The sequence below is a fragment of the Myotis daubentonii genome, chromosome 1, assembly GCF_963259705.1.
Source record: "Myotis daubentonii chromosome 1, mMyoDau2.1, whole genome shotgun sequence".
In the NCBI taxonomy this organism is placed as follows: domain Eukaryota; kingdom Metazoa; phylum Chordata; class Mammalia; order Chiroptera; family Vespertilionidae; genus Myotis; species Myotis daubentonii.
The window spans coordinates 101,288,530-101,576,887 of NC_081840.1; the positions used below are offsets into that span (position 1 = coordinate 101,288,530).

The window sequence follows — 288,358 nt, forward strand, 5'->3', positions numbered from 1 at the left end:
CCTTGGAAATTGCATGTCAAAGTACATGGAAACTGATGGCAAGAAACTGCTCATGCTGCACAATTCCTTGGGACTATAGAGCCTGGCAAATGGCCTCCAGAAAAGGTCAGTTGAAGAGGTTTAGACAATGGCAGATGAAGGCCTGGGGCTCAGGTTTTGGTGGTGATGGCCAACTTTTCAAAGTACCCAATCAGCTCGTGTTTTATTTCTACAGGCCAAATGTCTGAAAGAACCTGAGCTTATGAAGGAGCGAGAGTGCAACCAAGAAAGAGACCACTATCTGGTCATTACTGCCCCTGAAGACCCCACAGAACCAGAGATTCTCACTTCCGCCCAGGAAAAGCCAGCTGCAGGAGTCCTTCCGGTGGCCAGCCGCTTACGTCAAGAGTCAGCTGTGACGTGGCTTCAACGGCCTGACCTGGCGGTTGGCGCCCTGCGGTCGTTGCTGCGGGCCTGGGCGCAAAGGCCCGGCGCCTTTGCTTTCAGCATCAATGTCAGTGTGTAAAATAGCGGGGCTGGAGCCTGGAGGGTTTTGTGTCTTCCATCTTGAAGGAAATCTGGGCGGCTCAGAATTTCCAACCTGGTCACCTTAGAGCCCCTCGGTCAAGGCAGAACCACCCGCTAACCTCTCCACAGCCTCAGCAAGTGTATCCACTCCTCACAGGGGAGACTGGTGAGCCACCTCCCTCATCAAGTTGGGAGGGTTTTCATTAGATTCTTGGGCAAAAACATTCTTGTTTTCCTCCTAATTTTAGCGCTGCATGTCTGCCTCAGTGGCAGTGGTTGTTCTTTTGATGCAGAATCTCAGGCAAATCATACTTTTCCAACCCCCCCCCCCCCCACCCCTGGTTTTGTATGCTGGATCATTATGGTTTGAAATGCATATCAGATTAACCCTCGAGGGAAAGCCAGAAAACACTTTTCTTTGTGGTGGAAAGTGACTGATAAACTTGGGCTAGTTTACGGTGATATAATGTCAACCTCCTAGAATTGTTAGGAGGGGTTTAAATGAATATAAGCATTCACCGCGTGTAACTTTTGTATTAATGTGAACTTCATGGATCCATTTTTGAGGTGATTTTCTAGCACCGGGGGCGTGCCCCATTCTTCCCTCACTGGTTTCTGGAAATAGCCCATATTTCTGCCTTACGGTCTGTTACTGTAGGTAAACTTTTCCTGTGCCCATCTAAAGCGCGTTGATCCATTTGTGCTTTAAAAACCATTTCTTCTTGTTTGCTCAAGGATATCAGTCCAGCAATTGTCCCCTCCAACATGCATACATTTTGCTTTCTGTTTATTTCCATCAGCATATGTATTAGTGTCCTAAGGCTGGCATGACAAAGTACCACAAACGGGATGGCTTAAAACAGTATAAATTAATTCTCTCACAGTTCCAGAGCACAGAATTCTGAAATCAAGGTATTGGCAGGGCTATCATCCCCTGCTTCTTCCTAGTTTCTGGTGGATGCTGGCAATCCTTAACATTCCTTGACTTACAGTGGTGCTACTCCAGTTTCTGCGTTTGTCATTATTGGCCTTCTTCCCTGTTTGTTTCTATGCATGTGTCTTCACATTTCTTTATGAATATGGCACCAGTCATTGGATTTTGGGCCCACCCTAATCCATTATGACCTCATGCTAACTTGATTACATATGCAAAGACTGTATTTTTAAATGTGGTCATAGTCACAGGTGCCAAGAGTTAGGACTTGAACATATCTTTTTGGGGGACACAATTCAACCCACAACAATGGGACTAGTCTAAATTTTGACAGTCTACTTCCATGGTCAGGTACATACTTTAAAATTCTTTGGGAGGACTGCCCAGTCCTTACTGCCATCCCGGGGTGGTGGGGAGGGAGGAGGTGGGGAGAAACCTTGGCACCATGGCAGTGTTGGCTTCCATTTTCCTCAGCAACTAACGCCTCCTGCTTCCTCCCCAACCTGCGAGGGCCTTCGGGGCATAGGCTGGGACGGGAACCTGGTTGGGTAGCGGCAGACTCAGACCCTTTCCCAGAGGGGCTGAGGGCTGACTCCTTTCTCCCCTTTGCCTAAAAAACAATAACAACAACAAAAACTCTTTGGGAGGACTTACTGTCTTGAGTCTTAATCAGCTTTAGAGAGAAAGAGAAGTAGAGTCAGAGTCTTAAGCTTTAAGGTCTGCTCAATCATGATTTGGTGCTGCCTTGATATTAATCTGTTAATACCCTGCACCTAAGATATTACTTCTGTGGGACTAATATAAAGGGTATACATTAGCTTAAAAATAGGGGAAAGCTAAGAATAATATTTTAAAGTTTTCTAAATATATTCTCTCACTGCTACTACTGGCTTCTTCCCTCCCATCGGCCCCCATTCTTTGTGCCCATACATAAATCAATCTTCAGTCACCTCTCAGGGTTTCTTACAGGTGTTCTGTTTTGTTTTGTTTTTAATTTAAATTTAAATTTTTAAAAATGTTGTTGAAAGTATTACAGATGTCCCTCCCCCAACCCAATTGATTCCTTCTAGCCCACACCACTCTCTGCCCCTGCCCTTCACCACACTATTGTCTGTGTCCATAGTTTATGCTTATATGCATACAAGTTGCTTGGTTAATATCTTCCTATTCACCCCACCTTCCCTATGAGATTTGACAGTTTCTTCCATGCTTCTGTGTCCCTGGATCTATTTTGTTCATTATATTCCACACATGAGTGAGATCATGTGATACTTATCTTTCTTTGACTGGCTGATTTCACTTAGCATAATCCTCTCCAGGTCCATCCATGCTGTCTCAAAGGGTAAGAGATCTTTCTTTTTTACTGCTGCATAGTATTCCATGGTATAAATGTACCACAGTTTTTTTTTGCTTTTTTTAAAATATATTTTATTGATTTTTTACAGAGAGGAAGGGAGAGAGATAGAGAGTTAGAAACATCAATGAGAGAGATACATCTATCAGCTGCCTCCTGCGCATCTCCTACTGGGGATATGCCCGCAACCAAGGTACATGCCCTTGACCGGAATTGAACCTGGGACCCTTCAGTCCGCAGGCCGACGCTCTATCCACTGAGCCAAACTGGTTTTGGCAACCACAGTTTTTTACACACTCATCTACTGATGAAATCTTGGGCTGTTTCCAGGTCTTAGCTATTTTAAATTGGGCTGCTATGAACATAGGGGTGCATACATTCTTTCTGATTGGTGTTCTGGGATTCTTAAGATATATTCCTAGAAGTGGGATCACTTAGTCAAATGTCAGCTCCATTTTTAATTTTGGAAGGAAACTCCATACTATTTTCCACAATGGCTGCAACAGTCTGCATTCTCACCGGAAGTGTACTAGGGTTCCTAATTCTCCACATCCTCACCAGCACTTGTCATTTGTTGATTTGTTGATGTTAGCCATTATGATAGGTGCAAGATGATATCTCATTTTAATTTTAATTTGCATCTCTCTTATGATTAGTGACTTTGAGCATTTTTTCATATGTCTTTTGGCTATTTGTATGTTCACTTTAGAGAAGTATCTATTTGGGTCCTTTGCCCATTTTTTAATTGGATTGTTAGTCTTTTTGTTAAGTTGTACGAGTTGCTTATATGTTTTGGATATTAACCCTTATCAGATGTATCATTGGCAAATATGTCCTCTCATACAGTGGATTACCTTTTCATTTTGGTGATGGTTTCTTTTACTGTGCAAAAGCTTTTTATTTTGATAGTCTCCTTTCTTTATTTTCTCTTTTGTTTCCCTTGCCCTAGGAGATGTATCTGTAAACATATTGTTGCAAGAGATGTCTGAGATTTTGCTGCCTATGGTTTCTTCTAGGATTTTTATGGTTTCGTAACTTACATTTAAGTCTTTTACCCATTTTGAATTTGTTCCTGTGTGTGGTATAAATTGGTGGTCTAGTTTCATTTTTTTTTTTTTGCATGTATCTTTCCAATGTTCTCAACACCATTTATTGAAGAGACTGTCTTGACTCTATGGTATGATCTTTGCTCCTTTGTCAAATACTAATTGAGCATTATGGCTTGAGTCCATAATTTCTGGGGTCTCTTCTCTTCCATTGATTTATATGCCTGTTCTTGTGCCAGCATCGGTCTGTTTTAATTACAGAGGCTTTGTAGTATAACTTGATATCTGGTATGGTGATCTCTCCCACTTTGTTGCTCTTTCTCAAGATTGCTGTGGCTATTTGGGGTCTTATTTGGTTCCACATAAATTTTTGGAATGTTTATTCTAAATCTCTGAAATATGCCATTGGTATTTTGATGGGGATTGCATTGAATCTATAGATTGCTTAGTGTAGTATGGACATTTTAATGATGTTATCTCTACCAATCCATGAACATGGTATATTCTTCCACTTGTTTATATTTTCCTCTATCTCTTTTTCAACGTCCTATAGTTTTCAGAGTACAAGTCTTTTATCTCCTTCGTGAAGTTTATTCCTAAGTATCATATTTTTGTTGTTGTTGTTGCAGTGGTAAATGGGATTATTTTTTTAGTTTCTCTTTCTGAGAATTTGTTATTGGTGTATAAAAATGCCTTAGATTTCTGGGTGTTAATTTTGTATCCTGCTACATTGCTTAATTCGTTTATTAAATCTAGTACCTTTTGGTGGAGTCTTTGGGGTTTTTTTGTACAGTATCATGTCATTTGCAAATAATGACAGGTTTACTTCCTCCTTTCCAATATTGATGCCTTTTATGTTTTCTCCTCGCCTGATGGCTCTGGCTAGGACTTCCAGTACTATGTTGAATAAGAGTGGTGAAAGTGGACATCCATGTCTTGTTCCTGTCTTTAGAGGGAGTAGCTTTTGGTTTTGCCCATTTAGTATGATGTTGGTTGTAGGTTTGTCATATATAGCCTTGATTATGTTGACATAAGATCCCTCTATTTCCACTTAGCTGAGAGTTTTTATCAAAAAAGGGTGTTGGATTTTGTCGAATGCTTTTTCTGCATCTATTGATATGATCATATGATTTTTTTCTCTCAGTTTCTTTATACAATGTATCATGTTTATTGATTTGAAAATATTTTAGATTTTAAAAAATATTAATTTTTATTAGGGATGTTTCCATTTTCATTTTTTAATTTCTCCAGAGTTGATTTGGGGATTTAACATCTTTATGGCAATAAATAATCCTGCCATCATTTTAAATCTGAAATCTTTATCTTTTATTCTCAGGAAGGAATAAAATTTTTTCACCTATAATTTGGAAGTTAAGTAAATAACAAAATGAAGCCAGTAAAGCATCTGTTGCCCTCTAGTAATAAATTGGCAAGTGTTCCAGAATTAAGTTACAACAAAGGATTTCATAATTCACCATTGTCACCTAAACCAAAGGAAAAACAAAGTTCAAAGTTAGTGCGTGAGAAACTTGAACCAATGGTCTTAAGATCTCCACCAACAGGAGAATCCGTTGTGAGGTATGCTTTGCCCATTCCATCAAGTAAGACAAAGGAATTAATAGCAGAAGATGAATTGCTCAGAAAAATTACCAAACATCTAAAGATGGTAAGTCATTTGTTTGTTCCTGTGTGGAGGGTCCCATGACCTTTTCTGGGTTTAGTGATTTGCTGGGTGGACTCACTGGGTTCAGCATATAGTCATATTGGTGGTTAAGATTTATTATAGTGAAAGAATACAAAGCAAAACCAACAAAGGGAGAAGAAGGCACATTGGTGAAGTCTAGAGGAAACAAGGTACAAACTCCCAAGAGTCCCCTCCTTTTGGAGTCACACAGAACATGTCTTAATTCCTCCAACAACAAATTGTGACAAAACATATGAAATGTCTACAAGAGAAGTTCATTGAAGACTCAGTGCCCAGGGTTTTATTAGGGCTTGATCACCTAGGTACTCTCTGCCTATCATGTATCAAATTCCAGACTCCCTGGAGGAAAGCAGGTGTTAAAATTAGTTATTGTTTGTACAAACAGTGTAGGGACAGATGAGTTAGTGAATGGTGGGAACCCTTCTGAAATCCAAGTTCTGAGATGCATACAGATCTTTTTTTAGGAATAGGTTTTTTGAAGTCTCATGACTGCTCTGTCACCTAATCTCTGCACTTTAGAAACTTTAGCTCCTGGTGTTGGGAAATAAATTTCCCTTTCTGTGGGGTTCTTTTTGCTCAGTGATCCAGAATCTATATATATATAAAAGGCTAAGCGACCGGCTGCCTGGCTGGTAGTTATGACACACACTGACCACCATGGGGCAGATGCTCAACCCAGGAGCTGCTGAGCGACAGCAACTTTGCAGAGTGCCCTCTCACACTCCAGGACTCCTCAGGGGATGTCAGACTGCCAGTTTCGGCTTGATCCCCGCAGGCCAGGCTGAGGACCCCACCTGCTGGAGGGACCCCGCTCACTTTGCAAATGCCCTTCAAGCCCTGGTGCTGCCCCTGGTGTGGCCAGCCGGGGAGGGACCATAGGAGGTTGGCTCCAGGGCATGTCTGGCCCGTCTCACCCAGTCCCACCCTGCTGGCCACCTTCTAATTAATTTCTTTCAATGTGCATGAATCTGTGCACTGGGCCTCTAGTTAAATTATAAATGTACCAAATGCCATTGGTATAAACACTGAAAAATGGGGAATAGCACAAACATAAAAAAAAATATAGTTTGCCAAACTTCCAAAATATAAGTTTGCTCAAAGTTTGAGGGGTTAATTCAGATAATTTCCTTTAAAACAGTGGTTGCCGACTGGTGGTCTGCAGACCCCTGGTGGTCTGTGAGGTCTGAAAGGTTGGCGACTGATGCTTTAAAAAATGTATTGTTTTCTGATTTCCATTTCTCTATTTTCCCTACTCTCTCCAGAGAAGAAAGTTGAGTCAGTTAAATTTTTAGGAATATGTCAGTGATAAAGTAAAGTTGATGCTTCAGCTATGCCTAGGCAGACCCTCTCCTTTTAAAATACCTGTCAATACAGAAATGGAAGAGTCATAGGGCCTCTTTTGCCAGGAAGTAGGGTTAAGGACTGTTGCTCATGACTTCTTCATGATGATATGAGCTGGGGCATAAGATGGAAAATTTAAGTTGAGTACTGGCAAAAATAATTTTTTTCCTTTACTGATTTTAGAGAGAGAGGAAGGGAGAGGGATAGAGAGATAGAAACATTGATGAGAGTGAAACATCATCAATGGGCTGCCTCTTGCATGTCCCCCCCACTGGGTATTGAGTCTGAAACCTGGACATGTGCCCTGACCAGGAATCAAACCAGGGACCTCTTTGGTTTTTGGATCGACATTCAACTGCTGAGACACACTGGCTGGGCAGAAATAGTCTTATTGCCGAAAAGGTCCTGACATGGTTGATTTAATATATTTTTACATTTAATGTAATAATTTTAAACTGTAAATGTACTTAGTTTGCTTTTTCTCTTAGGTTGTTTCTACTTTGGAAGAAACCTACGGAATGGGCAGTGAAAGTGTAGAAAAATCACTTGTAAAGTCTGAACCTGAAGAAGTATCTTTATCTGTAAGTATATGCAAATTCTAATGTAGAGAAATGAACACTGAAAAGGGCTAAGATTTTCTTTTGTGTTCATATATGTTTACAGAATAAATTCCTTATCCATTAAAAATGATCCACTTAGGATACTTAAAAATAGTGTACTGATTTTTCCATCCTCTGTCAATGACACTTCCTTAAAGTTTAACACACACACACACACACACACACACACACACACACATACACACACACGTGGGCAAAAAAGTTTATAGTTGTGAGTACATAATCTTGTATTATTATTTATTGTTGTATTATATTTTTTTCCAAATGAACAACTGTAGACCTACTTTTGCCCACCTCTGTGTACTTTATAATCAGAAGTCATAATTAGCATTCATTTTTATTTTATTTTATTTTATTTTATTTTATTTTAAATACTTTATTTTATTGATTTTTTACAGAGAGGAAGGGAGAGAGATAGAGTTAGAAATATCGATGAGAGAGAAACATTGATCAGCTGCCTCCTGCACATCTCCCACCGGGGATGTGCCCACAGCCCAGGTACATGCCCCCGACTGGAATTGAACCCGGGACCCCTCAGTCCGCAGGCCGATGCTCTATCCACTGAGCCAAACCAGTTTCGGCCATTTTTAAACACAAAGATATTTATAAGGTATACACATAGTAGTTACTTTTTTTTGGCCATTCATAATATTTCAGGAGTCTAAGGCTGGGGTTGCTTGATTTTCTGCAACTAGATAGACGAAAATGAGAGTAGAGACATAACTAGGAATATGACATTAATGAGCCACTCCCGAGAACGTACTTATAAATTTTCTGGGAGAATTTGCTAGTATAGCATTTGGAGCCTGGTTTCTTGCCTAATGTGTTTGAATTAACCTAAATTACATACACAAAATTATTTTGAAAACTAGTTAAATATACTAAAATATAGATGAATATACATACAGGTTCTAAAATAAAGGCAACTTTCTGTTTGTTATTCTTTTCAAAGGTTGGGGATGATCTAAATTCATTCTTGGTATGTTGTTCACAATTTGCAGCTCAATTAGAAGGAGCAGTTAAAGAGGAGAGTCATGTATGTATTCTGTGTAAACTATCAAGTATAAAATATTGCTTACTATTTTAATAATCTTATAATAATATAAATAAACAATATTATTAATAAACATTTAAATTATTAATTATTAACACTAACTTATTAATAAAATATTTAATGTTATATTGGTTATTTGACTTGACTGTGATTATCCAGATAGCATTATTAGTCTAGATATGATGCCTTAATTAGTTATAAAGAGCATTAGAAAACATTATTTATTTTTCCTTATTCTTTTTTAAATCTTTATTTTTTGAAAGTATTACATATGTCCCCCTTTTTTCCTCATTGACCCCTTCTAGCTCACCCCAGGCCTTCACCTTCCTATTGTCTGTGTCTATGGATTGTGCATATGGAAATACAATTTCTTTGGTTGATATCTTCCCACCCACCCTCGCCTACCCTCTGAGATTTGACAGTCTGGTCCATGCTTCTCTGTCTCTTGATCTATTTTGTTCATTAGATTTCACATATGAGTGAAATCATATGGTACTTATATTTCTTTGAACAGCTTATTTCAGTTAGCTTAATCCTCTTCAGGTCCCTCTATGCCAATGATGGCAAACTTATGACACGCGTGTCAGAGGTGACACGTGAACTCATTTTTTTGGTTGATTTTTCTTTGTTAAATGGCATTTAAATATATAAAATAAATATCAAAAATATAAGTCTTTGTTTTACTATGGTTGCAAATATCAAAAAATTTCTGTATGTGACACAGCACCAGAGTTAAGTTAGGGTTTTTCAAAATGCTGACACGCCAAGCTCAAAAGGTTCGCCATCACTGCTCTATGCTGTCTCCTTCTTTTTTACTGCTGCATGGTATTCCATGACGTAAATATAATACAGCTTTTTTATCCACTCATCTACTGATGGGCAGGCACTTGGGCTGTTTTCAGATCTTAGCTATTGTAAATTGCACTGCTATGAACATAGAGGTGAATACATTCTTTCTGTTTGGTGTTTCCAGTTTGCTAAGATATACTCCTAGAAGTGGGATCAATTGGTCAAATGTCATTTCCATATTTAATTTTTTGAGGAAAATCCATACTGTTTTCCATAATGGCTGCACCAGTCTGCATTCCTGCCAGCAGTGTACTAGAGTTCACTTTTCTCCACATCCTCACCAGCACTTGTCATTTGTTGATATGTTGATGGTAGCCATTCCATTAGGTGTGAGGTGATACCATTGTCATTTTAATTTGCATTTCTCTGATGATTAGTGAATTAGAGCATTTTTTTTCATATGTCTCTTGGTCATCTGTATGACCACTTTGGAGAAGTTTACAATTTAGGTCCTTTGCCCATTTTTTAAATGGCATGTTTGTCTTCCTTTTGTTAAGTTGTATGAGTTCCTTATATATTTTGGATATTAACCCTTTATCAGATGTATCATTAGCAAAGAGAATTTCTTTTCATTTTGTTGATGGTTTGTTTTGCTGTATAGAAGTTTTTTTTTATTTTGATGTATTCACATTTTGTTTTCTTTTTTATTTCCCTTGCCTTAGGACATGTATCTACAAACATATTGCTATTAGAGATGTCTGAGATTAAACGTTTCTTGTAGGATTTTTATGGTTTCCTGGCTTACATTTAGGTCTTTTAGCCATTTTGAGTTTATTCTTGTGTATGGTGTAAGTTGGTAGTTTAGTTTCATTTTTTTACATGTATCTGTCCAATTTCCTTAAGATCATTTATTGAAGAGACTGTCTTGACTCCATTGTATGCTCTCTCCTCCTTTGTCAAATAATAATTGAGTGTAATGGCCTGGGTCGATCTCTGGTCATCCCATTGATCTATATGCCTGTTCTTGTGCCAGTACTGGGCTGTTTTGATCACAGTGGCTTTGTGGTATAACTTGATATCTGGTATTGTGATCTCTCCCACTTTCTTCCTCTTTCTCAAAATTGCTGTGGCTATTTGGGGTCTTCTTTGGTTCCACATAAATTTTTGGAATGTTTATTCTAGATCTCTGAAATATGCTGTTGGTATTTTGATGGGGATTCCCTTGAGTCCGTAGATTGCTTTGTGTAGTATGGACAGTTTAATGATGTTAACTCTACCAATCCATGAACACGGTATATTCTTCCACTTATTCATATCGTCCTCTATCTCTTTTTCAACGTCCTGTAATTTTCAGAGAACAAGTCTTTTACCTCCTTTGTGAAGTTTATTCCTAGCTATGTTAATTTTTTTGTTGCAGTTGTAAATGGGATTATTTTTTTTTAGTTTCTCTTTCTGAGAATTTGTTATTGGTGTATGAAAATGCCTTATATTTCTGGGTGTTAATTCTGTATCCTGTTACATTGCCAAATTCATTCATTAAACCGAATAGTTTTTTTGATGGAGTCTTTAGGGTTTTTATGTACAATATCATATCATCTGCAAATAACAGTTTTACATACACCTTTCCCATTTGGATGCCTTTGTTTTTCTTTTTCTTTTCTTTTTTTTTCTTCTTTTTTTTTTGTCTGATGGCTTTGACTAGGACTTCTAGTACTATTTTGAATAAGAGTGGTGGAAGTGGATATTCCTTTCTTGTTCCTGTTTTTAGAGGAAGTGGTTTTAGTTTTTGCTCATTGACTATGATGTTGGCTGCAGGTTTGTCATATCAGGCCTTTTTATGTTGAGGTATGATCCCTCTATTTCCACTTAGCTGAGAGTTTTTATCAAAAAAGGGTGTTGGATTTTGTTGAATGCTTTTCTGCATCTATTGATATGATCATATGATTTCTTTTTCTTTCAGTTTGTTTATGGGATATATCATGTTTATTGATTTGCGAATATTGTAACAACCTTGTATCTCCAGAATGAATCCCACTTCTTTATGGTGTATGATCTTTTAATATATTGCTGGATTCAGTTTGCTAATATTTAGTTGAAGATTTTAGTATCTATGTTCATGAGGGATATTGGCCTGTCATTCTCTTTCTTTTTAGTGTCTTTATTTGGTTTTGTAATCAGGATAATGCTGGCATCACAGAAAGAGCTTGGAGGTGTTCCTTCCTCTTGGAGTTTGGAATATTTTATGGAGTACAGTAGGTCCTCGGGTTACACCGGAGATCCATACCTACGGCGCGACGTAACACGATTTTCGCCCTAAGTCAGAACCCACCTACATAAGTACCTACGTCACTTACATGGAGCCACATACACAGCAGTAATGAAGTGAAACAGTAAAAAAAGTTTAAAAGATAACAATTCCTGACCTTTACTTGTGGTAAATAAATAATAAAAAACATAAAGCATATATGTACATACATCGAAATGACAGACCTTTTTAAAATAAATAAATGGGGGATGGCGATGTAACCACAAAATGATGTATGTCGAGTCCAACGTAACCCGAGGACTGTCTGTATAAGTGTTAGCTCTTTTTTGAGTGTTTTTGCTAATACTCCCCTGTGAAGCTGTCTGGGCTAGGGCTTTTGTTTGCTGGGAGTTTTTTGCTTACTGCTTCAGTTCCATCAGTTGTTATTGGCCTATTGAGGTTTTCTGATTCTTCCTGATTCAGTTTTGAAAGATTGTATTTTTCTAGGATTTTTTCATCCACACTGTCCAGCTTGTTGATATATAGTAGTTCATATATTTTATTACAATCCTTTGTATTTCTGACATGTCAGTTGTTACTTCACTGTTTTTCATTCTTATTTTATTTATATGGGTCCTCTCTCTTTGTTTCTTGATGAGTCTGGCTTGTTCATAAATCTTGTTTATCTTTTCAAAGAACCAGATCTTGGCTTCATTGGTGCTTTTGTATTGGTTTTTTAGTCTTTATGTCATTTATTTCTGCTGTCATCTTTTAAAAAATATTGTTGATAGTACTACAGATATCTCCCATTTCCACCCTTTCACCCCTCTATTCCCAGCCCCTAGCAGCCCCCTCCCAGTCTTCACTACCTTATCTTCTCTAATCTTTTTTTAAAAAATATTTTTATTGATTCCAGAGAGGGAGAGAGAAGGAAAGAGAGATAGAAATATCAATGATGAGAGAGAATCATTGATAAGTTGCCTCCCACACACCCCACACCAGGGATCAAGCCTGAAACCCAGGTATGTGCCCTGACTAGGAATCAAACTGTGACTTCCTGGCTCATAGGTCAACACTCAACCACTGAGCCAAGCCTGCTGGGCTCTTTTCTTTTCTTTCTTTTTTTGAAATATATTTTATTGATTTTTTTACAGAGAGGAAGGGAAAGGGATAGAGAGTTAGAAACATCAATGAGAGAGAAACATCGATCAGCTGCCTCCTGCACACTCCCCACTGGGTATGTGCCTGCAACCAAGGTACATGTCCTTGACCAGAATCGAACCTGGGACCCTTGAGTCTGCAGGCCGACGCTCTATCCACTGAGCCAAACCGGTCAGGGCAGGGCTCTTTTCTTATCTTTATTATTTCCTTCCTTCTACTTACTCTGGACTTTTCTTGTTTTACTCTTTCTAATTCTTTAAGTTGTAGGGTTAAGTAGTTTTTTTTTTTTTTTTTTTTTTTTAGTTTGGCCTGTAGTGCTATGGACTTCCCTCTCAGTATTGCTTTTGTTGTGTCCGAGAGATGTTGGTTGCTGTGTGTTCATTTTCATTTGTTTTCAAAACGTTTCTTACTTCTTTCTTGACCTTATTGTTAACCCATTCATTGTTTAGAAACATGCTATTTAGACTTCATGTGTTTGAATGTTTTAAATGTAGTTGATTTCTAATTTCATTCTATTGTGATATAAGAAGATGCTATTATTTTAATATTCTTGAATGTGTAGAGAGTTGTTTTGTGTCCTAACATGTGGTCTATCTTTGAGACTGACCCATAGGCCCTTGAGAAGAAAGTTGTTTATTCTGCAGCTTTGCTTGAAAGTTCTATAAATGTCAATTAAATCCATGCTATCCAGTGTGTCCTTTAGAGTCACTGTTTCCTTGATAATTTTTTGTCTGGAAGATCTATCCAGTGAAATCAGTGGGCTGTTAAAGTCCCCTACTATGACTATTTCTGATCTCTCCCTTAAAGTCCTCCAGAAGTGTATACATATATATGTATATATATACACTCTTATAGTGGGTGCATTTATCTTGTTAGATAGATTCCTTTAGTGTTATGTAGTGACCTTTATTGTCACTTGTGATGGCCTTGATTTTGAAGCCCATTTTTTCAGATATGAGTACTGATATCCCAGGTTTTTGTTTTTTATTTTTCGTTTCCATGGAAAATTTAGTTCATCCCTTCACACTCTTCCTGAGTGAGTTTTTGTTCTGAGGTGGATGTCTTGTAGACAGCATATATTTGGGTCATTCAGCTACCTTATATCCTTTGGTTGGAGCATTTAATCCATTTACATTTAAGGTTATTATTGATAGATACTTATTAGTGCCATTTTAATTCTTTATGACTATGTTTCTCTATATATTTCTTATTATTGCAGCAGTTCTTTTAACATTTCTTGTACTGCTGATTTGGTGATGATAAATTCCTTTAGCCCCTTTTTTTGGTCTGTGAAGCTCTTTATTACACAATGTATTTCAAATGATAACCTTGCTGGACATATTAATTTTGGTTTCAGATCCTTGCTTTTCATTTCCTTGAATACTTCATGCCATTCCCTTCTGACCTATAGAATTTCTTATGAGAAATCAGTTGACAGCTTTATGGGAGCTACTTTGTAGGTAATAAATTGCTTTTCTCTTGCTGCTGTTAAGATTATCTCTTTGTCTTTAATTTTTGCCATTTTAATTATGATGTGTCTCAGCATGGGGCTATTTGAATTCTTACTTCTGGGGACACTCTGTGCCCCCTGAACTTGTGTGACTTGCTTCAGCAGGTTAGGGAAGTTTTCTGCCATTATTTCTTCAAACAGGTTCTCTGGCCCTTGCTTACTTTCTGGTACTCCTGTGATGTGAATATTGTTACATTTCATGTTGTCCCACAGCTCTCTTAACAGTCCTCCTGTTTTTTCTTTTTGGTTCTCTGATTGAGTAGTTTTCTTACCCTGCCTTCTAATTCATTGGTACAATCCTCATCTTCTCCTAATCTGCTATGTATTCCTTTCACTGTGTTCTTTATTAGTGTTATGTCATTCTTCAGTTCTGACTGGTCTTTTTTCATAGTTACTATAACTTTTCTCATGCTGTTGAGCATCCTTGCCATCATTATTCCGAACTCTATATGGGATACATTTCTTTTCTCCATTTTATTTAGATCTTCTTCTGGATAATTCTCTTGTTCTTTCACCTGGGCCTGTTTTTTTGTCTCCCCATTTTGGCTCCCTGATTGGTGTTTGTATCTATATATTAGGTATATCTGTTACCAGTCCCAATCTCTAGTTCAGGACAATGTCTGATGTTGTTTGTGACTGGCCCTGAGTATCCTGTTTGGCGCTATCAGCAATCCACAGTTTGTGGCTCCCTCTGCTGGGACAAGGTGCCTTTTTACAGCACTAAGATGTGTACCAGGGTCTGCTTTTCCTGGCCTTGGGCCCAGAAGGAGGAGATCAGGCAAGGACTCAAAGCCTCCAGATATCCACCTCTGCCTGCAGTCTGATTGTTATTAAGTCTTAACCAGTTAACTGCCATGTGTTCAAAATGGAAACCATCCCCACACGCCACAATATTTTTAAATTTAATTTAAAAAATATCTGACTCTGGAGTTGAGTAAAGGATGTCATCCTCTTCTTATGAGGTGCTTGATTCAATTATTTCTTCATCTGATACCATTTATGGGTATTGAATTTTATTTGCACAATATATTACAACAATAAATTCAATAACAAAATAATGATAATTTTCAATTCTGCAGAAATATCAACAAAAGCGAGCATGAAATAAAAATAAATCGTCGACATGAAAACACTAAATTTTGTTGATATTCCAAAAATGAAATCTGTAAAAAAATAATGAAGAATGCACACCATGTTTACCATTTTTTGTGTGAAATTCATGATAACATAAATGCAGGGCCAAGTGTCACAATGACCAATAAAAATCTCAAGTGTCACAGTGTTTATCTCTCACGTGTCTGAGTGGCAGCCCTATATATCAATACTGGGATTTCTTCCATATGCACTGGAATATTTATGAATTTAAGTTACCACAATTTTCTTTACAAACCCAGATATGTCACTAACAAGTCTGATTTTAAAATTGGGCAACCAGAGTTGATATGCGAGGTTTGCGGCTATTGCTGCACATTGCGTGTGGGGAAGGTTTGCTGATTGCATCCATAGATGCTTATGGTGTGCAAAGGGTTAATTAATTTCAGGCTATTGACCATAGGGTAGGGTGAGAGGTTTTCCAACAGGGGCCATTGCTTCCCCCTCAAGCAAAAATTGCCTGGATGGTAAAAGTCTGCCAGAGGAAGATATCCTCTGTAGTATGAGGGAATGATAGTACAGGAAATGGGGGTGGCTGCCTTCCAAGCTCTAACCTCAGAGCCCCCAACACTTGATTCTTTTCACCCAGGTCAAGTCTACTCTGCCCTCCCTCTGCCAGAGCCCTAGGTGAGTGGCTGCACATGAAATTTTTCTGTGTTGGCCTTTTAAGAGGATTCCTGCATATCCAGCCATCTCTCCCTCTGAAGTTTTGCTTCTTTTCGAATCAGAATGCTTTTTATTTTTTCTTACTGTCTGATTGCTATGGCTAGCACTTCCAGTACTATACCAAACAGGAGTTGATTTCTGATTTTATGCCATGGTGATCTAAGAAGATGCTTGATATAATTTCAATCTTCTTGAATTTGAAGAGACTTTGCCTGTTTCCCAATATGTGGTCTATTTTTGAAAATGTCCCATGTGCACTTGTTAAGAATGTATATTCTGTAGCTTTGGGTGAAATGTTCTGAAGATGTTGATTAAGTCCATCTGATGTAGTGAGTCATTTAGTATTGCTGTTTCTTTGCTGATTTTTTGTTTAGGGGATTTATCCAGTGGTGTACATGGCATATTAAAGTCCCTTACTCTGATTGTATTAATGTCCATTTCTCCCTTGATATCTTCCAGAAGTTTTTATTTAATTGGGTGTTCCTATATTGGGTGCATATATCTTTACCAGAGTTATCTTCTTATTGTATTGATCCCTTTAGTATTTTGAAGTGGCCTTTTTTATCCTTCACTTTGAAGTCTATTTTGTCACATATAAGTATTGTTACCCCAAGTTTTTTTAATTTTATTTACATTTTCCTGAAAAATTTTTTTCCATACCTTCACTATCAGTATGTGTGAGTCCTTTTTTCTGAGGTGCATCTCTTATAGGCAGCAAATATATGGGTCATGTTTTCTTATCCATTCAGCTACCCTATGTCTTTTGATTGGAGCATTTAATCCATTTGTGTTTAAGATTATTATTGATAGGTGCTTGTTTGTTGCCATTTTTATTCTTTACGCCTTCTTCCCCTTCTGTTTCTTCATTTTACAGCAGTTCCTTTAGCATTTCTTGCATTGCTGGCTTGGCGATAATAAATTCGCTTAGCCTTTTTTGTCTGTGAAGCTCCTGATTTCCCCTTCGAATTTTGAATGATAGCCTTGCTGTGTATATTATTCTTGGATTCAGTCCCTTGCTTTGCATCACTTTGTACACTTCATTCCATTCCCTTCTGGCCTGATGTGTTTCTGTTGAGAAATCAGTTGATAGTCTTCTGGGAGATCCCTTGTAGGTAACTTTCTTTCTCTCTCTGGCAGCCTTTTAAGATTCTTACTTTGTTGTTGATGTTTACTAATTTAATTATTATGTGTCTTGGTGTTGGTCTTTTGGGGTTCATCTGCTTTGAGACACTGTGTGCTTCTTGGACTTGTGTGATTTTTTTCCCCCACAAATCAGGGAAGTTTTCTGTCAATGATTCTTCAAATAGCTTTTCTATTCCTTGCCCAGCTTCCTCTCCTTCTGGCAGGCATCCCAATTATGTGAATGTTGTTTCATTTCGTGTTGTCTCAAAGCTCCCTTAGGCTCACCTCCTTCTTTTTAAGATTTTTCCCCCCATTTTTTTTTCTATCTTGTCTTCTGACTTGCTGATGTGGTCCTTAGCTTCTCCTAGTCTATTGTTGAAACTTTCCATTGTATTCTTTATCTCAGCTATGTCATTCTTAATTTCCTCTTGGACCTTCTTAACTTCTTCTTGATTCTTACACATGTTGAATTTGTCTTCCATCCTTTTCAGTGTCCTTATAATCATTGCTCTGAATTCTTTCCCTGACAAGTTGCTTACCTCCATTTTGTTTCTTTCTTTCTTTTTTTTTTTTTTTTTTGCTGGTGATTCTTCCTTTTCTTTCATTTGGGGGTTGTATCTTTGTCTTCACATTTTTGCTGTTCCTTTGTGATTGTTTCCATGTATTAGATTAAACTGCTATGCCATCTAGATTTTTTGAGTTTGTCTTATATAGTGGATTTTTTGTGGGACCCAGTGGTGCAATCTCTCAGGTCTTCTGGGCTAGTTATACTAGGGATTCCCTCCTGGGATATTTGGGCTCTCTTGGTTTAGTTGTGTCTTGAGTGTTATTGTCAAATTGGTGTATGGAGTCTCCTGTTAGGATGTCTGTTTATGTGGCTTGCTCTCTACCATGTTGACTGAACAGCACAAAATACAATTTGACAGGACACAATACAAAGGAAACAAAACATGGAATGTACTCATGACACAGATAACCCCCAAAAAAGTGATCAACAGAGAAAAGAGAATTAAGAGAGAGAAAAGAGAGCAAAAATGATATCAAGAGAATAAAAAAAAGGTAAGAGAGAATTAGAAAACGAAGAAGAAAAATATACGGGGAGAAAACACCACAAAACAAACAGATAAACCAAAAAATGAAAACAATAGACACCCAGAAAAAGGGGGGGATAGAACCTGTAGAGGCAGAGCTTATATACAGAAAGTAAGGTTCAGGAATTCAATGAATAAGGGAAGGACCATGATTCAGTATAGAGGAGGTAGAAAGAGAATGCGTGGATAAGAAGAAAAGGAAAATAAATAAAAAGATAAAACAGAGAACTGGTGAGGCAATCCATGGATGGAAAGGTTGGAGATCGCCTAGAGAGAGTCAGTGCAGGAAAGAGAGAGATACATAACCAGACACCCTGAGAGGAGTGAACAAGTGGAGACAAAGAAACAGCCCTCATATAAAGGAAAAGAAGGAATCACCAGAAAAGGAAGTAAATTAAATGGAGGCAAGCAGTATGTCAGAGAAAGAATTCAGAGCAACGATCATAAGGACACTGAAAAGGATGGAAGACAAATACAACAATATGTGTAAGAACCAAGAGGAAATTAAGAAGAACCAAGAAGAAATGAAGAATGACATTGATGCAATAAAGAATACAATAGAAAGCATCAACAGTAGGCTAGAAGAAGTGAAGGACTGCATCAGTGAGCTAGAAGACAAGGTGGGAAAAAATACGCAAGCAGAGCAGCAACTGGAAAAAAAACTTAAAAAACAGGAGGAGAGCCTAAGGGAACTTTGGGACAACATGAAAGGAAACAACAACTGCATAATAGGGGTGCCAGGAGGAGAGGAAACTGAGTAAGGATTAGAAAACCTGTTTGAAGAAATAATGACAGAAAACTTCCCTGATATTGAGAAGAAAAAAACTAACACAAGTCCCAGAAGATCACAAAGTCTCAAACAAGACACATTACAGTTAAATTGACAAACACCAACGACAAAGCAAGAATCTTAAAGGCTGTAAGAAGGAGACAAAGTTACCTACAAGGGATCTCCCAGCAGACTATTGACTGATTTCTCAACAGAAACACATCAGGCCAGAAGGTAATGGAATGAAATATAAAAGTGCTGCAACACAAGGGTCTGAATCCAAGAATACTGTCCCAAGCAAGGCTATCAATCAAATTGAGGGTGAAATCAGGAGCTTCACAGACAAAAAAGGACTAAGGAAGTTTATTACCGCTAAACCAGCAATGCAAGAAATGCTAAAGGGTCTGCTGTAAAATGAAGAAATAGGAGGAGAAGAAGGAACACAGGCATAAAGAATAAAAATGGCAATAAGTACCTATCAGAAATAATTTTAAATGTAAATGGATTAAATGCTCCAATGAAAAGACATAGGGTAGTGGAATGAATAAGAAAACATGACCCATATATTTGCTGTCTACAGGAGACCCACCTCAGAACAAAGGACTCACACAGACTTATGTTAAAGGGATGGATAAAAGTTTTTCAGGCTAATGTAAATGAAAAAAAGCTGGGGTAGCAATACTTATATGTGACAAATTAGACTTTAAAGTGAAGGCTATAACTATATAAGGAAGGCCACTTCATAATACTAAAGGCAGCAATTCAACAAGAAGATATAACTCTGGTAAAGATATATGCACCTAATACAGGAGGACCCAAATACATAAAAAAACTTATGGAGGATATCAAGGGAGAGATCAACAGCAATACAGTCATAATAGGGGAGTTTAATACCCCACTAACACCACTGGAGAAATCCTCTAAACCAAAAATTAGCAAAGAAACATCAATCCTAAATGACTTATTAGATCAGATGGAATTAATTGACATTCCATCCCACAGCCACAGAATATACATTCTTCTCAAGTGCACATGGGTCATTTTCAAAGATAGACTTCATATTGGGAAACAGGCAAAGTCTCTTCAAATTCAAGAAGATAGAAATATAGAAATCATATCAAGCATCTTCTCAGATCACAATGGCATAAAGTTAGAAATCCACTGCAATAAAAACAATGAAAAAACCCCCACACTAAATAGCATACTATTAAACAATGATTGGGTTACCACAGAGATAAAAAATGAAATAAAAAGCATCCAGGCAACAAATTACAATGAAAACACAACAATCCAAAATCTATGGGACACAGTGAAAGCAGTGTTAATGAGGACAGTTCATAGCTCTACAGGCCTACCACAAAAAAAAACAAGAAAACATGGTAATAAATTATCTAACCCTACAGCTCAAAGAGTTAGAGAACAAGAAAAGCCCAGCATAAGCAGAAGAAAGGGAATAATAAACATTAGAGCAGAAACAAATGACAGACCAAAAAAACCAAAAAACAACAAACATACCCCCAAAGATCAACAAAACCAAGCGCTGGTTCTATGAAAGGATAAACAAGATTGATGAACCTCTAGCCAGGCTTACCAAGAAGCAAAGAGAGAGTACCCAAATAAACAAAATCAAAAATGAAAGAGGTGAAGTAACAACTGATCCCACAGAAACACAAAGGATTATGAAAAAATTCTAGGAACAACTCTAGTCCAACAAAATGGACAACCTAGATGAAATAGACATATTCTTAAAAAATACAAGCTCCCACAACTCAATCAAGAATAATAAAAAAAACATGAATAGGTCAATAACTACTGAGTAAATTGAAGCAGTGATCAAAAATCTTCCAGCAAATAAAAGCCCTGGTCCGATGGCTTTATAGGGGACTTCTACCAAGCATTCAAAGAAGAAATAAAACCTATCCTCTTCAGACTATTCCAGAAAATTCAAGAGGAAGGCACACTTCTAAGCTCTTTCTATGAAGCCAGCATTACTCTAATCCCCAAACCAAATAAAGACACCAAAAAAAAAAAAAAAAAAAGAGAGAGAGAAAACTACAGGCCAATATCCCTGATGAGCATAGATGCTAAAATCCTCAACAAAATTCTTGCAAACTGTATTCAGCATTACATTAGAAAGATCATACACCATGACAATGGTATTTATTCTGGGGATGCAAGGATGGTACAATATCCGCAAACCAATAAATGTGATACATCACATAAACAAATTGAGAGACAAAAATCACAACCAATGCAGAAAAGCATTTGACAAAATCCAACACCCTTTCTTTATAAAATCTCTCAGCAAAGTGGGAATAGAGGGATCATACCTCAACATAATAAAAGCCTTATTTGACAAACATAGCCAACATCATACTCAATGGGTAAAAACTAAACTCATTTGCGATAAGAACGGGAACAAGACAGGGATGCCCACTTTCACCACTCCTGTTCGATATAGTACTGGAAGTGCTATCCATAGCAATCAGACAAGAAGAAGAAATAAAAGGCATCCAAATTGGAAAAGAAGAAGTAAAACTGTCCTTATTTGCAGATGACATGATACTGTACATTAAAAACCCCAAAGACTCCATCAAAAAACAACTAGATCTAACAATTGAATTTGGCAATGTAGCAGGATTCAAAATTAACATCCAGAAATCTATGGCATTTTTATGCACCAATAATGAACTAACAGAAAACAAAGTTAAAAAAACAATCCCATTAACCATTGCACCAAAAAAAATTAAGATACGTAGGAATAAATGTAACTAAGGATATAAAAGACCTGTACTCAGAAAACTGCAGGACATTGGAAAAAGAGAGAGAGGAAGACATAAACAAATGGAAGAACATACATGTTCATAGATTGGTAGAATTAAAATATCCATACTATTCAAACAATCTACAGATTCAGTGCCATCCTTATTAAAAAACCAATGGCATATTTCACAGACCTAGAACAAACTCTCCAAAAATTCATATTGAATAAAAAAAGAACCCAGATAGCCACAGTAATCCTGAGAAAGAAGAACAAAGTTGGAGGGATCACAATACCAGATATCAAGTTATATTACCAAGCCACGGTTCTCCAAACTGCCTGGTACTGGCACAAGAACAGACATGAGGATCAATGGAACAGAACAGAGAACCCAGAATTTGACCCAATCCATTATGAAAAATTAATATTTGACAAAGGACCAAGAGCATACAATGCAGACAAGACAGTCTCTTCAATAAATGGTGCTGGGAAATTTGGTCAGATACATGCAAAAAAATGAAATTAGTCCACCAACTAACACCATACACAAAAACAAACCCAAAATGGCTAAAGGACTTAAATGTAAGATGGGAAACCATAAAAATTCTACAAGACTCCATAGGCAGCAAAATAGCAGACAGATGTTGTAGCAATATCTTTACCGATACAACTCCTAGGGCAATGGAAACTAAGGAGAAAATAAACAAATGGGACTACATAAAAATGAAAAGCTGCTGCACAGCAAAAGAAACCATCAACAAAACAACAAGAAAGCCCCTTCATGGGAGAACATATTTGCCAATACTATTTCAGATAAGGGTTTAATCTCTAAAATTTACAGGGAACTCTTACAACTTAATAAAAGGAAGATAAATGATCCAATAAAAAAATCAGCAGAGGACCTAAATAGACACTTTTTGAAAGAAGACATACAGAAGGCTGAGAGACATATGAAAACATGTTCAAAGTCACTAATCATCCAAGAGATGAAAATCAAAACAACAATTAGATACCATCTCACACCTGTCAGAATGGCTATCATCAACAAATCAACAAATGACAAGTGCTGGCGAGGATGTGGAGGAAAAGGTACCCTCGTGCACTGCTGGTGGGAATGCAGATTGGTGTAGCCACTGTGGAAGACAGTATGGAGTTTCCTCAAAAAGTTAAAAATGGAACTCCCATTTGACCCAGTAATCCCACTTCTAGGTCTATATCCTAGGAAACCAGCAACACCATTCAGAAAGTATATATGCACCCCTATGTTCATAGCAGTACAATTTACTATAGCTAAGATTTGGGAACAGCCTAAGTGCCCATCAGCAGATGAGTGGATAAAACAATAGTGGTACAGCTACACAGTGGAATACTATGCTGCTATGAAAAAAAGGAACTTTTACCATTTGCAACAGCATGGATGGAACTGGAGAGCATTATGCTATGTGAAATAAGTCAGTTGGAGAAAGATAAATATCACATAATCTAATGTGGGATATAATGATCAACAGAATGTGATGAACAAAAATAGATCCAGAGACAAATGGCAATGGAGGTGGGAGGTTAGAGAGCAACCAAAGGACTTGTATGCATGTATATTAGCATAACCAATGGACACAGACACTGGGGCAGTGAGGGCTTGCCTGGGGTGGGAATGGCTGGTGGGAGGGGGGGGTGTCAATCGAGGAAAAAGACATATATAAAACTTTAAATAAAAAGATAAGATAAAACAGAAAAGTTTTATTTTTAAGTTTATTGATTTATTCATTTATTTTTGAAAAGGAGAATAGAGAGCAGATAGGCTTGAGTTTAGTGAGTGAAACTAATTAAAGAATTAGAAGAGAACAAGAGAGGAGAGCAAAAGCATAAAAAATTGACTAGCTAAGAATGAAAAAAGGGAAGGGTTCATGGATTTGGAGTAGGGAGAAGAAATTAGATATATAAGTAAGCCAACAGAGAGTACAATAATAATAACACATCAATAAAGCAGATACAGAAGATCAATTTGTAAAGAGTAAAAAGAAAGTGAAAACAGAATGAAAATGGAGAAGTGAGGAAGAAAAGGGTGGAAATAAAGAAAAAAAATAAGATAAAATATCAACCAGAATAAAAAATAGAATGAAGAAAAAATAATACAAAAATAAATAAATAATATAAAAATAAGTAGGTAGGACCAATCTGCTTGCTTTGCTTGTCTGCCTGCTGTCCATCTTAATCACTCAAGTGTCTGTTTCTGACAGGGCTTTAGGTGGGGGTGGTGCTGTTTTGCTTTTTGGTACAGAATGGCCCCTCTTCAACCCAGTCCCTGGGGGCTATTTGGGGCTATTCACATCTTTGTTTCCTTTGTAAAGCTCAAGGTGTAGGTTGGGTGTGTCGATAATTAGCTGTCTCGAGGCTGCTAGGATGGGCTGGCTCTTAAGGAGAAAAATGGCTGCTTAGGTTTGGACAGTCATGAATGTCTCAGTGCCGCATTCCTGGTCACCTCTTCCTGTCCTGCACTCCTCCACATCCTCTCCCCAGTCTCCATAAGTCAGCACCTTTATGTGCATCACAGCCTTGGGAGAGTGTTTATAATTGAAAGGTCCTATAAACTGGATTTAGTGGATAAAAGTAAAGACAAAACAGAGGCAAAACAACCACGCAACTACAAGTTTCTCTTTACCTGGTACTGTGCTGCTTGGGCAGCTCATCAGGCTGCCTTTCTGGGTGCAGCCTCTTGTGGCTGTGGACTTAGATCTGCATTCCCCAGCTGCCAGCAGCCCTGTGGACTTGCTTTCCACAGTCGGATGTTACACCTGTCACCAAGGGACACGGACTTGGTGGAGTGCAACTTCCTCTGACACTCTTTTTTAAAAAAATATATTTTTTATTGATTAAGATATTACATATGTGTCCTTATCCCCACGTTACCCCCTACCCCCCCCCCGCACATCCCCCCCCCCCGTTGTCCCTGTCCATTGGTTAGGCCTATATGCTTGCATATAAGTCCTTTGGTTGATCTTTCCCCCTTACCCCCACCCTCCCCTACCTTCCCTCCAAGGCCCAACAGTCCAATCAATGCCTCTCTGTCTCTGGATCAGTCCTTGTTCATCAGTTTATGTTGTTCATTGTATTCCACAAATGAGTGAGATCATGTGGTATTTATCTGCTCGCCAGTTCCATCCATGCTGTGGCAAATGGTAAGAGTTCCTTTTTCTTCTTCCTCTTCTTAAAGAATACCTTTCAGCATTTCATATAATGCTGGTTTGGTGGTAATGAACTCCTTTAGCTTTTTCTTATCTGTGAAGCTATTTATCTGACCTTCTATTCTGAATGATAGCTTTGCTGGATAAAGTAATCTTGGTTGTAGGTTCTTGGTATTCATCACTTTGAATATTTCTTGCCACTCCCTTCTGGCCTGCATGGTTTCTGTTGAGAAATCAGCTGACAGTCGTATGGGTACTCCCTTGTAGGTAACTGACTGTCTTTCTCTTGCTGCTTTTAAGATTCTCTCTTTGTCTTTTGCTCTTGGCATTTTAATGATGATGTGTCTTGGTGTGGTCCTCTTTGGGTTCCTTTTGTTTGGGGTTCTCTGCGCTTCCTGGACCTGTAAGTCTATTTCTTTCACCAGGTGGGGGAAGTTTTCTGTCATTATTTCTTCAAATAGGTTTTCAATATCTTGCCCTCTCTCTTCTTCTGGTATCCCTATAATTCTGATGTTGGTACGCTTGAAGTTGTCCCAGAGGCTCCTTACACTATTTTCATATTTTTTGAATCTTTTTTCTTTTTTGGTTGGGTATTTTTTGTTTCTTTGTATTTCAAATCTTTGACTTGATTCTTGGGATGCTCTTGTCTGCTGTTGGAACTCTGTATATTATTCTTTATTTCAGTCAGTGTATGCTTAATTTCTAGTTGGTCCTTTTTCATATCCTTGAGGGTCTCACTAGATTTGTTGAGGGTCTCACTAAATTTATTGGCGGTTTCCATAAAATTCTTGAAAAACCTTATAAACGTGGTTTTGAACTCTATATTCAGTTGTTTGCTTTCCTCCATTTCTGTCATTTGTGACCTGTTCCTTTGTCTTCGCATTTTTTATGTTTCCCTGTGTTGGTAGAGTGGCTTTGTGTGCTAGGTGTCCTGTAGGGCCCAGTGGCTCAGCCTCCCCAGTTACCTCAGGTGGACACTCTTGGTGCACCCCCTTGTGGGCTTTGTGCACAGTCTTGTTGTAGTTATGCCTTGATTGTTGTAGGATCACTGGGAGGAATTGACCTCCAGGCCAATTGGCAGTGAGAATCGGCTGTGTCTGCAGTGGGAGAACTTCTGTGCTGAAGACACCCTTCTGGGGCAAGACTTGCTTCAGTGGGGCTTTGGTGCTCACTGAGTCTGCCCCCTGGGTGTGTCCCTTATGGATCTGAGAAGTTGTAATCCGGATGGTCCCCCTCTGACCACTGGGTACACTGGCTCTTGGAGGTTACCCAGCAGGAGCTATGAAGAGAACTGCAGATTCCCCTTCCTTTTTTGGAGTTTGGAGGTGCCCTGATGAGGCCCAGCTGTGAAGCAATGCAAGCTGCTGTGGGGCCTTGGGCTTTCTCTTGGAAGTTCTGGGTCTGTGGCTCAGCTGCAGTTTGTTAAGTAATTTTCAGGTTGCAAAGGGCCAGGGCATTCATATGCAAAAGCCTCTGCCACAGCCTGGGTGTGGCGGGGTCTCAGGGAATCAAAGGGCGGAGCAAGGAACTATGGCAGATTGTCAGCCCTGCCCTAAGGGGCCGAGAGCGCCTCAGTGTCCTGATAATTTAATTGCTGCAAGCACCTCTGAGGGAAAGCCGCCCTGGAGTTCCAAGTTCTGCCCGCTGCCAGACAGTCCAGTTTCTCCCCGTATGAGTCCTGGGTCCCCAGAAACTTCCCGGAACCGGAGTTCAGAGCAGTCGGGAGCCTGTGACTCCCTCCCAATTCAAAAAGACAGCCACATCCTCAGGTACCAGCCCCTTTCCGCGCACTCTCGAGCCTCCGTACCTTTGCACTTTACTTCCGCAGCTCCTGACCCTCAATGTGCTTTTCTCTTCCTTCTAGCTGTAGAATTTCCACTCCGCCAGCCCTCCTGTAAGTTCTGGATGATGTCCGTTCTGTCCTTTTATTGTGTTTTGAAGTTGTTGTAGGAGGCAGCAATTTCGGTGTTTCCCTATGCCGCCATCTTAGTTTCTCCCTCTGACACTCTTGATGGTGGTTGCACATCTGTCTCCAGATCCTTGATCCTACCATTCTCCAGGTGTCCTTTGCCCTTCCTGGCTGCAAATTGTCTCACCAGTTGTATCTAATTCACCAATTCCGGGTGGATGTTATTCAATTTAGTTGCTCCTTTTATCTGCTCCTGGACAAGGTGCAGGACACATCTGCCTATTCGGCCACCATTTCTCCTCCTCCTTCTGTACCACAGCTTTTTTACCCACTCATCTACTGATGAGCACTTGGCCTCTTTCCAGATCTTGGCTATTGTATATAATGCTTCTATGAACATAGGGAATTGCTTTGTTAATTCATTTTTGGATTGGTCAGTGTGAACATAAAGGAATTGAACTAATTTTTGAGTCTTGGTTTTATATTCTTCAACTTTGCTGAGTTTTTAAATTAGTACTTTTTGTGTGTGGAATCTTCAGGGTTTTATACATATAACACCATGTTGTTTGCAAATACAATTTTTCTTCTTGTTTTACAATTTCTGTGTCTTTCATTTTTTTTCTTTGCTGATTACTCCATCTAAAACTTCTCGTAGTATGCTGAATAGTGGTGGCAAGAGTGGGCATCCTTGCCTTGTTCTTGGTCTTAGAAGAAAAGCTGTCAGTATTTTCCCATTGAATATGATGTTAGTTGTGGCTGTTCTTACATGGATTTTTATGTTGAAGTAATATTTTTCTATTCTTAGTTTATAGAGTGCTTTTTTTTTTTATCATGAAGTGTTAATTTTTTTTTCAAATGCTTTTTCTGTATCTGTGGAGATGATCATGTGGTTTTTATTAATTTTATTTATGTGGTATGTTACATTGTTACATACTTGATATATTATGTTGTTACATATTATTACATACTAGAAGCCCAGTGCAAAAATTCATGCACAAGTGGGGTCCCTCGGCCTCGCCGATGGATTGGGCTGAAACCAGCTCTCCAACATCCCCTGAGGGGTCCCAGATTGCAAGAGGGCACAGGCCAGGCTGAGGGACTCTACTGGTGCATGATTGGGGCCGGGGATGGACGTGGGAGGTTGGCCAGCCGGGGAGGGGCTGTGGGAGGACTCCAGGATGTGCCCGGCCCATCTCACTCAGTTCCGTTCTGCTGGACCCCAGCAGCAAGCTAACCTACCAGTCGGAGCGTCTGCCCCCTGGTGGTCAGTGAATGTCATAGCGATTGGTTGATTGGTTGACTCTCTACCTCTTGGTAGTCAGTGCACATCATAGTGAGCGGTTGAGCAGCCCTAGCATATCATTAGCATATTACGTGATTGGTTGAACGGACGACCGGACGACCAGAGACTTAGCATATTAGGCTTTTATTGTATAGGATGTTGAGTCGTCCTATGTTCCAGGTATAAATCATACTTGGATATGTTGTGTGATCCTTTTTAAATGCCTTTGAATCTGTTTGCTTGTATTTTGTTTAGGAATTTTGCATAAATATTTATTAGGGATATTGGTCTGTGGTTTTCTTGTGTTCTTGATTAGTTTTGATATCTGGGTAATGCCTCATAGGATAGGTTTGATAGGTTCAATCCTCTTTGGTTTTTGGGAAGAGTTTTAGAAGAATTGGTGTTATTTTTTTAAATGCTTGGTAGAATTCTTTAGTGAATTTTTCTGGGTTTGGGATTTTCATTGTCAGGAGACTTTTGGTTATTGCTTCAAACTAATCACTATTATAGGTCTGTTCAATTTATTTTTTATTTTTTTTCGTGGTTTGGCCATGGTAGGTTTTAAGTTTCTTGTAATTTATCTATTTCTGGGTTATCCAATAATTTGGCATATAATTTGTCATAGTAATCTCTTATGGTCCTTTGTCTTTCAGTAGACATTATTGTAGTAGCTCCCTTTTTCTTCAATTTTAGCTATTTGATTCTTTTCGCTTTTTTCTTAATTTGGCCAAGGACTTGTCACTTTTGCTGATCTTAAAAAAAAAATTCTTGGGCCCTAACCAGTTTGGCTCATTGGATAGAACGTCGGCCTGCAGACTCAAGGGTCCCAGGTTCGATTCCGGTCAAGGGCATGTACCTTGGTTGTGGGAACATCCCCAGTGGGGAGTGTGCAGGAGGTAGCTGATTGATGTCTCTCTCTCTCATTGATGTTTCTAGCTCTCTGTCCCTCTCCCTTCCTCTCTGTAAAAAATCAATAAAATATATTAAAAAAAAGAGTTATATCTTTTTAAAAAAACAACTCTTGGTTTCATTGATTTTCTCTGCTTTAATATTTATTATTTCCTTCCAGTTTTGCCCACTTTGTATTTAGATTGTTCTTTTTTTATTGTTTCTTTAGGTATAAGGTTAGGTTGTTAGTTTGAGATCTTCTTTTATAATGTAAACATTTACTTCTATACATTTCTTTTTATTACTGCTTTTGTTGAATCCTGTTACTTTTGCTATTTTATATTTTCTTTTTGAATTGTCTCCAGATATTTTCTAATTTTATTTGTGAATTTTTCTTTGACCCATGGGTTGTTTAGTAGCCTGCTACTTAATTTTTACGTAGTTGTGGATTTTTCCTGTGTTCTTTCTGCTATTGATTTCTAGTTTTATTCCATTAGGTTCAGGAAGATGTTTTACATTATGTTTGTCCCCTTAAATTTGTTAAAACTTTTTTTAGCCCTGGAAGGTGCACCTGGAAGGTTGTGGGTTTGATTCCCGGTCAGGGCACATACCTAGGTTGCAGGTTTGATACCCAGTTGGGGTGTCTATCGGAAGCAACTGTTCAATGTATCTCTCACATTGATGTTTCTCTCTCTCTCTTTCTCTCCCCTCCTCCCTATCTAAAACCACTATAGCAAAAACAAAAAAAATAACAAAACTTGTTTTGTGTCCTAATGTGTCTATTTTGGAGAATGTTCCACCTGTGCTTGAGAAGAGCAAGTATTTTTCTGTTGTTGGATGGAATATTTTATATATTCTTATTATGTCTATTAGTTCATGGTATTGGTCAAGTCTTCTGTTTCCTTATTGACATTTTGTCTGATTGTTCTACCCATAACTGAAAGTGGGTTTTTAAAATCTTATAATATTACTAGAGGCCCGGTGCACAAAACTTTGTGCACTCGGGGGGGGGGGGGGGGTCCCTCAGCCTGGCCTGTGCCCTCTCGCAGTCTGGGACCCCTCGGGAGATAACGCCCTGCTGGCTTAGGCCTGCTCCTGGGTGGCAGAGGGCAGGCCTAATCCCTAGGTGCAGCCCCTGGTCAGGCTCAGAGCAGGGCCAATTGGGGTGCTGGGGTGCTGGGGCGCCGCCCCCTGTCATGCACAGAGCAGGGCAGATTGGGAGGTTGCGATGCCACCCCCAGTCACGCTCAGGGTAGGGCCCATCAGGGGGTTGAGGAGCTCCCCCCTGTCACTCAGAGAGTAGGGACGATAGGGGATTTGGGGCGCCGCCCCCTGTCACTCACAGAGCAGGGCGGATCAGGGGGTTGGGACGCCGCCACTGTCACACTCAGGGCAGGGCCGATGGGGAGGTTATGGCTCTACCCCGTCGCACACAGAGCAGAGCCCGTGGGGGGGGGGAGGTTGTGGCGCCGCACCCTGTCACACACACAGCAGGGCCGATCAGGGGGTTGGGGCGCCGCACTCTGTCACACACAGAGCCGCAGGACGATCAGAGGTTGGGGAGCTCCCCTGTATCAGGTACAGAACAGGGCTGATCAGGAGGTTGGGGCGCCTTCCCCTGTCACAAACAGAGCAGGGCAGATAGGGAGGTTGTGGCCCCGCCCCCTATCACACGCAGACCTGCAGGGAGATCAGGGGGTTTGGGTGCTGCCCCCTGTCATGCTGATCCCGGTGCCTGGAGGCCTCTCGGCTCCACTGATCCCGATGCTGGGAGGCATATTACCCTTTTACTATATAGGGTAGAGGCCTGGTGCATGGGTGGGGCTGGCTGGTTTGCCCTGAAGGGTGTCCTGGATCAGGGTGGGGGTCCCCACTGGGGTGCCTGGCCAACCTGGGTGAGGGGATGATGGCTGTTTGCAGCTGGTCACACACCCTTCAGGGTGGGGGTTCGCACTGGGGTACTTGGCCAGCCTGGGTGAGGGGTGTATTTTTTGGGCAGTTTTCATTTTAAACTCTATTTTGTCTGGTATAAAATTGGCTACCCCTACCCTCTTTAGGTTTCTGTTTACATGGAATATCTTCTTCCAGCCTTTCTCTTTTAACTTATGTCATTCCTGAGCTCTAAAGTGAGTCTGTTGTATGTAACATTTAGTTGGATCTTAAAAAAATAAATTTAACCATAATATCTGTCCTTAAATAATTTGTTTAATTGATTTATATTTAATGTAACTGCTAATAGGGAAGGACTTACTATTGCCATTTTGTTAATTGCTTTCTCTGTCTCTTGGCTTTTTTCTTCCTCTTTACCTTGCTTGCTCTCTTCTTTTGTGTTTTGTTGATTTTTGTGTAGTGACATATTTTGATTTTCTTCTCATTTCCCTTTTTATATATTCTAAAGATACTGATTTTCTGGTTACTATTGCAATTAAATGCAACTTTTTAAAGTATAATAACCTATTTTAAACTGATAACAACTTAACTTCAATTGCATATAAAAACACATACTTTCTCCCTTCTAATATATGTTACTGATGACACAAATGACATGTTTTTATATTGCATGTTAATTAACAAATTTATGAGTTTTTATGCATTTCAATAAAAATTCTGTACCTGATTTATAAGTGATTTACTCACTTACTTTGCAATATTATAAGATTTTTGTATTTGTTGATATATTTACCTTTGCAAGGTAATTTTACATTTTTAAATGCTTTGTGTTGATATTTATTGTCCTTTTTATCAGTTGGTAGGATGCCCATCAGCAGCTTTGTAGGGAAGGTATAGCAGTGATGAACTCCCTCCACATTTATTTTTAATCTGGGGAAGTCTTATTTTTTTTAATCTTTATTGTTCAGATTATTACAGATATCCCTCTTCCCCCCATAACTCCCCTCCACCCAGTTCCCACTCTACTTTAGGCCCTTACCACCCCACTGTCCAAGTCCATAGGTCCTGCATACATGCATATAAGATCTTTGTCCAATCTCTTCCCGCACCCCTCCAATCCCCCTTTTCCCGGAGAATTGTCCGTCCACTCTGTTTCCCTGCTCCTGATTTTATTACATTCACCAGTTTATTTTGTTCATAGATTTTTTATTCATTTGATTTTTAGATTCACTTGTTGATAGATGTGTATTTGTTGTCATATCGTTATTCATAATTTTTTTTTATCTTTACCTTTTCCTTCTTCCTCTTCTTAAAGAATACCCTTCAGCATTTCATACCATACTGGTTTGGTTGTGATGAACTCCTTTAGCTTTTTCTTGTCTGTGAAGTTATTTATCTGACCTTCAATTCTAAATGACTGCTTTGCTGGGTAGAGTAATCTTGGTTGTAGGTTCTTGCTATTCATCACTTTGAATATTTCTTGCCACTCCCTTCTGGCCTGCATAGTTTCTGTTGAGAAATCAGCTGACAATCGTATGGGTACTCCCTTGTAGATAACTGTTTTTCTCTTGCTGCATTTTATATTCTCTCTTTGTCTTCTGCCCTTGACATTTTAATAGTGATGTGTCTTGGTGTGGTCTTCTTTGGATTACTCTTCTTTGGCGTTCTCCACACTTTCTGGACTTGTAAGTCTATTTCTTTCACCAGGTAGGGGAAGTTTTCTGTCATTATTTCTTCAAAAAGGTTTTTAATATCTTACTCTCTCTATTCTTCTGGCACCCCGATAATTCCGATGTTGGTACACTAAAGTTGTCCCAGAGGCTCCTTACACTATCTTCATATTTTTGGATTCTTTTTTTCTTTTTGCTCTTCTGGTTGGATGTTTTCTGCTTCCTCGTATTGCAAATCATTGATTTGATTCTTGGGATCCTCTAGTCCAGCGATTCTCAACTTGTGGGTGGCGAACAATGAAAATACATCCTGCATATCAGATATTTACATTATGATTCACAACAGTAGCAGAATTACAGTTATGAAGTAGCAATAAAAATAATTTTATGGCTGGGGGTCACCACAACATGAGGAACTGAATTAAAGGGTCACGGCATTAAGAAGGTTGAGAACCACTGCTCTAGTCTACTGTTGAATCCCTGTATATTATTCTTTATTTCAGTCAGTGTATGCTTAATTTCTGACTGTTCCTTTTCCATTCTTTTGGCATTCTCACTAAGATCCTTGAAGGTCTCACTAAGTTCCTTGGAGGTTTCTAGAAGATACTTGAGTAACCTTATAACTGTAATTTTGAACTCTATATCCAGTAGTTTTCTTTCTTCATTTCTTTCATTTGTGACATGTTTATTTGTCTCCACATTTTGGCTGCTTCCCTGTGTTTGTTTCTATGTATTGCTTAGCTGCTAAGTCTCCTTGAGTTGATAGAGTGGCCTTGTGTCCTATAAGTGGTTCAGCCTCCCCAGTCACCTGAGGTGGACACTCTTGGTGCACCTCTTTGTGGGCTGTGTGCACAGTCTTGTTGTAGTTGAGTCTTGATTGCTGTTGGTATCACTGGGAGGAATTGACCTCTAGGCCAATTGGCTATGGGGACCAGCTGCGACAACAGTGGGAGAACTGCTATGCCGGAGACACTCTTATGGGGCAGGACTTGCTTCAGTGGGGCTTTGGTGCTCACTGAGTCTGTCACTTATGGATGTGAATAGTTGTAATCTGGTATGGTCTTGCACTGACCACTGGATACACTGGCTCTTGGATCTCCAAGGTAGTGCAAAGTCAGCCACTGCCTAGAGCCATCCAGCAGGAGCTACAGAGTGATCTGCAGATTCCTCCTCTTTGTATGGGTTTGGAAGTGTCCAGATGAGGCCCAGCTGTGAAGCAAGGCAGTCTGGTGCTGGTGTGGCCTTGGGTCTTCTTTTGATAGCTTTGGGGTTCCCTAGTCCAGCTGCAAGCTTGTTTGACAAGTTTTAGGCTGAGAAAGGACAGGCCATTCATATGCAAAAGCCTCTGCACACAGCTTGGATGGGGTTGTAAATTGGGTAGGGCAGGGTCTCAGGGAATCTCCAGGGTGGAGCAAAGAGCAATGGCTGCCAGTCAGCCCTGTACCAGAGAGGTCCCAGCACAAGAACAATGACTGTTGCGAGCACCTCTATCTGGAAGAAAGCCACCCTGCATTCCTACCCTGATGTCAGACAGTCCAGTTTCTCCATGTAAGTGTCTGGATCCCCCTGAGTCTCGCCTGGCACTGGAGCTCAGAGCAAGCAGGAGCTTGTATCTCCCTTCCGATTAAAAAAGTGGCACACTCGGGTGCCAGCCTGTTCTATGCTTCCGCACCTCCTACCAGTCTCAATGCGCTTTCTTCGTTACCTCTCTAGTTGTAGTTCTTCTACTCAGCCAGCCTTCCCACAGTTCTGGATGATAGTTGTAATTTTCATGTGATTGTGAGGGGCAGCAAGTACATATGTTTACCGATGCCACCATCTTGGTTCCTATCTGGGGAAGTCTTGATTTCTCCCTCATTTTTGAAGGATAGTTTTGCAAGATACAGCATTCTTCTTGATTGCATTTTTTTCTTTCAGTTCTTTGAATATGTTATTATACTCCTCCCCCCAACCTGCAGGCTATTTGGTTAGAAATTTGCTGATGATCTGATAGAAACTGCTTGTATGAAATGAGTCATTTAGATTATCTCTCTCTTTGTTGTGACTTTTGACAGTTTGATTATTGATGTATCTTGGTATATAAATCCCTTTAGATATTTTTCTAGTTGGAGTTCTTTAAGCTACTTGAATTTATATGTCCATTTTTTCCTTCAGATTTTAGAAAATTTCAGTATTTCTTCAAGTAAATTCTCTTCCCCTTTCTTTGTTCTCCTTCTTGGATTCACATAATGTGTATGTTGTTCTGCTTCTTGATATCTTATATATCCCATAGACTTGCTTACTGTTGTTGTTTTTTAAGCTTTAATTCTTTTCCCTTCTTTGTCTCAGTAAATTTGAATATCCTGTATTGAGTTTGCTGAATCTTTTCTCTTCCTGGTCAAATTTGCTCTTGAGCCCCTATAATGAATTTTTCAAGTAAGTTACTGCATTCTTTAGTCCAGAATTTCTATTTTGCTTTTCTTCATGGTTTATATATTTTTATTGATGTTCTCATGTTGTTCATGCATCATTTTCCTGATTTTGTTTAGTTGTCTATCTGTACTTCATTTTAACCCATTACACATCCTTAAAATGATAATTTTGAATTATTTGTCTGGCAATTCATATACTGTATTTTGGTTTCTTTAATTCTAGTTTTTGATACTTAATTTAATTTTAATATTTGATGGTTTTCTTTTTCTTTGTCTTGTTATTTTTTGTTGTTGGAATTTTGGCATCTGAAGAATCAGCTAATTCTTCCACTTTGTGATCTGATTTTTTTATATGAAAGATTTTTGCCAAATTGACTTAATTCTAGAGACCTCGCAAACATTTTTTTTGTGTGTAGGTGGTCCCGTGCCTAAATTGCATATATTTATATATTGCATATAGTCTGGTATGAAAGAAATTTGTAGATTTCTATTCAGGCATTCTCCCACTATCTCCCTGTGATACTGCAGTCTGACTGGTGCTATTGTAAATCATAGTACTGGAGCTCCACCTTGTGTCTATTTATCGTACTGCAGACTTTAGTGCATGGTGGATGGCTTGTTCTTAGAGACCCTCAGCTTGGCACTGGGTTCCCTTCAGTAATACTTGGAGAGAGGCAAGAGAGAAACCAGATCCTTGGGCGGTACCCTGGAAATGTGATAAATTTGTATGTGGGTTCTAGTCCTTTCTATCCCTAAGTGAAAAATGGGAGTTCAGGAGATCCAAGTGTGCTGCCCTGCAGAGGCAGTGAAGAGGATGTGTCACGTTGAAGTGGAGAGAGTAAAATAAATTCCTACTGGGCTTTGATGTGGTTGGCTTTGTCCTCACTTGGGGCTCAGCAGCCTTTTAACTGGTTTCTGGATTTGTCATGGAGGCATCTAGTTTGTTTGATGTTAAATCTCTGTCTTCATGGGGGAAAGAGGATATCAGGCTTCCTATTTGCCATTTTGCTGAAGGAGCCTTTTTTTTTTTAAATTATTTTATTGATTTTTTACAGAGAGGAAGGGAGAGGGATAGAGAGTTAGAAACATCAATGAGAGAGAAAACATTGATCAGCTGCCTCCTGCACACCCCCTACTGGGGATGTGCCTGCAATCAAGGTACATGCCCTTGATCGGAATCGAACCTGGGACCTTTCAGTCTGCAGACCGATGCTCTATCCACTGAGCCAAACCGGTTAGGGCCCTTCTTTCTTTTTAATGGGAAATTTTATTAGGAATCAAGATCTAATTGTTAATTGTACCCACTTGATCCTAAAGTGTCTTAGCTTTTCTGCCCTTTCAGCAGACAGAATTAGGGAACATATGCAAGTGTATATATACATTTGATATATTCATACATACATATAAAGTACACAAATATCCTATATACTAAAGAGCCAATATGCAAATGGTTGTCATTCCCTCATGCCATCATGCTGTAACGGCTCTGACACTCAACACTGGGGAGAGAGGAAAGACCAGCCAGGCACAAATGAGCTCACGAGAGAGGAATGGGGACCAGTCAGGCTGTGGCCTGGAAGAGGGACAAGCTGCCCGCCCCACAGTCCCGGGTGCCAGTTGCTGCGCCTGTGCCTGCGGCCGGCCAGAGGGAGGGAATCCTGGGTCCTGGGTGTGGGGTGAGGCAGAGGCAGTTAAGGGCGATCAGTCCAGCAGGGGAGCAGTTAGGGGCGATCAGGCTGATAGGGGAGCAGTTAAGAGGCAATCAAGCAGGCAGGCAGACAGGCTGGGGTTAGGAGCCAGCAGTCCTGGATTGCAAGAGGCAGTTGGACATCCTCTGAGGGGTCCTGGATTGGAGAGGGTGCAGGCCAGGCTGAGGGACCACCCCCCCTGCCCTGTGCACTGGACCTTTAGTATGTATATAAACTTGAATAGACATATTTAGAAATCTGGAGTTTTTATAGACACCTTCATTTCCACAGAGAGAATCCTAACTCTCAACATCAACACATACTCATTTGCTCAACCCTATAATATACTTCTAGGATTGTTTAAGAATTTCTTCACCCATGCCACTATAAAAAAAACCCAAAAAACCTACCAGAGAGATTTCATGATTTTTTTTTTTTTTTTGCAATTCCTCCCCTCAACTCTTGTCCAAGACTGAGTATAACGTATGCTAAAGTCTGTATTCATGAGTTGGATTAGTTCTTTGCCTTTTCCTTTGTTAGTTTCATCTGTTTAAGTTTGCTTTTAGTTTTAATTCCACCTTTTTATCCTTTTTTAAAAAACTTTTTCATTTTATTTTATTTCCCTTTATTGAATAAGATATTTCAAATGTGTCCTTATCCCTCCAATGTCCCCCTCATCCCTCCGAATCCTGACCTCACCCTCACCCCCTGTTGTTCACATCCATCACTTATGCTTATATGCATGCATACAAGTCCTTTGGTTGATATTTTCCCCTCACCCCCACCCTCCCCTGCTATCCCTCTGAGTTTTGAGCATCTGATCGATGCTTCTCTGTCTCTACATCTGTTTTAGTTCATTGGTTTAAGTTGTTCATTATAATCCACAAATGAGTAAGAGCATGTGATATTTATCTTTCTCTGACTGACTTATTTCACTTAGCATAATGCTCTCCAGCTCCATCCATGCTGTTGCAAATGATAGGAGTTCCTTCCTTTTTACAGCAGCATAGTATTCCATTGTGTAGATGTGCCAAAGTTTTTTAATCCATTCATCTGCTGATGGGCACTTAGGCTGATTCCAAATCTTAGCTATTGTAAATTGTGCTGCTATGAACATAGGGAAGCATATATCCTTTCTGATTGGTGTTTCTGGTTTCTTGGGATATATTCCTAGAAGTGGGATCACTGGGTCAAATGGAAGTTCCATTTTCAGTTTTTTGAGGAAACTGCATACTGTTCTCCACAGTGGCTGCACCAGTCTGCATTCCCACCAGCAGTGAACGAGGGTTCCTTTTTCTCCGCATCCTCGCCAGCATTTGTCATTTGTTGATTTGTTGATGATAGCCATTCTGACAGTTGTGAGATGGTACCTCATTGTCGTTTTGAATTGCATCTCTCGGATGATTAGTGACTTTGAGCATGTTCTCATATGTCTCTCAGCCTTATGTATGTCCTCTTTCAGAAAGTGTCTATTTAGGTCTGTTGCCCATTTTTTTATTGGGTTGTTTATCTTCCTTTTGTTAAGTTGTATGAGTTCCCTATAAATGTTGGAGATTAAACCTTTATCGGAGATATCATTGGCAAATATGTTCTCCCATGCAGTGGGTTTTCTAGTTGTTTTGTTGATGGTTTCTTTTGCTGTGCAGAAACTTTTTATTTTGATATAGTCCCATTTGTTTATTTTCCCTTTAGTTTCCATTGCCCTAGGAGCTGTGTCAGTGAAGAAATTCCTTCGGCATATATCTGAGATTTTGCTACCTGTGGATTCCTCTAATAATCTTATGGTTTCTTGTCTTATGTTTAAGTCCTTTATCCATTTTGAGTTCATTTTTGTGTATGGTGTAAGTTGGTGGTCTAGTTTCATTTTTTTGCATGTGTCTGACCACATTTCTCAGCACCATTTATTGAAGAGACTGTCTTGACTCCATTGTATGTTCTTGCCTCCTTTGTCAAATATTAATTGAGCATAGTGGTTTGGGTCGATTTCTGGGGTCTCTATTCTACTCCATTGGCCTATATGTCTGTTCTTGTGCCAGTACCAGGCAGTTTTGAGAACAGTGGCTTTGTAATACAGCTTGATATCTGGGATTGAGATCCCACCTACTTTGTTCTTCTTTCTCAGGATCACAGCAGCTATTCGTTTTATTTATTTATTTATTTATTTATTTATTTTTTTATTCCAGATGTATTTTTGGAGCATTCTTTCTAGATCTGTGAAATATGCTGTTGGTATTTTAATGGGGAGTGCATTCAATCTATAGATTTCTTTGGGTAGTATGGACATTTTGATGATGATGATTCTACCAGTCCATGAACACGGTATGTTCTTCCGTCTGTTTATGTCTTCCTCTATCTCCTTTTTCAATGTCATGTAGTTTTCTGGGTAGAGGTCTTTTACCTCCTTGGTTAAGTTTATTCCTAGGTATTTTAATTTTTTTGGTGCAATGGTAAATGGGATTGTTTTTTAAATTTCTCTTTCTGTAAGTTCACTCTTGGTGTATAAAAATGCCATAGATTTCTTGGCATTAATTTCGTATCCTGCTACATTGCCAAATTCATTTATTACGTCTAATAATTTTTTGATGGAGTCTTTAGGGTTTTCTAAGTACAGTATCATGTCATCTGCTAATAATGATGGTTTTACTTCTTCTTTTCCAATTTGGATGCCTTTTATTTCTTCTTCTAGTCTTATCGTTTTGGCTAGCACTTCCAGTACTATGTCGAACAGGAGTGGTGAAAGTGGGCATCCCTGTCTTGTTCCCGTTCTTAAGGGAAATGGTTTTAGTTTTTGTTCATTGAGTATGATGTTGGTTGTAGGTTTTTCATATAAGGCTTTTATTATGTTGAGGTATGATCCCTCTATTCCCACTTTGCTGAGCATTTTTATCAGAAAAGGGTGTTGGACTTTGTCAAATGCCTTTTCTTCACCAATAGATATGATTATGTGATTTTTGTCTCTCAACTTGTTTATGTGATGTATTATGTTTACTGATTTGTGGATATTGTACCAGCCTTGCATTCCTGGAATAAATCCCACTTGGTCTTGGTGTATGATCTTCCTAAGGTAATGTTGGATCTGGTTTGCTAGAATTTTGTTGAGGATTTTAGCATCTATGTTCATGAGGGATACTGGCCTGTAATTCTCTTTCTTTGTGGTGTCTTTATCTGGTTTTTGGATTAGGGTAATGCTGGCTTCATAGAAAGAGCTTGGAAGTGTGCCTTCCTCTTGGATTTTTTCGTATAGTCTGAGAAGGATTGGCTTTATTTCTTCTTTGAATGTTTGGTAAAACTCCCCTGTGAAGCCATCTGGTCCAGGGCTTTTGTTTGCTGGAAGCTTTTTGATTACTATTTCAATTTCATCAGTAGTTATTGGCCTATTCAGGTTTTTTTATTCTTCCTGGTTGAGTTTTGGAAGCTTGTATTTTTCTAGGAATGTGTCCATTTCATCGAGGTTGTCCAGTTTGTTGGAGTAGAGTTGTTCGTAGTATTTTTTGTCAATCCTTTGTATATCAGTAGGGTCAGTTGTTACTTTACCTCTTTCATTTCTGATTTTGCTTTTTGGGTCCTCTCTCTTTGTTTCTTGGTGAGCCTGGCTAGAGGTTCATCAATTTTGTTAAACATTTCAAAGAACCAGCTCTTGGTTTCATTGATCTTCTGTATTGTTTTTTTGGTCTCTCTGTTGTTTATTTCTGCTCTGATCTTTATTATTTCCTTCCTTCTGGACACTGTGGGCTTTTGTTGTTGCTCTCTTTCCAACTCTTTGAGTTTGTAGGGTTAGATCATTTATTGCCAGTTTTTCTTGTTTTTTGAGGTAGGCCTGTAGAGCTATGAACTTCCCTCTCAGGACTGCTTTCATTGTGTCCCATAGATTTTGGATTGTTGTGTTTTCATTGTCATTTGTTCCCAGGATGCTTTTTATTTCTTCTTTGATCTCTCTGGTAACCCAGTCATTGCTCATTAGCATGCTATTTAGCCTCCAAATGTTTGATTTTTTTCAATGTTTTTATTGTAGTTGATTTCTTATTTTATGCCATTGTGATTTGAGAAGATGCTTGTTACGATTTCTATTCTCTTGAATTTGAAGAGACTTTGCCTGTGTCCTAATATATGGTCTATCTTTGAAAATGTCCCATGTGCACTGGAGAAGAATGTATATTCTGTAGCTTTGGGGTGAAATATTCTGAAGATGTCAATTAAGTCCGTCTGATCTAGTGAGTCATTTAGGATTGCTGTTTCTTTGCTGATTTTTTGCTTAGAGGATTTATCCAGTGTTTTCAGTGGGGTAATAAAGTCCCCTACTATGACTGTATTGCTATTGATCTCTCCCTTGATAGCTTCCAGAAGCTGTTTTATGTATTTGGGTGCTCCTGTATTGGGTGCAAATATGTTTACCAGAATTATATCTTCTTGTTGAATTGCTCCCTTTAGTTTTATGTAGTGGCCTTCCTTATCTCTTGTTATGGCCTTTACTTTGAGGTCTATTTTGTCAGATATAAGTATCGCAATCCCAGCTTTTTTCTCATTTCCATTTTCCTGAAATTTTTTTTTCATCCCTTCACTCTCATTCTGTGTGAATCTTTTGTTCTGGGTTGGGTCTCTTGCAGACAGCAAATATATGGTTCATATTTTCTTATCCATTCAGCTACCCTGTGTCTTTTGATTGGAGCATTTAATCCATTTACATTTAATGTTATTATTGAAAAGTACTTGTTTGTGGTCATTTTTATTCTTAATGTTCGTGTTTCTTCTTGTCTTTCTGTTTCTTCTTTTTACAGCAGTCCCTTTAGCATTTCTTGCATTGCTGATTTGGTGGTAATAAACTCTCTTTGCCCCCTTTTTTTTTCTGTGAAGCTCCTGATTCCACCTTCAATTTTGAATGATAACCTTGCTGGGTATAGTATTCTTAGATTCATTCCCTTGCTTTGCATCACTTTGTATATTTCATTCCATTCCCTTCTTGCCTGGTGTGTTTCTGTTGAGAAGTCAGCTGATATTCTAATAGGAGATCCCTTGTAGGTAACTTTCTATTTCTCTCTGGCAGCCTTTAAGATTCTTACTTTGTCGTTTGTGTTTGCCAATTTAATTATGATGTGTCTTGGTGTTGGTCTTTTGGGGTTCATCTTTTTTGGCACTCTATGTGCTTCTTGGACTTGTGTAGTTTTTTTCTTGCCAGTATCAGGGAAGTTTTCTGTCATTATTTCTTCAAACAGGTTTTCTATTCCTTGCTTCTCCTCCTCTCCTTCTGGTATCCCTATTAAGCAAATGTTGTTTCGTTTTGCATTGTCCCAAATCTCCCTTAGACTCTCCTCTTGCTTTTTAAATTTTCTTTTCAGTTGCTCCTGTGTTTGTGTGTTTTTTCCTACCTTGTCTTCTAATCCACTGATGCGGTCCTCAGCCTCTTCTAGTCTGCTGTTTAAGCCTTCCATTGTGTTTTTTATTGCAGCTATGTCGTTCTTCATTTCCTCTTGGTTCCTTTTCATGTTGGTGACATTCTCATTCAGTTCCTTATAATTCTCATTGAGTTGTGTGCATTTGTCATCCAGCTGTTTGAGCATCCTTATAACCATTACTCTGAATTCTTTCTCTGATAAGTTAGTAGCCTCAATTTCATTTAACTCCCTTTTTGGTAATCCTATTTTTCTTTCCTTTGTGGGTTGCTTTTTTTGTCTTCCCATGTTTTGCTGTAATGTTTTAATTGTAGTTCCAATTGCTTTGCTACCCAGTTTCTTTAGGGTGTGTTGCTCCCGGTGTTACCTCTCAGGTCTCCTGGGCTTGGTAATCTAGTGTAGCTCCCTACTTGGGCTATTTGGGTTCTCTTGATGTAGGCCTGTGAGGTGGAAAGGTGCAACTGAGGTGTCTAGAAGTCAGCAGCTGTGGAGGGGGTGTTCTAATTTTTTCTGTCTTATGCCCTTGATTGAAATCACGCGTGCCCCGCAGGGACTCACAGTGGCACCCAGGAACCTTCTATTGGGTTGGTGGGGCTCAGGAAGCCTGCGTTCTGGCAAAGCGTGACTGTGGTGTTCAGAGTTCTATCATTGTGGGGTGGGTAGACTCAGCTTTTGCTGCTGCCTCCCTGGTTGGATACATGGGATTCCAGCAGCAGCTCACAGAGGCACCTATGGTGTATTTGCCAGCAGGGTGTACTGACACACTCTGAAGGGCCCTGGCACTGAAGTCACTGGATTGCAGTGTCTGTGGGCAGGTATCCCAGAAGAGGGACTTCAGCGTTTCTACAGCCTAGCAGTGCACCCCTGTTTGTTTAAGTGCACGACCAGCAGGGCTCTCAGTGGGGCCCCAGGGCTGCCTGTGGAGCGGTGGTCTTGGGAGACCGGCACGCTGGAAAAGCATGCACCTGTAGTGTCCAGAGTTCTGCAGCTGTGGGGTGGGGAAACTCAGATTTTGCTGATGCACTTGTGGTGGATAGGCTCACGTTCCCCTGTAGCGGCACACACAGGAGCACCTCCAGCGAGTTTGCTAGTGCAGGCACACTGAAGCACTCTGAAGGGCCCTGGTACACTTTGGGTAGGTATCCAGGATGGATGAATTCCGAATTTCTACTGCCCAGGGGAGTGCGTCCCTATTAGTACAAGATCGGACCCAGCGGAGGCTCACTGCAGCTTCCCCATAGTGCCCTGTGGATAGAGGGGCTCAGGAAGAGTGAGCAACTGTGGCGGTGCAGTTTGCAGATGCAGTTCCCCGGCACTGAGCTCTGACACACTCTGAGGGGCCCTGGTGCTGAGGGGCCCTGGCGCTTAAGTTGCACAGCTGGGTGTATGGGGGCAGTTATTCAGGCAGAGGGAATTCAGAATTTCTACTGGGTGGCAGTGAGCCTGTGTCTGTACAAAATCACACCCAGGTGAGTCTCCTCCAGTGACTCCTAAGAGGAGTCTATGGAGTGGTGTGCCTCGGAGACCTGCGCGCTGGAGACAATGTCGGAGGTCTGCCACTGGGAAGGAGGAGGCTGCACTTACTGCGTTGCTCCTTTGGCGCAGAGTCCCAGAGTCTGTGGGTGGGGCTGCAGGATTTTGGTTGGAGTCGCTGCTGGGTCATGGGCAGTGTCCAAGGCATGTCTGGGTGGTGGTGCTACTGAGTTCCTAGAAGAGGCCGCTCTCCCCTTTAAGATGGCATGGGCTCTGTGCCTGGGTCTGCAGTACGGGGAGTGCCGCAGCGTTGGTAGTCTCTCCGTGTACCAGAGAGCCTGGTCTGTCAGCCTCTGCTGCTCCTGCTGGATTTAACTGTCCCTCACTCACTCACACACCACACATTCTCCATTCATCCCCTCACTCACTCACTTCCTATCCCTCACCTCCATCCTGCCAGCCGCCATCTTTTTCCATCCTTTCTATTCTTTTTAATTTAATTTTATTTTTGGGATATATAGAATCCTATATAATAAAAGGGTAATATCCAAATTGATCCTAACAGCAGAATGACTGGGAATGACTGGTCACTATGACACACACTGACCACCAGGGGGCAGACGCTCAATGCAGGAGCTTCCCCCTGGTGGTCAGTGCGCTCCCACAGAGGGAGCTCTGCTCAGCCACAAGCCAGGCTGAAGGCTGCCATCACAGCGGTGGTGGCAGGAGCTTCTCTTACCTCCTCAGCAGCGCTAAGGATGTCTGACTGCAGCTTAGGTCTGCTCCCCTCTGGCAAGTGGACATCCTCCGAGGGCTCCCGGGCTGCCAGAAGGATGTTTAACTGCCAGCTTAGGCCTGATCCCCCAGGGAGCGGGCCTAAGCCAACAAGTGGACATCCTCCAAGAGGTCCCAGACTGCGAGAGGGCACAGGCCAGGCTGAGGGACCCCCCCGCCGAGTGCACAAATTTTTGTGCACCAGGCCTCTAGTATTAATATATTTGTAGAAGGAAAAAGTAATGCAAATGGTATAGTTACAGAAGTATCATCCACCCCCCTCATATACCTCTTTTTCTTGCATTCCTCAGCTCCTTTTCTTCCTCTTGTTGGTAACGAGCTTCATTGTTTTTTATTTATCTTTCTTATATTTCTTTTAAAAGACAAGTATTTATCTATCTCTGCAGTTGTTCCTCCTCTGTTTGTTTCAAATATATATATTTTTGCTCTAGTCATTCTATTATTATCATACTAGAGGCCTGGTGCACAAAAATTTGTGCACTTGTCGGGGAGGGGGGTCCCTCAGGCTGGCCTGTGCCCTCTCACAGTCTGGGACCCCTCGGGAGATAATGACCTGCTGGCTTAGGCCTGCTCCCGGGTGGCAGAGGGCAGGCCCAATCCCTAGGTGCAGCCACTGGTCGGGCTCAGAGCAGGGCTGATTGGGGGGTTGGGGCACCATCCCCTGTCACACTCAAGGCAGGGTCGATGGGGAGGTTGCGGCACCACCCCCTGTCATGCACAGAGCAAGGCCAATCAGGGGGTTGGGGCATTTCCCCCTGTCACTCACAGAGCAGGGTCCATCAGGGGGGTTGGGGCTCTGTACCCTGTCACGCACAGAGCAGGGCCAATCGGGGGGTTGGGACGCAGCCCTCTATTACCCACAGAGCAGGACCGATCAGGGGGTTGGAGTGCCGCCACTCTCACACTCAGGGCAGGGCCGATGGGGAGGTTATGGCTCTATCCTGTCACACACAGAGCAGGGCCCGTGGGGGGGGGGCGTTGGGGCGTCGCACCCTGTCACACACAGAGCTGCAGGGCGATCAGGGGGTTTGGGCGCTGCCCCCTGTCATGCTGATCCGGTGCCGGGAGGCCTCGCGGCTCTGCTGATCCCGGTGCTGGGAGGCATATTACCCTTTTACTATATAGGGTAGAGGCCTGGTGAATGGGTGGGGCTGGCTGGTTTGTCCTGAAGGGTGTCCTGGATCAGGGTGGGGGTCCCCACTGGGGTGCCTGGCCAGCCTGGGTGAGGGGATGATGGCTGTTTGCAGCTGGTCACACACCCTTCAGGGTGGGGGTCCCCACTGGGGTGCCTGGCCAGCCTGGGTTAGGGGATGATGGCCTTTTGCAGCTGGTCACACACCCTTCAGGGTGGGGGTCCCCACTGGGGTGTCTGGCCAGTCTGGGTGAGGGGCTGAGGGCTGTTTTCAGGCTGGGGGTGACTGAAGCTCCCAACCGCTCCTTTTTTTTTTTTCTTTTTTTTTTTATTCTGGGCCAGCTTTAGCTTTGAGGCTTGGCTCCAGCTCTTAGGCCTCTGCTGCTGAAAGTAGGTTTCTGGCCTTTGCTTACAATGTTGCGATCCTGCTGGCTGAAGCCCGGCAGGTTTCTGGGGTTTTGTTTAGCTCCTATGTTTGTTACATAGTTGCTTGCAGCTCAGAGGCCTGCAGCGGCAGGTGGGGAACGTAGGAGTCCTCCATCACTGAAGCAAGCAAGCCTCATGTTAGTTTCAAGCTGCCTGGCTGCCGGCCGCCATCTTGGCTGACAGTTAATTTGCATATCGCCCTGATTAGCCAATGGGAAGGGTAGCGGTCGTATGCCAATTACCATGTTTCTCTTTTATTAGATAGGATATTAAAATTCTGCATACCTCTGTGTCTATTCCCAGTGTCTCGTTTTTACTCTGTTAGTTGATCTATTCATATCCCACATTGTGTTAATTATAATAAAAGTAATTATAATGTTTTAATACCTTTCAGAACTAACTCATCTTTCCTTACATTCTTGCTTTTTAGTGTTAGCTGTAGTGAATTGAGTTGTGGACCCCAAAGAAATATGTCTAAGTCCTCATCCCCATTACCTATAAGTGTAACTTTATTTTGAAAAGAAGGTCTTTGCATATGCAATTAAGGGTCTTGAGATGAGATTATTTTAAGTTTTTCTTTCTAAATTTAATAACAAGTATCCCACCCTAGCTGGTTATGCTCAGTGGATAGTGCATTGGCTTGATCCCTGGTTCAATTCTGGTCAAGGGCACATGCCTGGGTTATGGGCTCAAGCCCCAGAAGGGGGCATGCAGGAGGCATCCAATCAATGATTCCCTCTCATCATTGATGTTTCTATCTCTCTCTCTCTCCCTTTCCCTTCATCTCTGGAATCAATAAAAATGTATACAATTTTTAAAAAGTATCCTTTTAAGAGATAGAAGAGAAAAAGCCACAGAGGACAAGGTCATGTGAAGACAGAAACAGAAACTGGAGTTATGTATCTATAAGCCAAGGAATACTTAGAACCACCAGAAGCTGGAAAGAGGCAAGAAACAAAAGCTCCCCTTGAGCCTCTACATGTCAGAATATGTAGTATATTAGTTTCCAAGGACTGCCAAAACAAATTCCCACAAATTTGGTGGTTTAAAACAAAAATACATTCTCTCACATTTCTGGAGGACAAGAACTTCCAAATCAATGCTTCAATAGAGCTCATATAATATTGTTTTTAAAGAGTGCTTTGTTTTCTCCATATAGAAAAATGGAAACGTTTGAATGTTTATTTCTAATGTTTTACTCTTTGTTGCTAGTCACGCACCACATAATGACATTTTAGTAAATGATAAAATGCACATACAATGGTGGTTCCGTAATATTATAATGGAGATTTACTGTACCTTTTCTAGGTTTAGACATACAAATACTTACCATTGTATTACATTTTCTAGTGCAGTAACATGCTGTATAGATTTTGTGTAGTAGGCTAAATCACCAATTAGTTATGGTGTATGATGTTTTTAATGTATTGCTGCATTGGATTTTCTAATATTTTGCTGAGGATTATAGTGGTTATGTTCATCAGGCTTATTGGCCTGTAATTCTCTTTCTTTGTAGTGCCTTTATCTGGTTCTGGAATTAGGCTAATGCTAGCCTCATAAAGAGCTTCCTCTTGGAGTTTTGGAATAGTTTGAGGAATATAGGTATTAGTTCTTTTTTGAATGTTTATGAAAACTCCTCTGTTAAGCCATCTGAATCAGAGCTTTTGTTTGTTGGGAGTTTTTATTATTATTATTATTATTATTATTATTATTATTGTTTCAACTTCATCAGTAGTTAGGGGTCTATTTAGCTTTTCTGATTCTTCCTGATTGAGTTTTGGAAGATTATATTGTTCTGGGGATATGTCCATTTCCTCTAGGTTGTCTAGTGTGTTTGAATATAGTTGTTCATAGTATTTTTAATGATCTTTTGTATTTATGTAGGGTCAGTTGTTACTTTGCCTTTTTCATTTCTGATTTTGTTTATTTGGGTCCTCTTTTTGTTTCTCGATGAGTCTGGCTAAAGGTTCATCAACTTTTATTATGTTTTCAAAGAACCAGCTCTTGGTTTTATTGATCATTTGAATTTTTTTTTGTCTCTATGTCACTTATTTCCACTCAGATATTTATTATTTCCTTCCTTATACTTAATCTGGGCTTTTTTTGTTCTCTTCCTAATTCTTTTAGCTGTAAGGTTAGATAGTTTATTAGAAGTTTTTCTTGATTTTTGATGTAGGCTTGTAATGCCATGGACTTCTCTCTCAGGACTGCTTCACTGTGTTCCATAGACTTTGTATTGTTGTGTGTTCATTTTTATTTTTTTTCCAGGAAGTTTATGATTTCTTCCTTGATCTCATTGGTAACCCATTCATTGTTTAATAACATGCTATTTAATCTCCATGTGTTTGAATGTTTTTGATTGTTTGTATTATAGTTGATTTCTAATTTTATGCCATTGTGATCCAAGAAGATATGATATCAGTCTTTTTAAACTTGTAGAGACGTAGTTTGTGTCCTAACATGTGGTCTGTCTTTGAAAGTGTTCCATGTGCACTTAAGAAGAATTTATATCTTTGGAGTGAAGTGTTTTATATATAAATTAATTCCATCTGATCTAGTGTGCCACTTAGAATCACTGTTTACTTGTTGATTTTTTTGTCTAGAAGATATATATATATATATAAGTGATGTCAGTGAAGTGCTAAAGTCCCCGACTATGGTTGTATTGCTTTCCATTTCCCATAAAACCCTCCAGAAGATTTTTATGTGCTTGTTTGCTCTTGTATTCAGTGCATATATGTTTACCAGAGTTACTAGTATATCCTCTTGTTGTATCAATCTCTTTAGCATTGTGAAGTGGCCTTTATTTTCTCTTTTATGGACTTCACTTTGAAGTCTATTTGGTCAGATATGAGCATTGTTACTGCAGCTTTTTTACTAGTATTTTTCATTTCCATTTGCCTGGATAAATATTTTTCATCTCTTCAATATCATCCTGTGTCAGTCTTTTGTTCTGAGTTAGGTTTCCTGTGGACAGCATATATATGGGCCATGTTTTTTTTATCCAGAGCCATTTGCATTTAAGGTTATTATTGATAGGTACTTATTTGTTGCCATTCTTATTCCTTATGCCTGTGATCTTCTCTTTCCCTCTATTTCTTTTTCTTTCAACATTCCCTTTAGCATTTCTTACAGTGCTGGCTTGGTGGTAATAAATTCTTTAAGTCTTTTTTGGCCTGCAAATCTTTTTATTTCACCTTTGTATTTGAAAGATAGCCTTGTTGGATAGAGTAGTCTTGGGTTTAGTCCTTTGGTTTTCATTACTTTGTATACTTCAAGCCACTCCCTTCTGGCCTGAAGTGTTTCTATTGCAAAATCAGCTGACAGCCTAATGTGAACTTTCTTTCTGGTAACGCTTTGTCTCTGTCTTGTAGCCTTTAAGTTTAGTTCATTGTTTTTAATGTTTACTCTATTTATTATTATGTGCATAGGTGTGGGTCTTTTGGGATTAATCTTCATTGGGACTCTCTGTATTTCCTGAACTTGAGTGACTTAAAAAATTTTTTTTCTTTATTGATTGAAGTATTACATATGTGTCCTTATCGCCCCATTGCCCCCCCCCCCATATCTCCATTCATGCTCTCACCCGCCTGGTGTCTGTGTTCATTGGTTAGGCTTATATGCATGTATACAAGTCCGTTGGTTGATCTCTCCCCCTTGCCCCCACCCTCCCCTACCTTCCCTCGGAGGTTTGATGGTCTGATTGATGCTTCTCTGTCTCTGGATCTGTTTTTGTTCATCAGTTTATGTTGTTCATTATATTACACAAATGAGGGATATCATGTGATATTTATCTTTTCTGACTGATGTATTTCACTTAGCATAATGCTCTCCAGGACCATCCATGCTGTTGCAAATGGTAGGAGTTCCTTCCTTTTTACAGTATGTAGTATTCCATTGTGTAGATGTACCACAGTTTTTTAGTCCACTCATCTGCTGATGGACACTTAGGCTGTTTCCAAATTTTAGCTATTATAAATTGTGCTGCTATGAACACAGCAGTGCATATATCCTTTCTGATTGGTGTTTCTAGTTTCTTGGGATATATTCCTAAAAGTGGGATCACTGGGTCAAATGGGAGTTCCAGTTTTAGTTTTTTGAGGGAGCTCCATACTGTTCTCCACAGTGGCTGCACCAGTCTCCATTCCCACCAGCAGTGCACGAGTGTTCCTTTTTCTCCGCATCTTCACTAGCACTTGTCATTTGTTGATTTGTTGATGATAGCCATTCTGACAAGTGTGAGATAGTACCTCATTGTTGTTTTGATTTGTGTATCTCAGTGTTTTCGTGTCTCTTGGTCTTCTTTATATACTCTTTCAAAAAGTATCTATTTAGTCTGTTGCCCATTTTTTGATTGGGTTGTTTATCTTCCTTTTGTTAAGTTGTATGAGTTCCCTGTAAATGTTGGAGATTAAACCCTTATCGGAGATCACATTGGCAAATATGTTCTCCCATGCACTGGGCTTTCTTGTTGTTTTGTTGATGGATTCTTTTGCTGTGCAGAAGCTTTTTATTTTGATGTAGTCCCACTTGTTTATTTTCTCTCTAGTTTCCATTTACCTAGGAGCTGTATTGATGAAGATATTGCTTCAGCATATGTCTGAGATTTTTCTGCCTGTGGATTCCTCTAAGATTTTTATGGTTTCCTGTCTTATGTTTAAGTACTTTATCCATTTTGAGTTTATCTTTGTGTGTGGTGTAAGTTGGTGGTCTAGTTTCATTTCTTTGCATGTATCTGTCCAATTTTCCCAACACCATTTATTGAAGAAACTATTTTGACTCCATTTTATGTTCTTGCCTCCTGTGTCAAATATTAATTGAGTATAGTGGTTTGGGTCAATATCTGGGTTCTCTGTTCTGTTTCATTGATACACATGTCAGTTCTTGTGCCAGTACCAGGCAGTTTTGAGAACAGTGGTTTTGTAATACAGCTTGATATCTGGTATTGAGATCCGACCTACTTTGTTCTTCTTCATCAGGATTGCTGCAGCTATTTGGGGTCTTTTTTTATTCCAGATGAATTTTTGTTGAGTTCGTTCTAGGTCTGTGAAATATGCTGTTGGTATTTTAATGGGGATTGCATTGAATCTGTAGACTGCTTTGGGTAGTATGGATGTTTTAATGATGTTGATTCTACCAATCCATGAACACGGTATGTTGTTCCATCTGTTTATGTCTTCCTCTATCTCTTTTTTCAGTGTCCTGTAGTTTTCTGAGTACAGGTCTTTACCTCTTAAGTTTATTCCTAGGAAATCTTATATTTTTTGGTGCGATGGTAAATGGGATTTTATTTTAGTCTCTCTTTCTGTAAGTTCACTATTGGTATATAAAAATGCCATAGATTTCTTGCCATTAATTTTGTATTCTGCTATTTTGCTGAATTAATTTATTACATCTAATAATTTTTTGATGGAGTCTTTAGGTTTTCTATGTACAGTATTGTGTCATCTGAGAATAATGACAGTTTTACTTCTTCTTTTCCAATTTGGATACCTTTTATTTCTTCTTCTAGTCTTATCATTTTGGCTAGCACTTCCAGCACTATGTCAAACAGGAGTGGTGAAAGTGGGCATCTCTGTCTCATTCCTGTTCTTAGGTGAAATGGTTTTAGTTTATGCCCATTGAGTATGATGTTGGCTGTAGGCTTGTCATATAAGGCTTTTATTATGTTGAAGTATGACCCATCTATTCCCACTTTGCTGATGGTTTTTATCAAGAAGGGTTTTGGATTTTGTCAAATGCTTTTTCTGCATCAATTGATATGACTGTGATTTTTATCTCTCAACTTGTTTTTGTGATGTATCACGTTTATTGATTTGTGGGTATTGTACCATCCTTGCATCCCCAGGATAAGTTTTTTTTGGTCATGGTGTATGATCTTTCTGATGTTATAAATGGATCCGATTTGCTAGAATTTTGTTGAGGATTTTGGCATGTATGTTCATGAGGGATATTGGCCTGTAATTCTCTTTCTTTGTGTTGTCTTTACCTGGTTTTGGGATTAGGGTAATATTGGCTCCATAGAATGAGCTTGGAAGTGTTCCTTCCTCTTCAATTTTTTGGAATAGTTTGAGGAGGATAGGTTTTATTTCTTCTTTGAATGTTTGGTAAAAATCCCCTGTGAGGCCATCTGGCCGCCGGCTTTTGTTTGCTGTCAGCTTTTTGATGACTGCTTCAATATCCTTCCTAGTTATCGGCCAATTGAGATTTTTAGATTCTCCCTGATTGAGTTTTGAAAGGTTGCATATTTCTAGGAATATGTACATTTCCTCTAGGTTGTCTAGTTTGTTAGAATAGAGTTGTTCATGGTATTTTTTTTTTTTTTTTACAATCATTTCTATTTCTGTGGGGTCTGTTGTTATTTCGCCTCTTTCATTTCTGATTTTGTTTATTTGGCTCCTCTGCTTCTCAGATAGATGTTCATCAATCTTGTTTATCCTTTCAAAGAACCAGCTCTTGGTTTCATTGATCTTTTGTATTGTTATTTTTTGGTCTCTATGTCATTTACTTCTGCTCTGATCTTTATTATCTGCTTCCCTCTGCTCACTCTGGGATTTTCTTGTTGCTGTCTTTCTAATTCTTTAAGTTGTAGAGTTAGATGATTTATTACCATTTTTTCTTTTTTTTTAATGCAGGCTTGTAGAGCTGTAAATGTTTCTCTCAGGACTGCTTTCACTGTGTCCCATATATTTTGGATTGTTGTGCTTTCATTTTTATTCATTTCCAGGATGTTTTTTATTTCTTCTTTGATCTCTTTAGTAACCCAGTCATTGTTTAATAGCATGTTATTCATATTCCAAGTGTTTGAATTTTTTTGATTGTTTTCATTGTAGTTTATTTCTAATATTATGCCATTGTGGTCTGAGAAGATGCTTGATATAATTTCAATCTTCTTGAATTTGGAGAGACTTTGCCTGTGACCCAGTATGTGGTTTATCTTTGAAAATGTCCCATGCACACTTGACAAGAATGTATATTCCATGGCTTTGGGGTGAAATGTTCTGAAGATGTCAGTTAAGTCCATCTGATTGATTGAGTCAATTTAGGTTTGCTGTTTCTTTGCTGATTTTTTGTCTAGATGATTTATCCAGTGATTTCAGTGGGGTATTAAAGTCCTCTACTATGATTGTATTGTTGTCGATCTCACCCTTGATATTTTCGAGGAGTTTTTTGTGTGTATTTGGGTGCTTCTGCATTGGGTGTATATATGTTTACCAGGGTTATACCCTCCTGTTGTATCGATGGCCTTCAGTTTGAGGTCTATTTTCTCAGAAATAGGTACTGCTACCCCAGTTTTTTTTCCCCTTTTGCCAGGAATATATTTTTCCATCCCTTCACTTTCAGTCTGTGTGAGTCCCTTGTTCTAAGGTGGGTCTCTTGAGGGACAGCATACATATGGGTCATGTTTTCTTATCTATTCAGCCACTTGATGTCTGTGATTGGAGCATTTAGTCCCTTTTCATTTCAAGTTATTATTGATAGACTAGGGGCCCAGTGCACGAATTCATTCACCTTGAAAGGAACTGTGGACTGTGAGGCTACGATGGGCACAGGGACGGGTCTCAGCCCATCCTCTGCGCCCCCATCTAGCCCTCCCACCTTGGCCTCCGGTCCCCTGTCTGCCGGCTGCCCCGCTCCCACTGCTGCTGCTCCCACATGCTGAGGGCACTGGCCCCACTCGCACCTGCTGATGGCACAGAGTGATTGGGGCTGACGCCAGCAGCAGGTGCAAGTGGCGGCTGCTGCCCCAATTGCCCTTCAGGAGCAGGCAGAGGTGGAGAAGCCCTCAGAGGTGATCGAGTCCGGCAGCCTGCCAGCTGATGGTGCCAAGTGATCAGGTGCAGCACCAGGCACCGAACGGCGGGTGCAAGCGGTGGCTTCAGTGCCACCAGCGGGTGCAAGTGCTGGGCAGGACCATGGTGCGCAGGAGCAAAGCATTTTCAGTAACCACCAGAGGCTCACCCTGATGACAGCGACCAGCACCCCACCTTGGTCTGGTGCCACCGCTCACCTGCTCCACCATCCTGCTGTGGCCAACTCCTGTCATGTTTTGCACATGCCCTCTGGTGGTCAGCACATGTCATAGCAACCGGTTGTTTGGTTTTTCCAGTCCCACCATTCAGTCTATTTGCATAATAGACTTTTATTATATAGGATACTTGTTTGTAGCCATTTTTATTTTTTTGTGCCTGTGTTCCTTCTTCCCTTTTTATTCTTTTTACACCAGTCCCTTTAGCATTTCTTGCATTGCTGACTTGGTAGTGATAAATTCCCTTAGCCTTTCTTTTTGTCTGTGAAGCTCCTTATTTCCCCTTCAATTTTGAATGATAGCCTTGCTGGATAGAGTATTATTGGAGTCAGTCCCTTGCTTTGTTTTCTTCCATCTTGTAGCCTGATGTGTTTCTGTTGAGAAATCATTTGATAATCTAATGGGAAATCCTTGTACATAACTTTCTGTCTCTTTCTTGCAGCCTTTATGATTTTCTCTTTGTCTTGAACGTTTGCCATCATAATTATGGTGTGTCTCAGTGTGGGTCTTTTCGGATTCATTTTGTTTGGGACTCTCTGTACTTGTGTGACTTTCTTGCCCACATCAGGGAAGTTTTCTGACATTATTTCTTCCAGTAGCTTTTCTAACCCTTGTTCCTCTTCCTGTCATTCTGGCACCCCTATTATTCATAAGTTGCTTCGTTTCATGTTGTTCCAAAGCTCCCTTAGGCTCCCCTCCTATCTTTTAATTTTTTTCTCCAATTACAGTTCAGTTTGGGTATATTTTGCTTCCTTGTCTTCTAATTCACTACACATGACCACACAGTCCCCTTTCACTCCCTCACTCACACCCTCTCCCTCTTCCATCTTCCTGCCTCTGTAGTTGTAATAGTATTTTATTACTATTATTTTTTTCTCATTAATTTCTACTTTTTAAATTATTTTTTAATCTTTATTGTTGAAAGTATTACATAGGTCCCCCATTTCCCCCATTGTCCCCTTCAAGCCTGCCCTTCCCCTTCCCCCACCCTTTACTACCATATTGTTTGTGCCCATGGGTTATGCTTTTTTTCTTTAGTATTTTTTACTTAACATTAAATTTAATGGGGTGACATTGGTTAATAAAATTATATAGATATCAAGTATACATTTCTATGATACATAGTCTGCATGTTGTATTATTTCCTTACATTATCTTTTCATTTATTGTTTTCTAATGTTTTGAGTTTTACTTTATTTGATTTTTGTGTTAATATTTTTGGGGCTATGAGTTTTCCACTGATCAATGCTATACATTATGATATGCATTGTTTTAGTTATTAGTTTTCAGAAATTCTGTAATTTCTATTCCCTATTCACTTAAGAATTGTTCAGTAATATCCTAATGGAAGGTCCTTTTTGATTACATTTTTACAGTCCAATTTTATTGTGTTGTGATCAAGGAGTGTTGTTTGTAACATTGCCACTTTATATAACCTACTGGTTTTCTTTATGTCTTAATATACAACCTGATTATGTGATTTTTTTCCCATGTGCACTTGAAAGAAGGTATGTTTTCTATTGTTTGAGTATAGTCCGGGCCTGTCAGAATGTATTTCATATATTCTACTTTATTACATTGTTTCTACTTTATTACATTGTTTGCTTTTTAAAATATCATCATTCATTTTTTTGTCTACTAAACCTGTCTTAAATTGTTTTATATAGGTGATTATGTTACTTGGTATATAGATACTCTTAAATGTGTTATCTTCATTGTGGAATGTGAGTTTTAACATTATAAAGCATCCTTATTTGTCCAGAGAAATGCTGTTTTGGTTTAATATTTTCTTTAGGGGTAGTATCTTCCACTTTCTTAGTAATTCCATTTTTGTGATGAATATTTGTCCATCATCTTATTTTTAACTTTTTGAAACATTGCATTTAAGGTGTGTCTTTTTAAAATATATTTTTATTATTGATTTCAGAGAGGAAGAGAGAGAGAGGGAGAAATAGAAACATCAGTGATGGGAGGGAACCATTGACTGGCTGCCTCCTGCATGCTGGGATCAAGCCTGAAGCATGTGCCCTGACTGGGAATTGAATCATGACCTCTGGGTTCATTGGTCAATGCTCAACAACTGAGCAACACTGACTGGGCTAAGGTGGTGTGTCTTTTATATATAGCACAATATTCATTGATTCATGTTTCTTTTAATATGCAAGTTATGATCACATTGATATGATTCTCAAATGTTAGCATGCGAAGGAATCTACTGGGGGGCTGGTTTATACACATATTGCTGGCCCTACTTTCAAAGTGTTTGATTTAGTAGGATGAAATGAGGCCTGAGAATTTGCATTGGTAACAAATCTGGTTGTCTAGGTCTTGGGTTCACACTTTTAAAAAAAATTTTTTTTTTATTGCTTAAAGTATTACAAAGGGTATTACATATGTGTCCTATTTTTTTTCCGCCCTTGACAATCCCCAGGCATTCCCTACCCCCCAGTGTCTTATGTCCATTGGTTATGCTTATATACATGCATACAAGTCGTTCGGTTGATCTCTTACCCCCCCCTTCCTGCCCCCCCAACCTCCCAGGCCTTCCCGCTGCAGTTTGACAATTTGTTTGAGGCAGCTCTGCTTCTGTATCTATTATTGTTCAAAAGTTTATAATGGTCTCTATTATCCATGAATGAGTGAGATCATGTGGTATTTTTCCTTTATTGACTGGCTTATTTCACTTAGCATAATGCTCACCAGTTCCATTCATGCCTTTGCAAATGGTAAGAGTTCCTTCTTTTTTATAGCAGCATAGTATTCCATCGTGAAGATGTACCACAGTTTTCTAATCCATTCATCTACTGATGGGCACTTAGGCTGTTTCCAGATCTTAGCTATGGTGAATTGTGCTGCTATGAACATAGGGGTGCATATATCCTTTCTGATTGGTGTTTCTGGTTTCTTGGGATATATTCCTAGAAGTGGGATCACAGGGTCAAATGGGAGTTCCATTTTTAGTTTTTTGAGGAAACTCCATACTGTCTTCCATAATGGCTGCACCACTCTGCATTCCCACCAGCAGTGCACAAGTGTTCCTTTTTCTCCACATCCTCTCCAGCACTTGTCGTTTGTTGATTTGTTGATGATAGCCAGTCTGACAGGTGTGAGATGGTACCTCATTGTTGTTTTGATTTGCATCTCTCGGATGATTAATGACTTTGAGCATGTTTTCATATGTCTGTTGGCTTTCTGAATGTCCTCTTTTGAAAGGTGTCTATTTAAGTCCTTTGCCCATTTTTTGATTGGATTGTTTATCTTCCTTTTGTTAAGTTGTGTGAGTTTCTTATAAATTTTGGAGATTAGGCCCTTATCAGATATGACATTGGCAAATATGTTTTCCCACACAGTGGGTTTTCTCGTTGTTTTGTTGATGGTTTCCTTTGCTCTGCAGAAGCTTTTTATTTTGATGTAGTCCCATTTGTTCATTTTCTCTTTAGTTTCAAGTGCCCTAGGAGCTGTATCAGTGAAGAAATTGCTTTGGCATATGTCTGAGATTTTGTTGCCTTTGGATTCTTCTAGAATTTTTATGGTTTCCTGTCATACATTTAAGTCCTTTATCCATTTTGAGTTTATTTTTGTGTATGGTGTAAGTTGGTGATCTAGTTTCATTTTCTTGCATATATCTGTCCAATTTTCCCAACACCATTTATTGAAGAGACTATTCTGGCTCCATTGTATGTTCTTGGCTCCTTTGTCAAATATTAATTGAGCATATTGGTTCGGGCCGATTTCTGGGTTCTCTATTCTATTCCATTGATCTATATGTCTGTTCTTGTGCCAGTACCAGGCAGTTTTGAGAACAGTGGCTTTGTAATACAGCTTGATATCTGGGATTGAGATCCCACCTACTTTGTTCTTTTTCAGGATTGCTGCAGCTATTCGGGGTCTTTTTTTATTCCAGATGAATTTTTGGAGAGTTCGTTCTAGATCTGTGAAGTATGTTGTTGGTATTTTAATGGGAAGTGCATTGAATTTATAGATTGCTTTGGGTAATATGGACATTTTAATGATGTTGATTCTACCAATCCATGAAGACAGTATGTTCTTCCATCTGTTTATGTCTTCCTCTATCTCTTTTTTCTGTGTCCTGTAGTTTTCTGAGTAGAGGTCTTTTACCTCTTTAGTTAAGTTTATTATTCCTAGGTAGCTTAAATTTTGGTGTGATGGTAAATGGGATTGTTTTTATATTCTCTCTTTCTGAAAGTTCACTATTGGTGTATAGAAATGCCTCAGATTTCTTGGGGTTAATTTTGTATTCTGCTACATTGCCAAGTTCATGTATTAAGTCTAGTAGTTTTTTGATAGAGTCTCTAGAGTTTTGTATGTATAATATCATGTCGTTTGCAAATAAGGACAGTTTTACTTCCTCTTTCCCAATTTGGATGCCTTTTATTTCTTCTTCGTGCCTAATTGCAATGGCTAACACTTCCAGTACTATGTTGAACAGGAGCGGTGAGAGTGGGCATCCTTGTCTTGTTCCTGTTCTTAGGGGAAATGGTGTTAGTTTTTGTCAATTGAGTATGATGTTGGCTGTGGGCCTGTCATATATGGCTTTTATTATGTTGAGGTATAATCCTTCTACTCCCACCTTGCTGAGAGTTTTTTTTTTTTTTATCAAAAATAGGTGTTGGATTTTGTCAAATGCTTTTTCTGCATCAATTGATATGACCCTGTGGTTTTTTTCTTTCAATTTGTTTATGTGATGTATCACCTTTATTGATTTGCGGATATTGTACCATCCTTGCATCCCTCGGATAAATCCTACTTGGTCATGGTGTATGATCTTTCTGATGTATTGCTGGATCCAATTTGCTAAGATTTTGTTGAGGATTTTGGCATCTATGTTCATGAGGGATATTGGCCTGTAATTCTCTTTCATTGTGTTGTCTTTACCTGGTTTTGGTATTAGGGTGATGCTGGCTTCATAGAATGAGCTTGGAAGTGTTCCTTCCTCTTGAATTTTTTGTAGTAGTCTGAGGAGGATAGGTTTTAGTTCTTCCTTGAATGTTTGGTAAAACTCCCCTGTGAAGCCGTCTGGTCCTGGGCTTTTGTTTGCTGGAAGCTTTTTGATGACTGCTTCAATTTCTTCCATAGTTATTGGCCTATTGAGATTTTTAGATTCTTCCTATTTGAGTTTTGGAATGTTATATTTTTCTAGGAATTTTTCCATTTCCTCCAGGTTGTCTAGTTTGTTGGAGTAGAGCTGTCCATAGTATTTTTTAACAATCATTTGTATTTCTGTGGGGTCTGTTGTTATTTCGCCTATATCGTTTCTGATTTTGTTTATTTGGGTCCTCTCTCTTGGCATCTTTGTGAGTCTAGCTAGAGGTTTGTCAATTTTGTTTGTCCTTTTAAAGAATCATCTCTTGGTTTCATTGATTTTCTGTATTGTTTTTTTGGTCTCTATGTCATTTATTTCTGCTCTAATCTTTATTATCTCCTTCCTTCGGCTCACTCTGGGGCTTTCTTGTTGCTGTCTTTCTAATTCTTTAAGTTGTAGAGTTAGATGATTTACCACCATTTTTTCTTGTTTTTTGAGATAGTCCTGTAGAGCTATAAACTTCCCTCTCAGCACTGCTTTCATTGTGTCCCATAGGTTTTGGATTGTTATGTTTTCATTGTCATTAGTTTCCAGGATGTTTTTGATTTCTTCTTTGATCTCATTGTTAACCCAATCAATATTTAATAACATGCTATTTAGCTTCCAAGTGTTTGAGTATTTGGGGTTGTTCTTATTGTAGTTTATTTCTAATATTATGCCATTGTGGTCTGAGAAGATGCTTTTTATGATTTCAGTCTTCTTGAATTTGGGGAGATTTTGCCTGTGACCCAATATGTGGTCTATTTTTGAATATGTCCCATGAGCATCAGAGTGGAATGTATATTCCATGGCTTTGGGGTGAAGTGTTCTGAAGATGTCTATTAAGTCCATCTGATCTAGTGAGTCATTTAGGATTGCTGTTTCTTGCTGATTGTTTTTCTAGAGGACTTATCCAGTGATGTCAGTGGTGTAGTAAAGTCCCCTACTATGATTTGATATCTTCCAGGAGTTTTTTTTATGAATTTGGGTGCTCCTGCATTGGGTTCATATATGTTTACCAGAGTTATATCTTCTTGTTGTATTGATCCCTTTAGTATTATGAAGTGGCCTTCCTTATCTCTTATTATGGCCTTTACTTTGAGGTCTATTTTGTCTGATATAAGTATTGCTACCCCAGCTTTCTTTTCCTTTCCATTTGCCTGAAAGATATTTTTCCATCCCTTCACTTTCACTCAGTGTGAGTCCCTTCTAATGAGGTAGGTCTCTTGTAGACAGCAGATGTATGGGTCATGTTTTTTTATCCATTCAGCCACTCGATGTCTTTTGGTTGGAGCATTTAGTCCGTTTATGTTTAAAGTTATTATTGAAAGGTACTTGTTTGTAGCCATTTTTTTTGTGTGTGGCTGTTTTCTTTCTGGGCTTTTTATTTCTTCTTTTTACACCAGTCCCTTTAGCATTTCTTGCATTGCTGGCTTGGTGGTGATAAACTCCCTTAGCCTTTTTTTGTCTGTGAAGCTTCTTATTTCCCCTTCAATTTTGAATGATAGCCTTGCTGTATAGAGTATTCTTGGATTCAGTCCTTTGCTTTGCATCACTTTGTAAATTTCCGTCCATTCTTTTCTGGCCTGATATGATTCCGTTGAGAAATCATTTGATAATCTGATGGGGGATCCTTTGTAGGTAACTCTCTGTTTCTCTCTTGCAGCCTTTAAGATTCTGTCTTTGTCTTGTACATTTGCCATCGTTATTATGACATGTCTTGGTGTGGGTCTTTTGGGGTTCATCTTGCCTGCGACTCTCTGTACTTGTGTAACTATTTTCTTTCCCATATCTGGGAAGTTTTCTGACATTATTTCTTCAAATAGATTTTCTAATCCTTGCTGCTCTTCTTGTCCTTCTTGCAGCCCTATTATGTGTATGTTACTTCGTTTCATGTTGTCCTGAAGCTCCCTTAGGCTCTCCTCCTGCTTTTTAATTTTTTTCTCCAGTTGCTGTTCAGATTGAGCTTGTTTCTCTGCCTTATCTTCTAATTCACTAATTTGGTCCTCTGCTTCTTCTAGTCTGCTGTTGAAACTTTCCATGGTGTTTTTTATTGTAGCTCTATCACTTTTCATTTCTTCCTGATTCTTGCATAGGTTGTTGATTTTCTCATCCAGCCGGTGAATGAATTGTACAACCATTATTCTGAATTCTTTTTCTGTCATGTTGCATGCTTCAACTTCATTAATGTCCTTTCTTGGTGACTCCTCATTGTCTTTCCTCTGGGTCTTGTTTCGTTTCTTCATTCTGATTATCTCCCGATGGTTCAAACGTCGAGTTGCGTGGGCCTGGGCCGTGTGCAGTGGGAGCCTCCCACCACCCTAGTGTCACTGAAGAGCTCTGACACTAAGATGTGTGGTTGTTGTGTGTTGTTGGGAACCAGGCTCGCTCAGAGTCAGTGTTGTCAGCGCTCAATGTGGCCTTGTGCGCGCCCTTAGAATCAGGTACCCTGCCTGCACCGTGCTGAAACAGAGACCCCCCTGAAGCGTGTTGAAAACCAGAGCCCCCTAGCATGCGCCAGGATTCAGAGTTCCCCAGAATCCAGTATCAGAGTTTCTGTTGCTTTGCATGACCTTGCCTTGAGAATCAGGGTCTCTGTGTGCCCTTGCACCAGGAATTGGAGTCACTGGCTCTTAGTATGAATGCACAGGAAATCAGGATCTCAGGCACAGGTGAAAAGAAACACAGTCAAGTCACTGTTCTTGGTGCTGCCACCTGCCCAGAGAATCAGGGTCCCTGGGCCTGATGCGTGGGACCAATTCCTGGTGTTCGCGGGATTGCTCCTAGCCCAGGACTCAGAAGCCGGCAGTGCGTGTAGGCTCAGTTCCTGGGGTTCGCGCGTTTGCTTCCAGCCCAGGGCTCAGAAGCTGGCAGTGCACATAGGATCAGTTCCAAGGTGCTGGCGCACTTCCAGGCTAAAGTTCCTGGAGCACTGAGGCCCTGGCAAGGGGTGGGTCTATTAGTTAGTTACTCTGGTGCTGCCCGCAAGCCTGCAGGAAGGGGGGATGGGCTCTGTTACTCAGGGATCTGCCGCGGGGATTTCTGAACTTTTGGTGTCCACAGGTCTGTAGCTGTGGTCACAGGTCTCTGTCCCCAGTGGCTGCAGGGTCCTGGTATGCGTCTGAGATCAGACTGGGTGCTACTGAGGCCAGGATCCTAGTCTCAAGCAGCTCCGTTTCCCAAGATGGCGTGGTCGCAGTGTCTGTGCTGGCCACCCAGGAGTGTCCGCGCAGGGAGCGGGACTCCGCCGCCTAAGACTGCCCGGTTTAGCAGCCCCTTAGAAGACCTGCAGAATCTAACTGTCCCTAGCTCATACACACACACCACACAAGTCCGCACACTCCTCTATCACTTCCTTGTGCTCTCACACTGTCTCCCTCCCTACCTTCCTTCTGGTCGCCATTTTGGAACCCAAACTTTACCCATCCCTTCACTTTCACTCAGTGTGAGTCCCTTCTAATGAGGTGGGTCTCTTGTAGACAGCAGATGTATGGGTCATGTTTTTTTTTTCCATTCAGCCACTCGATGTCTTTTGGTTGGAGCATTTAGTCCATTTATGTTTAAAGTTATTATTGAAAGGTACTTGTTTGTAGCCATTTTTTTTGTGTGTGGCTGTTTTCTTTCTGGACTTTTTATTTCTTCTTTTTACACCAGTCCCTTTAGCATTTCTTGCATTGCTGGCTTGGTGGTGATAAACTCCCTTAGCCTTTTTTTGTCTGTGAAGCTTCTTATTTCCCCTTCAATTTTGAATGATAGCCTTGCTGTATAGAGTATTCTTGGATTCAGTCCTTTGCTTTGCATCACTTTGTAAATTTCTGTCCATTCTTTTCTGGCCTGATGTGTTTCTGTTGAGAAATCATTTGATAATCTAATGGGAGATCCCTTGTATGTAACTTTCCGTCTCTCTCTTGCAGCCTGTAAGATTCTCTCTTTGTCCTGAACATTTGCCATGGTAATTATGATGTGTCTTGGTGTGGGTCTTTTCGGGTTCTCCTTGTTTGGGACTCTCAGGGCTTGTGTGACTTTTTTCTTCCCCACCTCAGGGAAGTTTTCTGATATTATTTCTTCGAATAGGTTTTCTAATCCTTGTTCCTCTTTCTGTTGTTCTATTTTTCATATGTTGTTTCGTTTCATGTTGTCCCAAAGCTTCCTTAGACTCTCCTCCTGTCTTTTAATTTTTTTCTCCAATTGAAGTACAGTTTGGGTGTGTTTTGCTTCCGTGTCTTCTAATTCACTAATTCGTTCCTCCGCTTCTCGTAGTCTACTGTTGATACTTTCAATGGTGTTTTTTATTGCAGCTATATCGCTCTTCATTTCTTCTTGGGTCTTACTTAAGTTGTTGATTTTTCATCTGTTTCTTCTAGCTTCTTGTATATGTTGTTGATTTTTTCCTCCATCTGGTTTATGCACTCTAGGACCCTTATTCTGAATTCTTTTTCTGTCATGTTGCATGCCTCTGTATCACTTAGCTGCTTTTCTGGCAAGTCCTTCTTTTCTTTCCTTTGGGGGTTTCTTTGTTTACCCATGTTTGATCTCACCTATAGATAGATAGATAGATAGATAGATAGATAGATAGATAGATAGATATTGAGTCGTTCATTGGCTGCTCCCTGGGTGGCAGTGGCTCCTCGGGCTGTGGTTGCTCCTTGGGCGGTTGTGGTAGCAGCTGCTCCTCCGTTGGTAGCAGGTCCTCTGATGGGTGCTGTTCACAGCTGTGGTGGCTCTTCTGGCTGGTGGAGGGAGGCTTCACACACAGCAGCTGTTCCTCAGACAGAGCGTGTGGTGATCAGGAGGCCGCTGTTGCTTGGATCTACTGCGTTGATTTAAAGGCACAAAATACAACACAACAAGGCACGACATACCAGGCACTGAACACAAATGTATTTACGGTATTAATAACCCCAAATAAAGGTGGCCACCCGAGCTAAGAGAGTTGGGGTATAAGGAAGAGAGAAGAGAAAAAGATAGAAGAGAAAACAGAAAACAAAAAAAGTAAGAGAGAAAAGAGAATGAAGTAGAAGAAGGGAGGAGACTATTCATATGAGGAGAAAACTCTGATAGAACTGCCACTAATCCCAAAAAATTCCAGCAATGGATCCCTGGAGATGAATACAATCTACAAACAACCAATAATATCAAGCGAGGCAAGGGAAAACAGAAGCACAAAAATAACTGGGGGGGGAGGGGGGGTGGGAGGGGGTGGGAAACAGAAAAAGAAAAAGAAAAAGCAGAACAATTTCACAAACAATCCTTAAAAAAACCCCAATATACTCAACAATCAAGCAAACAACAACAAAACAATAGAGAAAAGAAGAGAAAAAAAATTTGGATAGTGAAGAATGTTAAGGGAGAGGTGTATAAGGATTTAGAGCAGGTGATTGGAAAAGGGATATATAAGTAGGGTGAAATTTAGACAGGGGGTAAAAAGAATAGGGAATATCTAAAGCAGGAATAGGGTAAGAGAAACAGGACAGCAAAAGGGGAAAAGTGGGGAAGTGGGTTTTAGCACAGAGGCAAAATTGAGGTAGAGGAAAATGATGCTAAAGCAGGGGTGGGCAAACTTTTTGACTCGAGGGCCACAATGGGTTCTTAAACTGGACCGGAGGGCCGGAACAAAAGCATGGATGGAGTGTTTGTGTGAACTAATATAAATTCAAAGTAAACATTACATAAAAGGGTACGGTCTTTTTTTTTTTAGTTTTATTCATTTCAAACAGGCCGGATCCGGCCCGCGGGCCGTAGTTTGCCCACGGCTGTGCTAAAGGAACAATGAAAATAGAATGGAGAATCTTAGTCCCAAAATAAAGAGAAAATAAAATGACACTTTAAAAAAATGGTAAAATGGTAACAGTAATAATACTGGTTAAAAATAAAAATGTAGTAATTAAAAGGTTAAAATTAGGTGATGAAAAAAGAAAAAAAATGGTTTCTTAGTTAAAAGGTGAAAAAATAATTAAAAAAATAATTAAAAATGTAATGAAGGTGCTTCAGATCTTCTACTCTTCTTTTTGGCACGCCAGGTATTCAGGAGAGTGTTGAATTTCCCTCTGATACACTGTTCCTCCGTGTTGTAAGCCACAGTCCTGACTTTAAGGCAGGCCATATTGGTTTCCCAGACAGCCTTTATCTGTGTTTACAGAAGAGTCAGTTTGTGGCTCTGCCTCTGGGTGGCTGTGTGTCGGGATTGACCTCCGAGGCTATAAGTCCTCTCTGATGAGGTGTTCTCTATTGTACCTGAAACTGGTTTGGTAAAGTCCTTCGCCCAGAGCTGGTTCCCCAGTCGTCACTCCCAGCTGTTTCCCAGGCTCCCCCAAAACAACCTTCCCTTATAGGCTCTGCAACTGACCCCAACTGGGTAATCCCATGCACTGGTTCAACAATCAAACGCACAGATTTAAGAGGAAGTGTAAAAACAAGAGCCTGGGAAGTTGTGCGAACTCGCAAGGCTCCACCTTCCAGATCTGCGTGGAGACTCTGTGCGCGCTCTGGCCCCTGGCACCAAGTAGCCAGCCGACTGGCAAAATCTGAGGCTGTCCGTTTGCGTCCAGTCCAACTGTGGGCTTATTTATAGTGTTCCCTTCTGTCAGCAGCCCTGGGGGAGCCCTTCTACACTCGTGGGTTACGCTGGCTCCAATGGCCGTGGACTTTGTGGGGTGCAGAGTACCCCCCCCCCCCGCCCCGCATGTTCCACTCTCCAACCTAAATTGCAAACCGCACCTTTGGGGGAAGTCTAACCTACTGTGGGGAGAAGCAGGGCTCCTCTGAGTTCATGTAGCTGCGCTGCTTGAGAGCTGTTGCTTCCAGGTTAGTAGCTGGTCTCTGGATGCCGGTAATAGCCACTCAAGATGGCGCGGTCTCCATGGCTGAGCTGGCGCACCGGGAGAGGTTTCAGCCACAGTCTTTAACCGTTCCCCTTTTCTAGGAGTTCTCTGTCTTTCCTGGCTGCAGACTGTCTCTCAGCTGAATCTCCTCTGCTTATTTGGGCTGTATGTTACCCGTTTCAGCTGCTCGCCCTTATCTGCTCCGGGACAAGGCACCAACATGTCCATCTAAACCTCCGCCATTTTTTTTTCCGGGTTCACACTTTTTGAACCATTGATCTATAGTTAGTGTTGCAGAAGGGAAACTTTAGGCTATCCTGATATTTTTGTTTTGTTAAGTACTGTTTCTTCTGCCTGAATGCATGTAGTAATATTTTTCTTTAATAGTTTATGTCAAAACTTTTATCTCTGATAGTGTTTTTTTGTGTGGCAAGTGTAATCATTTTAGCATTTCATTTTCTAAGTGGTAAATATTGATATTTTAGACTGTGTGATTGGTTTAGTATATTTAGTTTCTCTTACAAGCTCCTATACCAGATCTTTGCATTTTCTGTTAAAAATATTTAGTAGTAGTATTTTATATTTTGATTTTTAGGCCCTTTAGCAGAAAAATATTATATTAAAGAGGTAATGTTTGGTAAGGTAATTCTTGCTTTTCATTATTGTACTCTTTGCTATATGAAAAAATAATGCTCTTTTGAGATGAATTTAAATTTTATTTTCTAAACCTAAATTAAAAAATATAAAATCATATATGTAAACTATTTTGTGATTTCTTTTAATATAGATCTATAAAGATGGAAATATTTCTCTAAAACTAGGTTGTCTATGCAAGTTGTATTAAAACCTTTCTATTAATATTAACATATTGTTATTTTGGATTATAGACTTATGTTTTAATAATTCGTACGTTTTTGTGATTGAAAATTGCAAGACTTGAATGAAATGTTTTATCACACATTGTGAAGAATTTTATTTTAAAATGTTTTATTATAATTTTATTTTCCAGATTTTGGAATCTCTTTTTAAGGTATGTTCAAAATATTGCAGTTTAAGTTTACTAAAATTAAATGCAGAAATACATGTAAATGAAGTTTCTAAGGTTTGAAGTAGTAAAATTCTTTAACTTGCTGATATATATATTTTCAAATTTTATATTACAATTGTATGTTACACTAGCCTTATTCTAAGTCCTAGGATAAATTATGTTTGGTTCAGTACTAATTTTTGATATATGAAAATTCTCTCTTTCTCTCTCTCTCTCTCTCTCTCTCTCACACACACACACACACACAAACATGCATACACACATATCCATTTATTCCACTTCAAAAATTTAACTTGTCAATAATTATTTCTTTTCTGGTCCTTTTTTTTATTTTTTAAAGTGGTTTCAGCGACAGGTCAATCAAATGGAAGAGGTAAGTAAAACATTTCTTAATTGTTAATTAAATTAATATTTTATCTCATCTATAAACAAATTTGGAATATAAGTTAAAATTTTTTGAGTAACCATTGGTTAATATTGATTTACGTAGAGAAAGAATGAATAGATAGATAAAAGTGTCTCAGTGATTTATACACTACATCCCTGTATGTATCTGCTTTACTCTGAGTTTGGTACATTCTTTCACCTAAAATTGAACAATAGAAATTTAATTATTATTCTTTCCCTAACTTACATAAAATTATAAGTGACAAGAGAAAACTTATCAACTTAAAATTATCCTCTATTTAAATAATCATGCATAATATATATGCTTACTATTAAATTATATATTCATATTTTTAAAAATGTAATGTTATTTTAATGACTTTTTTGTACTTCTTGATTTTCAGGTGCTTTAGTACCAGTTTGAAAACTATTGGTGTCTGTTTTTAGGGGTTTTAAATTATGCTTTGGAAAAGACTTTATGTTATCTGTTTATATAGCAAAATGATTTCTAGGATATCTTTAGTTATTCATGGAATTATTTTAGTTCTCCCTTGGATATGTTTGTGGCTCAGCCCAATTAAACACTCTTGAAGCCCAGACACTTTAAATTAAAAAGATTTATTTATTTGGGATGTAAATTAAAGATTAAAGTTAGAAATGGAATCCTAGCAGCTTTTTATTATTTTACCTTTGGCCCCAGAGTAAACTTTTATGATCTTGCATTCTTTGCTTCAGATATGGCTGACAGTGGAAGAATATTGGTAGTTGTTCTTTGATTATGGTAGATTGGTCATCATCTTTCCAGAGAAGTAGGATTGGGGTGAAGTTTACTATTTCCCCCCACCCTCTTATAAGATCGGTATTTCTTTGCAATTTGGGTAGTGCAGCTTACCTTTTGCCTTCTTCTTTTTGTATCAACCTCTTTTTATTCTATTGTTTTATGCAGTTGTCTCACTCTCTTATTTATGCACTTAGTTGTGTCAATGTGTGAGACCCATCCAAAACTCTGGTTTCTCAGTTCCTTGACCGTCTTATCTCTGAAGATCTGTGTCCTTTATTTCTGGCTCCACTTCCAGTCACACTCTAGACCTTACCATTTATCGAATTGTTTTACTTTAAACATTACTAATTCAGGCAACTCATTCTTAAACTAGAAATATCTATATTTCCAATTAATATTTTAAATACTGCTCTGGCCACTTTTGAAGTCAAGACCATTAGTTCATTTATTCCTCTATCTCCTTGCAGTCTTTTTTACTCATCTTTCTTCACTTTGGAGACTATGTACTCCATCAAAGTGAATTTCTTAACTTCCTAATCTCTTTTACCTCTTTCTTTCTTTTGTTCTTGTTGCACTTGTCTATAAAACATAACCCTGAATAAATGTCATTATTCACTCTTTAGGTTTAGCTGTGAAACACTGCTGAAAAAGTGACATAATAGGTCAGACGCAAAAACTGCCTGGAAATTCTATCGCATCTGAAATTGATTTCAACCTTTTTCAGGCATCATCTCAAACTCACCCACTTTGTCCCATGTTCATCTTCACTGTCACCCAAGTGCTTGAAATGCTTGATATACAAGCCACTGGTTAGAATTCCTGCTAGCAGCGCGCGCGCACACACACACACACACACACACACACACACACTTATTTACATGCATACTCATTCTATGTTCCTTTCCTCCTGTTAATTAGAGTTTATTGTTCCTTCTCCTACATAAAATTCATTCTTATACTTCTGTTTGGTCTCATCTCGACTTCTCACGAAATTTGATTAATCATTCTCTCTTGTATATTAAACTTTTGTCATTCAAACTGTGTCCTTCCTTTCAGTTTTTAAATATGCTCATGTCTTTCTAATTTAATGCCACATTCCCCTTCAGTTATAGGTCTATCTCTCATTAGCCCTTCATAACCAATTTTAAAAATTATTTTGGAGATTTGGGAGAGTGACGTCAGAGCAATGGTGGCATGAGAGATAGCCTTGTTCTCTCCCCTTGAAGCTTCAACAATTTGAATGGTTATAATTCAACAAAAGATTCCCTGCCCAATGCACAATGTCTGAGATATCTGTGCATTGAAACACCAAAAAGTGGGCAAGTAGCTCTGCCTCATGGAGCATTATCCCGGCCAGGGCATATACCCAGGGTGCAGGTTCAATCCCTGATGGTGGTTTGTGTGGGAGGCAACTAATCAATGTTTCTCTTGCACACTGATATTTCTCTCTTCCTCTCTCCATCTTTCTAAAAAAATCAATAAAAAAGCATATACTTGGGTGAATAGTTAAAAAAAGAAATAAAGGTGAGCAAGTAGGAGCCAATGGGGGAGGTAAGATGGGAGAAGAGCTCAAAGGAGCTACGAACACTGATCAGCAGCCTGGAGCTCACTGCATGGCTCAGCCTAGAGAGTGGAGGAGTCAGGTTATGGCTGGCACTCCCTTCAGCCAGGAGGAGCACTTAGTGAGTATTTCTGCAGGAGTGGGCAGTGGGAGCTGTGGCTGAGCCCAGTGACCTGGGCAGGGACAAAGCACAGAAGTGTGGTCATGGTTTTCTGGAAGAGCATTCCAGACAGAGAAACAAAGCCATGGAGCCTGCTCATCTTCCCTTAACCTCCCAGAGCTTGTCTTCCCTCCCACTTTGTGTTTGGTTCTAGAGCACATTATCTGCAAACCCAAGAACTGGGTCTACAGAAACACCTTTTGCCCTGAGCAAAGAGGGCACTCTGCAGCTAGTCCCAGGATCAAGCGGAAGCATAGGGAGACATTGTGGAGATATGCTGATTACCATTGCTAGTAGGGCAAAGCAACAAAGGAGGTGGCTGGGTTCCCCCAGTTCACTCCATCCCCATACATTGGCAGCTGCTCTGCTGTCAATGTCTGGCTGGGGAGGACAGCACTGGGATTTTATAGATTTGGAGTCCATTGCCTACTACATGCCCCTGTGGGTGACCAGATCACAGGGGAGGCACCCACTTTCCCAAGGAACACAGGCCATATACCCCCACCCTACAGAGACCTGAAAAGCCCTAGAAGTGCAAGAGAGTTGAAAAACGTGTGATTCAGTGTCATCCACCAGAAAACAATTGAATGACTACCTCTTATCAATCTACTAGAGAAGTGCCACTCATACATAGATGCCTAAAAGAGAAGGATCACATCAAATACCATGTAAAACCAAGATAACGAGGCAGCTCAGACAGAAAATGAAACTTCTTCAGAAGATAAACTTAAAAACATGGAAATACATTATTTAAAATAGTGGTTGCCAACCGATGGTCTGTGAGGTCTGAAAAGTTGGCGACTGCTGGTTTAAGGAAACCTTTGGAGCAGCGGTCGCCAATTGGTGGTCTGCAGACCACTGGTGGTCTGTGAGGTCCGAAAGGTTGGCGACCGCTGATTTAAATGACAGAATTCAAGATTGCAGTTCTGAAAAAAATTCAACAGGATGTAAGAAAATACAGGCAGTTTAATGAACTCAGAAACCAAATCAACACGCAAAACAAGTACTTCACTAAAAAGATTGAAACTTAAAAAAAGAAGCAAACAGAAATTCTGGAGAAGAATTCAATAAAAGAGATCAAGAATGAATTAGTAATTCCACATGTGAGTGAAATCATATGGTACTTGTCTTTCTCAGACTGGTTTATTTCACTTAACATATGCTCTTCTGCTCCATCCATGCTATTGCAATGGGTAAGATTTCCTTTTTTATAGCGAAGTAGTATTTTACTGTGTAAATGTACCACAGCTTTTTTATGCACTCATTCACTGATGCACACTTGGGTTGCTTCCAAATTGTGACTATTGTAAATAATGCTGCAATAAACATAAGGTTGCATATATTCTTTCAAATTAGTGTTTTAGGTTTCTTTGGATATATTCCCAGAAGTGAAATTCCTGGGTCATAAGGCAGTTCTGTTTTTAGTTTTTTGAGGTAACTCCATACTACTTTCCACAGTGGCTGGGCCAATCTACATTCCCACCATTGCACAGGGATTCCCTTTTCTCCACATCCTCACCAACAACTTGTTGTTTGTTGATTTATTGATGATTGCCATTCTGACAAAAATAAACTAACACACAAAATAGAAACAGACTAATAGAGAACAGACTGCCAGCTTTCAAGTGGGACGGGAATTACAGGGCGGGGTGAAAAAGATGAAGGGACTAAGGAAAAAAATAACCCTTATAGACACAATCAACAGTATTGTGATTATTAGAGGGAAAAGTGGGTCAGGGGAAATGGAAGAAGGTTTAAAAGGGATAAATGGTGATGGAAGAAGACTTGACCTGGGGTGGTAAACAACACAATGTAATACACAGATGTATTATACTTGAGACCTCTGAACTTTATTAACCGATGTCACCTCAATAAATTCAATAACAAATAAAGTAAATTAACTAGAAAACATAGGAAATAGAGTGGACCAGATGGAGAAAAGGGTTAGGGTATCAAAGATAGAAACCTAGAAATGATGCAGAAGAAAAAAGAGACTTGAGCATAAAAAATGAACTCTAAGAACTATCTGACTCTATCAGAGCATTGTAAGAGTAATAGGCAGGCTTATTTCACTTAGCATAATGCTCCCGAGTTCCATCCATGCAGTTGCAAATGGTAAGAATTCCTTCTTTTTTACTGCAGCATAGTATTCCATTGTGTAGATGTAGGGGAGGGTGAGAGTAAGGGGGAGAGATCAACCAAAGGACTTGTATGCGTGAGTATAAGCCTAGCCAATAGACACAGACACTGGGGGTGGGGGATGGGGAGAGGTGAGGACATGATCAACAGTGAGGAATTTAACAACCATAAAAAATTTTCCCCAAAATAGAAGTCTAGGACCAGATGGCTTCATCAGTGAATTTTACCAAACATTCAAAGAAGATTTTGTACCTATCCTCAAAATCTTCCCAAAAATTGAAGAAGAGGCAATACTTTCTACAACACTCCCTACCACATTTTATGAGGCCAACATAAGCCTGATATCAAAACATGGAAAAGTTAATACAAAAACAGAAAACTACAGACCAGTATCTGATGATTACTGATGTAAAAATCCTACACAAAATGCTCACAAATTGAATATAACAATACATTAAAAACAGTACATCACACTGTGGGATTTACTGTGAAAACAGTACATCACAGGGTGGGATTTATTTCAAAGGCACAAGGATGATTCAACAAACATAAGTTAATTAATGTAATATACCACATTAACAAAACAGGATAAAAATAATATAAATATAATTTTTATCAGTAGATGCAGAGAAATAATTTGATAAGATACAACATCAATTTATGATTAAAATACTCAATAAAATGGGCACAGAAGGGAAATAACGCAACATAATAAAGGCAATATATGAAAAACAAACTAATATAATGGTGAAACCTGAATGCTCTTCCTCTAAAATCAGGAAACATACAAAAATGCCCACTCTCACCACTCTCATTCAACACTAGAGACCTGGTGCATGAATTCGTGCACCAGTGGTGTCCCTCAGCCTAGGGATTAGGCTGAAACTGGCTCTCCAACATTCCCTGAGGGGTCCCAGATTGTGAGAGGGTGCAGGCCAGGCCAAGGGACCCCATTGGTGCATGAATTTGTGCAATGAGCCTCTAGTATGCATATAAGATCTTTGGTTAATCTCTTCCCGCCCTACCCCCTCCTCCCTTCCCTCTGAGACTCATCAGTCTATTCCATGTTTCCATGCCTGTGGTTTCTGCTCCTGCATTGAGTGTCTGCCCCCTGGTGGTCAGTGTGCATCATAGCTACTGGCCGGTTGGCCAGTTTACCAGTTGCTTAGGCTTTTATAAATATAGACTAGAGGCCTGGTGCACGGATTCGTGCACCATGGGGTCCCTTAGCCTTGCCTGCGGGGATTGGGCCGAAACCTGATGACATCCCCTGGGGATCCCAGATTGCGAGAGGGCACAGGCCAGGCCAAGGGACCCCACCGGTGCATGAATCTGTGCACTGGGCCTCTAGTATGTATATAAGATCTTTGGTTAATCTCTTCCCAACCTCCCCCCTTCCCTCTGAAATTCATCAGTCTGTTCCATGTTTCCATGCCTGTGGTTTCCGCTCCTGCATTGAACGTCTGCCCCCCGGTGGTCAGTGCATGTCATAGCTACCAGTTGAACAGTCAGCCAGTCGCTTAGGCTTTTATATATATAGATAGTACTTGAAGTCCTAGCCAGAGCAATCAGGCAAGAGAAAGAAAAGGCATTCAAATTGGGAATAAAAAATATGATTCTTTTTATAGAAAATGCTAAAGACTCCACCAAAACTATTAGAAACAATGAACAAATAGAATAAAGTTGCAGGATACAAAATCAATGTACAGAAATCCACTGCATTCCAATATATTAACAAATTTCACAAAAAATTAATGAAAAAGAGCAATTCCTTTTGCAATTGAAACAAAAAGAATAAAATATCCAGGAATAAATATAACAAGGATGTGAAGGACCTACATACTGAAAACTGCAAAGTATTGTTAAAAGCGATTGAAAAAGGCACAATGAAATGGAAAGATATTCCATGTTCATGGATTGGAAGAATCAAAATAGCTAAAATGTCCATATTTTCCAAAGCAATATACAGATTTAATGCAATCCCCACAAAAATCCTCAGATATATATGGAACCACAAAAGAGTCTGAGTGACAAAAGCAATCCTGAAAAAAAAGCTAGAGGTAGCACACTATCTGACTTCAAATTATATTACAGAGCAGTGATAAAACAGCATCCAATTATATTATAAAGCAACAATAATAAAAACAGACACACAGACCAAAGGAATGGAATTGGATGCCCAGAAATAAAACCACATGTATATGGGCAAATTATTTTTGACAAAGGAGCAAAAAAACTTCCAATGGAGAAAAGAAAGCCTCTTCAATAAATACTACTGGGAAAATTGGAAAGCCACATGCAAAAGAATGAAACTAGATTACAATTTATCCACATGTACAAAAATTTATTCAAAATGGATCAAAGACTTAAATATAAGATCTGAAACAATAAGTTACATAGAAGAAAACATAGGTACTAAACTGTGGACCTTGTTCTTGAAGATTTTATGAATTTTACTTTAAAGGCAAGGGAAATAAAAGCAAAAATAAATAAATGGGAATGTATCAGCTAAAAAGTTTCTGCACAAAAAACGAAACTGCCAGCAAAATAAAAAGGCAACCAACCAAGTGGGTGAAGATATTTGCAAGCAACAGCTCCAACAAGGGGTTAATATCTAAAAAATACAAAAAGAACTCATACATCTCAACACAAAACAAACAAACCAATTTAAAAAGTGGTCAGAGTACCTGAACATACACTATCATGAGAAGATATTCAAGTAGCCAACAGATATATGAAAAGGTACTCAACTTCACTAGCCACTAGGGAAATGCAAATCAAAACTACAATAAGATACCACTTCACACTTGTTAGAATGGTTATTATTAACAAGACAATAACAAATGTTGAAGAGGTTGTGGAGAAAAAAACCCTCATTCACAACTGGTGGGAATGTAAACTGGTACAACCATTATGGAAAACAGTATGGAAGTTCTTCAAGAAATTAAGAATGGAATTAAGCATATGAACCAATTTCTCTTCTGGGTATCTACACAAAAAATTTGAAAACATGTATTTGCAAAAAAAAAAAAAATGTACTCCTGTATTCATTGCACAGTGGTTAAGACATAGAAGCAACAAAAATGTCCTTGGATAGATGATTAAGTTAAAAAATGTGGTACATAAGAGCTGATTTTTTGAAAAGATAAACAAAATTGATGAACCTCTAGCAAGACTCCTCAAAAATCAGAGAGAAGATCCAAATAAACAAAGTCAGATAGGAAAGAGGTGAACTAACAACAGACACACAGAAATACAAAGTATCATAAAAAAATATAATGAATGACTATATTCCAACAAACTGGACAACCTAGATGAAATGGACATATTCCTAGAAAAATACAATCTTCAAAAACTCAATCAGAAAACCTGAATAGGCTGATAACTACTGATGAAATTGTAGCAGTAATAAATTTCCAGCGAACAAAACTCATGGTATGGATGGCTTCAGAGGGAAGTTTTTCCAAACATTCAAAGAAGAACTAACACCTATCCTCCTCAAACTATTCCAAAAAAATTCAAGAGGAAGAAACACTTCCAAATACTCTTTATGAAGCCAGCATTATCCTAATTCCAAAACCAAGTAGAGACCAATATCCCTGAGGAACATAGATGCTAAAATCCTCAACAAAATATTAGCAAATCAGATCCAACAATACATTAAAAAGATCACACACCACAACCAAGTGGGATTTATCCCAGGGTTGTAAGGCTGGTACAATATTAGCAAATCAATAAATTGGATCAATGAGAAGAGGATTACAAAATGGCAGTGGAGTAAGTGGATGCTGCACTGACATGCTCCCAGAATGAAACTGGAGTTGCAACTAAAATACATCCTGAATAATTGACTAAGACTAGCTGGAGAGAACCCTGATAACAAAGGACAGAAAGTAGGGGCCAACATAGAAGCTAGTTGGAAGTGCTGAGGTGCAAAAGGGCTGGTTGGGCTTCCAAAGAGAGAAGCTTAGGTTCTGGAGGGACATCTCAGCTGTTTTCCACTGAGAACTCTGCTGTTTAAACTCCAAGCTGGGCTCCCCAGCCCACAGCAACAGAATTGAGAATGGTGTCCTCATAGCATCTGGGTGTGAAAAGCACCAGGGTTGCTGTCTTCCAGGGAGAGATGGCTGGAAATCCAGGCATACTCTTAAAGAGCCAATGCAGAAAATTTTGTGTGCAGTCACTGACTCTGGGCTCTGGCAGAAGGAGGGTAGTGTGGACTGGAGCTGAGGGAGCAAAAGCCAGTTTTGGGAGTTCTGGAATTGGACATCGGAAGGCAGAAACCCTGGTTTCCTGTGCCTTGGAGGACATCTTTCTCTGGTGGATCTTTGCTATCCAGTCAGTTTTTGCCCCACCCTACTGGAAAACCCACTTGCCCTACCCTATGGAGTTTTTGAGGCCCATTAAGAGACTGAGAATAACAATTAGCATGGAAGCATAAGCAGTTGCCCCACCCTGTTGGAGAATCTTATCCTCAGGGTATGGTTGATAGCCTGAGGCTAATCAAGACTGAATATCAGATGAGATTGGGCACTTTCAGGGTGGTATGGCCTAGAGAAGCATTGAACAGACTGTCAAACTACAGCAGAAAGGCTGGGGAGGGTTGGGGGGGGCGGAGGTAAGAGATCAACCGAAGGACTTGTATGCATGCATATAAGCATAACCAACGGAAGGAAGCAAGACACTGGGGGTAGGGGGCAGGGCATGTGCTGGGGAAAAGGAGAGGCTGGGGGAAGATCAATTGGAAAAAAGGAGACATATGTACTACTTTTTGTAATACTTTTTTTTTTTTTTAAATATATTTTATTGATTTTTCACAGAGAGGAAGGGAGAGAGATAGAGAGTCAGAAACATCGATGAGAGAGAAACATCGATCAGCTGCCTCCTGCACATCCCCCACTGGGGATATGCCCGCAACCCAGGCACATGCCCTCGACCGGAATCGAACCCGGGACCCCTCAGTCCGCAGGCCGACGCTCCATCCACTGAGCCAAACCGGCTTCGGCGTACTTTTTGTAATACTTTAAATAATAATAATAATAATAATAATAATAATAATGACTGAATATCAGAATGCAGGCAGAGGAGGCACAGAGAGTCCCAAGCAAGAAGAACCCAAATAGACTCACACCCAGACACATCATAATTAAAATGACAAAAATTAATGACAAAACATCTTAAAGGCAGCACAAGGAAAGCAATTTGATACCTACAAAGGAGGTCCCATAAGGCTGTCAACCAATTTCTCATCAGAAACTCTACAGGCCAAAAGAGAATGGCATGAAATATTCAACATAATGAAAAGCAAGGATCTGAAAGCAAGATTACTATATCCAGCTATCATTCAAAATAGATGGTGAAATAAAGAGCTTCCCAGACATAAAAAGACCAAAATAGTTTATTACCACCAAACCAGCACTGCAAGAAATGCTAAAGGGACTGTTGTAAGAAGAAGAAATAGAGGGAAAGAGAAGATCACAGGCATAAAGAATAAGAATGGCAACAAATAAGTACCTATCAATAATAACCTTACATTTAAATGGATTAAGTGCTCCAGTCAAAAGACATAGGGTAGCTGAATGGATAAGAAAACATGACCCATATATATGCTGTCTACAAGTCACCCACCTCAGAACAAAGACTCACACAAGATGAGAGTGAAAGGATGGACAAAAATTTCAATGCAAATGGAAATAAAAAAGGGGTACAATTCTCATATCTGACAAAATAGATGTCAAAATGAAGGCCATCACAAGAGATGATAAAGGTCACTATAAATATTAAAGGAATCTTTCCAACAGGAGGATATGACCCTGGTAAATATATGCACCCAATATAAAAGTACAAAAACATATAAAAAATTTCTGGAGGATGTTAAGGGAGAGTTCAACAGCAATATAATCATAGTTGGAGACTTTAATTCCCTACTCACTACACTAGATAGATCTTCCAGACAAAAAATTAACAAGGAAACAACTCTAAATGAAACACTGTATCAGATGGATTTAATATTGACATTTATAGAAATTTCACTCAAAGCTGCAGAATATACATTCTTCTAAATTGCACATGGGTTATTCTCAAAGATAGACAACATGCTAGGACACAAAACGAGTCTCTACAAATTCAAGTAGTTTGAAATAATATATAGCATCTTCTCAGGTCATAATGGAATAAACTTAGAAATCATTTACAGTAAAAACACTCAAAAACATTTAAACACATGGAGGCTAAATAGCATGTTATTAAACAATGAATGAGTTACTAATGAGAACAAGAAAGAAAAAGTTCTTGGATTGGAGGGATCAAAATACCAGATATCAAGCTATATTTCCAAGCACAGTTCTCAAAACTGCCACTGGTACTGGCTCAAGAACAGACATATAGACCAATGGAACAGAACAGAGAACCCAGAAATCAACCCAAGACATTATGCTCAATTAATATTTGACAAAGGAGACAAGAGCATACAATGGAGTCAAAACAGTCTCTTTAATTGTGCTGGGAAATTTGGACAGACACATGCAAAAAAGTGAAACTAAATCACCAACTTTCACCATACACAAACTCAAAATGGCTAAAGGTCTTGAATGTAAGATGGGAAACCATAAAAATCCTGCAAGACTCCATAGGCAACAAAATAGCAGACATGTGTCACAGCAATATCTTTTTAAAAAATATTTTATTGATTTCTTTTACAAAGGGGAAGGGAGAGGGATAGAGAGAAACATCAATCAGCTGCCTCCTGCACACCCCCGACTGGGGATGTGCCCACAACCAAAGTACATACCCTTGACCAGAATTGAACCTGTGACCCTTCAGTCCACAAGCTGATGCTCTATCCACTGAGCCAAACCAGTTAGGGCCCACAGCAATATCTTTACAGACACAACTCTAGGGCAATGGAGACTAAGGAGACAATAAACAAATGGAACTACATCAAAATAAAAAGCTTCTGCACAGCAAAACAATCAACAAAACAATAAGAAAGCCCACTGCATGGGAGAACATATATGCCAATGATATTTCTGATAATGGCTGAATCTCCAAAATTTACTGAGAACTCATACAGCTTAACAAAAGGAAGATAAATGATCCAATAAAAAAATGGTCAAAGGATTTAAATAGACACTTTTTGAAAGAGGACATATATAAGGCTGAAAGATATATGAAAACATGCTCAAAGTCACTAATCATCCAAGAGATGAAAATCAAAACAACAATGAGATACCATCTCACACCTGTAAGAATGGCTATCATCAACAAATCAACAAATGACAAGTGCTGGCGAGGATGTGGAGAAAAAGGAACCCTCCTGCACTCCTGGTGGGAATGCAGACTGTGCCGCCACTGTGGAGAAGAGTATGGAGTTGCCTCAAAAAGTTAAAAATGGAACTCCAATTTGACCCAGTAATCCCACTTCTAGGACTATATCCCAAGAAACCAGAAACATCAATCAGAAAGGATATATGCACCCCTATGTTCATAGCAGCACAATTTATAATAGCTAAGATTTGGAAACAGCCTAAGTGCCCATCAGCATATTAGTGGATTAAAAAACGGTGGTACATCTACACAATGGAATACTATGCTGCTATAAAAAGAAGGAACTTTCAACATTTGCAACAACATGGATGGAACTGGAGAACATTATGCTAAACGAAATAAGCCAGTCGGAGAAAGATAAATATCACATGATCTCACTCGTATGTGGGATATAATGATCAACATAATTTGATGAACAAAATTAGATCGATCTAGAGACAAATAGTAGGTGTGGGGGAGGGTTAGAGAGCAACCAAAAGACTTGTATGCATGCATGTTAGCATAACCAATGGACACAGACTCTTGGCGGTGGGGGCTTCCCCAGGGTGGGAATGGTTGGGGTTGGGGAATTAATTGGGGAAAAAAGGAGACATATGTAAAACTGTAGACAATAAAAAATAAGAAGAAAAGGGATAAAAGTCACAGTATGGCAATATATGTAACACTAAAAGAAAAAAGTTCTTGGAAACAAATGAAAATGAATGCACAACAACCCCAAATCTTTCTGACATAGCAAAAGCAGTTCTAAGAGGGAAGTTGGTAGCATTACAGGCCTACCTCCAAAAAAACAAACAAAGAAAAAAACAAAACCCAAGAAAAATTAATCTATTTAACCCTATAATTTTATTAGAAAGAGAACAACAAGAAAAACGCCAGAATAAGTGGAAGGACGGAAATAAAGAGTAGAGCAGAAATAAATGACATAATGACTAAAAAAAATACAAAAGATCAATGAAACCAAAAGATGGTTCTTTGAAAAGATAAACAAGATTGATGAACCTTTAGCCAGACTCATCAAGAAACAAAGGGGTCCAAACAATTAAAATCAGAACTGAAAATGGTAATGTAACAACTGACAGCACAAAAATACAAAGGATTTTAAGAAAATACTTTGGGCAACTATATTTCAACAAACTGGATAACTTGAATGTAATTGACAAATTCCTAGAAAAATACAATCTTCCAAAACGAAATCAGGAAGAATCAGAAAACTTGAATAGGTCAATAATAACTGAGGAAATTGAAGCAGTAATAAAAAAAAAACTTCCATCAAACAAAAGCCCTGGCTTTACAGGGGAGTTGTACCACACATTCAAAAAGAACTAACACCTATCCTCCTCAAACTATTTTAAAAAATCCAAGAGGAAGGAATATTTCCAAACTATTTCTAAGAGTCCAGTATTATCCTAATTCCAAAACCAGATAAAGATACTACAAAGAGAATACAGGCCAATATCCCTCATGAACATAGATGCTAAAATCTTCAAAAAAAAAATTAGCAAATCAGATCCAACAATACATTTATTCCAGGGATGCAAGGCTGGTACAATATTCACAAATCAGTAAATGTGATACATCGTATAAATAAATTGTAAGACAAAAATCACATATCAATAAGACGCAGAAAAAGCATTCGACAAAACCCAACATCCATTTTTTATAAAAGCTTTCAGCAAAGTGGGAATAGAAAGATCATACCTCAACATAATAAAAGCCAAATATGACAAACCTACAGCCAACATCATACTCATTGGGCAAAAACTAAAACCATTTCCCCTCAGAACAGGAAGAAAACAGAGATGTCCACTTTCAGCACTGTTGTTCAACATATTACTGGAAGTCTTAGCCACAGTGATGAGACAAGAAGAAAAAATAAAAGGCATACAAATTAGAAAGGAAGTAAAATTTATTATTCGCAGATGACATGATACTGTACATAGAAGTCCCTAAAAACTAAATATTTAATAAATGAATTTGGCAATGTATCAGGATACAAAATTAAGACCTAGAAATCTATGGCATTTTTATGCAGCAAAAATGAACTGTCATAAAGAAACTAAAAAAAATCTCATTTCCCATAGCAATAAAAATTAAGGTACTTATGAATAAATTTAACCCTGGAGGTAAAAGACTTGTACTCAGTAAACTACAGAACATCGAAAAAGAGAGAGAAGATATAAACAAGTGGAAGAATATACCTTGTTCAAGGATTTGTAGAATCAACATCAGTAAAATGTCCATACTATCCAAAGCAATCTATAGATTCAATGCAATTCCTATTAAAATACCAACAGAATATTTCACAGATCTAGAACAAGCACTCCAAAATTTATATGGGACCAAAAAAAAAGGTCACTGTATTCAAAACAGCCTCGTACTGGCAGAAGAACAGGCATATAGATCAATGGCACAGAACAGAGACCTCAGAAATTAGCCTAAGCCATTATGCTCAATTAATATTTGACAAAGTAGGAAAGAGTACACAACAGAGTTAATGCAGTCTCTTCAATAAATGGTGTTGGGGAAATTGGACAGATACATGCAAAAAAATGAAATAGACTCCCAACTTATACCATACACAAGAATAAACTAAAAATGGATAAAAGACTTAAATGTAAGTTGTAAAACTATAAAAATCTTAGAAGAAACCATAGGCAGCAAAATCTCAGACATCTCATCAATATATTTACTGATACATTTCCTAGGGGAAAGGAAACTAAGGAGAAAATAAACAAATGAGACTACATCAAAATAAAAAGCTTCTGCACAGAAAAGAAATCATCAACAAAATGAAAAGGGAGCCCACTGTCTGGGAGAAAGTATTTTGCAATGATATATCTGATAAATAGTTAATATCCAAAGTATATAAGGAACTCATACAACTTAACAAAAGGAAGACAATCCAGTTTAAAAATGGACAAAGGACCTAAATAGACATTTCCCCAAAGTAGACATACAGAAGGCCAAGAGACATTTGAAAAAATGCTCAAATTGACTGATCTTCTGAGAGATGCAAATTAAAATGACAATGAGCTACCACCTCACACCTGTCAATGCATATGAACAAATAAAAAACATGTGCTGGTGAGGATGTGTAAAAAAGAGAACCCTGGTACACTGTTGGTGGGAAAGTGGACTGATGCAGCCATTGTAGAAAACAGTATGGACTTTCCTCTTGGGCCCACCCGCCAATCCCCTGGGGTGCCAGAAGCATCCTCAGAGTGTGAGGAGTCGTGGGGTGGTGGACATGGCCATGATGGCAGGCTAGGCCTAAGGGGCCCTACACATGTATGATTTAATCATGTGCTATGCCTCTAGTCTATATATATAAAAGCCAAATGACTGGAATGCTGGAACAACCAGAATGACCAGAATGACCAGTTGCTTTGATGTGCATTGAGGCCCCAATTGGCCCCCAAACCTATCAGGGCGGTGCTGGCTGGCTGACCTCCTGCGGTCCTCCCTGCTGGTCAACCTTCGTGGCCCCTCCCCCTGGCAGGCCCCATCCCCAATTACCCCCCACCCCAATTAAGGGCGGAGCCGGCCAGCTAACTGCCTATAGCCCCTCCCCCTGGCCAGCCCAGCCCTGATTGGCCTCAATTGGGGCAGGCTGGCTGGACCCCACCCGTGCATGAATTCGTGCACCAGGCCTCTAGTTATACATAATTCTCTTTGTATGTTGCTAATTCAATAGGCAATTTTATTTACATTGGCTATAGTTAATATTATTGATTACTTCCTTATTTGTAGAAAACTATTTCTTTGGGTTTTGTGAATTATACTTTCTAGGCTTTTTTTTTTTTTTTTTACCTCTTTGGTGGTCTCCTTTTTTAAAGTTACCTTTATCTAACAATTAAATACTGGAGTGCCTCAAGATTTCATCCTGTCTTCCTTTCTTAAATTTTTTTGTTTCAAACTTTCCCCCCTAGATAATCATCCCCTTTTTTTCCACTCAAGTATTATCAATTATTCTTTTATCAAGTATTATCAATTATTATCTTTATGATAATAATTTAGAAATATACAACTCTTGCTATGAGCTCCAGACATGTGTCTAATTAACCTACTAAATCATTCTACCTTAAGCCCAATAGATCAAAATAAAATTTCCCTCTACTAAACTCATCCCTCTTCCAGTGTTCCCTGTCTTAGTGAGTGGTAGTAATACTATCCAACTGGGTAAATCTGTATTTTTTTAATTTTATGTCCTAAATAGCTGTCAAATGTGTCAACTTTACTCTGTATCTAATGGTTACATCTTTGTGCCAATATCCATCATCTATAGTATGCTTAAAATCCTGAGTTATGAATTCATACCCACTGGGAGGAATTTTCAGTATCAATTAAACTTCTGATTTTGGATTCCAAGTTTTTCAGTGTTTCAACCCACAATTACTTGATATGTTCTTAATTAAGTGTATATGATCACATTCTCTAAGTATTTGTATTATCTTGAGCCTTTCAATGAATATTTCTTAAAGTATAATTGATGGACCATGTTTATATATCACCTAAGATACCTATTACAAATGCACATTTCAGAGCTCCAAATCAGACTTACTGAATTAGTTTTGTTGTTGTGTGTTGGTTAGGTTATCTTCTCCTTTAATAGACTCTCATAGAGGATTATGATGCATGTTAACATTTGAGGATCTTGGAATAATTTTGTTAATATTGCTGACACATTTTATTGTTAGTACATGCTGGTGTGGTTAATGCAGTGGTTTTGTTGCAAAAACAGAGATGCATGTTGAAGCCTTCAGAGTGTATGGCGAGCTACGCTGGAGAAATGTATAAGCATGTAGCCTATATGCTTCAGAGTTGTGCTCGAACCTGTCCCCTCCAGATTTCTTTGATGAAGTCAAATAGCTGACAGTCCCACTGTCTTGTCCATATTTCCTTAGTTTTGTGACATCATCTCTTCTACCAGAAAAGACTTATGTTTAAATTTAATCCCTATTGGGAAATATAATGTATCAATTAGGGTCAAATCAACAGACAAAAATGACACAGTAATCTGAATAGGGACGTTTAGCCCAGAAAATTATTAAAACAGAATACCTGCAATAAAAGGTTAAAAAAAACCTCTAGAGAATACAGGGATAGAAGATATAGAGAACAGCCTCTACCTCTAGAATTGAAGCATTATCACTCAAGGAAAGAACAACTCTGAGTACCCATACCACACCCCCCCCCGTCACCCCCCCTTAATCCAGGGTTGATTCAGATCTTGTGAAGGAGTAGCTGTTATCATCAGATGGCAAGAAGCTTGTTGGGGTGCCATGGTGGTGGAATTGGAACTCTAGGCAGCTGCACATAGGATTGGGTATACTGGAAAGCCATCATCTGTGGTGCTGGGAGAAACCATCTTCTAGGGAGGTGCTGCACTTCTTGCTAGGAAGCTATCCACAGGCTGGTATGCCAGAAAGCTTCCCAAAGGAGGTTTTGTATTGGTGGTGTCTTTTGATAAGCAGTTTTGGGATTGTACCATACCAGGGACCTTGCTGGAAGCCACCCATGGGGGTGGTCCTGTTGAGCTAAGTATATACGGTACACTGCTCTAGGACTGGAAAGGTGAGAGAGAGAGAGAGAGAGAGAGAGAGAGAGAGAGAGAGAGAGAGAGAGAGAGAGAGAGAGGAGAGAGAAAACTAAAAAGAAAAGCTCTTTTTTTCTAGTGCCTATAACCCTCTACTAACAAAGGTTACCTTCATGCCACCTGTCAAAAGAGAAACATTCATTATAAGCACGACACTGAAGAATGGATTTTAGATGAGAGACAGTAAATTGATAAGTGTAGCTGATTGCTACACCACTTTTTAGCGCAATTTATGATTGGTGTCCTCTTCTCTATGATTTTGCCTTTGTCCATAGAGTTTACATACATTTTCTGCTTCCTTTCCATTTGTTCTGCATCTCCCAATCTCAGACTTAGAATAAATAGCCCCATATTTACTTGTGATGTTTACAGCCTAATCCCAATCCAAATAGCCATTACTGAAATTAAGACTCTTAAATCCCCAATGCTAGAATTTACTAGTGAAGCCTGGATTTTTACTTTTCTCTTTGCTAGGTCCTATCAAAGGTTTCTGATTTCACTGTTACTTTTCTTACTTATGTCTGTACCTAGGTGTTTTTTTTATTGTGTTTTTTTGAGCACTCATTCTTGCTGAAATTTCTTTAAATAGACTTACTTCCTAGAATACCCATTATCATTTGTCATCTATACTAATAAAAGGATAATATGCTAATTAGACCAGATAGACCAGATGTCTTCCGGACGTCCTTCCAGACAAGCAAGCCATGGTGGCCGGGGCTGAGGCTGAAGTGGTTAGGGGCGATCAGGCGGTTAGAGGCAGTTATAGGCGGTTAGGGGTGCTTAGGTGGTTAGGCAGGCAGAGGCAGTTAGGGATGATCAGGCAGGCAGGCAGAGGGGTTAGGGGTGATCAGGCAGGCAGGCAGGTGAGCGGTTAGGAGCCAGAGGTCCCAGATTGTGAGAGGGATGTCCAACTGCTGGCTTAGGCCCAATCCCTGTGGGCCCACTCCCCTCCCCATGTACAAATTTCGTGCACTGGGTCTCTAGTCTTATATAGTGGGATTTGCTGATTCTCTCAACTGTTCATTACTCTGCAGCTTGGTATATTCCAAAAGGCTTGGACAACCAAGTGGTTCTCAGTCTTCCCCATGTAGACTGAGGCATGCCAGCTCTATAGACCTTTATATATTAACTTCTCAGAGTCAGTAGTAGAAGATATTAGTCTTTGACAACAAATTATTGTGTCTTTCCATAATTTATCACAATAAGAGTATTCTTAGAATGGATTTTGAGGAAGTGATTGCTTTAAATTTCCTTGTAAATAATTTGAATTGCATTTAATGCTGCTACAATTGTTATTGCACTTGCTTGAAATTCTTAAATGTTAAAATAATAAGAATATTGGATTTGAGTTTTGACATGTAAAAGTCAACACTTAGCTGTTATTATGTTGCTAGGTAATTTCTCATATCAGTATTTTGTAAAATATTAGTATTTGATTATAGCTATGGATAGTAATAATATAAAGTATTTAGATACAATAAATGAAACAATGACATTTCTTTGAGATAAGAGAACAAAATGGGTTATTTCCTAATTACTTTGTTAATTTTGTTGTTTTAGATAAGTAAAGATCAAAGTTTTTCAGAAGTAGAGTTTCCAATACCTGATAAAGCAGTCACTATAAACATTGCACAAGTAGTAAAGCACATGCAAAAACTTGAAGCACTGAAAAATCGGCTTAAAGGACAATCTAAACAACCTTCGAAAGTCATGCTATCTAAGCCCAAGTAAGTAAAATATGAGTTAATAAAATTGAAAACAAGAGTGGGTATGTAATTAATAATGAATGTAAGATAAGGTTTTAGATATACTATGTGTAGAGCTGCTAAGTTAAATCAGAAGGTCTAGTCAGTTTGTACCTATTTGAAATTTTTAATAGTTTGAAATGTTACTATTTAATACATAGACACTAGCCTTATGTGGCTAATAAAGTTAAAATTCAATTTAATTAAAAAAACAATTTCTTAGTCATACTAGCTATATTTCAGTTACTCTTTTTAGTATGATTGGGTGGGAAACTAAAGTATAATTAAATATTTTATTATTCATAAACATCATTATTTAAAATTGCATAGGAACAGGGTATGTTCCAATAAGTAAATTCCTACTTTTTAGTTGAGAAAACCCCCTTCTCCCCCCTGGTTGGTGGAAGATTAAAATGAATTGATTACAGTGACACTCACATTGTCTGTTGATGCTGATTTTTGATATTTGAGGGTTAGATGTCTTGGAATAAATAGATGAATAAATCATCATTATAGAATATCTTCAGTGATTTTTTTCACCTCACATAGTGTGTGTGTGTGGTGAGAAAAATTCAGACCCACTTTCTTAGCAAATTTCAAGTATACAATAGCAATATTAACTGTAAATATCATGATGTACATAAGATCTCTAGGATTTACTCAACTTATAACTGAAAGTTTGTACCTTTTGAACAACATCTCCGAATTTCACCAATGCCCTAACCCTTGGAAACCACCATTGTACTCTCTGGTTCTAAGAGTTTGACTTTTTTATGTTTCACATATAAGTGAGATCATTTGTCTTTCTCTGTCTGGCTTATTTCACTTAGCATAACGTCCGCCGGGTTTATCCATGTTGTGACAAATAACAGCATTTCCTTTTGCTTATGGCTCAATAAATTTCATTGTATATATTTGCCACAATTTCCTTATCCATTGATTTTAAGTTAGGTTGTTTCCATATCTTAGCAGTTTTAATATTGCAGTAAACAAGGGAGAACAAATATCTCTTTGAAAATAGATTTCTTTTTTTTGGGGGGGGGATATTTACTTGGAAATGGGATTGCTGTATCTTATGGTGGTAGTTCTTTTTTTTTTAAAAAAAATCTTTATTAGTTAAGGTATTACAAATGTGTCCTCATCGCCCCCATTAAACCCTCATCCTCCCCCCCCCCCCGCCACTCATTCTCTCATCCGCCTGTTGTCCATGTCCATTTGGCTTATATGCATGCATGCAAGTCCTTTGGTTGATCTTTTCCCCTTGCCCCCTCCCTCCCCTACTTTCCCTCTAGGGATTAGTAGTCTGATTGCTGTTTTTCAGTCTTTGGATCTGTCCCTGTTCATCAGTCTATGTTGTTCTCTATATTCCACAAATGAGTGAAATGATGAGGTGTTTATCTTTCTCTGACTGGCTTATTTCACTTAGCATAATGCTCTCCAGCTCCATCCATGCTGTTGCAAAAGACAGGAGTTCCTTCTTTTTACCACAGCATAGTATTCCATTGTGTAGATGTACCACAGTTTTTTTAATCCACTCATCTGTTGATGGGCACTTAGGCTGATTCCAAATCTTAGCTATGGTGAATTGTGCTGCTATGAACATTGGAGTGCATATATCCTTTCTGACTGGTGTTTCTGGTTTCTTGGGATATATTCCTAAAAGTGGGACCACTGGGTCAAATGGGAGTTCCATTTTTAGTTTTTTGAGGAAACTCCATACGGTTCTCAAGAGTGGCTGCACCAGTCTGCATTCCCACCAGCAGTGCAGAAGAGTTCCTTTTTCTCCACATTATCTCCAACACTTGTTGTTTGTTGATTTGTTGATAGCCATTCTGACAGGTGTGAGATGATACTGCATTGTCGTTTTGATTTGCATCTCTCGGATGATTAGTGACTTTGAGCATGTTTTCATATGTCTTTCAACCTTCTGTATGTCCTCTTTCGAAAAGTGTCTAGGTCCGTTTCCTATTTTTTGATTGGATAGTTTACCTTTCTATTGTTAAGTTGCATGAGTACCCTGTAAATGTTGGAGATTAAACCCTTATTGGTGATATCATTGGCAAATATGTTCTCCTATGCAGTGAGTCATCTTGTTGTTTTGTTGATGGTTTCCTTTGCTGTGCAAAAGCTTTTTATTTTGATGTAGTCCCATTTGTTTATTTTCTCTTTAGTTTCCATTGCCCTAGGAGCATTATCAGAGAAGAAATTCCTTCAGCATGTTTGTGATTTCACTGCCTGTGGATTCCTCTAGTATTTTTATGGTTTCCCGTCTTACGTTTAAGTCTTTTATCCAGTTTGAGTTTATTTTTGTGTATGGTGTGAGTTGGTGGTCTAGTTTCATCCTTTTGCGTGCATCTGTCCAATTGTCCCAACACCATTTATTGAAGAGACTGTCTTGACTCCATTGTATGCTCTTGCCTCCTTTGTCGAATATTAATTGGGCATAGTGGTTTGGGTCTATTTCTGGGGTCTCTATTCTATTCGATTGACCTATATGTCTGTTCTTGTGCCAGTACCAAGCTGTTTTAAGTACAGTGGCTTTGTAATACAGTTTGATATCTGGTATTGAGATCCCGCCTACTTTGTTGTTCTTTCTCAGGATTGCTGCAGCAATTTGAGGTCTTTTTTTTTTTTTATTCCAGATGAATTTTTGGAACGTTCGTTCTAGATCTGTGAAATATGCCATTGGTAATTTAATGGGGATTGCATTGAATCTATAGATTGCTTTGGGTAGTATGGACATTTTGATGATGTTGATTCTACCAATCCATGAACATGGTATGTTCTTCCATCTGTTTATGTCTTCCTCTATCTCTTTTTTCAGTGTCCTGTAGTTTTTCGCATATAAGTCTTTTACCTCCTTAGTTAAGTTTATTCCTAGGTGTCTTAATTTTTTTGAGACGATGGTAAAAGGGATTGCTTTTTTAGTCTCACTTTCTGTAAGTTCACTATTGGTGTAAAGAAATGCCATAGATTTCTTGGTATTAATTTTGATTCCTTCTACATTGCTGAATTCATTTATTAAGTGTAATAATTTTTTGATGGAGTCTTTAGGGTTCTCTATGTACTGTATCATGCCATCTGCCAATAAGGACAGTTTTACTTCTCCTTTTCCAATTTAGATGCCTTTTATTTCTTCTTCTTGTCTGATCACAATGGCTAGTACTTCCAGTACTATGTTGAACAGGAGTGGTGAGAGGGGGCATCCCTGTCTTGTTCCTGTTCTTAGGGGAATGGTTTTAGTTTTTGCCCACTGATTATGATGTTGGCTGTGGGTTTGTCATATATGGCTTTTATTATGTTGAGGTATGAGCCTTCTATTCCTATCTTGCTGCGAGCTTTTATCAAGAAAGGGCGTTGGATTTTGTCAAATGCTTTTTCTGCATCAATTGATATGACTATGTGGTTTTTATCTCTCAATTTGTTTATGTGATGTATTACGTTTATTGATTTGCAGATATTGTACCATCCTTGCATCCCTGGGATTAATCCTACTTGGTCATGGTGTATGATCTTTCTGACGTACTTTTGGATCCAATTTGCTAGGATTTTGTTGAGGATTTTGGCATCTATGTTCATGAGGGATATTGGCCTGTAATTCTGTTTCATGGTGTTGTCTTTGTCTGGTTTTGGTATTAGGGTGATGATGACTTCATAGAATGAGCTTGGAAGTGTTCCTCCCTCTTTGAATTTTTTGGAATATTCTGAGGAGGATAGGTTTTAGTTCTTCCTTGAATGTTTGGTATAACTCCCCTGTGAAGCCGTCCAGCCCCGGATTTTTGTTTGCTGGAAGCTTTTTGATTATTGCTTCAATTTCTTCCATAGTTATTGGCCTATTGAGATTTTTTGATTCTTCCTGATTAAGTTTTGGAAGGTTGCATTTTTCTAGGAATATGTCCATTTCCTCCAGGTTGCCTAGTTTGTTGGAGTAGAGTTGTTCCTAGTATTTTTTCACAATCCTTTGTATTTCTGTGGGGTCTGTTGTTATTTCTCCTCTTTCTTTTCTGATTTTGTTTATTTGGGTCCTCTCTTTTTGCTTCTTGGTGAGCCTAGCTAGAGGTTCATCAATCTTGTTTTTCCTTTCAAAGAACCAGCTCTTGGTTTTGTTGATCTTTTGTATTTTTTTTGTCTCTATGTCATTTGTCCTTGTTCTGATCTTTAGTATTTCTTTCCTTCTGCTTACACTGGGCTTTTCTTGTTGCTCTCTTTCTAACTCTTTGAATTGTAGGGTTAGGTAATTTATTCTCATTGTTTCTTGTTTTTTTTCAGTAGGCTCGTAGAGTTATGAACTTCCCTCTCAAGACTGCTTTCACTGTGTCCCATAGGTTTTGCATTGTTGTGTTTTCATTGTCGTTTGTTGCCATGATGTTTTTTATTTCTTCTTTGATCTCTTTGGTAACCCAGTCATTGTTTAGTAGCATGCTATTTAGTCTCCATGTGTTTGATTTTTTGATTGTTTTTATTGTAGTTGATTTCCAGTTTTATGCCATTGTGATCTGAGAAGATGCTTGATATGATTTCTATCTTCTTGAATTTGAAGAGACTTTGCCTGTGACCCAATATATGGTCTGTCTTTGAAAATGACCCACGTGCACTTGAGAAGAATGTATATTCTCTGGCTTTGGGGTGAAATGTTCTGAAGAGGTCAATTAATTCCATCTGATCTAGTGAGTCATTTAGGATTGATGATTCTTTGCTGATTTTTTGTTTAGAGGATTTGTCCAACGGTGATAATGGGGTGTTACAGTCCCCTACTATGATTGTATTGCTGTCAATCTCTCCCTTGATCTCCTCCAGAAGATTTCTTATGTATTTGGATGCTCCTATATTGGGTGCTTATATGTTTACTAGAATTATTTCTTCTTGTTGGATTGCTCCTTTTCGTATTATAAAATGGCATTTTTTATCTTTTTATGCCCTTTAATTTGAGATCTAATTTTTCAGATATAAGTATTGCTACCCCTGCTTTTTTTTCATTTCTATTCGCCTGTAAAACCTTTTTCCATCCCTTCACCATCAGTCTGTGTGCGTCTTATTTTTCTGAGGTTGGTTTCCTGTAGCCAGCAGATATATGGGTCATGTTTTCTTATCCACTCAGTTACCCTATGTCTTTTGATTGGGGCATTTAATCCATTTAAATTTAAAGTTATTATTGATAGATACTTGTTAGTTGCCATTTTTATTCTTTACCCCTGTGTTCCTTCTTTGTTTCCTATTTTTTATTTTTACAGCAGACCCTTTAGCATTTCTTGCATTGCTGGTTTGGTGGTAATAAACTCCCGAAGTCCTTTTTTGTTTGTGAAGCACCTGATTTCACCCTCAATTTTGAGTGATAGCCTTGCTGGGTACAGTATTCTTGGATTCAGACCCTTCCTTTGCATGACTTTGTATATTTCATTCCATTCCCTCTTACCTGATGTGTTTCTGTTGAGAAATCAGTTGCTAGTCTGATGGGGGCTCTTTTGTAGGTGACTTTCTGTCTCTCTCTGACTGCTTTTAAGATTCTTGCTTTGTCGTTGGTGCTTGCCAATTTAATTATAATGTGCCTTGGCGTTGGTCTTTTGGGGTTCATTTTGTTTGGGACTCTGTGAGCTTCTTGGCTTTGTGTGAATTTTTTCTTCCCTATGTCAGGGAAGTTTTCTGTCATTTTTTCAAATAGGTTTTCTATTCCTTGCTCAGTTTCCTCTCCTTCTGGCACCCATATTATGCGGATATTGTTTCGTTTCGTGTTGTCCCAGAGTTCTCTTAGGCTCTCCTCCTGCTTTTTAATTTTTTTTTTCCTAGAAGCTGCTCTGCTTGGGTATTTTTTCCTACCTTGCCTTCTAGCTCACTGATGTGGTCCTCTGCTTCTTCTAGTCTACTGTTGATGCTTTCTATTGTGTTCTTTATAGCAGTAATGTCATTTTCCATTTCTTCTTGGTTTTTCTTCATTTCCTCTTGGTTCTTACACATATTTTGAATTTGTCTTCCATTCTTTTCATCCACCTTATGACCATTTCTCTGAATTCTTTTTCTGACAGGTTGCTTGCCTCCATTGCCTCCATTTCCTTTACTTCCTTTTCTGGTGATGCCTGTTTTTCTTTCATGTGCGGGCTGGTTCTTGGTGTCTCCATGATCTCTTTTCTCCAAGTGTTTGGTTATGTAGTTCTCTCTCTGCTGCGTTGATTTAAAGGCACAAAATACAACACAACAAGGCGCAATGCACAAGGCACTGAACACAAATGTATTCACTATATTAATAACCCCAAATAAAGGTGACCATCCAAGCAAAGGGAATTAGGGGATAAGGAAGAACAAAGAGAAAAAGATAAAAGAGAAAAAGAAAAAAAAAGGAGTGCAAAAATGAAATTGGGAAAAGGGAGAAAAAAAAGCAAGAGAGAAAAGAGAGAGAATGAAATAGAAGAGGGGAAGAGACTATTTATATGTGGGGAAAACTCCAATAGAACCGCCACTAATCCCAACAAATTCCAGCAACAGATCCCTGGAGATGAATGCAAACTACAAACAACCACTAATATCAAGTGAGGCGAGGGAAAACAGCTGCGCAAAAATAACCGGAAAAGAAAAAAAGAAAGAGAGAAAAAACCCACAGAAAAAGCAAAAGCAAAAGCAAAACAACCTCACAAACAAGCATAAAAAACCCCAATATACTCAACAATCAAGCAAACAACAACAAATCTACAGAGAGAGAGAAAAATATTTGGTTAGTGAAGAAAGATAAGGGAGAGGTGTATATGGATTTAGAGTAGGGGATTGGAAATTTTATATATAAGTAGGGTGAAATTTTGATGGGTAAAAAGAAGTAATAGGGAAAATCTAAAGCAGGAATAGGGTAAGAGACAGGACAACAAAAGGGGAAAAGTGAGGAAGAGAGTTTTGGCATAAAGGTAAAGTTGAGGTAGAGAAAAGTAATGCTAAAGGAACTATGAAAATAGAATGTAGAACACTAATCCCAAAATAAAGAGAAAATAAAATGGCACTTTAAAAAATGGTAAAATGGTAGTAGTAATATTACTCGTTAAAAATTAAAATGTATTAATTAAAAGGGTAAAATTAGGTAATGAAAAAAGAAAAATAATTGGTTTCTTAATTAAAAGGTGAAAAAAGAATAATAAAAATAAATAAATAAAAATGTGCAGTAGTGAAGATCCTTCAGTTATTCTACTCTTCTGTCTGGCACACCTTAGTCCTGCCAGGTATTCAAGAGAGTGTTGAATTTCCCTGCGATACACTGTTCCTCCGTGTTGTAAACCACAGTCCTGATTTTAAAGCAGGCCGTATTTGTTTCCCAGACTGCCTTTATTTGTATTTACAGAAGAGTCAGTTCGTGGTTCTGCCTCTGGGTGGCAGTGTGTCGGGATTGACCTCCGAGGCTATAAGTCCTCTCTATCCAGTAGTTAGAGTTTATTTTCTCTATTGTACTTAAAACTGGTTTGGGAAAGTCCACTTCCCAGAGCTGGTTCTTTAATCACTACTCCCCGCTGTGTTTCCCAGGTTCCACAAAAACAACTTTCCCCTGTAGTCCCTGCGCGTGTCCCCAACTGGGCAATCCCATGCACTGGGTTTAATAATCAAACGCAAAGATTTAAGGGGAAGAGAAAAAAACAAGAGCCTGAGAAGTTGCACGAATTCGCAACCCTCCACCTTCCAGCTCTGTGCGCAGTCTTCTCTGTGTGCCCTCTCTCCCCTGGCATCAAGCAGCCAGCACACTGGCAAAATCTGAGGTTGCCTATTTGCATCCAGTCCAGCTATGGGCTTATTTTTAGCGTTCCCTTCTGCCAGCAGCCCTGTGGGAGCCTTTCCACACTTGTGGATCATGCTGGCCACAAAGGCCGTGGACTTTGTGGCATGCAGACCTCCCCATGCATGTTCCTCTTCCCAACCTGAATTGCAAACCTCACCTTCAGGCAAAATCTGACCTTTCTGTGAGGAGAAGCTGGGCTCCAAGTAGTTGCGCTGTCCCAGATCCCGTGTTTCCGGGTTAGCCAATCTCTGGATGCCAGGTCTTTGGATGTATACGCTTCCAATAACAGCAACTCAAGATGGCACAGTTTCCGCGACTGAGCTGATACTCTGGGAGAGATTCCAGCTGCAGTCTCCAACTGTCCCCTTTCTCTGGGAGTCCTCCGCCTTTCCCAGCTGCAAACTGTCTCTCAGCTGAATATCCTTTTGGTGGTAGTTCTTTTTAAAAATGTTTTTGAAACCTACTGTTATGCAAAAACGTTGTATCAGTTTACATTATCAATAGCAGTGTACAAGTGTTCCCTGTCTCTACATTCTTACCAACACTTCGCTATTGTCTTTTTGATAATAGCCACCCTAATAGGTATGAGGTACTATTTCATTGTGGTTTTGATTTGTGTTTCCCTGATGATTAGTGATGTTGAGTACCTTTTCACGAATCTGTTGGCCATTTGTATGTCTTCTGTGGAAAATGTCTATTCATTTATCTGTTTCTTTGTGATTTTAAAAATTGGATTACTTAGTTTTTGCTATTGATTTGTATGAGCTGCTCATATACTTCGGACATTAATCTCTTATCAGGTATATAGTTTACAGGTATTTTCTCCTTTTCTGTAGCTTTCCTTTTCATTTTGTTGATATTTCCTTCAGGGTACAGAAGCTTTCATATTTGATGCAATCGCATTTGTTTGTTTTTGCTCTTGTTGGCTGTGATTTTAATGTAATACCCAAAGTATCATTGCCAATACCAATTTCAAGTAGTTTGTCCCCCATGTTTTTTTCTAGGAGTTTTATGGGTTCAGGTCTTACACTTAAGCCTTTAATACATTTTGAGTTCATTTTGTGTTATGGTATAAGATGATGGTTCTATTTAAATCTTTTACCTGTACATATTCTGTTCTCCCAGAAACATTTATTGAATAGGCTATCCTTTCCCCATTGTGTATTCTTGGCATCCTTGTCAAAGAAGAATTGACTGCGTGCATGAGGGCTCTCTGTTCTGTTCCATTGGTTTGTATGTATTTTTTATGCCAGTACCACAATGCATTAATTGCTATAGTTTGAAATCAGGAAGTAAGATTCCTCCAGCTTTGTTGTTGTTGTTCTTCTTTTTTAAACCATTTTTTTATTTTTCTGAAGAATTGGCTATTCAGGCTCTTTTCTGGTTCCATATGAATTTTTAGGATTCTTTCTTTTTAAAAAAAAAAAAAAGTTGGAGAGAAACCAAGATGGCGGCATAGGTTAACGCCGGAGATTGCTGCCCTCGAACAACCACTTCAGAGATATAACTAAAGGACAGAACGGACATCATCCAGAACCACAGGAAGGCTGGCTGAGTGGAAATTCTACAACTAGGAGGAAAGAGAATATCATACCCAGACTCAGAGGAGGTGCAGTGCTGAAGTGAAATACTCAGGTGCAGAGTGCGCGCGAGGAGCGGGCTGGCGGCGGAGGGCGCGGTTGTTCTTTTCAATCGGGAGGGAGTTTCAGACTCTGAGCTCCAGATCCGGGCGAGTCTCTGGGGACCAAGACTCAAACGGGAGAAGGGAGAAGCGGGACTGTCTGGCTTCGGTCGGAACTCAAAGGCAGCTTTCTCTCCGAGGTTTGCAGCCATTGCCGGGACTCTGAGAGGCAGAGCCCCTGGGGAAGGAACTGAGAGCAGCCATAACTGCTTGCTCCGCCTGTGCTGTAGATCCCCGGGGACCCGCCCCGCCCAAGCCCTGCCCAGAACCATTTGCTGGATAGCCTCAGGCAAACGCTAGATTAGCACCGCCCTAGAGATCGAGCACAGAAGCCCTCCCACTGCAGACACAGCAGACTCTCATAGCCAGTTAGCCTGGAGGTCAAATCACCCCCGGTATTGCCAACATCAATCAAGGATTAAAGGCAACAAGACTGCGCACAAAGACCACTAGGGGGTGTACCAAGAAAGCATAAAAAATTCGGAGGCAAAGAAACAGGACAAAACTGTCAATGGAGGATATTGAGTTCAGAACCACACTTTTAAGGTCTCTTAAGAACTGCCTAGAAGCTGCCGATAAACTTAGTAAGGCCCTCTAAAAGACTGGTGAGACAGCCGATAAATGTAGTGAGATCCACAAGAAATCTAATGAGACCCTCGATGTTGTGATAAAGAACCAACTAGAAATTAAGCATACACTGACTAAAATAAAGAATATTATACAGACACCCAACAGCAGACCAGAGGAGCACAAGAATCAAGTCAAAGATTCGAAATGCGAAGAAGCAAAAAACACCCAACTGGAAAAGCAAAATGAAAAAAGAATCCGAAAATACGAAGATAGTGTAAGGAGCCTCTGGGACAGCTTCAAGCGCACCAACATCCGAATTATAGGGGTGCCAGAAGATGAGAGAGAGCAAGATATTGAAAACCTATTTAAAGAAATAATGACAGAAAACTTCCCCCACCTGGTGAAAGAAATAGACCTACAGGTCCAGGAAGCGCAGAGAACCCCAAACAAAAGGAATCCAAAGAGGACCACACCAAGACACATCATAATTAAAATGCCAAGAGCAAAAGACAAAGAGAGAATCTTAAAAGCAGCAAGAGAAAGAAACCCAGTTACCTACAAGGGAATACCCATACGACTGTCAGCTGATTTCTCAACAGAAACTTTGTAGGCCAGAAGGGAATGGCAAGAAATATTCAAAGTGATGAATACCAAGAACCTACAACCAAGATTACTTTATCCAGCAAAGCTATCATTCAGAATGGAAGGTCAGATAAAGAGCTTCACAGATAAGGAAAAGCTAAAGGAGTTCATCACCACCAAACCAGTATTATATGGAATGCTGAAAGGTATCCTTTAAGAAGAGGAAGAAGAAGAAAAAAGGTAAAGATACAAATTATGAACAACAAATATGCATCTATCAACAAGTGAATCTAAGAATCAAGTGAATAAATAATCTGGTGATCATAATAGAATCAGGGACATAGAAAGGGAATGGACTGACTATTCTTGGGGGGGAAAGGGGTGTGGGAGATGCGGAAAGAGACTGGACAAAAATCGTGCACCTATGGATGAGGACAGTGGGTGGGGAGTGAGGGCGGAGGGTGGGGCCGGAGCTGGTTGGAGGGGAGTTATGGGGGGGGGGGGGGAAAGAGGAACAAATGTAATAATCTGAACAATAAAGATTTAATTAAAAAAAACTTAATTTTTATTGTTGACAGTATTCCAGATGTCCTTATTTTTCTCCCCTTTGCCCACCTCTACCCATCCCCTGCCCCTCTCCCTCTGGCCATCACCACACTGTCTGTGTCTATGGGTTATACATATGTGTTTTTTGGCTATTCCCTTCACCTTCTTTCATCCAGTCCCCCCTTACCCTCCCCTCTGTCAGCTGTCAGTCTGTTTCATATATCCATGCCTCAGTTTCTATTTTGTCAGTTTATTTTGTTAATTAGACTCCATTTGTAAGTGAAATCATGTGACATTTGTCTTTATCTGACTGGCTTATTTCACTTAGCATAATAATCCCCAGGTTCATTCATGCCATTGCAAAAAGTAAGATATTCTTCCTTTTCACAGCTACATAGTAATCCATTGTGTAAATGTCCCATATCTTTTTTATCCACTCATCTACTGATGGATACTTGGGCTGTTTCCAGATCTTGGCTATCATAAATAACCCTGCAATGAATATAAGGGTTATATTCATTGAATTGGTGTTTCAGGATTCTTAGGATATATTTCCAGAGTTGGAATCACTGGGCCAAGAGGCAGTTCAATTTTTAATTTTTTAAAGAAACTCCATATTTTCCACAGTGGATATACAAGTCTGCATTCTATTTTTGTGAAAAGTGCCATTGGAATTTTTATAGGGATTATATTGAATCTGTAGATCACTTGGGATAGTATGGACATTTCAACAATGTTAATTATTTCATTCCATGGAATATCTTTTTATTTGTTCCTCTATCCTGTTATTTTTAATCACATCTGGTATAGTAACTTATCTAAGTAAAAATTATCATTTATAAACAACTTGTTTTGCATTAAACATAAACCAAACCTTTTAATTTTATAGTGTTAAAATAGAAATTACCTGTAATTGGGAAGGGCTACTATTTATTATGCAATTACTTTATTGGTAGCTCCATCTATCACTGACTAGCCTTAAATGAATGAAGGGTGTGGTACATGAGTTGGCTCCAATGGGGTTGCATAATAGAGCATTGTTTCAGAGGCTCAGCTATATTACCTTGAGCATCTTTGTGAGGCATGAAATTAGTTTCTAATCATATGTTAATATTAATCCCTGAAATTTAATTGTCTGATATTTGCTAAGTATTTTCCTTGTAACTTTACATTTACCTTTGGTCCTTACAAATGCTTTATGCAATAGGTACTCTAATACCTTAGTTTTAATAGATGAAGAAACTGAAGCTCAGAGAGGTTAAGTAACTTAAGTACCTAAAGTCACATAATAAGTGAGTAAAACAGATTTTAAGCAAAGTATTTTGACTCTAAACTTGTATTTTAGTGCATACACATTAATAATTATTGACAAAAAGAAATTTCATGCTTCTACCCAATTTAATTTTGCTATTTTTGTTGTGAATATTGTTGGTATATCTATAGAATTTATAGAATTACAGAGTTTGACCGATTTACTTGCTAATAATTTACTGTCTGTGAATAAAGGTTAAAGAACATCTTAAATTTTATTTTACAAATGGTATATATCCTAGTTCTTATTTAAGAATCTTATTCTTTGATAATGAATGTTTTATTTATTGACATTTTAACAGGGATAGTGAAAGTCCACCAGAAGCAGTGCAAAGTTATGTAAATGTACAGGAGAAAATTGAAGGTGATCTTTTATATATGTTTGCCTTTATGATGTTTCCTAAATACATTAACATTTTGAGACTTATAGTTTAAAAGCTCGTAGCCATAAAATTATACAATAGTAAATTTCAAAAGATTTTACTAGAGGGAAAGGAGGAGAGGTAGTAAAGGGTAAAGGGAGTCAAATATGTGGTGATGGAAATATATTTGACTTTGGGTAGTAAACAAGTAGTGCAATACATAAATGATGTACCATAGAACTGTACACTTGAAACCTATAAAATTTAATTAACCAATGTCATCTCAATACATTTTTTTATTTTTTGTTAATCCTCACCGGAGGATATTTTTGCATTGATTTTTTAGAGTGCATGGAAGGGAGAGGGAGAAACAGAGAGAAACATCAGTGTGAGAGAGACACATGAATTGGTTGCTTTCTGCATGCACCTCAACCAGGGCCGGGGAACCTGCAACCAAAGTACGTGCCCTTGACCAGAATCAAACCCTTCAGTCCGGGGTTGACAATGCTCTATTCACTGAGCCAAACTGGCTAGGGCACCTTGATACATTTAATTAAAAAGATATTTAATGGTGAATTTGAAAAAAAAAATAGTGAGTTTTATATTTTCAATAAAAATTCTTATTATATTGCAAATTCTAGGAGTGTATAAAAATGAATACAATTTGGTTGTTGATCCCGTAAAACCCACAACTGACTAAAGGCACAAGCACATGATATCACATTTTATAGTGTAATGCATGCTAATTGTTTGTATAATTCTCAGTGAGTCTACAGAAAGGAGCCAATTTGTTCTATTTGAGTGTTAGGAAGATTTTATGCAACCTTAAAACATGAATAGGACTTAGTTAAGTGAAGAAGGGAGATATTTGGTACTTTAAGAAGATATAATATGAACAAACAGTATGAATGGGGAATTACAACTGGAATGGTATTAGACTAGACGAGTGGTCGGCAAACTCATTAGTCAACAGAACCAAATATCAACAATACAATGGTTGAAATGTCTTTTGAGAGCCAAATTTTTTAAACTTAAACTATATAGCTAGGTACATTGTTATTAACTTAATTAGGGTACCCCTAAGGCTTAGGAAGAGCCACACTCAAGGGGCCAAAGAGCCACATGTGGCTCGTGAGCCACAGTTTGCCGACCACTGGACTAGACTATAAAGCAATAGTTAGGGATATGGTAGGAGAGAGCCTAGTCAGAGGGATTGAATGTTGCGCTAAGGATTTTTAAAAAATTAATTAATTAATTAATTAATTAATTAAATATAATAGGGACTCATTGACGATTTTTTGTAGGGAAGTGACATTGTTGTATTTAATTGAAAGATTATTCTGGCCACATGGTAGAAGCCAGATTAGGGGTCTGGGAGTAGGAAAGATAAGTTATTACTGTATATAAGTGCCTACGTTAGAGCACAAGTGAAAAAGAAGGGTCATATTTGAGAAATATGTGCCTGGTAAAATAGACAAAACTTGGTGATTGGATATGAAAGGAAGGGGGATTATATGATGGTAACATTAAGAAAATATAAGATGAAAACCAAGTTTTGTCAAAAAAATGATTTCACATCACTCAGTTATAGATATTACCATTGTTACCCAATTGGGAGAATCTACATGTTGGTAGCTCTATTGTTTTTCTTAGAATTTTTTTCTCTTGAATGAATTATTAAAAAACTATAAAATTTAAAGTCAATTAATATATATATATATATATAATTTATATTTTAAAACAAATTCACCATTATTTCAGAATTCATAAAAACTCACTCAACTGAAGACTTTATAGACGTTTCTGCATCTGAATCACGTAAGTTTTCACTTATTCAAGCATCAGTGTTACTAACCTCTATAGAGGGCATTGATTTCTATAACTTCCTATAATTTAAAGTAATAATTATTAAGTTATAACATAGATTCCCTGAATTTTAGAGTCATACAATCAAGCTGGTTATCAAGCAAGTATTGACATTTCTAGTTAAGGCTACATGTTACAAAAAATAGACTCATTTTTGAGGAGCACCATGTTATTACTGGGAATGGAGGATTTTAGTTGTGATTAGAGTGTACTAAAAAGTTGCAGGAGTGGCAGGTCTTTAAGATGGAGGAGTAATAAAATTAAGAGATTGTTTTTAGACTTTGTTACTATTAATTATAGATCATCTCATAAACACTAATGCTACTGGTATATACTCAGCTGTAGTCACAGCTTCTAGAACTAGGATGTGAAAGTTCTGACAACTTGTCAACAGGAAGGAGACATTACCTTACATATGTCTTAATAATGTACAGAATTTTCTAACAATCATGTAATATATACTATGGAATACAGTTTAGAAATGGAAAATAAGAATTGATTAGAAATAGTTGATGAGAATCCTGTCCTCTTTCAACATGAGCTTTAAACCTTAATGTTGCCATGTATAAAACAAAGACAGATATACATTCCTTAGTATTGCCAGGTTCTATATAGACTTCTGATCAAGAGATTCTATCTACGTAGGATAGAATGGTATCTAGAGCTTTGGAGTGGATAGTGAAAGCCTCTCTCTACATCAAACCCTCTGCACATCTACGGAGCTCTCTCTTAACCTGTGTGGCTTGCTTCTCTTTAGTACTGTCCCCCATTAATTCTAGTTGCCAAAACTCTAAACTTTGTCTTTGAACTCAAGGAAACTTTTTTTGCTGTGACCTAGAAACACCAGGCAATAAGCTGGCATGAATGTCATAAGTCTTTTTCCTTTTTGTTTTTTTGAGGGATTACTGCCTTGTGCTTTCTGTTCTCCAATGTCTAAACATTGCTGTTCCTTTATTTTTGTCCAGTTTTTCATTATTTAAAGGTGGAAGGGTAATTCTGGTCCATGATGCTTCATTATGGTTTTAAAAAGAAGTCTCGTGCCTACTTATATGCCAATAGAACACATCCTCCAAAAACAAAAAAGTTCCCAAAAATATAATAGTAAAAATTTTTCCTTTCAACATTATTTTGTTTTGGTTTCGGTGTATACAGTGGCTAGACAATCACAAACCTTAGAGTGTTTCCTCCCCTTCCCCCTATAACTTCAGCACCAACCTGGCACCACACATAGTTATTGCAACACTATTGACTATACTCCCCAGGCTTTAACCAGCATCCTTGTGACTATTTTGTAACTACTGATTTGTACATTCTAATCCCTCCACCTTTTTCAACAGTATCTAAGGCTCCTTTCCTCCGAGAACCAGTGGGTTCTCTGTGTTTATGAGTTGTTTTCAATGTGTTTGTTCATTTATTTTGTTTTTTATATTCCACACATAAGTGAAGTCACATGGTATTTGTCTTTCTCAGACTGACTTATATCAATGAACATAATACCCTCTAGGTCCATCCATGCTGTCACAAATGGTAAATTTTCATTTTTTTATGGCTGAGTAATACTCTACTGTATATATGTAGCACTTCTTTATCCAATCATCTATTATTGGGCACTTGGGTTGCTTCCATATCTTGGCTATTGTACATAATGCTGCAACAAGCATGCATATATTCTTTCAAATTAGTGGTTTGGTTTTATTCAGATAAATACCAGGAGTGGAATTGTTGGGTCATAAGGCAATTCCATTTTAAATTTTTTGAGAAACATCCATAATGTTGTCCCAGGTGGCTGAAACATATGCATTTCCACCAACAATGCATGAGGATTCCTTTTTCTCCATATCCTCACCAACACTTGCCACTTGTGGATTTATTAATGACTAGAGGCCTGGTGCACAAAAATTTGTGCACTCGGGGGGGGGGGGTCCCTCAGTCTGGCCTGTGCCCTCTCACAGTCTGGGACCCCTCGGGGGATGACCACCTGCTGGCTTAAGCCCGCTCCCTGGGGGATTGGGCCTAAGCTGGAAGTCAGACATCCCTCTGGCAGCCTGGGAGCCCTTGGGGGATATCCACTTGCCAGTGGGGAGCAGGCCTAAGCTGCAGTCAGACATCCTTAGTGCTGCTGAGGAGGCTGGAGAGGCTTTCACCACCACCGTTGTACTGGCAACCTTCAGCCTGGCTTGTGGCTGAGCAGAGCTTCTCCTGCATTGAGCATCTGCCCCCTGGTGGTCAGTGTGTGTCATAGTGACCAGTCTTTGCCAGTTGTTCTGCTGTTAGGGTCAATTTGCATATTACCCTTTTATTATATAGGAGTGCCTGGCCAGCCTGGCCAGCCTGGGTGAGGGGCTAATGGCTGTTTGCAGGCTGGCCACAGCCCCTTCAGGGTGGGGATCCCTCTGGGGTGCCTGGCCAGCATGGGTGAGGGGCTGAGGGCTGTTGCAGGGTACTCTCAGCCCCTTCAGGGTAAGGGTTCCCCCTGGGGTGCCTGGCCAGCCTGGGTGAGGGGCTGATTGCTGTTTGTAGGCTGGCCATAGCACCTTCAGTGTGGAGGTCCTCACTGGGGTGCCTGGCCATCCTGGGTGAGGGGCTGAGCACTGTTTGCAGGCTGGCCATAGCACCTTCAGGGTTGGGGGGTCCTGCTGGGGTGCCTGGCCAGGCTGGGTGAGTGGCTGATGGCAGTTTTCAGGCTGGCTAAGCCCCCCAGCAGGGACCCTCACCTCATGAGGGTGTGGCCAGCCTGAGTGAGTGGCTGATGGCTGTTTGCAGGCTGGCCACAGCCCGTTCAGGGTGAGGATCCCTGCTGGGGTGCCTGGCCAGCCTGGGTGAGGCTCTGATGGCTGTTTTCAGGCTGGCCACAGCCCCTTCAGGGTGGGGGGCCCTGCTGGGGTGCCTGGCCAGCCTGGGTGAGGGGCTGATGGCTGTTTGTAGGCTAGCCACAGCCCCTTCAGTGTGGGGGTCCCTACTGGGGTGCCTGGCCATCCTGGGTGAGCACCATTAGCAGGCTTGCCACAGCCCCTTCAGGTTGGGAGGTCCTGCTGGGGTGCCTGGCCAGTCTGGGTGAGGGGCTGAAGGTTGTTTGCAGGCTGGCCACAGCCCCTAGCCATCCAAGCTCCCAGCAAGGCTGGCTGGAAGCGGGTATCTTGGATTTATTTGTCTTCTATAATTGAAACTTTGTTGCCATGAGTGGAGGCCACAGCCGGCTCAGGGCAAGGGGGAAGCTTGGCTTCCTCCATCACCCGGGCAACCAAGCCTCATGCTTGCTCCAGCTCCGTGGCTGCCGACCACCATCTTGGCTGGGTTAATTTGCATATAGTTGCTCTTATTGGCTGGTGGGTGTGGCTTAGGATGTAGCAAAGGTACAGTCAATTAGCATCTTTGTCTTTTATTAGTGTAGATAGCCATTCTGATAGGTGTGAGCTAATATCTTATTATGGTTTTGATTTGCATTTAAACCATAAATGCAAATGCTTGTGACATTAAGCATCTTTTTATATGTCTATTGAGGTCCTCTGCCCATTTTCAATTGGTTTGTATTCTTTGGTGTTGAAAAGTATGAGTTCTTATAAGTTTTAATATTAACCCCTTATCAGATGTGTCATTGGTGAATAGCTTCTTCCATTCAATAGGTTGTCTTTTCAATTTGTTGATGTTTTACTTTGCTATTCAAAACTTTTTAGTTTGATATAGTGCCATTTGTTTATTTTTTTTCTCCTGACTGAGGATATATATCAGAAAAAATATTGCTACAAGAAATTTCTGAGATTTTACTATTATTTTCTATGATTATTATGGTTTTGAATCTTATGTTTAAATCTTAATCCATTTTGAGTTTATTCTTGTATATGGTGTAAGGTGTACTCATTTCAATTTTCTGCATGTCTGTCCAATTTTCTCAGCACCATTTATTAGAATAGATTGTTTTTACCCCATTGTTATGTTTTTCCTCCTTTGTCAAATATTAATAGATCATATGGATTTATTTCTGGGACATCTGTTCCATTAATCTATATGTCTATTTTAATGTCAGATCCTGCTGTTTTAATTAATATGGTTTTGAAGCATAATTTGATATCAGGGAGTGTGATACCTCCAACTTTATTCATTTCTCAAGATTGCGGAGACTATTCATGGTCTTTTGTGGTTATATCTAAATTTTTGGATGATTTGTTCTAGTTCTGTGAAATACATAATTGATATTTTGATAGGAATTACGTTGGAAGTGTAGATTGCTTTTGGTACTATGGACATTTTAATGATGTTAATTATTTCTATCCATGAACATGGTATGTTATTCCACTCATTTGTATCTTCTTCAGTTTCCTTCTTTAGTATCTTCTAATTTTCTGAGTATAGGTCTTTTACCTCCTTGTTTATATTCTTAGGTATTTAATTATTTTAATGCATTTGTAAATGTGATTGGTTTCTTAGTTTCCCTTCCTGATAGTTAATTATTGGTGTATAAAAATACCACTGATTTATGAATATTAATTTTGTATCCTACTATCTTACTGAATGTCTATATCAATCCTAGTAGTTGTGTTTTTTGTTTGTTTGTTTTTCTTGGCGAAATCTTTAAGGTTTTCAACATACAGTATCATGTCATCTGAAAATGACAGTTTTACATCTTCCTTTCCAATTCAGATGCCTTTTATTTCTTCTTTTAGTCTGATTGCTGTGCCTAGGGCTTCCACTACTATGTTAAACAAGAGTGGTGAAAGTCCCTTTCTTGTTCCTGATAGTAAGGGAAACGGTTTTAGTTTTTGCCCATTGAGTATGATGTTGACTGGGTTTGTCACATATGGCCTTTATTATGTTGAGGTATGTTCCCTTTATTCCCACTTTTCTGAGAGTTTGTATCCTAAATAGGTGCTGGATTTTGTGAAATTCTTTTTCTATGTCTATAGATAGGATCATATAATTTTCATTTTGTTTATGTGGTGTGTCAGGTGAATTGATTTGCAGATATTGTACCAACCTTGCATCCCAGGAATAAATCTCATATGATCATGGTGTTTAATATTTTAATGTATTTCTGATTTGGTTTGGTAATATTGTGTTGAGGATTTTTGCATCCATGTTCATCAGGGAAATTAGCCTATAATTTTTTTCTTTGTAGTATCTTCATTTGGTGTTGGAATTTGATTTGGATAATACTGTCTTTGTAAAGTGAGCATGGGAGTCTTTACTCCCCTTGAATTTTTTTGGAATAGTTTGAGAAGGATAGATGTTAGTTCTTTTTTGAATATTTGGTAAAATTCACATGTGAAGCCATCCAGACCAGGACTTTTGTTCGCTGGAGTTTTTTTTATTATTATTATTAAATTAATTGTAATTAGTCTGTTCAGATTTCCTATTTCTTCTTGATTCATTTGTGGAAGATTGTATGTTTCTAGGAATTTATTCATTTCTTCCATATTGTGCAATTTGTTGGTGTATAGATGTTTGTAATATCTATGTATATAAAAGCCTAAGTGACTGTTACAACCGAACAACCGGAACTATTGTAGCGACCGGTCAACCAGTCGCTATAACGCGCACTGACTACCAGGGGGCAGACGCTCAATGCAGGAGCTTCCCCCTGGTGGTCACTGTGCTCCCACAGTCAACCTCCTGTGGCCCTAGTGATAGGCCTCGATCACTGACCAGGCAAAGGGACCCCACTCGTTCTTGAATTTGTGCACTGGGCCTCTAGTTTTCTTATAATCTTTTGAATTTCTGTGGTGTCAGTTGTTACTTCTCTTTCATTTCTGATTCTATTTATTTGAATCATCTCTCTTCTTGATGATTCTGGTTAAATGTTTACCAATCTTGTTTATCTTTTCAAAGAATGAACTCTTGTATTGATCTTTTGTATTGTTATTTTAGATTCTATTTCATTTATTTTAGTCTGATCTTTTTATTTCCTTCCTTCTACTCACTTTGTGCTTTGTTTGCTGTTCTTTTTATAATTTCTTTAGGCATAAGGTTAGATTGAGTTTTTAAAATTTTATTATGTATTGTTTTTGGGTATATAGCTTAGTTGGTTAGACAACCATATCCTATAAAATAAAAGCCCAATATGCTAAGTGTCCGGTCGTCCAATCGGCCATTCAACCAATCAAAGTGTATTATGCTAATGATATGCTAAGGCCGCTCAAATGCTTGCTATGATATGCACTGACCACCAGAGGGCAGACAGTCTGACTGGTAGGTGAGCTTGTTGCTGGGGTCCAGCCAATTGGGACTGAGTGGGATGGGCCAGACACACCCTGGAGCCCTCCCATAGTCCCTCCCTGGCTGGCTAACCTCCCGCATCCCTCCATGGCCCTGATCATGCACCAGTGGGGTCCCTTGGCCTGGCCTGGGCTATCTCATAATCCAGGATTCCTTGGGGGATGTCAGAGAGCCAGTTTTGGCCCAATCCTGCAGGCCAGGCTGAGGAAACCCACTGGTGCACAAATTTGTTCACCGGGTCTCTAGTACTTTATGAAGTATTGCCCTTTGATGTCTCCATTACTCCAACTGGCACCATACATAGTCATCACAATATTATTGGCTATATTTCCTATGCTTTTCTTACTTCCCTGTGACTATGTTGTACCAATTTGTGCTTCTTAATCCCTTCACCTCTTTCACTCAGTGTCCCAACACCCCCTTCACTCTAGCACCTACAAGTTCTCTCTTTATATCTATGAGTCTGTTTCAATTTTGTTTGTTCATTTATTTTCTTTGTTCTTTATTTTTTAAAATATATTTATGATTTCAGAGAGGAAGGGAGAGGGAGAGAGAGGTAGAAACATCAATGATGAGAGCGAATCATTGATTGGCTGCCTCTTGCATGCCCCCTACTGGGGATTGATGCTGCAACCCGGGCATGTGCCCTTTGCTGGAATTGAACCTGGGACCCTTCAGTCCACAGGCTGACGCTCTATACACTGAGCCAAACCTACTAGGGTCATTTATTTTGTTCTTTAGATTTCACATATAAGTGAAACCATATGGTATTTGTCTTTGACTGACTTATTTCACTAAGCATAACTTCTAAGTCCATCCATGTTGTTGAAAATGATAACATTTCATTATTATTTTTATTTTTTATTTTTTATTTTATTTTTTTTTTAAGTCAGTGACTGCCTGTATTACAAAGCTAGAGTAACAATATCAAATGGTACTGGCATAGAAATGGGCATATAGACCAATAGAACAGAATCAAAAACCCGGGGATAAATCCAAGCATATATGGTCAAGTAGTATTTGTTAAGGGAGCCAAGGATAGTCTCTCAGTGAATGGTGTTAGGGAAACTGGATATTCACATGCGAAAGAGTGAAATTGGAGCCGTATCTTACACCACTCAAAAAATTAACTTGAAATGAATTAAGGACTTGAACATAAGACCCAAAATTGCCGGGGTCCAGCCCCAGCGGGTCCAGGGGTCCCCAAAGGTGTGGACGGAGTCGGCGAAGAAGGAATGACATGGAGACAGCGTTCAGTTGATCAGCAACCTAGCCAGGATCTCTAGCCCGGATCTCCAGAGAGGTTCTGCTTCGGATTTCCAGCGAGGTTCTGTAGCCATGTTCCCACGCTAGGTTCTCCAGCCAGGTTCTGTCCAGGCTCTCCAGTCAGGTTCAGTGTCCAGGTTCCAGTCAGGTTCTCCTGCCAATCTCTGTAGTCAGGTTCAGTCCAGGATCCCTTGCCATGTTCTCCCGCTAGGCTCTGTCTCTAGGCTCCGAGGCCAGTCCCTCTCCAGGATCCTCCGGCATGCTCTCTCCAGCGAAGTTCTTCTGTCTCTAGAGAACGTTCTGTGTAGGTTCTGTGCCTAGGCTCTGTCTCTCTTGGTTCTGTTCTAAGTTCTGAGTCTATTATTTTTATTTATATTCAGCTTTTATATCCACTTATCTATTAATGGGCACTTGGGTTGCTTCCATAGCTTGGCTATGGTAAATAACCCTGCAATGAACATAGGGGGTGCATATATTCTTTAGAATTAGTGTTTTGCGTTTCTATGAATAAATCCCTAGAAGTAGAATCAGTGATTTTAAAGGCCCATTTATTTTTAAAATTTTAAGGACCCTCCATACTGTTTTCCATAGTGACTGAACCTGTCAGCATTCCCACCAACAGTACATGAAGGTTCTCATTCTCCATATCCTCACCAACACTTGCCATTTGTGGATTTACTGAAGACAGCCATTCTGACAGGTGTGAGTTGATATCTTATTGTGGTTTTAATTTGCATTTCTCTGGATATTGGTGATGTTGACCATCTTTCACATGTCTATTGACTATATGATCTGTTTGGAGAAATGCCTATTTGGGTCCTCTGACATTTTTTAAGTGGATTTTTTTTTCTTGTTGTTGAGCAGCATGATGTCAGAGTCAGCAGGTCACTTATTGGTGGCAGGCAGATGGAGAAGCCATGAGAACTTGTGGGTGTATAAGAATGAGTCTTTATTGCAGAAGCCAGTGGCCATATAGCCATCAGACAAAACAATTCTTTACAGCAAAGTCTATACAGGCAGGCAGCTGGACACTGGCTGGTGAATACATATCCTTTTCTACACAGCAGTAGCATTAGTCTCTGTACTCAGTCCTTAGCTGAGCAGCTGTGCAGTGCCTCTAAACTCATCACCTTACGTTGTAGTGGTATCTCAGCTCTCTGGCTCAGCAGCTTCTCCTGTGTCCCCTTCCCAGAACACTGGCTGGTTAACATGGTAGCTATATCTGAGCCCTCTATGAGCTCTTAGCCTTATATTGTGGCAGCACCAGCTCTCAGCTCTGTCTGAGCTCTCTACACACATTAGAGCTATTTCTCTGTGCTCCTGCCTCTGCTTCTTGGAGTTCTCTGCCCAGCTGTTCTCTCTAACAGATTAACTGGTCAGTAATTTGTATATTACTCCAGAGACAAAGAAGGCTGATTGCCAACAGTGACATCAATCATATTTTGGTTACAGAAGTGCACAGTGTACTGTATGTCCTTGAACCCGCTCGGTATCTTAGCCTGATTATGATTCCCAGGCTCAGAGTTCTTGGACATCCCATTTAGGCTCATGCCAGAATGGCCTTGAACATCCCAGTGTACGAATACAAGATCTCTGTGCCCTCATTGGCGTGGTTCCCAAATATGAGTTTTGAATAAATGTTGGATATTAACCCCTTATCAGATGTATCATTGTCAAATATGTTGTCTCATGTAGTAGGTTGTCTCTTCATTTTTTTGATGGTTTCTTTTGTAGTTTAAAATTTTTTTTAGTTTGACGTAACCCCATTTGTTTATTTTTTTGTTTTGTTTCCTTTGGCCAAGGAGATGTATCAGAAAAAAGATTGCTCTGAGAAATGTCAGATATTTTACTGTATATGCTTTTTCTAGGATTTTTATGGTTTTGAGTCTTACATGTAAGTCTTTAATCCATTTTGAATTTATTCTTGTGTATGCTGTAAGAAGTTGCATTTTGTTGCACTTATCTGTTCAATTTTTCCAAGACAATTAATAGAATAGACTATATTTACCCCATTGTATGTTTTTGCTTATAGATATGGGTTTATTTCTGGGATTTCTATTCTGTTTCATTGTTCTATGTCTGTATTTATGGTTATACCATGCTGTTTTGATTTCTATGGCCTTGTAGTATAATTTTATATTGGGTAACCTGGTACCTCCAACTTTTTTCTTCTTTCTCATATAGCTGAGGCAGGTTTTTTTTGTGTGGTTCCATACACATTTTTGGATTATTTGTTTTAGTCCTGCAAAAATATGCCATTGGTATTTTGACTGGGCTGCTTTGAGGCTATAGGTGGTTTTGGTAATATGGATATCTTAATGATGTTAATTCTTCATATTCATGAATACGATATATGCCTCCATTTATTTGTATCTCCTTTTTAAAAAATACTTTATTGATTAAAGTATTACATATACTCTCTCCTTTTCCCCCCATTGTCTTCTCCCAGGCCACTCCCACTTCCCAGTACATGCCCTCACCCCCATATTGCCTATGTCCATTGGTTATGTATATGCATGCATACAAGTCCTTTGGTTGATCTCTTCCCCCTCACCCCTTCCCCTGTCATCCCTCTGAGGTTTGAAAGTCTGTTCAATGCTTCTTTGCCTCTGGATCTGCTTTTTTTTTTTTAATCAGTTTATGCTCATTATATTCCACAAATGAATGAGATCATGTGATATTTACCTTTCTATGACAGGCTTATTTCGCTTAGTATAATGCTCTCCACTTCCATATGTGCTGTTGCAAATGGTAAGAATTCCTTCTTTTTTACAGCAGCATAGTATTCCATTGTATAGATATACCAGAATTTTTTAATCCACTCATCTTCTGATAGGCAGTTAGGCTGTTTCTAAATCTTAGCTCTTGTAAATTGAGCTGCTATGAACATAGGGATGCATATGTCCTTTTGGATTGGTGTTTCTCATATAACTGAGGCAATATGATTTTTTTGGGATATATTCCTAGAAGTGGGATTACTGGGTCAAATGGGAGTTCCATTTTTAATTTTTTAAGGAAACTCCATACTGTTTTCCACAGATGCAGTGCACAGGGGTTCTTTTTTCTCCACATCCTCGCCAGGACTTGTCGTTTGTTGATTTGTTGATGATAGCCATTCTGACTGGTGTGAGATGGTACCTCATTGTCATTTTGACTTGCATCTCTCAGATGATTAGTGACTTTGAGCATGTTTTCATAATGTCTCTTGGCCTTCTGTATGTCCTCTTTAGAAAGTGTAGATTCAGGTCCTTTGCCCATTTTTTGATTGGATTGTTTATCTTCCTTTTGTTAAGTTGTATGAGTTCCCTATAAATTTTGAGAGATTAAGCTCTTATCAGAGATAACATTGGCAAATATGTTCTCCCATGCAGTGGGCATCCTTGTTGTTTTGTTGATGGTTTCTTTTGCTGTGCAGAAGCTTTTTATTTTGACGTAGTCTCATTTGTTTATTTTCTCTTTAGTTTCCATTGCCCTAGGAGCTGTAATGCAAAGATATTGCTACGAGATATGTCTAATATTTTGCTGACTGTGGATTCTAAGATTTTTATGGTTTCCCATCTTATGTTTAAGTCCTTTATCCATTTTGAGTTTATTTTTGTGTTTGGTGTTAGTTGGTGGTCTAGTTTCATTTTTTTTTTTTTTGGCATGTATCTGTCCAATTTCCCCAATTCCATTTACTGAAGAGACTGTTTTTACTCCATTGTATACTTTTGCCTCCTTTGTCAAATATTAATTGAGCATAGTATCTTTGGTTGATTTCTGGGTTCTCTCTTCTGTTCCATTGGTCTATATGTCTGTTCTTGTGCCAGTACCAAGCAGTTTTGAAGACAGTGACTTGGTAATATACCTTGATATCTGGTATTGAGATCCCTTCTTTATTTTTTTTTCTCAGGATTGCTGTGGCTATTCAGGGTATTTTTTTTATTCCAATTTTTGGAGAGTTTGTTCTAGGTCTGTGAAATATGCCATTGGTATTTTAATGGGTATTGCTTTGAATCTGTAGTATAGACATTTTAATGATGTTAATTCTACCAATCCATGAACATGGTATATTCTTCCATTTGTTTACGTCTTCTTCTAGCTCATTTTTCAATTTCCTGCAATTTTCCAAGTACAGGTCTTTTACCTTCTTAGTTAAGTTCATTCTTAGGTATCTTAATTTTTGTTGCAATGATACATGGGATTTAAAAATTTTTTTTTCTTTCTGTACTGTCACTATTGGAGAGTAAAGAAACCATAGATTTTTGGGTGTCAATTTTGTACCCAGCTACATTGCTGAATTCATCTATTAAGTCTAATAATTTTTTGATGGAGTCTTTAGGGTTTTCTATGTATAATATTATGCCATCTGCAAATAATGACAGTTTTAAATCCTCCTTTCCAATTTGGATGCCTTTTATTTCTTCTTGTCTAATTGAAATGGCTAGCATTTCCAGTACTATGTCTAACAGGAGTGGTGAAAATGGGCATACTTGTCTTGTTCCTGTTCTTAGGGGAAATGGTTTTAATTTTTGCCCATTGAGTATGATGTTGGCTGTAGGTTTGTCATATATGGGTTTTATTATATTTCAGGATGATCCTTCTATTCCCACTTTGCTGAGGGTTTTTATCAAAAAGAATGTTGAATTTTGTCAAATGCTCTTTCTGCATCAATTGCTATGACTACATGATTTTTATCTCTCAATTTGTTTATTTAATTATCATGCTTATTGATTTGCAGAAATTGCACCATCCTTGCATCCCTGGAGTAAATCCCACTTGGTCATGGTATATGATCTTACTAATGTAATGCTGGATTTGATTTGCTACAATTTTGTTGAAAATTTTGGCTTACATGTTTATGAGGGATAGTGTCTTGTAATTCTCTTTCTTTGTGTTGTCTTTATTTGGTTTTGGGATTAGGGCATGCTGTATTCTTAGAATGAACTTGGAAGTATTTCTTCCTTTTGAATTTTTTGAATAATCTGAGGAAGATAAGTTTTATATCTTCTTTGAATGTTTGTTAAAACGACCCTGTGTATACACACCCAATATAGGAGCACCCAAATACATAAGAAAACTTCTGGAGGGGATCAACGGAGAGATTGAAAGCAATACAATCATAGAAGGGAACATTAACACCCCATTATAACAATTGGACAAATTCTCTAAACAAAAAATCAGCAAAAAAACATCAATCCTAAATGACTCACTAGATCAGATGGAATTAATTGACATCTTCAGAACATTTCATCCCAAAGCCACAGAACATACATTTTTCGCAAGTGCACGTGGGTCATTTTTAAAGGCAGACCATATATTGGGTCACAGGCAAAGTCTCTTCAAATTCAAGAAGATAGAAATCATATCAAGCATCTTCTCAGGTCACAATGGCATAAAACTGGAAATCAACTACAACGAAAACAATCCAAAAAAATCAAACACATGGAGACTAAATAGCATGCTACTAAACAATGACTGGGTTACCAAAGAGATCAAAGAAGGAATAAAAAACATCATGGCAACAAACGACAATGAAAACACAACAATCCAAAACCTATGGGACACAACGAAAACAGTCTTGAGAGGGAAGTTCATAGCTCTACAAGCCTACTGAAAAAAGCAAGAAATATGAGAATAAGTTACCTAACCCTCAACTCAAAGAATTAGAAAGAGAGCAACAAGAAAAGCCCAGTGTAAGCAGAAGGAAAGAGATAATAAATATCAGAGCAGAGATAAATGACATAGAGACCAAAAAAACAATACCAAAGATCAACAAAACCAAGAGCTGGTTCTTTGAAAGGATAGAAAAGATTGATGAACCTCTCTCTAGCCAGGCTCACCAAGAAGCAGAGAGAGAGGACCCAAATAAACAAAATCAGAAATGAAAGAGGAGAAATAACAACAGACCCCACAGAAATACAAAGGATTGTGAAAAAATACTAGGAACAACTCTACTCCAACAAACTAGGCAACCTGGAGGAAATGGACATATTCCTAGAAAAATACAACCTTCCAAAACTTAATCAGGAAGAATCTAAAAATCTCAGTAGACCAATAGCAATGGAAGAAATTGAAGCAATAATCTAAAAGCTTCCAGGAAACAAAAGCCCGGGGCCAGATGGCTTCACAGGTGAGTTATACCAAACATTCAAGGAAGAACTAAAACCTATCCTCCTCAGGCTATTCCAAAAAATTCAAGAGGAAGGAACACTTCCAAGCTCATTCTTTGAAGCCAGCATCACCCTAATACCAAAACCAGACAAAGACAACACCATGAAACAGAATTACAGGCCAATATCCCTCATGAACATAGATGCCAAAATCCTCAACAAAATCCTAGCAAATCGGACCCAGCAGTACGTCAGAAAGATCATACACCATGACCAAGTAGGATTAATCCCAGGGATGCAAGGATGGTACAATATCTGCAAATCAATAAACGTAATACATCACATAAACAAATTGAGAGATAAAAACCACATAGTCATATCAATTGATGCAGAAAAAGCATTTGACAAAATCCAAGGCCCTTTCTTTTTTTTTTTCTTCTTTATTTTTTACAGAGAGGAAGGGAGAGAGATAGAGAGTTAGAAACGTCGATGAGAGAGAAAAATTGATCAGCTGCCTCCTGCACATCCCCCACTGGGGACATGCCCGCAACCCAGGCACATGCCCTTGACCGGAATCGAACCTGGGACCCTTCAGTCCGCAGGCCGACGCTCTATCCACTGAGCCAAACCGGTTTCGGCTCCAAGGCCCTTTCTTGATAAAAACTCACAGCAAGATAGGAATAGAAGGATCATACCTCAACATAATAAAAGCCATATATGACAAACCCACAGCCAACATCATAATCAGTGGGCAAAAACTAAAACCATTCCCCTAAGAACAGGAACAAGACAGGGATGCCCCCTCTCACCACTCCTGTTCAACATAGTACTGGAAGTACTAGCCATTGTGATCAGACAAGAAGAAGAAATAAAAGGCATCAAAATTAGAAAAGAAGAAGTAAAACTGTCCTTATTGGTAGATGGCATGATACAGTACATAGAGAACCCTAAAGACTCCACCGAAAAATTATTACACTTATAAAATGAATGTGGCAATGTAGCAGGATACAAAATTAATACCAAGAAATCTATGGCATTTCTTTACACCAATAGTGAACTTACAGAAAGTGAGACTAAAAAAGCAATCCCTTTTACCATCGCCTCAAAAAAATTAAGATACCTAGGAATAAACTTAACTAAGGAGGTAAAAGACTTATATGCAAAAAACTACAGGACACTGAAAAAAGAGATAGAGGAAGACATAAACAGATGGAAGAACATACCGTGTTCATAGATTGGTAGAACCAACATCATCAAAATGTCCATACTACCCAAAGCAATCTATAGATTCAATGCAATCCCCATTAAATTACCAACGGCATATTTCACAGATCTAGAACGAACGTTCCAAAAATTCATCTGGAATAAAAAAAAAAATAACTTGAATAGCTGCAGCAATCCTGAGAAAGAACAACAAAGTAGGTGGGATCTCAATACCAGATATCAAACTGTATTACAAAGCCACTGTACTTAAAACAGCTTGGTACTGGCACAAGAACAGACATATAGGTCAATCGAATAGAATAGAGACCCCAGAAATAGACCCAAACCACTATGCCCAATTAATATTCGACAAAGGAGGCAAGAGCATACAATGGAGTCAAGACAGTCTCTTCAATAAATGGTGTTGGGACAATTGGACAGATGCATGCAAAAGGATGAAACTAGACCACCAACTCACACCATACACAAAAATAAACTCAAACTGGATAAAAGACTTAAACGTAAGACGGGAAACCATAAAAATGCTAGAGGAATCCACAGACAGTGAAATCACAAACATATGCCGAAGGAATTTCTTCTCTGATAATGCTCCTAGGGCAATGGAAACTAAAGAGAAAATAAACAAATGGGACTACATCACAATAAAAAGCTTCTGCTCAGCAAATAAACCATCAACAAAACAGCAAGAAAGCCCACTGCGTGGGAAAACATATTTGCCAATGTTATATCTGATAAGGGCCTAATCTCCAACATTTATAGGGAACTCATTTAACCTAACAAAAGGCAGATAAATAATCCAATCAAAAAATGGGCAAAGGACCTAAATAAACACCTTTCAAAAGAGGACATTCAGAAAGCCAAGAGACATATGAAAACTTGGAAAAAGTCACTAATCATCCGAGAGATGCAAATCAAAACAACAATGAGGTACCATCTCACACCTCTCAGGCTGGGTATCATCAAGAAATCAACAAATGACAGTGCTGGAGCTGGAGAGGATGTGGAGGAAAAGGCACCCTTCTGCTCTGCTGGTGGGAATGTAGACGGGTGCGGCCACTATGGAAAACAGTAAAGTGGAACTAAAAATGGAACTCCCATTTGACCCAGTGATCGCACTTCTAGGAATATATCCCAAGAAGCCAGAAACACCAATCAGAAAGGATATATGCACCCCTATGTTCATAGTATTACAATTCACCATAGCTAAGATTTGGAAACAGCCTAAGTGCCCATCAGCAGTTGAGTGGATTAAAAAACTGTGGTACATATACATAATGGAATACTATGCTGTGGTAAAAAAGAAGGAACTTTTGCCTTTTGCAACAGCATGGATGGAGCTGGAGAGCATTATGCTAAGTGAAATAAGCCAGTCAGAGAAAGATAAATACCTCATCATTTCACTCATTTGTGGAATATAGAGAACAACATAGACTGATGAACAGGGACAGATCCAAAGACACTGAAACAGTGATCAGACTATCAATCCCCAGAGGGAAAGTAGGGGAGGCTGGAGTTAAGGGGAAGAGATCAACCAAAGGACTTGTATGCATGCATATTAGCCAAACCAATGGACATGGACAACAGAGGGATAACAACATGGGGGCTGGAGGTTGGAGGTTAATGGGGGGATGAGGACACATTTGTAATACCTTAACCCAGGGGTCCTCAAACTACGGCCCGCGGGCCACATACAAATACAAATATTGTATTTGTTCCCATTTTGTTTTTTTACTTCAAAATAAGATATGTGCAGTGTGCATAGGAATTTGTTCATAGTTGTTTTTTTTAAACTATAGTCCGGCCCTCCAACGGTCTGAGGGATAGTGAACTGGCCCCCTGTTTTTTAAACTTTTTAAGTTTGAGTACCCCTGCCTTAACCAATAAAGAAATTAAAAAAGAACTCCCCTGTGAAGCCATCTGGCCCAGGTCTTTTGTTTGTTGGAAATTTTCGATGACTGCTTCAATTTCCTCCATAGTTATCGGCCTATTCAGATTTTTTGATTCTTTCTGGTTGAGTTTTGGAAGGTCATATTTTTCTAGGACTATGTCCATTTCTTCTACGTTGACCAGTTTGTTGGAATAGAGTTGCTCATTGTATTATCATTATTATTATTATTATTATTATTATTATTATTTACACTCGTTTGTATTTCTGTGGGATCTGTTGTTATTTTGCCTCTTTCACTTCTGATTTTGTTTATTTGGGTCCTCTCTCTTTGCTTCTTGGTGAGCCTGGCTAGAGGTTCATCAATCTTGTTTATCATTTCAAAAAACCAGCTCTTGGTTTCATTGATCTTATGTATTTCTATTTTTTGGTCTCTATGTCATTTATTTCTGCTTTGATCTTTATTATCTCCTTCCTTCTGCTCACTCTGGGCTTTTCTTTTTGTTATCTTTCTAATTCTTCAAGTTGCACAGGTAGATGGTTTATTACCAGCTTTTCTTTTTCTTTCTTTCTTTTCTTTCTTTCTTCTTTCTTCCTTCCTTCCTTCCTTCCTTCCTCCCTCCCTTCCTTCCTTCCTTCCTTCCTTCCTTCCTTCCTTCCTTCCTCTTCCTTCCTTCCTTCCTTCCTTCCTTCCTTCCTTCTTCTTTCTTTCTTTCTTTCTTTCTTTCTTTCTTTCTTTCTTTCTTTCTTTCTTTCATTCATTCTCCCTCCCTCCCTCCCTCCCTCCCTCCCTCCCTCCCTCCCTCCCTCCCTCCCTCCCTCCCTCCCTCCCTCCCTCCCTCCCTTTCTCTCTCTTTCTTTCTTTCTTTCTTTCTTTCTTTCTTTCTTTCTTTCTTTCTTTCTTTCTTTCTTTCTTTCTTTCTTTCTTTCTTTCTTTCTTTCTTCTTCTTTCTTTCGGTAGGCCTGTAATGCTATGAACTTCCCTCTCAGGATTGCTTTCACTGTGTCCCATAGATTTTGGATTGTTGTGTTTTCATTCCTATTTGTTTCCAGGATAATTTTTTATTTCTTATTTGATCTTTTTGGTAACACAATTATTTTTCAATAGTATGCTATTTAGCCTCCAAGTATTTGAATTTCTGTGATTATTTTTATTGTAGTTGATTTCTCATTTGATGCCATTGTGATCTGAGAAGATGCTTGATATGATTTCAATCATCTTGAATTTGGAGAGACTTTGCCTATGTCCCAATATGAGGTCTACCTTTGAAAATGTCCCATTTGCTCTTGAGAAGAATGTATTTTCTGAAGCTTTGGGTTGTATTGTTCTGAAGATGTCAATTAATTCCACCTGATCTAGTGAGTCATTTAGGATTGCTATTTCTTTGCTGATTTTTTGTCTAGAGGATTTGTCCAGTGATGTCGATGGGGTATTAAAGACTCCTACTATATTTTATTGCTGTCAATTTCTCCTGTATATCTTCCAGAAGTCTTTTTTAAAAAATATATTTGGGTGCTCCTGCATTGGGTGCATATATGTTTGCCAGAGTTATATTCTCTTGTTTTTGTCAATCATTTTAGAATTAGAGAAGTGGCCTTCCTTGTTTCTTATTATGGTCTTCACTTTGAAGTCTATTTTGTCAGATATAAGTATTGCTACCCCTGCTTTTTTTTTCATTTCCATTTGCCTGGAAGATATTTTTCCATCCCTTCACTTTCAGTCTGTGTGAGTCCCTTGTTCTTAGGTGGGTCTCTTGTAGACAACATATATATGGGTCATGTTTTCTTATCCATTCAGTCACTCAGTGTCTTTTGATTAGAGCATTTAGTGCATTTACATTTAATGTTATTATTGATAGGTACTTATTTATAGCCATTTCTATTCTCTATGCCTGTGTTCCTTCTTCCCTTTCCATTTATTCTTTCTACAACAACCCCTTTAGCATTCTTGCATTGCTTGCTTGCTAGTGATAAACTCCCTTAGTCTTTTTTTTTTTTTTTTTGGTCTGCAAAGCTCCTGACTTCCCCTTCAATTTTGAATGATAGCCTTGCTGGATAGAGTATTCTTGGATTCAGTCTCTTGCTTTGCATCATTTTGTATATTTCATCTAATTCCCTTCTGGCCTGATGTGTTTCTGTTAAGAAATCATTTGATAATCTGATGTTAGGTCCTTTGTAGGTAACTCCCTGTCTCTGTCTTGCAGCCTTTATTATTCTCTCTTTGTTTTTACCATTTGACATTCTAATTATGATGTGCCTTGGTGTGGGTCTTTTGGGGTTCATCTTGTTTGGGACTCTCTGTACTTGTGTGACTTTTTTCTTTTCCATATCAGGGAAGTTTTCTGTCATTATTTCTTCAAATAGATTCTCTAATTATTGCTGCTCTTCTTTATCTGCTGGCATCCCTATTATAAGTATGTTATTTTGTTTCATGTTGTCCCAAAGCTCCCTTAGGCTTTCCTCCTGCTTTTGAATTTTTTTCTCCCATTGCTGTTCAGATTGGGCTTGTTTCTCTACCTTATCTTCTAACTCACTAATTCGGTCCTCTGCTTCTTCTAGTCTACTGTTGAAACTTTCCAGCACATTTTTGATTGTAGCTATATCATTTTTGATTTCTTCATGATTTTTGCATAGTTGTTGATTTTCTCATCCATCTGGTTTATGAACTCTATGACCATTACTCTGAATTCTTTTTCTGACATATTGCACGTGTCCGTTTCACTTATTTCCTTTCTTGGTGATTCCTCTTTTTCTTTCCTTTGGGGATTGTTTGTTGCCTTCCCATTCTAGCTCTCACAGGAAGGTCCAAGCACCGAGTTGCGAGGGTCTGAGCCATGTGAGGCTGGAGCATTGCACCGTCTGAGCGTTACTGAAGAGCTCAGACACAGAGATGTATGGATGCTGTGGTCAGCAGGAGCCTTGTGCACTGAGAGTCCGAGTCCCTGTGTGCCTGCGCTGAGAATCAGAATCATCGGTGCTCAGTGCAGCCTCATGCATGTACCAAGAATCAAGGTCCCCGTGTGCGTGCTGAGAATCATGCACACCTAGAATCAGGGTCCTTGCACATGCATACTGAGAATTAGAGTCCCTGCATGCATGCACCAAGAATCAGAGTCCCCAAGCGCGGTCCAGGTATCAGAGTCCGTGTGTGTGTGTGTGTGTGTGTGTGCCGAGAATCGAGAATTGGAGTCTCTGGCTCTTTGTGCAGCCTTGCGTGTGCTCCCAAGAATCAGAGTCCCCAAGCACACATGACGAGAAACAGAGTCCCTGTGTGTGGGCGCCAAGAATCAAAGTCACTGGTGCTCAGTGGAACCTTGTGCGTGCACCTAGAATCAGTCTGTGTGTGCTGATAATCAGAGTTCCTGTGCACGCGTGATGAGAATCCCTTGGTGTTTGCGCCAAGAATCAAAGTCAGTGGTGCTCAGTGAAGCCTTGTGCAATGCCAAGAATCAGTCCACATGAACGCAACAAACAGAGTCCCTCTTTGCATGTGCCAAGAATCAGTGTGACCTTCAGCACATGTGCTGGTAATCAAAGTCCCCGGCCTCCCCGGGGGGCGGGTTTGCACTGTTGCCCGGTGTTGCGGGAGGCCCTATGCCACTTCAGCGGGCTGGCAGGATGGGGAATGCGCTCTGTGACTCACAGAAATCTGTGGCCAGGATGTCTGGTGTCTTGGTGTCCCTGGGTCTGCAGCTATGGTAGCAGGTCTTTGTCCAGTAGAGTCCCAGTTTGTATCTGAGGTCAGTCTGGGTGGTGGTGAGGCTAGAATCCTAGTCACAGCAGTTCTGTCCTTCAAGACAGCATGGTTTCTGTGCCAGCACAGGCTGCCTGGGAATGTTTGCAGCAGCAGCAGGGTCTCACAGTCTAAGACTGCCCAGTCTGCCAGCCGCCGAAAGTCCTGCAGGATCTAACTGTCCCTAGCTCACACACACACTCACTACGCATGTCCACACACTCTCCTTTTGCTTACTTACTCTCTCACACACACTCTCTTCTCACCATCTTTCTTCTTTCGGATTGGGTGTTTTTTGATCTTCTGTCTTCCAAATCACTGATTTTATCCTTTGCTTTATCTAATCTGCTGTTGATTTTTTTCTAGGGTATTTTTCATTTCAGGTTTTGTTTCTTCATTTCTTTTTTTTTTTTTCTTAAGAAGAGTGTATTTTTTAAATATATTTTATTGATTTTTTTACAGAGAGGAAGGGAGAGGGATAGAGAGTTAGAAACATCGATGAGAGAGAAACATCTATCAGCTGCCTCCTGCATACCCCCCACTAGGGATGAGCCCGCAACCCAGGTACATGCCCTTGACCGGAATCGAACCCGGGACCCTTCAGTCCACAGGCCGACGCTCTATCCACCGAGCCAAACCAGTTAGGGCTCTTCATTTCTTATTATTGGTTTTTTTCCAATAGTTTCTGCATTTTAAAGAATGTTCATTGTCTTTTGTGTGAGTTCTTACTGAGTTTATCTGTACATCCCCTTCAGAATTCTTATAACTATTTTCTGAACTCTGTTCTGGTAGCTTGCTTGTCTTCATTTCATTTAGGTTTTTTTTGTTCTGTGTATTGCTCCAGTTTTTTTATTTGGGACATGTTTCTTTTTCTCCCCATTTAGGCTACCCCTCTGTATTTGATTCTATGTATTAAGTAAATCTGCTATGTCTCCCAGTTTTGGTATGATGCCTTTATATACTAGAAGTCTGCTGGGGCTCAGTTGTACAGTGTTACTGATCACCTGAGCTAAGTGCCCCAGGAATTTCCTTTTTGTGAGTGATGTGAACCCTCCTGATGTAGTTGAGTTTTTATTGCTTTTGGCCTGTTGGTTGGGTTGACCCTCTAGCTTGCTATGAATATTGACCTCAATCTGTAATGTATGAGCTCTATGTACTGACCCCATGAAACAGATTTCACTCTAATTTTGTCTGGTGCCTGCTGAGATATCCTTTTGTGTATGTGCTACTTGTGGAGCTAATTGGGTCATGCTATGATATGGTCTGAATCCCACCACTGAATATGTTGGTTATGGGGCCACTTTGGAGGTACTCTAGTGCAGATGAATATCAGGTGTTGCTTGTGACAGGCCCTGGGATATCTGTTTGGAGCTACAATGTGATCCATAGTTTGTGATTGCTTCTGCTGGGCTTGGGTGTGCATGGGAAGGGCAAAGCTGTGCACCAAGGCCCATGTTCATAAGTATGGAGCCCAGGGGCAGGTCAGCAAAAGGCCCAAGGCTTCCCAAAATATGCCTCTACCTGCTAGCTGATTGTTAGTTTCACTTAATTGAAAAAGCCTTTGGAGTTATGTGAGTTGCATGAGGTAGGTTCTCAGTGAGTCACCAGGTAGGGGTGAGTGGTATTCACCAGATTGATACAGTTTCAAACTTGATGCCAAAACTGGATCTGAGGCCACTCACCAAGAGTCTCAGGATATAGCCACACAACTCAGTTTTTCCCAGAGTCTTCTTGGACCTCCTGGAGAGTCTTCTGCACAATGGGACGAGGCTGGCCAGAACCCACCGACTTTCCGCAGAGTGCATGCTGGGCAGGTTGGGGCCACTGGGAGTCAGGCAGGTGGAGATTATGGTTCTCCATGGTGGACCTGTTGGAACAACTTTGGGAGTGTGGAATGCCACTGCTCTGGCATCAGGGGTAAAGTTCCTGGGTCACTGTTCTGGAATTCCTGCGTGGGGGTAGTACATGGCTTAGGGAGTGTGGTGCTGCTGTTCTGGAACAGAGGGTGCCATTGCTCTGATTGCTTGGGGTCAGTGCCCTCTTGTGCTGCTCTGTCACACAGATGGCATGAAACTGCTGCTATCTCATGGCTGGATGAAGGGAAATGGCCTAGCCTCAGAGCCACACAACTCAGTCTCTGATTCCTCCTGAGTTCACCTTCAATATCCTTCAAAAAAGTGTATACCACAGTCTTTTGCAGCAAACTTCTTGAAGGGTGTGAGCTCAGCAAGGCCAAGGCCAGGGATTTAGGAGGGTGGGTCTAATGCATTCACTAAGGCTGAGGTCTTAAAGAGGGGAATGCTTGATCCAGGAAGGATGGTGTCTATGGTGGTGTGGAAGAGTGACTAGGGACAGTAATCCTGGTGGCTGTTCTTTTAGCATTCTCACTGGAGCCACAAAACCCAGTCTGTCTTTAAACAACTCCAGTGTGCTCTGATGCACCCTTCCTCTACCAGGGTGAGTGGCTATGGATGAAATTTGTTCAGTGGCCTTTTAAGAGGGTGCCTGGATTTCTAGCAGACTCTGTCTCTCCCTGGCATAAAGAATCCATGCTGATTTTCACAGCCATATGTGATGTGGACACCTCTGGTGCTTTGGGCTGTGGAGCCTGGTTTGTGGTTGAGACCCTACATAACTCAGGGGTGGACCTTTGCAGCTGAGATATACATCTGGATTCTCAGCTACCACACATGGGAATGAGGCCAGCCCTCCTTTAGTCTCTGTCCTTCTCAATGTGGCTTCTTCTGTAAGTCCTTGATTATAAGACTTTTATTTATCCAAAAGGTTAGTTATTCTATAATTTAATTCCAGCTTGGTTTTGAGAGGAGGTGAGTGTAACTTTCATCTACTCTGCTTCTTTTTCCTCCACCTGGTTGTTTGCTTTCTTATTGTTGAGTTTGAAGAGTTCTTTGGATATTTTGAACACAAGTGTTTCATCAGCTATGCATTTTGTAAAGATTTTCTTTCAGCCTATGGCTTATATTTTTACTAGAGGCCCAGTGTATGAAAATTCAGCCCGGCCTGCCCACTCTCACAGTCCGGGAGCCCTCAGGGGCTGGAGGCAACCTGGCAATCAGGGGGAGGCGACACCCCATTACACCTCTGCTGCTGCCACTGCCAGCAGCACAAGCCTCGGCTGGCCCTGGTTACCTGAGCCTTGGGTGGCCCTGGGTGGCTAGGCAGACACCATCTGAGGCTTACCTGCACTTTGGGCCAGCCCTGGGCAGCTGGGCAGCCACCATCCAAGGCTTGCCTGTGCCTCAGGCCAGCCCTGGGTGACTGGGGGGCTGAGGGGACTGGGGGTCTCCGGAGGCAGGCACACAGAGTGGCCGGGCCCTCCTGGGGGGTGCCCGGACTTGCTGTGCACCTGTGGCCCTGGCAGGGCTGAGGGGACTGGGAGCCACCATCTTGTGGCTGTGGGTGCTGCCATCTTTGAGGGCATGGCAATCAATTAGCATATTCCTTCCTTATTGGCTGTGGGTGCTGCCATATTTGAGGGTGGAGCAGTCAATTAACATATTCCCTCCTTATTGGCTGTGGGCACTGCCATCTTTGCGATGGCATGAGGGTAAATTAGCATATTCCCTTTTTATTAGATAGGATTGTCTTAGCAAGCATCTTGTGCAGAGTAGAAGTTTTTAATTTTAATAAAGTTCAACTTTTTAGTTTTTTCTTTCATGAATTGTGCTTTTGGTGTTTTATCTAAAATATTATCTTTAGCCCTAGTTGGTTTGGCTCAGTGGATAGAGCGTCAGCCTGTGGACTGAAGGGTCCCAGGTTCGATTCCAGTCAAGGGCATGTACCTTGGCTGCGGGCACATCCCCAGTAGGGGATGTGCAGGAGGCAGCTGATCGGTGTTTCTCCCTAATCGATGTTTCTAACTCTCTATCCCTCTCCCTTCCTCTCTGTAAAAAATCAATAAAATATATTTAAAAAAAATAAAAAATAAAAAAATAAAATATTATCTTTAAATGCTAATCTAGATTTTATCCTATATTCTAGAAGTTTTATAGTTTTGTATTTTACATTTAAATCTGTGATCCATTTTGAGTTAATCTTTGTAACGGATGTAATGTCTGTCTAGATTATTATATTTTTTTGGCATGTAAATTTACAGTTTGTCCAGTCTCATATGTTGAAAAGACTAATCTATTTCCATTAAGACTAACCTTTTTGCCTTTGTTCTTTTGCCAAGGACCAGTTGACTATATTTGTATGAGTTTATTTCTGGGATCTCTACTCAGTTCCATTGATCTATTTGTTTATCCTTTTGCAAATTCTCTGAATTATTGTAGGTTTTCTAGTAAGTCTTAAATTTGGATAGTGTCAGTTATTTTGGTTTATTCTCTAACTAGTGGCTCAGTGCACAAAATTCATGCACAGAGGGATGTCCCTCAGCCCGGCCTGCACCCACTCCAATCTGGGACCCACTGTGGGATTGGGCTTAAACCAGCAGTCAGACATCCCTTTCACAATCCAGGACTGCTGGCTCCTAACTGCTCACCTGCCTGCCTGCCTGATTGCCCCTAACCACTCTGCCTGCCAGCCTGCTTGCCCCCAACTGTCCCCCAACCGGCCTTCTCACTCCCAAATGCCCCCCCTTGCTGGCCTGATCCCCCCAACTTCCCCCCTCACTGTCCTGATTGCCCCCAATGGCACCCCCTGCCATCCTGCTTGCCCCCTACTGCCTTCCCCACCAGCCTGCTTGCCCCCAACTGCCCCCCATGCCACCATGCTTGCCCCAAACTGCCCCTCCTGCTGGCCTGAGCATGCCCAACTGAACCCCATTGCCAGCCTGCTTGGCCCCAATTGCCTCCCCTGATGGCCTTCTTGCCCCCAACTGCCCCCCATGCTGGCCTGCTCATCCCCTAGTGCCCCCCCTTGCTGGCCTGCTTGGCCCCACCTGACACGCCCCTGCTGGCCTGCTCACTCCCAACTGCCCCTCCCACCAGCCTGATTGCCCTAAACTGCCCCCCACCTCCCCGCTGGTCTGCTCACCCCCAACTGCCCTCCTCCACCCCGGCCGCAGTCCTGCTCACCCCCAACTGGCTTCCCCTGCCAGCCTGCTTGCCCCCAACTTCCCCCACTGCCTGCCTGATCACCCCCAACTGCCCTCCCTTCCTGGCCTGATCACCCTTAACCACCTCTGCCTTGGCCCTTCCACTATGACTTTGTCTGAGCAGCAGCCATGGAGCCTGGCTTGGATTCCTGGCTCTCTGGGGCGACCCAGGAAGCCAAGCCTCCTGCCTGCTCTGGCTGGCTCTGTGGTTCTGACTGGTGCTGCCATCTTTGTTGCATCAATTTGCATATTCCCTCCTTATTGGCTGTAGGCACCACCATCTTTATCGCAAAGTGATGGTTAATTTACATGTTACTTTTTTATTAGATCGGATATTGTATTGGCTTATCTTGATCTCTTGCCTTTCCATATTAAGTTTAGAATTTAGGTTGTTGATATCCACAAAATAACTTTCTGGGATTTTGATTGGGATCACATTGAATCTAAAAATCAAATTGGCAGGAACTGGTATCTTAAAATATTGAATTTTCTTATTGCAGTTATTCCCTATATACAAGCAATGAACAAAATAGAATTTGAAACTTTACACACACCATTTGCATCCACACCAAAACCAAATACTAAGATACTAATCTAATTAAATATGTACAAGATGTATATAATGAAAAGTACAACATTCTGATGAAAGAAATTAATGAAGATATAAATAAATGGAGAGACATCTCATGTCAATGAATAGGAAGGAACTGTGGTATGCTTTCATGTTACTTAACATTTTCTTTGCACTTGTAATGTTTTGTTTATATAGCAAAAACAGTGCAGGGACTGTTTTTTGTCATATAATTCTTGTGTTTCAAGATTGAAGAGTCTTGTGTTACTACCCTAAGAGTTCACTGTTATGGATCCTCCTTATCTTGAGTCCCTTTTAAGTAGCATCTTAGGTAACTTTTTGGGTTATTTGATTCAGCTGAAAATATTTAGCAAGGTTGTTATATTTTTCCCATAGAATTTACTGGCTTAGCAGCAGCAACCAAAGCAGTTCTCTAAGCATCCTAAAGTCTTATATACAATTTCAGAAGGAGGTCACACACACTGGACCTCAGTCCACTTTTGTCACTTATAGATGCATAGTTTTGATCATGTTATATAATCACTCTGAGCCTCAATTTATTTATTTGCAAATGGTGATAGTATCTTCCTTTTTTTGGTTTGAGAATTGGGAAACTATAAAGTAGTGTAGTGTCTTGCAAATGGCAACTATTTTTATCTTAAGCATTTTGTTCCTTGAGTACTTAATATGACCCTGCTGTCTCTTCCCTATGCTTGTGTAGTTCTCACACATATAGAAGTGAGTTATATCACCATGGAGGTAAACTTCAGTCATTTATAATATCTTTAAATCTTTTCTTTTTTTTTTTAAACACTAGAAACTATGTATTCAGTACCTAATCGACTGGACACCATGTTGAAAATATTTGAGAAACAGTCAAATATGTTAGAGAGGTAAGCTTTTAAAATAATTTTTTTCAATTATAAAACTGAATACGTAGTTATTTTAGAAAAATTGGAAATAGAAGAAAATAATATTACTATTAAAATTTAGTGTTCTTACATCAATTTTTATGATATGTATAATTTTAAAGCTTAAAATTATAATCACACAGAATGTAAAATTGTATAGTTACAATGTGAAATAGTATATCAGCTCCTCAAAATTTTAAAAATATAATTACTAAATGATTCAGCATTTTCTTTTCTGGGTATATAACCCTCAAATTAAAATTAACATGTTGAAGAGATATTTATACACACATATTAATTGTAGCATTATAACAAGAGCAAAGAAGTGGAAGTAACCCACGTGTGCAATGATGAATGAATGGATAAAGAAAATGAAATATATAAATACAATAGAATATGATTCAATATTTAAAAAGAAGGAAATTCTGACACATGGTACAACCTGAATGAACATTGGGGATATTATGCTAAGTAAAATGAGCCAGTCACATAAAGACAAAAGTTTTATGATTTCATTTATATGAAGTACACTGTGTAGTCAAATTCATAGAGACAGAAAGTAGAGTGGTGGTTGCCAGGGACTGGGGAGAATGGGGGATAGGGACTTGTTGAATGGGTACAGAGTTTCAGATTTTCAAGATGAAAGAGTTCTGGAGATTGTTTGCACAACAATGTGAATATTTTTAACTGTATTATACACTGAAAAATGGTTAATAGACAAATTTTGTGTTATGTATATTTTAAAATTTAGAAAGTAAAAATTACAAACATACAAAATGTCACTTGTATATATATTTTTGACTTATTGATAATTTTTATAAATTCATAATTATTTTTAGGTGAATGTTTTAAAGTTAAACATATTCAGAAAGTTCATATCACTTAGTGTTTTCAAAAATTTTTATTTAGATTCAACATTGAAAAAGTAGGAAGTTTTGCATGATCATATTTTCTAGTTATAAAATCCAGTGATCAACAATTAATAAAGGTTGTCCCAAAATTCACACAAGAAATAATTTTGATAGAAAAAACAGGTTTATAATTAAAAATTATAAATTTTTATTAATTCATAAAGTATACTGTATAAGGGATATGTATGGAATAACATATCAGGTAAATGGCCTCCACGGCTTTGCTGGCACGTACACACTCTTTTGTTATTACCTGAGTAACCGCATTTTAGAAGAAGAATGGTCCAATGATCCCTCCAGCCCAAAATCCGCACCAAACAGTGACACGTTGTGGATGCATTTGTTTCTCAACAATCACTCGTGGATTTTCTGAACCCCAAATGTGACAATTTTGTCAATTAAACAAGCCATCAGGACGAAAATGAGCTTCATCGAAATTCAGCCACATTTATGCAAAACAGTCATGGAAAATTTCAACAAAAGTTTAAAGAAAATGTAATGAAAGTCCAGGGAAGCTGCTAATAATGGAACTAAAGGATGTATGGCTTGTACTCATTAATGGCCAGATTTTTGGTATGTAGGCCCTATTTACCATTTTCCCTTTTTAGAATCCTCCCTATTAGAAGGATAGGGTAAGAACTTGCACAGCTTTGTCAGATGAAAGCTTTAACATGTTCTAGGGACATTATTAAAGAAGGAGGTTAATTTCCATGAATATTCTTTCCATTGGACCATGGTATTAAAAGACATGTATACTATTATTTATTCTAGCTCCTCATATTAAGCTGTTGATGCTAGTTACAGCTGGTTTTATAATTCCTGGGTATAAGAGAAAGCTGTAGAAAGAATAGCTGTAGGGGTTACTTTATAGGAGAGAATTTCCAACTCAAATTGTGTTACTGTCAAAATAAGTTTCATACAATTGTTTGGTTAGAATATCTTTTGTATATTTCGTTGCATGTCAAGAAATATCTTCAAAAGCACTGTGGATGACCAATGGTTCTTTCTGGTGGCTAAGGCTATATTAGTTATACAACTAGTATGCTGAAAAAACACATATTGTGGAATGAAATCACAAAGCTCTTTTTTTTCCTTTGCATTCATTTATATTTGCTAATTTGGGTTAATTTCCCCTTGCTCCTGAATAAAAATTAGGGTATTCTGATTACTCTTAAAGAATAATTCATTTATATCTAAGTCACAAACACTGCTTTAAGTATAAAATTAATATTTCTTGTCAAATATTATAGTCAATATTTTAATTTTTATTCAAAGTTAAGACTTCTCTTCCTCTCCCATCCCAGTATCCCAGTTGGAGCCTGCTGGGACATGTGGTTAGCTTTTAGCTTTTATATTTTTTAAAATATATTTTTATTGATTTCAGAAAGGAAGGGAGGGGAAAAGAGAAATAGAAACATCAATGACATTTCTTCATACCCTCTGCCTCCTACATGCCCCTTACTGGGTATTGAACCTGTAACTCAGGCATGTGCCCTGACCAGGAATTGAACCGTGACCTCCTGGTTCATAGGCTGATACTCAACCATTGAGCCATGCCAGCCAGGCTGGCTTTTCTCTTTTATTGCTTTCTTTCCCATTAAGTAGTTGTGATTTCTGTTCTTCATGTGTTTGGAAAAGGAGAGAAGAAAGGTAGGATATACAAGAAAGGTCTTGATTGTCACTGCCTTCCTTCTCTATAACTAGAGATAACATAAGAATTTTTCTGAATATTCTGTTTAAAGTGCCTTTCTAGGCTTGAGATAAGGTTAACCATATTCATCCCTCCCTTAAGGGTTTGGGTTAGGGCCCAAGACACCTGATAGTTCTTTACAAAGAAATATTCTTTCTAAATCTTCTGTCACAACTCTTTTATATTGTTCATATTGGTGAAAGGTTTTAGCACTCTTTCTTGAATGCCTATTTTTTTTCCAAGTGATAATAGTCATCTGCCTCACCTCATATTTTGATATGTGATGCTGTTAATACAGGATGTGTCAAATGTCTTAGTGTGGTTTTAAACTTTAAAAACTTCAGAACTGTAATAATACAAGTATTATAAACATTGCAATTTGATTATATACATTTGTTTTGCACTTATTTAAATTTTTTTGAATACAAATTAAAAAACATTTTTTTTAGTTAAATTTTTTGCTTGGGTCTGCATTTTCTATATTCAGTCAGAGAGATTGAAACAAAATTTATTGTTCAAAATTCACAAAACTATCTTATATTAAGGAAGTGGAAATAATTAAGCTGTCAGATTTTTTATTTTTTGTAAATCATGGCATTTATATCTCTGAAGTCATTGGTGCTTAAAACTACACTAAAACTTTTAGAACATACTGAATTTATTGAACTTCTACCAGGTGGCTGAGTGCTTAGGTCAAAATCCTAAATCAAATTAGTCTGAGCAAAAGACATTTTATTACTAAGATTATGGGTAGTTCATTGAGCCTAATGATAGCAATATGGCTCGGTATTAGAAACAAGTATAAACCAGAACTTGAACACTATCAAGATACTTTTCAAAACATTTTTATTATTATTTTGTATTAGTTTTAGCTGTACAGCTTGGTGGGTAAACAACTGTATAATTTACAAAGTATTCCCACTGATATTTCTATTACCTTTCTAGCACCACACATAATTATTATAATATTTTTTATGCTATACTTTACAAGCCCATGACTACTTTGTAGCTATCAATTTCTCCTTCTTTAAAAAATAATTTTATTGATTTCAGGGAGGAAGAGAGAGATAGAAACATCAGTGTTGAGAGGGAATCAACACTGGGCCCAATTTCCACTTCTTAATCCCTTTACCTCTTTCATCTGGTCTCCCAATCCCCATCCCCTCTGGCAACTATCAGTCTGCTTATCTGTGAGTCTGTTTCTGTTTTGTTTGTTCATTAATTTTGTTCTTTAGATTCCACATATAAGTGAAATCATATGGTATTTATCTTTCTCTGACTGAATTATTTCACTGACCATAATACCCTTGAGGTCCATGCTGTTGCAAATTGTGAGATTTCAAATATTTTTATGGCCAAGTAATATTCCATTATATATACCACAACTTTTTAAAATGTTTCTTTTAAATATATATATATATATATATATATATATATATATATATATATATATATATATTTTCTTGATTTCAGAGAGGAATGGAGAGAGAGAGAGATAGAAACATCAATGATGACAATCATCAATTGGTTGCCTCCTGCATGCCCCCTGCTGTGGATTGAGCCAGCGACCCTGTGCCCTGATTGGGAATCAAACCTGACCTCCTGGTTTATACATTGACACTCAACCACTGAGCCTCATTGACATCACTACACCACAATTTTTTTTATCCACTCATCTACTAATGGGCTTGCTTCCATATCTTAGCTATTGTAAATAGTGCTGCAATGCACATATGGGGTGAATATATTCTTTCAAATTAGTTTTTTGGGTTTCTAATATGAACTAATAACTGGCTCATAGGAAGGTCTATTTTTATTTTTATTTATTTATATTTTTATTGACTTCAGAGAGGAAGGGAAAGGGAGAGAGAGATAGAAACATCAATATGAGAGCGAATCATGGGTTGCCTCCTGCACGCCCCCCACTGGGGATTGAGCCCACAAACTGAGCATGTGCCCTTGACCGGAATCGGACCTGGGACCCTTCAGTCTGCAGGCCGACTGAGCCAAACCAGCTAGGGCCCCATTTTTATTTTTTTTTAAGAAACTCCATACTGTTTTCCATAGAGGCTGTACCATTCTGTATTCCCATGAACAGTGCACAAGGGTTCCCTTTTCTCTGAATCCATGCCAGCACTTGTTGTTTGTTGATTTATTGATGATAGCCATATGACATGTGTGAGGTGATATCTCATTGTGGTTAATATATGACAAAGGAGGGAAGAATGTACAGTGGGGTAAAGTCAGTCTATTCAATAAATGGTGTTGTAAAATTGTACAGACACATGCAAAAAAAATGAAACTAGACCACTTTCTTATACCATACACAGAAAATTCTCGAAATGGACTAAAGACTTAAATGAAAGACTCAAAACCATAAAATTCCTAGAAGAAAACATAGGCAGTGAAATTTCTGACATATCTCTTAGGAATACTTCTTATGATGTATCTCCTTGGGCAAGAAAAACAAAACAAAAATAAATAAATGGGATTACATCAAATTAAAATGTTTTTGCACAGCAGAGGAAACCATGAACAAAAGGAAAAGACAACCTACTGTATGGAAGAAGATATTTGTCAATGATACATCTGGTAAGGGGTTAATATAAAAAATTCATAAAGACCTCATACTACTACTCAACAACAACAAAAAATCCCAAAATATTCAATTAAAAAATGGGCAGAGGACTTGAATAGATACTTCACCAGAAAGGACATATAGATGGCCAATAGACATATGAAAAGATGCTTACGACCCCCCCTTTTTTTTTCTACTCCACACATGAATGTTATTTTCTCCCATTGCAGACCCTTTCTTTCCATTTTTTTTTTGGTTAATTTATTTTTCCCATAGGTGGGAAGCCATCCTTGATTGCTGACAATTCCTAAGGTTTAATCTTTCAGCTTTAGTCACTGTGAGGGATAGTACTGAATAAGTCTATAAGTGCGAATATCTCTAGTTCAGCTGGAACAGGTACCTATTTTTGGACCAATCAACTCTAGTCAAATTATATTGATTCAGAGGGGTGAAGGAGGGGATTCTCAAAAAAAGGGGTGAGGTCTATTTCTGAAATACTTAGTAATGATCAGAGTAATGGGATGAAAGTCATGTTAATATAGAATAACATAAAGAAAAAAGGATAGTATTTTATTATTATGCATGAATTATACAGTGGCACAATAGGGTAATAATGCTGGTTTTGGGGAGAGCTAATAGACCTATTCATGAGGATCTGGTCAAATTGTTGGTCTAACTGTTGATCTGTAGTGAAAGGGGGAAATGAAAAAATAAGTATATATCCAGGGGACCTTGAAAAGTTCTTACTTTATTTATGGGACAAGTTGGGGTTCCAATTAAAGATTGGATTATAGGATGGTTTGTGAAAGCATCCTATCTAATAATAGACAAACATGGTAATTGACCATACCTTCGCTACGCCTCCCATGGGCTAATCAGCATGATATGCAAATTAACCACCAACAAAGATGACTGCTAATTTGCATACTGCAGGCAGGGCGGGTCAGAGCCATCCAGCATGCCCTGCTGCCATCGGGCTTTCTATTTGCCACCTGGGGCGGTGGGGCGGGACAGGGCCATCCTGCCTGCCCTTCCACCATCCGGGCCTGCTATCTGTGACCTGGGGCGATGAGCATCCTATGTGCTACCTAACCTGGGGTGGCCGGGGGGGGGCGCAGCAGCGTTCGGCTGGCCCGCCCTGGCGTCCCCTGTGCGACCCAACCCAGGGTGGCGGGGCGGGACTGTGTAGCTCCTCTGTCACCCCAGCTTCCTCATCACAGCTCCCTTGGGGGCCAAAGCCTTTAGTTGGACATCCCCCGAGGGCTCCCTTGCTGCCAGAAGGATGTCTGATTGCAAGCTTAGGCCTGATCCCCCGGGGAGTGGGCCTAAGTCGACAGGTGGACATCCTCCAAAGTGTCCTAGAATGCAAATGGGCGCAGGACAGGCTGAGGGACCCCCCCTCACCCCTTGAGTGCACAAATTTTTGTGCACTGGGCCTCTAGTACTACAGAATGCTGAAAGCTGTAGTACAGTGTTGGTGATGAAATTGTCAACATTGGTGAGAACACTGCCTATCTTCAGAATCATGTATAGTCCTGATGGGAAAGCAGGCCTTTTAAGAGATCCATCATGTTATCTCTAAGAACACATAGGGTCAGAAGTGAGGTTAGCAGGCTGTTTTATCTTTCCAATTGTCTTTAGCTCAGCTACATGTGTCATAGGAAGTTATATAAAATGGAGTCATATTTTCTCCAACTAGAGGCCCATTGCATGAAATTTGTGCACTCAGGGGGGTCCTTAAGCCTAGCCTACGCCCTCTCCCAGTCCAGGAGCCCTGAGGGGATGTCTGACTGATGGCTTAGTCCCGCTCCCAATGGAAGCCAGAAGTCGGACATCCTTAGTACTGCTGTGGAGGCGGGAGAGGGTCCCACCACTGCTGCTGCGCTTGCCAGCTGTGAGCCCAGCTTCTGGCTGAGTGGTGCTCCCCCTGAGGGATTGGGCCAAAACTGGCTATCCAACATCCCTCGAGGGGTCCTGGATTGTGAGAGGGCTCAGGCCAGGCCAAGGGACCCCACAGATGCATAATCAGGGTGCGAGAGAGATGCGGGAGGTTGGCCAGCCAGGGAGGGACCATGAGAGGGCTCCATGGCATGTCTGGCTCATCTTGCTCAGTCCTGATCAGCCAGATTCCAGCAGCAAGCTAACCTACCAGTCTAAGTGTCTTCTCCCTGGTGGTCAGTACATGTCATAACGACCAGTCAACCAGTTGACTGCCCCCTGGTGGTCAGTGCATGCCATAGTGACTGGTCAACTGTCTGCCTCCTGGTGGTTAGTGTATGTCATAGCGAGCGGTTGAGTGGCCTTAGCATATCATTAGCATATTATGTTTTGATTGGTTGAATGGCCGACTAGACATTTAGCATATTAGGTTTTTATTATATAAGATGCGGCAAATTTAAAGTCATTGAATGAACTTCAGTGGCCAGCTAGGGCACTGGCAAGGCAAAAACATCCATCTGATCAAAAATATAATGACAGAGTCTTTATACCATTAAAAAAACTAAATTTAATGTTGATTACAGACCTAAATGTAAGAAAACAAAATTATAAATATAGGGAAATGCATTTTATTCTATCAAAATTTGAAACATCTTATTCAAAAAATGAATCAAAGTTTAAAGATAAGCCATGGACTAGGAGAAAATTATTGTGCACATACAAGACAAAGGAATGATAAGAATATATAATTCCATAAAAAGGCAAACAATTCTCAAAAAATAGGCAAAGTATATATAATTTAAGGAAGAGACAAAAATGGCCAGTAAACATTTTAGAAGATGCACAATCAGAATTGTGATCTGGGATATGCAAAACAAAATAGCAAAAATACATTTAATAAAAAGAAAGAAAAAAAATAAAAATGAATCTTGTTGCCTATGTTTTCTTCTAGAATTTTTATGGTTTCATGACTTACATGTAAGTCTTTTATCCATTTGAGTTTATTCTTGTGAATGGTGTAAGTTGGTGGTCTAGATTTATCTTTTTGGTATGTATCTGTCCAATTTTACCAGCATCATTTATTCAGGAGACTGTTTTTACTCCATTATATGCTCTTAGCTCTATTTTCAAATATTAATTGAGCATAATGGTTTGGGTTGATTTCTGGGTCGCTGTTCTGTTCCATTGATCTATATGCCTGTTCTTATGCCAGTACCAGGCTGTTTTGATTACAGTGATTTGTAGTATCCTATCTAATAAAAGAGAAAGATGGTAATTAGTGTATGAACGCTACCCTTCCCATTGGCTAATCAGCAAGATATGCAAATTAACTGCCAGCCAAGATGGCGGCTGGCAGCCAGGTAGCTGATGTGAACAGGGAGGCTTGCTTGCTTCAGTGATGGAGGACTCCAATGTTCCTCGCCTGACTTGCCGGCCTCTCAGCTGCAACTCTAAGCAACTATGTTGCAAATATAGAAGCTAAAAAAACCCCAGAAACCTGCTTTACTCAGCGGAGCTTCAGCCAGCCGCACCGCAACATTGTATCAAATACAGACGGTAAACAAAGGCCAGAAACCTGTTTTCAGCAGCCGAGGCCTCAGAGCTAAAGCTGGCCCAGAATAAAAAAAAAAAAAAAAAAAAAAAAAAAGGAGTGGTTGGGAGCTTCAGTCACCCATCAGCCTGAAAACGGCCCTCAGCCTCTCAGCCAGACTGGCCAGGCACCCCAGTGGGGACTCCCACCCTGATCCAGGACACCCTTTAGGGCAAACCAGCCAGCCCCACCCCTGCACCAGGCCTCTATCTATATAGTAAAAGGGTAATATGCCTACTGGCACCGGGATCAGCAGAGCCACGAGGCCTCCTGGCATCGGGATCAGAGTGACAGGGTGCAGCGCCCTAACCCCCTGATCGGCCCTGCTCTGTGTGTGACAGGGTATAGTGCCCCAACCCCCTGATCGGCCCTGCTCTGTGGGTGATAGAGGGCGGCGTCTCCCCCGCCCCCCCCCCACGGGCCCTGCTCTGTGTGTGATGGGGTAGAGCCATAACCTCCCCATTGGCCCTGCCCTGAATGTGACAGTGGCGGCGTCCCAATCCCCTGATCGGCCCTGCTCTGTGTGTGACGGGGGGCGGTGCCCCAACCCCCTGATCCGCCCTGCTCTGTGCATGACAGGGGGTGGCGCTGCAACTTCCCTATTGACCCTACCTTGAGTGTGACAGGGGGCGGCGCCCCAACTCCCCAATCAGCCCTGCTCTGAGCCCGACCAGGGGCTGCACCTAGGGATTGGGCCTGCCCTCTGCCACCTGGGAGCAGGCCTAAGCCAGCAGGTCGTTATCTCCCGAGGGGTCCCAGACTGCGAGAGGGCACAGGCCGGGACCCCCTCTCCCCCCCCCCCCCCCGAGTGCACAAATTTTTGTGTACCGGGCCTCTAGTAGTTTTATATCTGGTATTGTGATCCCTTCAAGTTTGTTCTTGTTTCTCAAGATTGCTGTGGCTATTTGGGTTATTTTTTGGTCCTATACAACTTTTTAGAATATTTGTTCCAAATCTGTGAAATATGCCGTTGGTATTTTAAGAGGGATTGCATTGAACCTATAGATTGCTTTGGGTAGTATGGACACTTTAATTATGTTAATTCTACCAATCCATGAACACAGTATATTCTTCCACTTGTTTATATCTTCCTCTATTTCTTTTTTCAGTGTCCTGTAGTTTTCCAAGTACAGGTCTTTTATCTCTATTACCTGGGTTAAGTTTATTCATAAGTATCTTAATATTTTTTATTGTAATGGTAAGTAGGATTGTTTTATTCATTTCTCTATCTGAGAATATATTATTGGAGTATAAAAATGCCACAGGCCCTAACCGGTTTGGCTTAGTGGATAGAGCGTCGGCCTGCGACTCAAGGGTCCGAGGTTCGATTCCAGTCAAGGGCATGTACCTTGGTTAGAGGCAAATCCCCAGTAGGAGGTGTGTAGGAGGCAGCTGATCGATGTTTCTCTCTCATTGATGTTTCTAACTCTCTATCCCTCTCCCTTCCTCTCTGTAAAAAATTAATAAAATATATTTTTAAAAATAATAAAAAATGCCACAGATTTCTGGGTGTTAATTTTGTATCCTTCTACATTGCAGAAATCATTATTCAATCTAGTAGTTGTTTAATGGAGTTTTTAGGGTTTTCTATGTACAATATCATGTCATCTCTAAATAATAACAGTTTTACTTCTTTTCAATTTGGATGACTTTTATTTCTTCTTCTTATTTGATCCCTGTGGCTAAGCCTTCCAGTACTATTTTGAATAAGAGTGGTGAAAGCAGACATCCCTGTCTTGTTCCTGTTCTTAGGGGAAACGGTTTTAGTTTTTGCCCATTGAGTATGATTTGATTGTAGAGTTGTCATATTTGGCCTTTATTATGTTTAGGAATGATCCCTCTAATCCCCTTTGCTTAAAGTTTTTTTTATCAAAAATGGGTGTTAGATTTTGTTGAATACTTTTTCTGTGTCTATTGATATGATCATGTGATTTTTGTCTTTCAATTTGTTTATGTCATCTATTGACTTGTGGACATTGTACCAGCCTTGCAGCCTTGAAATAAATCTCACTTGATCATGGTGTATCATCTTTTTAATATATTGCTGGATCCAATTTGCTACATTTTGTTGATGATTTTAGTGTCTATGTTTATTGGGGATATTGGCCTGTAATTCTCTTTTTTGGAAGCATCTTTATTTGGTTTTGGAATTAGGGTAATGCTGGCCTCATAAAAAGAGCTTGAAAGTGTGTTCCTTCCTTGGGATTTTTTGAAATAGTTTGAGCATGATAAGTGTTAGTTCTTCTTTGAATATTTGGTAAAAATCCCCTGTGAAGCCATCTGAACCAGCACTTTTTTTTGCTGGGAGTTTTTTTTTTTTAAATTACTGCTTCAATTTCATCTCTTGTATTAATGTGTTTGCTAATATGTCTCTTCAGTAAAGGGAAACAAAGGGAGAAAATAAACAAATGAGACTACATCAAAATAAAAAGATTCTGCATAGTAAAGGAAACCCTCAACAAAATGCAAAGGGAGCCAACTATATGGGAGAACATATTTGCCAATGATACATTTGATAAGGGGTTAATTTCCAAAATATATAGGGAACTCATACAACTTAACAAAAGGAAGACAAACAATTCAATTAAAAAATAGGCAAAGGACCCAAATAGACACTTCTCCAAAGTATACATAGAGAAGGCCAACGACATATGAAAAATGCTCAAAATCACTAATTATCAGAGATGCAAATTAAAATGACAATGAGGTATCAACTCACATCTGTCAGAATAACTGTCATCAACAAATCAACAAATGACAAGTGCTGGCAAGGATGTAGAGAAAAGGGAACCCTAGTACACTGCTAGTGGGAATGTAGACTGGTGCAGCCACTATGGAAAACAGTATGGAACTTCTACTTGACCCAGTGATCCTACTACTAGGAATATATCCTAAGAAACCTGAAACATCAATCAGAAAGAATGTACTAGTATGCACCCCTATATTCATAGCAGTGCAATTTACAATAGCTAAGATTTGGAAACAGCCCAAGTGCCCATCAGCAGATGAGTGGATAAAAAAGCTGTGGCACATTTATACCATGGAATACTATGCAACAGTAAAAAAGAAGGATCTCTTACACCTTGAGACAGCATGAAGGGATCTGGAGAGGATTATGTTAAGCAAAATAAGCTAGTCAGAGAAAGACAAGTATCACATGATCTCACTCATATGTGGAGTCTAATAAACAAAAAAAAAATCGGATGCACAAGTGCTAGCAAGGGGCTGATTGGGGGCTGGGCCGGCCAGAGGGAGGGGCCACAATTGATTGGTGACTGGCCCCGCCCCCTGGTCAAACTCCTGGTTGAAGGGAAAATTTGCATATTAGGCTTTTATCATATAGAATAAGCATAACCCTTGGAAACAGACAATAGTATGGTGAAGGCCTGGGGCATGTGAGGGGACAGGCTAGTAGGGGGTCAGTGTGGAAAAAAAGGGTATATATCAATATATATATCTATATATACTTTTACCAATAAAGGTAAATTTAAAGAAATGTATCTTGTTGGAGCCATGGCCAAGTGGTTCAGTTGGTTTGGGTGTCATCCTGTACACTAAAATGTTGCAGGTTCTATATTCGGTCAGGGCACATACTTAGTTTGTAGGTTTGATCCCTGGATGGGAACCAACCAATGGATGATGTATCTCTCTCAAACTGGTCTCTCTCTCTTTCTCTCTCTCTCTCTCTCTCTCTATCTCTCTCTCGCTCTCTCTCTCCCCCTCTTTCTCAAATTAATAAACATATCTTTGGATGAGGATGAAATATAATGTATCTTGTTAAGTAAAAAAGAAAGAAAGAAAGAGAGAGAGAGAGAGAGAGAGAGAGAGAGAGAGAGAGAGAGAGAGAGAAAGAAAGAAAGAAAGAAAGAAAGAAAGAAAGAAAGAAAGAAAGAAAGAAAAAGAAAGAACTGGTATTTAAAATAAATGAGTTGATATATGTTTAGCAATATAAATAGATCCCAGAAATTCTGTTTAGTGAAAAAAAAATAAGTTGAGAATATATAGTGATGTCATTTATGTGAAAAAATACAAGGGACATCCAAACCAATAATAAAAATTGTAGAATCTAATAGGTTCATGCAGTATTTACAAATTCATGGAACAGTTCTGGAAAGATATACAGCAATCTAATATCTCCAGAGCAAGGGTGTAATGTCTGGCCCTCAAACTGTATAAGGCCCACAAAATCATGTGGCCTGGCCTTGCCAAGACATTAGGGGTGAGTTAATTAAATGTTTGACCAAATATAGCAGGCTAATTTTGTATGGCCCATGAATGATATTATAAATATCCAAATGGCCCTTGGCAGAAAAAAGTTTTCCCACCCCTCTGGGGAGAGCATTGAATTTTTGGAATGGTAGTCAAAGTATAGTCTAATCATATCTGTTATACTTAAATTATTTTACAAAGATATGTATAAGTATGTCACATAAATAAAACATAAAATTATATATATTTTTAATTTTTTTCAGAACTAGGAATGATAAAATTTTGTTAGAAACTGTAAGTATGCCACTCTCAATTTGAAATTGTACTTTGTCCTTGTTGTTAATGGAGTCTAGAAATTGTCAGAATGTGTTATCTTAAAGATCCAATGATTAATTAGTTTATTCAAAAGATTTCTATACATATGTGAGCTGGAAAGCTTTTTTTATTTTTTTTATTTTATTAGACCTTATTATCTCTCAGAAATACTTCACTTATGAATACTTAACTGTAATATCCTTTAGTTTTCTAAACTTTAATTCATTGTCACTTCTAGTTCCTTTTGACTATTTCTGCCTCAATTACAACTTCCCATTACAGATTAGTACCAATGGTTCATTCTTTTCATGATTTAATGAAGACTTTCTCACTTTAATAATTAAGTACTCAAATAAATTCTCTATATTGATATTTTGCTTTTCATTGTTACTAAAATTATAATATTTGTTTTTAGAAATACAAACAGATGCAAAATGATTTCCAGATGTTATCAGAGAAGAAATTGATGCTGGAAAGTGAACTCGAAAAATTGAGGATTACAGAGGTTAGTTAAATTTTAGTGACTGAAAATGGAATACAGTACCTGAAAAGTCTTATTATATTAAAAAAGGAATAAATATATATTTAAATGTTTTATTATACATTTTCAATATTTATAATTGGTAACATCTGTATTTTAAAACTTAAAAAATGCTGTATTTATATTATTTATGAAAACCAAAAGAATGCTATAAAAAATAGACTAAATTTTAAACATTCTGAAAGACATTTCTAGACCAAATATTTACCTTTATTTAAAATACCAATCAATTAAGGTTTTCAAATACATCTTAAATGCATTTTATTGTATTCTTTGCAATTACATAATGTGTGTCCCAGTTCATTAAACCAAATAGAGAGAATAGAAGTATCCAGCATAAAATTTGTTTCCTAATTTTATCCACTTTGCAATTTTTATAAAGCTTATAAATTTCAAAATGTAGACAACAAAGTCAAATGGACTGGAAGCAAATTTTTACTAACTACTTAAGACCACAGGATGTATGTTTAAACATGAAATCAACATAAATTGAAGGAAAATACTCTTTCTTAACTGTATTAATGGTGGTTACCAAATAATTTTTCCTTACCAGATGAGGAAGCAGAAGTAGTACCAGGAGATTTTCTACTTAATCAGTTAGAGAAGTAGTGATCCTACACAGGTGTCAAATATAAGGTCAGGACTGTCAAACACATCCAATTAGGAATAGTTCAAGTTAGGTATAGTTCCAACTAGAAATAGAAAATAAATAAATTAATTAAATAAAAATAAAGTAGTAAATTATTTTATATATATATGCATATATGCCTAAGTGACTGTTACAACCGAACGACTGGAATGATCAGCTGGTAGCTGTGACGCACACTGACCCAGACCTTGCTGCTGGTGTCCTGATAGCCCCAAATCTGGTTCACCCGCACCCCAGACCCAGACAAGAGAGGGGAGGGAGCCCGATTCCTCACAGAATCGGCCGTTGGTTTGCTTGCTGTGGGGGCCAACCTTCCATGGTCTCTTCCCCCAGCACACTGGCCCCCTGATCAGCTCCGATCGCTGGCCAGGCCGAGGGTGCACGAATTCATGCACTGGGCCTCTATTATTAAATAATTGAGTAGTATGGCCAAATGTAAGCATTTTGCAGCACTTAATCATGCACCATTACATCCACATTTAAAAACAACAACAATACCTTTAGAGTGGGTTTCTGTTCAAGATGGCCGTGTAGGTAAATACTGTGCACACCTTCTCCCACACCTCATCAAAAGTACAAAACAACCATCATTCAGAACTGCCTGAAGTTTAGCTAAACAGAAATCCTTATAACTAAGGATATGCAGAAGAGGCCTCATATTTATTAGTAGGAGGGGTAAATATGTGGAATGGGCTGGTCCCACACTCACATGTGTGGGTTACAAATCAGAAGGGATATCTTGGATGTGGAGGTCCTCCCTGATGAGGAAGGGGTCCCAATGCTGGGAAGAGAAGTCCCCATAAATTCTGGATGTGATAACTAGTGGGGACTGTGGCTGAATGAGACAGGGGGCTGCTTGAGTCCCAGGTGTTCCTCTTAATGTTAGGGCCTGCACATGGACTTACTTGGATTCACTCACTCCGAACTCTAGCACTGCAATAGCAACTTGAAAAGCACCAGGAATATATGGGATGGAACTGAATTGTCTATCAAAAGCTGGAAGGACAGCATTTTCTCAGACAGAAGTGCTGACAGAAACAATTATTCCTTTCCTAAGCCCTCCCCACACAGACTTGGCAGGCAGATGCCATATTTGAATCTTTATCAACCTGCCCTGGCCTGGTGATTCCCTGAGACTCTACCTCACTCAATTTGCAGGCCTACACACAAGCTGATTTTCCATTCAAATGGCCTTTATTGGCTCATAATGTGGACTTTCCTAAAATCTCTCAAGTAACATCTCGCCTTTGGTTGCCTTGGACTGCTTACTAAGCAGCCCTAGGCCCAGCACTAGCTACAACTGGCCTTGGTTTGCAGCTTGGCCTCTTTTGGGCACCTCCAAACCCAGCAAAACTAGCAGCCATCTGCAGATCACTTTGTAGCTCATGCCTAGTGGCCCTGGATAGGGCACAGGTGGTAGCTGACCTTGCCTGTATTTCTCCGGAGGCCCCAGAGCATCACACCTTGTAGAGAGCTTCAGACTTCAACAAAGCACCACCAAACCATTTCCACAAGATCACAGTTAAGGGACAGACTAAATGAGCACCATAGCCCTGCTGAAGCCAGTTCTGCTCTGTGGGGTCAGCCCTTGAACAACAGATTCTCCATGGTAGTTGTGGCCAGTCCTTGCTGCCAATTGGACTGGAGATAGATCCCTCCCATTGATGTACTATTAACAATCAAGGCTTAACCACAACAGAAAGGTGCACATAGACCATACGAGGTGAGGGGGGAGGTGTGCGCCTGGAGTGCCCAGGTCAATGGGGAGGCTGTGCCACTGTGCCCTACAGAAAACCTACTATATTAGGCCACTTTACCAAGACGAGGAGATAAAGCAGCTCTACCTGATACATAGAAACAAACACAGGAGGAAGCCAAATGACTTGATCAAGAAATATATCCCAAATGGGGAAAAACAAAGAACAAAACTCCAGAAAAAGAACAAAACAAAATGGAGACAAGCAATCTATCAGATGCAGAGTTCAAAACACTGGTTATAAGGATACTCAGTTATCTCAGTAAGAACTTCAACAAAGAGATAGAAAACATACCAAGGAGATACATAGAAAAGCACCAGTCAGAAATGAAGAATACAATAACTGAAATAAAGGGTACATTACAGAGAATCAATAGTAGAGTAGATGAAGCAGAGAATACCACATAAGAACAGAAAAGAAAGAAAGAAAAGGAATTTAAAAAATGAGGATAGTTTAAGGAGCTTCTGGGATAACTTCACATAATCATTAAAAATTGAAGGTGAAGTAGAGAGCTTCCGAGACAAGATAAAAGCTAAACGAGTTTATTACCACCAAACCAGTATGATAAAAAAAGGTTAAATGGTTTTCTTTTAGAAAAGGAAAGAAAAAAAAGAGGAACGTAGTTAGAAAGAATAAAATGGTAATAAATATATACCTATCAATAATCACTTTAAATGAAAATGGGTTAAATGCTCCAATCAAAAAAAAAAATATAGGACTGAATAGGTAACAAAACAAGACCCTTACGTATGCTGTCTATGAGAGACTTCAGATTGAAAGACATATACAGATGGAAAGTAAAGGGATGGGAAAATATTTCATGAAAATGGAAACAAACAACAACAACAAAAACCCAGAAAGCTGGGGTAGCAATACTTATACCAGACAAACTTTAAAACAAAGGCTATAACAAGAGACTCAAATACCCATCAATTCCACTTCTGGGTATTTATCTGAAGAAACCCCAAATACTAATTTGAAAGGCTAAATACGTATATTTGTTCATTGCAGCTATGTTTACAATAGCCAAGATATGGAAGAAACCTAATTGTCCATGAATAGATGAATAGATAAAAATGTGGTGCATACATACAATGAAATATGACTCAGCCATAAAAATATCTCACCATCTCCAACAACATGGTTAGACCTAGAGGTTATTGTGCTGAGTGAAATAATTCAGACAGAAAAAGACAAATGCCAGATCATTTTACTTATATGTGGAATCTAAAAAACAAAATAAATGAACAAGCAAAACAGAAACAGACTCATAGATACAGAGAATATGTTGATGGTTGCTGGATGGGAGGAGGTTTGGCTGACAGGTGAAAAAGGTGAAGGGATTAAGAAATACAAATTGGTAGTTACAGAATAGTCATGGGGATGTAAAGTACAGCATAGGGAATATAGTCAATAATGTTGTATTATCTATGTATGATGTCAAATGAATTAACTAGATTTATCAGGGTTATTACTTAGTAAGTTATATAGTTGTCTAATTACTGGGTTGTCCACCTGAAACTAATACAATATTGTATGTCAACTGCAATTGAAAAATTAAAAAATAGTAAAAAATTGTGGGGCTTCTTAGATAACTCGAAGGTGCTGCAGCAGTTTCTGGTTTTCTTTCTTGTATTGTTTCTTTAGGTTTTGTGTGTGGAAACATAAAGAAGTATAGAAATGTGAAGGAAAAATATGGAAGGGTCATGTCTACATGTATAGTAGTAGTATTATATCCCAAGATATCTATGAGGGTAAAACCCAAGATATCGATGAACCCAGGGGTGCATATATTCTTTCCAATTCATGTTTTCAGTTTTCTTAAGATATTTTCCTAGAAGTGGGATCACTGGCTCAAATGGTAGTTTAATTTTTAATTTTTTAAGGAAACTCCATAGTGTTTTCCATACTAGCTGCACAGTCTGCATTCCCATCAGCAGTGTACTAGGGTTCCCTTTTCTCTAAATCCTTGCCAGCACTTGTCATTTGTTGGTGTGTTGATGGTAGCTATTCTGACAGGTGTAAGGTATATCTCATTGTGGTTTTAATTTGCTTTTCTCTGGTGATTAGTGATGTTGAACATCTTTTCATAAGTCTCTTGGACATCTGTATGCCCACTTTAGAGAAGTGTCTATACAGGTCTTTTGCCCATTTTTAAATTGGATTGCTTGTCTTCCTTTTGTTAAGTTGTATGTGTTCCTTATATACAATTTACAATAGCCCAAGTGCCCATCAGTAGATGAGTGGATAAAAAAGTTGTGATACATTTTAGAGAGGAAAGGAGAGGAGAAGAGAGAGAAGAAACTATGTGGCTAGAAAAAGAATGATCTTTTACCTGTGGAGACAGCATAGAGGGACCTGGAGTGTATTATGCTAAGTGAAATAAGCCCATCAGAGAAAGACAAGTATCACATGATCTCACTCATGTGAGAATCTAATAAACAAAATAAACTGATGAACAAAATAGATCCATAGACATAAAAGCCTGAAAAAGACTGACAAATCTCAAAGGGAAGGCAGGGTTGGGTGGGTGGGGAGAGATTAACTGGGGAATTTATAGGCACATATGCATAGCCCTTGGACACAAACAATAACTTAATTTTATTTTAATAATTTTATTTTTGTAGACAACCACATTTTTAAAAATTATATTTCTATTAATTTCAGAGAGGAAGGGAGAGGGGGAGAGAGAGAAGAAACATCTATACTAATAAAAGGGTAATATGCTAGTTAGAGTGGATGTCTTTCGGACGACCATCCATATGTCCTTCTTGACAAAGCCACGGCAGCTGCTGTGAGGGCTGGGCCCAGGCTCAGGCAGCTGCGGGCAGCTGTGAAGGGCCCAGGCTCAAGCAGCCACGGTCAGCTGTGAATGGCCCAGGCTCAGGCTGGCAGTGGCAGCAGCAGAGGGGTAATGGGGGCAGTGCCTTCCCCTGATCCACCAGGTCGCCTCCCATAGAGGAAGGCCAGACTGTGGCTTAAGCCAGGGGCCAAAGCAGAGGCAGTTAGGGTTAATCAGGCTGGCAGGGGAGCAAGTTAGGGGTGATCAGGCCAGCAGGGGGCCAAGGTAGGGGTGATAGGCCACCAGGGGGGCAAGGTAGAGGAGATCAGGCTGGCAGGGGGCAAGGTAGGGGTGATCAGCCAGCAGGCAGAGGCAGTTAGGGGCAATCAGGCAGGCAGGCAGAGGGGTTAGGGGTGATCAGGCAGGCAGGCAGAAGGGGTTAGGGGCAATCAGGCAGGCAGGCAGGCAAGTGGTTAGGAGCCAGTCATCCAGGATTGTGAGAGGGATGTCTGACTGCCTGTGGGATCGGGATAAACTGGCAGTCGGACATCCCCCGAGGGGTCCCAGATTGGAGAGGGTGCAGGCTGGACTGAGGAACCCCACTCCGTGCACGAATTTCATGCACTGGGCCTCTAGTTGGTTATAAGACTTGTGTTCAGTTAATATTCAACTGGTTAATCAGGTTGATTGTTCTATAATTTAGTTGTAATTTTATTTGGACTTGAGATGAGGTGCGTGTAACTTCCATCTACTTCTTAGCCATTTCAGATCTTTTTAAAAAAGTTAATTTAACTTTATTCTCACCTATAAATGTTACAGAAATTTGGAACTAAAATTAAAAGCATTTGGCCCAGCTGGTATAGCTCAGTGGTTGAGTGTTGACCTATGAACCTGGAGGTCACAGTTCAATTCCCAGTCAGGGCACATGCCCGGGTTGCAGGCTTGATCCCCAGTGTGGGGCATGCAGGAAGCAGCCAATCGATGATTCTCTATCATCATTGATGATTCTATCTCTCTCTTCCTCTCCCTCTCTGAAATCAATAAAATATAAATATATATTTTTTAAAAAGCATTTGTGGTGCCTAGATTAAAAAATAAATTATTTCCAACTCCTTCCTATTATGAAAGATAGCTGCAATAAACATGGGTTTGCAAATATCTATGTATGACCTTGCATTCAATTCTTTTGGATATGTACCCTAAAGTGTGATTTCTGTTCAAAAGGTCATTCTCTTTTTAATATTTTGAACAACATCTGTACTGTTTCTAAATAGTTGGGCAATTTTACATTGCTCCTGAGATTGCACAATATTTCCAATTTCTCCACATCCTGATACTTATTTGTTTTAATAAAATTTATTGGGGTGATACTGATTAATAAAATTATATAGCTTTCAAGTATGCAATTCTCTAATTCATCATCTGTATATTGCATTGTATGCTTACCATCCAAAGTCAAGTCTCCTCCCATCACCATATATTTGATTTCCCTTTATCCATTACGACCTCCATCCCCTCTCCTCTGGTAACCAACATATTGTTGTCTGTGTCTATGAGTTTTTGTTGGTTTGTTTTTCTTGTTTGTTCATTTGTTGCTTTCAGTTTCATCTCACATATGGTTCTTGACTTTTTCTGTCTGACTTCATTGTGCTTATCATCATATTCTCAAGATCCAAGCCCTCAGCTAATATCATATTCAATGGTGAAAAACTGAAAGCTTTTCCTTTAAGATCAGGAACAAGATAAGGATGAATAAACACCATGTTTATACAACAGAACACTAGAAGGCCTAGCCAGAGTAGTCAGGCAAGACAAAGTTAAGTCATTCAAATTGGAAATGATGGAGCAAAAGTGTCACTTTTTGCAGATCATATGATATTTATATAGAAAACCCAAAGACTCCACCAAAAAATATTAGAAACAACCACCAACAACCCCACAGTAAAGTTGCAGGATACAAAATTAATATTAAAAAAATCCATTGCATTTTTATATGCTAAAATTAAAATCTCAGAAAAAGAAATGAAAAAAAAAATATTTTGCAATTGTAACAAAATGAATAAAATACCTACAGATAAAATTAACATAGCATGTGAAGGACATATGCACTGAAAAGTACAAAGTGTTATTAAAAGAGATAAAAAAAAACACACACAAAGAAATAAAGATATTCTATGTTCATGGATTGGAAGAATCAGTATAGTTAAAATATCCATATTATCCAAAGCAATATACAGATGTAATGCAATCGCCCATCAAAATCCCAAAGGAATTTTAAAGAGAAATAGAGCAAAAAATCATCAGATTTGTATGGAATAACAAAAGACCCTAAATAGCCAAAACTATCCTGAAAAAAAGAAGAATGAAGTAGGAGGTATCACACTCCCTGACTTCAAATTATTATTCAATAATTGTTATGATTATAACAATTGTTATGCTATTGTTATGATTAATTCTCACCCAAGGATACATTTCCATTGATTTTTTTTATCTTTATTGTTGAGCGAATTACAGATACCCCTCCCCCAATTTTTCCCCTTTGCCACGACCACCCAGTTACTGCCCCACCCCAGGCCTTTGCCACTTGATTGTCTGTGTAGCAGTGGCAAGCTCATACATACATGGATGTTGGGTTGCAGCAGTGGGGCTGGATGCACTTGTCTGTGGCCTTGGGGTGCTCGTTCAGGGCTGTTTTCCTGTAGACTCCTCTAAAACAGCACACTGTACAATCTTAAGCACCAAGAAATGCCCAGCTGAGCAGCATGCAGAGATAGCTACCAGCTCCTCTGCCAGGAGCAACAGAACACATGCCAGGATTTCCCACACCAACAGACAGATGCCCAACACACACACCCACACACATTCTCCCTTGAACATACTCACCCTCTAACACTCTCACCCTCACTCCAGTCCTGCATGCTATTAGGCAGGCGGGCAGGTGAGCGGTTAGGAGCCAGCGGTCCCAGATTGCAAGGGGGATCCCAGATTGGAGAGGTTGCAGGCCGGGCTGAGGGACCGCCCCCCATCCTATGCACGAATTTCATGCACCAGGCCTCTAGTCAATGATAAGAGAGAATCATTGATTGGTTGCTTCCTGCACATCCCACATTGAGAACTGAGCCTTCAGCCAGGCTTGTGCCCTGACAGGGAGTCAACCATGACCTCCTGGTTCGTAGGTTGACGCTCAACTGCTGAGCCATGCTGGCTGGGCTAGACAACCAATTTTAATAATCAAAAGCCACATTTGACTTTTAGCCTTGTCCACCAAATGGTAATCGGTAGTTTCCTGTGTCAGTTAAGGGTTTTATTATTATTACTAGAGGCCCTTTTGCACAAAATTAATGCCCTAGGGGGGTCCTTCAGCCCAGCCTGTGCCCTCTTGCAGTCCGGGACCCCTCGCTCCTTACTGCCTGCCTGCTCGCTGCTCCTTAGCACTGCCACAGAGGTGGGAGAGGCTCCCACTACCGCCACTGTGCTTGCCAGCCATGAGCTCGGCTTCTGGCTGAGCGGTGCACCCCCTATGGGAGTGCACTAACCACCAGGGGGCAGCTCCTGCATTAAGCATCTGTCCCCTGGTGGTTAGTGCACATCATAGCAACTGGTCATTCTGGTCATCTGCCATTAAGGTCGCTTAGGCTTTTATTATATAGACTAGAGGCCCATTGCACGAAGATTCGAGCAATAGGCCTTCCTTCCCCTGGCTGCCGGTACCGGTTTTCCTCCGGCACCCAGGACCCAGGCCTTTGGTCTGGCCTCGAGGCTTGGCTTCTCCGCTTGGGCCATAGCAGTGAGGCTTGGCTTCTCTGCTCCGACTGCAGTGGAGAAGCCAAGCCTCTTCAGTCTTCAGTCATCTTCAGTCTTCAGTCATCCTCAGTCTTTGCTCGCACCTGCATATGCAAATTAACCGCCATTTTTGTTGGGTTGATTTGCATACTCATCCTGATTGGCTGATGGGCGCGGCAGAGTGACACCAATTTGTATGTTTCCCTTTTATTAGTGTAGATTGTTGTTTTTAAGTAGAAGAAACTGATCCTCATTATCTAAAGCAAAAAAATTTTTGGACAGGTAACTCAGAATTAAAGGAAAATTGAAAACATATTTGGTGAGGGATAGACCTAGGGCAGTTCTTGGAGTCAAAATAATAGAAGTTCATGTACAGACACTACATCTGTCATTTTAGGGAATTTTCAGAGAGGGAGCTTATAGCTATTGCCCCCCTCCCCCCTGCCCCATCCCTTTGTTTACTGGTTTTGGAATTACTCATTTCCATAATAGACAATTCTTAGGTGATTATATCTTACTGACCTTGCTTGGGTCACATGTCAGCAGGACAATTTGAGATGAGGGAGGTGCAGAACCCTCCTAAAATGTGGTGCTGTTTCTTAATACAAGGGTAAAAGGATACTGGGCACAAATACCTGGTGTTTATTGTACTTGGTAAAGTTTCCCTAATTACTATCTTATCTCTTATTCCAAGTATCAACAAACTTTTACTTTAAAGAGCTAGATAACTATTTATGTTTTGAGGCCACACCATCTCTATTCCATCTACTCAGATCTGCTTCTGTAGTATGAAAATAATCCCAGACAATACATAAATGAATGAGCAGGGCTGTGTACCAATACGAACTTATTTACAAAAACAAGCAGCAGGGCAGATTTGGTGTACAATTTGCTGACTCCTTATTAACTCTGTTTCTGCTATCACCTGACTTTCTACTTTAGCTTCCTAATTGGATCTCCTAGAATCATATGCTGTCACAGGAAAATACTATTGCTTAAAGAAAATTTGTTTTTGCTCTTTCAATTCTGTTTCATTGTCCTTGTCTTTTCCTACTCCAATGTCTGAGATCCTTGATGATTAAAAATTTAGATTAGGCCTGATTTTTTATAGGGCAAGTCAACCTCCCTTGTTTTTTTTTTAATAAGAAATTATTTATTATATGTGTATATAATGAAATACTTCTCAACCCTAAGAAAAGATTAAATACTGCCATTTGCAACCACATGGATGGATCTTGAAAATATTATGCTAAGTGAAATAAGTCAAGCAGAAAAAGTTAAGAACCATATGATTTCACTCATATGTGGGATATAAAACTGAAAGCAATAATGAACAGACAAAAACAAGTGAACAAAAACTCACAGACACAGACAAAAGTATGGTAGTTACCAGTGAGAAGAGGGGATAGTAAAGGGTAAAGGGGGTCAAATATATGGTGGCAGAAGAAGGTTTGACTTTGGGTGGTGGGAACACAATGTAATATACAGATGACATATCATGGAAATGTATACTAGAAACCTATACAATTTTATTCACTAATTTCACACCAATAAATTTAATTTAAAAATAAGTTAGTTATTTTTGGCTTTTGCACTTTTATATAAATTTTAGTGTTAAATGTCAAATTCTATCATTGCACTGAATCTGTACATCAAATTGGAGAGATTTACATCTAGGATATCAAGACACATCTTTTTGTTAGTTATTAAATGTTTCCATTTTTGAAGGTTTTCTTTAATTTTAATGATAAATGCTTATGGTTTTCTTCTTAAGCTTTCACTCATTTTTAATTTTAGGTGCTTCATATTTGTATGCTACTTTAACTGCTATCTCTTAAAAGATATTTTTAACTATTGATAGAGAAGTACAATACTTTTTTTGTATGTTGAATTTGCATCCACAATTCTAGTTACACTGTCATATGATTAGATTTTTATTTCTTACTTACATAATCAAAGCTATGAATAATGATAACCTGACTTTTCTTGCTTTATAACTTAATATTTTCTATTCTTTTTTTATATTGCATTGCTACACTGGCTATAATAGTATTGAATAGATGATGAAAGCAGGTATTTTTCATTTTACCTAATTTTAAAGGGGATCTCTCTCTCTCTCTCTCTCTCTCTCTCTCTCTCTTTCTCCCCCCCACCCCCACCCCTTCCCTACCCTGCTCCTTCTCTCCTTCCCTCCTGTTTATCAAATTAAGGGACTAGTCTTCTTTACATAATTTTCTAAAAATATTTTGTCTGCTCCACAAAATTCTTCCAGCCTTTGCCCTCTGCTCAATTACAAATCCACGTCTAAAATGTTTAGTTGTAGCTGAAACCTGTTTGGCTCAGTGGATAGAGCATCGGCCTGCGGACTGAAAGGTCCCAGGTTCGATTCTGGTCAAGGGCATGTACCTTGGTTGCGGGCATATCCCCAGTAGGAGATGTGCAGGAGGCAGCTGATCGATGTTTCTCTCTCATCGATGTTTCTAACTCTCTATCTCTCTCCCTTCCTCTCTGTAAAAAATCAATAAAATATATTTTTAAAATGTTTAGTTGTATATTATAACAGCACCCCATTTCCAGGTAGAAAAATCTGTATTGCTTTATATTGGCTGCTCAATTGTTTGCTTTAGGGTTGGTTACTTTAGGGTTGACGGTCTTGTTTTTAATGAATGCAGTCATATTCAAGTGACATTAAATCACTTCATGTACATGAACCTTCAAATAATAGGCTTTCATTTCTCCCTTTCCAGCCTTTGAGCTATTGTTTTCATACACATCATATGGCTTACTACATATAATATAAATTGTACAACACATTGTTATTAGTTTTTCTGTAAACTATTACCTTTTTAAAAAAAATTCTCTATTGTTTAAAGTATTACATGAGTCTCCTTTTTTCCCCATTGACCTCTCCCCTGCCACCTCCACCCCCAAGCGGAAGCCCTTTTAAAGAGATTTAAATAATAAGAAAAACAGTCTTTATATTTACTCATGCAATTATGGTTTCTGGTGCTCATCTTTAATTTCTGTATTTCTTATTTATATCTGATACTATTTTTCTTCTGCTTAAAGGATTCTTTTATCATTTTATTTTTCGTTGTGCAGTTTTGCTAGTGATGTATACTTTTAACTCTTTGATTTCTAAAAAACATATTTTATGCTTTCAATTTTGAAAGGTATTTCTTTTGGATAATGAATTCCAGGCTGATGTTTTTCTTCCAGTACTTTAAAGATTTTGCTCTTCCTTCCTCCCTCCCTCCCTCCTTCCCTCCCTCCCTCCCACCTTTCTTTCCTTTCCATTCCTTTCCTTTCCTTTCCTTTCCTTTCCTTTCCTTTCCTTTCCTTTCCTTTCCTTTCCTTTCCTTTCCTTTCCTTTCCTTTCCTTTCCTTCCTTTCCTCCTCCCTCCCTCTCTTCCTTTTTTCCTCACCCAAGGATATTTTTCCATTGATTTTTAGGGAGAGTGGAAGAAAGAGGGAAAGACAGAGAGAAACATCAATGTGAGAGAAACACATCAATTCGTTGCCTCCTGCACAGGCCCTGGGAGAAGCCTGCAACCAAATAATGTGCCCTTGACTGGAATAGAACTGAGACCCTTTGGTCCACAGGCTTAGGCTCTTTCCACTGAGCAAAACTGGCGAGGGCTACTTGTATTGTTTCTGATAAGAAGAAGTCTTCTGTCCTCCTTATTCTTGTATGTAGTCTGCTTTTCTCTTCAGTATTCTTTTAAGATTTTACCACTGCTTTTAAATAATTTTATTATGATACTAGTGGCCTGGGGTGGGAACGGGCCTAAACCAGCAGTCGGACATCCCTCTCACAATCTGGGACTGCTGGCTCCTAACCACTTACCTGCCTGCCTGATTGCCCCTAACCGCTTCTGCCTGCCAGCCTGATCACCTCCTAACCACTCCTCTGCTGGCCTGATCACCCCCAAGGCTTTTTTTAGTATAGATATGACCCTTCACAGAAAATTTCACTAACCTTGCTTTTTTAAATAAGGGCTTTATGATTGAATCATTGGGGCCAGACACCAAGATTTCCTTTCTTTGAATAGTGAAGGGAATAATTATCTTGTCTTTAAGTTGCCCTGAACATCAAATGAGATAATGACTTAGAAAGTATAAAAGCACCATATAAAGACAACTGTCTTTTTCATTTACTGAAAAGACAATAATGTGGTAAAATGAAAAACACTATTTCTATTTTCCCCTTTCCTTCCTTTACAGCCTTTATTTAAACTTTGAAATTCATAAAAATTTCACTCCTATTTTCATTTCTTTACATTCAATATTATTTTATATTAGTTTCAGGTTTTATATTAGTTACAGAATAGAGGTTAGACAATCATATTCTTTACAAAGTGTTCCCCAATATTCCAGTACCCACCTGGCATCATACCATCATTACAACACTGTTGACTATATTCTCTATTTAAATGACAATAGGTTTGCAGGTTCCTTCCAATCTTTCTTTTGTGTTTCTCGCCCTTCCTTTTCTTTCTCATTTCTTCCCTCATTTTCTTTCTTTCTTTTTCTTTTTTTAAAATATGTTTTATTGATTTTTTACAGAGAGGAAGGGAGAGGGATAGAGAGTTAGAAACATCGATGAGAGAGAAACATCGATCAGCTGCCTCCTGCACACTCCCTACTGGGGATGTGCCCGCAGCCAAGGTACATGCCCTTGACTGGAATCGAACCTGGGACCCTTGAGTCCCCAGGCCGACCCTCCATCCACTGAGCCAAGCTGGTCAGGGCTTCCCTCATTTTCTTTATATAGTATTTCAATTGGCCCTCAAAGTTCAGTGAAGGCACTGGGACATGCTTAATCCATTTTTCAGACCAGGAAACAGGCCAATTCCAGTTGGCTATGGAACTAGGCTCAGCGCACAGGGAGCCCTCACAACTGCGCTGTCCGCCTTTCCTAAGGGACAGTCCAGGGCCTCGCAAATAGAACAAACCTCCCTGTGAGGCTTCTGAGCCTCGTTCTCAAGCACCTTTTCATCGTGTATGCTCCACATTCTTTCCTCTCCCCCGTCCCCTGCTCCCATTCTTTACTGCCCGCCCCCCCGCCCCCCTTCTGAAGAGCACATGGTAGGCTTCGCACTCACCATGAAGACGCGTGCCTCCATGGGACTGGGTGGGAAGTGGGGGTGGGGCGGGAACTGGCTTGCTTTTGGGCCAAGGCGGGAGCAGGAGTCCTTACCAGGCCATGGCAAGGCAGGTTAGCACCGGGAGTTTCCCCGAACCGCTGTAGTGGGGTACCTGGCAGTGCGGTGCCCCTCCACTGAGGTGGCGTCGCCCCTCAACACCCGCCTCAGGGCTGCGAGTCTACGCCCCTTCGCCCAGGCATCCTTCCACACTGGCTGTCATCGCCTCTTGTTTCCCGCATCTTTGTGCCACTGCAGAACCTCGCTCTCCTGGGCGAGGCAGATCCCCACCCACCGGCCCCCTGCCCCAGCCCGAGCGCCCTCCTCTGCACCCCACCTTGGCGCCGCTCTGCGCCCCTTGGACTGCCTGCCTCCTGGACAGCTGCTTTACTGAAGCTGCCCCTCAGGCGGAGGCCTGTCCATGCGCCTGCAGACCCCCTGGCAGGCCGCCGGCTCCAGGCCCGCTGCATCCCGGAAGCTTCCTCCTCCTTCAGGTGCTCTCCTCAGACCCCTGGGAGCTTGGCTCTGGCAGCCCTGTCCCTCCATGGCTTCCTGCAACCCCTGCTCCACTTTGCTTTCCCGGGCCACCTGTCAGGACACTGCCAGGGTGCCCTGCTGCAGGCAGCGTGGTCCTGGGGTATGGGGTGGGGGTTTGGGGAGCAGATCCAGTGAAGTTAATAAACCCCAGGTCAGCATTGGGATTTGGCTGCAGGCTGCGGGAGAGTCTGCCTGGGTGGGACGAAATCAGGCATAGACCCTGAGTGCCGCCCACCTGTGAACGGTGGTGATGTGATGGTGTCCCAGAAAAATTTGCATATTCCTCCATTATATATAGAGATATATTGAAGTAATTGTTTTTATATTATTGTGGCTTTTTGCATAGTTTTCCTCAAATTTGAAAAGAATTTAGCCATTATTTTTTTAAATACTTTTTCCTTACCCCTACTCTTCATCATGAATTACAATTATAAGCACATTAGTTCACTTGAAATTGTCCTACAGCTCACTCATGATCTGTTCATTATTTTTTAGTCTTTTTTCCTTTCATTATTTTAGCATTTTGATTGCCAACATGTATTAAACTTTTCTGAATACTAAGTATATCCAAAGATTCATATTTAAGTTAGAAAATATTATTTGGGGGCCTTAATTCTCATTAAGAATTTATTATATTTATTTTTCATATTTTATGAGAAATTGTTATACTTTATGTTTAATTTGTGAGAACTTTTCCACTGTTGTGAATTTGATATCTGTTGGAAGTTGTGGGCTGAAACAGGAAATAACCACTTAATACTTTAATAGGTCTCCTATATTAAGCACATCTAAAATTTTCAATAATCTAATTTAATTTTTCTCTACTTTCTTGAATAAAATAATCTGGAACTATGTGGTAGTTCAAGAATACTTTAAAACATGTAGTCAGTAGTGCCATAATATTTGTTTTGAAATGCAAATTTGAACACAGTTGAACAATTTGAGCATAATATGAATTTTATATTTGCTTTATGCTCATTTTATCTCCAAAAAGTATAGATAAAGGCAGAAAAGAGTATCTATAAGCTACCTTAGTTCACCGTGTATATAGTGTACCACACCAGTTCATATCTGGTGTTACGACTTTTCATTTCGTTTCAGATAACCAACCTTCCAACACTGCACAAAAATTCACAAGTTGCAACCTATTCAACACTCACTTCCACAAACTAACTCGTGTCTTTTTCAAGATAAAAAGCTATATTTTTCATAGTACATGTTTTGTAATTATTTAACTGTATAAAACTGTATTAATGTTTTTATTAGGTTGTTATTTTTAAAAATGTATCACTGACAACTTTTTTGTGTGCTGTGCACCTAACCCTACTTCCCCATACATCCTGCAGTTTATATTGCATGAGTTTTCAAGGTGAGGTGGTTTTCATGAAGGTATATACCATATTACAGAAGAACTGACTATAATTTATTGGGGGAATTCAATTATTTTTATATGTGTTAACTTATATACAACTTACATTATGTAAAACACTATAATAAACATTCTGAATGTATCATTATTTTTTTCCTTTTATTCAGATAATTTTCCTTGAAAAATAGTATAGTGATTCTCAATGTAAAATGGAAATCTTAACAATGTTTATTATCATATACTTCCCTATAATTTATTGTCTCATTAATGTTTTCTGGCTTATATAAAATTACACAGACAACAAAGCCGACATATGATCGAACAAAGAAAACTATGAAAATGGAGAAGAAAAAAGCTAAAGAAAAATCTGAGGATTCAGAACCGTAAGACATAAAGATACAATGCTAATGCTTTCTTTCCTTGTTAATTTACATTTTTATTTTACACAATTTGAGGTAATATAAACATAACTTATTAATAGGTTTCTTAAAAAAATAACATTAGCAAATATAGTCATGAGCCATATTACAACAACATATTGGTCAACAACAGATGACATGGGCAGTGGTCCCAAAATATTATAATGGAGCTGAAAAATTCCTATCACATGGTGATATTGTAGATGTTGTAATGTCATAGTACATCACATTACTCTGTTTGTGATGATGCTGGTGTAACAAACCTACTGCACTGCCAATCGTATGAAAATATAGCATATACAACTTTGTACAGTACATCACACTTGATAATGATAATAAATGACTATGTATTTACAATTTTTATTGTTATTTCAGAGTATACTCTTTCTACTTATAAAAAATGTTTATTGTAAAACAATATGTCATGTTATGCTGGAAGCAACCTCATATATATTCATGTTACTGTGTCTCTTAGTTGCATAATTTTCTCTTATGCTTGCTTTAATCTCATGTTATTTATGTTTCATGTAGCATAAGTATCTACACTAATAAAAAAGAAACATGCAAATTAACCATCATTCTGCCACTCTGCTACACCCACCAGCAAATCAGGAGCGAGTATGCAAATTAACCCAACTAAGATGGCAGCGGCCATGGAGCTGGAGCAAGCAGGCAGCTTGGGTTGCCTCCAGCGATGGAGAAAGCCAAACTTCCCTCCTGCCCTGGCCAGCCCTGGGCTCCGCTCAAGACTACAAAGTTTTAATTATAGAAGATAAATAAATCCCAGATACCTGCTTCCAGCCCACCCTGACCTCTTCTCAAGGAGGTGCTGGGGGAAAAAAAGAAAAAAGAAAAAAAGGAGAGGCTGGGAGCTTGGGTCACCAGGGGACATGGGCAGCCTGAAAACGGCCCTCAGCCCCTCATCCAGGCTGGCCAGGCACCCCAGCGGGACACCCCCCCACCCTGACGGGGCTGTGGGCAGCCTGAAAACGGCCCTCAGCCCCTCATCCAGGCTGGCCAGGCACCCCAGCGGGACACCCCCCCCACCCTGAAGGGGCTGTGGCCAGCCTGAAAACGGCCCTCAGCCCCTCACTAAGGCTGGCCAGACACCCCAGTGGGGACCCCCACCCTGAAGGGGCTGTGGGCAACCTGAAAACGGCCCTCAGCCCCTCATCCAGGCTGGCCAGGCACCCCAGTGGGACACCCCCCCACCGTGAAGGGGCTGTGGCCAGCCTGCAAACAGCCATCAGACCTCACCCAGGCTGGCCAGGCACCCCAGCGGGCCCCCACCCTGATCCAAGACACCCTTCAGGGCAAACCAGCTGGCCCCCACACATGCACCAGGCCTCTATCTATACTAATAAAAGGGTAATATGCTAATTAGACTGGGAGACCTTCCAGGAGACCTTCCAGATGTTCTTCTGCACAAAGCCATGGTGGCGGGGCTGAGGTAGAGGTGGTTAGAGGCTAAGAGGGGAGGGCAGTTGTGGGTGATCAGGCCAGGATGGGACGGCCATTGTGGGTGATCAGGCTGATGGGGAGCGGGGTCATTGGGGATAAGCAGACCAGCAGGTGGGCCAGTTGGGGGTGAGCAGGCCATCAGTGGGGGTCAGTTTGAAATGATCAGGACAGCGGGGGGGGGGGCAATTTGGAGTGAGCAGGCCAGCAGGGAGGCAGTTGGGGGCGAGCAGGCCAGTGGGGAGGGACAATCAGGGAGCAAGGCAGGCAGGCAGGTGAGTGGTTATGAGCCAGCAGTCCCAGATTGTGAGAGGGATGTCCAACTGCTGGTTTAGGCCTGATCCCTGTAAACCGGCAGTAGGACATCTTTTGAGAGGTCCCATATTGGAGAGGGTGCAGGCCAGGCTGAGGGACACCACCCCCCCCTCCATGCACCGGGCCATTAATAGTATTTATAAAATCTACAGTATTGTACAGTAATGTTCTAGGCCTCATGTTCGCTCACCACTCACTCACCTACCCAGAGCAACTTCCAGTTCTCCAAGATACATTTATGATTAGTGCCCTACACGGGTGTACCATTGTAAATTTTTATACTATATTTTTACTGTATCTTTTCTATATTTATACATATTTAGGTACACAAGTACTATTGTGTTACAACTGTGTACAGTATTCAGCACAGTAACATGCTATACAGGTCTGTAGCCCAGGAGCAATAGGCCTAGGTGTGTAGGTGGCTGTACCATCTATGTTTGTGTCAGTGCATACTCTCTGATGTTTGTACAATAATAAAATCACCTAACAATGGATTTTTCAGAATGTATCCTTATTGTTGGTGATGCATTACTATGTATAGTTTTATAAGCAAATAAGGATATGATTGTGGGAGAAAGCTGAGAAGTGAAGCATGAACTAAAGAGGAGGAGAATGAACCACAAAACATTTAGGAACAGGCAGGCAGAATTAAATTTTTAAATAGTTTTAGGGGAAAGAATTTACATTGTGTCCTTGATGGTTTAGCTAATGATTTGTAATTTGTACATTAACTCCTTAGTCTGGGCTATGATTTTTTATTTTTAACTGAAATTCTTGCTTTTTTAAAAATTATCACCCAAGGATATATTTTTTAAATTGATTTTAGAGAGAGAGGAAGGGAGAAATGGGGAGAAATAGAGAGAGACATTAATGTGAGAGAGAAATATTATACATGCCCTGACTGGGGATCAAACCCATAACCTTTTAGTGTATGGGAAGACACTCCATCCACCTGAGCCACCCAGCCAGGGCTTTACAGACTTCTTCATTGTACTTATTTTATAAAAAAAATTACCTATATTTTAATGTAAATGGATTTTATAAACTGGTCTTATTAAATGAATACCATCTTTAGTAAAATAAAATAACTTTTGCATTTAAATTGAATTGGTCAAGCCCTGATATAAATATATAGTTTAAAAAGAAATGAAGAATTCCATGTTTATGCAGCTCCACAAAATCTATAAAGAAATTCATTGGACAAATGACTTTGATCTTTGACTTAGCAAAGAAAAGATGACCAGAGGGAAAAAAATGGACCAATGTATTTTGAAACTCCTTGCCCTATCTCATCTTTCCATATTTTAATCATAGCAATGAGAAGTTCATTTGAGAAATGTTATTTAATTATTTATCATTTAACCTATGTGGATTTTATGGCTTTTATAAATATATAAATTTCTTTTGAAGATATTCATTTTTATAAAGGGTTTAATTAAACATTTAAAAATTAGCTGTGCAATTAAAAAATATCATGATATATTTTAAAACATTTTTAATTACAGGAAAAAGTCTCCAGCCAAAGAGCTTAAAACAGAATTCCTTAAAGCCCAGGTAATACACTCTCTTTATGCCTCTAAATTTGATTAATAAGTGCACTGATAATTATATGTATAGACAGTATTGGTATGCACATGAACATAAGTGTGTATGTGTATCTGTGTATATGTGTGTACTGAAGTTCTTTCTAAGATATGTCTTTCTTGTTGGTTGACTCTTCTCAGTAAGTTTCACAAAATAAAATGCTAAGTCTAGGAATGTTTATTGTCAAGGTTATGAAAATTATGTTTTACTCAACCATAGGCAATATCATGGAGGAAAGAATATCATATTGGTAGTCAACAGGGACTTACTAGTTATGTGACATTGGACAAGTCCCTTTTTTTCTGGACCTAAACAAATATTCATTAACTAGCAGCCCAGTGCACGAAATTCATGCACTGGGGAGGGGGGGAGTTGTCCCTCAGCCCAGCCTATGCCCTCTCACAATCCGGGACCCCTTGGGTATGGTCCCCAGCCTGGCCTGTGATCAGGGCTTATTGGGGCTTTCCTTCCCCCAGCTGCTAGCACTGCCGCTGCCACTCCTTGCCATCTGTGAGGTGCTGCCCCATCTCCCCTGCCACCAGTCTCCTCCTTCTGTGGGCAACAGGCATGGGGTGTAATCGCTTGGCTGGCCTGGGACTCCCTTTGTGGGGTGATCAATTGTTGGGCTCTGTGATCAATTTTCCCGCAGAGGGAGGCCCTGCCCACCTGGCTGGGGCTCCACAATCGACTGCCATGCAGAGGGTGGCCTGTGCCTCCCTCTTTGGGGTGAACAATTAATCACAGAGCCCCCCAATTGATCACCCCACAGAGGGTGAACTGAGCTTCCTCTGTGGGGCGATTGTGGGGTGATGGCAGGGCCCCCAGACCAATCGCCTTGCACCTCCCTTGGCTGGCCTGGTGCCAGTGTGTGTAATAGCATGATTATCCGGAAGGTCATTCTGCTGTTTTGGTTTTTCGGTTGATTTGTATATTATGCATTATAGATAATGAAAGGTTTGCTCTTACAAAGATATATCATGTATCTGTTTTTGTCTTTATATATCTACTAGAGGCCCGGTGCACGAAATTAGTGTACAGGGTGGGGGGAGTGGTCCCTCAGCCTGGCCTGCACCTCTCCAATCTGGGATCCCTCTCACAACCCGGGACCGCTGGCTCCTAACCGCTCACCTGCACACCTGCCTGATAGCCCCTAACTGCCTCTGCTTGCCAGCCTGGTCACCCCTAACTGCCTGCCCCTGCTGGCCTAGTCACCCCTAACTACCCTCCCCTGCTGGCCTGGTCACCCTAACTGCCCTCCCCTACCAGCCTGGTCATCCCTAATTGCCTTCTCCTGCCGACCTGGTCACCACTACCAGCCTGGTGGCCCCTAACTGCCTTCCCCTGCTGGGCTGGTCATGCCTAATTCCCCTCTCCTGCTGACCTGGTCACCACTAACCACCTCTGTCTCAGCACCTGCCACCGTGGCTTTGTCCAGAAGGACGTGTGGATGGATGTCCAAAAGATGACTGGTCTAATGAGCATATTACCTTTTTATTAGTATAGATACTAGTGGCCCAATGCATGAAAATTCGTGCACTTGGGGGGATCGCAGTCTGGGACCCCTCGGGGGATGTCCATCTGCTAGCTTAGGCCTGCTCCCCTGGGGATTGGGCCTAAGCTGGCAGTCAGATATCCCTCTGGCAACATAGGAGTGCCTTGGGGATGTCCAACTGACAGATGTCCTTAGTGCTGTGGAGGAGGCAGGCGAGGCTTCTGAAACCACCACAGCACTTGCAGCCATCAGCCCAGTTTGAGGCTGAGCGGAGCTCCCTCTGTGGGAACCCACTGACCACCAGAGGGCAGCTCCTGCATTGAGCATCTGTCTCCTGGTAGTCAGTGCGTCATAGTGACCAGTCATTCCCAGTCTTTCTGCTGTTAGGGTTAATTTAAATATTACCCTTTTCTTTTATACTAGTAGCCTGGTGCATGAAATTCGTGCACATTAAAAGGGAATTAATTGCCCTAACTGGTTTGGCTCAGTGAATAGAGCATCAGCCTGTGGACTCAGGGTCCCGGGTTCGATTCCAGTCAAGGGCATGGACCTTGGTTGCTGGCACATCCCCAGTGGGGAGTGTGCAGGAGGCAGCTGATCGATGTTTCTCTCTCATTGATGTTTCTAACTCTCTATCCCTCTCCCTTCCTCTCTGTAAAAAATCAATAAAATATATTTTTTTAAAAAGGGAATTAATTAGCAGAGATATTTTAACATTGCTGTTTGCCCTTTCTCTATAATAGAAATGTGAGAGATGAAAGGAAATTAGTAAAATGTATATGAAAATAATATATAAATTTATTAATAAATAAACAGTAACAAAAGGATATAACAATAACAGAGGCATGATATAAAAATGACAAAAACATGATATGAAAACAACAAAAACATGATATAAAAACAACAGTGATGCAATGACTGATAAAATGATTAAACTTATTCTAATATCTCCCTGTACACCACATTAAGAGTGAAAACACTTTCAGAGTGCTTGACTAATTTTCCTTGTGATGAAGTACTTAGAACTTTGACTGTAACATCACATGCTCTTCAAACTTGAGAGAAAGCAACATATAATTGACCATGTGCAAAAACGGGTTCAGGTAGGAATATGCCTACTCTGTCTAGAGTTTGTCCTTATGATCTATTAATAGTCATCACAAATGCTGGCATCACGGGAAACCATTGTCAAATCAATTTAAATGGGAGGCCAGTGTCAGATGGGGACAAATTAATTCTTGGAATCTGAACAGCCTCTCCCTCTGCAGATCCTGTTAATACTTCAGCTTCAATAATGTCGTAATCTTAGGTCATTAGATTAGGTAGTAAGATTAGGTCGTAATCTTTTGATAATAAATCTGGTACCATTACCAAGATCCCATTTACTATTGAGATTTCTCAATAGCATGATGATTGCACCCACTTTCAATTTTAATTTATGACACGGCATTCCCGAAGGAATAATACTATTCAGAAATTCGATGGGGAAATTTTCCTTTGTTTCTTTGTTATGGGGTGGGGCCAAAACATTAGTAACAAAGAAACAGAATTAAACAGAATTGTGGGGAGCCACTACAGTGTTTTGGACAGGTTCAAGCCTTGAACTGATGAGAGGGCACAGTCTTCTCATTGCCACGTGCAAGTCCCAGCTTGTAGGGCAGGGCCCTCCCAGCACAATTATAGCCAACAGCTGTAGTTGTAAGCTTGAACCTATGGTCTGAACACCTGGCCCCACGTGCCTGAGTGATGTGGGCTTGATAGAGTTCAGGTGCATGTAGTTGAGTAGGATTGAAACCCAGGAGAATGTTTGTAAACATCTTGGTCATGTCCTTACTTTGCCTCGTAGCTTCTGCTATAAAATAAAGGCACAGCTGTGGGCCTGGTTGCTGTCTCTCAGAGAAGCAGCATCCCACCGAGACCCAGCTTTCATTCCCTTGTCTGTCTTTTCTAAGCCTTTCAGCCGCCCCACTCAGGTTCAAACTTTAGAAAAATCTGCCTCCACGCTCCCAGGTGGGTTCCTGCCTCAAACTCTGCCCTTACAGGAAACAGCTCCGGAAAACAGCTTGTGGGACGGTGCAGCCATTGCCAAGACAACCCCTGTAGGATTGACTTCCTTCTACTGGTCGCTGTTCGTCCATATGTGACGAACACCACCCATCATTTATATATATATATATATATATATATATATATATATATATATATATATATATATATAATTGTTTAAAGTATTACATATGTCTCCTTTTTCCCCAATTGATCCCACCCCGCTACTCCTTCCCTCAAGGGCAAGCCCCCACACTACCAGTGTCTGTGTGCATTGGTTATGCTAATATGCATGCATACAAGTTCTTTGGTTGATCTCTAACTCTGCCTCCCCTGCACCTTGTCTCTAGATCTACTTTTGTTCATCAGTTTATATTGATCATTATATCCCATATATGAGTGAGATCATGTGATATTTATCTTTTTCCGACTGGCTTAGTTTGCTTAGCATAATGCTCTCCAGTTCCATCCATGCTGTTGCAAATGGTAAGGATTCCTTCTTTTTTATAGCGGCATAGTATTCCATTTCAGAGATGTACCACATTTTTTAATCTGCTGATGGGCACTTAGGCTGTGTCTAAATCTTAACAATTGTAAATTGTGCTTCTAAGAACATAGGGGTGCATATATCCTTTCTAATTGGTATTTCTGATTTCCTGGGATATATTCCTAGAAGTGGGATTACTGGGTCAAATGGGAGGGGCATTTTTAACTTTTTGAGGAAACTCCAAACTGTTTTCCACAGTGGCAGAACCAGTCTGCATTCCCACCAGCAGTGCACGAGGGTTCCTTTTTCTCCACATCCTTGCCAGCACTTGCCATTTGCACAATTGTTCATGATAGTCATTCTGACAGCTGTGAGAGGGTACCTCGTTGTTGTTTTGATTTGCATCTCTCAGATGATTAGTGACTTTGAGCATGTTTTCATGTCTCTTGGCCTTCAGTATGTCCTCTTTCAAAAAGTGTCTATTTAGGTCCTTTGTCCATTATTTGATTGGATTATCATCCTTTGGTTAAGTTGTATGAGTTCCCTGTAAATTTTGGAGATTAAACCCTTATTGGAGATAATAATGGCACATATGTTCTCCCAGGCCGTAGGCTTTCTTGTTGTTTTGTTGATGGTTTCTTTTGCTGTGCAGAAACTTTTTATTTTGATGTAGTCCCATTTGTTTATTTTCTTCTTAGTTTCCATAGGCCTAGGAGCTGTATCGGTAAAGATATTGCTATCGCATATGTCTCCTATTTCACTGCCTGTGAATTCTTCTAAGATTTTTATGGTTTCCCATCTTACATTTAAATAAATCCTTCATCCATTTTGAGTTTATTTTTGTATATGGTGTTAGTTGGTGGTCTAATTTCATTTTTTTTGGCATGTATCTGTCCAATTTTCCAACACCATTTATATTTATTGAAGAGACTGTCTTAACGCCATTGTATGCTCTTGCCTCCTTTGTCAAATATTAATTGAGCATAATGGCTTGGGTCGATTTCTGGGTTCTCATTCTGTTTCATTGTTTATATGTCTGTTCTTGTTCCAGTACCAGGCAGTTTTAAGAACAGTGGCTTTGTAAGATAGCTTGATATCTGGTATTGTGATCCCTCCAACTTTGTTCTTCTTTCTCAGGATTGCTGCGGCTATTGGGGGTCTTTTTTTTTTTATTTCATATGAATTTTTGGAGAGTTTGTGAAATATGCTATTGGTATCTTAATGGGGATTGCATTGAATCTATAGATTGCTTTGGATAGCATGGACATTTTACTGATATTGATTCTACCAATCATGAACATGGTATATTCTTCCATTTGTTTATGTCTTCTTCCATCTCTTTTTTTAATGTCTTGTAGTTTTCTGAGTACAGATCTTTTACCTCCTTACTTTTATTCCTAGGTATCTTAATTTTTTTGGTGCAATGGTAAATTGAATTTTTTTTTTTTTTTTAGTTTTTCTTTCTGTGAGTTTATTATTGGTGTATAAAAATGCCATAGATTTCTAGGTGTTAATTTTGTATCTTGCTATATTGATGAATTAATTTAGTAAGTCTAGTATTTTTTGATGGAGTCTTTAGGGTTTTCTATGTACAGTATTATGTCATCTGCGAATAAGAACAGTTTTACTTCCTCTTTTCCAAATTGGATGCCTTTTATCTCTTCTTCTTGTCTGATCGCTATGGCTAGCACTTCCAGTACTATATTGAACAGGAGTGCTGAAAGTGAGCATCCTTGTCTTGTTCCTATTCTTAGGGGAAATGTATTTAGTTTTTGCACATTGAGTATGATGTTGGCTGTAGGTTTGTCATATTAGGCTTTTATTAAGTTGAGGTATGATCCCTCAATTTCCACTTTGCTGATGGTTTTTATCAAGAAAAGGTGTTGGGTTTTGTCAGATGTTTTTCTGCATTGATTGATATGATTATGTGATTTTTGTCTCTCAATTTGTTTATGTGATGTATCACATTTATTGCTTTGCGGATATTGTACCATCCTTGCATCCCGGAATAAATACCACTTGGTCATGGTGTATGATCTTTCTAATGTAATGCTAGATCTGATTTGCTAGAATTTTGTTGAGGACTTCATCATTTTTGTATATCAAAAATATTGGCTTGTAGTTCTCTTTTTTGTGGTGTCTTTATCTGGTTTTGTAATAAGCATAATGCTGGCTTCTTAGAAAGAGCTTGGAAGTATTCCATCCTCTTGAATTTTTTGGAATAATCTGAGGAGGATAGGTGTTAGTTATTTGAATGCTTCATAGAACTCCCCTGTAAAACCATCAGGACCAGGGCTTTTGTTTTCTGGAAGATTTTTGATTGCTGCTTCAATTTCATCAGTAGTTATCAACCTATTCAGGTTTTTTGATTCTTCCTGATTGAGTTTTGGGAGCTTATAATTTTCTAAGAATATGTCTATTCCAACTAGGTTGTCCATTTTGTTGGAATAGAGTGTTTATAGTATTTTTTTCATAAAATTTTGTATTTCTGTGGGGTTGATTGTTACTTCACCTCTTTCATTTCTGATTTTGTTTATTTGGGTCCTCTCTGTTTCTTGGTGAGCTTGGCTAGAGGTTCATCAGTCTTGTTTAACCTTTCAAAGAACAAGCTCTTGGTTTTATTGATCTTTCATATTTTTTTTTTGGTCTCTATGTCATTTATTTTCTCTTGGATCTTTATTATTTCCTTCCTTCTGCTTACTCTGGGATTTTCTTGTTGCTCTGTTTCTAATTTTTTGAGGTATAGGGTAGATAATTTATTACCGTTTTTTCTTGTTTTTTTGAGGTAGGCTTGTAGAGCTACAAACTTCCCTCTGAAGACTGCTGTCTTTGTGTCCCATAGATCTTGGAATGTTTTGTTTTAATTGTCATTTTTTACTAGGATTCTTTTCATTTCTTCGTTGATCTACTTGGTAACCCAACCATTGTTTAATAGCATCTATTTAGCCTCCAAGTGTTTGATTTATTTTCATTTTTTTGAGGTTGATTTCTAATTTTATGCTATTGTGATCTGAGAAGATGCTTGATATGATTTCTATTTTCTTGAATTTGAAGAGACTTTGCCTGTGTCCCAATATGTGGTCTATCTTTGAAAATGACCCATGTACACTTGAGAAGAATGTATATTCCATGGCTTTGGGGTGAAATGTTCTGACGATGTTAATTAAGTCTATGTGATCTAGTGAGTCATTTAGGATTGATCTTTCCTTGCTGAATTTTTGTTTAGAGGATTTATCCAGTGGTGTCAATGGGGTATTATAGTCCCATACTATGACTGTATTGCTGTCAATCTCTCCCTTAATATCTTCCAGAAGTTTTCTTTATGTATTTGGGTGCTCCTATATTGGGTGAATTTATTTTTACCAGAGTTATATCCTCTTGTTGAGTTGCTCCCTTGATTATTATGAAGTGTTATTCCTTATCTCTTGTTATTGCATTCACTCTGAGGTCTAATTTGTCAGATTTAGTATTGCTACCCCAGCTTTTTTTTTCAGTTCCATTTGTCTGAAAAATAATTTCCCCATCCCTTCACTATCAGTCCATACGAGTTTTGTGTTCTGTGGTGGGTCTTTTGTAGTCAGCAGATATATGGATCATGTTTTCTTATTCATTCAGCTACCCTATGTCTTTTGATTGCAGCATTTAATTCATTTACATTTAAGTTTATTATTGATAGGTACTTGTTTGTCACTATTTTTATTCTTTTGCCTGTGTTCCTTTTCCACTTCCTATTTCTTCTTTTTACAGCAGTTTCTTTAGCATTTCTTGCATTGCTGGTTTGGTGGTAATCAACTCCTTTATCCCTTTTTTTTGTCTGCGACGCTCCTGATTTCCCCTTCAATTATAAATGATAGCTTTGCTGGGTATAGTATTCTTGGATTCAGTCCCTTGCTTTGCATCACTTTCTATATTTCATTCCATTCCCTGATGTGTTTCTGTTGAGAAATCAGTTGCTAGTCTAATGGGAGATCCCTTATAGGTAACTTTCTGTCTCTCTCTGGTCACCTTTAAGAGTCTTACTTTGTCATTGGTGTTTGCCTATTTAATTATGATGTGTCTTGGTGTCAGTCTTTTTGAGTTTATCTTGTTGGGGTCTCTGTGAACTTCTTGGACTTGTGTGAGTTTTTTCTTCCCAATATCAGGGAAGTTTTCTGCCATTATTTCTTCAAACAGGTTTTTTATTCCTATCTTAGTTTCCTCTCCTTTTAGCACCGTATTATTTGGATGTTGTTTTATTTCATGTTGTCCCAAAGCTCCCTTAGGCTCTCCTCCTGTTTTTTCAGGTGTTTTTTTTCCAGTTGCTGCTTTGCTTGGATGTTTTTTCCTACCTTGTTTTCTAGCTCACTGATGCGGTCTTCAGCTTCTTCCAGTCTACTGTTGATGTTTACTATTTTGTTCTTTATTGCAGATATGTCATTCTTTATTTCTTCTTTGTGGTTCTTCATTTCCTATTGATTCTTAAACATGTTGTTGAATTTGTCTTCCATCCTTTCAACATCCTTATGTCCATTGCTCTGAATTTTCTCTGACAAATTGCTTGCCTCCATTTTGTTTACTTCCTTTTCAGATGATTCCCCCTTTTTTTATGTATAGGGGCTATTTTTGTGTCCCCATTTTTGCTCCTCTCAGGGTGTCCTGTTATGTGGCTCACTCTCTACCATGTTGACAAAAAGGCACAAAATACAGCTCAACAACGCACAACACAGAGGGAAAAAAACACGAATTATTCACAAAACCAGTAACACCAAATAAAGGTGACCATCAGAGAAAAGAGAATTAGGGGAGAGAAAAGAATGCAAAAATGATATTGAGAAAAAGAAAAAAAGGTTAGAGAGAAAAGAAAAAGGAGAAAAAAGAAGGTGAAAAATATATGTATATGGGGAGAAAACTCTGCAAAATCAGTAACTAAACCAAAAAAATGCAAACGACAAACACCCAGAAAAAAAGGAGGGGAGCTGAATCTCAAGACCCAGAAAAAAAGGAGGGGAGCTGAATCTCAAGAGACAGAGCTTATTTCCAGAAGGTAAGGCAAAGGAATTGAATGAATGGAGGAATGGCCATGATTCAGTATAGAGGAGGTAGAAAGAGAATGAGTGTATAAGAAGAAAGGTGAAAAACAAAATACTCAATTAAAAAAATAAAATATTAATAATAATAATTAAAAGATATATATTAACTATATATATGTATGAAAAATTTTATGTATAAAATTTTTTTAAAATTCCCCTTTAATCTATCTATCTATCTATCTATCTATCTATCTATCTATCTATCTATCTATCTATTTTTTTTGGAAAAGGAGAATAGAGTAGAGAGCAGATATGCCTGTATCTGGTGAGTGAAATGAATTAAGCTATTAGTAGAAGAAGAGAACAAGCGAGGAGAGGAAAAACAAAAGCATAAAATAAAAAAAGAAAAACAACAAAATGAACTGAAATTCACATTTTACTGGCATCCTGTATTTTTTATCTGGGAAACAGCTCAGTGGGTGCCACTCCAATTCTTGGTCCACTTCCTAAAATCTTAGGTTGCCTTGGTGCACTGCTATCGTTAGCTTGGCAAGAGAGAAAAGGGCTTTAGCTAGGACATCACCAGGACTCAGTCATCCTTGCAGAGGTGGGGGTGAGGCAGTGCAGGTGTCATGGACATGCTGAGGCCTGTTTTTGTCTTTATATTATTTTTTCCCATCTCCATTACCCTGTTCTACCTTCCTCACAGCTCCCACCCCATCCCCGCAATCATCACACTGTTGGACAAATCCCTTTTACGTACTTAAACTTCATATTTTCCATTAACAGGGTAGATAAAACAATAGCTGCCCTATCTGTTTCAAAAAGATGTAAAAGTGATAAGAATCCAATAAAAATTTCTCCAGAAATTGTAAATTATGTAGCCCACTCTTTTTTATGTAATCTAATAAAAGGAGTACAAGTAATCCTTTATTTTAGCTTCACTTTGGAATATTTTTTTTTTCTACAGTTTAACTTCTAAATACCCATTAGAGCATCATACCACCCATTTTAGTGAGTGGCTGAAGTTTATTTTCTCACAGCATGTGCCCGAATGATTTAAGAATCAGATATCATAAATTTGGGAAGAATGTAGGAGCACTGCTTGTGGTATTGAATGTAGAATTTTATGGCATTATTTTTTCTATTCTTGCATAACATGTTACCACAAATTTTGCAACATAAAACAACTTATATTTTCCCATGGTTTGAGAGGGTTAGAAGCCTGAGCATGACTTACCTGTGTCTTATGCTCAATGGCTTACCAAGCTGAGATGAAGGTATTGGCTAGGTTCTATTCCAGTCTATAACTTGGGGTCCTCTTTCCAGTTCAAATGGATGAGGCAAACTTTAGTTTCTTGCAGTCATAGAACTGAGACATGTAAGCATGTGGCCATCTCCATAGGCAGCTTACATCATAGCAACTATTTTCTTCAGGCCAGCCAAGGGTCTGTCATGCTTGCCAAGGGAGAGTTTTATATAATACTAGATGCCCAGTGCATGAATTCATGCATTGGTGGGGTCCTGCAGGCCCGGCTGCAATCAGGGTGTATCAGAACCGGTCCAGTCGGGAGGAGGAGATGGTGGGAGGCTGGCCAGCTTGGGGGAGGGGCTGTGGGCAATTGACCAGTGACCTCACTTCTGATTGGGGTCGGGGGATGCAATTAGGAGAGGGGCTGACTGTGGGGAGGGGCTGTGGGTGGTGGACTGGCCAGCCCCACCCCTGAATGGGGTATAGGGGGCTGATTGGGGGTCAGCAGCCAGGGGAGGACCCATAGGATGTTGGCCAGTCCCACCCCCAATTGGTGTTGGGGGTTGATTGAGGGTGGAGCTGGCTGAGGTGGGTGGGGCCGCAGGTGGTTGGCTGGCTGGCCCTGCCCCTGATCAGGGTGGGGGCTGATCTGGGGTGAGGTCAGGTGGGGGGAGGGGCTGCAGGATGTTGGCCAGCTGACCCTGTTCTCTATTGGAGTGGGGAGGGGTGATCAGGGGCAGGGTCGGCCTGGGGGGCTGTGGGCCAATCAGGGTAGTGTGGGCCTATCAAGAGTGTGGCAGGCCAGGGGGAGGGGCTGCAGGAGGTTGGCTGGCTGGCCCCATCTCCTGATTTGGCCAGTTCTCTGGGCACAGTGGGTGTCACAGCGACCAGTCATTCTGGTCATTGCAGTGTTCTGGTTGCTGACTTTTTATATATAGATAGATAACACAATCATGGGAGTGACATCATGTCACTTTAGCTATATAATGCAATCTAATAAAGGCAGTGGTATATCATCACTTTGTGATATTCTATTGGCTAGAAGTAAGTCATAGGTAACACTAAAAGAGAGTGGATTAAATAGGGAATAACACCAGGGATGAGGATCTTGGAGGCCATCTTAGAATTATTCCAATCAATACTTATGAACTCATTTCATTTAGAACATTATTTTGTATATTTAAAAAATTATTATAATCCTACTAGAGGCCCCTTTGCAGGAAGATTCCTGCAATAATAGGACTGCCTTGGGCCTATTCCTATAAGAATAAGGCTTCCTGCAGCTGGAGCAAAGCAGAGAAGGGAGTGAAGCCTGATGAGGCAGGCTTTGCTCCCTTCTCCACTGCCTGGCTCCGCTCTTGTGTCCGCTGCCTCGGCTCCGCTCCAGTGTCCACTGCCTCAGCTCCACTCCCATGTCCGCTGCCTTGGCTCCACTCACGTCTCTACAGCCTTGGCTCCCTCCCTTCTCTGCCACTTCACTCCCTTCTGCAGTGCTTGCTTTCCTTCTAGCTGTCTTCAGTCTTCACTCCACACCTGCATATGCAAATTAACCACCACCTTTGTTAGGTTAATTTGCATAATTGCTCTGATTGGCTGGTGGGTGTAGCGGAGTGACACCAATTTGCATGTTTCTCTTTTATTAGTGTAGATATTAACATTAGAAGTCATTAAGATAGTATTTGTTTGATTTTTAATTTGGGCTGTGTTTTTTAAAAAAATGCTATTGTTGAAAATATTACATAAGTTCCCATTTTTCCCCCATTGACCTCTTCTACCCACCCTGCATCCCCCCAAGGCCTTCACTACCCTATTGTCTGTGTCCCTGGGTTATGCATATGTGCATACAAGTTCATTAGTTGATCTCTTCCCACCCAACCTCCTCTGCCTTTTCTCTGAGGTTTGACAGCCTGTTCCATGCTTCTATGCCTCTGGATCCATTTTTATTCATCAGTTTATTTTGTTCATTAGATTCTACATATGAGGGAGATCATGTGATACTTATCTTTCTCTGACTGGCTTATTTCGCTTAGCATAATACTCTCCAGGGCCATCCATGCTGTTCTTAGTCTATTCATACTATTCTAACAAAATATTAGGGACTGGATAATTTATAGGCAAGAGAAATTTGCTTCTAACAGTTCTAAGGGCTGAAAGTTTGAGATCAGGGTGCCAGCATGATGGGGTATAAAGGCCTCTTCTCTGTTGAAGACTTCTTGTTGTATTTCCACATGACAGAAAAGACAGGGGAGGTTTCTCAAGCCTCTTTTATAAGGGAATTAATCTCATTCATGAGGGCTTTGCTCTTGTGAACTAATTATCTCTCAAAAGTCCCACCTTGTAATACCATCACACTGTGCATTAAGATTTCAACATATGAATTTCTTTTAGGACACAAATATTAAGACCATAATAGGTGCCCTGACTGGTTTGGCTAAGTGGATAGAGCGTCAGCCTGTGGACTGAAGGGTCCTGGGTTCATTTCCGGCCAAGGGCATGTACCTTGGTTTCGGGCACATCCCCAGTTGGGGGTGTGCAGGAGGCAGCTGATCGACGTTTCTCTCTCATCGATGTTTCTAACTCTATCCCTCTCCCTTCCTCTCTGTAAAAAAAAATCAATAAAATATATTTTTTAAAAAAAGATACCCTAAAAAAAAAACATAATAGGTAACAAAATATCATAGACTGGTGGCTTAAATAACAAACATTTATTTCTCACATTTCTAGTGACTGACAAATCCAAGATTAAGGCACCATCTTCACATGGCAAAAAGGGCAAAGGAGCTCTCTGGAGTCTCTTTTAGAGGTTGCTAATCCCATTAGTAGGGCCTCTACCCTCATGACCTAATCATCTCCTAAAGCCTTCATCTGTATATACCAGGGATGGGCAACCCCTGGCACGTGTGCCAAACATGGCATGCCAGTAACTTTTGCTGGCATGTGAAACCCTCTCTTATAATCTTCCATTTACAATTTTTTTCTTAATATTGACTTTTTTATTTTTCAGACAAATTCAGTGTAGGTGCATCTTAGATAAATAAATAATTTTACATAACAAGTTATCTTAAAGACCATAGACATGGATTGACAAGAGAGGGAAGAGCAATTTCAATAGTGTCGAAAACGAACTATTGAGGACTTGAGATGCCATTCCAGAAAATTTTTTCTGTTTAAAAAACTTTGCAACAGCGTTACTCTCCATGTTTTCATCCACATACGCTTGTGAATCTTTGTTCTCAGTGATGAATTTTGTTAAGTCTTATAATAGGAGTAGCCTGACAGATGAAAGTAGTAGCTCATGTATATCTCTGAAGGTCACGAAATATAAACCTGATGTAAAATCTCTGTCATCAGTGATGCAGCAGCAAAAGTCCCACTGATAATATCAAACGGAGTCATAAAGTTTTCTGTCGGACTATCAGTGTACATGTATACATTAAAAAATAAATGTATTTTCATCATCATATACTGTGTTTTTGTTGCTCGAATGAATTTTATTATTTCTTCAAGGTTCTTCACATACATACACCTTAAGAGATATCAAGTAGGCATAACATGTTCTCAAAAAATTAGGGTTGGCACGCAGAAGAATTTTGAGTCCGAGATATTGCTGGTTTTGGCACGCACTCACAAAAAGGTTGCCCACTACTAGTATATACCATCACATTAGGGATTAGGTTCAACTTATGAATTTTTTTGGGGGGGTGGGGTAGGGACACAAACATTCAGTCTGTAGCAGCTGGTGATTGTCATTTTAAATTATTTTTTATGAAGTTAAAGTCAAAACTTTCTGTAGGTATAATTTTTTTCTGGGGAAGGTTTATGGATTTAATGAGAATTTCAAGAGAATTTCTCCTGCCTCAAAAACTCCTTTATAAATCATTATTGTTCTAGAGCAGTGGTTGGCAAACTGTGGCTCAGCAAACTGTGGATCGCGAGCCACATGCGGCTCTTTAACCCCTTCAGTGTGGCTCTTCCGCAAAATACTGGCTCTTCCACAAAATACCGACTTCTGCACATGGGCCATGATGTTTCAATCACACTGTATGTGCGTGCCTGCACGTGGTATTTTGTGGAAGAGCCACACTGAAGGGGCCAAAGAGCCTCATGTGGCTCGCGAGCTGCGGTTTGCTGACCACGGGTCTAGGCCATTTTACGGAGATCAATAATAGTTAAAAGAAGTGACTTGTTTAGTGTTAGAGAACAAAATAGTGAAATCTGAACTGCAAACATGAAGTCCTGCTCAGAATTTGCAACATGTGAAAATATATTCTATTTTGCTTTAACAGGCATGGATAATAGAATCAGTTGGCATTGCTATCTATCTGCCCAAGTAATTCAATGCTTATAAAGTACTTAATAAGACATATAAAACTGTATTTTAGTTTTTAAGTTAACTAGTTTTTTTTTTTACCTTTAACATTTAAAGTATGTAGATAAAACAATCCATTTGGACCCAAGACTATCTTTATGTTCTACAAATTGTACCTTGAACAAGGGAGGGGCTTAAAGCAAAAGTGGGTGTTGAAATCCAACCCATGGTTTACTTGCCAACTGTTCACCCTAGCATAGGGCTACATTGGCTTGAAAGAAGGCTCCTTTTTCTAATTCATCAAAGATACTATATACATTAGCAGCCAGTAGTCAGAGTTGTACTTAACAAAATCATACTTAGATAAAATGATACAAATTTTTTAATTCTATTAAATTTTGATTTTTAGACAATTTTGTTAGAGAAATAGAATATATTTATTTCAAGCAAGTATCTACTAATGCCCCGGCCCGCGGGACAACGGGGGAATGAAGAGACACCCTAGGAGAATGAAACAAACAAGGGACACGAAAGAATGGAGGCAAGACAAGTCCTGATCAAGCCTCCAAATTTTATTCTCACAGCGGCAGGATATATACTGTTTTAGGGACGGGGGTGGGTAAAGGGGACTATGGGCAGTAACCTATTACTAGAGATTTATTAGGTTCCTGATTGCTGTGCTTATCAGCGGAGATGTGTGATTTAGCAGGCTCCTGATGGCTGTGTGCTTATCAGTGGAGATGTGTGATTTAGCGGCTGTGTGAGGGTAGTTTATCTTTAACTGCTGGCCAATTTGCAAGACACAGGTGGTTTCTGGTAATTAGGAGTTTCCAGAAACTTATAGTTCTTAAGATGGCTTTGTCTAAGCCAATATCTCTAATGGCTCCCACAATTCCTCCCTTTTTCTTTATTAAGGGTGGGCTTTAACCGACTGGGGGAGTGGGGACCTGGTTCCTCCCGTGGGATGGTGGGATCCCACCGTCAGTCGCTCTTGGTATCTTTTGGGGAGGAAAGGCAGAGCTGATAGTTATGTATGGATACCAACCTCTATGCAAACCAGGTGTGCTCACAGGGAAATCCAGAGGCGGTCGAAAATTTTTGTGACCTTCCCTTGCAGTGCTTTGCCGTGCACCCAGGTCGGTGCCCATCCTTTCTCCTTCTATGGGGAGTAGGCAAGCATCCCTCTGGCGTCATGCTGTCCCTGCAGGGAGGGAGTTTTAGCAGTCATTATCATCACATTCACGGTCTAACATGGCTAGACGATGGTAGTGTACCTGAATGGGTTTGGCCAGGATGTTATTAACCTGCTGTTTTACAAAGTCTGTTAATTTTCTAAAAGCCCAGGGGGCCGAAAGCTAGGATTAGGAGAAGGCTTATAAGGGGGCCCAGAACAGGAAGCAGGTAGGGCAGGAGTCCGTTCAATCCGCTCCAAAGGGGGTTCTCGAATAATTCTCTCCGTCTTTTCACTAGATCTTCTTGTAACTTCTTTATCTTGTCTCGGACGATCCCAGATTTGTTGGCATAGAAGCAGCAGCATTCCTGTAGAGCTAAGCATATTCCTCCCTTTTCTGCTGTGAGCAAATCTAACCCTCTTCTATTTTGTAGTACTACTTCAGCTAATGAATCTATCTGATCTTGGAGATTATTGATAGTGCCTGAGAGAGCTTAGACATCATCAATTAGCTGGTTAGATAATTTATTATAGGTGTGTAATGCTGTCCCTAATCCGGCGGAACCCGTAGCTACAGCTCCTTTTGGCAAAAAAAAAGGTCAAGAGAGGTCAATACAGAATGCTTAAGTGCCTTCCCCAGGAGGGAATAAATCCCTTCATGTAAAACATTCAAATTCATTTGTAAATTTGTTTGGGATAAATGCACAATATACTGTTGTAAAGCATCAAAAATTATTAATGAAATTTGTAGAATAATACCATGTAAGAATATTCTTTGCTCTAGGTCATGACAACTTAATTTTAAACTGGCTGTCTCAAGGTTTGGAATGAGGAACCTAGTTAGCAAAAAAAAAAAAAAAGCAATTTACAGAAGCAGAGACAGCATGCTATCTAAATTACAGTTCTGGGTAAACACATTATCTAGAGTCCTTGGGTAACCTAGGTAAAACTTAGGGATGTTATCTGAACTACAGTTTTTACCTGAACTAATTGTTACCATACTTCATTTTACCGTGCCCCAGGTGGTCTCTGGGCTGTTGGATGTCTGGTTTGTTTTCCTCCTGCTGGATTACACTTGGAGAACTTTAACTTAAAAAAGAAAAATCTTTCTTTTTTATACCAAGTAACTTATTGGGTTACTTCTTGGATGTTAATTGATAGTGCCGCAAGGCCATGTATTCCAAGTCAAAGTCATTAAACATTTATGGTGACTGTACTTATTTTCAGATCTGGTATTTTAACAGCAAATCATTAGATTATCCTGTAAATATTAGTGGAAGATATTTCAAAATTTTAAAATTTCTCCTTTTTATTAAATTTAAAATAATATTTTTAAACAGCATTCCCTTTCAGCTTATTTGCATATACAGAGGGATCATGGGAAGCCTTCAGTAACTTTTTAGAAGATTTTTACTTTACTAGGATTCAATTGCTTACAAGGAATTGCTTAGTAAATTCAGTAAAGCCTTATGTCTGATACACGAGGTGCAAATGCTGCCCCACTTCCAGCCTAATTTAAAATGCAGTAGTGAGGAGCTTTTGTATTTCAAATTATATCTTAAAATTTCACTGCTGTATTTTAATAAATATTAAACAAAATAACTTGTTTTGCCCTTTCTCAGAGGCAAAAACTTAAAATATATATTTATTAATTTTTATTTGATAAAGCTTTCCATGTGATTTCAAGTATATTAAATTTAGCTAAATTTAAAAAGAGAGAATAGACTTTTGAAAAACATTTCAGGGCCCGTGAAATTTCTCAAAGTCATTCCTTAGTTATAGTTTTGAAATCCAACTTGAGAGACCACCAAATATATATATAATTTAAAAATTATATACTTCTTATAATTATTAAGAGATATCAATTAAATTTAAAGCAAATTAAATATTTAGCATTCTTCAAATCAATACTTTTACATTTAAGGATACATTTCAAACAAAATATAAGGCATTTTCAATTAATAGATTAACTTCTATCATCTAGACTTCATACTAGGCATATTCAGATTAACATTTCAGTATTATAAATTTCAATACTTTTAGATGATTTGAACTTAAAAGTTTTAAGTTTCCAGCCATAGCTATTCATATGTAAACTTGACTATCAACTTCCTGGTGGTACTTTGCCTCAGGGCGGGAAATTTCAAAAGAGCTACTTTAAATCGCCTTGGGAAACCTGTCTGCATTTCTTTCTCAGGTTCATCTTTGCCATTTTTAAGACCAAAACAGTCTCGGGTTTTTATTCTGTACTCAGCAAAAGGTCAAGTTCAGCTCAAAACTATGCGCACTCGTTTTTAAACTGGCCTTTTCCCTTTACATGTGCACAGAAATCCCGGATGCATTTTTAAATTTGTAAAAGCTTTTCAGTTACAAGAAGGACTTTAATTTTAGAATACCTGGGGAGGGGGCGTCCACACTGGATCACCACGTGCTCCTTCTTCCCTTCCCCCACACCCTGCTTTGGGGGAAGTTTTAGCAAATGACTCAGATGGCGTATTTTTCCCAAAGTCATGCTTATAGAAAAAGACATTTTAAATTTTTTCCTATTTTGCTTTCTAAAGTCATGGCTAGCACCCAAAGTTATCTTAGCCAAAGTTTGGTTGTCATAAGATGTTCTCCGGTAATTTTTAAATAAAACATTAAGTAATCTCATTGCGGGAGAGCTTGTAACTCTGCTCTCTCTTGCCACCTTTGAATCTCTCCACACCAGAGGCGGATTCAACAGCGGGGTTTCATTTCTTATTACAGATTTTAGATTCCAAATACAAATTAAGATAAGAAAATACATTAAGATGACCATGGCACTATTTTTTCAGCCTGATTTTAAGGAGTACCTTTTAATATTCCAATTTCTTTATAATTTTGCCTTTTTGCACAGGTGATTCTATTAACGGCAAATTAAACATTTCAGGATTAGGACATGGAGGTGGAGGGAGCCATGAAGGCCATTTCTCCTTTTTTTTTTTTTCTTTCTGCTCCTCTTAAGGAGCGGAGGGTGCAAGGGGGAGGAGATCCATCCTCCTTGACCTCTCCTAAACCCTCTAGGAAATGAAATGCCGTGTTCCACAAGGGGAAACAATTTGTGGCAAGTTCTGATTAACTTTTTGGCAAACTTTTAATATCTAATGTACCTTTTTCAAGAAACCAAGGGTTATGTTCTATAATAACATGCAAAAACTGTAAAAGATTACCTTCTAAAATTTTAACACTTTAAACATGCAAATCAAAAGTCTGTAATAAACCATGAGCAAAGGTTAGTGACGAAAGTGAAAAAATTCCTTAAATCTTTCTTTTTAACCCGAAATCCTCACGCCTTGAGGGACTCCCTGAGCCCTCTGAGAAATGCTTAAATCTTTCTCTTAACCCTTACTCCCCGTGTCCTGAGGGACTCCCTGAGCCCATCTAGAAATACTTCATGAGAGTTCAATGCCAAAGAGGGTGAAGGCTCTCAAGAGGTATTTTGAAATTCTTGTTTGAAAAGTTTTGTCTGCTTACCTTCACAACGATCTGTCTCACGGGCGGGCGAAACCGTGGTGATCAAGATGCCGAGTCAATACTGCGCGGCGACTCTAAGGGGTGCCTGGCCAGGCGCTTCAAGCAGACGTTCTCGCAGGGGGTCCTCAAGTTGCCACGTTGAGCGCCAGACTGCCCCGGCCCGCGGGACAACAACGGGGGAATGAAGAGACACCCTAGGAGAATGAAACAAACAAGGGACACGAAAGAATGGAGGCAAGACAAGTCCTGATCAAGCCTCCAAATTTTATTCTCACAGCGGCAGGATATATACTGTTTTAGGGACGGGGGTGGGTAAAGGGGACTATGGGCAGTAACCTATTACTAGAGATTTATTAGGCTCCTGATTGCTGTGCTTATCAGCAGAGATGTGTGATTTAGCAGGCTCCTGATGGCTGTGTGCTTATCAGTGGAGATGTGTGATTTAGCGGCTGTGTGAGGGTAGTTTATCTTTAACTGCTGGCCAATTTGCAAGGCACAGGTGGTTTCTGGTAATTAGGAGTTTCCAGAAACTTATAGTTCTTAAGATGGCTTTGTCTAAGCCAATATCTCTAATGGCTCCCAACATACTAAGTGGGTGATTAGCAGCTTAATCATATGGATATAAGAAAAGACATGCATTTTTTAATTGTTTCTGTCCGTTTTAGTCTAATATGATGGTGTTTCTCTTAAAAACTTTATTTTCCATGTATGTTATTGTGGCTAATTCTTTTACTCAAAAGCCCATAATTCTGAGATAGATTCCTTTTTGCTAGCCTTCAGTATTTTCCACCCTTCAATTTTCTAACCTCACTGCCTTTTGTAACTTCCACTAACAGATTTTTTGCCATTCTTCCAGTCTTCACCTATAACCTTCTGGCTATTTTTCTGGTCTTCACTGGGTGTGGTCTTCACCACAATTTCAGCTTCTGTTCATCTGTTGAACCCAGAGCCAGTGCCACATGTTTTAAGTTTTTGTTGTTGCACCACCCCACTTCCAGGTATTTCTATTGCTTCATATCAAACTACCCAAAATTTAGTGGCTTAAAACAATAATGTCATTATTTCTCACAATTCTTTGGTTTGCTGCACTCAGCTGGGCAGTGTCTCTATTTGATGTCATGTTGACTAATGCCATTTATATGGATACATTCAGGTGGGAACTCAGCTGGAGCTGGAAAAGTCCAAGATAATTTCTCTCACATGTCTGGTTTCCCATCATGTACTAATTTAGCCCAAACTTCTCTACATGGTGGCTGGGACCCAAGCAGGCAAAATCAAAAACAATAATCTTGTAACAAACTGGGATCATAAGTCCTTGAAGTTTTTTCACCACATTCTGTAAAGAAGTTATAAGGCTAGCCCATATTCAAGGGGAGGAGTGGCATAGAGTGGGTAAAATTGTTGGTGGCCATTTGTGGAAATAATATAATACATTTTTTGTAAATGTTCTAATGACATAAAATAATGCACATTATCTATTGCTTTGTATACCAATGAACTTTTCCTAAATAAAAAATTAAAACTTGGTGTTTTAAAACAGCAGTTATTTGGGGGAGGCATCTGTAATAGTAACAATTAAAAAACAAAGTAAAAAAAATAAAGCAATGAAGGAGATACAGAAAAAAATAAACCATCAGATATTCATTATTTCTCTTAGTGACTGGATAAGTATTCTCTCTGGGCAGGCTTGAGTTGGGTTGGGTGGTCTAAGATAGCTTTATTCACATGTATGGGGTCCTAGCTGGGACATCTAGGACAGATAGGACCTCTTTACAGTCTTATCTTCCAGAAGGCTATCCTTAGATAGTTTATCGTACAGTAGGATTCTCAGTAGCAAGAGAGCAAAACACAGCTGGAAGACTGCTGAGAGTTAAGTTCAAACCTCAGACAGTGCCATTTGCATTGTATCCTATTGGCCAAAGCAAGTGGTAGGCCAGCCCAGTTTTAGGGAGTGAAGAAACTGACTTCACCTTTTGATGAGAACTACTGCAGGGAATTTATGACCAGTTGTAGGCTATCATAGTAGAGTATGTATTCTCTTTCCCATTCTTTTTCACTTCTCTCCTTCTCTCATTATAAAATTTAATTAAATCTAGATTTGTTTCATTATTTTAATTCTCTATATACTTATTAGTTAGAAACTAGGCTAGACTGCTAAATAAAGAGACCCCATAAAATTCAATAGCTTAAACAAAATAGAATATTATTTATCTCTCATGGAAAGTTTGGGTAGATGTGGATATAGTAGTTTGATGTTTTCTGGGATCCTCTTTCCTTATTTTTTGCTCTCATTTCTCATTGAAATTTAGATATTTTACAAGATTTTAATTTTTACTTAGTTCAAAAAAGTGTTGTTTTCCTAGTTATTTCTTTATTATTTATCTTTTTTCTTCCTTTTATCCCTCTGGAACTTTGTTTTCAACAGTTTGACTCTGATGTGTGTGGGCATCATTTTCTGTTCTTTTTATTATTATTACTAGAGGCCCGGTGCACAAAAATTTGTGCACTCGGGGGGGGGGGGGAAGGAGGGGTCCCTCAGCCCAGCCTGTGCCCTCTCGCAGTCTGGGACCCCTCGGGAGATAATGACCTGCTGGCTTAGGCCTGCTCCCGGGTGGCAGAGGGCAGGCCCAATCCCTAGGTGCAGCCCCTGGTCGGGCTCAGAGCAGGGCCGATTGGGGAGTTGGGGCGCTGCTCCCTGTCATGCACAGAGCAGGGCAGATCGGGAGGTTGCGATGCCACCCTTAGTCACGCTCAGGGTAGGGCTGATTAGGGGGTTGGGGCGCCGCCCTCTATCACCCACAGAGCAGGGCTGATTAGGGGGTTGGGGTGCCGCCACTGTCACACTCAGGGCAGGGCCGATGGGGAGATTATGGCTCTACCCCGTCACACACAGAACAGGGCCCGTGGGGGGGGGGAGGGTTGGTGCGCCGCACCCTGTCACACACAGAGCCGCAGGGCAATCAGGGGGTTGGGGAGCTACCCCCTATCAGGCACAGAGCAAGGCTGAGCAGGGGGTTGGGGTGCCTTCCCCTGTTACGAACAGAGCGGGGCAGATAGGGAGGTTGTGGCCCCGCCCCCTGTAACACACAGAGCCGCAGGGCGATCAGGGGGTTGGGGAGCTCCCCCCTATCAGGCATAGAGCAGGGCCGATCAGGAGGCTGGGGCCCCGCCCCCTGTCACACACAGAGCCACAGGGCGATCAGGGGGTTTGGGTGCTGCCCCCTGTCACGCTGATCCCGGTGCCAGGAGGCCTCGCAGCTCCACTGATCCTGGTGCTGGGAGGCATATTACCCTTTTACTATATAGGATAGAGGCCTGGTGTATGGTTGGGGGCCGGCTGGTTTGCCCTGAAGGGTGTCCTGGATCAGGGTGGGGTTCCCCACTGGGGTGCCTGGCCAGTCTGGGTGAGGAGATGATGGCTGTTTGCAGCTGGTCACACACCCTTCAGGGTGGGGGTCCCCACTGGGGTGCCTGGCCAGTCTGGGTGAGGGGCTGAGGGCTGTTTTCAGGCTGGCAGGTGACTGAAGCTCCCAACTGCTCCTTTTTTCTTTTTTTTTCTTTTTTAATTCTGGGCCAGCTTTAGCTCTGACTCCAGCTCTGAGGCCTCTGCTGCTGAAAGCAGGTATCTGGTTTGTTTGTGTTCTATAATTGAAACACTGTATCAACTCCAGCTCTGAGATCCCAGCTTGCTGAAAGCAGGTTTCTGGGGTTTTGTTTAGCTCAGGGGTGGGCAAACTTTTTGACTTGAGGGCCACAATGGGTTCTTAAACTGGACTGGAGGGCCGGAACAAAAGCATGGATGGAGGGTTTGTGTGAACTAATATAAATTCAAAGTAAACATTATTACATAAAAGGGTACGGTCTTTTTTTTCAATAGTTTTATTCATTTCAAACGGGCTGGATCTGGCCCATGGGCTGTAGTTTGCCCACAGCTGGTTTAGCTTCTATATTTGTAACTATGTTTCAAACTGCAAGCTCAGAGGCCGGCAAGGCAGTGGGGAACGTTGGTTTCCTCCGTCACTGAAGCAAGCAAGCCTCATGTTAGTTTCAAGCTGCCTGGCTGTGGGCCGCCATCTTGGCTGGCAGTTAATTTGCATATCTTGCTGATTAGCCAATGGGAAGGGTAGCGGATGTACGGCTAATTACCATGTTCCTCTTTTATTAGATAGGATTATTTTATATATTTTTATTGACTTTTTACATAGAGGAAGAGAGAGGGATAGAGAGTTAGAACCACTGATGAGAGAGAAACACCGATCAGCTGCTTCCTGCACATCCCCAACTGGGGATCGGGCCTGCAACCAAGATACATGCCCTTGACCAGAATCAAACCCTGGGACTTTTCAGTCCATGGCCCAACGCTCTATCCACTGAGCCAAACCGGTCAGGGCTCTTTTTATTTTTAAATTTTTATTGTTGAAAGTATTACATAGGTCCTTTCCCCCCCCCCCCCATTAACCTCTTCCAGCCTGCTCCCATCTTGCACAGACCCCCCCACCCTCACCACCCCATTGTGTCCATGGGTTATGCATATATGCATACAACTTCATTGGTCGATCTCTTCCCACCCACCCTCCTTGTCTTCCTTTTGAGGTTCAACAGTTTGTTCATGCTTCTATGACTCTGGGTCTACTTTTGATTATCATTTTATTTGGTTCATTAGACTATTTTCTTTATATATATCAACTTAGAGTTTACTGAACAACTTGAGTAGGTAAATTTCACCAAGTTTAGAAAATTTTCAACTATTTTTTCCAAGCCAATCAATTTTTCTACTCTGTTCTCTCCCTCCCTCTCTCCCTCCCCCCACCTCTCTCTCAAAGCAATTACTTGTTATTTGATATTATTCCAAATGTTTTTCAGTCTAGTCACTTTTCCCCATCATTGTTCTCTTTGTCTTTAGATACATATTTTCTATTGATATATCTTCAAATGATCTCACTCTATACTGCCATATCCAATCTGCTCCCTTGTTCATCCATTCAATTTTTAAAATCAGATGCTATATTTTCTATACTATAATTTATATTTGGCTGTTTTTAGTTTCTATTTCTATGCTGGGATTTCCATAATTTAATTCATTATGAACATATTTTATTTTGGATACTAGAGTCCCAGTGCACGAAATTTGTGCACCGGGGGAGGGGGTGTGGTCCCTCAGCCTGGCCTGCACCCTCTCCAATTAGGGACCCCTCAGGGGATGACCTCTCGCAATCCTGAACTGCTGGCTCCTAACCCCTTGCCTGCCTGCCTCCCTGCCTACCTGATCACCCCTAACCCTTCTGCCTGCTTGCCTGATCGCCCCTAACCACCTCTGCCTGCCTGATTGCCCCTAACCACCTCTACCTGCCTGATCCCTGCTAACCACTTCTACCTGCCTGCCTGATTGCCCCTAACTTCTCCCCTACCATCCTGATCGCCCCTAACTGCTCCCTTGCTGGCCTGATCACCCCTAACCGTCTCTGCCTTGCCCCACACCCAGGACCCAGGCTTTCCTCCCTCTGGCTGGCTGCAGGCACCCAGGACCTGGGCTGGCTTTGCCTGGCCTGGTTGCAGCTACAGGGGATCTTGGGTGGGTTGCTTCACCCGGGCTGCAGCCTCAGGTACCCAGCACCGTGGAGTGGGTGGCTTGTCCTTCTCCTGGGCAGCAGCCGCAGGTGCTAGTGCCCAGGACTGTGGGGCAGGAGGCTTGTCCCTCTCCCAAGCTGCAGGTACAGATGCAGCCGCTGGTACCGGGACCGAGGGGCAGGTGGCTTGTTTCTCTCCCGGGCTGTAGGCATAGCCTCTGCCTCCCGGGACTGTGGGGACCATGGAGTGTGTGGATTGTCGCTCTCTCGGGCTGTGGGTGCAGGTGAAGCTGCTGGTGCCTGGGACCATGGGATCTGTGGCTTATCTCTCTCCTGAGTCACAGGTGCAGATGCAGCTTCTGGCGCCTGGGACTATGGGGCAGGTGGCTTGTCCCTCTCCTGGGCTGCCGGCACAGGTGCAGCAGCTGGCACCCAGGACTGCAAGGAGGGCAGCTTGTCCCTCTCCCAGGCCATAGCCCTAGCTGCTGGTGCCCGGGATCATGGGGTGTGTCTTGTCCCTCCCCTGGGCCGCAGGCACAGCCACTGGTGCCTAGGACTGCGGGGCAGGCAGTTTGTTCCACTCCCAGGCCACAGCCTGGCTGGTTCCCATTCCTCTCTCTCGCAAGCTCATTTGTGCCTGGCTGATTCCCACTCCTCTCTTGTGAGTTCATTTGTGCCTGGCTGGTCCCCATTCCTCTCTTGTGAGTTCATTTGTGCCTGGCTGGTCCCCATTCCTCTCTCCCCAGTGTTGAGTGTCTGTTATGGTGTGACAGTGTGAGGGCATGATGACCATTTTCATATTAGCTCTTTATTATATAGAATTGTTATAAGAGTTGCTTTACAATTTTTATACTAATTCTAAAATCCAGACTGTTGGGATCATTCTCTGTGATTGTCTTTTATCTTAAGAGTAAGGATAATTTCCTATTTCTGCAAATGTCAAGTAATTCTAAATTATATTTTGGATATTGGGAATGTCATGTTGAAATTCTGGATTCCGCTATATTCTTGCAATGATTGGTATTATTTTGTTTGTTTTGTTTTAATATACACTGAGTGGCCAGATTATTATGACCACCTGACATTTGTAGGCAAATTAGCCATACACTGCATCATATGGGATATGGAAGCTGAAGGCCTATTCGAACACCTTTGCTGTCTGCAGTTACCAAGATAAAACGTCTCCAATTCACACAGGAAGACAAGGATTGGACAATCGAGCATTGGATAAAAGTCATGTGGTCCGATGAATCATGTTTCCAGTTGCATCATGCAGATGACAGAGTGAGAATTTGGCGGAAACAGCATGAAATCATGCACCCCACATGCATGAGTACAATCCTTCAAGCTGGTGGGGGCAGTGTTATGGTTTGGGGCATGTTTTCCTGACATGATTTGGGTCCTTTAATTCATGTGGAACAATGCCTGAATAGCACAATATACCTAAGTATCATTGCTGATCAGGTTCATCCTATCATGTTGATGGTATATTCCAATGGAGATGGCTTCTTCCAACAAGACAATGCACCATGTCACGGTGCTCGTATTGTGCAGGAGTGCTTTCAAAAACATGAGGGAAAATTTACCTTGCTTAGGTGCCCCCACAATCACCAGATCTCAATCCAATTGAGCATTGTGGGATGAAGTTAAAAGAGCCACCAGGCAGCTGGTTCCACAACCATCAAATCTCACAGAACTGGACAGTGCTATTCATCAGGCATGGTGTCAGATTCCTCGCATCACCTTTCAACATCTCGTGGAGTCAATGCCAAGAAGAATCACTGCAGTATTGAAGGCAAAAGGTGGCCCAACGAAGTACTGATTGGGTGGTCATAATAATCTGGCCATTCAGTGTATAATTAACATGATTGGATGAAAAATAAAAATTCTGTGTTTAGGCAGGAGCTCCAATGACATTAAAATTTTTTAACTTTTGCTGAGCTCTTTACATTCTTCCCTATACATATGTGGTTTGGGGGAGATTTGGGCACAGATTATGCAAACAGTTTGGGGCTCCTTGTCTCTGGCTTTCTTCTTTGTGTGACTTTCCCCTAACCTTTCTAGTGGTTGTGATTGCCCTGAACTCTGTCCTCTGCTTTGTAAAGTCTAAAAATTAGGCATTCTATCAGTTATTAGGTGCTTTGCCTGTTCAGCTAGGGCTTGCCCTCAGACTAGGAGCCAAAAACCAACAATCTTACTACTCTTGGTCAACTTCTCTCAAGAATCTATTCAATAATGGGATAGCTTTCAAATGTTAATATTTATATTTTGTTCATAGTTTATGGTGGTTATGTATGGCAGGGCTTGTCTAGTAGGAATTTGGTCTGCTATGCCAGAGCAGAATTGGGGACTTTAGGTATGGTTCCTCAAACTTTCTTCCATCTGCTAAAGAATTCTTGATCTATTTCATGTATGATAGAATCCACTCCTCACAAAGTCAGAACTAAGCTTATTTTGTGTTAAGAACAAAGTTGTTTCTTTCTATAAAACTTGAAATGTTTATATTTAAGTATTTTAGGCCTAAAGAAACAGAGAGAAGAAATGTTTAATTTACTCTAGTTATAGTTTGCCAGATTCAAAGTCAAATTGCATATGGAAAATGAATAGGAACTTAAAGCTACAGAAATTATCCACCATTATGACTATTAAGTATGTAGTAAATGTATATGCTCAAATCATCATCTGGGCTGTATATATGTATTTTAGAAATATAGTAACTATAATAATAAGTTAATAAAAACAAAAGTACCAAAATAAATACCTCCCTTCTCCCCTTATATTGCATCCTAGAAATCAACAAATACTCTGGAAACTGAGAACAAAATCCTTCAGGAACAACTCAAACAAGCATTACAGGTAAAGAATATCATGTTCTTTTAAAATTGTTAACAAGTGAAGAAAATATCTATAAAGAGATTTTTTTAAGTTTAAAAATTGAGTTTATTGGGGTGACTCACATTGTTTAATAAAAGTATACAGGTTTTAAAAATGAGCTGAAGCCGGTTTGGCTCAGTGGATAGAGCGTTGGCCTGCGGACTGAAAGGTCCCAGGTTCGATTCCAGTCACGGGCATGTACCTGGGTTGCGGGCACATCCCCAGTGGGAGATGTGCAGGAGGCAGCTGATCGATGTTTCTAACTTTCTATCTCTCTCCCTTCCTCTCTGTGAAAAATCAATAAAATATATTTAAAAAAATAAAAATAAAAATGAATAAGTTTGACCTTATTAACTAATAAGTCTGTACTAAGTATTTTTTCCAATTTTAAAGTGTATTTATTTTACACACTACGAGTATATTAATAAAATTTAACATCACTCATTTTTTCACAACACTGAGAGTTGTATTTTATTCTTTTTAATTAAATTTATTTGGGTGACAGTGATTAATAAGATTATATGTTTCAAATGTATATTTTTGTTATATATGATCTCTATATAATTACATTGTGTACCCACCACCCAAAGTCAAATCACCATATAGTATCACCATATATTTGATCCCCTTTACCTTTTATTACATCTCCAACCTCTTCCCTCTGGTTAACCATCTTATGTCTGTGTCTATGAGTTTTTCTTTGTTTGTCTTATTTGTTCATTTGTTCCCTTGTTTTATATCCTACATATGAGTGAAATGATATAGGACTAGACTAGAAATAAACGTAAACATCCTTAATCAAACAAAAGAAATCTATTTCACACTGAGGCAATATTATAAATAAAAGTAAAATACTGTAGTCATTCCAATTGAACTAAGTTAAACGGGATGCTGGCTCTTACTGCTATTTTTCAAATTATTGCTAAATGACCAAAGAAAGAAGCTACATTTTTATAAGCAGATAGACAAAAATAATATTACTAAAATATTACATAGTTTTCCTTTTGAAAAGTGCAAGAAAGTACACAAATTTGTTATTAATGATATAGTTTAAAAAGGTGGCTGAGGATAAAATAGATAAAAAAGCAACAGTTTTTCTTTTTAGCAGAAGCAATCATTTAATGACTGTGTTGTACATCCAAAACTAACATAATGTATGTTAACTGTAATTGAAAAGTAAAAATTAAAAAACAATAAAAAGAAAAGAGAAGCAATTATTTAGAAAAATTCTATTCATCATATTAGGATAGCATAATTAACAAAAATATATAGTTTTTTATGAAGAAAAATACACTTTACTGAGAGTATAGGTGAACAGTGAAGAAATTTATATTTTTGGTTTTGAAGCCTCAATATTATAAATAATTTAGTTTTCTACTTTCTCCAAATTGATATACAAACTTAATGCAATTTATGTCTAGATTTAAATGGAATTATTTTTGGCTTAATAGTACTATTATAATAATATATATTGAAATAAGAAATTGATAAATATTTAAAAGAAACAATTAGGGAAGGTTTGCTCATCTAAAAATCAATACATAAATCAATATATGATGTAAAACTACAATAGCTAAAGCAATGTGGCTCTGGATTTGGAATTGGATAGAAGAAACAGTTGGTAACAATTATCTGGTCTTGGATAGAGCAAGGTTTTCTAAGCATTCTACTACAAAGAAACATGTTAATATACTTACATATTTAACTATATACACTTAAAACTTTTTAATGGTAAAAGGTATGAGATATGAAGATAAATGGGAGATTTTTTACACTTGATCTTAGCCAAAAGGCCGAGAAGCGATAAAAATGGGAGATTTTTTACATAATCTATTAGTATAGATTCTATACTAATAAAAGGGTAATATGCTAATGAGACCAGGGCAACCGGACATCATCCGGATGTCCAACTTCCTTCTGGACAAAGCCACAGTGGCAGGGGCCGAGGCAGAGGTGTTTAGGGGTGATCAGGCCAGCAGGGGAGCAAGCAGTTAGGGGCAATCAGGCCAGCAGGGGAGGGCAGTTAGGGGCGATCAGGCAGGCAGGCAGGTGAGCTGTTAGGAGCCAGCAGTTCCGGATTGCAAGAGGGATGCCGGTTTAGGCCCAATCCCGGCAGTTGGACATCCCCCAGTGGCTCCTGGATTGGAGAGGATGCAGGCTGGGCTGAGGGACCCCCCCCCCCGTGCATGAATTTCATGCACCAGGCCTCTAGTCTATAATAATAAAAGCATAATATGCTAATTAGACTGGACAATTCTTCTGCATATTCTTCCAGACGACCTTCCAGGTGAAGCTGGGGCTGTGAGGGCTGAGGCAAGCCACCGCAGCTGCAAGGGCCAAGACCCTTGCACAAATTTCTTGCATCGGGCCTCTAGTATTTTATAAATCTAAAAGAAATATAGACAAGGGACAAAAATAGGCAAGTTATAATTTAGAAGCACACATGCCCAATAAATGAATACTAGTGTATTCAACCTCACTTTTTTTCAAATAATTGCAATTGCAAATAAGGAAATATATGGTGATGGAAGATGATTTGACTTTGAGTGGTTGGGACACAATACCATATACAGATCATTCATCATAATAATGTACACTTAAAGCCTATATAATCTTAACCAATGTCACCCCAATATATTTAATGAAAAAAAATAACAATGGGATAGATTTTTAGCCTGTCATTTTGTCAAAATTTAAAAAGCAGAAAAATCTAATGTTTGTGACTATGTGCAGAAGTGAGCAATCTTTCACATACTTCTGTTAGTGTGAATTGATTCTTTCTTGAAGAAAACATATAGCAAAAGTCTTGGAAACACATATCTTTTTCATTGAACAGTTCCTCTTCTAAAAATGTATTGTAAGGAAGAAAAAAGTGTACGGAGATTTTTACAAGTATGTATAATATAAATTTTTTAATAGGAAAATATTTAAAATTACCAATCTTTGATAAAAAATTATTACATAAATTAAGGAATAGTATTATTATATATTATCTTAGCTATATTATTATTATTAGGTATATAATTATTATTTTTAGATATATTATTAAGATATATTGTCTTAGCTATTTTGACTACTTACATGTTTATTGTCATGGAAACCTATCTATGGCATTATATAATAAAAAGGTTGTGTTATGTGAGTATGTATAATATGTTATTAAACATAAATAAATATTTAAAATACACATATGCATTATTTATAATTATAAATAATGAAAAAGAATATACATTGAAATGTTGACAGTGACTTTTCTGTCTGTGGTGAGATTATTTGTAAGCTTAATTTTGTCAATCTATAGACTTTCATACAAACTAATTTTTGTTGTTGTTAATCCTCACCCGAGGATGTTTCTCCATTGATTTTTAGGGAGAGTAGAAGAGAGGAGGAAAGACAGAAACATTGATGTGACAGAAACACATTGATTGGTTGCCTCCTGCACGAGCCCTGACCAGGGCCCAGGCCAGGGAGGAGCCTGCAACCAAAGTACGTGTCTTTGACCATAATCGAACTTGGGACCTGTTGGTCTGCAGGCAATGCTGTATCCACTGAGCAAAACTGGCTAGGGCCAAAACAATATTTTAAAGAAAAATTTTATTCTAGAAACAACAAATTACTTATTTTTTACATTTTATTTTTTTAGATAGGTACTATCATGGTTACAATTCAGCAATTTGTATAATGTATATCTTTTTTTAAAAAAAATATATTTCTTTATTGATTTCAGAGAGGAAGGGAGGAGAGAGAGATAGAAACATCAATGATGAGAGAGAATCATTGATTGGCTGCCTCCTGCACACCCCCTACTGGGGATCGAGCCTGCAACCCAGGTATGTGCCCTTGGCTGGAATCGAACCTGGGACCCTTCAGTCCACAGGCTGATGCTCTATCCACTGATCCAAGCTGGGTAGGGCTATAATGTATATCTTTTATTAACTTTTATTGTACCTATATAATAATTATAGCTTTTACAAAATAAGAGCTGATTTCCTTCTTTTTTATTTCTGAATAGTATTCTATTGTATAAATGTATCATAGCCTTTTATATCCACTCATCTACTGATGGGCATTTGGGCTGCTTCCAAATTTTGACTATTATTGAATAATGCTGCAATGAACATAGGGGTGCATATATTTTTGAGTTAGTGTTTTAGGTTTCTTTGAATATATTCAAAGAAGTGGAATTTCTGGGTCATGAGGCAGTTCCTTTTTTAATTTTTTGAGGTAACTCCATACCACTTTCCACAGTGGCTGTGCCAATCTGCATTCCCAACAACAGTGCAGTAGGGTTCCACATCCTTACCAACACTTGTTTGTTGATCTATTAATGGTAGCCATTCTGAAACCTGTATAATTTTATTAACCAATGTCACCACAATAAATTCAATAAAAAAGAAAAGAAATAAGAGCACTAAAAACTCCTGGATATAAAAATAGCCCTAAAATGGAAGAAGATTTTCATAGTTTAAATCAGGGGTGGGCAAACTTTTTGACTCGAGGATCACAATGGGCTCTTAAATTGGACTGGAGGGCCGGAACAAAAGCATGGATGGAGTGTTTGTGTGAACTAATATAAATTCAAAGTAAACATCATTACATAAAAGGGTACGGTCTTTTTTTTTAGTTTTATTCATTTCAAACGGGCTGCCGGATCCGGCCCGTGGGCCGTAGTTTGCCCACAGCTGGTTTATATGAAACTGAGGATGTATTAAACTATGGATTATATCAGTGATTTAACTTAGGTTCCTTCAACTCAGTAAAAGTAAAATTGAGAGGTAATATGGGCATGAATATATGCATATTTTTGAAAGTTGCAATATTGGCAGGAAAATGTCACAGAAGTAACACTTGATAAATGGTTACTTTTTTCAAATAGGAAGCTGAAAAAGCTAAGCATCAACTAAAGTATTTCCTAAATCAAGGGGAGTTACTTAAAAGTGACAGGAAAATCAAGACAACAATGGAAAGGAGTACAAGTGACACAGAAGTTAAAGTTGTAGATTCAACATCTCTACCATTGGAGAAAGAAAGAAGAAAAATACAAATTGCAGATTTAAATGGACAAAAGACAAATGCTAAAATCCAAGAATATCCACAGGTAAAGAAATACTCAAAATAAAGATAGTAATATGTGCTGTTAGAACTCAATCTTATTATTATTTGCATTATTTAATTCTACTTTTAAAAATTCTCTATGCCTTTTCTTTGCTTGGATTTTTTTCCTTTTATTATCTGGGTAATTAATTCATTATTATCTTTAATATAAATGTAAAAATTAGGTATGTATTGATTTTGTGATTAATTTTTTATTGATTTTAGAGAGAGAGGAGGGGGAGAGAGATAGAGAGAGGGAAAGAGATACATCAATTGGTTGCCTCCCACACATGCTCTGACCAGGCTCGAACCTGCAAACCTGGGTATGTGTCCTGACTGGATGAACCTGTGATGGTTTGGTGCATGGGACAATGTTCCAACCAACTGAGCCATACCTGCCAGGGCTTGTGATTAATTTTTTAGACAGTCAAGTGTTGACATTTTATTTTCCAGATAGTTATTTCAATACAGGCTAGTCATATATAAAATATTGTTTAATGCATTTATTTATTTTTAAATTGAGCTATGATTGACATTTATTAGTTTCTGGTATATAATATAATGGTTTGACATTGCATATTTTGCAAAATTATTAGCACAAGATGTCTATTTAACATCTGTCACCACACCTAGTTACAACATTTTTTCTTATGATGAGAATTTTAAGATTTTACTGCCTTAGAAACTTTCAAATATGCAATACAGTATTATCCTCTCTAATAATAGACAAACATGGCAATTGACTGTACCTTCACTATGCCTCCCATTGGCTAATCAGCGTGATATGCAAATTAACCACCAACAAAGATTGCAGCTAATTAGCATACTGCAGGCAGGGTGGGACAGCAGGAGCCGCCAGCGCGAGCCACCATCCAGGCTCCTGTGTGCGACCGCCTGCCTGCCTGCCGCCCGTGATCAGATCCGATCCCGGGCCGCAGGCCGGCCCAGAAGCCACCTGATATGGCAATAACTATCAGTAAGCACTCTGAAAGTCAGTGGCATAAATGCACCAATTAAAAGACAGATTATGAGGGTGAATCAAAAAGAAAACCCACTTTAAATATAAAGACACATAGATTAAAAGTAAATGAATTAAGCTGCAGCCTGTTTTGCTTAGTGGATAGAGCATTAGCCCATGGACTGAAGGGCCCCAGGTTGGATTCCAGTCAAGGGCATGTACCTCCATTGCTAGCTTGATCCCCAGTTCCTATCAGAGCATGTGCAGGAGGCAACCAATCAATGTGTCTCTCTCCCTTTCCCTTCACTCTCTCTAAAATTCAATGGAAAAATATCCTTGGGTGAAGATTAACAAAAACAAAGTAAATGGATTAAGTAACATTAAAGAGATTATAAGAAAAATACATTCCAAATTTTGTTAGTTGTATAATGGTTATGTTTAAATTATCAACACCTAAGAAATTGGGTGAAGGGTACATATAATATGCTGTAGTATTTTACAGTTCTTTTTACATGTATGATATTATTTCAAATTAAAATATTAAAAATTAATAAAATATTAATTGAAATGTGTATGCATTACATGAAAAATCTCCTAATTGCTTCCAGCATAATTTATTAAATTGTGCTAAAATTTACAAGGGTTCAATTAAAAGATATCTTAATTCTAAATGATATAATATAAAATATAAAATAGTGCAGTTATAAGCAATTACCTGAAAATAAAAATTTAAAGAAGTGAATTTAAAGAAGGGATTACCCAAAGAAAATATATTCACAACCCATGGACACAGACAACAGTATGGTGATGGCCAGAGAGAAGTGGCGGGCAAGAGTTGGGTAGAGGGGGCAAAAGGGGGGAAATAGGGACAACCTATATCCTATATAATAAAAGGCTAATATGCAGATGTTGGACTGGGAATGTTGGACAGGGAATTCGACTAGGGGGTGGGGCCAGCTGGCCAACCTCCCACAGCTCCCCCCGCCAGCCCTGAGATTGGTCCCCCCACCCTCATTGGGGGTGGGGCCGGCAGGCCAACCTCCTGCATTCCCTCCCCAAGCTGGCCCGTGCTGATTGGCCCCAATCAGGGCCGGAACGAATTCGTGCACGGGACCTCTAGTAATAACAATAAAAGGCTAATATGCAAATTGACTGAAAGGCAGAATGACCAGTTGCTATGATGCACACTGGCCACCAGGGGGCAGACACTCAATTCAGGAGCTGCTCCCTGGTGGTCAGTGCACTTCCATATGGGGAGTGCCACTCAGCCAGAAGCTGGCTCATGGCTGGCCAGCGTAGAGGTGGTGGCAGGAGCTTCTCCCACCTCCATGGCAGCACTAAGAATGTCCAACTAACGGTTTAGACCCGATCCCTTGGGGGCCTGAGCCTTTAGTCGGACATCCCCTGAGGGCTCCCTGATTGCCAAAAGGATGACTGCAAGCTTAGGTCTGATCCCCCGGGAAATGGGCGTAAGTTGATAGGTGGACATCCCATAAGGGGTCCTGGACTGCAAATGGGCGCAGGCCAGGCTGAGGTACCCACCCCTCCCCCCCACCCAGAGTGTATAAATTTTTCTGCACTAGGCCTCTAGTTAATTATAATGATCATGCTGTACACTATATCCCCTGGACTTATTTACTTTATAACTGGAAGTTTGTACCTTTTTACTCTCTTCATCCATTTTGCCCACTCTCAACCTCCACCTCTGGCAGCCACCAATCTATTGACTGTAACTATAAGTCTTTTTGGTGTTGTTTTCATTTTTAGATTTCACAAATAAGTGAGATAATGTCATATTTGTCTTTCTTTGTCTGACTTATTTAACTTAGCATGATACCCTCAAGGTCAATTCATGTTGCAAATGGCAAGATTTCATGGACAACATATACAGGGCTGGGAAAAAGTAGGTTTATAGTTGTTCATATGGAAAATAATAATCCTATCTAATAATAGGCAAACATGGTAATTGACCATACCTTCGCTACGCCTCCCTTTGGCTAATCAGCAAGATGTGCAAATTAACCCAACCAAGATGGCAGCCAGCAGCCACTCAGCTGAAGCGAACAGGAGGCTTGCTTGCTCCAGTGATGAAGGAAGCCAAGGTTCCCCGCCTGCCACAGCCCAGCTCTGAGCTCCTAAAGCAACAAAGTTTCAATTATATAAGCTAAACAAACCCCAGATACCTGCTTTCAGCAGGCCATGGCCACAGAGCTGGAGCAAGCAGGAGCCTGGCTCTCAGCTCCAGTGATGGCAAAACTGGTAAATAAATCCCAGAATAAAAAGAAAAGAAAAAAAGGAGAGGCTGGGAGCTTCAGTTGCTGTCCAGCTTGAAAACGGCCCTCAGTCCCTCACCCAGACTGGCCAGGCACCCCAGTGGGGACCCCCACCTTAAAGGGGGTGTGGCCAGCCTGAAAACAGCCATCAGCCCCTCATCCAGACTGGCCAGGCACCCCAGTGGGGACACCCACCTTGAAGGGGGTGTGACCAGCTGCAAACAGCCATCAGCCCCTCACCCAGGCTGGCCAGGCACCCCAGTGGGACCCCCACCCTGATCCAGGACACCCTTCAGGGCAAACCAGCCGGCCCCCACCCATGCACCAGGCCTCAATCCTATATAGTAAAAGGGTAATATGCAAACTGACCCTAACAGCAGAAAGACTGGGAATGACTGGTCATTATGACACACACTGACCACCAAAGGGCAGACACTCGATTCAGGAGCTGCCCTCTGGTGGTCACTGTGCTCCCACATGGGGGAGCTCTGCTCAGCCACAAGCCAGGCTGATGGCTGCCAGTACAGCGGTGGTGGTGGGAACCTCTCCTGCTTCCTCAGCAGCGCTAAGGATTTCCGACTGCAGCTTAGGTCTGCTCCCTGCGGCAAGTGGACATTCCCCAAGGGCTGCCAGGCTGCCAGAGGGATGTCTGATTGCCAACTTAGGCCCAGTCTCCCGGTGAGCAGGCCTAAGCCAGCAGGTGGTCATCCCCCGAGGTGTCCCAGATTGTGAGAGGGCACAGGCCTGCTTGAGGGACCCTCCCCCCTGCCCGAGTGCACAAATTTTTGTGCACCAGGCCTCTAGTCTATAATAATAAAAGCATAATTTGCTAATTAGACTGGACAGCCAAACGACCTTCCAGACAACCTTCCGGACAAAGGTGGGGCTGTGAGAACCGAGCCTAGCTGCCACAGCTGCAAAGGCCGGGCCCATTGCACGGATTTCATGCTTCGGGCCTCTAGTTAGTAAATAATAGTGCAAGGTTAAACTTGTGTTTCACATACTCACAACTATAAACCTACTTTTGCCCACCTGTATGTCACAGGTTCTTTATTCATTCATCCATCTATGTACACTTAGTTTGTTAGCTATTGTAAATAATGGTGCAATGAACATGGTGAATATATTTTTCTGATGTAGTATTTTTTTTCTTTGAGAGCTTGTTTGGAGGTTCTAGCAGGAGAGTGCAGCTACTCATATGCCCTTGACTGAAGACTGGTCCTCTCTTCGGGAGGGATGCACATGGATAGGTGAGGGAGGCAGGGGACACCCACCTAGCTAGCCATATTAGCCTAATCAACCCTGGTGATCAATGGGGTGACAGATGTTGCAACCAGATCGTCCTCACATCCAGTATTTTTGTTTTCTTTGGATAAGTGGAATTGTTATGTCATGTGGTAGTTCTATTTTTTTTTTTTTTTAGGAACTTCCATACTGTTTTTAACAGTGGCCATGCTAATGTATATTGCCACCAACAGCACATATGTTATCAATGAGCCCGATAGTAACCATAAAGCAAATAAAAAACTATAAAAGTTAATGAAAGGAATCTAACCCTAACATTACAGAAAATCATGAAGCCACTAGGAAAGAAAGCAACAGAAGTAGAAAGGAACGGAGAGGAACTACAGAACAGCCAGAAAAAAACACAAAATGTCAATAACTAAATACTTTGGACTAAATTCTTCAATCAAAACACATAGGTTGCCTAATATATAAAAATGCAAGACCTGTCTATATACCCACCTATATGCCGATGTTAAGACACACACACCTGAAAGTGAAAAAATGGGAAAAAAGATATTTCATGCAAATGGAAACCAAAAAAGCTGAATTTTCATTATTAGTATATAGAAATGCAATGGATTTTTATACATTAATTTTGTATCCTGCAACTTTACTGTATTTGTTTATTGTTTCAAATAGTTATTTGTGGTGGAGTTTTTAGATTTTTCTATGTAAAGAATCATGTCATCTGAAAAAAATAACTTTTTTCATTTCCAATTTGGTTGTCTTTTATTTCTCTTGCCTCATTACTCTGGCTAGGACAAGAAATAACAAGTGTGGTAGAAAGTGTGAAGAAAAAGAAGCCCTTCTACATTGTTGGTGAAAATGTAAATCAGTATAGCCACTATAGGAAACAGTATGGAGGTTCCTTAAAAAATTAGGAATAGAGCTACCATATTATCCAGCAATCCCTCTCTGGGTATCTACCTCAAATTTTAAAAATGTAAATATATATGTATCCTTATGTTTATTACAGCATTATTCATTGTGACCAAAACTAGTAAACAACTGAAGTGTCCTTCAATATATGATTGGGAAAAGAGGATATGGTAGAAATATACACAAGGATTCTTTTCAGTCATCACAAAAAAATGAAATAATGCCATTTGCCATAACATTGATGGATCTTGATAATATCATGTTAAGTAAAATAATTCAGGTAGAAAAAGTCAAGAATCATCTAATATCCCTCATGTGTGTGATACAAAACAGAAAGCAATAAATGAGAAACAAAACCCATAGACATGGACAACAGTTTGATGGTTACCAGAAAGTAAGGGGGTTTGGATGAGGTAGAAGGGTATAAAGGAAGTCAAAATATATGGTGACAGAAGGAGACTTGAGATGTTGAACACAAAATGCAATATACAGATAAAGTACTATAAAATTTTAAACTTGTTTTCTTATTAACCAATGTCAACCCAATGAAGTTAATCTATCCTAATAAAAGCTTAGGTGGTCCTTGCGCCCTCGCACACAACGTTGTCACAAGATGGCCATGCACACAGTGGAGGTGGTGTGGTGAGGCCTAAGGGTCCTGTGGCTCCATTTGGCATGGAAGGGGCCAGTCCCGGCATCTCTGCCACCTTGCACAGAGGAGGCAGGTCCTGGTGGAGGAGGCAGATTGTGGCAGGGGAGGGCAGTTGTAGGTTATCAGGTCGGCAGGGGAGGGCAGTTGAGGGTGATTGGGCCAGCAAGGGAGGGCAGTTGGGGGAGATCGGGCTGGCAGGGGAGGGAAGTTGAGGGTGATTGGGCTGGCAAAGGAGGGCAGTTGGGGGCGATTGGGCTAGCAGGAGAAGGCAGTTGTGGGGGATCGAGCTGCTAGGGGAGGGCAATTGGGGGCAATCAGGCTAGCAGGGGAGGGAAGTTGGGGATGATTAGGCTGGCAGGGTAGCAGTTAGGTGTCACTCAGGTCAGCAGGGGAGCAGTTAGGGTGCGATCAGGCTGTTGGGCAGAAGGAGTTGGGGCAATCAAGCAGGCAGGCAGGTGAGCGGTTAGGAGCCAGTGGTACTGGATTGTGAGAGGGATGTCCGACTGCTGGTTTAGGCCTGATCCTGGGCCTAAACCGGCAGTTGGACATCCCCTGAGGGGTCCCAGATTGGAGAAGGTGCAGGCCGAGCTGAGGGACACCCTCCCCATGCATGAATTTCATGCACCGGGCCTCTAGTAAATTTAATAAAAAATAAAGAAACCATCAACAAAATGAAAAGGGAGCCCACTGTATGGGAGAACATAGTTGTCAATGATATATCTGATAAAGAGTTAATATCCAAAATACAACTTAACAAAAGGAAGGCAAACAATCCAATTAAAAAATGGGCAATGGACCCAAATTGACACATCTCCAAAGTGGACATACGATGGCCAAGAAACATATGAAAAAATGCTCAAAGCCACTAATTATCAGAGAGATGGAAATTAAAATGATAATGAGGTATCACCTCACACCTGTCAGAATGGCTATCATCAACAAATCAACAAATAAGTTCTGGTGATTATGTGGAGAAAAGAGAACCCTAGTGCCCTGTTGTTGGAAATGCAGTCTGGAGCAGCCACTGTGGAAAACAGTATGTAGTTTCCTCAAGAAATTAAATATGGAACTGTCATTTGACCCAGTGATCCCACTTCTTGGAATATACCCTAAGAAGCCCAAAACACCAATCAGAAAGAACATATGTACCCCTATGTTCATAGCAGTACAATTTGCATAGCTAAGATCTGGAAACAGCCCAAGATGAGTGGATAAAAAAGCTGTACATGTACACCATGGAATACTATGCAGCAGTAAAAAGAAGGAAAGAGTCTCTTACCCTCTGAGACAACATGGAGGGACCTGGAGAAGAATATGCCAAATGAAATAAGCCAGTTAGAGAAAGACAAGTATCACATGATCTCACTCATATGTGGAACCTAATGAACAAAATAAACTGATAAACAAAATAGACCCAGAGACATAGAAGCATGGAACAGACTATCGAATCTCAGAAGGAAAGTGGGGATGGCTGAGAAGTATCCAAAAAAGAATTTGTATGCATATATATATGCATAACCCATGGACACTGACAATGTGTAGTGAAGGCCTGGGGTGGGGGAGGTGAGCTAGAAGGGTCATGAGGAACAAAGGGGACATACATAATACTTTCAACAGTAAAGATTTTTAAATATATATGAAGTGATGTTCTAATAGTCCAGTACTTATCTGACACCCTGTATAGTTATTATAATATTGTTATATTCTTAAAACAATTTTCAGTTACAGTTAACATTTACTAGTATTTTATATTAGTTTCAGGTATACAGTGGTTAGACTTTTATATAATGGATATAGACAATAGTGCAATGAAGGCCTAGGGAAGGAGGTGGGGTGGGGTGGGTTGGACAGGGGTAGGTGGGGGGAAATGTGGGCATCTGTAATACTTGCAATGATAAATATAAATTTTAAAAACTGAATTTATTCTTGTATGTGATGTAAGAAGGTGATCTAGCTTTCTTTATTTGCATGTACCTGCCCAGTTTTCCAAACACTTTTTACTTACTACCCCATTATATATTCTTGCCTCCTTTGTCATCAATTAATGACCATGTAGGTGTGGGTTTATTTCTGGAATTTCTATTTTGTTCCATTGATCTATATGTCTATTTTTATGATAGTACCATGCCATTTGGAATGCTCTAGGCTTGTAGCTTGTTTGATATCAGAGCAACTTTTTTAAATTAAATTTATTTAGGGGGCATTATTAAAATTACATAAGCTTCAAGCATTACAATTTTGTTATATCATTTGTATATTGCATTCTGCACCCAACACCCAAAGTCAAATCTTCTTCTGCCACCATATACTATATTTGACAACCTTTATTCTTCACTACACCTCCACCATTCTTTCCTCTGGTAACCACTATACTTTTGTCTGTGTCCATTGTGACAACATGAATGGATCTTGAATATATATCATGCTAAGCGATACTAGTCAGTCAGAAAAATTTAAGAACCATATGATTTCACTCATATGTGGGGTATAAAACTGAATACAACAAATGAAAAAACAAGAAAAGTCATCTTTGTTCTTTTTTTCCTCAAGGTTGCTGTGGCTATTCAGGGTGTTCTGTGGTTCCATATGAATTTTAGAATTATTTGTTGTGTAAAGTTTCATGTTTGTTTTCCCCCCACATCCCGCATGGTTCAGGGTTCAGGATCTGGAAGAGGAGCCACACACAAATGAGAGAGAAGAGACAAGAGATAATTTGGAAATACTGGGGGGCCAGGTGGGCAAGTCCAACTCAAGGAGAAGGACTTCCACTGGTGCTCAGGCCTCGCCAACCTTTTATTGGTTTGGGATACACCCATAGCCCTTAGGCAGGCAATTTCCAGTAACAGGCAGACTAGCCCATCAGCAAGGATTTACATAATAATAAATGGGGAAGTTGCTTCAGCTTCCATTGTCTGGACTAACAGTGGGTGCACAGCTCTGACCTTTGCCAGGGCTTCAAGGATCACCAGCCTTCCGGGTTCATTGTCCACACCTCTCTGCTAGTGAAGACAATAGGCAGCTTCCCACATCTCCCCCTTCTCTTTTCCTTAAAAAAATCTTGAAAAGCGAATGCCACCTAAAAGGGTTCAAGCCCTTTCAAGACTTCATTCCGCATTTGTAGACTAGAAGTAAACATGAGAACAAAAATGAGACAAGCAATAGTGGTTATGCTGAGAGGCAAATGTCATGTCCTTTTTAAATTGCTGCCAGGTATCCAAGGAATCAGTCTGTAGTAAGTTTCTTTCTGGGCCAACAGTTCTTTGAGTCCCAATTTCAATGTCCAACAGTTCATGTGTACATACCAGCAATGATATGCTAGTTCTGGATGGTGGGAAAATGGTGGCAATGCAGGTCTGACCTCATCTGGCTGGGTCCTGGGCAACCTGCAGCGATGCACAGCTGCTGACTGCTAGCATGGCAAGGCATCTTCACCATCTCCATCTCTGGACTGTTTCTCCTCTTGTCTTCCTGGCTGGAGCAATCTGGTCAGTTTCTCTCTGGGATCTGTTGTTGCAGGAAATCCACACGGGTTTGGAGGAGTTCTCTGGAAATATACAAACATATTCTCGACCAAAGGTTAATAAAGAAATCTTTCCATAAACTAGACTTGGGATCCCTTCATATTTGCCCAAAGAATTTTCCTTTGGCTTATTTTGACACCATGTGTGTTTTCATGGGTGTCTTGTCTTCAACATTACAAGTGAAAAATAATTTTAAAGTAAAATTTTCTTGATGTAATTTACTCACAGGGGATTATTCCACTATCCCCCTTCTTTTTTGATTTAAATAATGTTAGGAGGCTTTTAGAAATTTTGCAATGCAGTCTTGATAACTTTTTAATTTTCAATTTTATGCACAGAAATATGACTGCTTTGGATTCATTGCATGTTCAGAGTTTACTATGAGATAAACCATTAATAAAAAAAATAGGTAATGCTTCAGGAACAGTTTTCTGCCCAGTACAACAAAGATTTTATGAATATTCATTTGTTTTAATTAGCCAATTTAAATCAATCTGAAATAAGATTTATACTTTACTAAACTCCTAAGTTATGGACAGTAAATGACATTAATTAAATTTCTGCTATTAGTCTTTGGGTAACTTTACATAAACTTTGTTTAAGGAGGCAAAACACAAATTATTTACTTTAGCTTATGAGGCCCAATATATTGATTTTTAATTATAGTTAGATATCTGAAGGAAACCTCTTTTTATTTCCTTCCAGACACTTTTCTTTCTCACACAAGCAACAAATGTAAGAAACATGGCTGCTTTTTTGAGATTTTAACAAATACTGCCACAAAAGCCATATATTTCAAGTTGATTTTTCATTTATGTTGAGTGTAATTATTGTCAGATTTCGTATTTTAACAACAATCTTAGTTTACCCTGTAAATCAGGGGTCCTCAAACTTTTTAAACAGGGGGCCAGTTCACTATCCCTCTGACCATTGGAGGGCCGGATTATAGTTTAAAAAAAAACTATGAACAAATTCCTATGCACACTGCACATATCTTATTTTGTTGTAAAAAAACAAAACGGGAACAAATACAATATTTGTATTTGCATGTGGCCAGCGGGCTGTAGTTTGAGGACCCCTGCTGTAAATATTAACAATTATATTTTTAAAGAGTATCCCCTTTGGCTTATTTGCATATACAGAGGAATTATGGGAGATTTCAGTAATTTTCCTAGACTTTACTTGGATTCAATTATAATTTCAGCATATAAAGAATAAATAATATGTAAGATTTTAAAATGAGGCACATGGCTTATTGCAAGCAGTGTATTCAGCATTGAAAATAATTCATAAACTCCCAATCTGTGAAATGCAAATACCTAGAGCATCACTGGCAGACGCACCCACAGGGGATCCTGACTCTTGGCTTGTCTGGTGTTGCCGACAGGACACATGCTACACCCTGAAAGTGTCCTGTTTGAACTTGGCTCTGAATCTCTGCAAGTTTCTGAAGCAGATGCCTTAGGGACCCACGTGATCTATTCCTTGCTCTTGATTGGAGCTCAAGTACACAGTCTCTCCCGGTTGGCTAATTCAAAGGGAGGAGTTGGCCTTTGCTGTTTCATGATGGTGGCCCCCAGGGGAGCTGCAAGCCATGTAGCCAACATGGCTGCTGCCAAGTCAGGCAGCCCAAAATGGTGGCTGTCTACACTGTTCTTTGCAATTAAATTTAAACTGGTTTTTGTATTAAAAATTTCAGTTGAGATCACGGAATTACTCCTCTTTTTTTATAATCAGACCAATAAGCAACATATTTTGAATTCCTAATTATTGCAGAGAAAACAAAAATTATTTTCTCAAAAATAAATTTCTACATTTTAGGCATTTAGCTACCACAACTACACAATTTCTCCCAATTCAATCCAAACCTTAAACTTTTAGCTGGCAAATCAAATATTTAGCATTTTTTTTAGATTAATAACATTAAAATTTTTTCAAGAGTAAATTTCAAACATACAAGACATAATCAATTAATAGATTTAATTCTGCCCTCTAGATTTTTCATGAGGCAAATTTAGATCAATATTTCAGTATTTTGTCATTTCAAACATACCTAAATATAAGTTTTTATCATTTGATTCAGTAAACAAGGTCCTGGGTTTCCAGCGGCTCTGGAAAACCATGCTTGAGGCTGGAAAAACAGGCTTGGCCTAGCCCTTGACTTTAAAATGACCATAATTTTTTCTGGGGAAAGTCAAGAAGCAAACTTGTAGCTACATTGTTTCCTGCCGGTTGCTTGCCTGCGGAAAATTTCATAATTGGCCACGAGATCACAGCTGCGGGGAAACTGCTTTTCGCTGGTGAAACAAGTTTGGTCTAACCTGGTCCATTTAAATGTCAAAGAGCTAAGCTAGGTTCTCCCTGGGCCATTGGACCTTCACAATCAATACATCATTCATTAACTTTTGAACGTGGTTCACTAGCATCACCAAAACACCCTTTTATTATAGAAACACCAATCCTGCCTCTAGAACCAGCCTGCACCCTTCCCTGGATCAAATCCGCCACCCTTCTTAGGAAAAAAAACAGTCCTGGGGTTTATTCTGTACCATGTGCAAAGAGATTTCAGCTCAAAACTATCTACTATCCGAAATTGGATGATGCGCACATTTTGTCTTAAGCCAGCTTTCTCTTTACAGGTGCACAGAAATCCCAGACACATTTCTAACTTTTGTAAAACTTTTCATGGCGAGAAGGAGACTTTTCCTAGCTTACTCGGGAAGGGGACAGGATCACCATGCGTCTCCCTTCTCCCACCTCCTGCTTGCTTTTCATAAGTTATTTGAGCATTCAGCCGGTGGTTTGCATGGGTTTGCCCCTGGCAGTTCTATGATAGAAAAAGCAAGCCTTTCTTCTACCGTCATGTCCTTCAATCCCTCTCTGATGGCTTTTTGCATAGGTGATTCTATTAACAGCAAGTTAAACATTTCAGGATTAGGACATGGAGGTGGGGGGGGCCATGAAGGCCATTTCTCCCATTTTTTTCTTTTCTTTTTGCTCCTCTATAGGAGCAGAGGGTGCAAGGGGAGAAGATTTATCCTCTGGCATCTCCTAAAGGCTCTAGCAAATGAAATACCGTGTTCCACAAGGGAAAACAGTTTGGAGGCAAGTTTTTTCCCAGCCGCTGACCTTTTATTCAAGTTCTGACTAACTCTTTGGCAAACATTCAAGATCTAATGTAACTTCTTCAGGAAAACAAGGGTTATGTTCTATAACATCAAGCAAAAATTGTAAGAGATTACCTTCTGAAACTTTAACTCCTTAAGCATGCAAATCAAAAGTCTATAATAAAGTTTCTTACTTTTTAAGCCAAATTCTGCCCCATAAGCCTGGTTAGAAAGACGTTCCCACCCTACTTACAGATCACGATTTCTGCAGCTGATCGTGGGCTTTGTGTGCGGTGAAATATCTCCCCACATTTATGGTGAATTCTTCCCCACTTTGCCGGTGAAACTTCGTTTTCTCGCTCTAGGCGAAGTCTTCTCTTCCAGATGTCCCGTTGAGGCACCAGATGTGTAATGTTTGTTCCCCCATGTCCCGCGTGGTTTAGGGTTCAGGATCTGGAAGAGGTCCGCACGCAAATGAAAGAGACAAGACAAGAGATAATAATTTGGGAATATTGGGGGGCCAGGCGAGCAAGTCCAACTCCAGAGGAAGGATTTCCACTGGTGCTCAGGCCGCGTCAACCTTTTATTGGTTTGGGATACACCCATAGCCCTTAGGCAGGCAATTTCCAGTAACAGGCAGGCTAGCCCATCAGCAAGGATTTACATAATAATAAATGGAAAAGTTGCTTCAGCTATCGTTATCTGGACTAACAGGGTGCACAGCTCTGACCTTTGCCAGTGCTTCAAGGATCACCAGCCTTCCGGGTTCCTTGTCCACACCTCTCTGCTAGTGAAGACAATAGGCAGCTTCCCACAATTTGTGAAAAATGCCATTGGCAATTTGAAAGGGATTTCATTAAATCTATAGATTACTTTGGTAGTATCAACATTTTAAAGATAATTCTTTCTCTATATGAGCACATATATGCTTCCACTTATTTATATCTTCTTCAATGATTTATATTTTCAAGTCTTTTACCTTCTTGGTTAAATTTGTCCCATTTTATTTTTTGATGTAATTGAGTTTGTTTTTTTAATTTCTCTTTCTGATAGTTTGTTGTCATTGTATAAAAATGCAATTGATTTCTGAATATTAATTTTGTATTCTGTCACTTTACTAAATTCATATATGTTTGAATAGTTTTTTGTGTTTTCTTTTTTTGTAAACTCTTTATGGTTCTCTCTACATAGTATTATGTTATCTGCAAATAATGACAGCTCTATTTTTTTTTCAATTTTGTTGCATTTTATTTCTTTTTTTTTGGTATGATTCCTGTGGCTAGGACATCCAGAACTGTCTTCAATTAGAGTGGTGAAAGTGGACATCCTTGTATTGTTCTTGATCTTAAGGGAAATGTTTTCAGCTTTCCCCATTGATTATATTGAGGTATGTTCCCTCTAATACCACTTTGCTGAGTGTTGTGTTTTTTTTTTTCATAAATGGGTGCTGGATTTTGTCAAATGCATTTTCTGTATATCTTGATGTGATCATATTATTTTTATCTTTCCTTTTGTTTATGTGATTATGTTTTTTTAATTGATTTGCAGATGTTGAACCAACCTTTTATTCCAGGAGTAAACCCCACTTTATCATAGTGTTTGATTTTTTAAAATATATTGCCAAATTTGGTTTGCCAGTATTTTGTTGAGGATTTTTGCATCTGGGTTCATTTAGGATATTGTTCTATAATTTTCTTTTGTAATGTCTTTGGTTTTGTAATTAGTGTGATGCTGGTCTCACAAAATGAGCTAGGGATCTCTTCCTCCTCTTGAAGTTTTTGAGAAAGTTTGAGAAGAATTGGTGCTAATTCTTTGGTATAATTTACCTGTGAAGCCATCTGGTCCAGGACTTTTGTTTGTTGAGAGATTTTGATTACTGATTGGATTTTGTTCTTAGTAATTGGTTAGTTCAGACTATATATATATATATATATATAAAACATATATACATATTATATATGATATATACATAATTTTATTCAGTCTTGGAAGATGTTATTTATTAAATTTGTTATATAATTGTTTATAGTATTTTTTTAAATAATTTTTATTTCTTGAAGTATTACAAAGAGTATTACATATGTCTCCTTTTTTCCCCCCCTTGACATTCCCCTGGCCCATACCCCCTAGTGTCTTGTATCCATTGGTTATTCTTATATGCATGCATATAAGTCCTTCAGTTGACCTCTTAACCGCCCCCCCAACCCTCCCAGGCTTCCCACTGTAGTTTGCAGCCTGTTCTGCTCTGCCTCTGCATCTACCCCTGTTCATCAGTCTTTACTGGTCCCCATTATCTGTCCCAACCTCACCGGGGCCGTCCCGACCTCACCGGGGCTGTCTTGACCTTTCCAGGGGCATCCCGACCTCACCGGGGCCGTCCCAGCCTCACCGGGGAAACATGAAGTTTGGCACTCTGTCCCCTGCTGTGCGGCTCCCCACCAGACAGAATCTCCAGGTGTTCCTGGTGGCTGAACATCCAGCATGCCTGCTCGGACTTCACCCTCCACCAAGTGCACAGACTGCCCGTCTGCCATCCCCCAGCGTCCCACGCGAGACTGGAACCAGTGGGCGTGCTTGTGCACCCGCTGGTACAGCAGTTCCACATCGCCAGCCCAGCCGGGCCTGGCCCCGGCCTGCCCGGAACGCGACTCCGCCCCCCGAGTGTTTCTCTCCTGAATGCGAGGAGCCAAAATCTGCAGCCTGCTGGATTGGGCTCTGTACTTGGTGTCTCTGCACATCCTACTCAGTCTCAATGCTCTTCTTTCTATGCGAGGAATTGAAATCTGCAGTTTGTTGGGTTGGGCTCTGTACTTGGTGTCTGTGCACATCCTACTCAGTCTCAATGCTCTTCTTTCTTTCCTTCCAGTTGTAGAACTTCCACTGGGCCAGCTTTCCCATGGTTCTGTATGATAGCTGTTTGTCCCACAGTTGGTAGCCTCGATGTTGTTGTGGGAGGCAGCACGCACAGGTCTCTTCCTTACGCCTCCATCTTGGTTCTCCTGGGTCTGCTTCTTGAGTGTGTCTCCCATGGGTGTGAGGAGTTGAAGTCTGCAATTTGTTGGGTTAAGCTGCAAAAGCGCAGGTGGGTCTTTTTGTGCACCTGGCACAGCTTGGATGGGGATGTAAATTGATTAGGGCTGGGTCTCAGGGAGTCACCAGGGCGGAACAAATAGTAATGATGGCGTCTCCGCGGCCCCTCGCCTCTCTGGGACACCAGGGCTTCGCGTCCCCCAGTGCCAGCGAGCAGCTGCGCGCCAGAGCCTCCCTCGCTTTCTGACCACTGCAAGGCTGTGCTGCCTCTCCCTTTGGGGTCTGGGGCCTCAGAGACCCGCTCCGAGCAAGCCCAGAGGATTCAAGGGTTCATAACCGCTTCCGATTGAAAAAAAACCGCGCATCCAGTTGCAGCCCGCCTGGCGCACGACTGTATACCTCTGTTTTTGGCGCCTCTGTAGCTCCTACTCAGTCTCACTGCACTTCTTTCTATCCTTCCAGTTGTAGAACTCCCACTGGGCCAACTTCCCCATGGTTCTGAATGGTGGTGGTTTGTCTTATAGTTGATAGTTTCAATGATGTTGTGGGAGGCAGCACGCACAGGTCTACACCCTACGCCACCATCTTGGTTCCTCCATTTTTCTGTATCTATAGTATTTTTATAATCCTTTTTTTTTTTGTTATGTCAGTTGTCACTTCTCTTTCACTTCTTTTTTTTCTTAATTAAATAATATTAGAAGTAACTATTCAGGTATTTTTCTGTGACAGTATAAAGAGATTTAAGATCTGAAAAGGCAAATTGAAAATTACAGAATTTTCTTTATAAAATAGCATATTTACACAAAGTAAGCTGTAATATTGTATTCCTATTTCTGTAATGTTTGAATGTTTTAGGCAAAAGCAAATGCATTGTGGTAGAACTAACAAGGAACCATTTATCTTCCAAAATTACAGAGGGAAAAACAAAGAAATTGAAAGTTCCAAGTTGTATAGTAACTTTTAGAAGCGAACAAATCTTTGTTAAGCTATTCAAAATACTCGAGGTAATGGAGGATTTCTGATCATTTCATTTTTGGACAATGAGTTGCTAAGATAAAAATTTCCCTTCCTGTGCCTACAAATTGTTAGGGGACCACTGGAGATGTGCTGCAGTAGAGAAATGAAAATTCTCTCATGGGATAAGGGATGAAAACAATCTAAACAGTCTTCCCAACTTAGCAGCTCTGGCTGGGTCTGTAAATCAGACTGGCAAGACAGAAAAGCAAGCAAGAGCATCATGGCTGAGTAACCCAAAGGGGTGTCATTTCTGATTTTATTTATTTTTTTCCTTTTCAGTGTCATACATTTATTGGAAGATTACTATACACAAAATAGGTTTGAAAGGTTAACATGAGAATCTGGCTACATGACTTTTAGTTTCTTTCCATAAGCATAATTCAATGCCATCAATTCTCCAGCTAAATAATATGTTATTACTTCTATTTTCAAATTAGGCAAAGTGGCAGAGAGATGATTACATGTTAAATAATTTATTCTAGAGTTCCTTAGATAGTGGTTTAGAAAATTCTGGCAAACTGAGAGTGACTGATCCAAAGTTAAAATTCCTTTTGCTCTATTATGTCTTCTTGGCTATGGGAAATTTAGGTAGGCAATTGGGCACATGTCAGGACTGATGTACTAACCTCTCAGGTAGTTTAATTATTTCAAAGGCTATCATGGAGTTAGGCCCATATAACTCAACTGAATGAAATTCAATTTAAATAAACTAAGAAGATTTATTGGTTGCCTGATGTTGCTCACAGTATTCCACAGTCTAGCAGTCATGAAACCTGTGCAACTATTCTTTGCAATATAGTGTGAAGATTGGGGGGAAGATGTGAGAAGGTGTAGAGGTACAAAATGGAGAAGTGAAGTCTGAATAGGATTTCTCACAGGGGCCACGCAAGGGCATTATTGGCAGGAAACAACTTGAGCAAAGGCAGCAGGGAAGAGGCATGACAGGGATGAAAAGTGCACATAATTGTTTGCTGGAATACAAAGTAACTGGGAGGAACAGCAGGAGATGAATTTGGAGAAAATGGTCGAGATGCTCCAGAGAGCACTTTTGCATATGACACCGTAAGTCAAAGGGATAATAATAGCATGTTAACACTCCCAAACTCCCTGAAAAATATAGAATCACTAGAACAGGGGTCCTCAAACTTTTTAAACAGGGGGCCAGTTCACTGTCCCTCAGACCGTTGGAGGGCCGGGCTATAGTTTAAAATAAAACTATGAACAAATTCTTATGCACACTGCACATATCTTATTTTGAAGTAAAAAAACAAAACTGGAACAAATACAATATTTGTATTTGCATGTGGCCTGCAGGCCGTAGTTTGAGGACCCCTGCACTAGAAGATGTATCAGCAAAAATATTGCTACTCAAGATGTCTGAAATTTTACTGCTTATGTTTTCTTTATGGTTTTGCAACTTACATTTCAGTACTTTATTAATTTTGAGTTTATTCTTGTGTATGGTGTAAATTGATGGTCTAGTTCCTTTCTTTCTGTTTATTTTATTTATTTTTTGCATGCAAAACCATCCAATTTTCCCAACACCATTTAAGAGACTGTCTTGACTCCATGGTATGCTCTTTCCTCCTTTGTCAAATGTTAATTAACCATAAATGTGTGGGTTAATAATGGGCACTTTGTTCTGTCCCATTAAGCTATAATACCTATTCTTGTGCCAGTACCAGGCTGTTTTGATTAAAGTGGCTTTGTAGTATAATTTGAATACAGTATTGTCATCCTTCCAAGTTTGTTCTTGTTTCTCAAGATTGCTGAGGCTATGTAGAGTCTTTTCTTAGTTCCATATAAATTTTGTCAAACATTTGTTATAGATGTGTGAAATATGCCATTGGTGTTTTAATAGGAATTGTGAAACTATAGATTGCTTTGCATAGTATGGACATTTTAATAGTGTTAATTCTTCAAATCCATGATCACGGTATATGCTTCTATTTGTATTTTTCTCAATTTCTTTTGTAAATTTCCTATAGTTTTCTGAGTTCAGTTCTTTACCTTCTTGGTTAAGTTTATTCATAGGGCGTTATATATATATATATGCTTATTATATAAATATAATTTGTTGTTGCAATGGTAAATGGGATTTTCTTGGTTTCTCTTTCTGATAGTTTATTATTGGTGTATAAAAATGACACTGATATCTGGGTATTAATTTTGTATCCTGCTGCTTTCCCAAATTTGTTTATTAGATCTAGTAGTTTTTTGTAGAGTCTTTAGGGTTTTCTATGTACAACAGCAGTTCTCAACCTGTGGGTCGTGACCCCTTTGGAGGTCGAATGACCCTTTCACAGGGGTTGCCTAAGACCATCGGAAAACACATATATAATTACATATTGTTTTGTGATTAATCACTATGCTTTAATTATGTTCAATTTGTAACAATGAAAATACATCCTGCATATCAGATATTTACATTTTGATTCATAACTGTAGCAAAATTACAGTTATGAAGTAGCAATGAAAATAATTTTATGGTTGGGGGTCACTGCAACATGAGGAACTGTATTAAAGGGTCACGGCATTAGGAAGGTTGAGAACCACTGATGTACAATATCATGTCATCTGCAAGTAATGACAATTTTACTTCCCTCGTTCCAATTTGGGTGCCTTTTTTAATGAAAAAGATTTAAAGTTGACATTATTGCAGACTTGCCCCATTGCCCATCTCCCCCACTTTGTCCCTGCCTCCTTCTCTTTTGGCCTTAATCACATATTTGTTCTTCTTTTCTGATCACAGTAGCTAGGCCTTCCAATATTATCCTATCTAATAAAAGAGAAAAATGGTAATTGGCGTACGACGATACCCTTTTCATTGGCTAATCAGGGCTATATGCAAATTAACTGCCAACTAAGATTGGCAGTTAACTGCCAACTAAGATTGGCAGTTAACTGCCAACAATATGGCGGTTAATTTGCATATGTAGGCACAGTGCAGGGAGGCGAAAGGGAAAGCAGGAAGAAGCCCCCTGCCACTGACAGTGATCGGAAACCCAGGGGGGAGCTAAGAGCTGGGGGGCAGGGCAATGGCGGCCCTGGGGCCGCCGTTGCCCTGCCCCCCAGCCATGATTGGGGAATCAGGTGCCTTTTCCGCCCTGGCCAGTGATAGCAGGAAGTAGGGGTGGAGCCAGCAATGGGAGCTGGGCACGGTCGAAGCTGGCAGTCCCAGGAGCTAGGGGTCCCTTGCCTGGGCCTAAAGCGGAGCCCACGATCGCGGGGCCGCTGCAGCTGCGGGTCCCCGCTGCCCGGGCCAGACCCCTAGGCCTGAGGCGTTAGGCCTGGGCAGGGGCGGAGCCTGCAACCGCGAGGAGCTGGGGGTCCCCTGCCCAGGCCTGACACCTCTGCCGGAGGCCTCAGGCCTGGTCAAGGGGCCGATCCGGTGATTGGTGATCGGAGGGTGATGAGGGTCAACTCCTCTGACCGAGGCATCAGGCCTGGGTGGGGGGCGGAGCCGGGGATTGGGGGGAATATGATGGTCCCCTTGCCCAGGCCTGAAGCCTGGGTCAGAGGCGTCAGGCTTGGGCGGGGGGTGGAGCAAGCGATCAGAGGGAGATGGGGGTCCCCTGCCCAGGCATGATTCCTGGGCCAGAGGCCTCAGGCCTGGGCGGGGGCCAGAGCCAGTGATCGGGGGGAGATGGGGATCCCCTGTCCAAGCCTGACACCTCTGGCAGAGGCGTCAGGCCTGGGCAAGGGGCCGATCAGGCGATCGGAGGGTGATGGGGGTCTACGCCTCTGGCCAAGGCATCAGGCCTGGGCTGGGGGCAGAACCAGTGATGGGGGAAATGAGGGTCCCCTGCCCAGGCCTGACGCCTCTGTCAGAGGCGTCAGGCCTGGGCAAGGGGCCGATCCTGCAATTGGAGGGTGATGGGGGTCAACGCCTGAGGGATCCCAGTATGTGAGAGGGGGCAGGCTGGGCTGAGGGACACTCCCCCCGACACACACACACCCAGTGCACGAATTTCGTGCAGACTTGCCCCATTGCCCATCTCCCCCACTTTGTCCCTGCCTCCTTCTCTTTTGGCCTTAATCACATATTTGTTCTTCTTTTCTGATCACAGTAGCTAGGCCTTCCAATATTATCTAATCTAATAAAAGACAAACATGCAAATTGACCATACCTTTCCTACACCTTAAGCCATGCCCACCAGCCAATCAGAGTGTCTATATGCAAATTAACCCAACCAAGATGGTGGCTGGCAGCTATGGAGCTGGAGCGAGCAGAAGGCTTGGTTGCTCCAGTGATGGAGGAAGTCAAGCTTCCCGCCTGCCGTGGTTGGCTCTGAGCACCACTAAAGGCAACAAAGTTTCAAGTATAGAAGATCAATAAACTCCAGATACCTGCTTTCAGCCGGCCGTGGCCATGGAGCTGGAGTGAGCATGAGGCTTGGTTGCTCCAGTGTTGGAGGAAGCCAAGCTTTCCGCCTGCCGAAGCTGGCTCTGAGCTCCACTGAAGGCAACAAAGTTTCAATTATAGAAGGTAAATAAATCCCAGAATAACAAAAAAAAGAAAAAAGGAGAGTCTGGGAGCTTCCGTCACCTGGGGGCTTGGCCAGCCTGAAAACGGCCCTCAGCCCCTCACCCAGAATGGCCAGGCACCTCAGTGGGGTCCCCTCACCCTATAGGGGGTTATAGGGGGTGTGACCAGCCTGAAAACAGCCATCAGCCCCTCACCCAGGCTGGCCAAACCTCCATGGAGTGAGGGTACCCACTGGGGGGGCTTGACCAGCCTGCAGACCATCAGCCCCTCACCCAGGCTGGCCAGGCACCCCAGTGGGGGCTCCCACCCTGAAGGGGGTGTGACCAGCTGCAAACAGCCATCAGCCCCTCACCCAGGCTGGCCAAGCACCCAGCAGGACCCCCACCCTGATCTGGGACACCCTTCAGGGCAAACCAGCTGGCTCCCACTCGTGCACCCGGCCTCTATCCTATATAATAAAAGGGTTATATGCAAACTGACCCTAACAGCAGAAAGACTGGGAATGACTGGTCACTATGACACACACTGACCACCAGGGTGCAGATGCTCAATGCAGGAGCTGCCCTCTGGTGGTCAGTGCGTTCCCACAGGGGGAGCTCTGCTCAGCCACAAGCCAGGCTGATGGCTGCCAGTACAGCGGTGGTGGTGGGAGCCTCTCCTGCCTCCTCAGCAGCACTAAGGATGTCAGACTGCAGCTTAGGCCTGCTCCCTGCTGGCAAGTGGACATCCCCTGAGGGCTCCCAGGCTGCCAGAGGGATGTCTGATTGCCAGCTTAGGCCCTATCCCCTGGGGAGCAGGCCTAATCCAGAAGGAGGTCATCCCCTGAGGGGTCCCAAACTGTGAGAGGGCACAGGCCAGGCTGAGGGACACCCCTCACCTCAAATTTTTGTGCACCGGGCCTCTAGTGTTCAATAAGAGTAGTGAAAGCAGTCTTGCTTCTAATCTTAAGGGAAACACTTTTAGTTTTTTCCCATTGAGTATGATGTTGGTTGTAGGCTTTTTATGTATGCCCTTTATTGTGCTGAGATTTGATCACTCTATTTTCACTTTGCTGACAGTTTTTATCATAAATAGGTACTGGATTTTGTGTAATGCTTTTTCTACATTTATTGATATGATCATATGAAATTTATTTTTCATTTTGTGTTATTATTGATTAGTGAATATTTTACCAACCTTGCATCCATGGAATAAATCTCACTTGGTCATGGTGTATGATCTTTTAAATGTATTTCTGATTCTGATTTTCTAATATTTTGTTGAGGATCTTAACATCTATGTTCATCAGGGATATTGGCCCATAATTATATGTCTTTGTAGTGTCTTTATCTGGTTTTGGAACTAAGCCTTGTAAAAGAGCATTGAAGTCTTCCCTCCTTTTGAATTTTTTGGAATAATTATAGGAGGATAGGTGTTAGTTCTTATTTTAATATTTGGTAAAATTTAGTTTTCTGGAAATTTTTAAATTACTGCTTAAATTTTTTTTAGTTATCATTCTATTCAGGTTTTCTGATTCTTCCTGATTCAGTTTAAGAATATTGTATGTTTCTTTATTTGTCCTTTTTTTCCAGGTTGTCCAATTTGTTGGCATGTAGTTGTTCATAGTATCTTCTTACAATCATTTATATTTCTGTATAAATGATTCTGTGATGTCAGTTGTTACTTCTACTTTTTTATTTTACTTATTTGGGCCCTCTTTTTTGTGTCTTGATGAGTCTGGCTAAAGGCTCATCAATCTTGCTTATCTTTTCAAAGAACCAGCTCTTGGTTTCATTGACTTTTTGTATTCTTTCTTTAGTCTCAATGTCATTTATTTCCACTCCAGTCTTTATTATTTTTTCCCTTCTACTTACTCTGGGCTTTGTTTGTTGTTGCTTTACTAGCTCTTTTAGGTGTAGGTTTTGTTTATTTGATATTTTTGTTGCTTTTTGAGGTAGGCCTGTAATGCTATGAACTTCCCTCTCAGGACAACTGTCACGGCATTCCATAGATTTTGTGTTGTTGTGTGCTCATATTCATTTATTTCCAGGTGACTTTTGACTTTGTGCTTGATCTCATCTGTAATCCATTCATTGTTTAATAACATACAATTTAGCCTCTTAATAGTTGAATGTTTTTGAGGTTTTTTAAAATTGAGTTGATTTCTAGTTTCATGCCATTGTGATCTGAGAATATGCTTGATATGATTTCAATCTCAAATTTGTTAAGACTTAATTTGTGTTCCTACATGTGGTCTGTCTTTGAGACTGTTCCATGTGTACTTAAGAAGAATGTATATTCTGATGTTTTGGGATGAAATGTTCTTAACTATCAATTAAATCTATTTGATCTAGTGTGTCTTTTATGGTTGCTGATGTTGATTTTTTGCCTGAAAGATCTACCCAGTGATGTCAGTGAGGTGTTAAAATCTCCACTATGACTATATTGCTGTCAATCTCTCACTTAAATTTCACCAAGAGTTTCTTTGTATATTTGGGTCCTCATATATTGGTGCATATGTATTTACCAGTGTTATTTCCTCTTGTTTGATCAATCCCTTAATATTATGTATTGGCCTTCTTTGTCTCTTGTTATTTTGAAGTCTATTTTGTCAGATATGAGTATTGCTATTGCAGTTTTTTTTTGGTTTGTTTCCATTTACAAGATTTTGCTCCATCCTTCACTTTCAGTCTTTATGAATCTTTTGTTCTGAGGTTGGTCTCTTGTAGACAGAATGTATATGAGTCACTTTTCTTATCCATTCAACTACCCTATGTCTTTTGATTGGAGCATTCAATCCATTTACATTTAAGGTTATTATTGATAGGTACTTATTTATTTCCATTTTTTCTTTATAACTATATTCCTCTCTCTGACTTCTTCTTCAAGCAGTTTCTTTAACATTTCTGGCAATGGTGGGTTGATGGTAATGTACCTCTTTATCCTTTTTTTCTGAGAAGCTCTTTAATTTGCTTTCAATTTTAAATAATAGCCTTGCTGGATAGACTAGTCTTGGATTCAGGTCTTTGCTTTTCATTGCTTTTAACACCTAATGCTTAACAGTTGAGAATTCAGCTGACTGTCAGAGCATGCAGTAGGAGCTCTGCACAAGCTCTGGTGCTCTGAGTGGCTGTGAGTCCATGTATTCTAAATTCTCCTATATGACTATGTTAGGACTGATTCCTGTTTGAACCCTGCTAACTGTACTAACTGTTGGGAAATTAGTCCAGATTCCACCTTTATCTTCTGCTCACTAGGGGCTGGACCTCCTAGGACCCCAGGTCTTAGATGGAGAAGCCATGAGAAGTTGTGGGTATATAAGAATGAGTCTTTATTGCAGTAGCCAGTGGCCATATAGCCATCAAACAAGAACAGTCCTCACAGCAAAGTCCACACAGGCAGGCAGCCGGACACCGGCTGGTGAATGTATATCTTTCCCATAAAGCAGCATCAGTCTCTGTACCCACAGTTATTATCTGAGCAGCTGCATGCTGCCTCCTAGACTCACCACTTCACATTGTAGCAGTACCTGAGCTCTCTGGCTCAGCAGCTTCTCCTGTCTCTCCTGCCCAGCTGCTCTCTCTAGCAGACTTCCTCATCCACTCCATCCTAGATGCTCTCTCTAGCAGACTTCTCACTCCATCCTCAGCCAACTTCAGCTTACTGGCTGGTCAGTAACCTACTTTTACACTATTAGACAAAGAAGGCCAACAGTGACATCAATCATATTGGCTACTAAAAGGCACAGTGTACCATGTGTCCTTGCACCTGCTCATGGTATCTTGGCCTGATTAGGATTCCCAGGCTCAGAGTCCTTGAATATTCCATTTAGGTACATGCCCAAAGTGGCCTTTGGCTATTCTGGTGTATTGATAACAATGTCTCTGTGCTCTCACTGGCCTTGACTATCTGGGGAACTGGCATGGTTCCCACATTGTCTAATGGCAACTTCCTTTTAGATAACTTCCTGGCTCTCTCTTGCTGCCTTTAAGATTATGTGTTTGTTTTTGTCTTTAACATTTGCCATTTTAATTATGATGTGTCTTGGTGTGAGTCTTTTTGGGTTCATCTTGATTGGTACTACTGTGTTTCCTTAACTTGTGTGACTTTTTCTTTGACCACTTAGGGAAGTTTTCTGTCATTATTTTGTGAGCTGATTCTCTATTCTTTGCTCACTTTTTCTCTCTATGGTAACCCTATGTAGCAGATGTTGTTATGTATCATGCTGTCCCATAGTTCCCTTAAACTATCCTAATTCTTTTTTACTTCTTTTTCTGCTCTAATTGAGTGTTTTTTTTCCTACCTTGTATTCCAGATCAATGATTTATTCCTATGCTTCATAGGAACAAATAAAAGTAGATTTTATTTCCTTCTAATGTATCTTAGATGTCAGATATGATATTCTTCATTTATGATTGATTCTTATTCATGTTTTTTATTTCCCTTTTCATGTTGTTTTAGTTCACATTAAGTTTCTTATAATTCTCATTAGGTTCCTTGAACATTCTTTTTTTTTAATATTTTTATTAATTTCAGAGAGGAAGGGAGAGGAAGAGAGAGATAGAAACATCAGTGATGAGAGAATCATTGATTGGCTGCCTCCTGCACGCCCCCCACTGGGGATGGAGCCTGCAGCCCAGGCATGTGCCCTTGACCGGAATCGAACCTGGGACCCTTCAGTCCGCAAGCCGACGCTCTATCCACTGTGCCAAATCAGCTAGGGCGGTTCCTTGAACATTCTTATAACCATTACTTTGAACTCTATATATCTGATATATATTGCTTGCCTCCATTTCTTTTTTAAAAATTCTTTATTGTTTAAAGTATTACATAAGTCTCCTTTCCCCCCCCATTTCCTTCCCCTGAACTGCTATCTCCATTTCTTTTAGCTCTTTTTGTGGAGATTCTGCCTGGTCTTTCATTTGAGGCCCATTTCTTTGTTTCTCTATTTTGATTGCCTCTTGGGTTGGCTTCTTTGTTATTAGATAGATCTGATAGGACTCGCAATCTTCTTGGGGTAGCCTATGTAGTAGGTGTACTGTGGGATGCAGTGGCTGTCTCCTTAATCTCCTGAGCAGGATGCTCTAAGAATGTCCCTTGTGTGATTATGTGAATACTCCTGCTGTAGTCAGGTCTTGATTTATCTTTGTCCATTCTTGTGTGAGATCAACCCTCAGGATGGTCAACTGTGAGGCTCAACTTTGACCACATCAGGCAAGTTGTTGTGCAGGTGCTGACAGAGCAAAACAAGACAAAACACAGCAAAACAAAAATAAAACACAACTAAAGCTCAAAAACAACAAAATAAATAAGAAAAGAAAATAGAAAAAAAGAATAAAAGACAAAAAAATGAATAATAAGAAAAAATATGAAAAGAAAGAAGAAAAAGAATGAAAAAAGATTAGGCAAAGAAAATCAGAAAAAAATAAGAAAAGAACAAAGAAAGAATATAAAACTAGAAAAGGAAAGAGAAAAATGTGAAATTTTAAGAACAAAATAGAAGAAAAAAGAAATTAACAGAAAAAATAATAAAATGAAGTAAAAAAAAATATAAAAATTTAAAGGTAAAGTATGTCTGACTCAAAGGCCACTTCACTTGCAGGTTCCTAGCCTCCTGGCAACCTGTTTGCAGCTGCAAGTGATCCACAGTATGTGGCTGCCTCTCCAGGGCGTGGATACTCCTGGGAAAAACCAAGCTGACCTCCAACTCATGTTTTTACCAGCATAATAAATGTCCCAAGGCACTCTGGAATCTGACTTTGCCTGACTTGGCTTGCTAGCTGACTGCCAGGCTTAGACACTGAAAAGGCTTAATCTCTGAAAGAGGCCCTGGTAGAATCAGGAGGATGGGGTTCCTGGATTTTCCATGGTGGGGGGGAGGTACTATTCATACTTCAGGGAAGATGGTGGGTGTGTTTCCCCTTCCCTGAGACATATGTCTGAGTCTGCCCTGGATTTTTCCCTGATCTCAGCAGAGCAGAGTCCCTATTAGCCAGGTGGGTAGAGCCTACAAAGGTCAAAGGTTGGATCTGCCAGAGGGGAAGGTGTTTCTATCATATATCCTGTGAGGTTCCCTGGTAAGTGGGGGAAATGACCCCATCCCAAGGCAAGTCACTGACAATCCCTGAGACTGCTCAGCCTTCTAAGCCCAAGCCCATGCTATTGACTTCTCAGAGGGCTTTAAAATTCAGGGTGGGGTGAAGATGATTCCGGAAGGCTGAGCTAGTAGAATGCTGGAGGGTGGGGCTAGCTGTTTTTCCCCAGGCTGATGCTGTGTGGAGGGGATTGTTCCAAGAAAAGTGGCTGCTGTGGTTCTCTTTGCCCTTCTCCCACACCTTTCCCCAAAGCCAGCCACCCCAGACTCTCCTGATGCAACTTCAGTCCGAATTGCCCTCTCTCCACTGGAGCTCTGGGTAACCGGCTGTGAACAAAAGTTTTGTGCATTGACCTTTTAACAGGTGGCATTAACTCCAGCTGACTCTGCCTCTCCTTGACATACAGAAATCCCACTGACTTTTAATAGCTGGATGTTATGTAGGCTTCTGTTTCTGACTTGCATTTGGGGCTGAAGCACCCAGTCTGGGATCTAGTCTTCACGGAGATAGGCAATTGTTCCTAAGCCACACAGTTTGGTAACTGTCTTGGTCTCTGATAAAAGAAAAAAAGATGGTTCTTAGTCACTGCTGTGTGTAGCCAGCAGACCCTTCTGCAAGTACAGTGGCCAAGTATAGCAGTCGAAGTCTGGACCTTGAACTCCTCAGGCTTGTGCTGTAACAATAGGAGTGCTCATCCTTGGGAGGGTGCTGTCTGGGTCTCCCAGGTGGACTGAGTCCCCATTGATTTTTACAACCGGATGCTATGTGGGCTTTTCTTCCTATCTCTGTTGATCTGGTTGCAGATTCCTGGGTGGATTTGAGACGCCTAAGATCCTACAGGGAGGAAGTTTTACAGATGCAACATCTCTTCAGCTTTTCAACTGCTGCTACACAGGAGTGTGGGGGCTATCCCTTTCCATGTCTCCATCCTTCTTACCAGTCTCTATGTGGCATCTTCTATAAATCCTTGGTCATTATATTTGAGTTTAGTTAGCCTTCAGTTTGTTTTCCAGTTTGATTGCTTTGTAATTAACTGTATATCTGGTTTGGGGCCAGGAGCAGGTGGGTATAACTTCCACCTACTTTGCATCTTGGAATCTTTTATCCTCATTTTTTTTTATCACATTAATTGATATGTGGATATTGAAGAAAGCTTGCATCATAGGAATGAATCCTACTTGATCATGGTGTATGATCTTTCAATGTATTTTTTGAATTTGGTTTGTTACTATTCTGTTGAGCATTTTTGCATATATATTCCTCAGGGGTATTGCCTATAATTTTTAAAAAAATACATATTTTTATTGATTTCAAAGAGAGAGAGAGAGAGAGAGAGAGAGAGAGAGAGAGAGAGAGAGAATGAGAGAGAAACATTGATTGGCTGCCTCCTGCATGCCCCCAACTGGGGATTGAGCCTGCAACCTGGGCATGTGCCCCGACCAGAAATCAAATTGGTCCTCCTGGTTCATAGGTTGATGCTCAACCACTGAGCCATGCTGGCCAGTCTATAATATATTTTTTTTGGAGGGGCGGGGTAATGTCTTTGTCTGGTTTTAGAATTTTGGCATTGTAAAATGAGCTTTGGAACCTCTTCTTGAATTTTTTGAATAGTTCAAGAGGAACTGGTGTTAATTCTTCTGTGAATATTTGGTAAAATTCACCTTTGAAGCCATTTGATCCAGGACATTTGTTTGTGGGAATATTTTGATTATTGATTTGATATTGTCAGTAGTTATTCTGTTCAGATTTTCTGTTTCTTCTTAATTCAGTCTTGAAAGATTGTATGTTTCTAGGTATTTATTTCTTCAAGGTTGTCCAAGTTGTTGGTATGTAATTATTAATATTATTTTCTTATATTTTTTTGTCTTTCTGTGATATTATTTGTTGCTTTCTTTCATTTCTGATTTTATTTATTTGGGTCCTTTTATTTTCTTTATGAGCTCAGTTAAAAGTTTATCAACTTTGTTTCTTTTCAAAGAACCAGTTCTTGGCTCTGATAATGTTTTTTGTCATTTTTTAAATACTCTATTTTCTCTCTGATTATTATTATTTGCTTCCTTCTAGTCACTTTGGGATTTGTTTGTTGTTTTTTTTCTAGTTTTTTTAGGTATAAGCTTAAATTATTTATTTGGGATTTTTTTGCTTCTTGAGATAGGCTTTATTGCTATGAATTTCCCTCTTAGAACAGTTTAGGCTGTGTCCCATATATTTTGGGCTGTTGCTTTTTCATTCTTAATTTTCTCAACATATCTTTTGATTTCTCCTGGATCTTGTTGTTGACCAATTAATTCTTTAGGAGCATGTTTTTCAGCCACCTCACTATTTTGTATTTTTAGTATCTTTTTTTCTTATAAATTTTTTTTTTAGTTTTGTACCATCATGATCAGAGATGATCTTGGTATGATTTCCCTCTTCTCAAGTTTGTTGAGACATATTTTTTTGGCCTAAAATTTGTTTTTTTCCTAGAAAATGATCCACTTACTTTTGGAAAGAAGATATATTCTGTTACTTTGAGTGAAATGTTCTAAAAATAAAAGTGAAATTTATTTGCTTTAATGTGTTATTTAAGGCCACTATTTCTGTGTTGATTTTCTCTCTGGATGATTTATCGATTGGTATCAATGGGTTGTTAAAGTTCCTTAATATTGCTGTGTTTCTATTGATCTCTGTCTGCATGTCCATCAGTATTTGCTTTATATGTTTAGGTGCTCCTATGTTGGGTGTGTATATATTTACAAGGGTTATAGCCTCTTTTTGGATTGATCCTTTATTATTATACTAGAGGCCTGGTGCACAAAATTTGTGCACTCAGGGTGGGGGGTCCGTCAGCCCATCCTGTGCCCTCTCGCAGTTCAGGAGCTCTGGGGAATGTCTGACTGATGGCTTTGGCCTGTTCCCAAGCCAGCAATCAGACATACTTAGCGCTGCCACAGAGGTGTGAGAGGCTCCCACTGCCGCTGCACTCACCAGCTATGAGCCCAGCTTCTGGCTGAGCAGCCCTCCCACTGTGGAAGTGCACTAACCACCAGGGGGTAGCTCCTGCACTGAGTAGCTCCTGGTGGTCAGTGCGTGTCATAGTGACCAGTCATTCCACCCTCAGGCCAAAACTGGCTCTCTGACATCCCCCGAGGGGTTCCGGATTGTGAGAGGTCACAGGCCAGGCCAAGGGACCCCACTGGTGCACCACTGGGGCCAGGGAGGGATGCAAGAGGTTGACCAGCCAGGGAGAGACCATGAGAGGGCTCAAGGGCATGCCTGGCCCATCTCGCTCAGTCCCGATTGGCTAGACCCCAGCAGCAAGCTAACCTACTGGACGGAGCATCTGTCCCCCGGTGGTAAATGCAAGTCATAACAACTGGTTGGCCAGTCAACTGTATTCCCCTTGGTGGTCAGTGCAAATCATAGCAAACAGTTGAGCAGCCTTAGCATATCATTAGCATATTATGCTTTTAAAAAATATATATTTTATTGATTTTTACAGAGAGGAAGGGAGAGGGATAGAGATTTAGAAACATGAGAGAGAAACATCCATCATCTGCCTCCTGCACACCCCCTACTGGGGATGTGCCTACAACCAAGGTACATGCCCTTGACTGGAATTAAACCTGGGGCTCTTCAATCCACAGGCCGATGCTCTAGGCACTGAGCCAAACTGGTCAGGGCAGCATATTACATTTCGATTGGTTGAACGGCTGACCAGATGACCGGACACTTAGCATATTAGGCTTTTATTATATATCTAATTTTTGTCTCTTATTATAGTCTTATTTTTTAAATTTGTTTTATTGCTTAAAGTATTACAAAGAGTATTATATATATATATCTCCTTTTTTCCCCTTTCTTGACATTCCCCTGGCCTCCCCTATCCCCCAGTGTCTTATGTCCATTGGTTATGCTTATATGCATGTGTACAAGTCCTTTGGTTGATGTCTTACGACTCCCCTCCAGCCCCCCAACCCTCCCCAGCCTTCCTGCTGTAGTTTGAGAGTCTGTTCGATGCTGCTCTGCCTCTGTATATATTTTTGTTCATAAGTTTATAATGGTATTTATAATCCATAAATGAGTGAGATCATGGGGTATTTTTCTTTCATTGACTGGCTTATTTCACTTAGCATAATGCTCTCCAGTTTTATCCATGCTGTTGCAAATGGTAAGAATTCCTTCTTTTTTACAGCAGCATAGTATTCCATTGTGTACATGTAGCACAGTTTTCTAATCCATTCATCTACTGATGGGCATTTAGGCTGTTTCCAGATCTTAGCTATGGAGAATTGTGCTGCTATGAACATATGGGAACATATATCATTTCTGATTGGTGTTTCTGGTTTCTTGGGATATATTCCTAGGAGTGGGATCACAGGGTCAAATGGGAGTTTCATTTTTAACTTTTCGAGGAAACTCCATACTGTCTTGCATAGTGGCTAAACCAGTCTGCATTCCCACCAGCAGTGCACGAGTTCCCTTTTGTCTGCATCCTCTCCAGCACTTGGCATTTGTTGATTTGTTGATGATAGTCATTCTGACAGCTGTGAGATGGTACCTCATTGTTGTTTTAATTTGCATCTCTCGATTAGTGAGATTATTTGCATCTTTTGATTAGTGACTTTGAGCATGTTTTCATATGTCTCTTGGCTTTCTGAATGTCCTCTTTTGAAAAGTGTCCATTTAGGTCCTTTGCCAATTTTTTGATTGGATTGTTTATCTTCCTTTTGTTAAGTTGTATGAGTTCCCTATAAATGTTGGAGATTATTCCCTTATCAGTGATAACATTTGCAGATATGTTCTCCCATGCAGTGGGCTTTCATGTTGTTTTGTTGATGGTTTCTTTTGCTGTGAAGAAGCTTTTTATTTTGATGTAGTCCCACTTGTTTATTTTCTCTTTAGTTTCCAATGCCCTAGGAGCAGTATCAGTGAAGAAATTGCTTTGGCATATGTCTGAGATTTTGTTGCCTTTGGATTCCTCTACTATTTTTATGATTTCCTGTTGTACATTTAAGTCATTTATCCATTTTGAGTTTATTTTTGTGTATGGTGTAAGTTGGTGATCTAGTTTCATTTTCTTGCATGTATCTGTCCAATTTTCCCAACACCATTTATTGAACAGACTGTCTTGACTCTATTGTATGTTCTTGCCTCCTTTGTCAAATATTAATTGAGTATATTGGTTCGGGTCGATTTCTGGACTCCCTATTCTATTCCATTGTTCTATATGTCTGTTCTTGTGCCAGTACCAGGCAGTTTTGAGAACAGTGGCTTTGTAATACAGCTTGATATCTGGTATTGAGATCCCACCTACTTTGTTCTCCTTTCTCAAGATCGCTGCAGCTATTCGGGGTCTTTTTTTATTCCAGATGAATTTTTGGAGTGTTCGTTTTATGTCTGTAAAATATGCCATTGGTATTTTAATGGGAAGTGCGTTGAATTTATAGATTGCTTTGTGTAGTGTGGACATTTTAATGATGCTGATTCTACCAATCTATGAATATGGTATGTTCTTCCATCTGTTTATGTGTTCCTCTATCTCTTTTTTCAACTTTCTGTAGTTTTCTGAGTAGAGGTCTTTTGCCTTTTTAGTTAAGTTTATTCCTAGGTATCTTAATTTTTTTGGTGTGATGGTAAATGGGATTGCTTTTTTAGTCTCTCTTTCTGTAAGTTCACTATTGGTGTATAGAAATGCCATAGATTTCTTGGCATAATTTTGTATCTTGCTAAATTGCCGAGTTCATTTATCAAGTCTGATAGGTTTTTGATGGAGTCTTTAGGGCTATTTTTGTACAATATCATCTCATCTGCGAATAAGGACAGTTTTACTTCTTTTCCAATTTGGATGCCTTTTATTTCTTCTTGTCTGATCACAGTGGCTAATACTTCCAGTACTATATTGAACAGGAGTGGTGAGAGTGGTCATCCCTGTCTTGTTCCTCTTCTTAAAGGATATGGTTTTAGTTTTTGCCCATTGAGTATGATGTTGGCTGTGGGTTGTCATATATGGCTTTTATTATGTTGTGGTATGATCCTTCTATTCCCACCTTGCTGAAAGTTTTTATCAGAAATGTGTGTTGGATTTTGTCAAATGCTTTTTCTGCATCAATTTGATATGACTGTGTGTTTTTTTTTCTTTCAATTTGTTTATGCGATGTATCACATTTATTGATTTGTAGATATTGTACCATCCTTGCATCCCTGGGATAAATCCTACTTGGTCATGGTGTATGATCTTTCTGATGTACTGCTGGATCTGATTTGCTAAGATTTTGTTGAGGATTTTGGCATCTATATTCATGAGGGATATTGGCCTGTAATTCTCTTTCATTGTGTTGTCTTTACCTGGTTTTGGTATTAGGGTGATGCTGGCTTCATGGAATGATCTTGGAAGTGTTCCTTCCTCTTGGATTTTTTGTAGTAGTCTGAGGAGAATAGGTTTTAGTTCTTCCTTGAATGTATGGTAAAACTCCCCTGTGAAGCCGTCTGGCCCTGGGCTTTTGTTTGCTGGAAGCTTTTTGATGACTGCTTCAATTTCTTCCATAGTTATTGGCCTATTGAAATTTGTAGATTCTTCCTGATTGAGTTTTGGAAGGTTGTATTTTTCTAGGAAATATGTCCATTTCCTCCAGGTTGTCTAGTTTGTTGTAGTAGAGTTGTTCATATTATTTTCTAACAATCCTTTGTATTTCTGTGGGGTCTGTTGTTATTTCACCTCTATCATTTCTGATTTTGTTTATTTGGGTCCTCTCTCTTTACTTCTTGGTGAGCCTGGCTAGAGGTTCATCAATCTTGTTTTTCCTTTCAAAGAACCAGCTCTTTGTTTCATTGGTCTTGTGTGTTGTTTTTTTTGGTCTCTATGCCATTCATTTCTGCTCTGATCTTTATTATCTCCTTCCTTCTGCATACTGTAGGCTTTTCTTATTGCTCTCTTTCTAATTATTTGTGTTGTAGAGTTAGATGATTTATTACCATTTTTTCTTGTTTTTGAGGTAGGCCTGTAGAGCTATAAACTTTCCTTTCAGGACTGCTTTCATTATGTCCCATAGATTTTGGATTATTGTGCTTTTATTGTCATTAGTTTCCAGGCTGATTTTAATTTCTTCTTTGATCTCTTTGATAACCCAATCATTGTTTAATAGCATGCTTCTCAGCTTCCAAGTGTTTGAATTTTTTGGGTTGTTTTTATTGTAGTTTATTTCTAATATTATGCCGTTGTGGCCTGAGAAAATGCTTGATATGATTTCAATCTTCTTGAATTTCAGAAAACTTTGCTTGTGACCCAATATGTTGTCTATTTTTGAGGATGTCCCATTTGCACTTGAGAAGAATGTATATTCCGTGGCTTTTGTGTGAAATGTCAATTAAGTCCATTTGATCTAGTGAGTCATTTAGGCTTGCTTTTTTTTGCTGATTTTTTGTCTAGAGAATGTATCCAGTGATGTCAGTGGTGTATTAAAGTCCCCTACTATGATTGTATTGTTGTCGATCTCTCCCTTGATATCTCCCAGGAAGTTTTTTTTTTTTTATGTATTTGGGTGCTCCTACATTGGGTGCATATATGTTTATCAGGGTTATATCCTCTTGTTGTATCTATCCCTTTAATACTATGAAGTGGCCTTCCTTATGTCTTGTTATGGCCTTCAGTTTGAGGTCTATTTTGTCCAAAAGAAGTATTGCTACCCCAGCTTTTTTTTCATTTCCATTTGCCTGAAGACATTTTTCCATCCCTTCACTTTCAGTCTTTGTGAGTCCCTTCTAATGAGGTGGGTCTCTTGTAGATAGCATATATATGGGTCATGTTTTTTATGCATTCAGCCACTCAATGTCTTTTTATTGGAGCATTTAGTCCATTTACATTTAAAATTATTATTGAAGGGTACTTGTTTGTAGCCATTTCTATTTTTTGTGCCTGTGTTCTTTCTTAGCTTTTTATTTCTTCTTTTTACACCAGTCCCTTTAGCATTTTGTGCATTGCTGGCTTGGTGGTGATAAACTCCCTTAGCCTTTGTTTGTGAAGCTTCTTATTTCCCCTTCAATTTTGAATCATAGCCTTGCTGGATAGAGTATTCTTGGATTCAGTCCTTTGCTTTGCATCACTTTGTAATTTTCTGTCCATTCTTTTCTGGCCTGATGTGTTTCTGTTGAGAAATCATTTGATAATCTAATGGGAGATCCCTTGTATGTAATTTTCCGTCTCTCTCTTGCAGCCTTTAAGATTCTCTCTTTGTCCTGAACATTTGCCGTGGTAATTATGATGTGTCTTGGTGTGGGTCTTTTTGGGTTCATCTTGTTTGGGACTCTCTGAGCTTGTGTGACTTTTTTCTTCCCCACCTCAGGGAAGTTTTCGGACAATATTTCTTTGAATAGTTTTTCTCATCCTTGTTCCTCTTCCTGTTGGTCTGGCACCCCTATTCTTCATATGTTGCTTCATTTCATGTTGTCCCATAGCTCCCTTAGGCTCTCCTTCTGTCCTTTAATTTTTTTTCCCCCAATTGCATTTCAGTTTGGGTGTATTTTGCTTCTCTGTCTTCTAATTCGCTAATCCGGTCCTCTCCTTCTCCTAGTCTACTTTTGAAAGTTTCCATGGTGTTTTTTATTGCAGCTATACCACTCTTCATTTCTTCTTGATTCTTACATAAGTTGTTGATTTTTTCATCCATCTGGTTTATGCACTCTAGGACCCTTATTCTGAATTTTTTTTCCTGACATTTTGCAGTCCTCTGTTTCACTTAGCCACTTTTCTTGTTATCCATCCTTTTCTTTCCTTTGGGGTTTTTTTTGTCTACCCATTTTTGGTCTCACCAACTGATCTAGATGTTGAGTTGTGCAGGGGCTGTTCCTTGGGTGGTAGTGGTTCCTCGGGCTGCAGTTGCCCCTCAAGTGGTCGCAGTAGTGGCTGCTCCTCAGTTGGCAGCAGCTCCTCTGGTGGGTGCTGTTTGCAGAAGTGGTGTCTCCTCTGGCTGGTAGGTGAGTCTGCTTGCCCCTCTGCTGTTCCTTAACAGGGGTGGGCTGATCATGAGGCTGCTTCTCTTCAGGTGGGGCGGGCTGAGTGTGGTTGCTGCTCCTTGGACAGGAGCAGGCTGTTCACAAGGCTTCTGCTCCTCAGATGGGCGCGGACTGCTCACATGGCTGCTGCTGCTTGGATCGGACTGGATGCATGCTGCTGCTGTTCCTCAGATGGGGTGGGCTGCTTGTGAGGCTGCTGCTTTTTGGACAGGGGCAGATTGCTTACAGGGCTATTGCTCCTTGTACGGGTGCAGGCTGCTTGTGCAGCTGCTGCTCCTCAGATGGACGATGGGCTTCTTGCGTGGTTGCTGCTCCTTGGGTGGGAGTGAGCTGCACATGTGGCTGCTGCTCCTCAGATGGGGGTGGGATGCTCACCCAGCTGTTGCTCATTGGACAGGTGCAGGCTGCGTGGGCTGCTGCTCCTTGGACCAGTGTCGGCTGTGCAGGGCTGCTGCTCTTCAGATGTGGTTGGTCTTTCTGTTCATGTGGTTGCTGCTCCTTGTATGGGGGCTGTCTCCTTGTGTGGCTGCTGCTCCTCGGACGGGGGATGGGCTGCTTGCGCGGCTGCTTCTTTTCAGGTGGGAGCGAGCTGCATGTGTGTCTGCTGCTCCTTGGATGGGAGCTGGCTGCTCACCCAGCTGGTGCTCGTCTGACAGGTGCAGGGTGCGTGTGTCTGCTGCTCCTCAGACCAGTGTGGACTGCGCAGGGCTGCCGCTTTTCAGACATGGGTTGTCTGCTCGTTTGGCTGCTGCTCCTCAGACTGGGGGAGGCTGCTCGGGCGGCTACTGCTCCTTGAATGGGAGTGGGCTGCTTGTGGCTATGCTTTCCTCATATGGGTATGGGCGCTTACACCGCTGCTACTCCTCGTATAGGGGAAGGCTGCTCGTGCAGCTGCTGCTCCTTGAATGGGGTCAGGTTTCTCGCACAACTACTGCTCCTCAGATAGGAGGAGGGTATGGGCTGTGCAGCTGCTGCTCCTCGGATGGGGGCGGGCTGCATGCGGCTGCCGCTTCTCAATCGTGGGCAGGCTGCTCATGTGGCTGCTGCTCCTCAGACAGGGCAGGCTGCTCATGTGGTTGCTGCTCCTCAGATGAGGGAGCGGGCCGGTCACACAGCTGACAACTGCTGATCCTTGTCGAGGGGTGGGCCACGTGAAGTTTCTGCTCTTAGGCCTGGGGCAGGCTGCTCGTGGGGCTGCTGCTCCTTGGACAGGATTGGGCTGCTCACGTGTCTGTTGCTTGCGTGGTTGCAGTGCCCCAGGCTAAGGCATTGGGCTGGTCAGAGGGGAGCATGCTTCAGAACTCACAGGAACCTGTGCCCAGGGTGGCTGGAGACTCGTTGACCATGGGACCACAGCCGAAGTAGCAGGTCCCTGGCAGGGGTGTAGAGTCCCAGGTGTTATCTGAGGGCGGGGGGTAAGGCCTGGCCCCCAGTTAAAGCAGCTCTCCCCTTAAAAACACTAGGCTTCTGAGGACGAGCCGGCCTCCTGGAACTTCTTACACGGTAGCAGAGGCTGCCTAGTTAGGCAAGCCCATTTAGCCTGACCCTGAAGGCCCTGCGGGATCTATCTGTGACACACACACACACACACATTCCACATGACCACACACTCCTCTTTTGGTTCTTCACTGACTCACGCTCTCTCCCTCACTGCCACCTTCTTTCTGCCTCTGTAGTTAGATCTGGGGTGTTATTGACCCTTTTGCGGATGGAGTTTCCTCTCCAGGTGACTGGTTATGAGGCTCACTCTCTAGCACCTGACCAGACAGGATAAAATTCACCTCGACAAGATACAACACAAAGGGACCAAAGCATGACTGTACTCACGACAACAATAACCCTACTATAAGTGGCCACCTGAGAAAAGAGAATTAGGGGTGAGAAAAGAGAGCATAAATGATATCAAAGAGAGTGAAAAAGATAAGAGAGAAAAGAAGAAGGAAGAAAGGTAGATTATATATATATGGGGAAAACACCACAGAACCAATGCATAAACAAACAAATAATAATAATAATAATAATAATAATAATAATAATAACAATATTAAAGAAAAAAGAAAAAGAAAAAAAAATACAAACACCAAACCCCCAGCAATGAGGGTGGGGGCAGAGTCTGTAGATGCTGAGCTAGAATATAGAAGATAAGGTTAAGAGTTGGATGAATATGGGGAGGGTTTCAGTTCAGTATAGAGGAAGTAGAAAGGGGATGGGTGGATAAAAGAGAACGAGATAAAATAATAAGAAATTTATAAAAAATTTGATTTCAAAAATGGTATAAAAATAGCAAATAAAAATAAAGTAAAATAAAGTGATGGAAAAATAATGTGAAAAGAAATAGAAAATAAAGCAACAAACAAAAACAGGAAAACAAAGGAAAAAAAATAACAAAGAAATAAAATAAAAATGAAAAAGTGAAGTGTTCCTTTGGCTGGCTTAAGATCCCAGTCTTCTTTACTGTAGTGTTTCTCAGGATCCAATTGCTGAAACTGAAAGGTTCTCGTCCACTATAGTCTTTATTTGAAGGTGATTTTTGTCAGATAAAAGTATTGTTGTTACCCATCTTTCTTTTGCTTGTATTTGCATGAAATAATCTTTTTCCATCTCTTTACTTTCAGTCTGTATATGTCTTTTTATTATAAGTGGGTCTCTTATTGGCAGCATATGTTTTGTGTGCCTGTTTATAAACTTTTCTACTGGAGTAATTCTTTTATTTTTTTATGGTAAGACCTATATATCTATTATCAGGAACTATACATAATTTTCTATAAAACAATTAATGGAAGAGGATAATACTTTCTAAAAACGCTGTTAAAGTTCAATAAATAATATATATTAACTGATTTTGTATATTGTGAAACACTATGTGAATGTTAGATTACATCATCATTTAGCTCTGTCCTAGTTATTTAAATAAGCCATGTGAAAAATAGTGGTGCTAGGAGAGAAAACCAAGATGGCAGCATAGGTAAGCACTGGAAATTGCTGCCTCACAAAACCACTTCAAAATTACAACTAAAAGACAAAATGGACATCTACCAGAAACACAGGAAGGCTGGCTGAGTGGAAATTCTACAACTAGAAGGAAAGAGAAAAGCATACTGAGGCTCAGAAGAGGTGCGCAATAAAGTGCAGTGGTATGGAGGTGCACGTGGAAAGGGCTGGCAACTGAGGACATGGTTGTATTTTTCAATCAGGAGGGAGTCTCAAGCTCCCGACTGCTCTGAACTCCAGTTCTGGGTGAGTCTCTGGGGACCCAGACTCATACGGGGAGAAACTGGACTGTCTGGCATCAGTCAAAACTCAAGGGCGGCTTTCTCCCAGTGGTGCTTGCAGCAATTACCAGGACACTGAGACACAGGGCTTCTTAGGGTAGAACTGAGGAGCAGCCATAGCTGCTTGCTCTGCCCTGTTGATCCCCTGAAGCCCCACCCCACCCAAGCTGTGTGCAGAGGCTTTTGCATATGAAAGGCCTGGCCCTTTGCAGTCTGAAAATTACCTAACTGAAGCTGGGTCAGAGAGAGACCCAGACTTCCAAAAGAAGGCCCAAGGCCCCACAGCAGCTTGCATTGCTTCACAGCTGGGCCTCATCTGGGCACCTCCAAACCCCAAACAAAGAAGAGGAATCTGCAGATCTCTCCATAGCTCCTGCTGGGTACCCTCAGGCAGAGGCTAAATTAGCACCTCCTTAGGATCCAAGAGCCAGTGTACCAGAATACAACTCCACAGATCCATAAGGGACACACTCAGTGGGCAGACTCAGTGAGCACCAAAGCCCCACTGAAGCAAGTCTTGTCCTGGAGGGGTGTCTACAGAACAGAAGTTCTCCCACTGCAGACACAGCTGATTCTCACAGCCAATTGGCCTGGAGGTCAATCCCTCCCAGTGTTACCTACAACAATCAAGGCTTAACAACAACAAGACTGTGCACAAAGACCACAAAGGGGTGCACCAAGAGTGTCCACCTCAGGTAATTGGGGAGGCTGAGCCACTGGGCCCTATAGGACACCTAGCACAGAAAGCCACTCTATCAACACAGCGAAGCATAAAAAATTCGAAGACAAAGAAAGAGGTCACAAATGACAGAAATGGAGGAAAGCAAACAACTGGATATAGCGTTAAAAACCACACTTATAAGGTTTTTCAAGAATTTTCTAGAAACCGCCAAAAAATTTAGTGAGACCCTCAAGAAATCTAGTGAGACCCTCGAGGTTATGACAAAGGACCAACTATAAATTAAGCATACACTGACTGAAATAAAGAATATTATACAGAAACTCAACAGCAGACTAGAGGATCGCAAGAATCAAGTCAAAGATTTGAAATACAAAGAAGCAAAAAACACCCATCCAGAAAAACAAAAAGAAAAAAGAATCCAAAAATATGAAGATAGTGTAAGGAACCTCTGGGACAACTTCAAGCGTACCAACTTCTGCATTATGGGACTGACAGAAGAAGAGAGAGAGCAAGATATTTAAAACCTATTTGAAGAAATAATGACAGAAATCTTCCCCTACCTGGTGAAAGAAATAGACTTACAAGTCCAGGAAGTGCAGAGAACCCTAAACAAAAGGAATCCAAAGAGGACCACACCAAGACACATCATAATTAAAATACCAAGAGCAAAAGACAAAGAGAGAATCTTAAAAGCAGCAAGAGAAAGAAAGTCAGTTACCTACAAGGGAGTACACATACGACTGTCAGCTGATTTCTCAACAGAAACTTTGCAGGCCAGAGGGAGTGGCAAGAAATATTCAAAGTGATGAATGCCAAGAACCTACAACCAAGATTACTTTACCCAGCAAAGCTATCATTCAGAATTGAAGGTCAGATAAAGAGCTTCACAGATAAGAAAAAGCTAAAGGAGTTCATCACCACCAAACCAGTATTGTATGGAATGCTGAAAGGTATCCTTTAAGAAGAGGAAGAAGAAAAAGACAAAGATACAAATGATGAACAACAAATACACATCTATCAACAAGTGAATCTAAAAATCAAGTGAATATATAATCTGAAGAACAGAATAAACTGGTGAATATAATAGATTCAGGGACATAGAAAGGGAGTGGACTAACTATTCTCGGTGGGGGGAAAGGTGTGTTGGGGGTGCGGGAAGAGACTGGACAAAAATTGTACACCTATGGATGAGGACAGTGGGGGGGGGGGGTTAAAGGCAGAGGGTGGGTTGGGAACTGGGTAGAGGGGAGCTTTGGGGGGAAAAAAGAGGAACAACTGTAATAATCTGAACAATAAAGACTTAATTTAAGAAGTAAATATATAAAAATTAAAATTAAAAAAATAGTGGTGGCCGAAACCGGTTTGGCTCAGTGGATAGAGCGTCGGCCTGCGGACTGAAAGGTCCCAGGTTCGATTCCGGTCAAGGGCATGTACCTTGGTTGCGGGCACATCCCCAGTAGGGGGTGTGCAGGAAGCAGCTGATCGATGTTTCTCTCTCATCGATGTTTCTAACTCTCTATCTCTCTCCCTTCCTCTCTGTAAAAAATCAATAAAATATATTTAAAAAAAAATAGTGGTGATATATTAGTTAATATATAGGCTGACTTTTGTGACAAATAGGCCCAAAATGTGTAATGGCTCACACATAATGCAAGTTTATTTCCTCATATAAATAGTCCCAGGAAGTTTAGGGATATTGTTTGTGTCAGGAATCCTGTTTTACAAGATCATTCATGTATCCTGGCATGTGGAGCCATTGCTATCTTACAGCTCAGCAAAACTTCCTTGCCCATGCTGGGTATAGACATGCAGCTAACAGAAAAGAAAATGGAAGACCAAACATGAGTCACTTTTTTTTTTTTTTAATTTAGAAGGTATTGGGGGCCAGGTGAAGCCTTTTTCTTGAAGAGACACAACAAACGAGTCATTTTCATTGCTAAGGCTGGAAATGGTCCACATTATCTTATTTTATCACTTTAACTGCAGGAGAGACTTAGAAATGTAGGCTAGTGGTGTGAAAAAGAATAAAAGAAAATTAGTTTTGTGAGCATTTAGAAACCTTTGCTACAGTTGAGTAAGGATATAGCCAGATAATCTCTGTATAAAATAAATGCAGTTATACAAAATTCAGACCTGAGATGAAAATCGAGAATTAACATTTATGCTATAGGAAAGTATCTTTCCAAGATGTAAGTTATTAATGAAATCATACTCCTTTAAAATTTTATATTTATTTCAGATAAAGGTCATTGTGTTTAGACAATTTATATATACAAAAAGGCAGTGACCGTGATGACCGAAACAACCAGTGGACAGAACAGCAGGCTGTGTGGGTTGACCAGGCCAGCAGAGGGGGCAGTGAGGGATGACCAAATGACTGAACAGCAGGCTGTGTGGGGCAACGAGGCTGTCATGGGAGGCAGTGAGGGGCGACCAGGCTGGCAGGCAGAGGCAAGTTAGGGGCAACCAGGCCGGCAGGGGGTGGGGCAGTTAGGGGCAATCAGGCCAGCAGGCAGGTGAGTGGTTAGGAGCCAGTGGTTCAGGATTATGAAAGGAAATCCAATTGCCGGTTTAGGCCCAATCCCTGGGGTTTGGCCTATACTGGCAGTCAGACATACCCCAAGGGGTCCCGGACTGGGGAGAGTGCAGGCTGGGCTGAGGGGACTCCACCCCCACCCCCACCCCCCGCCCCCGTGCACAAATTTGTGCATCAGCCTCTAGTTATATATATAAAACTTGTGGTCTGGTGCATGAATTCGTGCACAGGTAGGGTCTGGCCAGCCCGGACCAAATTAGGGAAGATTGGGGCCTGGCCTGTCAGGAGGAGGAGATGGCAGAAGGTTGGCTGGCCAGCCCACCCTGATGGGGGCTGGATCAGGCCCAGGCCAGCTGGAGGGTCTGTGGGCGATTGGCCAGCCAGCCATGCCCCTGAATGGTGTATATAGGGCTGATTGAGGGTGGGGCCAGCTGGGGGGAGGGGCTGCAGGTGGTGGGTTAGCTGGCCATCCCTGCACTGATCAGTGGGGGGAGCCGATCTGGGGTAGGGCTGAGTGGGGGAGGGGCTGAAGGAGGTTGGCTGGATGGCCCCACCCCCTATTGGTGTAGTGGGGGTGATCAGGGATGGGACTGGCCATGGGGAGGGGCTGTGGGCCGATCGGGGTGGTGGAGGCCCATTGCGGGCAGGGCCGGCTAGGAGGAGGGGTTGCAAGAGGTTGGCTGGCTGGCCCCACCATTGGGGTGGGGGGGACCAATCAGGGATGGGGCCAGCTGGGAGCAAGAGCTGCAGGAGGTTGGTGGGCTGGCCCCACTCCAAATTGGGCAGTTTTGCTGGCTGCAGTGGGTGTCATAGTGACTGGTTGTTCTGGTCGTTATGGCATTCCGGTCACTGGCTTTTTATATGCACTGAGTGGCCAGATTATTATGACCACCCCATCAGTACTTCATTGAGCCACCTTTTGCCTTCAATACTGCGGCAATTCTTCTTGGCATTGACTCCACGAGATGTTGAAAGGTGATGCGAGGAATCTGACACCATGCCTGATGAATAGCACTGTCCAGTTCTGTGAGATTTGATGGTTGTGGAACCAGCTGCCTGGTGGCTCTTTTAACTTCATCCCACAAATGCTCAATTGGATTGAGATCTGGTGATTTTGGCGGCCACCTAAGCAAGGTAATGTCTCCCTCATGTTCTTGAAAGCACTCCTGCACAATAGGAGCACCGTAGCATGGTGCATTGTCTTGTTGGAAGAAGCCATTTCCATTGGGATACGACGTCAACATGATAGGATGATCCTGATCAGCAATGATACTTAGGTATGTTGTGCTATTCAGACGTTGTTCCACATGAATTAAAGGGCCCAAATAATGCCAGGAAAACATTCCCCAAACCATAACACTGCCCCCACCAGCTTGAAGGGTTGTACTCATGCATGTGGGGTGCATGCTTTTATGATGTTTCCGCCAAATTCTTACTCTGCCATCTGCATGATGCAACTGAAACGTGATTCATCAGACCACATGACTTTTTTCCAATGCTCGACTGTCCAATCCTTGTGTTCCTGTGTGAACTGGAGACGTTTTATCTTGGTAACTGCAGACAGCAAAGGTGTTCGAACAGGCCTTCAGCTTCCATATCCCATATGATGCAGTGTATGGCTAATTTGCCTACAAATGTCAGGTGGTCATAATAATCTGGCCACTCAGTGTAAATGGATATGTTCCCCCTTTTTCCCCCATTGACCCCCTCCAGCCCACTCCCCCCACCCACTGTCACCTGAGGCCTTCAGCACCCTATTGTCTGTGTCCATGTGTTATGCATATATGCATACAAGGTCTTTGGTTGATTACCTCCAACCCACCCACCCTCTCTCACCTTGTCTCTGAGATTCTGCACTGTGTTCCATGCTTCCATGTCTTTGGATCCACTCCGTTCATCAGTTTATTTTGTTACTTAGATTCCACATATGAGTGCAATCATATGGTACTTTTCATTCTCTTACTGACTTATTTCACTCAGCACGATACTATCTAGGTCCTTCCTTGCTGTCTCAACGGTAAGATATTCTTCTTTTTTACTGCTGCATAGTATTCCATGGCATAAATGTACCACAGCTTTTTTATCCACTCATCTACCAATGGCACTTGGGGTGTTTCCAGATCTTAGCTATTGTAAACTGTGCTTGTATGAACATAGAGGTGCATACATTCTTTATGATTGGTGTTTTGTGTTTCTTAGGATATATTCCTAGAACTGGGACCACTGGGTCAAATAGCAGTTCTGTATTTAATTTTTTGAGGAAACTCATACTGTTTTCCATAATGGTTGCACCAGTATGCATTCCCACCAGCAGTGTACTAGCAGTCCCTTTTCTCCACATCCTCACCAGCACTTGTTATTTGTTGATTTGTTGATGGTAGCCATTCTGACAGGTGTGAGGTGATACCTCATAGTCATTTTGATTTACATCTCTCAGATGATTAGTGACTTTGAGCATTTTTTAATATGTCACTTGTCCATCTGTATGTCCTCTTTGGAGCAGCATCTATTTAGTAGACAACTATATTTAAAATAACACTCTTGAGGTCACTAGTTTCCTGATATTTTTGATCACACACCAAATAAGCATATGTTGAGCATGCATTCTCAACATAATTTAAAAACTTGTAAATTGAAAAAGTACTACCATATTGGTATACTATTGGCATTTGAAGTCTAAATGCTTCAAAAAGAATATTAAAGAGATTAAATAATTGTGTAAATGATGTTTAAAATAATTTTTACTGTAGTATAAAACCCTTTTTTGCTTTCATTTAGAAGTATAATATTGGTAGTAGATCTTCTTTTACAATGTCTCTTTTAATGATACATATGATAATTTTTTACCTTTTGATACCTTCTTTTGGTTTCTGAAAACAAATTTTATTTAAATAAGGGTTTAAATACATTACATTAAAACTGAAGGGAGTTTTGTTTTGTTTTTTGAAGGGAAAAACACTCCCAAAATACGTTTGTTGTTTCACATGGCATTGGGCAACTGTTATGAGTAAGTTGCAAGCTCTACAGCTGGCTGTATGACTGACACATAAGTTTAAAATTTGTCTACTTGCCCAAAGTTTAATTCTGATAGAAGATTGGCCTCACATTCTGGTGTTTGGACATCAATTAGCTAGGATATGACTGGTTAAAAGGGTCTTGGTGGCAAGCTAGATGTCCTATTACCTCAATAGAGGAAAGGTGGCTACTCTAAACTCCACTACCTGTTCAGGTTGGAAATCTTTGAGTACCAAAGGCTCCCTCTAATAGTACAGATGCCCTTGCTATCTTACCAATTTCAGCTTCATTGAGGGCTATCTCTGGCCAAAAGCTCCTTCCTCTGGCCAGAGAGAGCCGTCTGTGATCTTGGGGCTTTAAGTTTGGCTGAAACATCACCTATTGCTTTGGTTCAGGCTGGACACTATCAGGTGCATACTGCTTGACCTCTGTTTAAATGAAGGATTTCAAGACTAAACAGCACAGCTCTTTTCACTTATCAAATGAAGGAGTTACACTAGTCCAAGTGAAAAGCAGACCTTAATGGTTACATTATACAAGCTGTGAGATTTTTAAAGTTGTTACAAGGGACAGAGGGAAACCCTACTCATTGCAAGGAAATCCTCACTTAAGTTTTAGCGAGTCAAAAGCACTTAAAACCCACAAACATTCAACTGGTCGTCCTTAGCCAGTCCAATTTCTATAAGGAACTGGCCTTTGTTCTTATGCTGGTCACCCTGTAGCTGAATCACTTCTCCATATTCTAGAATGCTCAATTACAGTACCATTGCAGACAAATTTCTTCTTAAACACCTTCACTAGTTTCTTTTTATCATATCATCAGTGATGCCTTGGACAGTACTAAGGGTCTTCCTGTAATTTCTCTGTTGAATTCTTATATGGATATTAGAGGCCCGGTGCACGAAATTTGTGCACTGGGTGGGGGATGTCCCTCAGGCCAGCCTGCACCCTCTCCAATCTGGGGCCCTTCAGGGGATGTCCAACTTCTGGTCATCTGGCAGTTGGACATCCCTCTCACAATCCAGGACTGCTGGCTCCCAACCACTCACCTGCCTGCTTGCCTGATTGCCCCTAACCACTTCTGCCTGCCAGTCTGATCACCCCCTACTACTCCTCTGCCAGTCTGATTGATGCCTAACTGTTCCCCTGCCAGCATGATTGCTCCTAACTGCCCTCCCCTGCTGGCCCACTTGTCCCCAACTGCCCTCCCCTGCTGACCCAGTCACCCCCAACTGCCCTCCCCTGCCATCCTGATTGCCCCTAACTGCCCTCCCCTGCCAGCCCGGTTGCCCCAACTGCCCTCCCCTGCCAGCCATCTTTGACCACATGGGGCAGCCATCTTGTGCAAGGGTGTGATGGTCAGTTTGCATATTACCTCTTTATAATGGAGGATAGTCCTCAGTGCTAGCAGGAAGCAGAACATCACCCTTATGTGCGTCAGCAAAGGGGTGAAAAGAATGGTGTTTCTGGATAGCAGGCATATACATTCCTTTCCCTCTGTGGTAACTGCCCAGGGAAGGCTGCTGAGAGAGAGAGAGAGAGAGAGAGAGAGAGAGAGAGAGAGAGAGAAAGAGAGAGAAGGGGGGGCTCTGTATTGAAGCATTAGGAAGTGAGGAGGCTCAATAGAGAGGTTGCTGAGTGCCAGCGGGGGCTCACTGAGCACTTTTTAATACCTTAATCTTACCTACTGACATATTATAAAACTGTTTTGAATGGTATTTTAAAAGAGATTTAATATAACATATTATGTACATATTTGTTATATTTGAATTTAGTATTATCTTTATCACAGATCTCAACTGTCCACAATAGAAGCTCGATTGAAAACAGGTAACATATTTTTAAAATATATTTTTTTCTAATCCTTATCAGTGTACATAGCTAATTGGTAAAACATATTCACTCTAAATTTAGTATCATAAACATTTTGATTCATATCTTTCCTTACAATATTGTACTCTTTGATTGATGATGTTAGATGCTGTAAAAATCAAAAATTTTAAATGAAAAATTTAAATTAAGGATCGGAGCTAGTGTACAGCCCCTCCCCCCCCGAAAACTAGGATTAAATTTGTAGATAGTGAGAAACTGACCCTTATTTTGAAGTAATTATCATCATTCGGAGGCATGACCTCAATATATAACAGTGTATTGTTAAATCATTTCATATATGTTTATATATGTACATACACATATACATATACATACATATACATATACATACACACATTATCATGAACATAACTGAATTAATTGATTCATCCAGTTAAATCCTATAGTTTTCACTAGTGAGTCTGTTTAACATATTGTGATTAAACAGACTCACTGCTTAAACTGAAATCCATTAAGAAACCAAAAGCCTGAGCAAGATATATTAATGCATCAGCAAACTCTGTCAGTAAGAGTTAGGTACCTATCTAGTGATAATAAAGTGTGTCATTGTTTCCTTTTAGTCACTGACTTGAATTATTGAGAATTCAAATTCAGTGTACATGAAGCACTTATTCCTTAACTATACATAGCTTTATATGTAAAATTTTGGCTTTTATTGTCATACAGAAAAGAGGGAAGAATTACCTAGAAGTATGTATGTATCTGCTTCTTTACTATTTTTAAAAAATTTATCTGTAGGGATTTTCTTAGATCTTTTAAAATTTTATTGAATTTATTGGGGTGACCCTGGTTAACAAAGTTATAAAGATTTCAGGTGCACAAGTCTACAGCACATCATTTGTACACTGTATTGTGTGTTCACCACCCCACGTCAAGCCTTCATCCATCACCATTTATACCCCCTATTTCTTCCTCCATCTGCCCCATCACCCCCTGTGACCTGGTAATTATGATACTGTTTTCCATGTTCATTACTTTTAATATTTATAAGTTACAGATCCAGGTGAATAAATAAGAATTAAGTAATAAATGTAATAACTAATAGCCAGAGGTTTTTAAAAGATCCATTTTAATGTCTTTTGGTTATTTATAATTATTAAAGTATATGTGTTTAATATCTCAAGAAAAAATTAGATATTGGCTTATTAGTTGCTTTGCAAACTTATTGTAGGTAGATTTCTTGTCATGTATTTCTTAACATTATGAGTATGTATTGTCAGTATTATGAATATTTGATAAGATATAAGAGAGCCAATAATTTTTTTATCACCTTGAAGAATATGAAGCGATAACTCTTCATATAAGTTGTTTTAATATTGAACATTTAGTTGCTTGTAATGAATCTGATAGACTATATATATTTGTGAATCTCATAAAGTAAGAAAGGTTTAAACAAAACTATTTTAAAGGGATTTTTCAGTCTCTATGAAGACATAGTAAGGCCATCTCAGTTCCTTTCCATGAACTTTTGGGAAAATCTTGAAAAATGATTGTGATAGTGTTACTATGAGTTACTAATCTTTCCAGTCCCCATTCTACCTGGCTGAAAAGTCACAGTCAAGAGTGATAATGGGAAGTGGAAGAATGGAGGAAGGTTTGGAAGGGGACTAACAGACTGAGAACAATGGGGAATATAGGGCATCAGGAGCAGAAAAGGATTGTTGAATGGATATCAAAGAATTCTTCCATAAGTGGATTTTCTCCAGAAATGTTAATTGATATAATGTTCCCTTAGTTCAGGAGAAAGAGTATTTAAATTCATTTCAACTCAATTTAATTCAAATAAGGAAATGTGGGCTGAATGTCTATACTGTGCAAGGGACTGTGGTAGATAATATGGCAAGTATAAGGATGACAACTATATGGTTCTTGCCCTCAATGCAATAATATAATCAAAATACAAACTATTAAGAACATAGCATAATATTATTTTTAGATTCTAATAGAATTTATGAAATACTTTGGAAAAGTCTCCCAAACCTTCAGAGAGTGGATGGGAGCGAAGTAAGGAGATTCCACCTGAGCAGACACATGGTATTACTTACAATAAAGTACTTTTTTTTTGCACTTTCCAAATTTAGTAATTTATTTTGGCTTGGGAATGAGTCAAAAATATTTAATAAAACACAATTGTTATTAATAATGTAGTGTTGCACACCCTACTCATTATTAGCTTTTCTTAAATGATTTATACCATTCAAATCCACACCTTTTAGAAATGAAAATGTAAATGATTTATTGGTTATTTTAAAGAGTTACACATCCAACCTAGTTCTTTCTAAATCCCCTTTTTTTAAAACTTTCCCCCCAATACTAATTGTTTGTTATAAAGCAAAAATCTGTACAAAAGAGAAAGTGTGGCCATTTTTTTCTCCATAGATAAGATGATTATCTATTAGACTTATTCATTTGTTCACTAAAATAAATCATTAAATCTTTTTGTCATCTTCATATGCCAGGTACTCTTCTTTGCATTGGGTTCTACTGATAAATAACATAAGTGAGATCTCTTCTCTTGTGATGCAGTGAGGTCAAAATGGGGTGAAAAAGAAGGGGAATATGTGATGACCCATGTCCTGCATGGTTCAGATGTGATGACCCAAATCTTGCATGGTTTAGGTTTTTGGATCTGGAGAAGGGACAAATGACAGAGACAAGACAAGAAATAATAATTTGGAAATATTGGGGGCCAGGAGGAAAGCCCAATGCAAGGGGGAGAACTTCTACCCATGCCCAGACCTTGCCAACCTTTTATTCAATTTTGGATACACATCTAGCCCTTAGTGAGGCAGGTAATTGTGGTAACAGACAGACTATCTTAAAGGTCAGTAAGTATTAGAAAGAATTACTCTGAGACTATTTGGTCAGGAAATTGCTTGAGCCACCATTGTCTGGACTAAATAATCGGTGCATAGCTCTGGCCCTGCCAGGGCTCAAAGTTCACCAGCATTCCGGGCTCCTTGTTTACATTTCTCTGATAGTGAAGACAATGGGTGGCTTCCAACAAGAATATATTATTGTTGTTGAAATAATCTTACCTATACTCCCTTAATTCCAAACTGCTTTGGAGTGCAACCAGTGCAGAAGGGGTGGGTATGACAGCTTATAACTGATAAACAACTGGGGAAAGTTGGACCAACAAGCCCTCTAGAAATTGTTTTTAAATTGTCTGGCTTAGAAGGCAACTAGAATGGGCTTGATGAGCAAGAGTGGTTTATGTGCCTTTTAAATGAATTCCTTATTAGACATCCTATTCCTTTATGGTGGATGGAATTGAACAAGGACCTAAGACTATAGTACAGATGCTGGTCACATACATTATTGTTTGAAATTTGCATACCAGATAGTTTTTTTTTCTTTAAATGTAGCCTTTTTCTTGTGGGCATATACATATGAAAAATAAGGATAGATTTTTTTAGTATGTTGTTGTACCTACTTCCTTGGGCAGGGATGTCTCAGAAAAGTATGTGTATTTACTAGTTTGTCCTGGGTGTCCCAATGGCCAGACCATGTAACTAGACCATTAGCAATGGCTCATGAGTGTTTGTAAAACTATACTTCAGTTTAAGAAGAGGATGCTCAATGTTGGCCACAAACAATGCCTGAAATTTACCCAGTTTTGAAAAATGTCTAGTCTCATGGGATTTTAACAATGTAGCTATATCATTCGAATTAGATTTTATGACCTTTGAGAGAAGCTGTTCAATCATTGAGTCATACTTTTTTGTAGGTGGCAAATCTTGTAGACAAGGGCCTTATTTAGTCAATGGCTTAGTTAAAACAGCAGAGGATCCTGATCCCAGTGACTGTGCAGCTTGTTTTAGGAATTTGGCTAAGGTCTTAAAGACCAGGATTGGCCTTTGATTGAATGTGCTATCTCCCCCTTTCAATAGAATTTTTATGAGCTTATATCACCTCATGAGATTTTGATTCAGAGAAGACCCCATATAGGATAGGAATATTGGGTTGAAAACTGAGAAAACAGTCCCATTAGAGCCCAATAATAGGCTATTAGTCATTGCCCAAAGGGCATGTGTCATTCAGCAGCTGGAGGAAGTCATTGAGTTCAAAGATTCAGGAGCTGAGAAATAATTTGAAATATTGTTGCCAAAGGCTTCAGTCAGCAAAAGTTTTCCTACAGATACTGGTAATCCCATGTGTCTGAAGAATATGGCAGTTATAAAACTTGTTTTGTTTTTGTGGTTCCTGGAACTCTTCCAAGGATTCTTAATGTAGAGACTTCCATTTGAAAATAGTTGCAGTGATATAGATACTTTGAGGAATCACTTTAGGTCTACCTAAAGAAGAAAGTTATTAACTTTCCTATAAATGATATAGAATGTACCTTTTTTATTCTTTCCAGATGATGAACCTGGATTAAGTTTTAATATAAACTTATCTTTAATTAGATATACTTAGAAAAAAAAGTACTGTTTTTTCAGTGTTGACCACTTTCCTCAATGTAATAAAATATCTGGACATTCCTAGCAGTTCACATTGTTCTAGGTTTTGTTCCACCCACCTATCCAGGAGTTGGAGTTTTGTTTTTTGTCAAGTGTTACAAAATTAGTGCTCCCATTCAGTAATTAAAACTTGGAACATTTTTTTTCCAAGTAATATTCTATTTTCATCCAGATGATCTTTTTAATATGTCAGAAAAACAGTTTTATTTTTTTCTTATTAAGGTATTACATATGTGTCCTTATCCCCCATTACCCCCCCCCCACCACACACACACACACACACACACACACACACACACACACACACACACTCATGCCCTGACCCCCCTGGTGTATCTGTCCATTTGTTAGGCTTATATGCATGCATACAAGTCCTTTGGTTGATCTCTCCCCCTTACCCCCACCCTCCCCTACCTTCCCTCTGAGGTTTGATGGTCTGATCGAAGCTTCTTTGTCTCTGGATCTGATTTTATTCATCAGTTTATGTTGTTCATTATATCCCGCAAATGAGTGAGATCATGTGATAATAATCTTTCTCTGACTGGCTTATTTCACTTAGCATAATGCTTTCCAGTTCCATCCATGCTGTTGCAAATGGTAATAATTCTGTCTTTTTTTACCACAGCATAGTATTCCACTGTGTAGATGTACCAAAGTTTTTTAATACACTCATCTGCTGATGGGCACTTAGGCTGTTTCCAAATCTTAGCTCTTGTAAGTTGTGCTGCAATGAACATAAAGGTGCATATATCCTTTCTGATTGGTGTTTCTAGTTTCTTGGGATATATTCCTAGAAGTGGGATCACTGGGACAAATGGGAGTTCCATTTTTAGTTTTTTGAGGAAACTCCATACTATTCTCCACAGTGGCTGCACCAGTCTGCATTTACACTAGCAGTGCATGAGGGTTCCTTTTTCTCTGCATCCTTGCCAGCACTTGTCATTTGTTGGTTTGTTGATGATAGCCATTCTGACAGGTGTGAGATGGTATCGCATTGTCATTTTGATTTGCATCTCTTGGATGATTTTTGACTTTGAGCATGTTTTCATACATCCAGACAATTTTGACTAGAAGGGTTATTGTATATAAGAAATAAAAAATGTTTTTGCAGAAAAGCTTCCTCCCCCTTTTTTCTTCTTTCTTTTTATTTTATTAAACAACTTAATGAGAAAGATACATTATGTTCAAAAATTGGTCAGAAAAAATCCTGAATTTTCATTAATTTCAAAATGGGCTCATGTTACCTCCCACCTCTTTTGTTCTGATCATTTATCCAGTGAGCAGTCTAGAAAAAATCAATTTCTTTATTGTAACAGCTGTATTTAATAGTCAAACTGCCTTATTAAGATGTAAAAACCAGGAGAAAGGAGAAGGAAATAGAGTCAGGCATTAATAAATTATTGAAAACTGCAGTTAATTCGGCAAGTCAAATACAATAATTAGTACCAGTGAGATATCCAGAGAGGGAGTTAACAGTCTGATCTCTTAAGAGTGGGTAGAATGGGCCAGTCTCTGAGATGTACCCTTCCCAATTTGCAACTTTCAGCAGGGATCACGGGTTAGGACTGCAGTCGATCTCTGTATAAATTAACAGCTGGAACAAGTTATTCTCTGTGGACATTTGCATGTGACTCAGATGATCCATCCTGTATCCATGATGCTTTAGAGCAGGGGTCCTCAAACTTTTTAAACAGGGGGCTAGTTCACTGTCCCTCAGACCGTTGGAGGGCCGGACTATAGTTTTTTAAAAAAACTATGAACAAATTCCTATGCACACTGCACATATCTTATTTTGAAGTAAAAAAACAAAACAGGAACAAATACAATATTTGTATTTGCATGTGGCCCGCGGGCCGTAGTTTGAGGACCCCTGCTTTAGAGTTTAAGTCCTCAAAGAGAGGTGTCTTACAACTGGAACCTTCCCAGAGTTTAACTGAGCCTATTGAGCCTATGTCTGCTTTCCATTCTTCAAAACAACCTATGCTAAGGTTGGAAGAGTCCAGAGCAGACAATATCAGGTTTCAGCTGAGAGTCAGGACCATACAATTGAGATCTATAAATTAGCTTTTTTTCTTTAATTCTCCCTCTCCTCCTCCTCCTCCTCCTCCTCCTCCTCCTCCTCCTCCTCCTCCTCCTCCTCCTCCTCCTCCTCCTCCTCCTCCTCCTCCTCCTCCTCCTCCTCCTTCTTCTTCTTCTTCTTCTTCTTCTTCTTCTTCTTCTTCTTCTTCTTCTTCTTCTTCTTCTTCTTCTTCTTCCTTCAGTAGAAAGTTGAGATGCTATACAGACACACAGGTCTATTCCAGTCCAAGTACAAATCAAGGCTTTCCCAAGTCCCCATTTAAAAAACAACAACAACAAAAAACCATGAGTGCTCTTCACCCCAGCTATGTTAATAATTGGTTTTGATATGGAAGATTGATTCATTTCTGACCAGTGGGATATGAAAGAACTTTCTTGCAGGCTTTGGAAAAGGTTTTCTTTCTTATGGAAAGAGACTGAAAGGAGGAAAGTTGTCCTTTCAAATTCTGGGTACTTTCACAAGGAGGTGAAGTTGAACTGCTGTAGCCATTGTATCATTATGAAAGAGCTAGGTTGAGGACAAAGCTTATAAGCCAAGGATGATAGGGGAGAAAGATGTATATTTTATTATTTGTATAATTTTCTTTTTAATATTTATTCTATTTTTAAATCTTTATTGTTGAAAGTACTACAAATGTTCCCTTTATTTTTATCTTTATTATTGAGAGTATTAGATATGTCACCCAATTCTCCTCTCTCTATCCAGCTCCCACCCCACCACAGACCTTCACCACACTGTTGTCTGTGTCCATGTACTATGCATATATGAATATAAGTTCTTTGATTAATTTCTCTTCCCTCACACCTTTTCTCTGAAATCTGTCAATCTGTCCCATGCTTTCATGTCTCTGTATCTATTTGTTAGTTTATTTTGTTCATTAGATTCTACTTATAAATGAGATCATGTGATATTTGTCTTTCTTTAAAAGCCTTATTTAGCTTAGTATAATAATTTCAAACTAAGGAGGTAAAAGACCTCTACTCAGAAAACTATAGGACGTTGAAAAAAAGAGATAGAGGAAGACATAAACAGATGGAAGAACATACCATGTTCTTGGATTGGTAGAATCAACATCATTAAAATGTCCATACTACCCAAAGCAATCTATAAATTTAACGCACTTCCCATTAAAATACCAACAGCATATTTCACAATCCTAGAACAACCTCTCCAAAAATTCATCTGGAATAAAAAAAGAACCCGAATAGCTGCAGCAATACTGAAAAAGAACAAAGTAGGTGGGATCTCAATACCAGATATCAAGCTGTATTACAAAGCCACTGTTCTCAAAACTGCCTGGTATTGGCATAAGAACAGACATATAGATCAATAGAATAGAATAGAGAGCCCAGATATCGGCCCGAACCAATATGCTCAATTAATATTTGACAAAGGAGCCAAGAACATACAATGGAGCCAGGATAGTCTCTTCAATAAATGGTGTTGGGAAAATTGGACAAATACATGCAAAAAAATGAAACTGGACCACCAACTTACACCATACACAAAAATAAACTAAAAATGGATAAAGGACCTAAATGTATGACAGGAAACCATAAAAATACTAGAAGAATCCAAAGGCAACAAAATCTCAGACATATGCCAAAGCAATTTCTTCACTGATACAGCTCCTAGGGCATTGGAAACTAAAGAGAAAATAAACAAATGGCACTACATCAAAATAAAAAGCTTCTGCACAGCAAAAGAAACCATCAACAAAACAAGAAAACCCACTGCATGGAAAAAGATATTTTCCAATGTTATATCTGATAAGGGCCTAATCTCCAAAATTTATAGGTAACTCATACAACTTAACAAAAGGAAGATAAACAATCAAAAAATGGGCGAAGGACCTAAATAGACACTTTTCAAAAGAGGACATTGAGAAAGCCAAGAGACATATGAAAACATGCTCAAAGTCACTAATCATCCTAGAGATGTAAATCAAAACAACAATGAGGTACCATCTCACACCTGTCAGAATGGCTATCATCAACAAATCCACAAACGACAAGTGCTGGAGAGGATGTGGAGAAAAAGGAACACTCGTGCACTGCTGGTGGGAATGCAGACTGGTGCAGCCACTATGGAAGACAGTATGGAGTTTCCTCAAAAAACTAAAAATGGAACTCCCATTTGACCCTGTGATCTCACTTCTAAGAATATATCCCAAGAAACCAGAAACACCAATCAGAAAGGATATATGCACCCATATGTTCATAGCAGCACAATTCACCATAGCTAAGATCTTGAAACAGCCTTAGTGCCCATCAGTAGATGAATGGATTAGAAAACTGTGGTACATCTACACGATGGAATACTATGCTGCTGTAAAAAGGAAGGAACTCTTACCATTTGCAATGGCATGGATGGAACTGGAGAGCATTATGCTAAGTGAAATAAGCCAGTCAATGAAGGAAAAACACCACATGATCCCACTCATTTATGGATAATAAAGACCATTATAAACTTATGAACAAAAATAGATACAGAGGCAGAGCTGCCTCAAACAGACTGTCAAACTACAGCGGGAAAGCCGAGGACGGTTGAGGGGCAGGAGTAGGGGGTAAGAGATCAGCCGAAGGACTTGTATGCATGCATATAAGCATAACCAATGGACATAAGACACTGAGGGATAGGGGAGGCCGGGGGATTGGTGAGGGCGGGCAAAAAAAGACATATGTAATACTCTTTGTAATACTTTAAGCAATAAAACAAAAAAACAAAAACCAACAAACAAAAAAAAGTAATTTCTAGCCCCATCCAGACTGTCTCAAAGTGTAAGAGATCCTTCTTTTCTATAGCTGTATCATATTCCATGGTGTAAATGTACCCAGACATTTTATCCATTCATCTACTGATGGGCAGTTGGGCTATTTCCAAATCTTAGCTATTGTAAATTACAGTACTCTGAACATTGGGGTGCATACAGTATATTATTTCTGACTGGTGTTTTAGAATTCTTAGGATATATTGCCAAACTGGGATCACTGGATCAAAAGGCAGTTCCATTTTTAATTTTTTTGACAAATTTTCATACTGTTTTTTACAGTGGCTGCACCAGTAGCAATGTACTAGAGTTCCCTTTTCCCCACATTCTCGCCAGCACTTGTTGTTTGTTGATTTATTGATATTAGCCATTCTGGCCAGGTGTGAGGTGATACCTCATTGTAGTTTTAATTTGCATCTCTCTGATGATTAGTAACATTGAGCATTTTAATGTTTGTTTGCCATCTGTCTGTACTCTTTGGAGAAGTGTCTATTCATGTATTTGCCCATTTATTAATTGGATTGTTTGTCTTCTTTTGTTTAGTTCTATTATCTCTTTATATATTTTGGAAATTAACCCATTAGAGATGTATCAGACAAATATATTCTCCCATACAGTGGGTTCCCTTTTCATCTTTAGGATGGCTTCTTTTGCTGTGCAGAAGATTTTTAGTTTGATTTTTATTTCCGTTTATTTATTGTTTCCTTCGGTTCTCTTGCTTTAGATGTATCAGTGAATACCCTGCTCCTTGAGATGTCTGAGATTTTCCTGCCTATATTTTCTTCTATAATTTTTATGGTTTCACAATTTACATTTAAGTCTTTTATCCATTCTGAGTTTATTCCTATGTATAATGTAAACTGGTAGACCAGTTTCTCTTTTTTCATGTACTTGTTCAATTTTCCCAACACTATTTATTGAAGAGACTGTCCTTACTCCATTGTATGCTCTTGCCTCTTTTGTCAAATATTAATTGGGTGAAATGGCATGGGTTGATTTTTGGAGTCTCTGCTCTGTTCTATTGATCTATAATGCCTGTTCTTGTGCCATACCAGGTTGTTTTGATGATGATGGCTTTGTAGTATAGTTTGATATCTGGTATTATGATCTCTCCAACTTTGTTCTTATTTCTCAAGATTGCTGTGGCTTTTTGGAGTCTTTCTTGGTTCCATATATATATTTTTAGATTATTTGTTCTTTTTTGTTTTATTTTTTCTATTCCCCTGATTCTATTATAATCACCAGTTTATTCTGTTCATCAGATTATTTAGTCACTTGATTCATAGATTCACTTGTTGATAGATGTGTATTTGTTGTTCATAACTTGTATCTTTACCTTTTTCTTCTTCCTCTTCTTAAAAGATACCTTTCAGCATTTCATATAATACTGGTTTGGTGGTGATGAACTCCTTTAGCTTTTCCTTATCTGTGAAGCTCTTTATCTGACCTTCAATTCTGAATGATAGCTTTGCTGGTAAAGTAATCTTGGTTGTAGGTTCTTGGCATTCATCACTTTGAATATTTCTTGCCACTCCCTCTGGCCTGCAAAGTTTCTGTTGAGAAATCAGCTGACAGTCGTATGTGTACTCCCTTGTAGGTAACTGACTTTCTTTCTCTTGCTGCTTTTAAGATTCTCATTTTGTCTTTTGCTCTTGGCATTTTAATTATGATGTGTCTTGGTGTGGTCCTCTTTGGATTCCTTTTATTTGGGGTTCTCTGCACTTCCTGGACTTGTAAGTCTATTTCTTTCACCAGGTAGGGGAAGTTTTCTGTCATTATTTCTTCAAATAGGTTTTAAATATCTTGCTCTCTCTCGTCTTCTGGCACCCCTATAATTCGGATGTTGGTATGCTTGAAGCTGTCCCAGAGGCTCCTTACACTATCTTCATATATTTGGATTCTTTTTTCATTTTGCTTTTCCGGTTGGGTGTATTTTGCTTCTTTGTATTTCAAATCTTTGACTTGATTCTTGTGATCCTCTAGTCTGCTGTTGGAAGCCTGTATAATATTCTTTATTTCAGTCAGTGTATGCTTAATTTCTAGTTGGTCCTTTATCACAACCTCAGGGGTCTCATTAGATTTGAGGGTCTCACTAAATTTTTTGACGGTTTCTAGAAAATACTTGAAAAACCGTAAAAGTGTGGTTTTGAACTCTATATCCAGTTGTTTGCTCTCCTCCATTTCTGTCATTTGTGTCCTGTTTCTTTGTCTCCGCATTTTTTTATGCTTCGCTGTGTCGATAGAGTGGCTTTCTGTACTAGGTGTCCTATAGGGCCCAGTGGCTCAGCCTCCCCAATTACCTGAGTTGGACACTCTTGGTGCACCCCTTTGTGAGCTTTGTGCACAGTCTTGTTGTAGTTAAGCTTTGATTGTTGTAGGTAACACTGGGAGGGATTGACCTCCAGGCCAATTGGCTGTGAGAATCAGCTGTGTCTGCAGTGGGAGAACTTCTGTTCTGTAGACACCCCTCCAGGACAAGACTTGCTTCAGTGGGGCTTTGGTGCTCACTGAATCTGCCCACTGAGTGTGTCCCTTATGGATCTGAGGAGTTGTATTCTGGATGGTCCCACTCTGAGCACTGGGTACACTGGCTCTTGGATCTAACGAGGTGCTAATTTAGCCTCTGCCTGAGGCTACCCAGCAGGAGCTATGAAGAGATCTGCAGATTCCCCTTCCTTTTTTGCAGTTTGGAGGTGCCCAGATGAGACCCAGCTGTGAAGCAATGCAAGCTGCTGTGGGGCCTTGGGCCTTCTCTTGGAAGTTCTGGGTCTGTCTGGCCCAGCTTCAATTTGTTAGGTAATTTTCAGATTGCCAATGGTTAGGGCATTCATATGCAAAAGCCTCTTATGCAGCCTGGGTGGGGCGGGGTCTCAGGGAATCAACAGGATGGAGCAAGCAGCTATGGCTGATCCTCAGCCCTGCCCTAAGGGTCCTCGCATCTCAGTGTCCCGGTAATTGCTGCAAGCACCTCTTAGGGATAGCTGCCCTCAAGTTCCGAGTTCTGCCTGCTGCCAGACAGTCCAGTTTCTCCCCGTTTGAGTCCTGGGTCCCCAGAGACTTCCCAGAACTGGAGTTCAGAGCAGTTGGGAGCTTGTGACTCCCTCCTGATTCAAAAAGACAGCTGTGTCCTCAGGTGCCAGCTCCTTTCCGCTTGCACACTAGCCTCCGTACCTCTGCACTTTACTTCCACAGCTCCTCTGAGTCTCAGTGTGCTTTTCTCTTTCCTTCTAGTTGTAGAATTTCCACTCAGACAGCCTTCCTGTAGTTCTGGATGATGTCCGTTTTGTCTTTTAGCTGTATTTTTGAAGTTGTTGTGGGAAGCAGCAATTTCCAGTGTTTACCTATGCCGCCATCTTGGTTTCTCTAGATTATTTATTCTTGATGTGTGAAATGTATTGATAATACTTTAATAGGGATTGCATTGAATCATAGATTGCTTTGGGTAATATGGACATTTTAATGATGTTAATTCTACCAATCCATGAACATGATATATGCTTTCACTTGTTCGTAACTTCCTCTATTTCTTTTTTCAATGTTCTATAGTTTTCTGAGTACAGGTCTTTTACCACCTTGGTTACATTTACTCTTAGGTATCTTATTTTTGTTGTTGTTGTTGCAATGGTAAATTAGAATCCATTATTGGTTTATAAAAATGCCACTGATTTCTGCATGTTAATTTTGTATCTTGCTATTTTGCAGAATTTATTTATTTAAACTTATAGTTGTTTGGTGTAATCTTTAGGGTTTTTTATGTACAATATCACATCAGCTGCAAATAATGAGGGTGTTTTCCTCCTTTCCAATTTGGATGACTTTTATTTTTTCTTCTTGTCTGATTGCAATGGCTAAGACTTCCAAATACTGTGTTGAATAAGAGTGGTGAAAGCAGACATCCCTGTTTTGTTCCTGTTTTTAGGCAAAATGGTTTTAGTTTTTTCCCATTGAGTATGATATTGCCTGTAGGTTTGTCATATGTGGCATGTATTATGTTGAGGTATGATTCCTCTATTTCTACTTTGCTGGGAGTTTTTTTTTTTTTATCAAAAAATGGTGTTAGATTTTGTCCAATGCTTTTTATGCATCAATTGATATGATCATGTAATTTTTTCTTGCAATTTGTTTATGTGATGTATCACATTTATTGATTTGGGAATATTGTACCAGCCCTGCATCCCTAGAATAAATCCCACTTGATCATGGGGTATGATCTTTTAAATGTAATGCTTGATCTGGTTTGTTAATTTTGTTGAGGATTTTAGCATCTGAGTTCATCAGAGATATTGGCCCATAATTTTTTTTTCTTTGTAGTGTTTTTATCTGGTTTTGGAATTAGGATAATGCTGGCCTCATACAAAGTGCTTGGAAAGTCGCTTTATTCTTTCAGCATCTGGTAAGACTCAGCCAGCTAAGGCAGACTGGCAATTCACTAAGCACAAGGGGGGTCTTCTAAGTAGTACTGGCCTCCTCAAAAAATGCCATTCAAGTTTGGTATGGTTTCTGTTCCTGTAACTTGTGATATCAAAAACTACTTCCTGGAATTTTAAAATGCTGCTGGAATAAATGTTCTTCCGCCTTCCAAGAAAAAAAAAATTGGAAATCTTCCCTCCTCTTGAATGTTTTGGAATAGTTTGAGAGGATAGGTTTGTTGTTAGACTTTCTTTGAATGTTTGGTGAAACTTCCCTATGAAGCAGTCAGGTTATGGACTTTTGTTTGCTGAAAAGCTTTTTATTACCACTTCAAATCATTAGTTGTTATCAACTTATTCAGGCTTTCTGATTTCTCCTGTTCAAGTTTTAGATGGTTGTATGTTTCCAGAAATTTGTCCATTTCACCAGATTGTCTAATTTGTTGGTATATAGTTGTTGATAGTATTTTCTTACAATCCTTTGCATTTCTGTGAAGACAGTTGTTGCTTCGCCCCTTTCATTTCTGATTTTATTTAATTGGGTGCTCTCTCTTTGTTTCTTGATGAGTCTGGCTAAAGGTTCATCAATCTTTTTTATCCTTTCAAAGAACCAGCTTTTGGTTTCATTGATCTTTTTTATTTTTTAAATTTTTGTGTCATTTATAACCACTCTGATCTTTATTATTTCCTTCCTTCCACTTACTCTGGGCTTCATTTGCTATTATTTTTTTAGTTCTTTGAGGTGTTGAGGTAGATTGTTTATTTGGTATTATTCTTGCTTCTTGAATTAGGCCTGTAATGCTATAAACTTTGCTCTCTGGACTGTTTTTGCTATGTCCCGTTAATTTTGTTTGTTGTGTGTTCATTTTCATCTGTTTCCAGGAAGTTTTTTATTTCTTCCCTGACCTTGTTTATAGCCCATTCAATTGTTTAATAACATGCTATTTATCCTCCACGGGTTTGAATGTTTTCAGTTTTTTTAATCATAGTTGATTTCTAGTTTCATACCATTATGTTCTGAGACATGTGCTATGATTTCAATATTCTTGAATTTAGTAAGACTTATTTTGCATCATAACATATGGTCTATCTTTGAGAATGTTCTGTGTGCACTTGAGAAGAATGTATATTCTGTAGCCTTCAGATGAATTGTCCTGTAAATATCAATTAAATCCAAGCACTCCAGTATATTGTTTAAGGTTGCTATATTCTTTTTGATCTTTTGTTTGGAAGATCTATCCATTGATAACTGGGTGTTAAAATCCCCTACTATAACTAAATTGCTGTAGATATTTCTTTTAAAGGCTACCAAGCTTTTCTTTATATATTTAGGTCATCCTATAATGGTCACATATATGTTTACAACGGTTGTATACTTTTGTTGGATTGATCCCTTTAGTATTATGAATATATATATTAATAAATAATTATAATATTAATAAATAATATTATTTCTTTTGCCTCTTATTATTGTCTTTGTTTTGAAGTCTGTTTTGTCAAATATAAATATTGCTACCCCAGCATTTTTTTGGTTTTCATTTGCATGAAATATTTTTTCCCATCCCTTCACTTTCAGCCTGTGTGAATTTTTGGTTCTGAGGTGGGTCTCTTGTAGATAGCAGATATATGGGTCATGTTTTCTTACCCATTCAGGTATCTTATGTCTTTTCATTGGAGCATTTAATCCATTTACATTTAAGGTTACTATTGATAGACTAGTCGCCTGGTGCATGAAATTCATGCACATTAAAAAGGAATTAATTAGCACAGGTATTTTAATACAGTGGGGCCTTGATTTATGAGTGTCCCGACTAACGAGTTTTTCGAGATACGAGCCGTCTCTCAGCTGATTTTTTGCCTTGAGTTGTGAGCTAAAATTTGGGTTATGAGCCAGCTTCAGATACCCCACCGCTAGTTGGCACAGCGAAAGTCACAGTGAACGCCACAACATCAGCCCAGTATCACGTGTCTCACTCATTCACTGTTGATTTGACATACTAGTAATTTGAGTTACCAGCTCCGTCACGGAATGAATTAAACTCGTAAGTCAAGGCCCCACTGTATTGCTATTTGCTCTTTCTCTATAATAGAAGTGTGAGAGATGAAAGGAAATTAGTAAAATGTATATGAAAATTGTCTACGGCCATACCACCGTGAATGCACCTGATCTCGTCTAAAATGTATATGAAAATAATATATAAATTTATTAATAAATAAACAGTAACAAAAGGTTATAACAAGAGAGGCATGATATAAAAACGACAAAAACATGATATGAAAACAGCAAAAACACGATATAAAAACAACAGTGTTGCAAACAATGACTGATAAAGTGATTAAACTTATTCTCATATCTCCCTGTACACCACATTAAGAGTGAAAACACTTTCAGAGTGCTTGACTAATTTCCCTTGTGATGAAGTATTTAGAACTTTAACTGTAACATCACATGCTCTTCAAACTCAAGAGAAAGCAACATATAACTGACCATGTGCAAAAACAGGTGCAGGTAGGAATATGCCTACTCTGTCTAGAGTTTGTCCTTGTGATTTATTAATAGTCATCACAAATGCTGGCATCACGGGAAACCGTCATTGAGTCAATTTAAATGGGAGGCCAGTGTCAGATGGGGACAAATTAATTCTTGGAATCAGAACAACCTCTCCCTCTGCAGATCCTGTTAATACTTCAGCTTCGAAAATGTTAGGTTGTAATCTTTTGATAATAAATGTGGTACCATTACAAAGACCACATTAACTATTGAGATTTCTCAATAGCCTGATGATTGCACCCACTTTCAATTTTAACTTAATGACACAGCATTCCTGAAGGAGTAGTACTATTAAGAAATTTGATGGGAAAATTTTCCTTTTCAGCATCATCTGTGGAATCAATGGAATCATCACTCAAATATGTGTGAAAATCTCCATTGAGTATATCCAAATTTTCTTCATTTAATTTTTGAACATGCTCATTTTTTGGACAAAGAATTGCACATTTAGATATATTTTTAATATATTATCTATAGATATAGCATTTTTAATATATTTTTAGTATATTATCTATAGATATAGTATTTCCAAAGGTAGCTTCAATAATAGATCCATTACAAATCATTTCACAGGGGATTTCAATAATATCCATTCCTAATGAAAAATGCTATCAAGTTTGCCATCTCCAAGTTTTACTAACCATCCACTATAATCAGAATCCTCTGATCTCCTATTTATTGTAAGAGACAACTTTCTGAAACATCCCCAAACATTGCAGTATTTTAAGCTTGTTTGGCTGATCACATAGCATGCGGTACAATACTGAGACATTGTTGAAAATCTCCTCCAAGAAGGAGAACTTTCCCACCAAATACAACATTCAAATTTCTCTTAGTAATCTGTCTATGGCATTTATAGCATGACTAGATGCCATGACGCATTCATCAATAATGAGAAGTTGGGCCTTTTTAATAGTTTTAGCAACTTCACTCTTTATATTGAGTCTAGAAATTGAAGTTTCATTTAATTGAATCAGTAATTTATATTGAGAATGAAAGGTGCTTCCACCGAGAAGTAAATTTGCAGCAATTCCTGTAGATGCTGTGGGTAAAACAGTACCACCATGACCTCTAATATAATGTATTAAAACTATACAGATATGCAGGTGAATAGGATTCCTAGCTAGCAGGCTCCTGACAGCAAGCTGGCCACCTGTGGATTCCATGAGGAATGGGGCTCCCTCCTCCCTCCTGTCAGGGTCTGGGGTGCAGGTGAATGGGGTTCCTGGCTGGCAGGCCACTGACAGCAAGCTATCCAACAGCAGATTCTGTGAGGAATGGGGCTGCCTCCTCCTTACTGTCAGGGTCTGATTTGAAGGCTGGCCACGCCCCTTGTTGGGCCAGACCCAGAGTTCTACCATGCTGTGGCCTCAGCCTCAGCAACCCAGGACTGACTGCTGCTGGGCACTCCTAGCGCTCCGAGGGTGGGTTCTTCCCTCAGGCCTCACGGGAAACAGCTGAGGCAGGGCGCAGCCCTTGGCAAAGCAACCCAAGACTCCGTACTTCCACGCTCCTCTCTGAGGACAGGTTCCTGCCTGAAACCTCACCCTGAGGGAAGGTTCCTGCCTGAAACCTCACCCTCCAGGAAACAGCTGGGGAGGGTGCAGCCATTTCCAAGACGACCCCTGCAGGACTGACTTCCTTCTGGTTGGTCACGGTTCTGGCCATGATGTTACACCAAGGGTTTTTATATAAGTAGATACTTGCTTATTGCCATTTCTTTTGTTACTGACCTATATTTCTCTCTCTTTCTAATTCTTCTTCTTAAAGCATTCCCTTTAATATTTCTTGCAAGGCTGCTGGTTTGGTAGTTATGAATTCCTTTAGCTTTTTTTTTTTTTTGGTCATCTGAGAAGCTTTTTATTTTGCCTACAGTTTTAAACAATAGCCTGGCTGGGTAGAGTTATCTTGGTTGCATGTCCTTGGTTTTTCATCACTTTGAATACTTCATGCCACTTTCTCTTGGCCTGAAGTGTTTCTGTTAAGAAAGCACCTGACATCCACATGGAAAGAACTCTGTAGGCAATTGTCTCACTCTTTATGCCCTCAAGATTTTCTTTTCTCTTTTACCTTTGCCATTTTAATTATGGCGTGTCTTTGTGTGGGTTTCTGAGTGCATCTTGAGCAGGACTTTCTGTTCATCCTGAACTTGTGTGCCTTCCCTCCTCCCCACTTCCACCAGAGAAGTTATCAGCCATTATTTCTCTAAATAGGTTATTTACCCCTTGCTCACTCTCTTCTTCTTCTGGCACCCTATGATGTGGATATTGTAATGCCAGATGTTGACCCAGAGATCCCTTAGACTTTCTTCATTTCTCTTTATTCTCTTTTCTTCTTTATGCTTAGTTTAAGTGATTAAGTTTTGTTATCCTCTAATATGCTGACTCAAGTGTCTACCTACCCCCAGTCTCCTCCACCCTCAGGAACATCCCCCCTCCCTCCTAGTATCTGTGTCCATTATGCTTATATGCATGCATACAAGTCCTTTGGTTGATCTCTTGCCTCCTCTCAACCCTCCTCTTGCCTTCCAGCTGAAGTTTGATAGTCGATTCGATGCTTCTTTGTCTCTGTATATATTTTTGTTCATCAGTTTCTAATGTTCTTTATATTCCACAAATGAGAGAGATCACATGATACATATCTTCTCTGATGGCTTATTTAGCTTAGCATAATGCTCTCCAATTCCATCCATACTATTGCAAATGGTAAAACTTCCTTCCTTTTTTTCAAAAATATATTTTATTGATCCTTCACAGAGAGGAAGGGAAAGGGACAGAGAGCCAGAAACATCGATGAGAGAGAAACATCAATCAGCCACCTCCTGAACAGCCCTACTGGGGATGTGCCCACAACCAAGGTACATGTCCTTGACTGGAATCGAACCTGGGACCTTCAGTCCACAGGCCGACGCTCCATCCACAGAGCCAAACTTCTCAGGGCTTTCCTTCCTTTTTACAGCAGCATAGTATACCATTGTGTAGATATACCAGAGTTTTCTAATCCATTCATCTGCTGATGGGCACGTAGGCAGATTTCAAGTCCTAGCTATTGTAAATTGTGCTGCTATGAACATAGGGGTGCACATATCATTTCTGAATAGTGTTTCTGATTTCTTGGGACATATTCCTAGAAATGGTATTATTGGGTCAAATGGCAGTTTCATTTTTAATTTTTTGAGGAAACCTAAGAATGTTTTCCACAGGAGTTGCACTAGTCTGCATTCCCACCAGCAGTGGGAATGCTCTGCATCCTTTTTCTCTGCATCCTCTCCGGCATTTGTCATTTGTTGATTTGTTGATGATAGCCATTCTGACAGGTGTGACATGGTACCTCATTATTGTTTTGTTTCGCATCTTTCAGATGATTAGTGACTTTGAGCATGTTTTCATATGTCTATTGGCTTTCTGAATGTCCTCTTTGGAAAAGTGTCTATTTAGGTCCTTTGCCCATTTTTGATTGGATTATTTATCTTTTTTTTTTGTTAAGCTGTATGAGTTCCCTGTAAATTTTGAAGATTAAACCCTTATCAGTGATAACATTTGCAAATATGTTCTCCCATGCAGTGGGCTTTCTTGTTGTTTTGTTGATGGTTTCTTTTGCTGTAAAGAAGCTTTTTATTTGATGTGGTCCCATTTGTTTATTTTTTCCTTAGTTTCCATTGCGTTAGGAGCTGTATAGGTAAAGCCATTGCTATGACAAATGTCTGCTATTTTGCTACCTATGGATTCTTGTAAGATTTTTATGGTTTAATGTATTACATTTAAGTCCTTTATCCATTTTGAGTTATTTTTTGTGTATTGTGTAAGTTGGTGGTCTAGTTTCATTTTTTTTGCATGTATCTGTCCAATTTTCCCAACACCAAAGATTAAAGAGACTGTCTTAACTCCATTGTATACTCTTGCTTCCTTTGTCAAATATTAATTGAGCATAATGACTTGTGTTGATTTCTGGGTTCTCTGTTGTGCTCCACTGGTCTATATGTCTGTTATTGTGCCAGTACCAGGAAGTTTTGAGAACCGTGGATTTGTAGTATAGCTTGATATCTGATATTGCAATCCCTCTAACTTCTTCTTTCTCAAGATTGCTGCAGGTACTTGGGGTCTTTTTTTTTTTTATTCCAGATGAATTTTTGGAGAGTTTGTTCTAAATTTTTGAAGTATGCTGTTGGTATTTTAATGGGGATTGCATTGAATTAATAGATTGCTTTGGGTAGTACGGATATTTTAATGATGTTGATGCTACCAATCCATGACCATGGTATATTCTTCCATTTGTTTATGTCTTCCTCTATCTCTTTTTACAGTGTCCTGTAAATTTTTGAGTACAGGTCCTTTACCTCCTTGGTTAAATTTATTCCTAGGTATCTTAATTTTTTTGTTGTAGTAGTAAAAGGGGTTGTTTTTTTAGTTTCTCTTTCTGTGAGTTCATTATTGGTGTATAAAAGAGCCATAGATTTCTGGATGTTAATTTTGTATCCTGCTACATTCCCCAATTCATTTATTAAGTCTAGCAGATTTTGATGGAATCTTTAGGGTACAATATCATGTCATCTGTGAATAATGACAATTTTACTTCTTCTTTTCCAATTTGGATGCCTTTTATTTCTTCTTCTTGTCTAATCACTTTGGCTAATTATTGCAGTACTATATCAAATAGGAGTGGTGAAAGAGGGCATCCCTGTCTTGTTCCTGTTCTTAGGGGAAATGAATTTAGTTTTTGCCCATTGAGTATGATGTTGGCTGTAGATTTGTCATATGTGGTTTTTATTATGTTGAGGTATGATCCTTCTATTCCCACTTTGCTGAGAGTTTTTATCAAGAAAGGGTGTTGGATTTTGACAAATGCTTTTTCTGCATCAATTGATATGATTATATGTTTTTTACATCTTAATTTGTTTATGTGGTGTATCACGTTTATCAATTTGCAGATATTGTACCATCCTTGCATTGCCGGAATAAATCCCACTTGATCATGGTGTATGATCCTTCCAATGTAATGCTGGATCCAATTTCCTAGAATTTTGTTGAGGATTTTGGCATCTATATTCATGAGGGATATTTGCCTGTAATTCTCTTTCTTTGTACAGTAGGTCCTCGGGTTATGTTGGAGATCTGTTCCTACAGCACGACATAATGCAATTTTCACCTTGAGTTGGAACCCACCAACATAAGCTCCTATGTCCCTCACATGGAGCACATACACAGCAGTAATGAAGTGAAACACTAAAGATAATTTAAAAGAAAGATAACAATTCCTGACTGTGGGAAATAAATAATAAAAAAAAATAAAGCACATATGTACACACATCAAAATGACGGAACTTTTTTATTTTTAAATAAATGGGAGATGGCGAAGTAACCACGGGATGTACGTTGAGTCTGATGTAACCTGAGGACTGTGTATTGTCATTATCTGGTTTTGGGATTAGGGTAATATTGGCTTCATAGAATGAGCTTGTAAGTGTTCCTTCCTCTTAAATTTTTTGGAATAGTCTGAGAAAGATAGATTTTAGTTCTTCTTTGAATGTTTGATAAAACTCCCCTGTGAAGCCCTCTGGTCCTGGGATTTTGTTTGTTGAATTTTTTTTATTACTGTTTCAATTTCATCAATAGTTATCATCATATTCAGATTTTTTTATTCTTCCTGATTGAATTTTGGAAGGTTGTATTTTTCTAGGAATGTGTCCATTTCCCATAGGTTGACCAGTTTGTTGGAATAGAGCTGCTCATAGTATTGTTTTATGCTTCTTCTTAATTCTGTGGGATCTTTTGTTATTTTGCCTCTTCCATTTCTGATTTTGTTTATATGGGTCCACTTTATTTGCTTCTTTTATTTTATTTTTATTTATTTACTTTTTTCTTTATTGATTGAGGTATTTCATATATGTCCTTATCCCCAAATATTCTCCCACATTCTCTCCTCATACCCTCCCCCCCCCCCCCGTGTCTGTGTTCATTGTTTAGGCCTATATAAATACACACAAAACCTTTGGTTGATATCTCCCCCTTACTGCCCGCCCCCCCACTACCTTCCTTCTGAGGTTTGATGGTCTGATTGATGCTTCTCTGTCTCTGGATCTGTTTTTGTTCATCAGTTTATATTGTGCATCATATTCCACAAATGAGTGAGATCATGTAATATTTGTCTTTCTCTGACTGGCTTATTTTGTTTAGCATAATGCTTTCCAGTTCCATCCATGCTGTTGCAAATGGTAAGAATTCCTTCTTTTTTACTGCAGCATAGTATCCCACAGTTTTTTAATCCACATATCTGCTGATGGGCACTTAGACTGTTTCCAAATCTTAGCTCTTGTAAATTGTGCTGCAATGAACATAGGGTTGCATATATCCTTTCTGATTGGTGTTTCTGTTTTCTTGGTATATTACTAGAAGTGGGACTCTGGGTAAAATGGAAGTTCCATTTTTAGGTTTTTTTTAGGAAACTCCATACTGTTTTCCACAGTGGCTTCACCAGTCCACATTCCCACCAACAGTGAATGAGGGTTCCTTTTTCTATGCATCCTCACCAGCACTTGTCATTTGTTGTTTTGTTGATGATAGACATTCTGACAGGTGTGAGATGGTACCGCATTGTTGTTTTCATTTGCATCTCTCAGATGATTAGTGACTTTGAGCATGTTTTCATGTGACTGTTGGTCTTTCTTATGTCCTCTTTTGAAAAGTATCTATTTAGGTCCCTTGCCCATTTTTTGATAGTGTTGTTTATCTTTCTTTTGTGAAGTTGCATGAGTTCCCTGTAGATGTTGGAGATTAAACCCTTATCAATGATAACATTGGCAAAGGTTCTTCCATGCAGTGGGCTTACTTGTTGTTTTGTTGATGATTTCTTTTGTTGTACAGAAGCTTTTCATTTTGATTTAATCCCATTTGTTTATTTTCTCTTTAGTTTCCATTGCCCTAGGAGCTATATCGATGAAGATATTGCTTTGGCATATGTCTGAGATTTTGCTGCCTATGGATTTCTCTAACATTTCTATAGTTTCCTGTCTTTTATTTAAGTCCTTTATCCATTTTGAGTTAATTTTTGTGTATTGTGTAAGTTGGTGGTCTAGTTTCATTTTTTTGCATGTATCTGTCCAAATTTCCAAACACCATTTATTGAAGATATGTCTTGTCTCCATTGTATGTTCTTGACTCCTGTCGAATATTAATTGAGCCTAGTGATTTGGGTCTATTTCTGGGTTCTCTATTATATTCCATTGGTCTATATATGGTATGTCTGTTCTTGTGCCAGTACCAGGCAGTTTTGAGAACAGTACTTTATAATACAGCTTGATATCTCGTATTGAGATCCTTCCTGCTTCCTTCTTCTTTGTCAGGATTGCTGCAGCTTTTCACAGTTTTTTTTTATTCTAGATAAATTTTTGGAGAGTTTTTCTAGGTCTGTGAAATATGCTGTTGGTATTTTAATGGGGATTGCATTGAATCTATAGATAGCTTTGGGTAGTATGGACATTTTAATAATGTTGATTCTACCAATCCATGAACACTGTATGTTCTTCCATCTGTTTATGTCTTCCTCTATCTCTTTTTTCAGTGTTTGGTAGTTTTTCAAGTATAAGTCTTATACCTCCTTAGGTAAGTTTATTTCTAGATATCTTAATTATTTTGGTGCAATGGTAAATGGGATTGCTCTTTTAATCTCTCTTTCTGTAATTTCACTATTGGTGTATAAAAATTCCATAGATTTATTGGTGTTAATTTTGTATCCTGCTACATTGCTGAATTCATTTAATAATCCTAATAATTTTCTGATAGAATCTTTAAGGTTTTTTATGTATTACTATACATGTCATCTGCGAATAATGACAGTTTTACATCTTCTTTTCCAATTTCGATACTTTTTATTTCTTCTTCTTGCCTAATTTCTATGGCTAGCACTTCCAGTGCCATGTCAAATAGGAGTGGTGTAAGTGAGCATCCCTGTCTCATTCCTGTTCTTAGTTGAAATGGTTTTAGTTTTAGCCCATTCAGTATGATGTTGGCTGTAGGTTTGTCATATAAGGCTTTTATTATGCTGAGGTATGATCCCTCTGTTCCTACTTTGCTGAGGGTTTTTATCAAGAATGGGTGTTTGATTTTGTCATATGCTTTTTTCTGCATCAGGTGATATGATTATGTGCTTTTTATATCTCAATTTGTTTATGTGATGTATCACATTTATTGATTTACAGATATTCTACCATCCTTGCATCCCCGGTATAATTCATACTTGGTTATGGTGTATCATCTTTCTGAAGTAATGCTGGATCCAATTTGCTAGAATTTTGTTGAGGATTTTGGCATCTATATTCATGATTGTTATTGGCCTGTAAGTCTATTTTACTGTGTTTTCTTTACCTGGTTTTGGTTATTAGGGTAATGCTGGCTTCATAGAATGAGCTTGAAAGTGTTCCTTCCTCTTGAATTTTTTGGAATAGTCTGAGGAGGATAGGTTTTAATTCTTCTTTGAGTGTTTGGTAAAACTCCCCTGTGAAGCTGTCTGGCCTCAGGCTTTTGTTTGCTAAAAGCTTTTTGATGACTGCTTCAATTTCTTCCATTGTTATCAGCCTATTGAGATTTTTAGATTCTTCCTGATTGAGTTTTGGAAGGTTGTATTTTTCTAGGATTATGTCTATTTCCCCTAGGTCTGTGGTCGGCAAACTGTAGCTCGGGAGCCACATGTGGCTTTTTGGCCCCTTGAGTATGGCTCTTCCACAAAATACCACGTGCAGGCGTGAGTACAGTGCGATTGAAACTTCATGGCCCATGTGCAGAAGTCGATTTTCATCCTGTGCGAGTCTATTTTGAAGAAGTACTGTTGATATTTGGCTCTGTTGACTAATGAGTTTGCCAACCACTGCTCTAGGTTGTCTAGTTTGTTGGAATAGAGTTGTTCATGGTATTTTTTTTTTTTTTTACAATCCTTTGTATTTTTGTGGCTGTTTTTATTTTGCCTCTTTCATTTCTGATTTTGTTTATTTGGGTCCTCTCCCTTTGCTTCCTGATGAGCCTGGCTAGAGGGTTATCAATCTTGTTTTTCCTTTCAAAGAACCAGCCTTTGGTTTCATTGATCTTTTGTATTGCTATTTTTTGGTCTCTATGTCATTTATTTCTGCTCTGATCTTTATTTTCGCCTTCCTATGCTCACTCTGGGCTTTTCTTTTGTTATCTTTCTAATTCTTCAAGTTGCACAGGTAGATGGTTTACTACCAGTTTTTCTTTTATTTATTTATTTATTTATTTATTTGAGGTAGGCCTGTAATGCTATGAACTTCCCTCTCAGGACTGCTTTCACTGTGTGCCAGAGGTTTTGGGTTGTTATATTTTCATTGCCATTTGTCTCCAGGGTGTTTTTTGTTTCTTCTTTGATATTTCTGGTAACCCAAACATTGTTTAATAGCATGCTATTCAGCCACCAAGTGTTTGAATTTTTGTGACTATTTTTATTGTAGATTATTTCTAATATTATGCCATTGTGATCTGAGAAGATGTTGATATGATTTCAATCTTATTGAATTTGGAGAGTTTTGCCTGTGTCCCAATATGTGTTCTATCTTTGAAAATATCCCATGTGCACTTGAGAAGAATGTATATTCGGTCGATTTGGGTTGAAATGTTCTGAAAATGACAATTAAATCCATCTAATCTAGTGAGTCATTTAGGATTGCTGTTTCTTTTCTGATTTTTTTTGTCTAGAGCAGTGGTTCTCAACCTTTCTAATGCTGTGACCCTTTAATACAGTTCCTCATGTTGGGGTGATCCCCAATTTCATTGTTACAAATTGAACATAATAAAGCATAGTGATTAATCACAAAAACAATATGTAATTATATATGTGTTTTCTGATGGTCTTAGGAGACCCCAGTGAAAGGGTCGTTCGACCCCCAAAGCGGTCGTGACCCACAGGTTGAGAAACGCTGGTCTAGAGGGTTTATCCAGTTATGTTAATAAGGTATTAAGGTCTCCTACTGTGATTGTATTGCTGTCAATCTCTCCCCTGATATCTTCCAGAAGTTATTTTATAGATTTGGGTTCTCCTACTTTGGGTGCATATATGTTTATCTGAGTTATATCCTCTTTTTGTATTGATCTATTTAGAATTATGAAGTGGCCTTCATTATCTCTTGTTATGGCCTTCACCTTGAGGTCTATTTTGTCAGATATAATTATTGCTGCCCTACCTTTTTTTTCATTTCTATTTGCCTGAAAGATATTTTCCATCTGTCCACTTTCAGTCTGTGTGAGTCCCTTGTTCTGAGGTAGGTCTCTTGAAGACAGCATATAAATGGGTCATGTTTACTTATCCATTTATTGACTAGATGTTTTCTGATTGGAGAATTTGGTCCTTTTACATTTAATGTTATTATTGATAGGTACTTGTTTGTAGCCATTTCTACTCTCCATGTCTGTGTTCCTTCTTCCCTTTCTATTTCTTATTTTTAAAACAATCCCTTTAGCATTTCTTGCATTGCTGGCTTGGTAGTGATAAACTCCCTTAGCATTTTTCTTTGTCTGCGAAGCTCCTGATTTCCTCTTCAATTTTGATCGATAGCCTTGCTGGATAGAATATTCTTTGATTCAGTCTTTTGCTTTGTTTTTTTTTTATTTTTTTTAATTAAATATTTTTTATTGATTAAGATATTACATATGTGTCCTTGTCCCCACGTTACCCTCTACCCCCCCCCCCCCACTTGTTGTCCGTGTACATTGGTTAGGCCTATATGCCTGCATGTAAGTCCTTTGGTTGATCTTTCCCCCTTACCCCTACCCTCCCCTACCCTCCCTCCAAAGCCCGACAGTCCAATCAATGCCTCTCCGTCTCTGGATCAGTCCTTGTTCATCAGTTTATGTTGTTCATTATATTCCATAAATGAGTGAGATCATGTGGTATTTATCCGCTCTCCAGTTCCATCCATGCTGTGGCAAATGGTAAGAGTTCCTTTTTCTTCTTCCTGTTCTTAAAGAATCCCTTTCAGCATTTCATATAATGCTGGTTTGGTGGTGATGAACTCCTTTAGCTTTTTCTTATCTGTGAAGCTCTTTATCTGACCTTCTATTCTGAATGATAGCTTTTCTGGATAAAGTAATCTTGGTTGCAGGTTCTTGCTATTCATCACTTTGAATATTTCTTGCCACTCTCTTCTGGCCTGCATGGTTTCTGTTGAGAAATCAGCTGACAGTCGTATGGGTTTTCCCTTGTAGGTAACTGACTGTCTTTCTCTTGCTGCTTTTAAGATTCTCTCTTTGTCTTTTGCTCTTGGCATTTTAATTATGATGTGTCTTGGTGTGGTCCTCTTTGGATTCCTTTTGTTTGGGGTTCTCTGTGCTTCCTGGACTTGTAAGTCTATTTCTTTCACCAGGTAGGGGAAGTTTTCTGTCATTATTTCTTCAAATAGGTTTTCAATATCTTCCCCTCTCTCTTCTTCTGATACCCCTATAATTCTGATGTTGGTACGCTTGAAGTTGTCCCAGAGGTTCCTTACACTATCTTCATATTTTTTGAATCTCTTTTCTTTTTTCTTTTTCGGTTGGGTATTTTTTGTTTCTTTGTATTTCAAATCTTTGACTTGATTCTTGGGATCCTCTTGTCTGCTGTTGGATCTCTGTAAATTATTCTTTATTTCAGTCAGTGTATGCTTAATTTCTAGTTGGTCCTTTTTCATGTCCTCCATGGTCTCACTATACTTATTGAGGGACTCATTAAATTTATCCGCGGTTTCCATAAAATTCTTGAAAAACCTTATAAACGTGGCCTTGAACTCTATATCCAGTCGTTTTCTTTCCTCCGTTTCTGCCATTTGTGACCTGTTTCTTTGTCTCCGCATTTTGGCTGCTTCCCTGTGTTGATAGAGTGGCTTTGTGTGCTAGGTGTCCTGTAGGGCCCAGTGGCTTAGCCTCCCCAGTTACCTGAGGTGGACACTCTTGGTGCACACCCTTGTGGGCTTTGTGCACAGTCTTGTTGTAGCTATGCCTTGGTTGTTGTAGGATCACTGGGAGGAATTGACCTCCAGGCCAATTGGCAGTGAGAATCAGCTGTGTCTGCTGTGGGAGAACTTCTGTGCTGGAGACACCCTTCTGGGGCAAGACTTGCTTCAGTGGGGCTTTGGTGCTCACTGAGACTGCACCCTGAGTGTGTCCCTTATGGATCTGAGGAGTTGTGATCTGGATGGTCCCCCTCTGACCACTGGGTACAGTGGCTCTTGGATCTAACGAGGTGCTAATTTAGCCTCTGCCTGAGGTTACACAGCAGGAACTACGAAGAGAACTGCAGATTCCCCTTCCTTTTTTTTGGAGTTTGGAAGTGCCCTGATGCTGTTCAGCTGTGAAGCAATGCAAGCTGCTGTGGGGCCTTGGGCCTTCTCTTGGAAGCTCTGGGTCTATCTGGCCCGGCTGCAGTTAGGTAATTACAGGTTGCAAATGGCTGGGACATTCATATGCAAAAGCCTCTGCCGCAGCCTGGGCGGGGCGGGGTCTCAAGGAATCAAAGGGCGGAGCAAGCCGCTATGGTGGAGCCTCAGCCCCGCCCTAATGAGTCGCGAGTCCCAGTGTTCCGGCAATGGCTGCAAGCACCTCTGAGGGAAAGCCGCCCTCAAGATCGCCTGCTGCCAGACAGACCAGTTTCTCCCCGTATGAGTTCTGGGTCCCCAGAGACTTCCAGGAACCGAATTTCAGAGCCAATGGGAGCTTGTGTCTCCCTCGGGATTCAAAAAGACAGCTGCATCCTCAGGTGCCAGACCCTTTCTGCGCGCGCGGGCCCCCGTACCTCTGCACTCCACCTCCGCAGCTCCTCTGGCTCTCAGTGTGCTTTTCTTTCCTTCTAGTTGTAGAATTTACACTCAGCCAGCCTTCCTGAAGTTCTGGATGATGTCAGTTTTGTGTTTTTGATGTAATTTTCAATTGTTGTGAGGCAGCAATTTCCCGGTGTTTATCTATGTCGCCATCTTAGTTTCTCTCCAGTCTTTTGCTTTGTATCACTTTATATACTTCATTCCACTCCATTCTGGTCTGATGTGTTTCTGTTGAGAAGTCATTTGATATCTGATGGGAAATTCTTTATAGGTAACTCTCTTTCTCTCTCTTGTTGCCTTTAAGGTTCTCTCTTTATCTATAACCTTTGCCATTATAATTACCATGTGTCTTGATGTGGGTCTTTTTGACTTCATCTTGTTTGGGTCTTTCTACTCTGTGTGACTCCCTCCCACCCCCCACCCCAATGTCAGGGAAGTTTTCTGTCATTATTTCTTTAAATAGGTTCTCTAGCCCTTGATGCTCTTCTTGTCCTTCTGGCACCCTTACTATACATATGTTACTTTGTTTCATTTTGTCCCCAAACTCCCCTAGGCTCTCCTCCTGCTTTTAATTTTTTTTTCCTCCAGTTGCTGTTCAGATTGGGCTTTTTTCTCTACCTTATCTTCTAACTCACTAATTCGGCCCTCCACTTCTCCTAGTCTACTGTTGAAACCTTCAATTGCATTTTTTATTGTAGCTATGTTACTTTTGATTTCTTCCTGATTTTTGCATAGGTTGTTGATTTTCTTGTCCATCCAGTTTATGAACAGTATGACCAATATTCTGAATTCTTTTTCTGACATATTGTATGCCTCTATTTCATTTAGTTCCTTTCTTGGCAATTCCTCTTTCTTTTCTTTGGGATTATTTCATTGTCTCCGCATTCTACCAGCACCAGAAGGTCCAAGTGCTGAGTTGCAGGGGCCCAAGCCATGTGTGGCAGAAGTGTCGTGCCACCTGAGCGTCACTGAAGAGCTCAGGCACTGAGACGTGTGGTTACTGTGGGTCAGTGGGAGCCGTGTGCACTGAGAATCAGAGTCCCAGTGCATCTGCGCTCAGAATCAGATTCATGGGCAGTCAGTGTGGCCTCATGCGTGTGTCGGGACTCAAGAGTCCCTGCACATGAGTACTGAGAATCATTGTCCCTGTGTGTACATGCTGAGAATCAGAGTCACTGGCGCTCAGTGTGGGTATGCGTGCACATGCCGAGTCAGTGTTCCCATATGCGCACACACTGAGAATTGGAGTCCCTGGAGCTCAGCACAGCCTCATGCATGAGCTGAGATTTAGAGTCCCTGTGTGCATGCTCTGAGAATCAAAGTCACTGGCACTCAATGTGGCCTCACAGGCATGCTGAGACTCAATCCTCATGCACGTGTGTGCCACGTATCAAAGTCCCTGGCTTTCTAGGGGGACCGGGTTGCACAGTCCCTGTGTTGGTGGGAGGCCTGCTTGTGCTCCACGGGATGTGCAGGCTCTATGCCACTGTGGCGAGCTGGTGGGGTGGGGGATGCATTCTCTGACTCACAGGAACCTGTGGCCAAGATGTCTGGAATCTCAGTGTCTGTGGGTCTGCAGCTGTGGTAGCAGGTCTTTGTCCAGAGTGGATTTACTATCCTAGTTTGCATCAGAGGCTACTCTGGGTGGGGGTGAGGCTGAGATCCTAGTCACAGCAATTCTGCCCTTCAAGATGTCATGGTTTCAAAGCCAGCGCCAGCCACCCAGGAGTGTTTGCATTGGCAGTGGTGTATCACAGTCTAAGACTGCCCAGTCTGCCAGCCCCCAAAATACCTGCAGGATCTAACTGTCCCTTACACACACACACACACACACACACACACACACACACACCCCACATGTTCACACACTCCCCTTTCCCTTCCTCACTTTCTCTCTCCCTGCTGTTTGCCATCTTCCAAAACATCTACCACTTTTTTGCACTGTTTTTATCTGTCTACCTGACCTGCATGTGCATGGGAGTAGATAATCTGTGTAAAATGTCAGCTTCTTTCAACTTAAACCCGGAGGTAGATCACCAAAAGACTGAGACTCTCTGATGTCTGCCTCCACCTATCAGATACTTCACCTCCTTCTGAGGTTTCCTGGTCTTTCTTCAGAGCCTTCCAAGGAGAGACTGTAGGATGAGTTCTGGCTAGCCAAGATAGGGCTAGTTAGTCCCTTACTTGGGATTCATGTAGTCAGGCACTCAATCAGGGGAAAGTAGTCTCTGGTTCAAAGCCAAACCCCTCAGTCTCTGCCAGAGTCTCCAACTGTATTTCCCCAGGAGGATTCACTAAAGCTTCAGGTTGGCTACAAATAGCCATCCACTTAGCAGGAGCAAGCTCATCCACGCTGGGCTCATGGGAATAGATCAAAAGTTCCCCATTGGGGATAATGCTGTCCCAGACCACAGGAGTGGGCTAAGTACTTCGTCCTGGTGCCAGACGATAGGCTCTGAGGGTCTCACACTATGAATGTCCCTGCTCTGAGTTGGCCTACCACCCCCCCCCTCCCCCAGAACTGTGCCTAACATGGGTATTGGGAACTTTGCAGGACTCATCCAAACAGTCTTTTATTGGGGGTGATGCCCACAAGCGTGTAGGAAGGTGGCAAGCAGTCTTCCCATTCCTGAGGTAGCACAGGTCAAATTCACAGGGGTGTTTGGGTTTGTCTCCCTCCAATGTAGATATTCAGCCCAGCACTCTCCCATCAGGCTCCTGTACAGAAGCCTTCCTGGGAGACAAAGTCTAAAAATCACAAATTTTGCACAGATCCCCATTACCCTGTGTCACCAAATCAAGCTGGATGGGGCCAAAGATTAGCCCTGAAAGGCACTCCAATCTCTCTGCATGGCTGGTCTCAGCAGGACTGGGCCTAAATTTCCACCTCCACAAGAGCTATGACTCAGAAGGACAGAGCTAAAAGTCTGAGACGTGTGAAGCTTCCTGCGCCAGTGAACTTAGCAGTTTGTGGCTAGCTGAGTGGCTCAGCATGTGGGCAGAGTGCTCTGCAGTAGAGGTGGGGGAGACCAGTCTTTTTTCCTAAGTGACACAGTTTAGTCATTGTCTGGGCCTCTGCCAAAAGCCTCCACAGAAAATAGAGGGCCTCTTAGTCACTGCTGGGTTGAGCCAGCAGACCCTTTCACAGGACCTGAGTATGGCAGCATAACATCTCTTGCAGTCAGGGTCCAGATGTGAACTTCCCAGACTGGTGCAGTTAACAATAAGAGTGTTCTTCTCTGGGAGGGTATGGTCTGATTTTCCCAAGTGGACTGAATCCTCACTGATTCCCATCACTAGTTGCTACACAGCTTCCTCTTTCCATTTCTGTTGCTCTAGGTTCAGGATCCCTGTGTGGTGTTGAGACCCCATGCTCTTAGCAGGAGAGAGTTCCATACCTGTGGTATCCATCCAGCTTTTCAGATGCAGGGTCCATCTCTTTCTTACAAGACTCTAAGTGGCTTTCTCTGTAATCTTTGATTATAATATTTCAGATTGCCTAGCCTTCAATTGTTTTTAAGGTTGATTGCTCTGTAATTTAGATGTAAATTTGGTTTGGGGCTGGGAGCAAGGGCCTACAGCCTCCACCTACTCTGCAGCCATCTTGGAAACCACTCTTTTATTTGTTGCATTTATGTTTCTCTCTCTCTCTCTCTCTCTCTCTCTCTCTCTCTCTCTCTCTCCCTCTCATTTCTTTTCTTTTCTCTTCTTCTTAAAGCAGGCCCTTTAACATTTCTTGCAATACTTATTTGGTGCTAATGAACTCCATTAGCTTTTTTTTTTCAAGGCAGGGGGAATCTCTTTATTTCACCTTCAGTTTTAAATGATATCCTTCGAGATAGAGTAATCTTGGTTATAGATACTTGCTTTTCATCACTTTGAATATTACATGCCAAGTCATTCTTGCCTGAAATGTTTCAGTTGAGTAATCAGTTGATGGCCTTATGGGGGTTCTTTTGTAGGTATCTAACTATTTTTCTATTGCTGCCTTAAAGATTCTTTCTTTGCCTTTAACATTCACCATTTTAATTATGATGTGGGCCTCTTGGGATTCATCTTCATTGGTATGCTCTGTGATTCCTAATCTGTGTAACTTTTTCCTTTACCAGATTAGGGAAGTTTTTAGCCTTTATTTCTGCAAACAGATTCTATATTCCTTGCTCACTCTCTTCTCCTTCTGGTATTCCTAGGATGTGGATGTTGTTATGCTTGACATTGTCCCCAGAGGATTAGATGTTTCTCATTATTTTGAGTTCTCTTTTCTTTTTGATGCTCTGCTTGGGTGTTTAACTGTTATCTTGTCCTCTAAATTACTGATTTTATCCTCTGGTTCATGGAATCTGCTGTTGGTTCCTACTAGCATCTTCTTCATTTCTATCTGGTTCTTTATTTATGGTTTCTAGATCCTTTTTAGAGGCCCAGTAAGCTGGAGGCCCAGTTTACTATCTCTTTGTTTAAGTTCTCAATTGAGATCATCCACTCTTTCCCTAAGGTCCTTGAGCATCTTTCTAACCATTGTTATAAACTCATATTTTGGTTGATTCCATTTAATTGAATTCTTTTGGGGGGATTCCTCTTTTTCTTTCATTTGAGGCATCTTTCTTTGTCTCCCCATTTTGTCTCTATGTATTAAGTAGATCTGCTATGATTCCCAAACTTGTTATGATGGTTTTATAATGTAGGTGTCTTATTGGGCTCAGTGGCACAACCTTCCAGATTACTTGGGCTCCATGTTCATGGAATGTTTCTTATGGGTTATGTGTACCCTCCTGTTGTAGTTGAGTCTTGAATGTTGTTGGCTCTTTCATGGGTGGAGTTTATCCTTTTGGTTGGATGACTGTAAGGATAAACCTCAATCACTATGCATGAGTTGTTTTGAAGGGACTTCCCTCCAAGGCAGAGTGTTCCTAGCATGGTCTTTTGCATGCTGGAATCCCTCTTTGGGTGTTCTGTTTGTGTGGCTAGTTGGTTCAAGCTCTGGTGTGCTCAGAATCCCACCACTGATTATGTTTGTTCTGGATTCACTTGAGCAGAGTTCAAATACAAGTTGGTGTCAGACATTGTGTGTACCTTTCTGGAACTACCACATCATTCACTGTTTGAGGCTATATCTACTGAGCCTGGGTGTGTATGAAGGGGCCAATCTATATATATAAAATTAAGTAATATGCAAATGAGGTTGATACTCCACCATGGTCACAACCATCTCAGGAGGAGGGGCTGGGCTCGGCCCTCAGCCTGAGAGAACAACACGCAGGCATGGCCTAAGCCTGAGAGATCAACAAAGAGGGGCACCTGCTCTGAGCCTCCTCCACACGGCTGGGAGCAGGCCCCCAGCGGACACACACAAACGTGCGCGCGCACACACATACACGGAGTGCCTGCTCCAAGCCTCCGCGGTGCGGCTGGGGGCAGGCCCCAAACGGACACACACACACACACACACACACACACACACACACACACACAGGGTGCCTGCTCTGAGCCTCCACTATGCAGCTGGGAACAGACCCCCAGCTGTCACACACACACACAAACACACACACACAGGGTGCCTGCTCTGAGCCTCCGTGGCCTAAGCCATCAGTAGGACATCCCCTGAGGGCTCCTGGACTGTGAGAGGGGGCAGGCTTAGCTGAGGGACCCCCAGCCCCCAGTACATGATTTTTGTGCGCTGAGCCTCTAGTCTATATATAAGGGTCAGCTTCTTTCAGCTCAGATTTGGGGTAAGATCTGTAAAAGGTCAGGGACTTTCTGAGGTCCTCCTCTACCTGTCAGCTACTTTGCTTTTCTTTGAGATTGCCTGGTCTTCTTCCAAGGCTTCCCAAATAAAGATTGTAGAGTTGAACCAGGCTGGCCACCACCCACAGACCCTGCCACAGGTTGTGAGCTTGGTAATTGGGGTGGCTGGTTTTGGGATGACGGCTAGTGGGTCCTATATTTACAGGTCACATGGTCAGGCACTCAAAAAGAGGAAAATGACCCCTGTGCCAGAGCCAAACCACCCAGTCTTTGCCAGATTCTCTAATTCTAGCTCCCTCAGGTGAAGCATGCTGTACTTTCAAGTTAGGTGTAGCCAGTCATCCTCTGCAGGAGCAAACTCCGCAGGATGGAGCCACTGGGGCTCAGAAGGGACAGATCAGAAAGGTCTCCCATTGTAGGTGGTGCCATCTAGGCCTGCAGGAGTGGGCTGAGTACTTTATTCTAGTTCCAGATAATATCTTTTGAGGGAGAAACACTTTGAATGTCCCAGCTATGAATAGCCCTCTTTCCTTCATTTAACTGAGCTCAGCGTGGCAGATCCAAACAGTTTCCTGTTGGGGATGGTGCTAAGAAGCCCATAGGAGTGGGACAGGCACTTTTCCCCCTTCCCAGGATAGCTCAGGTTGAGCTCACAGGATTTAGCAGTGTCCCCTCCCATTATGTAGCCACATAACCCAGCACCCACCCATATGATCCATGTACAAAAGCCTCACTGAGGGTAATGGTGCTCTGAAAGTCACAGCTCTGTGTGGCAGTCTGATATCCCTGCACGACTGAACTCAGCAGGGCAGGACCACAGAGTCTATGGCAGGCCAAGTAATTCAACTGTGCAATTGAGGTGGAGAAGAATGGTCTTTTTTTAAGCTACACAGTTAAATCACTGTCTGAGTCTCCTCCAAGAGCTTCTTCAGAAAATGTGCACCCTAAAGGTTGTAGCCAGCAGACCTTTGTGAAGGACTTGAGCATGGCAGAGTGGTGTCACCAGTAGTTGGAAAACCAGCAGTGCACTCCTCAAGCTGGTGCTGTAGCAATAGGAGTGCTTAATCCTGGGGAAGTGGTGTCTGGGTCTCTAGCAGACTCTCTTCTCTCCCAGGTGGACTGAACCCTCACTGATTTTCACCACCAGATGCTATTCAGGCTCCTCTTCCCGTATCTGTTGCTCTGGGTTGGGGATCCATGCATAGATATTAGATCTCCATGCTTCTGGGATGGAGGGGGGTACAACCCACATATTTCTTGGCTTCTCAGTAACCGCCTATGAGTGTGGAGCCAGCCTTTTCCATATATCTTCTTTTCTTATCAATCTTTTCTTTAAATCCTTGGTTATAATATCACAGTTAAGCTAGCCTTCAGTTGGTTATTCAGGTTGACTGTTGTAAATCCAGTTTGGTGGCAGGACCAGGTGAGTGTCACTTTTGCTCTCTCTGCAGCCATCTTGGAATCTCTTACATTTAAGTCTTTAATCTATTTTGAGTTTATTCTTATATGTGATGTAAGAATAATATGTTCTATTTTCATTTTTTGCATGTATATATTCAATTTTCCCTACACCATTTATTGAACAGATTTGTTACTTCAATGTATGTTCTTGCTTCATATGTCAAATATCAATTGACCCTATGGGCATGGGTTTATTTCTGGGCTCTCTACTCAGTTACATTGATTTCTGTGTCTGTTTTTATGCCAATATCTTGCTGTTTTGATTTATATGGGCTTGTAGTATAGTTTGATATTATGTCTAGGCTCTTATCATCTTATATGCTTGCTAAATCTTTACTTTTTTTAGTTTCTTTTTACTTGTGGAGTTTAAAACTGGTCAGTATGAATACTTTTAGCAATGATAATTATACTTTTCAAACTATCAAAGTATTTAATAATTATTGATTTAATTTTACATTTTCTATATTGAAAATTTCCTATAAAGTTAATTTAAAATATTATATTATACTATATTGCATACTTTGAATTTTAGATTTTTTGTTTTTCTTGAATATAGAAATGCATTACATATATATTTCAGATAAGAAAGTGAAATATTTTCTCTTCTATATTTTCATTGATAATTAAAAGGTTAGTATATACATCATACTTGCAAGAGTTTTTTCCTAAGTTGGGAGGGAATGGGTTGGGGATTGTGTTGACAGTTTTGAAAATGGGTGGAGTTAATAAGGAAAGCTACTAAAAAAGAGGTCTTGGAACAGAAAAAAACAAAACAAACAAACAAACAAAAAAAACAGGACAATTTGGGCAGTGATTCAATTGCAATCTTTCATTTTGCCTGGGTGAGAATGTACTAAGAGGTCTCTATGATGATATGCATAACAGATCCTGCCCTTATACATCTACTTGTTTGGTGAGTAAAAGATGCAATGCTTAGATCTTCAGAATTAACAAATGCTTTTGCAAGCAGGAGGAGATTTATACCACTTCAGTGATATTTGAAGACTGTCATGTAAAATTCTGTCAGCATGATTATTGTATAAAAGCTACAAAAATTATGCTCATAATTATATTATTGTATTTTTAAATGGAGTGATGAGTAGGAAGAATCTTAATGTAAAGTGGACAATAGATGACAGAAATTAAGCAAGACATAAAATATATTTAGATTGTTTTTGATAATTTACCCAACAATGGGAAAGGAGCAAATTACTTGCTTTATTAGTATTTATTTATTGAGTATAGGCTGCCTTTGATATCCTTTTGATACTCTTCCTCCCTCCTCCTCCTCCCCTTTCTTCTCTTCTTCCTCTTCCTGCTCTTTTATCATCCATACAAACAACAAGGCTTTAGACTTGAGTATGCTTATTTGCCCTTTCTAGAGACATTACTTTGGTGGATGTGAATCTGAATACAATTCTACTTGCATTCCTTTCTTGTATTTTTCAGTCTTGCCAACCCAAATTTAAATTTTCATCTACACTGGAATGCTAAGTCAACAATCATAAACCATGACATGATCACCCTAGTTCAGAACCATAGAAGCTGATCCTGTGCCAACTGCTGGAGAATAAATACCCCTTACCTTAAAAAAAATTTAAACCAGAGCTTGGTAATTGACTATTGTGGAAGACAATAATTTTTTAATATCAAAATTGTTATAGATTTTAATTTTATTTTCATTCTGAAATGAAATTGTGGAAAAATACATTTGGAATAAATGTGACTAAAGGACAACTTCCAAATAACCTTGTGCCATACTTTGGGTGACCAAATCTTTCATGTTCTGTGGCCTGTTATAACCTTAAGTAACTATTATGTTAAGTACTTTAAATGTTACTTAATTTTGTGTATCTGTTTTAAGTAGCAGAAAATATATTACTTTTAATGTATTATCAAACATTGTCATATTTGTATTATTATTAATTAATTAAGTTATAATTGATTATTTAATATTCTTAAAGATGATAGAAATGATTCTTCAGTTACAAATAAAAAAATGTTCTTCACCTAATCTAACACCAGATGTTTTGTAATTCTAAAGATCAGAGAAGAAAAGCGCCAACTCTGCTATTTCATATATTTCACAGATCCTCAAGTCTCAAGATGGATCAGCTTTTTTAAGGAGTTCAAATGAAATTTCAGCTAATGAAGACCTATCCCCTTTAACTCCATCAGAGTCCCATGATAAATCATTTACAAGAGTGTTACCAAGCAAAGAAATTCAAGATTTACAGTCTGTTGGAACATTGCTTCCAGGGAATGAAACAGTGGCATCACTCATTTCACCCCCTGTTGTTTCTAAAAGAAAGCCAAAGGGTAGTGTTATCTCAAAGGTAAGGTGCAGTACAATAACTTGAGCACCATTTACTTTGGGTTGCTAGACTCCCTCAATATTTTGAATAAATGTTAATTGAAAACATCAATATTTTCTTAAAAAAAGGGAATTAAAAATTTACCTTTTAATACTACCTGTTTCATATTTATGATGTTTAAAGTAATATTTGGGAATCAAAATAATATTTTAACAAAAAAATTCTAATCTGTATTGACAAAGAAGTGTTTTAATGATAAATTAAAAGATACACGATTCTTAATTGAAACAAAATAATTTAATTTTAGATTCAGAAACAAAATTTTATACATTAAGGTAATTATAAAAGCATAGTCATTTTTGAAATAATTTTGTAAACCTTATATAAGTCCTACAAAATTATCAGGACTGCTCTTGCTAAAATGATACTCATTAGGAAATCCTTAGGGCAATGTGCAGGGAAAATAGAAAAAAAAACAAAACATATTTGACATATATTCATAACATATTTTTACCATAGAAATTATTGAAGTGGACTTGTGCCCGGGGAAAATAATTTTTTAAGTCATTTGAGTTTGCTAGAAATTGATTCAGACTAAAACATAAACTAGAATTATAATACATAATTATTAATTGATTATAATTATTAATTGCTTGAGTTCTCTTCACATTATTACATGTTCCTAAATGCTTCTCAGATTTATGAATTGTTCTCATTTTTAAATTTGATACATTCAGGAAATAAAAGTAAACTCTTTTTGCAATGACATTGTAGATATGAATAAAATAATTTTCTCTCTCTAAAAGAAGGTAATTAGAGTTTGAAGATATATCATTTGTAATCATCATACCTTTTGTTATTAAGGCTTATATTTTAGAAGATAAATTACAAAGTAAAAGTGAAAAACAAACTTACCAAGAAGAAAGAGAATTTCAAGGTAAAAATATTTTTGTTTTATAAGATAAAAATATGAATGATTATGTGTTCCCTGGTATAATCCTATATAATGAAAGCCTAATATGCTAAGTGACTGGTTGTCTGTTCAGCTGTTCAACCAATCAAAGAGTAATATGCTAATGATATGCTAAGGCTACTCAACCGCTCGCTATGATGTGCACTGACTACCAGAGGGCATATGCTCCAACTGGTAGGTTAGCTTGCTGCTGGGGTCCAGCCGATCTGAAATGAGAGAGAGGAGCTGGACATGCCCTGGAGCCCTCCTGCAGTCCCTTCCCAGCTGGCCAAACTCCTGCTTCCCTCCCAAGCTCTGATCTTGCACTGGTGGGGTCCCTTGGCCTGGCATGCACCCTCTTGCAATCCTGGACTCCCAGGGGATGTTGAAGAGCCAGTTTCGGCCTGATCCCACAGGCCAGGCCGAGGGACCCCACTGGTGCACAAATTTCTGCACAAGGCCTCTAGTTATAAATAAATGAAGAAAGGACATTATTAAATATAGAAATAACTCCTTAGATAGACAAAAGATGACCTAGAAATATATTGATCAATATGTAAAAATTGTTTTGATGAGTTAATATTACTCAGTTTGTTTAAACTAAGATCTGGGCAAAAAGAAGTGATAGCTTTGCCTTAAACCAAATAACAGTATTTAGCATTATGAATTCTTTTTTTTAACAGTTTTTTTCTTTATTGATTAAGGTATTACAAATGTGTCCTTATACCCCCATTATCTCCCCATTCCCCCCACTCATGCCCTCACTCCCCAGTGTCTGTATCCATTGGTTATGCTTATATGCATGCATACAAGTCCTTTGGTTGATCTCTCCCTCCCCTGCCTTCCCTCTGAGGTTTGAGCATCTGATCAATGCTTATCAGACTCTAGATATATTTTTGTTTATTGGTTTATGTTGTTCATTATAATCCACAAATGAGTGAGGTCATGTGATATTTATCTTTCTCTGAGTGACTTGTTTCACTTAGCATAATGCTCTCCAGTTCCATGGATGCTGTTGCAAATGGTAGGAGTTCCTTCCTTTTTACAGCAGCATAATATTCCATTGTGTAGATGTGCCAAAAGTTTTTTAATCCACTTATCTGCTGATGGGCACTAAGGATGATTCCAAATCTTAGCTACTGTCAACTGTTCTGCTATGAATATGGGGGTACATATTGGTGTTTCTGTTTTCTTGGGATATATTCATAGAAGTGGGATCACTGGGTCAAGTGGAAAGTCCATTTTTAGTTTTCTGAGGAAACGCCATACTGTTCTCCACAGTGGCTGCACCAGTCTGCAATCCCACCAGCAGTGCACGAAGGTTCCTTTTTCTCCGCATCCTCTCCAGCAATTGTCATTTGTTGGTTTGTTGATGATAGCCATTCTGACAGGTGTGAGATGGTACCTCATTGTCGTTTTACTTTGCATCTCTTGGATGATTAGTGACTTTGAGTATGTTTTCATATGTCTCTTGGCCTTCCTTATGTCTTCTTTCGAAAAGTATCTGTTGAGGTCTTTTGCCCATTTTTTGATTGGATCGTTTATCTTCCTTTTGTTAAGTTGTGTGAGTTCCCTGTAAATGCTGGAGATTAAACCCTTATCAGTGATATTAGCAAATATGTTCTCTCATGCAGTGGGCTTTCCTGTTGTTTTACTGATGGTTTCTTTTGCTGTGCAGAAGCTTTTTATTTTGATGTGGTCCCACTTGTTTATTTTCCCTTTAGTTTCCATTGCTCTAGGAGTGGTATCAGTGAAGAAATTGCTTCGGCATAGGTCTGAGATTTTGCTGCCTTTGGATTCCTCTAATATTTTTATGGTTTCCTGCCTTATGTTTAAGTCCTTTATCCATTTATTTTTGTGTATGGTGTAAGTTGGTGGTCTAGTTTCATGTTTTTGCATATGTCTGTCCAATTTTCCCAACACCATTTACTGAAGAGACTGTCTTGACTCCATTGTATATTCTTGACTTCTTTGTCAAATATTAATTAAGCAAAGTGGTTTGGGTCGATGTCTGAGTTCTCTATTCTATTCCCTTGATCTATATGTCTGTTCTTGTGCCAGTCCCAGGCAGTTTTGAGAACAATGGCTTTGTAATACAGCTTGATATCTGGTGTTGAGAGCCCTCCTACTTTCTTCTTCTTTCTCCAGATCACTGCAGTTATTTGTTTGTTTGCTTTTTTTTTATTCCAGTTAAATTTTTGGAGAGTTCTTTCTAGATCTGTGAAATATGCTGTTGGTATTTTAATGGGGAGTGCATTGAATCTATAGATTGCTTTGGGTAGTATGGACTTTTTAATGATGTTGATTCTACCAATCCATGAACACAGTATGTTATTCCATCTGTCTTCCTCTATCTCTTTTTTCAACATGCTGTAGATTTCTGCGTACAGGTCTTTTACCTCCTCAGTTAACTTTATTCCTAGGCATCTTAATATTTGGGGGCGATGGTAAATGGGATTTCTTTTTTAGCCTCTCTTTCTGTAAGTTCACAATTGGTGTGTAGAAATGCCATAGATTTCTTGGCGTTAATTTTGTATCCTGCTACATTGCCAAATTGATTTATTAAGTCTAATAATCTTTTGGAGTGTTTAGGATTTTCTAAGTACAGTATCATGTCATCTGCAAATATGGACAGTTTTACTTCTTTTCCAATTTGGATGCCTTTTATTTCTTCTTCTTGTCTGATTGCAATGGCTAGTACCTCCAGTACTATGTTGAACAGGAGTGGTAAAAGTGGCATCCCAGTCTTGTTCCTTCCTGTTCTTAGGGGAAATTGTTTTAGATTTCCCCATTGAGTAGGATGTTGGCTATGGGTTTGTCATATATGGATTTTATTATGTTGAGGTATGATCCTTCTATTCCTATCTTGCTGAGAGTTTTTATCAAAAATGGGTGTTGGATTTTGTCAAATGCTTTTTCTGCATCAATTTATATGACTATGTGTTTTTTTTTCAATTTGTGATGTATCATGTTTATTGATTTACGGATATTGTACCATCCTTGCATCCCTGGGATAAATCCTACTTGGTCATGGTGTATGATCTTTCTGATGCACTGCTGGATCCGATTTGCTAAGATTTTGTTGAGGATTTTGGCATCCATGTTCATGAGGGTTATTGGCCTGTAATTCTCTTTCATTGTGTTGTCTTTATATGGTTTTGTTATTAGGTTGATTTTGGCTTCATAGAATGAGCTTGGAAGTGTTCCTTCTTCTTGAATTTTTTGGAATAGTCTGAGGAAGATAAGTTTTAGTTCTTCCTTGTATGTTTGGTAAAACTCCCCTGTGAAGCCATGTGGCCCCTGGTTTTTGTTTGCTGGAAGCTTTTTGATGAGTGCATCAATTCCTTCCATAGTTATTGACCTATTCAGGTTTTTAGATTCTTCCTGATTGAGTTTTGGAAGGTTGTATTTTTCTAGGGATATGTCCATTTCCTCCAGGTAGTCTAGTTTGTTGGAGTAGAGTTGTTCATAGTATTTTTTTAACAAGCCTTTGTATTTCTGTGGGGTCTATTGTTATTTTGTCTCTTTCATTTCTGATTTTGTTTATTTGGGTCCTATTTCTTTGCTTCTTGGTGAGCCTGGCTAGAGGGTCATCAATCTTGTTTTTCCTTTCAAAGAACCAGCTCTTGGTTTCATTGATCTTTTGTATTGTTGTTCTGGTCTCTATGTCATTTATTTCTGCTCTGATCTTTATTATTTCCTTCCTTCTGGATACTGTGGGATTTTCTTGTTGCTCTCTTTCTAATTCTTTAAGTTGCAAGGTTAGATAATTTATTGCCAGTTTCTCTTGTTTTTTTGAGGCCTGCAGAGCTATGAACTTCCCTCTCAGAACTGCTTTCATTTTGTCCCACAGATTTTGGATTGTTGTATTTTCATTGTCATTTGTGTCCAGGAGGCTTTTTATCTCTTCTTTGATCTCTTTGGTAACCCAAACATTGTTTAATAGCATGCTATTTAGCCTCCAAGTGTTTGATTTTTTAAATTGTTTTTATTGTAGTTGATTTCTAGTTTTATACCATTGTGATCTGAGAAGATGTTTGTTATGATTTCTATCCTCTTGAATTTGAAGAGACTTTGCCTGTGTTCTAATATGTGGTCTTTCTTTGAAAATGTGCCATGTGCACTGGAGAAGAATGTATATTCTGTAGTTTTGAGATGAAATATTTTGAAGATGTCAATTAAGTCCATCTGATTTAGTGACTCATTTAGGATTGCTGTTTCTTTGCTGGTTTATTTGATTAGAAGATTTATCCAGGGGTGTCAGTGGAGTATTAAAGGTCCCTACTATGACTGTATTGCTATTGATCTCTCCCTTGATATGCCAGAAGTTATCTTATGTATTTGGGTGCTCCTGTATTGGGTGCATATATGTTTACCAAAGTTATATTTTCTTCTGGAATTGCTCCCTTTAGTATTATGTAGTAGCCTTCCTTATCTCTTGTTATGGCCTTTACTTTGAGGTCTATTTTGTCAGATATAAGTATTGCAACCCCAGCTTTTTTCTCATTTCCATTTGCCTGAAAAATTTTTTTCCATCCCTTCACTCTTCAGTCTGTGTGAGTCCTTTTTTTGAGGTGTGTCTCTTGCAGACAGCAAATATATGGTTCATGTTTTCTTATCCATTCAGCTACCCTAAGTCTTTTGATTTGAGAATTTATTCCATTTACGTTTAATGTTATTATTGACACGTACTTGTTTGTCATCATTTTTATTCTTAATGTTTGCATTTTTTCTTGCCTTTTTGTTTCTTGTTTTTACAGCAGTACCTTTAGCATTTCTTGCATTGCTGGCTTGGTGGTAATAAACTCAGCCCTTTTTTGTCTGTGAAGCTCTCGATTCCACCTTCAATTTTGAATGATAGCCTTCCTGGGCATAGTATTTTTGTTTTCAGTCCCTTGCTTTGCATCACTTTGTATATTTCCTTCCATTCCTTTCTGGCCTGGTGTGTTTCTGTTGAGAAATCAGTTGATATTCTAATAGGAGATCCCTTTTAGGTAACTTTCTGTCTCTTCCTGGCAGCCTTTAAAATTCTTACTTTGTCGTTGGTATTTCCCAGTTTAATTATGATGTGTCTTGGTGTCGGTCTCTTGGGGTTCATCTTGTTTAGGACTCTATGCACTTCTTGTACTTGCGTAGGTTTTTTTTTCTTGCCAGTATCAGGGAAGTTCTCTGTCATTATTCCTTCAAAAAGGTTTTCTATTCATTGATCCACTTCCTCTCCTTCTGGTATCCCTATTATTTGACTGTTGTTTTGTTTTGTGTTGTCCCAAAGCTCCCTTAGGCTCTCCTCTTGCTCTTCAAGTTTTCTTTCCATTTTCTGCTGGGTTTATCAGTTTTTTCCTACCCTGTCTTCTAATTTGCTGATGCAGTCCTCAGCCTCTTCTAGTCTACTCTTTAAGTCTTCCATTGTGTTCTTTATTACAGTTATGTTGTTCTTCCTTTCCTCGTGGTTCCTTTTCATGTTGGTGACATTCTCATTCAGCTCCTTATAATTTTTGTTAGTTTTGTGTGTTTCTCATTGAGTTGTGTGTATTTGTCATCCAGCCATTTGAGCATCCTTACAACCATTACTCTGAATTCTTTCTCTGATATGTTACTAGCCTCAGTTTCATTTAATTCCCTTTCTGGTGATTTCTCTTTTTCTTTCCTTTGGGGATTGCTTTTTTGTCTTCTCATTTTTTGCTGTAATATTTAACTGTAGATCCGTTTGCTTTGCTACCCAGGTTCTTTTGGGGATGATGCTACTAGTGTGATCTCTCAAGTCTCCTGGGCTTGGTAATCTAGTGTAGCTCCCTACCTGAGCTATTTGGGTTCTCTTGATGTAGGCTTGTGAGCTGGAAAGGTGCAACTGCGGTGGAAGGGGTGTCACAATTTTTGCTGTCTTGCACCCTTGGTTGAAATCTTGTGTTCCCAGCAGGGATTCACAGTGCCACCCAGGAACTGTCTGTTGGGGTGGTGGGGCTCAGGAGGCCTCTGCTCTGGAAAGGCGTGACTGTGGTGTCCAGAGTTCATTAGTTTTGTGGTGTGTAGACTCATCTTTTGCTGCTGTCCGTAATTGGCTCATGAACAGCAGTGGCGACTCACAGGGGCACCTGCGGTGCATTTGTCAACAGGGTGTAGTGACGCACTCTGAAGGGCCCTGGTGCTGAAGTCACAGGATTGCAGTGTCTGTGGGCAGGTGTCCAAGAAGAGGGAATTCAGTGTTTCTACAGCCCAGCAGTGCGTCCCTGTTTGTATATGTGCATGCCCAGCAGGGACTCACAGCAGTGCCCAAGGGCTGCCTGCAGAGGCATGGGATTCGGAGGCCTGCGTGCTGAAAAAGTATGTGTTTGTAGTGTCCAGAGTTCTGCAGCTGTGGGGTCGGAAGACTCAGTTTTTGCTGCTGCACCTGTGGTGGATATGTGTGTGCTCCCAGTGGTGGCTCACAGGGGTACCCGCGTTGCCTTTGCCAGCGCCGCAGCGCACTGAAGCATTCTAAAGGGCCCTGGCACTGAAGCCACGTAATCTAGGCATCTGTGGGCAGGTGTCCAG

General features: G+C 39.7%; 1 protein-coding gene and 1 pseudogene across 1 annotated transcript; one reads left to right on the top strand and one right to left on the bottom strand.

Moving 5' to 3' along the window:
• Positions 1-5,228: 5,228 nt before the first annotated feature.
• Positions 5,229-194,643, top strand: LOC132231028 (coiled-coil domain-containing protein 7-like). Its single transcript, XM_059689478.1, has 15 exons — positions 5,229-5,507; positions 7,376-7,468; positions 8,460-8,543; positions 66,903-66,923; positions 67,282-67,314; positions 86,452-86,618; positions 99,373-99,434; positions 101,194-101,250; positions 128,156-128,231; positions 141,430-141,460; positions 141,897-141,986; positions 158,341-158,426; positions 161,744-161,792; positions 189,441-189,506; positions 194,401-194,643. The coding sequence occupies exons 1-15, from the start codon at positions 5,229-5,231 to the stop codon at positions 194,641-194,643; spliced, it is 1,437 nt and encodes a 478-aa protein (XP_059545461.1).
• Positions 194,644-241,033: 46,390 nt separating this feature from the next.
• Positions 241,034-241,882, bottom strand: LOC132226125 (eukaryotic translation initiation factor 1-like; annotated as a pseudogene).
• Positions 241,883-288,358: the final 46,476 nt, after the last annotated feature.

Bases quoted from the DNA above. Each gene is read 5' to 3' on its own strand.
- LOC132231028 (XM_059689478.1), top strand. From the start codon at position 5,229: ATGAAGCCAGTAAAGCATCTGTTGCCCTCTAGTAATAAATTGGCAAGT. The intron at 141,987-158,340 runs GTTAGTTAAATT...AAAATTACACAG, and splicing joins AAAAATTGAGGATTACAGAG to ACAACAAAGCCGACATATGA. The intron at 189,507-194,400 runs GTAAAGAATATC...TTTTTCAAATAG, and splicing joins AACTCAAACAAGCATTACAG to GAAGCTGAAAAAGCTAAGCA.